We start from the raw sequence: 286,426 nt of genomic DNA, 5'->3' as shown, positions 1-286,426 counted from the left end.
CCCTCCCTGACTCACACAGTGGATGAATAACTAGCTCACAGAAGGAGAGGGAGGGAAAGAGGCTGAGCCAAAGAGAGCAAGCACTGTGTGCAAGTGGGCGCCAAGAGAGAGTACAACTGGGGTGAGAGAGAGATGGCCCCTATTTAAACCCACACTACAAAACACACCGAAATATAATGCGACTTGCTACTTTGTGACTGCCGCCCTGAATTCAACATGTCTGAGCGCCTCCACTTCACATACCCTCCATCCACTGAAACACACACTAACACACACACACACACACACACAAGAGCGGTCAGTCTTCTTCTATAATACCATTCAAATTTCATGTTATTTTTAACTATTTGAATAATATTAAAATATTTAATGCTCAAATGCAGCCTGTTATAAATATGTACTACACTACTCAGGCTTATGCATTGTCAATGCCACTAAACAGCTGTTGTTACACATTCTGTCCACTAGAGGGACTTCCAACATCAGCCTGGCCTTGAAGGGGACCTACGTCATGGCGCTGTCACTGCCCGATGTGAGTCGAGTGCAGATGTGAGTTGCGCATGCTCAGATTTAAACAGTTTACGGCATAACGTAGGGTGACCAGATTTCCCGGAACTAAAACCGGGACACTTTGCGCGTGACCGTAGTGCTCGTGCATGCACATGCTTTTTAACGTGAACATGTGCCAGCCCAGGTCAGACAGACACAGACAGATTAGACACAATTTTGCGAACAGCAGACGTAGGCCTACTGCTCATAATGGGGTATCTCAGTTCATATTCATTAATTTTCTTGGTATGTAGCCTACATATCTAAGAAATAATATTTAAAAAAAGCATTCTTTTGGAAAATGCACTCACTGAACTTGTGAAAAACTTTGTGAAAAGGTTTTTGTCATTGCATGGCACAAAACAAATTATTTGGAACTGCTGCCACAGGCTTGAACTAAAGTTATGTAACACTTACGGTAACGGTAGGGTTCCACACAGCGAAACACCTCGCGAATTTCGGCAAGCGAAAGTTTGCCTCTGGGGCGTGGTTGCGAAAACGACACGCAAGACCGCAACATTTTTTTAAATGTCCCAGGCTATCAGAAGACAGGGCGGTAAAAATGCACAGCAGCAAACCATCGGTAAAATGTTAGCTCATAAATGCTCTGGTAACCTGGCTATGTAGCCTTGCTGCCTTGCTATGCTTACAATGAAATGCAATGTCCGAACATGCTAGCGGTGGACCTGTTGGCTAGCTGAATCATTTTGAGTGTTTAAACTATCTACAGTGGTCTATTTGGTGGTGTGTTTGCCCTGTTTACCGTGTGACAATAAAATCTGTTATGACAACCATAAAATGTAAGCCAAAAAACAAATGTAAAAAATGAGAAGCTAGCGTAGCCGCTAGCTGCCTGGCTAAAATAACAATAAAATATGGCGGGTTAAACGCTTTTGGCTAGCTGAAAAGTTTGAGTGTTTAAACTAACATATACAGTGATCTATTTAGTGGTGTATGTGCCCTAACTAAGTTTGTGTGTCATATAAAACACAATTCGTGTTGATAGAAGTACCAATGTTCGTGTAGAAACATTTTAATCACATCAAAATTTTCATGATACGGCGTTGATAACCTCCGCCATCTTTGTCAGACTTTTTTTGTAACTCCCGCCTCCAAACACAAACACACGGACCTGATTGGTTCTCGAGTGGTCCTCATTTGAATAAAGTTAAACTTTCGTCAACTTTATTTCTCTCCCCTCGGCGATTCGCTCTCATCTCGCTCAATCAAGGCGAATTTCGTCTCCATTCAACCTCAATGAGAGCAAAGCGAAATTTTGCTGTGTGGAAACCTACCGTAAGGGTACATGAATTATGAATTCATGCATGAATTAATTCATGATTTGTGCATTACTTCATTCCTTTATATCTTATGAATCATCAGGAATTTACATGAGTTCATAGCCTCTCATTCATGACCTCATGCATGAACAACACATCAACTAAAGCATTAGGTAAGGTGGGTAGCCTACATCATTATCACAAATTGTGTTAAAACAGAATTCGCGTCTGTCAAATTAATTTCCTTTGATATGAATGAATTCACATTCACAAATCTCACAAAAATCCTAGAGGGACTGGTTAAACAAGACATAAGAAAAGGCATTGCAACAATGTTTACAAATATACACTGCTGCACAGATTATGCAGATGTAGACCGCTACGATTGAATCACACACACACACACACACACACACACACACACACACACACACCGCGCTTTATTAGTCTATGTGGGTTAAGTTAACGATCGGGGTATAATAAGACCACGTTGGCTATGTAATCGCTGACAAGCAGGACAATTTCATAGTGGCTGGTGTAAACCGGGACATTTTAGTGTCGCAACTGAGAATCGGGACTGTCCCGGTCAAACCGGGATGTCTGGTCACCCTAGGGGTCACCAACACGGTGCCCACGGGCACCAGGTAGCCCCCCCAAGGATCACATGAGTAGCCCTCAGGCCTGTTCTAAAAATGAACATTGAATATTGATGTTATCTGTTTCCCACCTGTGTCATGCTGATATTATTGTGACATTAACATATCAGTGTTCACTAGTGACTTAACATTAATACTATGTAACTAAAGGCAAACTGAGCACATTTATTTCAGAAGAGTGTATCAAACTGGTAGCCCTTCGTATGACTCAATATCCATGAAGTAGCTCTCAGTTTCAGAAAGGTTGGTGACCCTGTGTCATACTGAAATTTGTGAAATCCATAAAATAAACTCTCATTACAAACAATAACAGAAGACAGAAATCATTTCAAAAAAGTTTTAGCCATCTATGATTGTTTGATTGCTAACGTTAGCTCAAAACGCCATTCAAGTGACAGCCTTGTTGTATTTAACTTGTAGCCAGCAGTGAACGAATTTTTATTGTATTGACATTACAGAAGTCTCTCGTTAGCAGGTAGTAGGCTACTTGTCGCAAAGTGATGCATGCGCAACTCACATCGGGCAGTGACAGCGCATTGCATTTGTGACACGCCGCTCTCTGTTTACATTATTTTCCACCACGCACACAACGCCAAACACAAATGAACATAGAACTCTGTAATGAAACATTATCTAATATCTAACAAGTGTATTGAAGCGGCTCTGTTGTAAAGGCTAACATTTCTCGGTTAGCACAATGACATCATGTTAAAAAGCACAGCCGAAACGATTTGTAATAAACTAGCTAGGTTAGCTAAGTAACCAAGCCACGATGCTAAAAGCATTGACAACTAAGCCAAATGGTGCTGCCACTACTATTAGTGACTTTAGTGATTTATAAGATACCTGTTTCTTGCAGATTGTCACGTTACTGAGAATATAGCTGTTAAAATGTAATATATAAAGTCGAAGCTAACTCTTGACAGCTGTAGGGCTAACATTAACTTTAGCGGTCTCCATGAAGCTCCCAGCTAGGCTCCAAAACTCTCGACCAAGTTAGGAAACCAGAACGAGCTAGCTAACTATTGATAACTTAAGAATTTTGGCTCGGTGGATGTCGATTTTAAAGTCATGTTATTCCATTTCCATTCCATTCCCAGCCGCAGCCTGTCACTCCCCCCTGTACTACGTTACTCGGTACGTAAAGTTACCTCACAAAAGGGGTTTCTCACTCCCGTAGCTACTTACATCAGACGTGACATGAGGAGGGAGATTAGCTAACGTTAGCCAACCTATTTATAAAAAAAATATATTACATTTCAATAGTAATTTCAGCATTTTTTTTTTTTTACTATTCAACTTTTTTAATTCGTTTCAACAGCCTTAACACACACGTAGAGAAACACACACAACTCTGGAGTCGCCCTGTAAGTTTTCGCTCAAGGGTGGGCTGATAATATTATTCACAGGCAGCTGGTGAGAAATCAGAGGAGACTCTGTTATCATGAAGGGGGCTATTGTTACCTCTTTATTGGCTCTTTAACCGACCAACACCCATAAAGCAAAACTAGCTTCCATGTCTCTCTCTCTGTGTTGAGACAATATCATGGACAAAATGCCTGAAACAAGTCAGGAGTAGTTGCATTTCTTTCCATTTGTGTACTTTTGTTGTCTGCCTAATATTTGTCACAGAGCCACAGCATGAATGCTTCATGTATTCACAAATTAAAGCATTCATTTCCAGTTTATTATTGCATTCGAGCTAGGAAGCACCATATATAGTCATAAAAGCTTCATGTTTGCTCAGGGTTGGATAGTATGGCTAATGGCAGACCAAAATGATTGCCGCAAAGGGAAGACATACAATACAATAATGCTTAAAATCTTCTGAGCGTGTTGTGTAAGGAGGTCACACCCAGTTGTTCCAAGGAGAAAAAAAACATAATAAAAGTAAAATCTTCTGTTTATGGATAATTTTAGTTCATTTTAGTGGAAGGCCTATAGGAAAATACATGTTGCACAGGCATTTCTATTGAAAGCACAGTTATACTACAGCAGTTGAACTTGGCTGTTCATATCAGACATCTGAAAGCATTGCATTGGTGATCATGTCACAGTAAATGCCGTGAGGTCTTTAGTGTTGCACCGCATCTGATGGACTCGGCTGGTTTTACCTGTCACTCTTAATCATCGTTCTCTGCTAGTCGCAGACAAAGCCATTTCAAACATGATAGCAATGTTGTACTTGGAAACCAACACAGCCCTCTCCACCTTGCTGAATAAGCAGCTCAAGAAAATTCCAATTAGGGTGGTTTACAAATGTAGTTATTTGCCTATGGTCGACTTCTGAAATGGAATAATTAAAACTGCCCTCTTTCAAACTATGCCAGTGTGTGACTGAAAAAGGCTCCATCAAACCAAAACAAACCATAAGCAGTCATGTAAGAGAGTAAAGTTATAGTAACCCTAGTTAAGTAAAAGTCTTGACTATTTGTTATCAGGTGTATTTTATCAAAGTAAAAACCAAACCACATTACTGTGCTCCGTCAATTGTAATTCTAAATTACAGTATTGATAATCTTGGTAAACCAAAACAGTATAATACCAATGAATGATAGGCTGACTTGGAAAGTGTAAAAGCAGGAATGTGTGGGTGTCAGCTGCATTATAGCAGTAAGCACAAGTCTCCCAGAATTTCTACCAGCATGTCACACGCTGGTGTGAGGAGTCTAACTTTGCTGCCAAGGTACAAATGTCAGGTCAAGTTATGCAATGTAAATAACTTCTATTGTTGCGTACAAGGATGAGCAGAATCAAAGCCAGATCATATCGTCGAGGCATTCCCTTCAGAGATTGATGCAAAAATTAAAAAGTTAATGATGTGGTATTTCAAGTTTAAGTGGTTCTGCTCAGAACCATAGACAGTATAATAATGGACCAATAGATCCCGTTGCTCTGGACGGAGACCAGTGAAGGATATTCGAAGCACTTTTCCGGTGAGCGCTGAGGGTTACTGCGCAGCCTCCAACTGAGAGACGACGTAAATGTGACATGAGCAACCGGTCTGAAAGTTGTAAGTCTTTTGGTAGCTTTGCCAAGAAAAATCTCAATCATTCCCAATCTTGCAGAGACTGAGAGCGTAGGTCTATGTAAGGAGATAACCTAGGCACAGGCTAATTATTGCTAACTAAAATGCTAGTTAACATTAGTAATTAAACCTAAACAGCTAATGTAAGTCAAAACTGCCTGCGAGCTTCTCCTGTACTATACAGTAATTCCTCTACTATGCGACAGTAAGTCGCTTGGTTAGGACACAATCGTTAGCCTATTTTTACAAAAACGTCTGCTACGGAGCCATAACGTGAGGTACAAGGTAATGGAGCCTTTTATACATTGTCGTGTTTCTTTAGAAATAAACAATGGACAAATAGAGTCTTTAAACGCTTCAGATGTAAAGTGATTCGCTGTCAAAGTGACGCCAAAATGAATGGCAGTCAATGGAATGCTAACAGAGGGGATATTGTTGTAGCATCAAAATTGCGCCATAGGAGGTTTGAGTTCTGAAGCGAAGCTTACCCCCTTGCTCAGAACTAGCATTCTGGACAGAAGATGTTATGCTAATGTTTATGACAGTTTGGTCTCTTCCTGTGCTCACAATTTGACACATACGTCATACGCCCCACAAATACCGAAATTCTAATATAATTCGAATAGTAAAAAAATTAATACTATTCGAATGCTGATATTACTATTCAAATTTGACTTTTTTATAAATATGTTGGCAAACGTTAGCTAATCTCCATCTTCTCGCCTTGGCCTATCCACATGTGTCACTCATGTCACGTCTTATGAACAATAACTTAGCGGGAGTGAGAAACAAGGCATTGTGAGGTCTAAGCTTTTATATATGTCAATGTGTCTAAGCTAACGTTACGTACCGTACGTTAATACAACATTACGGAGCTAACGTACCAAGTTAACTTAGTACAAGGGGGAGTGACAGGCTGCGGCTGGAAATCGTAACGAAGGACAGGAAATAGTTTTAACATGACTTTAAAATCGACATCCACCGAGCCAAAGTGCTTATGTTAACATTAGTTAGCTCATTCTTGTTTTCTGTGTCGCAAGGTATAGTAACGTTAGCGTAGCTGGGAGCTTCATGGAGACAGCTAAAGGTAATGTTAGCTGCCCTCTGTCAGAGTAAGCTTCGACTTCATTTAAATATATTACCTTCTAATAGCTGTATTCTCAGTAACGTGACAACCTGCAAGAAACCGGATGCTTATAAATCACTAAAATAGTAGTGACAGCACGGTTTTTGTGGTCATTACAGAGTTCTCTGTTGATTTGTGTATGTTGCTTTGTGCTCGTTGTGGAAAATGAATGTAAACAAAGTTGCGTGCAGGTCCCCTCAAGGCCAGGCTGATGTTAGAAGATCCTCTAGTGGACAGAACGTGTAACAACAACCACAGGCTTATAGTATATAGTGGCATTGACAATGCATAAGCCAGAGTAGTGTAGTACATATTATTTAACAGGCTGCAATTAAGCATTAAATAAAAATCAAAAATCAAATGGAATTCGAATGGTATTATAGAGGAAGATTGACAGCTCTAAAGCTCACTGATTGCATTATCATTCCTATCACACATACCAATCACAGCCATTCTCACATCAAGGTCGGAATATTTAAATGTGACTCCCTCCTCACTGATCCCCGCTACACTGACGCTGCTTCACTCACTGCTGCTGCTGCTGGCAACGTTTTGCCTCCACCACCCCAGCCTCCACCTTCCTAGTTTAGAGTCCTAACATGACTCAAAGTTTAAAATGGTTTTCAGTAGCTTTCTTTTGGCTCACTCTTTTTTCACCCAGAGGGGTTTCAGCATGGTGCTCCCTGTTTCAGCTTAGCATGCTGCTTAGCTGGTCCAGGGAGCATTAGAGTGGAGCTATCAACACCAAGCATAACTGTGTTTCCATTTTTTTTTTTGCAATAAATGGTCAAATCTATGACAAGAGTGTTCCTGACTGAAGTGAGCGAATGCCAAGTTAAAACAGATACTATCAGCTAAGTGATTACTAGAGTCACATAACAAAATCATACATTCCAATCAAGCTAGCAGGATGACAAACTCACTGAAGAGGAAACTACACATGAGTCAGGGTGCTCTCCCTGGGCACCAAGTCTTCTCAGTCCAAATATGTCTGACATAACAGTGTCTCAAGATAACAGAAATATAAAAGAGCTGACTGAAAAAAAAATGATGATCCAATGTAATCCAAACTTGTTCTGCTGCTTTGTCATCCAAACAAAAAATCTATGACACATATGCCACAATCGGAAAAGCTTTACAAGGAGGACTACAGCAACATTACGTGTTGAGCAATGAGGAGGGTCAAGTTGAAAAGCTTTCAATTTACACATTAAAATACAAACTGGTCTGAGCCATGCAGGGTCTACAGATGTGGCAGAGAACGTGTGCACCTGATAACATCTGCCTGGTTAGAAACATAAGCACGCATACAGGCACAGTAAAGCTTAAAACAATATTTCAATGATTTAATATTATTGGAAGATTGGATTGTCTCATACATTTATAGTTTGGTATATGTTGGCAGACATGCAAACAGAAATTGCATAGGCCACATATTTCAATAATGTATATTTAAGCTTAATACTTTTTGTTTCTTTAGTCTTTATTTAAAAAGGTCCCAAGACATGTTTGTCTTTGGATGCTTTAATATAGGCCTTAGTGGTCCCCTAATACTGTATCTGAAGTCTCTTTCCCGAAATTCAGCCTTGGTGCAGAATTACAGCCACTAGAGCCAGTCCCACAATGAGCTTTCCTTAGGATGTGCCATTTCTGTGTCTGTAGCTATTGAGCTCAACAGTCCCGCCCCTTCTCTGAGAAACCTTGGGTTCCGGAAGTAAATTTCCCATTCATTTCTCCCATTGACGTCTGGAAAAATCCGTACATAAAGAGTTTTAGACCATGCCTTATGCTAACCAGATGGTACGTGACTCACATGAATACAACGTACCATTTAGAGTGAAAAAACGACTCATCCCATAAACCACAGCGCACCACTGAATAATGGAAGCTATGTTAGTTTAGCTAACAGCTAATTGGGCTAACCGCTAGCTGAGACAGCATGTAATAACTTTAAAAAGACCCTCAAAATAAAACCTGAAAATAACCGTTAAAATATATAACGGCTGTTACGTCAGCTGTAGCCTGCTTTCCCCAGTGTTTAGTTTGAGATAACGTTATTTTAGACTGAATCAAGCTGTCAGCTAGCGGATAGCCCAATTAGCTGTTAGCTAAACTAACGTTAGCTTCCCGGCAGAGGCTAACGGCAGAAGCGTGGAACAGATCGTCATCGTGATTCGTGCAGTGTCGTAAATCCTCATGACGGATCGTGCAGGCAGCTCCCCCTCCTCCCCCTCCTCACCAGCATGAGTTCCACCAATTAAAGGCATGTTAGGTTGTAAAAAGTTAAAACCATGCTTATGTTTTGAAAACATTGTTTAATGGGGCCTGCAGCTAAATATAATCAAGTAACTACACTAATCAGCATTTGTCTGGCTCACACCTTCTCTAGCTTCTAGAGAATCATCAGGTCAGTCATTTAGCATACAGGAGAAAAGCTCCTTGTCTCCACACATGGAGATCTATTGTATCTGTTTTGGGGGAGCCACCCCCTGTTGGGCCAGACTGGGTTAGAACAAAGTCTACCATCGACGGTTACCACTTTATGGCTTATACTCCAATTTGTCAATGGAGAAATTGCATTGTATTTTTACTTCCTGAACCCGCTGTGGGCGGGACTGTTGATCTCTATAGAGGAGGAGAGAGGGGGGGGGGGGGGCAAGGTGGATGGTGGGGGTGTGGCCTTGACCAACTGCCACTTTGCTCGTTTGAAAGCCATGATGTCTCTCTCTCATGGGTGGGCCAAATTCTCTGGGCGGGCGAAGCAGAGAAAGGGGAGGTAACCTTCCAGATCGGCCCATCTGAGCTTTCATTTTCTCAAAGGCAGAGCAGGATACCCAGGGCTCGGTTTACACCCATCGCCATTTCTAGCCACTGGGGGGGCATAGGCAGGCTGGGGGAACTCATATTAATGTTAAAAAACCTCATAAAGTGAAATTTTCATGCCATGGGACCTTTTACGTTAGTGTTTATTTCAAATGTTATTTTCCAGTGAACATTTCAGAATATATATTGGCTATCACCGTCATCTTGGTTAGGGTTATTTTACATCTGTAATTATTCCTTATCACATCTTTGTGAAATCTATTACAGTTCTTCAGTAACCAAATTTGAGAGATCCTGTCAAAAAAAAGGGCCAAAATTAGTTGTTTGTGTAAAATAGATAATAAAAAACACCAATGTGCAACAGCCTCAAAAATCCAGTATTGGATTGATGTCTTGTTAAGGTCAATAAGACACTTGGCAGTAAAACATTTAGCGTAAATACAGGCTTATTTACATGTCAAAGTTTACACAACAATGAATTTAAAAGAAAAATCCTCCTCACTTCTAACAAACCCTTAAAAAAAAAACTTCAATCTATAGAAAACTTTTCTGGTTTCCTTAAAAAGAAATGTCAGAGGATAAACTCTGTATCTGTTCTGCAACCTTGTCTTTTCCTGCATCTGAATATAAGAATGCACGGGTCGGTGATATTGTCAGTTGCGTAATCAAAATCAAAAAGGTTATTCTTACAAATGTCCTCTGTCAAAAGTGACTGCACATCCAGATTTGAATGTGGCCATTAGTTTCCAGCCATGCTTGGCAGATATGTGGTATGATTAAAAATGGGTACCGGGGACTCAATGATGTACAAATTGAAACACAATGCATCTATTTTTAATACACATTAAAGACAAACTTTAAGAAGACAAACTTAAACAATCAAAGGCTTAAGTCGGAGTAACCATTACCCCCCCAGCACAGGAATGTTGCTCAACTTGTCTGGACACTGACATCTTTACACCGCACGTGTGTGTGTGTGTGTGTGTGTGTGTGTGTGTGTGTGTGTGTGTGTGTGTGTGTGTGTGTGTGTGTGTGTGTGTGTGTGTGTGTGTGTGTGTGTGTGTGTGTGAGATAAGTATCACCCCTACAGTACCTGGTCGGCCATTTAACACTGGTCTCATTCTCTTCACGTCCCCCCCCCTCTCTGTCCCCTCGACAGGTCTCAACGACTCCGATTTCTGGAACTTTCCACAGACAACAATAGTGCATGGGTCCTTCTGAATGAGCAGAAAAAGTGAATTTGCATGGTGGCGGTCTCCAGTTTGTGTCCACCCACTGACCTGCAGAATTATGCATCCCACCTGAGTTATGAGCAAAGATTGCTACAACTGGCTAGGTATGATGTTGCAAATAATTACGCTAAAGAACTGTTGTATCTTAGAACACAATGTTAAAGGGTAATTTTGGTTTATCATAACTTGGGTTTCCCAATAGTTAGGATTATATTGTACTCAAAGTAATTGCTGGTATGTGAGAACATGGAGATATCAAACAAGGAACTTGATTGTGCAAACAAGTAATAAACTCAGCCAGATTATCTAAACCATTTTAGAGGTAAAACCAAATGTACTGTAAGCACCTATAGTGTCTACAATAACCCCGCCTTGCACAGGAAACCTGTGTGCACACAACAATGGAAACTAAAGTACTGTAGTTGAACCAGGAAGGTGTTCTGTGATGGGTGTTAACAACAAACACTTTGGGTTGTAATTTTACTTCACCTTTGATTTTCTTTAACCTGGAGCTTTAAAAAAAGCAACAAAAAAAGACCTGTAGGATAGATTATTTTTAGGGATGCAGCTGTTTTCTGGAGATCTCAGCAAAGGAACGTGGATAGTACAACGTTTGCGAAATTATATAAACGATGGCTGAAGCTACGGAAAAAAAAATCCAACTTGTAAGTCTGCAAAAATTCACAAGTTCTGATTCGAGCGCTGTGGAAAGTATCCTGCCAGTTTGGTAATCTGAAAGGTATTTCCAACCAAACCCATAAACACAGAGGAATAATTAGACAGGATTTACATAGGAGGGGTCCCCTTCAAAAACAAGCCATCACTTGAAACACTCAAACACCACTGTCTGTCCTGATACAACCTCCTGATATCTGAATGATAAGACTAAATGTAAACGCTTACAGATTGCCCTGATGTCAAACTTAATACAGTTAGTAGGTTCGTATGTAGTGCAAGCAAGTACTAATTGGCACCTGAATTGACAGATTACTCAAACAATTAAAAAAGGCAATTCAATTATTTTTTTCAAGTTGTCCAATCAGGAAACTTAACTATGCACCTCCCAAGTTGATTGGTGCACATCTGGATGGTTTTCTATCCGTGCAACGATACCCAGACCAATTGTAATATTGGTTCACTTCATTATTATTTGCCCACTAGCGCCAATAACCACAGAAAGGGATTCACGCATTTGTGTAAAAAGTCAGTTTTTTTTCTTGCCCACTCTAGGGTGTGTGCCTTTTGTGAGTGTCTGATGGGAGAGCATGTTCAAACTCATTAACAAAACAACTCCAGACTTGATATCTGGGTCAAGTTTAAACCTGGCCCGGTAGACAGGTTGGGATTATTATGCAAGACATAACCACGACTGGAATGAGATCTGTCTAACAAGAATACCTAACATGCTGCTATGACAGGAAATTCCACTTGATTGTTTCATAAATTCACACCTGCCGTAGTAAAATATACATCTGCAATTTTCTAATCTGACCATTTGACAGAGAGAAAGTGAAAATAATAGTGTTGAACTGAAGGGGTGCATAACCACCACCCTGCTCTCACTTCTTCTTCACTTATGTGGTTCCCCTGTGTGATGAATTGTTTGATTTGATATATTACACTTAAATATGTGCAAAGATTGTCATTGGGCAAGCTGTATAATCAAAACCTTGTACTACTATTACAGCCACTAAAAAGCAGCTTCAAATGGTAAATTCACACTGAAGCACATGCTGTAGTGCAAAAATACTACTGCTGCGTTGGTTCGCGTGGATTCAAACTTAAAGTTGAAATTCTGGACAACGCCCAATCACTGACATCACAACTGCTGTTTTTAACCAGGGAAACTGCAAACCGGTGGTCAGTGTTAAAAAATAAGTTTACTCTTCTTCTTCTTCGTCAGTTTGTGTGAAAAGTCAATTCAATCCAATGAAACCAAAATGCGTGAGCGGGTGAATGGTTTGGAAGTTGCACTAGATAAGGTGTACACTGTATGAAAACAACCATGTCTCAAACTAAAACTATCAAGGTGTAGCTGTAACAGATAACAGTATCCTCAACTGAACCCTTACTGGCATTCGTAGCTCCCGTAACATTATCCAACGTACAAAGCAAACATGGGCCGAGTTAACGGACAAGTAAGCAAGCAAAGAGTAACAGTTTGTGCTTCAGGGAAGTCCCCGAGAAGTGACAAGGAACCCTTTAACACCAGCCTGGTTGGGAATACGTGGTAAGGGAAACACGCATGATTAACATTTTCCACTATCGAGCACAGCACTTCACTCCAGCTGCTCAGTAACCAACAGGACAAGACAGCGCTCAACTGTGTGAAGTTTGACTGCTGCACGAGCACACCCAGCTCAGCCTGCAAAAGTTTTCTTGGAGCAACAACCGGATTTAAACAGAGTCCATCATGTCATTTCAACTGGCTGGAACTTGCCTTAAAAATGTGAGTCCTTCAGAGGGGGTGTTGACTTTGGAAGTTGAGGAAGTGAAAACAACATGCAACGCTGGAGTGGTAACAGTCACAATGCTGCCGTAGTGTTTACATTACTATCAGGGAGTTCACCTGGGCTTGTTGACCTTGAGGCCCTTTGTCTCCATCCCCCAGTCGTTACACAGCTAATGTTTACATGTCTACACAGAGTTAGTGATCCATAAACCGCCTTAAGAGGCCAACATCTGAGAAGATAACCATCAATGAGGGCCAGCCAGTACGAGGGAGGAGATCAGGGTCTGCTGAAACATATTTTTGTCTTTTTTAGTAAAAATATCATATTTTGTAAATTGTTTTCAGTGTGCAAACAGGTACTGATGCATTGCACAAACAAGGGTTTTAATTAAAATGTGGCCATGTACACAGTGTCATTTTAGCATGACATGCATCAGTTATAAAAATGGAGTACAGGGTTTCCCCCAGTGAATTGCAAGCTTGGTGGCCCACCGGGCCTTTGTTGCACCCCACCAGGCCTAAGCCACTGGGAAGTATAAGTGTACTGTATTTTTAAGACATTTTTAAACAACAGTTACAGTGGGACGGCTCTGTTGGAAACTCAGACATAGCGTTAGTCATATTTTCATATCTCCAGTTAGCTTTTAGCACTGACTTAAAAGGTCCCAGGGCATGAATATTTCACTTTGAGGTTTTTTAACATTAATATGCGTTCCCCCAGCCTGCCTATGGTCCCCCAGTGGCTAGAAATGGCGATAGGTGTAAACCGAGCCCTGGGCATCCTGCTCTGCCTTTGAGAAAATGAAAGCTCAGATGGGCCGATCTGGAATTTTGCTCCTTATGAGGTCATAAGGAGCAAGGTTACCTCCCCTTTCTCTGCTTTGTCCACCCATGAGAGAGAGACATCATGGCTTTCAAACAAGCAACGTGGCAGTTAGTCAAGACCACACCCCCACCCTCCACCTTAACCCCCCTCCCTCCTCCTCAATAGCTACAGACACAGAAATGGAACAGACTAAGGAAGGCTCATTGTGGGACTGGCTACAATTTTAGCCTCACAGTATTCTTTCCAGTGCCATTCAACCGGGCAACTCTTCTGTGTGCCGATCTGACGGCCTCATTCTGCTTTATGGTGAATCATGCAAAAGTTGAAAGAGCTGACGGGATAACATGTTACTGGAATTGTACCTTGTACGATTTCATGTGACCAATAAAACTGATTGATTAATTCATTGTGCATTGTAAAAATGAGGTGTGGTTGGTTCTGTCTTTCTCCCAGAATGGTGAAATTAAACTGTTGCACCCAATAAACGAGGTGCGTGACAACATTATCGAGAACGTTATCTTTAATATTTACTCATGTATTCAGAATCACTTGGTCGAAAGTTCAACTCCTCCTCTTGCTCAAATGAGTCAAATGTGTTTTACTGGAACAAAATACTACAATTTAAAAAAAATATGTATGCAACATGTAATAAGTTGCCTATATGCTGTATGACATATGTGGTAGATAGTTAGGCTGCATCACCTCTGACACAGGCTAATCACATTAATTTTAGCCTGGTAAATAGACAAATACTCAGCTAAAACATTAAAAAACACACCTAAATTGACACCAGTCTTAAAAATTGTGCTTGCGAGAAAACTGGACCCATTTTCAAATACAGTATGCGTCCACGAGTCACAAACTGGGGCTACCATGAGCTTTTAAACAAGATGCAGGACCCACGGATGTACCTCTGGCTCAGAGTGCTGCTTAGTGAAAACGAGGCTGAACCGTTAGATACAGTTATCGTTACAACATTTGGCCAGCAGGATAAGTTTTACTTGTGATCGACCAGTCTGAAACTATATGTGCTAATTCATAACCTAGTTGTTAAACACGCATACAACACATCTATGAGTTCTCTGTATCACTTAACGTGAAGATGCACGGCAGCTACAATTAACAAAAAGAAGACAGTCAACATTACCATATCTGCCTTCAAAGTGCAGGGTAACAATAGCCAGTGAGCGGAGAGAGACCCGGCTGTCAATGAGCTCTTTGTCTACAGCACAGGTGCAAGTGATGAGAAGCAGACCGATACAGAACCACCAGTAGCCCAAAATAGCTAAACTAATTGGTGTGCAAATGTAATCCCCAAACTACACAGGGGGTACACTTTTGGGCACAACACCGCCGTACACGAGGTCAGAGGTGACTCGCGCCTACTAAAAAAAATGCATCCAAAATCTAGCTATTCTTCAATTTACAGCAAACGTATCTGTGTATTTTAGCCTACGTCTAAGCTATTCTCATTATAAAAGAAAAAACAACAAGTTAAGCCACATGAATGAATATAATTTGAATATGACGTTACGGAAATTGGCAGCGCATAAAATAATAAATAAACGCACCTGACACGAACTAAAACCTCGTTGCGGAGGCCTACATATTGCTAACTGTTCAGCTACTGTAGGCAAAAAGTGTTAGAAAGTACTCACTGGAAGTTAACCTGCGAAAACTGTCGAAAAGCAGACTGATAACTTCGTCCAGCGACTGCGTGAAGTCGGCTCTGCTTCCTCTTCCTTTCCGCTTAAATCTCTCGACGCAACCCCCTTGATGGAGCTGGAAAAAGGTGGAGTCATCTCTGTAATTGCTGTGAGTTGGTCGCCTAATATGGACGTAACCAACTCACTGTATCAAATATCAATCATCCCCGATACAAAATCAATCCGCGGCAGCTTCCTTCTACGCTTTTAATTGGCATCTTTCTCAGATCAATTGTATGCTGCTTCTGATGGGAGGGGATATCTAAACTCTGGTATACAGCTACACTTTGATGTAAAGAGAGCAAAGAGGCAGAAGTATATAGATGGCATCATATTACCACCAAAATAGGCATATATAAATACCAAACTATCAAACAACAATCTCCATAACCATAATATTTGCAAACAAAATAATAAGCTAAAAGCACACCTGAGCGAGGCCTATCTGCCTCCACCTTTTATTTGTTTTTATTTAGATTTTATCTTCCACCAGGCACACTAAACAGGATAAAAAAGCGAGATCATCACACAACACAGTTATTCAGGCTTCAAAGCAATGAATGACAGAATCCGATCCACCAGTAAAGATAAAGGTCTGCTTGTACATGTCTGTCAAACAGTGGCAGTCAGATGTTTTACATTTTACAGTATGTAAACCTACCTCTCCTCAGGTATATGCCAGTTTACCTAACACATTTAACAAAGGATCAAATAACTTAATGTGATCCCACACTTGCAGCCTGTTAAAGTGAGATGAATGGATATTCCAATGTTGTGAGTGACGCTCTTCTGATGGTGAGTGATGATTAGACAGAGATTTACAGAGGGAATGGAGGAAGTGTATTGAGTTGGCAGCATCAGACACCTGCTTTGCTTGCATGAACATAACTCATCCACCTGTATGGTTGTAAACTCTCTCTTACTATCTTACATACCTGAAACCTCCAGGAGAATTTTGAAACCAGAAAACAACTCCTCCTACACCATCAGTCATCTGTTTAAATAGTTTAAAGTACACATAAGGACACACATTTCAACACAGAAATACACAATAATCTCTCCTTATGGTAAGCCTATTAGACAGAAGTTGACTTGCCAGTAAAAAGCTTGGAAGGTGTCTGGTTCCAAATATTGGTATACGTATGTAACTACCTAAGATATATAAATGCCTAGAATATGTGTATTTTTCTAATTTTACTTTTTCTTTAATTGAGAACAGATAGTAGCAACACATATTCACAGTTCAATATACAGGCTTACCCTATTCCCACAGCTACAAGTGTGTAATTAAACGTTGTGTTTGTTTGGAAAGGCAGCATGCTTTTGAGGAATGATGACAGGGAGTGCAATGCTGAGTGACGATCAAAGGTGGAAAAAAGACCTGGACGGTTACACTTCCTCTTGTGTCACATTTCTGGGTGATAACACCACACAAAAGTAGAGCATAGGGCAGCAGCAGGCCTAATCTGTCTGTTTCCTGTGTATGCCGTCACCATTGGGAGTTTTAGAAAAACCTTGCATTGCGTATGTATAAATCATATATGTTGGTAAGATCAGTGTTGTATGTAAAATAATATACACCTCTAACCGTTTTTTGTTTTTAAAGACTTCAACCATTTGAATTGGGTGTGGCTAATTATCCGACACTCGTCTCTCACTTACCCTTAAGCTACTTTCTTTAGATATTGTGCAGTATACAAACATGTTATGCCAAATTGATAAGCACTGAACTGTATTTAATCCACATTTAAACCAAAACCACATGCTAGTCTGAAAAAAGGGTATTCCTCTGATGATAACTTACTGATAACCCTGAATATAGAAGATGTCATAAAACAGCACTCATCATAACAGTCATATTGACCCCAAGTGGATATATTGTGTAACTGCAATTTATGACTACTTTCTTTTGTCTGTTTTCTTTTTTATTTAAGTTTCCAGTAAGCATTGAATAGTAAAGATGGAGATGTAGAATTAAATAAATAAGAAACTCAACAAAATGTATACATATTTACCTATATACATATGCATACATATATATATATATATATATATATATATATATATATATATAAATGATTTAAAAAAATCATGCAGTTAGGTCTTAGGTTAAATCTTCCTACTGTAGCACATGTTTGGCTTCACATATAGCCACACATATAAAGCAATAACCTTTCTACATGTTCCAAAAAAAAATGAAGTAAAAATACAATCAAATTTAGCAGCAAAAATACTTTATATTTTCTAACCTCCTAAAATACAATGCATCTTGAGTCCAATGAGTGTGAGGTGAGGTTTAGAATTCTTCCCATCAAGCAACATCAAGCGTTTTGAGATAAAGGTCAGGGAAGCAGTAAAATCCTGTATCTTGGTATACCTGTTGCCCCACGGAGGACCCCAAAATTGGAAATCTCACCACCTCAATTCAACTGCTGGCTTGATTGCTGCAGCTCAGTGAAACACTTTGGGAACACACACTGAACCCTGTTACGATATTTTAATCTTAGGAAGGAAGACAGCTGTCATCACAAATCTAGCTTAGTTGTCTGCACTGCTGGCTTTTGATGCCTTTGCTCCATAACTTAGAAAATGTAAATTGTGTCATAAAGCTATACCTCTCTGAATGAGACTTTATCTCATCCTACAGTTTTATCATTCTGGAGGGATTTATATCAAGAGTCTAGACAGCATCTTTTTGCTGGTTGAGTGCCACTACACAGCAGACAAATAGACACCCTCTTCATTTTAGTGGCACCCATTCACCTTTGAGAATAATATTCAATGCCTAACCCCAACCAATCGAGCTGCTTCGTTGGGCGGGCCTTTCCTAGAAGTTACGTGGGTTCCATAATAACGTGTCAGGGCGGCTATCATAAGAACGCTCTGCCCCCAAGGGCACCAGTAAATAGTTTCAGTCAAACATGCCTTATTTGTTCATGATTTAAATGCATTTTATTTGGAGACTAGCACTTTCTCTTTTTAAGGTGCAGCTCTGAGTTCAATGACAATATCTTAAAAAGGCCAAGAATTTAAATGATATGTTATTGAGACTGCACACAATAAAGAGGGGCATGGACTGCCAAACATCCAGAAATGTTTGTGGGATCATTCTGCTCTTTCTGTCCTATATGTGGCTTAAGAGGAGGGGTTGTTTTCTCAGGACCTTTACCAGAGGGCTGGACTTTGATGGGACAAGTGGGCTGGCTCCTCTGCCTACAGGATGAGAAGAAAGGAAAGAAATGGAAAACGGGGAAGGCTGAGTGGGGGTTTCGAGAGACCTTTTCCAAACCCTTTTACTCTTTTAATTTATAGGTCCTCCACACACACACACACAGACACACACACGCACACACACACACACACACACACATAGATGACAGAGGGCAGAAGGCAGAAGGCAAAATCAGGATGTGACATCATCCACAGGAAGAGAAGCCAAACAACTTTTTTTTTCTCTTTACTGTGTTGTCTCTGCTGCTGAGTGAAGTTGGAGCCTCTCGGTCTGTTAGTGCCCCGGCAGAGAGTGAGAGGATCCAGAGGAGCTAGAGGGGGGCAGAGCTGCTGGAGCTTTCCTGCACAGGGAGTTTAAAGAGAAGGGCTCCGGAGCCTGAATCCTCCCTGAACTTCCCACAACTTCCCACCACATTCCTCCGCTGTAGGAATTCATCCAGGTACAGTGCAGACAGCTTTTTTTTTTTCCCATTCTGTAATCTCTTGTTTTTGACCTCCCTCTTCCTTTGTTTCTGGTTACTTGCAGTGCCTTCTTTTTTTTCCTTTCTCATTTATGTGTCTGGTCTTGAGGAGACTTGTGTTAGCCTGCAGTGTGGAGGCCAATTCCAGAAAAACTGTGAAAGCATGCCAACAGTGCGTAATCAGACAGGCTTTAGTCTGAGGCTGTTGAGGCACGCTGGGAGACTTAAAGTGATCAAAATTTCATGTCACTCAGTCCCACATGCTGTCTCTGTTTTTTTCCTTCTTTTTTTTAATTTTTTTTACAAAACCATTACTGTCTTCAGTACAAAAAGTGTCCCAAGTTTAATGTTTCGCTGGAACTGTTTCTCCCTGAATGGAGTATACTGAATGACACACTTGTAACTATGATCCTTCCTCAGAAGCCCTTTTGTTATGGACAAATTAGGAGCTATCTCATGACCACGTATTCATGCTCCCCCAGTGGTGTGCGGTGATCAGGCAGACTGTGAAAGCTAGTGGAAAGAAAAAGTACCCTTCTCATATTCCAAATGCTGTTTGCATTTGGAATCCTCACTGTTTCAGTGATGAATAAGAGTGAACAGAACCCAGTGTGAGGAGTCTGTGGATTGTGAGTCTTCTGAAACGAGGGCAACAGAAGTTCACAACAAACCACCGTATCAGTGCTTGGTCCATAACATACACACACACGATTATGCAGAGGCTGAAACTTCTGCTAATCTGAGTCACAGAGAAACAACCACAGGAAACGTTGAGGCAGCCAGTACAAAATTGGACACAAATGCGGACATAGTATCATGTTGCAACCACAGTCACTAAAATGTGACTGCAGTGTCAAATCTGTGAAAGCAACATATGCTACAGTCTTCCAAATTGCTGAATGGAAACGCACAACTCAGCGGAGTGTAACACAATAAAATGTAACCCTTTCTATTATGTGAAGTACTTGGACTGCCCACAGTATTTTCCTATAATGACGTAGTTACTGTAGTTAATATTCAAATGAGAACATTATGTTTTATTACCATAACAATAAAGGCTTTGGATCACATAAACAGCCCTTCAGTGAGGGCATGCTCCTGATCAGTGTGCATTATCAGCCAGATGGTTAATCGCTATAAGAAAGAAAAACAAATCACTTGTCAATAATGTATTGGTTGCGTTACATATCCCAGGACTCATTTCCCAGAAGGGGGAACTGACGCTGTGTTTTTCATCAGTTGTTGTTTCAACAATGTTCTGTTTTTTTCTTCTTTTTTACACCAAACTTAAAGTTACTTCGTCATAGCGTCTACCTTTATACCTCATAGTTATAAATGAGGCTCGAGGCAAAGCGATCATTGTACTGTGGACATTTTCTGTCAGAATACTCGCTAGAAATGGTTAATCTTTAATGAGTCGCAGCATGCCATTCATTTTCTCAATTATGTTTAACTCTAGTGGCCTGAATTTGTCCACAACCGACTGGAAAAAAAAACTGTTGCTATTTTTTATCCATGGGTGCCACTGAAAATCTTGTGATAAGGTCATCTTGGTCACACAGAGCAGTAGAGGCAACAATGGCACCTTTGGGATGAACTCACTGGTTTGCCCTTAGTCGGGATCAGTTTTCTATGCAGTATGTACATGAGTCATTTTAATGATGTAGTTCTTAAAAATGTTTGGCTTGTGAATTTTGATGACATGCCTACTTCACGGTTTATATGACCCCTTTATAAACAATGTGACAATGTTATGTACAGTTTGTAGTTATACCTTTTGATGTTTTGGTCATATGCAATTTTTGGCCATTCTGGCCTAAAGCAGTGGATTGACAGGCAATGAATTAGGCCTCTGACTTCTTTTGTTCTTCTTCTTCACAGAAACAAGAGCTCCCTGCAATCTTTACATGACAGACGCTGACCCCCTGTGACCTGATTTCCGAGCTGAAGCCATCCTGTTTCTGTCGCTCAGGAAGGTGACACTTTATCAAACGCAAAACTAATTATTATTCTGGAGAGAGTATTCTCCCCTTATCTCAGGTGAAGCGGCTGAGCCAATGGCGTTGTGTCTTGGACAAGTGTTCAGCAAAGACAAAACGTTCAGGCCGAGAAAGCGGTTTGAACCGGGCACGCAGCGCTTTGAACTTTACAAGAAGGCCCAGGCCTCGCTCAAGTCCGGCTTGGACCTGAGGAAAGTGGTGCAACTGCCGGAGGGAGAGAACATCAACGACTGGATTGCGGTCCATGTGGTGGATTTCTTCAACAGGATCAACTTGATCTATGGCACGGTGAGCGAGTACTGCTCCGAGCGCACGTGTCCCATCATGTCTGGGGGGCTGAGGTACGAGTACAGGTGGCAGGACGGTGACGACTACAAGAAACCCACCAAGCTGCCTGCTCTTAAGTACATGAACCTGCTGATGGACTGGATAGAGTCGCTCATCAATAATGAGGACATCTTCCCCACCAGAGTAGGTGTGTGAGGAGTCTACAAATGAAGGCATCAGAACTATTATTGAGTGTGTAACCTAATACATGACTGATTGCTGCCCGCACTGACGTTGTGCTGCATCAATGCTGTTCCCCTTCATTAACATCTCAAATGGGATAATAACGTTCCAGCAGAGGTTAATTAAACAATGAGGTTGACATTTAGGGGAGATTGAATGGGTGATGGCGGTGGTATTTTATCTCAGCACCAGATTTGACAGTCAACATTTATTAGAGGAGAGAATCAGGGGCCTCTCGGTGTGGATTTTGCAGGAGTGTCCTCTGGGAGCGCTGGTTGCCTACAGTCCATAGACATGCAGGTCAGGTGAAATGAAAACCTTTCCCATAGGTGTAAATGGGTTTTGTCTCTATGACCATTTGTTTGTTGGTTTGTTTGTCTGTCAGCAGGATTACAGAAAAAACGCCATTTTCATGAAACTTGCTCTATGGGTGTAAGATGGGCCAAGGAAGGACCCATTATATTTTGGAGCAGATCCGAATCACGGGGCAGATACAGATTATTTTTTACTTTTGTTAAACATTGCAAGATAGTTTGTGCTGCATTCTGTGGTGTTGGAATAATCAGAAAAAGTTGTTCCTGGCTACGAAAATTCACATTGCATTAACATTGTGAGATAGGGCATGCCTTGGGGGAGGTCTGCGCTCTCAGAATGCCCCTCTAGTTGTATTATGTATTTGCACAACTCCTTATGTTATTGGTTATAGTGGCAGTAAATGTACTAAAGATTAGGCTCAAACCTATTTCTAATCGTATTTGTTTGTTCATTTCCCTCCTAAACAAACTTTTTCTTCTTCTTTTCTTTGTTTTAACCAAAATATAATTTCTACTTCGTCAAATAGGAAAAGCTAATCCACAGTAACTGCAGATATAAAGACATAAAGGCACTTATAAGACTGACTGGGGCCCACATGTAACTGAAAAATTGTGTTGTTAAACGATTTTGAATAAAGGTGCAATACAGTATTAAGATACAGGTCATATTTTTCTCTTTTATGTCCACTTTTATCAAACCATTACCTAAAAAGAGGCTGTGCTCGGAATGACTTCTTGTCACTTAAATACATTGTCCATGCAAATCGTTTTTTCATTAAGCTACTGACTAGCACTCAACGATTGATGCTGTTGAGGAGAAATCGTATTACTTACAGAATATTACATCTGCTAAATGATGGGTTTCAATAAAGACAATAATTAAATTTTTGTGACAGATTTAAATCAAACAATTTCTCAGTTTATTAAAGTCTGTAATACGTTTCTTGTTTTTTTCTTCTAGGTGTACCTTTTCCCAAGAACTTCCAGCAGGTGTGCAAGAAGATCCTAAGCCGTCTCTTCAGGGTGTTTGTGCATGTTTACATCCATCACTTTGACAGCATCTGCAGCATGGGTGCAGAGGCCCACATCAATACCTGCTACAAGCACTACTACTACTTCATCTCAGAGTTCAACCTCATTGATCACTCTGAACTGGAGCCTCTGGTGAGACAATAGCTCGACTTCAGATGTGTGAGATGGACGACGGGGAGCGTGAGAAAGAGGATCAAATGGATGTTTTTGTGTTGGGAGGGTTGTCAGTATTGCTCTCATTACTGTCAGTCTCGCAGAAAATATCAGCCATCCTGCCATCTATAACCCTATTGTGCAGCATGCTTGGTGAGGTTGAGCTTTATCCTCATGTCAGGGGTGTTTTTCCAGCTGGTGCGCATGCAGCGCAAAGAAAATTACAGCAATTTTTTTTCGTTTGAAGCCGCACAGACTACTTGTTCTCCCTAAGATAACAATCATTTTCCATTTGACACTGGGAATGGAATCAGCATTCGCTTTTCCCCCAATTTTCAATCATGATAGACCCTTGTTAACTGCTTTATAGAAAATGGTTTTGGTTTGAAGCACCAACTCTCATTAGAGAGAGAAGTAGCTGACTTTGTGCAGTAATAAGGCAGAGTTTGTGTAGTTGTTGCTTTTTTCCAACAAATGGACCTCCATCACATATGACCAGATGGAAAATGGTGCTCTAAGACGTCAATAAAAGGCTTCAGTTATCCTCATTATGAAGCCCGGTCTGTGTAATTCCCTTCGTAAAGTGAAACAGGGATGCAACATTTATGTCAACACACTGCAGAAAAGATGAATCTTGTAAACAGACCCTATTTTATTGTCTCACCTTTAGTACCCAAGGCAATTTTTGTTGTTGTTGTTGTTGTTGTTGTTGGTGGTCTTAAAGGAACAAGAGTGTTTCATATTAAAAGTGTAGATTGCTTTACTTCGTAACAATCATTCATCTCCTCATACAATATGAATTTGATGTGTTAAACATGTCTTTTCTTTTCTCTTCCTACAGAAAGAAATGACAGAGAAGATATGCAATTAAACAAAACCACATGGACAAAAGGAGTTTACATGTTGACATTATCTGAGCCCCGTGAGAAATCATCGGCTTCTAAACACTCAAAACAAAGAACAACTTTACATAAAGTTGTATGAGTGGTTTTCTATGCATAACTGGGAAGGTCCACTAACTTACCACACTTCTTCAGATGGTGGCACTGTGCCCTCACAGAGGTTTTTACTAACAGTAACAGTGGTGCTTGAAGCCATCATTATAGGACTTTGTGTTGGTTTACAATACAACTCCTGTACTCATGCTTTTTCTTTCCTCCTGTGCATGTTTATGTTGGATCTTTTTTATATACCGTGTTGAGTCTTATTTGTTGAATGAAAGTTTGTATTTTATTTTAAGTTTTTCATAGTTTGAACATAAAAATGCAGCCTAAAAATGATCAATGCTTTTGCAAATGTGTTTTTGCACTGCGTCACAAACATTTGTACAAAAAACATTGGGTCATGAATTTGTTTTCATTATAAAAGTCAACACTGTATCACATAAGTGAAAAGACAATTAGGCTACTTATATATCTTTTTTTTTTTTTTTTTTTTTTTTTAAAGATTATTTTTTGGGGGCTACTCCCTCCATTTGTGGTGACAGTGGATAGACAGGAAAGGTGGAAGAGAGATGGGGGATGACACGCAGCAAAGGGCCGCAGGTCGGACTCAAACCCTGGGCCGCTGCAAAGGCCTCAGCCTACATGGGGCGCACGCTCTTACTGGGTGAGCTAGAGGTCGCCCCTTTATATATCTTTTTAATCATATATTTGCTTTAACCCTTGTGTGGTGTTCATATTTTTGTTACACAGCCAATGTTCCCGGGTCTGGTGGACGCACCACATTATTAGGCTTTTAAATCAATACAGCCATAACAATTTATGTAAAAATACTTAACAGATGTTTTCTTTAGCTCAGTTACCAATGATATATACATCATTTATGGTTCATATTTGCCATTTACCCCTTTTTACCCTAAAACAGTTACCAATGATATATACATCATTTATGGTTCATATTTGCCATTCATTTACCCCTTTTTACCCTAAAACAAGGAAATTAAATTATAAAAAAGGTTAAAGAAAAATGGAAACAAGATTTTTGATCAGAATTGGTGCTTATTTCCTATAACTTAATCAGAAAAGGTGAAAGTGCTTGAAAAACAATTTTGTAACTTTGTGTGGGAATAGAAGGTGCAGAAAGACAACATAGTTTCATAGCACCTACATTTAAATAAACTCGGGTCCAGAACACCTCATGTAATAGTAATTGTTTGTGTGTGTGTGTGTGTGTGTGTGTGTGTGTGTGTGTGTGTGTGTGTGTGTGTGTGTGTGTGTGTGTGTGTGTGTGTGTGTGTGTGTGTGAAAGAAAATGAGCCAAGGCCAATGAGTTTGAGTTAGAAAAAATAATAAACAGCATAAATAATTTTTCCCACAGACCCGAACACCATACAAGGGTTAAGGTTTGGTTCAGGCCAAAACCAACACAGACAAAGAGATTTTTCACCGGATAAATAAAGACAAGGATGATTAGGCTAACTGTAAACTCAATAAACTCAAAAATAATAATGATGAAACATTGTAGATATGTGTCGTGAGCCGTATATTCATAGACTGTATGCATAGGCTATAGGCTACTTCTGCTGCTGACCTGCCAACATCTGCATCTGTCTGTAAATAAACGTCATCATCATCATGCACAAAAAATCCCTACTACGTGGAGTGGGGTGTGACGGGGAATCAAGCCAAGTGACGTCGGTACGGTAGCCATATTGTCGACCAATGGGAGAAGGAGGTATGCAGAAAGGGGCGGGGCAAACGTATGTTTATGTGTTTTTCCCGCCCTGCGCGTCACTAGCTGTCTGACTGATGGATTTCAGCTAGCGATGGATACTTACATCAGCTGTGAGAGGCTTTGACAGAGGGGATTTGGCTGGTTTTGGACACAGAGTCCAGGTTTGAAGGCTTTATTGCATTTATGTTTTTTCGATTTAAATACCGGTCAGGTCTCGTTAAGTACGAACGTTATGCGAATGGACGTAAATCGTTAGGGTACTTGCTAGCTAGCTCGGGGTAGCTAACGACAATAACATCGGATTATACAGTCAACAGTAAACTCTAACTCTAGCTTTCCTAATGTTCTGGTTAATCTTTTATAACGTGACATTGCTTCGTCTTGGTAAGGGTGCCTAGACGTGTGAAGCAAACGTGCTAATGTTAAGTAACGATGTGACAATTGTTAGCTGCAGTGTTGGCTGTCGCTTGCTAACGAGAATGGACCTTTTGCAGATATTTAAGGATTAAGGATTAAATATCTGCTAGCTATACCTTTTGAGCTGGTGTAAGGCTGGATATTATAGCTAAACGTACTTCTGCGGCTTCTGTTACTCGCGAACGGACCAAAACAAAATTTGACAGAAGAGCGTGAAAGAAAGAGGAAACTGTTTCGGTACACGTCAGTTTACCGCGGGGTGATTAATAGAGTTTTTACTTAGTTTATATTGCTCAAATTCTTTGACTTCCCACCACTTTTAATGACTTGTTATCGTGTTCTCGGTCGATGTAGTCTTTTCCAGACTAACTCAGTATTTGTTACTTTCAGTGGGCAGACATGGTGAGGCACAGCATAACGACGGAGTTGCAAACCTTCCAGCAGTCTCTCCAGGTAAGATCTGAACTGTTAATACTGGGGATTTCAAAACCTTTAACTTGCTGAAACATGTTGTGTTAAATACCACCTAGCTAGCTGCTAGAAAGCAATCCACTAACTGTCAAGGTTACCTGTACAGAAGTGTAGAAGTTTCATCATTCCCCATGAGTCATGCCTCTGGTAATGTCCAGGGTGAGGCAAGGCCTGTCATGGTTCTTCCTGTATTCTCATCAGGCCACTGTTTTGGCACGTTGCCAGAGGGGGAGATAACAGCAGCTAGGTTGCAATAGTAGTTTGCAAAAGAAGGTTTTGTCAATGATATGTGTTAGCTTGCTGGAGACAGTTCAATAAGTGTTTTAAAACGTTTTTTTTGGGGGGGGGGGACATTTTAAGTTTGTCACAATTTAAAGGTCCCATGGCATAAAAATGTCACTTTATGAGGTTTTTTAACATTAATATGCGTTCCCCCAGCCTGCCTATGGTCCCCCAGTGGCTAGAAATGGTGATAGGTGTAAACCGAGCCCTGGGTATCCTGCTCTGCCTTTGAGAAAATGAAAGCTCAGATGGGCCGATCTGGAATCTTGCTCCTTATGAGGTCATAAGGAGCAAGGTTACCTCCCCTTTCTCTGCTTTGCCCGCCCAGAGAATTTGGCCCACCCATGAGAGAGACACATCATGCCTTTCAAATGAGCAAAGTGGCAGTTGGTCAAGGCCACACCCCCACTCTTCAACTTGCCCCCCCTCTCTCCTCCTCAATAGCTACAGACACAGAAATGGCACATACTAAGGAAAGCTCATTCTGTGACTGGCTCTAGTGGCTGGAATTCTGCACCAAGGCTGAATTTTGGGAAAGAGACTTCAGATACAGTATTAGGGGACCACTAAGGCCTATATAAAAGCATCCAAAGAGCACCATGTCATGGGACCTTTAACACTAAGAACAAAGAATTATGTATTCCTTCTCGTGCTTTCTCCACTGTAACACCACCTGATCTCTCTCTCTGGCTGCTCTCGCGCTTTCCCCTCCCTCTCTCTCTCCCCCCCCTCCGATGCGGCCTCCTTCTCTGTGTTACAGGAGAAGTCCCTGGCTGTGGGCCAAGTAGGGCAGAGCTGCGGGGGAACTCAGGAGAACGGGGTCGCTTCAGAGGAGAGACAGCACCTTTCACAGGGCCCAGCAGGTACAACAGCGCTATGATTCAGAACCGCTCTGGACCTACTGAAATTAACGGTGCATACAAAAACACACTGGCAAAGTCTGGACTGTTTTAACTGATTAGCTTGCATATGTTTGTTTTTTTGTTGCTACAGAAATTGAGAAAAGCCAGCCAGTGAATATCCCAGATGCAGCTAAAAGAAAGAAGAAGAAAAGAACTAGAGCAACAGACAGCTCCACAGGCACTTTTGATGGTAACCAAGCTGATGTTATTGTAAAACATAAACAATCAAAAGAGGAAACAAACACCGACCGGCGTCTCATGTATGTCACCTTTTTTTCAGATCTGTACAAACTGACGGATGAGGTGCTCGGTCAGGGGGCTTATGCTAAAGTTCAAGGATGCATAAGTCTGCAGAATGGACAGGAGTTTGCTGTGAAGGTATGTAAGGATATATTTTATCTAACAAAGAAAATGATTTTTTTCAAGGAAATGCTGCTTGTTGCAGTTTAAAAAAAATCCTGTGCTTTATTGTGTTAAGCATGTAAAATGTGTACTGCTTTACCAAAATAACACCTGTAGCAAAATCTGGCTTGTGTCGTACCTGATGGACAACCTTGACAGTTGTGGAAATAGTTTTGGATCACATTTTGGGCTTACTTCATGTAAGGGTTTGCATAAATGCTGACAATTTTTTTTTAAAGGGGAACTTTGCAGTTTTTTTTAGCTTTAATTTACCTTAACTGAACAGCTTCGGAGTCATTGGAATGGTTATATGACTTTTTTCGAGTTGAATGGTGGTCGTCTCGCTCCCCCCTAGCGCCTGTGAGCGGAAAAACGGGTGGCAGGTGAGCTTTTGGCCTCAGTGCCAGGAAGTATTGCGTGATATCAGGTCTCGCGACGTAACAAATTGCTTCACGGCACTGAACACACATCCAGGAACCGGCTAGCTATAAGAACAAAGTAGCGATGGAATTGTTCACACTATCATCATGGCTGAGCTGGCAAAAAAAGAAGCAGAAAACATTGTCGGAGGAACAGAGAAAGAGGAAACGGCAGACTGACCGAGCAAGTTTTTACACAGTGTTGCCAAATATCTATTCTGAAGCTGTAGGGGGAGCTCTATAGAGAAACCTGCGAGCAAGAAGTGAAAATTGCATAAAACTCCTTAATGTTTAATGTGTTTAATATGTTTTTTTTTTTTTTTTTAAAGATCATAGAAAAGAGTGCAGGGCACAGCCGCAGCAGAGTCTTTCGAGAAGTGGAGACTCTCTACCAGTGTCAAGGAAACAAGTGAGTGCATTTTCTTTTTAAAACTAGTTCTTTTTAAAACTAATTATGAAACATATTCTAATCATTTGGAAATCTCTTAATCCAGCAACATTTTGGAATTGATCCAGTTCTTTGAAGACAGCTCCTGCTTTTATTTGGTCTTTGAAAAGCTGCGTGGCGGTAAGTATACAAGAATAGCTCAACAATTATCTTCATAAGTCTTCATACACTGAGCTTTTTCAGAGGACTCATTATAAATACACACTGATTGCTTCTCTTCCTTTTTTAGGCTCCATTCTTACACACATCCAGAACCGGAAGTACTTTGATGAGCTAGAGGCCAGTAAAGTGGTCAGAGACATTGCCCAAGCTCTTGATTTCCTACACACTAAAGGTAAGTCATCAACATCCAAACCGCTATCCTATGGATGTCCACATAGAATAGCTGTGGATTTCTTTTATTTATTTATTTATTTTTCGTTATGGTGACAATGTGCTTTTCTGCAGGCATTGCCCATAGAGACCTTAAGCTGGAGAACATCCTTTGTGAATACACAGATCGGGTAAGTGGCTTTTAAAGGACAGGGAGCTTTCAGAAGGACATTATTTGTTCCTAGAGGTATAACAGTCTAATGTGTTTTTCTCCCATATTTCTACTCAGGTGTCCCCAGTAAAGATCTGTGATTTTGACTTGGGAAGTGGAGTGAAGCTTAGCAGTGCCTGTACGCCCATAACGACTCCAGAGCTCACCACACCGGTAGCAGTCTAGTTTTGAATTCATAACACACACACACACACACACACACACACACACACACACACACACACACACACACACCATATGGATAACAGTTTTTCCGACTCTTCCTGTGTGCTCTATTTTTTTTTTGTTTGCCCTATCCTAGTGTGGCTCAGCAGAGTACATGGCCCCAGAGGTAGTGGAGGTGTTCACTGATGAGGCCTCGTTCTACGACAAACGCTGTGACCTATGGAGTCTCGGGGTCATCCTCTACATCCTGCTGAGCGGCAGCCCCCCCTTCACAGGCCACTGTGGCACCGACTGTGGCTGGGACCGGGGAGAAACCTGCAGAACGTGCCAGGTATGTGCGCCCAATCAGCCGCTGTGTTCGCTCAGTTTTAAACTGTTGGTCCGACAAACAAGACATTTTAAGATGTCACCTCGGACTCTGGGAACTTGCTATAGGCATGGGTTGTGGTTATATGGGTTGCATAGTACATGTGCCTCTTGGCTTAGTGAGATCTAATCTAAGTGTATTATTTTACATTAGGAGCAAAAAGTGTGTGTGTGACTGTATAACTTGATTTAGGTGTGACTGCTTCTGTAATTCTGGACATGAATGGTTTTCCTCCGTTGTCACCTGATTATTATCTGAGTTCGGGTTTAATGTTTAATTTCTCCTCCAGAGCATTTTGTCACCATCCGACACACATGCAGACTAGGGATCGACTGATATGGATTTTTTTTTTGTGCCGATACCGATTTTTTTAAATTATTATTATTTTTTCATCAGCCTTAGCTGATGACCGATACGGGCTGCTGATTTTCTTGAGCCGATATTTGGAGCCGATACTGCTTTTGCTCCCTCAATTTACATCATAAAAATGTAAACCCTGCCACACTGGATTTGTTTTCGGAATCTGCTCTGCCATTTCTTAAAAAAAAAATAATAAACAAAAACACAGATCAGTGTGACTTCTGCAATCATCTTACAGTCATATCACCCAAATTATGTGTGCAATGTGCATCATATGGATGGGTGCAGATGGGTTTACAGCACCTTGTGTCATATCCTCTCTTCAGAGTCACCTGTTTGAGAGCATCCAGCAGGGCAAGTATGAATTTCCAGACAAGGACTGGGATCACATCACCCAGGGGGCCAAGGATCTCATATCTAAGCTGTTGGTTCGGGACGCAACTCTGCGCCTCAGTGCTGCTCAGGTCCTCAAGCACCCTTGGGTGCAGGGGGTAGGTTTTATTACATCTGTGCACTAGAATAGCCAGGGTGCGATTTTTTTCCCGGGGGGGGGGTGGGGTGGGGAATGTGTGTGGGATTACTTCACCAACAGACCATATGTTATATACCTAAAATAAAAGTAAAATATAAGTAAAGTGCTCTAACATCAACAGTCTATAGTGCGATATAAAGATAAAATCATAGCGGCAGTCGGTAGATGTGTTCAGCTGCCGATAGGTGACTGTGAGCCGGCTACAGGCACCGCCAGATGACGACCCTTTCAGGGGCCCATGGTAGTGGAGTTTAGCCGGGGGGAAAAAAGTGAGCGTCATGCGGCGACGACAGTTAAGTTTAGACACCTAGACGACTGGTTAAGTTTAGGAATAAGATCGTGGTTTGGATCAAAACACTCCCGAGGAACGAACACATGCGTTTCCTGGGTGAAAGTATTTAGTTTTTCGCCTGGGAAATGAACTCCGCTCCCCGGCTTGAAAGCGCTGTGTTTTATTGTTATGTAGTGCTATTTCATTTTGAGATTATTTTCCATTGAATATTGAAGTTCATAAATAAGTGTTTTGGCATGCCTGGCTGAGGGCCACTATCCATGCTATTGAAGGGGGATTTCATTATTTCATTTTTTATTATTTTTTTTTTTCACAAATCGCACCCTGAGAATAGCTGTTTTGTATTTGGTACTCAAATATTGTATGATACAACACCACTGTATCACTCATTCACTGCTATTTTTTGCAAATTGATTTTAAATCAACCATTGTTTTTTTTTTTTTTTTTTTTTACAGAATGCTCCAGAGAGAGGTCTTCCAACTCCTCGTATTCTACAGAGGTATGACAGGCGGCTTAGAAAGTCAAGTCAAATGTATTTATGAAGGTTTTAAGGTGCTTTATACAAAATTGTATTATTTTAAAATTCTCTACAGACTAAGTATATTCAGATAAAGGCAATCATCACAACTGTACTATTATTACATTTTATAGGGGGGGTGGGGGGGTGGGGGTGTGTGTGTGTGTGTGGTGTGTGTGTGGTGGTGTGTGTGTGTGTGTGTGTGTGTGTGTGTGTGTGTGTGTGTGTGTGTGTGTGTGTGTGTGTGTGTGTGTGTGTGTGTGTGTGTGTGTGTGTGTGTGTGTGTGTGTGTGTGTGTGTGTGTGTGTGTGTGTGTGTGTGTGTGTGTGTGTGTGTGTGTGGTAAGAAGAGGCAGGGAAACCACAATGTGCCATGGGGAATGTGTAGATGGTACAAAGGTAAAAATGGTCTCTCTCTTGTTCCAGGAACAGCAGCACTAAGGACCTGACCCAGTTTGCAGCAGAAGCCATCGCCTTTAACCGGCAGCTCTCCCATCACGACGAGCAGCAGGAGGATGTCGGAGCCATCGTCTGCTCCATGAGGCTTTCTCCTCCTTCCAACTCCAGACTGGCCCGCAGACGGGCGCAGTCCAACGCCCTGCGCACCACGGACTTCGCACCCGCTTCGGACGACCTCACAGCCTAAAGAGTGTGTGTGTGGCCTTGTAGCCTCAGAAGAGACTAACTGTTATTGGTGTAAACGCTCTTTCCCATGGCCAGTAATCTTATCACCAAGAGAGAGTTTAAGCACCAAGGGGACAGTTAATCGTCGGCTACCACCTCCTAATTGAAAACATAGTTGAAACTCCTGAGATTTGTCCAGGAAACGTTTTTTTTAAGCTGCCTGAGTTTTAAACAACAACAGTTTTATTTGAGAGTAGCTTTGGGTTTTCTTTTACGCTTAGTCTTAACAGAGTTGTTTATTTTCTGTCCAATGATTTTAAGATTTACAATGACCCCAATACCGCTCTTAATGCCAGCAGTTTCTATTCTATTGATCTATTCGATATCTAAACCGTACATATCATGAGCAACACAGCATTACGTTGGCTCAGCACAGGTTTGCAGCTGTTGCTGTGCTAATGCAATATTATCTAATTTTGATATTAATATTTTATGTAAATGTTTCTCAGTCACTGGAGGAAAGGGATGAGTTATCTTTTATGTTTGCTTTTTTATTTTTCAAGCATGTCAGTGTATGTGATTTGAAGTGTGTGGGTGTACTTACTTGTTTTTTTTAGTTGTTTTTTTAAGTCTTTCTTGTCGATGCTACGTAAAACTTCCAGAAAGTGCAAGAATGTGAATGGACGTTGAAGTTAGAGGAGCCCCTTTGATCAAATAGTTTTGTATTTCCTTCCAATTCTAGCTTTCACCTCAACACAAGTTACCTGTAGCACTGATGTACTTTAAAGTAAGTCACTTATTTAGTTTTTCTGAAAGGGAGAATATTATATCGTAAATAATCAGTTTGGTCTAACAATGTGAAATCCACACCTGCAGTAATTATTTTTTAAGGTGGTTTTAACAACTTTTTATCCTCATTAGAATCTGACATTAGCTATTTTTTTTTGCACCATGTCTTTGCACATTTGTTACTGTACCAATGTAACCCCATCCCAAAAAGACTTAGTCTTAGTTCCTAATTGTCTTATTGATTTGATATGTCAGAGTGTTTTTAGTGTGAATGACTTGGATTTTGCAGAATTTGTTTTGGTTGTTATGTCGCTAGTAAGACCTAAAGAGGTTGTATGTATAGTAATGTTACACTTTGTAGTAAGATAGAGGATTCCAAACGGGTTGAAAGGGATTTATTTTTATACAAGTATTTGTATATTTAGTTTTATAGTTTTGGTTCTGTGACTGGCTCTGCATGCGCCAAGGGAAAGAATAATGGACTAACCATGCTAAGACTTCTTAAGTCCATCAACTTCATTTTTTTGATTTTTTTTTTTTTTTTTTTTTTTTTTTTTTTTTTTTTTTTTTTAAAAGAGACCTCTTTTTTTTTTTTTTTCTCTCATTATGGACCCCGTCAATGTGTGAATGGGGTCACCGATGGCAGTCTGTCACCTCTGTTTTCCCCTAACCCTATTAACTTCATGTGTTTCCCGCTTAATGACACATCCCCTGATTTCACACTGTTGCCATGGACACCCCATCCCTATAGCAACAAAGGTCCTTCATAGGCTGGAAGGAATTGTCAGAGATTTGCTCAGAGCGAATACACGCACATTATCCAACCGCTTGCTACATTTAAGCCCTCTCTCTCCCGTTATGAATCATAAAAGGACTTGTTTGTTTTCCCCCCCATCATTATGTAATGGCATCAAATGAGATACAGTAATTTGGGTGCAATTATGGACTCTTATGGGGTCTAACACATAAAGCTCTGTGTGGAGCATATTTTCACTGGCATGCTGTGTTCTCAATAAAAATATCCTTAACATCTGTCTAATCTGTGTTAAATGCATACAATAATTTACTCTTTATGCCTTTAATGCAAGATCTCATTCAGCTGTACTGAGCAAATGCGTTTCTCTTCCATATAGGAGTAAATGTGGTTTTAAAGCTTTTATTCAGCGAGCGTCCTTTGGTACTTTTGCATTGAATGCTGAGTGGATGGTGAAAGGACAGGAAGGGGGTGTGCTTAACCTGCACAGACACTGATGAGATAGCATCTCTCTCCGACAGATGTCCTTGTCAAAGCAGAGAAGTGTGTGTGTGTGTGTGTGTGTGTGTGTGTGTGTGTTTCCACATAACCAAAGTACAAAATGCACTTTCATTATAATTTAATAATGGATTTAACGAAACAAGAAGCACTAATGTTCCCACCCTTCCGTCCTGTGTATCTGAGTTTCTACTCATTTCTCAGAGCTCCCTTAGAAAATGGATCACATGTGCATTTATTGAGTGCACACACGTGCAAAAAAACTTTATTGCCCTCGATTTGATTGGCCGGTTTGCTTCAGAGCCCTTTAGCGCCCCCAGTGGTCCATCTTTATGTTAAGCTGCGGCGTGTGAGCAGCAGCTGTCTTTGCTGTCTCTGCTGTCTCTGCTGCTGGACTCCACGACTCCTGCTGCGCAACGTGATGGACGGACGGAAGGCGGCAAAACATCGCAGAGGATCATGGGTCTGATCTAAGGTAAGTAACACTCAGGAAAGTACACAACAATGTTGCTGTATGGTTGTTCTCTTCTTTCTTCGTCTGGCTGCGTGACCAGCAGTGAAGAAAATAGCCTAAGGTTTTGATATTTTAGTATCGCTTATGTTTTTTTTTTTTATTTATTTTAAGTGTCACCAGAAATAGCTGCTCATTTAGTGGTATTGCCGAATGCATTACAGTTTTTTTGCGTTATTATTGCTGTTAGCCTATTTATTGCTGTGTGAAAACCTTTCTCAGTGGGTGTAACTTCTATAATTAGTTACATTTATGGAGGATTTCTTTTTGCAGCATTTTAAGAATTTATGTTGTTTAAAATAATCAAGTGTTATAAAAAAACATTTAAAGTGTATAACAGCCTCTAAAACGTCTCCCATATGCTCTTCAGCCTCTTCGTCACCATCTCTCTCTCTCTCTCTCTCTTTTTTTCTCTCTCTCTCTCTCTCTCTCTCTCTCTCTCTCTGTAAAGTGATGATCAGTCAGTCTCATCAGCTTCTCTGGGTCTCACAGAGCTCTCCATGAGACATGGTGCTACCTGAAAAAACCTCCAGACCATCTGCTCCCAAGAAGGTTCCCAAGCAGCACGCCCTGCGGCACCAGAGCTTGCCCTCCCCGGCCCTGTGCTGCGCCTGCGGCCTGTGCGTCATGCTGGCCGGCATCAACATCACCCTGGTGGGAGCTTTCGCCTTTGGCACCTACATCCCTACTGGCAACCCCCCCATCGTCATCGGTCCTCTTCTTTTATTGATAGCCCTGGCCTTCTTCACAGCGTGCTGTGTGGTCAGCCGGAGGCCCCCGGCCCACATGGCCCACAAGGCTAAAGCAGGTGAGAAGTGGGGGCTGATGCGGATGGGGACGGCAGCGTTTGAGATGGAGACGAGCGAGCACACGCTGCAGGACACCACGGCCGTCCAGCTCAGCCCCACCAACTCCCCGACCTCCTCCCACAAGTCCAGCTCCAGCCACGGGGGCGACACTGCTCCGCCAGGCTGTCAGGACGGAGTCGACGAGCCGCACATGTCAGAGATGTCTGACAGGGCTGTCACTGGAGATTACACCGCCTTGACCTCTGACAGCAAGGCAAGCACTCTCACACAGATGCTGCCTGGCCAGAACACTTCCTCTACGTAGCATGGGCTTTTGTTTTGGCTGATTACAGGTGGAAATGTCTGGTGTGATTGACTACCGGTAATTGGCATCTTTAAAGAGGAGATCACAGACAAAAGAGCCTGATAAATGGCCAGCAGACTCTCAGACTGTAGACTGAAATGTGTTACCTCTGTAAACCTCTCTGTTTGTAGCTTATTCGTGTTGTGTTGTGTTGTTGAATGTTTATTTCTCAGTTCCAATGTGTACTTTACTCTGCCAGAAACAGGAACAGGAACAGGAGATGATACCTTAATCCAAATGCCTGTCTGTGTACTTCTTGTTGTATAAAACAGTTAAGGCTAAAATTCCTGCAGTTTGCGCTTGTCAACCTACGTCGGGAAAGAAGATGTCCAGCCAAGCTTCTCTGAGTCACGAAAGCTGTTCCTGTAAGCCTGGTAAATCTCAGCCAAAATTTTTTTTTTTTTCTCGCAAACTTTGAAAGAAATGTTCAAAATTTTGTTTGCATCAACTGCTGTGAGTGAGCAACCTGTGTTGTGTCAAAATGGATATTCAAGAACAAATTAGCGAATGTATATGCTGTGATGTTACTGCAGATGTCATACATGTTTGTGGCACCTATATGTTTGATAAATAAAGCTAAAATGGGATTTGATTGTCAGGTATATGGTGTGTTTCTGTTAAAAAACCATAAAAAAACACAATAGCACATACATGTCAGGCTATACTTAAGAAAGGTACACGGCTTGCGAAGATAATGAATTTGTTATCTGGGAAAAGCCAGCTGCGGCAGTGCAAACAGCTCCTTCATGACGTGTTGCCCATCATTTGGCATCTGACCCAACAGCTGCTGGCAAAGGCGAGAGCCCTGTTTACTCATCATTATACCTCTGCTGTCCACAAACACAGCGAGACACAGTGTGATCAACTGCACACACAGCCCAACCACTGGAAAAGATAACAGGACAGCCACTGTCAGCTGTTATTGCCTTATGAATGGCTACAGGCAGGTAGTGTGGGTGTCTGTAGTTATCCAGTGAGTCAGAAATATGACCGCTAGTGTTTCCATAAAGGGGACGACATGTCTTGGTAACCTGAACTCATTTAACTATAAAGGTCATGTTGCCCTGACTGATGGCACAGTGAAATGAATGTAGTGCAGAGTTGCTGTAACTGATCCATTTTGACACTAACAATCTTCTCAGTTCTTCTTGTATTTTTGATCATTTACTCCGACCTTGAGTTTGAATTTCACTTAAAGACGTACATGAATGACACATGGTATTAAAACTATGAATGGGACCTGATACCACCTTTGTTCACAACATTGACCAAAAAGGAAACATTCTTCGATTAATGAGGAATAGCTTTACATTACATTTTCTTGTATAAAAATAAAGTAGCAACAAAACTTAATATAAAACTTGAGTGTAATATGTCATAGTAATCTTTGTCAGAGGCAGATCCAGGTCCAGTAATAATGACGCATTTGTATAACACAACTCCTTTTCATTTAGTTAATTTGGGATTTCTGTACATTGCTTTACATCCCAGTTTGTCATCTAGTGCTAGTCTTGTTCTCTGCCTGCATGAGACCATCTCTAAACCCCAGACCGGCACACAACAGGTGGCCTGCTGAGGCAGACTGGGCTATGAGGCAGCCTCCTGTGAGGACCAGAAACCCTCTTCAGGATCAATCTCAGACCAGTAGGATTACTGGGATCATCGTAGAGGAAGGATGCCCACAGAAAGTCTCCAACGCTGCTGGGCACAACCTCTGGGGGACGCAGGTCAAGACCTCTATCAAGTAGAGCAGCCTTCAGTTTGGCACCCAGGTGAAAATATATGGGTGGCCTCTCAGAGATTATATCCTCCCCTGGCTGACTGCATCCATAAAGCAGCTGCAAAGTGTTGAAAGTGTTTCAACATTGACCCGCTGTGGGCTTGAAGGTGGCTGCAGTCCAGCTCTGTTGTACCTGACACTGATATAAGATGAACAAATCTGCTGTCTCTATTAGAAGGAAGCAATACACTTTTTGCATCTGCCTTTGCATAAACCTACTGATGGTGAAAGTTTGATACTCAAAAGTTACATTTTGGGGCCTTTCAATAGAAATAGTTGAGTGTGTAATTTGTATCGGCTTCACATTTAAATAGTCATTCAACACTTCTAAAATAATGATTATATGAAACCCAGACACCATCGTGCCCAGTCTAGATGTCGGTTGACTTTCAAATATCTGATTTGCTATAGTTGTTACCAACAATATCAAAACAAAAATCTAAACCTATCTCCCCTTTGGCATTTTAACAGAAGGTAAATGCAGTAGATAGGTAGATGCAGAATTCCTGCAATACTTGCTGATAAAGGAGTATTTTAGGAGTCAGTTAACAGCATATGTTGGAATTGTTCTGGCAGTTTGCTCAATTATTCAGAGATATTAGAATTCAGATGTTCTGTTGCATCATCGACGGTTACCATCTTAGATCAATTCATTCTGCTTTTTCGTTCAATCCATCCCAGTACTGTATGTTTGGATTCAAGATTGAAGGTTTAATTTGTCACATGCTTAAATGATGTGGCATACTTTTGACGGTGCACTAAAATACTTTTGTGCAATAAATAATAAGAATAATAGTAAAATTAAGAAGTACAAAAAATAGGATAAAAATACAAGTATAAATATAGAAAAAAATGCTTAAATGTGCCAGTGGGCTGTACATATGTCACAAATAAGCAAGCACAAGTGATGCAGGATTTACCTCTGCACAAACAGAAAACAACTTTGACAATTACTTGAATATTCATTAAGCGAAATAGTTGAGAATGTTTAAAAGTGTTTTCCAGAGAAAAAGAAAACTTGATATGTCTAATAATGAGAGGAAAACCAACTGTGCTGGAAAGCAGGACAAGACATCGCCCAACAAACTGAGTTCCTTACCAGTGTCCTGGCCTGTCCTCAGTACTCGAGACTCTCTATGGCAGAGATCTTCGACAGGGGGTCCGGGACCCATGGGGGGTCCTCAGAGTTGCTGTAAGGGGCCACCAAATTATTGTTTAATTTCAATATATATATATATATATATATATATATATATATATATGTCTGTCTGTCTGATATGTCTGAAAATGTACATAAACATGGATCCAACATATTATTAGTAAAGTTAAAAACACACAATGCACACAACATTGATGATAGGCTTACTGGCCTATAGCTAAGGTAACCATAAGGTAGCCATCCACTGAGTTAAGATTAAGGATTCACTGTGCCACATTTTAACATTAAAACATGATGTTTAAATATATGAATATGCCAACAATTTTTATTTCAAGAGCTTAGCATTGTATGCACCATAAAAAGGTATTTGGAAAGGTGTTAGGCCACCCTACACTTTATTGTAGTATTATTGTAGGTTTCATATGCAACTCTATTTTATACAATATATATAGTATAGTATCCTGTGACAATAACCATACTGAGGGTTTCTGGTCCTGGATCAGCAAAGTGCTAGCACAACACAACTAGAAAACATACCAGAAGCCATTGCTGACAAGAATGTGGGTTATCTTACCATATCTCACCAGATTAAGCGTTGACTACATGACAACACACAGTCAAGGAGTTGACAGTTTTTCATTGAGTCAGTCAGAGATTCTAAAGTAGCCTATATGTAGTGGCAATCATACGACCAAAACAGTAAGAAAGTGATGTTGCTGCAGCGACGGCAGAGCAAACGTTGTAATGATAAAGAAGAGCACTGAGAACACAAGGACTTTGAATAAAAGTATTGTGTGTGTTCATGTTTCCTGTAAATATTATCCTTGGATCTATTTCACCACTGTGGAGCCTCGCCAGCATCTTGCTCTCTGTTGTTCTTCATAGTGATTATCGCATGAGTCCACAGATATTACATTCTTTGATAATTGACAGATGCATAAAATAGCCGTAATCTACTATCCAATCTTTATTTTATTCCACCCCACTCGTTAAAGTAATGATTTATGAATGTAATAATAATAGTTATAGGCTGAAGGCTCATAATCACATAATTGTCAGTGAGAGCTGAATGGTTCACAAAAGGCTACGGCTGAGGCTATTACTTGTATGCAAATAGCTCCCATTAGAACCAGGAGCGTGCTCAGTGAGCGTACAATGAACTGGAATCAAATGCAACAGCTCAGTAAATGATTATTCATGGAGCTTCATAAAAAAAAAAAAAAAAAAAAAAAGAGGTCAGCTCCATTGACAGAGATAAAACTACATCAAGTCGTTTGACTCCACCTTTTGGAGAAAAGCTAGTAGGTCCTATTAGTGCTCATGAAGTGCTAAACTAATACTAACGAAGAACTCTCTTTAAAGAAATAAAGCAGACATGGCATCATCCTGTAGCCTGGTGCTTCAAAGGAATTTAGAAAACAGGATGTCAGTTAAGAAATGTCACATGACACAAATATTGATAATTTCAGTAAGGTTAAAGCTGCATTATATGTCATGTTCAAGTGTTCCGTTCCACCAAAAAAAAAAGAGGATAGATGTTCATGTATTTCACTCTCTCCAGTACTGAGTTCTGCCACTAGGGGGCAGCATCGCCATTCACACAGTGTTTCCACTCCAGGTGAAGACGGTCGTATTAATTTCGAGGTGAGAATATTTGCTGGGTTTGTTTTGATTTCAGTCTTTGGCTTTGATATTATATTGAATCATATTTAGATACGTGCAGTTTAGTGTCCCAAATTCCCCATACAATGTCCTTAATTAATTATGAACCTGCTAAACCACCAGTGCTACCCTAACCCTACCCCTAACCTTAACCAGTCTCAAATAAGACCCTCATCATTTGGGACACTGCGTTTTTGGAAAATAATTTGTGACACCAAACTGCACGTAAGCCTTATATTGAATCATATTTAATCAGAAAGCAATACGAATGCCAGTCCAACGCTTACATGAGTCATAACGTTACTCTCCACACGTTTCACCAAGCCTTTCGTCCTTAAGTGACGTTACGTTAACTTCCCAGCTAAAACTAATGCGGCCCTCCAATTCCTTATTGGATTTTATATTGTTCAGTTTTGATTGGAACTGTTTGAATCAACGTTGGTCGTATCGCACGCTGTAGTTTGTGCTGCTGTTGTTTTGTAGTGGGTTATGCCGAGAGATGTTTCTAATGTTGAGCCCACCCTGATTGATATAAATGGACACATATAGAGACACCTCTCAGTGTTATTACATTACAGCGCTGTTGTATTAGACAGTTGGGTGCACTTATAAACTAGTAACTGCGTGGAGAATCCCTCACAGAAAGATTTAAAGAAAGAAGAAAGAAAGAAGATTTAAAGTCCCCCTCCACTCAGAAATGTGCTTATATTGTCCCTTGACATGTTTGGTCGAGAGAAGTATGAGCAGCAGAGGGCTGTTGTCTAATTCATCTGCCGAAGTAGGAACGTGCCTCATCTGTATGAGATGATTTTTTTGACATCACAATTGTTTGGTCGCCAACATGCAGTTTACACGTGTTGAAATGTTGAAACTTGAATCCTGCAGTGAGAATGGACTTACCAGTGAGTAGACATCCAGTAGTTCAACTTTTGAAATGGATTCTTGAATGAGCGAGAAGAACTATATGTAGGCCTAATTTAAATCTGCTAATTAAAAAAACAATTGAATTACTAAGGGAATTAACGTTTTGGGGGGAAAACATATAAAAGGGTTTTATGTGTCTTTAAAACGTGTCTGGTACAAGTCTTAATAGGAATATTCCATTAAAAAAAAGATCTATTATGGAATGAAATACTCACCACTACTGAGCACAATCTCATTTTTTCTTCTTCCAATTGATAAAGAAGTTAACGGCCGTATCATCAAGTTCCTTAAAGTTCATGTTCCTGTAAGTGACTCTTTAAAGAAGTTTAAGTTTTTCTTATTATTATTGGATTAGTCGTTTTAAATTTATAATTTTCTGCCTCCAAAGTGTCTGGACCTTGAACGCACCACGGCCTCTAACTGCACCGTCCTTGGTGCCGTCTCCTGCCTGCAGCCCACTGCGTTTCAGAGAGCGATGCGGTGATCCTCCTGCGGCCCTGAACCACAGCCAGGTCGTCCCCGAACCGTCGCCTGAAAAATACATTTCCCACAGGTAATACACTACATTCCCAGATATTCACAAGATAGAACAATAGCAAGGTTGCAATGTCTTTGACCTCCTCTGTTAACATAATCATCACCAGGTGAGTGACCCCATGTGTTTCATGCACGCTGAACTTCCTACGCACAGGCCCGGCTCGTATACGGTTTGCCCCCGCCGTCTCGTACAAACCATTTGTCTTTCCGTCCCACCTCTGTTGTCGGGTAGAACAGGCGTTTAACATCCCACCTCTTGAAGTGAAGTGCCATTAATTTTATCCTTCTTTTCAGTTTGCAAAGCGTCCCTCCAAACAGCAGTCGGCTTGATCTAATTCCTAATGACTGTTGTGAGTGCTGACTCGGCTATTGTAAAACAAATGATATCTCTGTCCTGTTGGAATAATCCTAATCTATTTCAACGGAAGGGGCCGTATTAAAATGACAAAAGGGGGAGGATGTTTCCATCTCGTGATAAATGTGCAAATGTCCACCAAAGCTGAATCAGACACCACATTTTAATGGCCTGATTGCTCATTCATTTCTCGCCTCATTCTCCAGCAGCCCTGCTCCCTCCTTTTTTAATGTGGAGCTGGTCATATTTTGTCCCAGATTAGTATAGACGCCGGCTGACAGTTGCCTCTGCTCAAGGTATTTAGAAGACATAATTCATTCATAGATCTAGAAGTGCTCCCATTTGTCATCCCCATATTTTATGCTCTCCACAGTCGCTCATTCCTCTGGGGGTGTGTGTGTGTGTGTGTGTGTGTGTGTGTGGGGGTGTGTGTGTGTGTGTGTGTGTCAGGGGAGATGAGGGCCATGGCAGTTTTCAGCTGATGTATTAGCTGGCATATGCAAGCAATGAATTATCAAGGAGGAAAAGGAGTCAATTATCCACTCCTGAAGAGGGGCTGGGCCTGTGTGGCCTAGGGGCCCCTTTCCATATTTACCAAATGATTTCACAGAAAGGTACGCTGGGAGACCTGGGGAGGAGACAGTGGACACACACACGTGCACAAACACACACTTTTTGCTTCAACCCTCTCGTCCCCTCTCGACACTTTCCTCCCCCGCACATGCTCAGTGCCACCTCCTCGGTTAACAAGGACAGGCGGTGACGTTTTGGATCCGAATGGTAATAATCCATTTTATACACACCAACTCCTCAAACTGATTTGGGCTGAGCTGGAGTAGCCACGCCGTGACCGTCAGCCATTTTGCCGTGTCCCAATTCTCTCTCCCCTGACTCCCCTCGAATCAAAATGGGCCCCTGATTGACTGTGCCGCTCTGACTAATAGAGTGGATATGGTAAATGAAATACCCGGCACTTTCATTCCAAAGTCTCTTACCCCCTGTGTCCCCAGTCACTTTGCCTTGACATGTTTTCAGAGATTGAGCGTTCTATCCTGTTTTTGATGAGGACGAGCTGAGAGGAGGCGCGCGCAGTGGCGGCGATGCCTCGGAGCAGCCGGGACCCTCGGACATGGGCGGCCGAGCTGACAGGGCCTCTGGTGACTGACAGGGCTAACACTTAGGGAAATGAGGTCATTAGACAGCATTATGAGTGGGCTGATAGCTCAGTAATGGGTTTTAACTTTGGAATTTAACACAGAAGCCCACCGGGGATGGGTTTGATGTGCAGGTGGACAGGTGGGCTCCTACACAATAAAGACGGAAACTCTCACGGGCACCAGAGAGAACAAGCTCTGTTGAGAGGGGGAGGGGGAGAAGAGGACATGTAGAAAAGAGGACGGGGAAATGTTCTAAAAAAATAAAGCAGACCAGACAGCGATCTTCTTTAACACAGAGAAATCGAGACAAGGGTTTCAGCAGATGAGGGACTTCTGTTTTTGGTCCTGCCCTTCACGTTGGGCTTACTGAAAGAGTTTTGCTTTCTTTTGACTCAAATGTTCACACAAACCAAGTGAAAAATTATCTCCTCCATCCAGATGATAGTTCCTCCAAACTGCTTTAATCTGTTGTGGCTCAATCGCAGAAGGTACTGAGTCCTAAAACAATGAACGTTTCGGAAAGGTTTATAATTTTGCATGCTGTATGCACACAGCTTCCAAGATGCCGTGAGTCTTAAGAAAGGGCGTCTAAATTTAGCACGTAACGATAAACTCCTAAGTTATAAGACATAGGCTAATGCGTAAGGGTGTTAAAACCAGTGGGATAGTTTAGTGGAGATTAAGGGACGTATCAAAGACTTGTGTAAAGCTCCATCAAGAGCTGCGCGGTTGTTTGGTGGGCATCTGCACATGATTTTTCTTTTTTTATAAAGAAGGGGGCAGCTCACTTTGGCAGCCTGTGAGTGACTGATAATGTCTCAACATCACTCCCATTACTCCTTTTGGCTGTGCTTTGAAAAACGAATGGTCCGCTTTACTGCCGCCATGGACCTAGCGAGTTCCGTTCAGGAGGAAGATTTAGAGGGGCGTTATGGCGGTCCAGCGGAGGCCAAGACAACTCGCAGGAGAGGATGAAATGGATGAGGTGGGGTAGAATGATGGCGGCAGTTTCATTCATTCCCCTGACTTGGGGTTTGGTGGAGATGAATCACGCTTGGCCTCTGTGAGAGGGTTACGGAGGGAAAAAGCAGGTCAGGTTTCCATGGCAGGATTTTTCAGTAGAGCAGATGAGGAGGGTTGGCAATACAAATCAAGTCAAGGAGCTTCACAATGTGTTTCGGCTCCGTGTCCTGCAGGCATCTCTTTCACGGCACTCTAGAGAATACACACCGAGTTCAACCTCATCAGAACAGTCTGACTGGTCAAGCAGTGATTTCTGGTTTATTAGAAGTAGACTGTGTGTGTGTGTGTGTCTCTGTGTTTGTGTGTATGTGTGTGTGTGTGTGTGTGTGTGTGTGTGTGTGTGTGTGTGCGCACTAGTGGCAATCTCACTCCTGTTTATTTCCAAAGTGTTAAGTATCTTTCACGGACCGCTGCTGCTTTAATCAGCATCTGTCAGGGAATTCATTATGCTCAAGTGAACATAAAGCCTTTCTTCAGAGTTGTTAAAAAAAACAGAAAAAAAATAACAGCCCCTTTCACTACCAGAGGTGTGGATGATCGCTGCAGCGGGCTTAAGTGACAGGTAAATTGCAGGTTAAGTGGAGAACACAGTCTTTTAACAAGAGACTCCAGGCTCCTGCAAATCCTCCTTAGTCTTTAATCTGAATACAAAAGGCAGGGGCGGGGGGATTAAATCTGACCCCTCAATGTTCTGTTTGTTCCAGACTCCACTCGAGGGCCTGCTGTAGCCAGCAGAAGAGTCCCAGGTTTGCATTTCCTTTTGTGCCATGTGGCGGCATTTAAAAACAACTCTGTGCACAATGCTGCCTCTTCAGTGGCTAACTTCCCCCGGGACAAAGGAAGGCCCGGAGTCACCAGCCTCTCCTCTCATATCCACTCTTATCGAGCTTTAGCGTTAAGTTGAAGTTTGAGTTCTTTTCAAAGGGACTGTTTATTAAATAGTGGATGAAATGCGGTAACGCAGCATCATTATCACCGTTCTGCCGTGGAAGAAAAACAAATCCTGCTTTATTTAGCAGCAACGACGGTTAGAAAGAGGAGAAGGGGCCGGGGTGAGGCAGGCGGTTATTGCTCGCCGAGAGAAAGGCGCTTTGGGTTGTCAACGTTTTAGAGGCTTATAGTCAAACCTATCCGGGCTCAGGAGAGAGGAGTCTGGGTGTTAGGCAGGCAGAATGACTCCTGATAGAAGGAGTTTGCGGCTCAAGTCGAGAGGAATCGTCTTGGCTCCCGGATGAGGCGAGGACTAATTGATTCTCTGAAGTTTCCTGTCGCAGAGCCCGATTACAGGTATGACCGGATTAAAAAAGGAGAGGGAAAAAAACAAGGGATCTGGAGGAGGGAAATGGTAAAAATCAAAGAGAAAAGAAGATGAGGGCTGCCATAGACGGATCAGCATCGCTTAGACGCATTGATGTGCTTACTTTTGTGTGCATTTTGTTTGTGTGCGTATGTGTATATATATATATATATATATATATATATGTGTTCCTGTGTACACACACACACCGCTGCAGCTGTGTTTGATCTCTATACTCAGTGGCAATCATCAGGTCACATTGCAAGGCCCCTTTTACCGGCGTGTTGCACAGGAGCACATTGTATTGTAGCAGCATGCTTCCCCAATCACTCACTTCTGGTTAACACGTCTCAAAGCCAGAGGCATGTGTCTCGCCTGCCCATAACAGTCCATGACAAGATTGAGTACTGAGGCATGTGGGAGCCATAGTGAGGCAGGCTCTAAGAGAGAGGCCTAAAGGAGAAGGAGAGTTAGGACGCATATCTAGACCTAAGCTGTCATGCGTGTGGCTGTAATGGCTTGTTTAGTGGCAAAGTCCAATCTTGGGCCCCAGAGAGCCATTATTCCTGGAGTATCGATTGGGCCCTACGGCCACCAGAGCTCGGGCCCCTGTCCCTGATCCTGTTCAGTAATAAGCGTACTCATGTCAAGGTGGTAATTATCATTGATCTGTAGCCGCTGTGACAGGGCAGCAGCCCCTTGCCATGATTCATGCCCGGCGTGGGGCTACTGGACTTGAGGCACCAAATCACCAATCTCATAGACGCATAGATGCAGCTTCTGGTGGCACTGCCATGCCCGCTCCTGGAAACAAAGGAGTTAGGAGATGGATTTCAGTTTTTCGGGGTTTTGCAGGTGGCGGTTTTGACCAAGGCTAATTACCAGCCGGGGAGTCTTGCTTGGCATGTTGTCCCAGAACTCTAAAATCTTCAGGACTAACTTTGTTCTCGTCTCAGTTAGACCATGAAGTAGCCTGCAGAAAGTGAAAAAAACATAACTTTCTTCCTAGAGGTGTTCTCTCTCTCTCTCTCTCTCCTCATCCGTGGTTGCTAATGTAGTTCTCCCCCTCCTCTTGCTGTCCTTCCCCTGCGTCGGCCAGGATGCCTCCAACTCTCCTCAGGTTGTAAGCACGGAGATCTATCACTGTTGATCTGCCTCTGTGTGGTAACCCTGATGCGCAGTGGGACGAGCAAAGCGTGCCGGGACGCAGTGTTATTCTGCATGCTTTATGACTTTGTTAGCATTGTATTCGCAAAGTACATGTCAGTTTACAACAATATATGTGGCTTTGTGTTGAATTTTTAATACTAATGCACTAATGTCAGTCTTAGCCATGCTGGAGGCATGTCTCTGGGGATGGTTGTCTTTGCTTCGGACTGAAATATCTTTGGATGAATCATCATAAATCTTTGTACGTTAATGGTCCCCAGAGGATGAAGCCTAGTGACTTTGGTGATCCCCTGACTTTTCCTCTAGCGCCAACATGAGGTTCACATTTGTGGTTGTGAGTGAAATATCTCTACAACTGTTGGATGGATTGCCATGAAATTCGGAACAGACATTCATTTCCCCCTCAGGATCATTTTAATCATCCCTTAATTTTTTCATCTTAGCACCATCATCAGGTCAAAAAACTTTATTTGACCAATATGTCGGTTTATGATGGAATACCTGCAGAACTAAAGGCATTCCCATCAGCCTTAGCTGTAACTTTGTGTTTAGTGCTAATAAGAAAACGTCGCATGCTAACACGTAAAACTAAGATGGTGAACATCATAAACACTGCTGTTGGCATCGCCATTGTGAGCCTGTTGACATCGGCATTTAGCTCAAAGCACCGCTGTGTCTAAGTATAGCCTCACAGAGATGCTTTCCTTCTTCTTCTGATACAGTCTACAGAACAAACTAAACAGAACTACACAGTCTACTGTATATTGTAGTTCTCCATCGGCTTTTTTTGGCACAGCTTTCACAGGCTATCTCTGATTGAATCTAATTGAACTACATGCTCATAGTAAACCCCCCACTTGCGTTGGAGTGACTGAGGCGAGTGAGGACAGGCAAACAGATAGGCAGCAGACAGACACACAGAGAAATAGAGAGATGGAGGGGGTTTCAAGGCAGGCAATCAGTTTTCTTTTTGTGAGCAGTGGCGCGGGACTCGTGTCACCTGCAGACCAAACCCCATTTCCTCTGATTAAGTCCTTCGAAATATTCCATTTGTCAGTGTCACGGCCCCGGCGTGTTGCCGCGGCGAGCAACCAGCCGTGTCTGTTGACTGTGTCGTTCTCCAATTTACATCAGACACTGACAACATCATCATGTCCCTAATGTCCCCTTGGCTTGCTCTTGCTCAACCTCTTGCTCGCGCTCTTTACTTCCCTGTTTTTCTTTTCTGTCTGTCTCTGATGCACCATTCGCCTCTCTGCGTCCTCTGTATCACAGCTACACGAGAGCCATCAGTCGCTGTCTGGATTCTTCTGTGATTTGCTGTGCAGAGTGAAGCCCAAACTGTTTGCTGGAATCTGGGGTCTGGGGACTATAACTCTGTGCCCAAACCTTAAGGGAGTTTTCTTATTTTATTTTATTTTTTATACAATCTGTGTCTGGAGTATCACCAGCTAACATCACTCAGGTCTCAAACTCTCATGCGTGTGATCTAACCCCATTAGCAGCCAATGTCTTTTCAGGAGCAGAGCCGGTATGGTTCAGAGAGGATGGAAATTTCAATCTCCCCTCTATCATTTTCCCTATCATTACTCCATTCACAGCCATTTCTCTCCATCCTGAGTCCCGAGAGGGAGCGGAGCGGCTGAAAAGGAGGGCATCGTGCACTCGGTGCCCAACTTTAATATGAGTGGAGCAAAAAAGAAAGAGGGGGTGTTTATACATTATTAGGGGTCTATTATAAAGCTGCTATCACATTCTCCCTCTTCTCTCCCTCTTCCTTTCATTCCCTCACTCTCCTGACAGGTAGCGGGCGGGCTGCCTTGATGACTAGGCTCAATCACCTGTGACAGTTTTGATTTGATGTCACTCTCTGGGTCGCTCTATTTGTTTGAGCAGTTAAGAGGTAATTGTGTGACATTGGCGGTGGAAGACGTGCTTTGGCGCCGCACCCGCTGAACCGAGGGGACGAGACGAGAGAGTGTGGCAATAATAAATGAGGGCTATTTTCCCCCAGCATTCCCAGACTGTGTGTATGTGTGTGTGTCCGTGTGTGTATAGCTGATGGGGGGAACAAGAAGGGGCGATGAGCCCCTCTACCCTGAGGGAATTCAACTGTGAGATGCACATTCAGGTCGCCTGCACCCACTCTTATCATCACTTTCTCTGGTTTGATCAGAATTGTTTCTGTGCGTGTTTTTTTCTGTGAAAGATGAGTTTAGGTGTCACTTAGAGGAACTTCTGAGCCCTTCAACACGTTGACAAGTGATGCAATATTTTCCGTGCTGGTTTTTATAGCTGTTGAATTGTTTTCAACAGCATGTTGAATCCTGAAGATGACTGTATACTTATGATGAAGTCAAACTTGTCCCGGATAGAAACAAGTAACTGCACAAACACATTTGTGTGTACTTGCAGCACCGTTATTTTGTTTGTCTGTTAGACTTTATATAATGCAAAGGGATTAAAAAGGTAAATGTCAAAACAGAAATAATTCACCCCCAGAGAATAATGCAGTTTCTCTCAGCTCTGCAGAGCATTTTTTTTTAATCCTTTTTCAGCTCATTGTTTTAGTTTTCTGGCCTCAGCTCTGCTGTTTTTGTTCAATCAGTTTTCAGCCACAGCAGGCAGCTGTTTTCAGTGAAAAAGCTCTAAAACCCCACTGTACACCTCCTGCCCGGTACCAAACAGCAGACAGACAAGAACATAGTGGAGCATGTAGCAGCTAAAGTGACAGAAAGTTCAAACAAATCGTAAGTTCAGATACATAGAAAACAAATTTAAAAGTAGAGTGAATGTAGCCAGAAGCAAGACTCGAAACAAATGCTAATGTTGCTCCGTTTCTAAAAGCTGTATAAATATCATCATGTCATCTTAAAATGAGCATGATCCTGTATGTCAGTGTTCTGTTTACAGCTGGTTTCCCCCCCAAAAAAAACCCGCTACAAGACCATCAGAGTCACACTTAAACCTGCAATAACTTTGCAGGTTTAAGTGTGACTCTGATGGTCTTGTAGCGTTCCATCCCCTTGAAATAACTGGCTAAGTTCTTCAAAGCGCAAGTACAGGATCACATGACAGAGGAAGTGAATGAGATAAAGTGTCATAAAGGCCTCGCTTAATAACCTTGTTCCTTACCACAAAATGTACTGAAAAGATGTAAACAAAGCCAATTAACACCACGTCACTTTAGATCATTTGCAGGGAGACACACAGTTTAGGCTGATATGTGCAGAATTTAAACATTTTAGCTGTTTCTTTTCCCCCTGAGTATTTCTTAAAAAGTTCACAGTCACCTTGGTCAGTATTTATAGCAGCCACAGACACAAACCATATTTTTAGAAGCCCAAAAGTAAATCTGATAACAATTGTGGCTATTGTACAACCACATTGGCAGTAAAGTCCTTTCTGTATGCAGTGAGTCTTCAACTCTCCCTGGCTTTGAGTGCCAGAGATAATCTAGAATCCTCCTTTTCTTATGTAGAAGAAGCAGAGAGAAATCGTGGCTGAAGATTGCAAATCTGTGAGCTCCAGCTTTGCTCCCCCCTTTTCCCTCTCTCTCTGGGTCCATTCCCTTACAACAGGGGGGAGGAGAGGAGGTAATTTTAGGGAGAACTGGATGTTGGCCTGGTCCAAAAATCAGAGAATCTGACCCAGTTGTGTGTTCTGCTCTGACCACTGCGCAGCACCAGGATAGTCTTTGGCATTTCAGGTGCCAGCAAAAAGGCTTTCTTACTCTGCACGTTGAGCTCATCCATTTGTTTGTTATCTCAATCCAGGATTGGAGAGATACAAAGCTGATTAAACAACAAAAGCATATGGGAAGATAAAGAACACTTAGGTAATGGGTTTAGCCTGCTTGTTTAGCACGCCAAATTCATCCCCCTTTTCTCTCGGCTCAAAATGCATTTGTTATTCTTCTCTCAGCCTTGATCCAGATGGTAGAAAAGGAACAAGAAAGGGAGGAAAAACAACAAAAAAAAGAATGAAGAAGAGGCTTTCGGTGACAATCTTGTGAGGGAGTCTGGGAAACCAGCAGTGGGGAAGTGCAGCAGTGCAGCAGTGCAGCAGTGATGATCTTACTGTTGCTATTGGCCCACTGCTTGTGATGCATTTCTGCTGTTCTCACAGTTAATCAATATAAAGCTATATTACTTTATATTGATTAACTGTGAGAACAGCTTTTACGTGCAAAAGTATCTTTTAAAAATCAATCTCAGCTCATTTTCAAATTTGTTTATTCAATAAGGAGATGCACAAGGGACAATGTACTATATGTGGGCAAAATAACAGGAACACCCAACAGTGCAATGCAATCCAGTATAAATCCTCAAAATACTGCAATAAATTTAACTTGTCCATGTTTTGTGAGTGTGGGGAAAGGCCTTGATTTAATATTACGGTCAATTCTGAAGCTGATACTTGATGTTGCTCTAACGGATCACATAATGTTGTCACGTGTATGAAAATGTATTTATTGTGGCAATTACATTGGAGTAAACAAAATTGTTTAGAAATCACTGGAGTTAGTTAGTTAGTTAAGAGATGTGGCAGAAAGTGGTTTGGATCAGTTTGTTAATTTACACTCAAAAAGTAAATTTGTTGATGAATATGCAAAATGTAAGAAGATATGAACTAGCATGGCCTCTAAACGAAGGCAAAACAAATGACAAAGTCAAATATATTTCTTTAGAACAAAAAGTCTACCTCTTATTTATTTGGGTATATTAGTGTGTTAATGGTTGATATTTACCTAATACCCATTCTTTATGTGTTCATTGGGTGGCATGTAAACCAATACAGAGCCATTAAAGCCAGCCTTACTCTCCCCTGCTGAACCTGGCTAAAAGCAATCTCAGGGCTTAGCAGTCACTCTGATAATAACACCTCACAGAGGTCAGTGAGCAATGAGGAGGGCTCGGGGAAAACATATTTACGCTCCTCCTGCTGCTTTCCCCTTCATGGAAAGAAGCCATGAGAAAGGTGCTTACTTAGACGAGATAAAGAGCGAGATGAGAGGCAGCGGACTTGGATTAGGGAAGGGAGACGATCACGGCCAGAAAAGGCAGGGAAGAGAGGGGGGGGGGGGTTGGAGGACAGCAAGGCCGGGAGCCGGTGTCTGGGCTGGTTGGATATGGGGGGAATATTAATCTGGGTTTAGTGTGAGCAGGACCCCACAAACGGCTCAAGCAAACAGAGCTTAGACGAGGCCAAGCCTCGGAGAAAGTCCTAAATCTTCACATTAGCTCCCCGCGTTTCTTCTGCTGAACTCGTAAGCTCTTTTTCTAAAGGACAGCACAAACAAACCACAACCCCCCCCCCCCAATAGTACCTCTTGCCAGTCCTACACTTCCTCTCTCACAGGCAGACACACACATTCTCAAAATCAAGACGGCTTTAGGAATCGAGATTGCAGGAAATTTATAAATCCAGGGCCTGAGTGGATAGGGAGAGATTAGATGGGTCCCCCTCTTAAAGGGACAGGATACCTCCCAATTGTGTTGCTCATTCTCCGGTGTGCCCTACTTCTGTGTCAGCGAAGAAAGAGAGGTTTTGAAGAGCTGGTGTCATGATAACCTTGGCAATCCTGGAGAAAACCTTAACTAAATTCTGTGTGTTTAAAGAAAGCTTTTCATTGGTTGGATTTCTGTTACTGGAAGTTTCCAGGATCCAACCCATTCAGAGGTTTTATACAAAAGAAATTCAGTTTTTGTTGCATGCTTTCATGAGATTTCATTAAATCTTTATGGATCACCAGGAAGAGCATTTTCAAAACTTTACATTTCCACGTTTCCATTAGTAAAGAAATCCAAACTGATTATCTCATCAGTTGAATATAAATTGACTGGGATGTGATTAAGAAGGAGGGATGTGGATGAGTAATACATCTCAACAGCTTCGGTGCCTAAAGAGGGTATCAGACTGTCCCGTTGGTGGAGAGGGGGAGGGCGCTGAGGGAGAGAGGGAGCGAGTTGCTGAACCTCATCCCATCACCCGCAGCTTCCTGGCGGGGAGGGAACCAGGAAAAAGTGCCTTCTCACTGAGTTTCATTAACCTGACCACATGTGCCAAAAGCCCCGGTATTAGAGTTAATCAAACTGACATTGACACACTTGCTGTAGTCTTCTGGGTCACCTAGGAAGCTCATCCAGGGCCCTGCTGCTTCTAATGTCGAAGGTGCACACACAGAGTATGCATATGTTGCTCATGTGCAGTCATACACACTCAACAGCTTGACACACTCATTGCAACGCCCCTCCGCAACCATAACTAAATGAAATATCATTTATGGAGTTCCAATTAAGTGTGGAAGACTGTTTGATGTGAAGGAAGTGTGTCCAGTACTGTGAGCCTCATGGCTAAATGTTACGATTGCATGAATGTGATTTAAACATCAAATGGAACCTTGAAGGTCCCATAGGCCTTATTTAGAGTCACACTTTAAATCATTAGAGTCAAGTGAAAATTTGAATCTCCCACACATATGACAAAAAATTGAATAAAAAGTCAAGTAAAATATAATTTGCACTTTGCCAGAGTGTGGCAAATTTTTCCCAATTTGTACGCCAATGCCCTCTTTATTTTTTAAAGTACATTTTATAAAGTTGATTTTATTTGTGTAGCCTAAAATCACAATTTTAATTCGGCCAATCTTTGATTCAGAGAATGACACCCTTATCAAACCCCCCCCCCCAAAAAAAAAACAAGGACCAAACTTTATAATAACTATACCTGCCTATACTTTATTATGCAATATACCTTAATGTAATATAACTTTACTTAAGTAAATAAGTGAGTAAATGATGATTGACTTATTTGGAAAAATTGTTAAGGTATCATTACATTGTTTAACACAATACTTTTACAGGAAGTCTTTCAATGTGATACACTTTTTCAGAATACAAAGTTTATTAATGTATCATCATAAAATATATAGTAGGCCTATATTAGAAATTAATATTCCAAATTGTCACTGCCTAAATGACAAATTAAAAGAGGCTCCATCATTTGACCTGACTTGGATCTTGAACGATCTTGTCACAAGTGGCTGCCCAGCTGTATATACTGTATATTTGACAAGCATACAGAAACTAGAATTACTGCACGATTAGCCTAATACTCTACATACAGGAAAAGTAGCAGTTTAAACTTGACAGTGAGTAAAAATCCATTTCTGTGGACAAGAATTACTAATGGAAAGGAGTAAAATGGGGTTTTAGATATGTACAGTAGGAGGACTGGTTGTATTTAAGCTCCCTGCAAAGTCTCCCACTGGCAGCATTATCCGGCCTATGCACCTGTCAGACAACAGAACACGATGAAAAATGTACCTTCATCAAAAGGAGCCTAGCGAATATTAAGACAATCTTCAAAACATTAGAGACGGGACGGCTCCATCCCTCTACCTGCTAGAATTTATTCACAGGAATCATAGAAAATTACACTCATACTTTTGACTCAGTTACCGTTTTCTTTAAATATATTTAAGGCTTTTTGAACATGCACTCAGACGTGTGACAGGTTGCTCTGCAGGCTTCAGATGACGCCCCTGGGGGCGTTGCAGAGGGTAACCAGGTGTCCACCGAGGCGCCCACTCAGTAGAACAACCTCCATCAAGGCAACGCCCTCAACAGATCAATCTTCCTGTGACACTTCATTTAGACTGCATTAATGTGGAATTAGGGCCCATTACGGCTATTGGCAGGACCTGACAGTCCCTCAGCACTGTGATCCTTGCTTCCCAGGAGAGACCACTGCTGAATAAAGCAGATAAGGCTTTTTCAGCCCTGCTACAAAGCTGAAGAAGAAGTCATTAGATTTTTTCCTCCCTCTCATTCAACCCTGTCATCAGTATTGCTAATCAAATAAAGGAATGTGTAAGGTTTTTTTTTTCACTTGTGCTTTGGCGCTCCAGCCCTTTTTGATTCAAAGGAAGGAATCAAAGCCTTTTGAAGGGTAGATTTTAACTTTACTTCATAGGTCCGAATGTGCAATACTTATAAGTCTGCCTTTGGAATGGCCACTTAATGATCTAATATCAGAAGTGTAATAGACGCCTGGGTGCTTTTACCTAATCCAAACCACTGATTGATGCTGTTCAGACCATTTTTCAGAAGTTTAATCCTCCACAAAAGAGTTTCTAATGTCTATATATCTATGTACATTTAGCTTGGTCTGTGTTTGTGTGTTTATAATCATGTTGTATGTTTAAGCATTACTTCTGCCATTGGCTACATTTGGAGCCCAAATTTAAGCTCTGTGAATGAGACTTGTCCTTGTATACAGACACACTGTATCTCCCTCACACACTCAAAAGCACATATGCCTGGTCATGCTCCCAAAACCCCTGAGACATACTCTAAAATGACATTATATGATAGCCGAATACAGACAAACAAAACCAAAATCCTCTCAGGTGATATATCATCCATTTCCATCCTTTATCGGGGGGGATTCTAACTGCTACAGCACCCAAAGCAGTGAATCTGATTTGATATCGACATTTGAGCTGGTAACCAGGGTCAGGGTGAAGCCAGTCATCGGGTGGGAGTCAGGTCAGCCTCCCTGCGTTCCTCGCCCCCACCTCTTATGTGTCACCCCGCCCCCCAGTTTCAGTAGAGTTCACGGCGAGGCCCCCCTCGCGCATCCCTCACTGACCAGGCGGCTGAGAGGCACAAAGATACCCACTTAAGGAGCTTTGCTCTCTGGAGGAAACTTAATCTCCTTTTTTAACGCCATCCCAAGGCTCCTCGCAGGCCCTGAATAGAGCGGGGGAGGAGCCGGCTGCGGAGTATCTTCGAGCCCACATGGCAGCCCAGCCCAAATCTGAATATCTGAGCCACGGCGGAGCTGAGGAGCTCCAACGCCAGCACAGGAATTAGCCCTCCGACAGGCCACGCTAAATCCCCACGCCTCCTCCCCTCCGCCCCACTTGCTCTTTCCTCCTGTACTCTCCTGCAGCGACTCCACCAATTCACCCACCGCCACACGTGTTTGACAGGCTGTGACAGACACATAAACTGATAGAATTTTATGCTCATGTTTATGAAAAAGATACCTTTATTCACTTGAAAAGAATAATAGGCTGCCGATACATTAGTTGGAACCATTTAAAGGAATAGTTTGACATTCTGGGAAATGGACTTTGGAGTTTGAGTTTGATGAGTAGATTAGTACCTTGCATATATCTGTCCATGAAATTTGAAGGTAGAGCCAGGAGACAGTTAAGATAAACAGCAAGCCTGGGTCTGTCTGAATGTAACAAAATCTGCGTACCTGCTCCTCTAAAGATCACTAACTGACATGCAACCAGTGGAGACACTGCAGCTCCTGATGAAGAAATAGTCCACAACTTGTCCTGTTTACAATCCGTTTTTTGTACAGATTTGCCAAACGAGCTATAACGTGTTCATTCGTGAGTTTTAGAGGTGCTATTTTGTTACTTTTCGCCAGAGCTAGGCTTTTTACCCCTGCTTTCTGTCTCGAGAGTGATATATCTTCTCATCAAACTCTTGGCAAAAATGCTATAAAGCATTTTCCACAAAATGTCAAACTACTGCTTTAAAGTTTTATGCTTCAATAATTTCTCTAAAAACAAAAACAAATTACCAATCAGGAAATAAGGAAAAATGTCTGATTAAATGTGTCTGTCAGTATTTTATCACCTCGTCAGGTCCTGCTGTAAAGACACGCAAGGTGACTCCCTGCTTCAAAAACCCAACTCACCCACTTTCTCCCTCCCTCCCTCTGTCTGTCTGCCTCTCTCTCCCTCCCTCTTGACCAGAGGGCAGGGGTAAATATTAACCCTGACAGACTCGTGTGAAAATCTCTGAGCCATTTTATTTGGAAGGAGGTGTGACAGATTACCGAAGAAGGGCGGATTCCTCAGTGGCAAGAGGTAGCGGCTCTCTTTACCCAAACACTTTGGGACCCGTGCTCTGACATGCTCCTTTAGCACCCTGTCAGGAGACTATTCCCAAAGCAAACACAGCCAAGGCTTTCTCTCCACAAGGCGGGCCCTCATAAACTCCCTGAAAAGGACTTAAAGTGCTGAGGAGCCACAAGAAAACAAGATGTGGGGAAACCAAACAGACCTTACAAAGCCCTGGACATGGTGTCTTTAGTCAACCTAACAGGAGTATGGTGTTCACTTAGGGGAGTAAAAGGAAAGGCAAATTTCAGCTCGGTTTTATCTCAGCAGGTCCAAACACAGACCAGTGCTGTATTTCATGCTGAAAAGTGTCCAAGTGATACCAACAGAGAATCGAAAGAAAACCGGAGGAGAACAGCCTGTTAAACCAGTTTATGTCTGATCTACAATATGTTATTTAAACATGTTTATTCTCTCTGATTCTTACTCTGGTCCGAGTAGAGGGGGAGGGTACTCTGCAATACTTTAATCTTAAATACAAAGATAAAGTTTATTGCAGCCAAAGCTTGTTGGTGACGTGATGCTCATTCTGGCTAAGCACAGATTCGAGGGCAGCTCTGTGATCCAGACTTGGACCCAGAAGTAGAGTCCTTTATGGTCGTGGTGTGAGATTCTGTCACAGCCATGATAATACAGTCCACACACTGGCTTAAGAGAGACAGGAAGTATATGAGGAATTTAAAACCTTGGCCAGATGTTGGACCATAAAGAGAATGGGTGTTTTCTTTAAAACAAGCGGTAATCTTTGCAGATTTTGGAGATGTACTGTATTTCTTTTTATTAAAATTATCAGGATGAGTGCAATTTTAACTGCCTTCTCTAACCCATTTTTAGATATCTGATTTATTATGAATAAACTTAATTTTTGTTCAAGCTTGCAGGGTGAAAACCCAATTCTGTGGCTCCCGGACATCACTGAGAGACTTATTGAGTTTTTGAGTCTGTGTCAAGAACTACGAATTAGCACCTCATCTTAAAGCAGGCGAGATAAACAGAGTTTACTGAATATACCAGGATGTTGTGGTAAATGATGTGATGAACTACTGTAAAGGCCAGGTGAAAACTATTTCATACTGAGCTGATATACCCTCCCTGTCAGCCATCACTCTAATGACAAGACGAGAGCTCCTATACTCTAAACTCCAGTATTCAAGTGCTGGACAAATGATATTAATTGCTTCTTAAAACCTGCAGTGATACCTTTTCTTTGGCCACTTTGTGGCTGAGGAACAAGCAGTAAATAGAACATTGGCATATTATCCCCCTAGTTAATATGTTGAAGTTGTTATCGGACCTGTTGAATGTAAGTTCAATAGTCACTCTCCTTTGAACTCTGTTTTGGTCTCCACCAACTCCTGAGGGAAATACCTGGCTCTTCAGCAGTGAGACAAAGTGCTGCCGGCTTTAAGCTGCCCTCCACACTTTCGGTATATGCTCAACTGCAGCCCACATGGCGAAGAATACCGGAGAGACCGCTTGGGTGCTTCGGGGGTCGCCAGATTTGTTCACGTACCAAAGTCAGACCGTAGACACAGTGCTGTGAATGTTATTTCTGCTGACTTCGGAGAGACTTGTTACTGCCAATTGATTGAAAGTTAGACAACTTTTGGTGCGTTTTAGTGTAAATAATTGTTTTTCATTTTGATTTAGATACTTCCCTGGTCTCCAGGGTATTTTTTTATTTATTTCTACTGTCATAATTCAACATACATACATGTTGGTAGAAAAAAAAATAAAAAAATACAGGTAGCATGAACACCATTACTAATTAATTAAGTTATTAACTCTATTTAGCCTATCGCTTTAGATTTTAGGTGGATAATTAACTCCTTTCACATAACTCTATCCATTGTTAATATACAAATTATGATTAGTGTAGCTTTAATGTCGTGTGTGTGGTGTGTGTGTGTGTGTGTGTGTGTGAGTGTGTGAGTGTGTAAGTGTGTAAGTGTAACTAACTCCCTGAATACAAGTCATTTCCCCTGTTAGTCCTGCGTAAGCCTTGGCCTGTGAATGCACAGAGGGACAAACCTCTATTACCTCTAGACCAAAAACTGGGTCAAATGGTTGAAACAAGAATTAATTTACAGTTGGTAGTTTTGAGTATTAGAAAGGTTCACCAGATTGTGGTTCTACAGCCCGGGTGAAGGGCGTGAGGGCAAATGTGGGTAAATGTAAACTGGAGTCCTTAATTCAAAAATAGACCCTAATGAGTGGATTCCTCTGGGGTAAGAGGGATCAGTTTATCCAATTGAAAAAGTGAGCCAAATGGATCATCCATTTATTCATCATCTGTGGAGTCGTCTTAATTGGAATTCAATTTAGCTGTGTGTGTGTGTGTGTGTGTGTGTGTGTGTGTGTGTGTGTGTGTGTGTGTGTGTGTGTGTGTGTGTGTGTGTGTGTGTGTGTGTGTGTATGTATGTGTGTGTGTGTGTGTGTGTGTGTGTGTGTTAATGTAACACGGTGTGTATGTGCATGTACAATCACAGGGCTGTTGGACCCTCTTTTAAATTTGCTGTGCCTGATGGGCTCTGAAATACATTTCTCTTGAGCCCCGAGCAGACTTAGATACACTTGTCACATAATCAAATGTGAAATACAAAGTACTGTATGGTGAAAGGGCCAGGACTTTATTCCAGGGGAAATAATTTACTTTTTTTTCTCCCCTCTCTCCAGCCGGTTGCTTTCATGTCATTTAGATGAGTGGTTAATAAGGCAGAGCGTTAAGAGGATTATGATCTGGTTGGGGCTGTGGTGGTGGTGGTGGATGGGGGTTGGGGTTTGGAGGTGGGGGGCGGGGGGGGTGGGGGGGTGACAGAGCATCTAAGGCAGTGGGATGTGGGGGGGTATATAGTCGGCTGGTACAATACTGGGCAGGAGGAGAGCATCCTCCTCACTGTCAAGATTCATTTAGTCAGAACTAAGCACTCCAATAGGCCTGAGCTCTCCAATAGGCCATATCTTCTTCCTGTTCTTTCGGGCTGGGGGGGATTTTCTTTAAAGACTCTCTATCTCTCTCTCTGCATTAATGAAGACCCTCAAAGTGGTCCAGTGGGAGTTGCAGGTATTTGTAAGCCAATGAGGAGGTGAGAGCCTGACTCCTGAATTGTGTTCGGTTTGGAGAAGGGGAAAGATGGGGAATCAGGGAGCTTCATATTTAGCCCTGGTCTGTGGAGATTTTAGGGTCCTGTGTGCTGGAAATCCAAAGATAGAGCTTAAGAAAAAAAGGCTTTCAAAGAACGTACACTTTTTGGCAGTCCAGTGTGGTTTCTCTTGAGTGGAAAGGAAGATATTTGGGTAAAGTCTCTTACAGGTAGAGCAGACTTCACCTGGGAATCATCCTCTTGATGTGTTCTTAGAGGAACTCTGAGGATGGACAGGACTCGACGCAGTTTCTCTGAGGGAGTAAATGTAACAAGAGCCAACTCTTTACTGAAGAGTTTTAACCAACACAGACACAGATTCCCACCACGGCTGGTCCGCTGCCATTGGCTAGTGTCCTCCGATGCCTTCTCCGAGCGAGGCACTTTGCAAGAGCCCATTTTAAGAAATCTCCATGGATCAGCCCCGCTCTCTCCACCGAGAAGACACAAGCTTCCCCCACCACTATTCCCAAACCCCCTCCACCATCCTCTCCCCCGACGCAACCTCCCACCCCACCCTGCGACTCACAGCGCCCGGCACCAGGCTTCTTAAATGCATCTTTAATTCAGCAACTTTGAAGTGGCACTCCGGCAAATGCACTCAATCAATTATAAATGAAATAATCTCCTTATAATATTAGAGATTTTTAAAGTCTAAGAAATACTGGGAGATTAGGGAGCCCAAATCAGTTTTAGCGGTATCTAAAGTGACAGCAGGAGAATCATTGGAAGGAGCGGGTAGAAACTTAAAATGATTATGTAGATCTGTGTCACTGCCGAATGTTTCTGCAAATCCCTGCTGGATCTACCGCAACGGAGGAAACAGATTATTCCTGGCCTTATTTAAAGGGTTGGAGTTCTTAAGTGGCTTTTTAAAAGGAAACATTTATATATATTTACACATATATTTACAGCTACTCTCTCTCTCCCTCTCCACAGCTACTCTTGAAGCTCGTCACTGCCATCTTTTACCTCTGGGTCAGCCTGCGTTGTCACACGTACATGAGCTTCCCTATTGCACAATGGATAAAGCTGTTGTTAAAATTTTAGCTTGTGGCAACACTCATAACTATTTTATCAAAACTTAAGATGACTGTAGATATATAGTCGTTACATGCATGTTGTAGCTGGTAATTTAATAAGTTTGGCTTCATGCCTCAGGTGAATCAAACTGCTGTTGTCAAATTGTCTGTTTTCGAACTGTATCAAAAACATTTTGTGGAGATCCAAAAGAAGAGTTTGCATATAACATGTTGTTTTCTTTATTTGTATCATATTGCACAAATCTAATAAAATAGGTTTATATTCAGACCATGTTGGTGCCACACATGCGCACTCTGCTGGGCTGTACAAACCTTTCTGTTTAGTTCTACCTATTTTCCGCAGCGGCTGTTGTGTTTATCGCCTCCCACCATTACTCACAGTGGTAGAAATTATGACCCAGCGCACATTTCTATCACGCTGGGGTTCATTCATCTTTGATTACACCTTTCAGATGATATAAATTAGACCTATCCCGCCCTGTTAGCTTGATGGATTACAGGGGCCGATATGAAACAAACTGATCAATATCATGGATTAGTTTCTGTGTTTCAAGGCTATGCGACTCTGTGGACACGAGTCTGCTTTTGCAAGCCTGCTCAACGCTAATAAAGAACTCAGCCACATTTTTACTTTGCAGCTCCTTTCCACTGAGCTATACTAGGGTGTAATATCACACAATTCTCATCTGTGCAATGCAAATGTAAAGTGCTAAAATAAAGTTTGCCCTTTTGGTTTTCTCTCGGTTTTCACATCAGTGCTCATTGATGAAGTTTCAGTTGGAGTGTCCTGCAACTTTGCTGTCATTAAATATACTCTTTCTTTCCTGTCTCTTCTTCAACCTTCCCTGTGAATCACTTACACTATCAAACCAGGAAAATCTCTTTATTGTAGCTGACACTTAAGCTAAGGGGAAAGCTGAAATCAATGGAGGGCTAACTGTTCCAGAGGGCAGAGGTTATGAAAGTCATAGAAATAAGGTACCAGCTCCTGCAGAGACGCTGACCTCCATATGTTGTTCAATAAGGGATTTGGTGAATTGTTAAAGAGGGAATAAAATATGAAAATCATGTTTCACCACTTGTATGCAACATTTTAAAAATAAAGCCCTTTGCAGATACGCAATATATAACATCGCTGGCTACTTCTATCAATTTGATATCTGCTGACTGGCTATTGCTTCATGTTACACAAGCTTGTTCTGAACTTGGAAAAACTGCTTTTAACTTTACTGCACCTGACTCCTGGAACAAATTGCAGCACGTCGTTAAAATCAACTCATATCTTATCTCTATTTGTCTTATAATGGTGTCGCTTCTTTTCTGTGTTGTTTTGTCTTTGTAATTTGTCTTGATGTCATTGTAAATGAGGGCCGCCCCACAATGATTTCTCGAGTATAATAAAGGTTGAATGAATTAATAAATTATAGTCACAAATAATTAAATGGAGGTCGACCTGGGCAAGCAACTCCACTTTCCAAGGGAGATCTTCAGCACCACACCGTGACCAGACATGGTGCTCTGGTCAGCGATTAAATCAGCGAAACCATGGGAGGAAGGGGTGGAGGCAGCGAAATATGGAGGCCTGGTTGCCGAGTGTAGGGAAGGAGGATGGAGCACGAAACTCTGTCCTGTGGAGATTGGAATGAATTGGGTTTTGTGGGGAGCTCAACATTACACCTGCTCCGAGACCTAGAGCTACGAGGCAAAGAGCTACACAAAACCATGACGGAGCTCTCAGAAGAGGCGGAGAAGGCCAGCTTCTGGTTATGGCTGAGGAAGCGTGATAAGATCTGGGGAGCTAGCAGCTCCTAAAGAAAGGGTTAGCTGCGAGGGGTGTCAGGGAGACGTCCCAGGTCACAGTCCCCGCCACTATGGGGTTCTTCCATGATCAGGGGCGAAACATTATTGACTTGTAGTCCCCGGCTGATGATCCCACAGCTAACCAGACAGGCACCGGCGGAGGTGCGGCAGGCCCTGAGCCTAGCAGGTGCAAACATCTACCTGTTCAAAGCGAAATGAGTATGTGTAATGTAAAAGGACTTACTCATAGTCGGACTGGGGGGGAAAAGGGGACTGAGTAACCTGGGCCCTCATGTGAATGCTAGAATGAATAGCTGTGGATGCGGGGAGGGGCCCATAGAAAATGCCTTTCTACAGGGCCCAGAATTTTTTGCTACGACCCTGCTCATAGTGACGAACCCACAGGTAATTATCACACGACTTTTCAGTTAGCTCAGCTATACGGTGCGTTTAAGCGTCTTTTAGCTCATTGTTTTGGTTTTACAGACTGCAACTTGTTGGTGTTGTGGTTCACTCTCACTGCTCTCATCAACGTCACTTTCAGCAGCAGCAGGCAGCAATTTTCAGCTCTAAAAACCCACTGTATGATACTTACCTAGCACCAAACAGCAGACAGACAGATCGCAACAAGCTGGCCAACAAAAGTCAGATATTTCCCTCAGGACTTGGTGAAAACGAAACGCTAAAAGGCGAATGAACATTAAGCTGGTGGCCACGACTCCAAAAAATTACTAATGTTGGTTTGTATCTTCTGGATGTGTGCGTAGGCAACTGTTTTCTAACACGCTTTTCTATGGCGATAACATGTCAATGCCATCACTCAGAGGTGCCCATTTCATGTTTCATTATGGCTTTATTCAGACATGTTACTGAAAGAGCCACAATGCTGCCATGGTATTTGGCAAATGGTGCGTGTTAGGGAGCAGTTTTGATTGCTTAAAGTGCTCATATTTTGGACATTTTCAGGTTCATAATTGTATTTAGAGGTTATATCAGAATAGGTTTACGTGGTTTAATTTTCAGAAAACACCATATGTTTGTTGTACTGCACATTGCTGCAGCTCCTCTTTTCACCCTGTGTGTTGAGCTCTCTGTTTTAGCTACAGAGTGAGACATCACACTTCTATTGCATCTTTGTTGGGAGTCGTACATGCGCAGTAGCTAGGTAAGTACTGCTACCCAGTCAGAAGCAGAGCATGAGGTCGTGCCATGCTAGCAGCTAGGCGAGCATTAAAACGTGTGTTACAAAGTGACGCACGTTTGTCACGGAAGTAAAGGCTGGACTACAATAGAGCCGTTTGGAGCAGTTTGTGAACAATGCTATCTGTTGGAGATGGTAAGTCCCTTTGGGGTGGACTTTGGGCTTTTTCACTTTGTAAACCTATAACGTGCACAAAAAAGATATATAACACAATAAAGAAAAGGGGAAAAGCCAAAAAGCATAATATGAGCACTTTAAGGGACTCATTTAATTTCTATTTGCTCCCATGCTGTATGTAAAGCATTTAGGTTGACATCATAAAACATCTCAGTCAGAGTGTTTAAGGTGTGGAAAGATAAGTAAATGCATTTAGGCAGGGCAGGCAGTGTGAGGCATTTGGCTCAACCAGACCTGCTGACAATTTGACAGGAGGTGTGTTTGACCATCCCTTTTAGCGAAAAGAGCTAGCTGGGGGAATTCAGATTCATTTTACAATGAGGAAGAAGAGGTTTCTGGAAAGGTAATGAAACCATAACAAGTGCATCAGGAAACGTATTGATGCATTTATCAAGCTTAATGAAAAGGCTCCATATGGACACGGTGCAGGTCAAATGAATAAGCTTTTAAAAATCAATCTCGCCAATTACTGTCCGTCTCACTTGTGAGTGAGTCACGCTCGACTCGGCACAAAATCAAAAGGGGCAGATGCAGGGAGAGGCTGAGCAGGGAGAAGAGTGACAACTTCATGTTTGGGTAATTATCACCACTTCTGGCATGAACTGAGGGGGCCTCTTAACTGCCTCATTGTTGTTGTTAAACAGTTTGCTCTGTTGATTGATGATAAATAGGGAACATGCACCCTAACCTCTCCTGGGACTGTGACATAATGTGTGTGCATCCCCTGTGACCCTGCCAGCTGGGCAGGCTAAACACAACACACACAGGCGGGATTGTATGGACTACCACAGGGGGCTGGATATCAATACATTATTCATATCCATCTGACGGGACACACTCTGAGGCGAGGCACACACACACCCTTACACACACACACACACACACACACACACACACACACACACACACACACACACACACACACACACACACACACACACACACACATATTCAAATTCAGCCACTTTATCATATCAGTGGCAGGGCTGAGAAGTCATACATCCCCGTAGATGCTCTGGTCTTTTCCTGCACTGTCATCAGATTCCCTGGCTCTCCCCTGTGTGTTACCTCCTCATTCATATTCATGTAGAGTCAGATCTCTGCCAAAGGGCTCCTCTGCAGGGTGGGGGGTGTGCGGCAGGACCCCTAGGCAAGGAAAACACACTCAAAACACACACACACACACACACACACACACACATTAACCATCGTAGTCAATCTCACCATGAAGTATACTGTACTTATTTAAGTAAAATGTGACAAATGTGTGTGATTTTGAGCAGCAGTATTTAAAAAAGACATAAGCAAAAATATATTTGTATGCAAAACAAATTACCATTTCATATCCTGCAGAATCAGGCTCACGTGAAAGTATTTTCCTTCAGTATTTACTTTTCTCATGCCCACGTTCCAACTCGGCGGGCAGCTAAGCAGCACTCATTAGAAAATAGATAAATACATACAGATATCCATCGTCCAGCGCTGGCTCTCTTTAACAGGCTCTCTCTGCCCCCCCCCCGCTGCCGCTGTGTGCTGGAGGGATTATCTAATGAGAAGACAGCAGTTCTCACTCCCGGGTTCCTCCAGCCAGCCGCCATCTGACTGGCAGGACGGCCGACTCTTTATATGGCCATTTGGGCCCAGCAAGACTCCTTTTTATTCTTAAGGCCTCTCTCTCAAATTTCCACCACTGCTCCCTCCCTTATTCCCTGTCTCTGAGGGTAAAGGAGGTGCTCATTTGTGGGTGTAGTGAATGTTTTTTCCCCCTTCATTTCAGTATTAAGAGTGATACAGATGCCAGTTAACATGCTTTCACTTACAATAAGTGTTCTTCATTCGTCCCTGATTGGTGGGATCCGTGTGAGCAGGTATCCAGGTTAAGTGGCCTACCGCAGCGTCTCTGCAGAGAGCTCAATGCCTTCAGGCCATCTCTCACACAGTCATTTCTTAAGCACTTATTTCCACACTGGCTTGCATTCTCTGCAGAGGCTTCCAGCACAATGTAATTAGAGCTAAATGGCTGGGAGCAGACTTGCTGATCTGCAGGTATAACCCAATAGAATATGATATTAACTTTGCTGCCCATTGTTATCACGCTATAATTAAGGGAAGTGAACTTTGTCTGAGTTATAATAAAATGTTACACCGCCTCTACCCATATATCTGTAATAAAATTAAGACAACAACAAAGGTAGACAATGGAAAATTCAGCATAAGAATGGGACAGGAATCTTTTATTTATTTATCTTTAGTCACCTTCAGCTATTATAAAATGATTCCGCTTTCTGGTTTTCTTTACAGTTTTGTGTTGTCACTGTTTAAGATTAGTGCTTCTTAGGCTTTTTCAGCCTTTCTAAGGGCTACTCAGTGTGGGCGATATCACAGCTACAGTGCAGAGGAGAGAGAACATCATCTTAAAACTTGCTCTCACGGCCACAATTCTTACTTCACACACACCATTTATACGTCAATATGTAGATACACTTGCTACTTTCAGCCTCATTTAAAGCTTTAGTGCGTAACTTTTTGATATTAATGAACGTCCGTTACATTCAAGCCATTGCCAAATGAATTGCTACAGAGCTAAATAAGCTCCACACAACTCTCTCTGTATTTGTCAGTATGCCTATGTTCCTATGCCTATATATTATATAACATTTTTCCTGACTTTTCTATGTCATTTGTATCACTTTTTTTGACATGCTATACTTTGACTTTTTCAACATACCATACTATGACGTTTTTAATGGCTTTTTTCAACATACTATGCTATTACTGTTTTGAACATGAATTCTTTGGTGGCACAGTGTCTCAGTGGTTAGCACTGCTCCAACAGACAACTAGCAAGTAGTCACTGCTGGCTCTGACCCAGGTTCGACCCTAGCCCTCTATGTGACTTTTTTTTTCGACATACAATACTATGACTTTTTAATGGCTTTTTTCTAAATACTATACTATGACTCTATCACTTTTTTCGACATACGATACTATGACTTTTTTCAACATACTATACTTTGACTTTTTTGACTTACTATCACTTTTTTATAACTTTGACCATGCTATACTATGATTTTTTCGACATACTATACCATGACTTTCCTAATCACTTTTTTCGACATACTATACTATGACTATTTTTGACATACTATGCTATGATTTTTTTTGACATACAATACTATGACTTTTTAATGGCTTTTTTCGACATACTATGTTACTGTTTTCAACATAGGTTATTTGATGGCACAGTGATTTGGTACTTTACACTGCTCCAACAGGTAAGTACTCACTGCAGACCTACTCAGTTTCGATTCCCCCGTTGTCCCTTTTCATGACGTTTTTTTCGACTTTGTTATCACTTTTTTCGACATACTAGACTATGACTTTTTTCAACATACATACCATTACTTTTTTATCACTTCTTTTCAACATACCATACTATGACTTTTAATGGCTTTTTTAACATACTAAAAGTTCTGTGGTGACACAATGGCTCGATAGTTAACACCGCTCAAACAGACTAATAGTCGCTGCAGACTCTGACTCAGGTTTGATTCCTGCGTTGGCCCTTTTCATTAATTTGTTTCAACATATGATACTATGATTTTTTTATCACTTTTTACATACCATACTATGACTTTTTAATGGCTTTTTTCGACATATTATATCATTACACTCAACATAAGTTCTTTGGTGGCACAGTGTCTTGGTGATTTGCATTACTCCAACAGGCAAGTACTCATGGCAGACCTACTGAGGTTTGATTCCCGGTCCGGATTAGCCCTTTCCATGATGTTTTTTTCAACATACTATGCTATGACTTTATCACTTTTTCAACATACTATACTATGACTTTGTTATCATTTTTTTTTCGACATACTATGCGATTACTGTTTTCAACATAAATTCTTTGGTGGCATAGTGACTTGGTGGTTAGCACTGCTCAAACAGACAAGTAATAACTATGACTTTTTATCACTGTTTTCAACATACTATACTATCACTTTTTATCACTATTTTTTACATACTAGACTATGACTTTTTTCGACATACTATACCATGACTTTTTATCACTTTGAGACTTTTTATCACTTTGAGAAGCTTTGTTCCTGTCAGTCTCTCCCATCACTTTTTTCGACATACGATACTCTGACTTTTTTATCACTATTTTCAACATGCTATACTATGAGTTTTTTCGACATACTATACTATGACTTTTTTATAATTTTTTTCAACATGTTATACTATGACTATTTTTCGACATGCTATACTATTACTTTTTACCACTTTTTTACTACATACTATACTATGACTTTTTCATCACTTTTTTCTACATACTATACTATGACTTTTTCAACATACTAAAGTATGAGTTTTTTTATCACTTTTTTTTGACATACTATGACATTTTTATCACTTTTTTTGTCATACTATATTTTGACTTTTTTACGAAAACATGAAGTTTGTGTCAGGTCAGATAGTTTAGAGTGATGAGATTATGATCGAAAGACAGAAGGTTGAGTGTTCTAATCTGTTATGTTTGAGGAAGTTTTGAGGTCCAATATACTAAGTGAAAGAGACGAATTTGCCAAAATCATATCGGTTTAGTCTGGTCAGTTAGCTTAGTGTGATGAGAGAATGATTGGGAGACAGAAGGTTAAGTGTTCAAATCCTACATGCTTCACAATGTTTTGAGGTCACATACAGTAAAAGAGACAAATTTGATCAAAAACATATCTCTTGAATCAGGTCAGATAACTCAGAGGGCTAAGAGACTGATTAAAAGGCAGAAGGTTGACTGTTCAAATCCAGTATGGTGTGATTTGTTTCAAGACCTAAATTATGAAATGAAGAATGCAGCTAGATGAAGAGAAGCTTTGTCTCTCCCATGACTTGTTTCGATATACTATGACTTTTTTGTCACTTTTTTCGACATACTATACAATGACTTTTTTATCACGTTTTTCGACATGATATAATATGACTTTTGTATCACTTTTTTTGACATACTATACTATGACTTTTTTATCCTAAAAAAAAAATACTATACTATGTGTTTTCGACGTACTATACTATGACGTTTTTAATCACTTTTTTCGACATACCATACTATGACTTTTTAATAGCTTCTTGCGACATACTATGCTATTACTGTTTTTAACATTAATTGTTCTGTGGCACAGTGGCTCGGTGTTTGGCACTGCTCCAACAGGCAATTAGTCACTGCAAACCTACTATACTATCCCTTTTTTCAATATACTAAACAATGTTTTTTTCGACATCCTATACTTTGACTTTTTCATCACTCTTTTCAACATACTTTACTATGACTATTTTTAACATACTTCACTATGACTTTATCATTTTTTTTCCAACATACTATACTATGACTTTGTTATCACTTTTTCGACACAAAATATTTAGACTTTTTCGACATACTTTACTATGACTTTTACAACATACTATACTAAGACTTTGTTATAACTTTTTTCGACCGTACTATACTATGCCTCTTTTCGACATACATACTATGACTTTTTCATAATTATTTCGACATATTATACTATGAGTTTTTTATGTTTTTTTCCGACATAACTGGAGGGTTATGTGTGGCACTTGGGTGCATAATTCCCAAAATCTTTTGACTATTTATATGCAAAAATGCAGTTTTCGCTCTCTCTTATGATATTTTATTTTTTTAAATTATTTTTACTTTAATTATTCGTCCTCCACAAGTCACACAATTTTGACCCTTGGCCCTTCTTGACAAACAGTTTCTGGATCCTATTCAAATGGTCATGCTGGGGCCCCTTTAGGCAGCAGTTAGTCAGTGGGTTAATGCTGGATGTGGTTCTGCCCTGACTGCCAGCCAAAGCCTTTTTTAAAAGGATTTTTGCAGAACAAGGCATAAACCCAGATTATGAAACAACAATAAATCAACCCCTTATTCTCATTTCATAAAACACTGCATAATAGAGCTTATGGGGGGGAAGAGCTTGACTTGAGCTGTGCTCTCGCTGAGATGCAGGCCCACAACGTCTGAGTTAAGGAATGATAATGGAAAATGGAAAAATCTGTGATGTTTTTGTGCATGTTTATGCTGTATGTGTGCACACACCTTCAGACTAAGTTGCGTTGGACTTCATTGCAGCTCATTTATCGGATATTAGAAAAGCAGCACTTTCAGAGGTGTTTGAAACAGCAGCCTTTATTCTGATGAGAGACTAAAGAGGAGAGGAGTGCAACTCGACAGTGAATTAAGCTCAACAGATGAGCCTCAATTCTCAAAATGTTTGAATCCAGATGACCCACTGATGCTTTAAAGCAGATTTAACAACAATAGCCAGATGTTGGATGATGAGAGGTAGCTGTAGGAGGGAGCAGTTATCACACCGACTGAGTTTTTCCCTAGTCCTTCTAATCGAGAGAAGACTTAGAGCTGTTTCTAAGTGCTTCCAAATCAGATAAAACAGACAAAAAAATCATCTTCTCCATGTAAGTGTGCGCTGCTTTGTGAGGCTGATATAGACCAGAGAGGATTACTCTTGGATGGTAGGCTGGCTTTGGAAGGATGGGAATATAGACTTTCCTACTTTACAGGATCATGGCACTCAAATAGTGGATGGAAGCCACCCGTGTGTGCCATGCAACGATTCTTAAAAGGGAATACAGCTGAATTTCACAGTTTAATACTTTTAATACCATCTAATACTACATTTCTTAGACTCTTTATTGAGTTTGTTAAAGTAAATATTTCACATTGGTTTCTGGCAACTGCTTTTTGTTTGCTGTTTACCCCTCCCTATAGCTCAAATGACAATCAATTGCAAAAGATAAAATTTTGACTGCAGTCAAGTGAAGTCCATGCTACAATGGGCTGTAAAGCTTATTGTGCTTTCCAAGTTAAAACTAACTAACACTGTATGACTTTGTGCTATAAATTCAAGTGCCCATTCATTGGCACTGAAACATTTCTGTGTCATACGCTGCATTCACGTGCTCTTCGCATGGTCCATATTACTCAAAGCGCTAAAAAAATAGCTGTTTCCAGTATTTATTTCCAGTTTTAAGCTTCATATTAGCGATTTTGTGCCAGGCTTGTCGCTGCACCAGTGCTTTCCTTAAAACCACTAAAATATTGCTATACGTGACTTGTTATCAGGGTTAATGCTAATAAGAAACTAACCTAATACCATATTACAAATTGCATGTGAGCAAAAAAATTGCTTTGCAATACGTTAATTAATTAAAAATGTACTTTCGTCCACCCTATACTATGTAATCTATGGCCAAATCAGCAAGTTGTGTAGTAAAAATTTAACCAACATATATTTTAACCAAATGGTCGTTCTGACTTGAGGGGGCATTCATGGGAGCTAATTTTTCAGATTATTCTGACACCATATGAATGCAGCAATAATCTTTGGGGATACTGTTTGATTAATGTCAGGTCATAGGTTCAATATGTTAACTGTGAAAATGAGAGGATTTCCACTTTAAAGGAAAAATCCAACATAAAATTAAAGTAAAAAACATTTTCAACACTGTACATTGCATTAAGTAGTATATCAATGTGTTTCTAGGTGATAGGGTTGCAACCTGAGAAACACTGACAACATGGTAACATATTCCCTGCAAAAGTCTGGTGTCTCCCGATATAATGTCTTGATTTGTGAGCTTTAGACTTTAGAGCTGGTAGACTTTTTTTTTTAACTTTCTGATAGAGCCAGACTGTTTCCCTGCTGCCTGTATTTAAAATAAGTATAGAATGTAGGCCTACTTACCTAAACACTAAGGCTTCTCTTCTCTGCTTCTCTTCATATTCATCTACCAACCCTTATAGAACTGGCTCAGGTTTGCCTTGCACCAGCTCTTAATTATGCTGTTATAGTTTTAGACTGCCGGGGGACTTCCGTTGACACACTGAGCTCCTCTCTCCTCTTTCTTTCCATCTGTGTGCATCCATGTCCCAGAAATGCTTGTTCCTAACTTAGCTCTGGGGAAGCTTATTCCCCGGAGTCCTTATGTTTTTTTCGCCCAGCAGTTTTCCTGCACCTAAATCATGGTTGCAGCTGTTGCCGTGGTCCTGCTCCGCGCCCTGCTATGCATTGCTACACCCTGCTACACTCTGCAGTGCCCTGCTACATCCTGCTATGTCCTGCTATGCCCTGCAGTGCCCTCCTACACCCTTATATGCCCTGCAGTGCCCTCCTACACCCTGCTATGCCCTGCAGTGGCCTGCAGTGCCCTGCTACACCCTATAACGCTCTGCTTACGCCATGAACTACTACTACTACTATTTCTTGTCATAGTTCCATTATCTTTATTGTGACTAATATTGCCGTTGTTCATCGTACCCCCAACCAGCACCATCAGACACCGCCTACAAAGAGACTGGGTCTGTCCGAGGTTTTCTCCCTAAAAGGAAGTTTTCCTCACTACCCAAGGTTTCTCCCTAAAAGGGAGTTTTTCCTCACCACTAAATGCTTGCTCTTGGGGAAATTACTGGAATTATTGGGTCTTTGTAAATTATAGTGTGGTCTAGACCTACTCCATCTGTAAAGTGTCTTGAGATAACTCTTGTTATGATTTGATACTATAAATAAAATTGAATTGATTTGAATTGAATTGAGGCGTCAGTGTGAGAGAACATTAAATATTATTTCTTATTAGCATGTAGCACCACCACTTAGTAGTAAAAACATTTAAATTGAAATCCATTTTTACATCCACAGAATCTCATAGTTCATGTATTGTGGGTTTTTTTTCTGAACACACAATGCAGCATTAAAAGGACTTACAGCCATTAACAGAAGAAAGAAAAACTGGAGTCAGCACGTGTGATGATTGTGGGACTCTGCTGTAGGTTACCGATAGTCCCAGGCCCAGCCCTTTCCCTGGGTGATAGTTAATTACCCTGGATAAATCCAATGGCAATTTGTCAGGCTGTTCCAGTATGCCCCCCACTGAAACCCAACCACTTCCCTCCTCTCTTCTTCCTCGTTCTAAGCTCATGTAATGAATCACTAATCACTTGGTCCCTGACGAGCATCCCCAGCCTATTATCTCTTAATTACCCCATTCAGGAGGCATCGATACGGGCCAGCAGGGGGCGCACTGTCAACCAATCATAAAACCAAAATATGATGCTAATCAAATCAGTTTGCCCTCAATGATATATATTACATTTCGAAAGCCTGAACTTTGTGTGTGGATGAGGACAGTGCATTTACTGTCAGGTAGTGAATTATATATGTCACCGTGTTTCTGTTCGTACACCTGAGAGGGCGAGCGAGACGCTGAAGGCCCCCCCGGCTGTGGTGGTTTATGTACATAGAGCCAGAACGAACTGGCTTGTTCTCAATCTCTACTCGGCTCTCTGACCGCCGGGCTCCAAATGGTCCTCTTGTGGAGCATTGGCGCTGTGGCAGAAAATGGAGCCTCTAACTCACAGAGTCATTTGCAGATGCGGCACTTGGGATTTGAAGCGAGTTGCCACAGAGCAAAGATAGAAATTGGAATTGGCAGCAGACATGAAACGGGGTCAGGGGATTTGTCCCCTGAAACACACACACACACACACACACACACACACAAACACACACACAGAACATGTAAGTTTACAGGGTCCTCTAATTTACAAGGTCTGTTCAAACCATGGTGTCGCAAATGAACTGTAGCTCGCAGAGTCTCAGAAACAGACATTAAATAAAAAGCCTAATTTGGAGCTGTCATTTTGTGTTTTTTGGAAGAATTCCCACACATGAAATTACAGTAAAAAGATTCTTTCTGGGTCATCTTGAAAGTAAATGTGGTTTGGACACAGGTCAGGGTTACACAGTTGGTGTGATGGAGCAGATTTTCTAAGCGGTCTGTGTGAGGCAGGAAAGAGAAATTCCCATACTCCCTTTTCCCTGTATGAGAAAAGAGCAAAGAATAGGTTCAAGATCACACAGTTGTCGCTTGTTTACATCAACCAAGAAAACCAAGAACATTTTTTTAGAGCGTTCAAAACTGACAGGTGCCCCCTGCCAAGTCCTCTTAATAGTCAAGGTTTTTGAATTTAATCTCACTAATTTCGACATATCCCTCTAAGTATCTTAAAGCTTAACTTTAGAAAAGAAAAAAAGACCTTGTACGGCCCTTTTTGGAATCCTGGTGTCCGTTTTTTGTCAATCCTTTAGTGAAAGCCTGTCAAAAATGGTTAGCTTCTCCAGTGAAACTACTTCTTTGCATCTTAGCTCCCGGTCTTGCCCTGTGTCTGCACAATTTATTTCTATCCTCTTGTTTCTCTCCTTTTGTTTAGATAAAGCGAGGGATTAGGAAAGATTTGCCCCCAAAAAGTAGTGGTTTGATGGGCTTTTATCCCACCATGTTGCTAAAGCTGTGTAGCCCCTGGATTAGGCCCTGACAATAGGAACCCTTGTGCTGGGCCGCAGCCTGAGGGGCACAACCAAAGACCGGCTCTGAGAAAGAGGGAGGAAACAAACCTGCCAACCTCGATATGTCAAGTCTGCCAGAGAAACCGTTCAGAGGAGCGGCCCTGGCTGCAGCATGGTGTGCTGTGTCTACAGGATCATACAAGGAGAAACAATAGTGAAAGTGAACAACTTGTGGTCAGCCTCACATTTAGAGAATTACTGTGTCTCTGTCCCATTTATTATATTCTTACATAATAACATTTTTTTCCACCAAAAGTTTGACAGAGAAACCTTTTCTACCAAAGTGCTAACGTGAAAAGTTAAAGATGCATGTTTAAAGAGGCACTCCATCAATTTTACACATCGAAGTCTGTTTACAGGTCTTGTGGAATACTACTGTACTGCACATGTGAAGACAGTTGTGTAAAGCCTTATGTGGCTCCAGAGGGAGCTGGGATGCCAGCGTCAGTTGGGGCTGAAGACTATAAGTTTCAAAATGAAAAAAATCTGGAGGTGAGGCGAAAGATGTGAACTTACAGACCTCTGTACCCCACTCCTCATCTCTTGCTTGAGGTTGGCGGCTACGAGCAGACACTGCATCTAACCGAATTTTCAGATGTCAATTTGCATTGTGGGTAATGTAGGCCCCAGGTTCTGACAAGAAAAAAAAGTGGAATAAGAAAAATGGTACCTCTGCTGCATCAATTTTGACATTTTTTAAAACTGTATTTCACTTAAATTCAACGATGTTATAGGAGTGCAATGCTAAGTCAAGCTGCACTATATACATAATACTATGCATAATGTGAATCATAAGAATGAACATGTTAACCTTAGTTTGTAGTTCACACCAGTTATACACAGTGTTTCACCATCTTTCCGCTCTTTATTTTTTTATTTTTTCTAGCTAGCAACATGACTGTTTTGGTTCACTCTCACTGTTCTCATTGGCGTTATTTACAGCAGCTGCTGGCAGCTTTTTTTGGCAAAAGCGCTGATAGGCCGACTGCATACCTGCCCAGCACCAAACTGGTGCTGGTGAACATAATGGAGCATTTAGCAGCTAAAGAGACTGATATTTTTTTCGCAGGAGCTGGTGGTGACCAAAACAGAGCAACAAAAAAAAAGGCCAGAAACACAACTCCAAATGAATTCTAATGTTGCTCCATGTTTGCTAGATGCATACATTGGCAATTGTTTGCTAACATGTTCAACATATCCAACTTTATAATGGTGAGTACGTTGATTTTGAGTTTATAGTTCATACTGTTGCTCCCAAAAATTGATACCTTTTTAACTAATATTTGCTACTAATTTGTTGTGATGTTTTATTCACTCTATTGTCTCTGAACATTATCAGTTTAAATTTGCATGGGTTTCTTGAGTTACAGGAACTCCTTAATTTAGAAGCCTGATGTTTGTCCGATAAATGTCTGTGTTGTTGCACAGTAAATAGACTTCATCCCTTTCATTTGGTTATAAAGAATAATGTCTTGCAATACTTGTAACTTTGGTGTTTTTATTGATAAAAAATGATGTTGAGCATATGAACGTGAGATAAGGAGTATACAACTAATTAGATGTATATAACAGACAGTGGGATTTTGTCCTTTGATACAATGGTAACAGATGTACTGAGTACAGAAAAAAAGGGGCTGTGGAGCCAGAGATTTGTCATTTTCAATCAGGTATCCAACACGTGTGAGGAAAGTCTTAAAGGCGAATGCCCCGGCTTATACACAGCCGGAGGATTGCTAATGGCAAGTTGCTTTGTTACTCCAGTCACACAAGTCCCAAGGAAGCAGTCAATTCTAAACCATACATCAAAATGATTAATTTCACCCAAATGAGCACAAGCTAACCTTGACTAAGAGCATGTGCAGGCCACAGCGGCTGGATTGAAACCTAATGTATTCATGAAGTTAAAGAAAATCTAATGATAAAAGTTAATGGGCTCTGAAGGCTGAAGGCATAAACTTTCTCCTCGATTTGATGTAAAATGCCACTTGGAAATATAGGGAGCTATTTGAGGGGTAAAATTACAAACGTTCATGCGTTATAAACCTGATTAAAAACTGCACATGATTTATAAATCGCTGCAGCTTCCTCGGCTGAGCTTTGATTTTAGGCTGCCAAAGTCCTGATGCAGGGATAAAAGTTTTGATATTCAGAAAGCAGGCGGGAGGATGATTGAGAGCAAAGACGATAACTCAGATCTGAGGAGAGGCTTTAACACCATAAAGCTTGAATGCAGCCAGAGTGCAGAGAACAATGAGTGCGCATATGAAATCCACAAAAATCTGAGATGAATTTGGGGTTTAGAAAGTTAGCCTGCAGCGAGCAGTGCTATGATCTTGAAGGTGATCGGGATGAGAAGCAGTGTGAAAATGGTAAATAAAGAGATGGGTGCACGATCATCATGATTAGGCTTCGAAGACTCGAGTTCTGCAAAATAAAACATCTGAAACCGTTTTTGCCTTCTAAAGTCAGAAGAACTGAATGGTCGATTAATAATCGGTTGACAGAAAATGAAATCTATTTTGATAATCGATTAATGGTTTAAGTCATTTTTTCATGCAAAAATACCCAAAGTTTGGGTATTGATTGTCTTTAGGTTTTGGGTCTGACAAAAGGAGATAATTGTTGATGGCTACATGAGCTCTTGGAAGTTTTGGTGGATGTTTTTCAATATTTTATAGAACGATTAATCCAGAAAACAATAGGCCGATTAATTGATTATGAAAAAAACTGTTAGATGGAGCCATTGTCAAAATGTAGATTCAAATTCTGCAACATGATGCACACTAGACTTATATCAATACAACTTTTGACCAGATAATGTAAAACATTTCCTTCTCTGAAGGCCTGAATGCACAAAACATAGTTCAGCAGGAAGAAGGAAAAATAATGCTTTAAAATGTCATTATTTTTCACATTATTACCTTGTAAAATCTCATAAAACAAATGTCCAGTGCGAGATGACAAATTACAATTTTGATTATTGGTCCTCAACACCAGTTTGAGACTTTAATAATAATTTATTCTGAAAAGATATAGGGCTATGCCTATGTACCTATAGCCTGTATGTCCAAAAAAAGTGTCTAAATTGTCCGTAAATGTAAAATGCGTGTAAACTGAGTCAGAGCGAGTTCCCTGTCCTCTCCATCCCCGCATGGTCAGGGGGGCGTGGGGGGGCACTAATATCACTCTTATAGCAGAGCCTCTTGACACTTGCATTAAAGCCCTCATCCATGCTGGACATTAGCCTGCATTAAGTTCCGTAAAAAGCTGATTTGAGGAAAAGCAGCTGAGAGGAATTCCTTCTCGCTTTAATTGCTTTAGAAACGGTTTCCACAAAGAGACACTGGCCAGATTTACCTCCAGTTTAAGTTCTTATTTCCATCGGTTCACAAGTTAATCCGATTTTTTTTTTCTCGAGGCCTAAATGCTCTTCAGTTATATCCGAATGACAAAAAGAAAGCATAAATTCGGAATAAAAAAAAAAATATTAGAAAATTATTATTATTGTTTTTTTTATTATTCATGGTTGCACATTTGCTCGCTCCTTTTTTCATTCGAAAAAACATAAATTTTCGCACTGATAGCCACTTGTTGCGTGACAACTTCCACTAACCTCATCTATTTGATTTTGTTGCTTTCATATTCTGGATTGTCCCAGTTGTATGAGAAAGCCACTAAAAAGAGAAAGAAGAGTGAGGAGAATACTACTTAAACTCTGTGAAGTGGACTGTGGGTGAACGCGTTGAGGTATAGTAACCTACACAAGTATCACATTTTCTTTTCACGCAGGCTGTTGTCAGGAGTCTAAAGTTCTGCCAATGAATGAATGTGGCCAAAGATCAACCCCACCGTCCCCCTTTCTCTTTCTCTCTCACTCTCTTGGGAGAAAATTCAACAAAATATGCAAGCTTTACATTAAAAGGCTACTTTTCGCTGCCCTTAATTCCAGCCTAAACGGTTTTTCTTCGGGAGAAGAAATCTTTTCTAAAAACCTTGAAGAAGAGAGGGGCATTATTGTTTTAATCCTCTTACCAGCAGTCATTTTAAGACATTTTTTTGGAGGGTGAAATGGCGTCTTGTCTACCCAATCCTAACCTAAATCCCTCGGGGCCGGGGAGCTGTATAGACCAGCCTGCATCTCTCCACCTCAGCTGCATTTCCCACCAAACATGAAGCCACACCGAGGCACGAGGGAAATAAAATTAAAGCGCGGAATTAACCTGAGAGTCACAGGTCCCTGCAAACGAGTGCTAGCCCACAGGCCACTAGGATAGACTATTTGCATAGCGTTTAACTAAGACCTGGGTTTAGACCCTCTTTTGGCCGAATTCAAGCATTTATCAAATTGGATTTTCTTTTTAAAAAGCTTAGAATTCTTCACTGAAGATCTAATGACGCAAATATTTACTTTTGAGAAGGACTCCGGGGATTTTTTTTTTTTTTTTTCTTTAAATTTCTTTTTCGTGACATTTAGGTCTAAAATTATTAGGCTATAAAATGTATAAGCCTAAAACCTACAATTAGCCATTTTATTGGTCATTTAACCCCACTATGATTGTGGGTAAAGTAATAATAAACTGGTTAAAAGAAGGTAGGTCTATCTAGGATGTTTAGTTAAATATTTGTATAAAAAATGCCTATATATAGGCTAGGCCTATTTATAAAAGAAAAACAACAACAATTAAGTTCAGTCTGCCCTTTCACCTTGGCTTTAGCTCATTATGAGCAACCCAATTGTAAGTAAACCCTAAGATATTTAAAATATATAAAAAACAATTTGACTAATTGGAAATACCTTAACATGCATCTCGTCATGCTGAGATTTGTTCAAATCAGTTATAAATTATTAAGAAACTGTGTTATTTAGGTCAGCAGTCTGCATCCTCTGTAAAACTATAAACATTATCATTATTATCACCTCCAAAATAACAACAATGGGCTACATAAAAAAAAGTTTGGGCAAAAAAAAAATAACTTACATACAAAACAAACAAAAAAATATATTTTTCTTCTTTTTCTAAAACAGCAACAGAAAAGTCGCACCTCGGATGCAGAGAAACCCTGTCTGAAGTGAGGAGTGATGTGGAGGAGGAGAGCGGAGGGGCTGTGTGTGTGTGTGGGGGGGGGGGTGATTGGCTCACAGATGGAGCGTGTGCGCGCTTTAAAGGCCGGGAGATGGCAGCTCAGCATCCTCCCACATCCATAGAGAGGCGAGCCGGAGGACGGAGCGGACCGACCGGGATATTCTCAGGATATCGAAGTGAATGAAAAAGCTAATGAAATGAAGAAATGAACAACCGCACGCGGATTTTAGAGAAGAAGATTTGAAAGGAAAATATTTGGCTGCTAGTGGAGATATTTTTTGCTTCAGATACACAGAGAGAAGAGAGGTAAGACGTTTGCAGAATGGAAGTTTGCGATGATCGTATTCTTGAATTTGTTCTGTAGCCTAACAAGTCTTATTTTAAAACTATTTTAAATTGCTTTGCGAGACATTTTTTTTTTTACTTTAATTTTTATTGTGTTTAATATCGCGGAGTTGTGTTGTCTTCCAAACTCCATCATCAAATGTGTTTCAAAAGTGCAGTCCGTCGACCTCCAGAGGTCCCTATCAAAACTTACAGTAGCAATGCGACTGTGTTTTCCTCAAGTTAATCGATTGTTTACTGTTCCAAGTGTTCGGTAACTAACGGTTATTTTAAGGCGGAGTTTTGAGACAAATATAGGCCGAGGCTACATATCTTATTTTGGGACCCTTTAAAATGTTATTTAAGGAAGTTCATTTTGGTTGTTTTGTTTGACATAATGTTAATTGACTATATATTAACTATCCCCATTCATTTCCTATGTCGTTTAAGTTACAGAATGCTGTTGCCTATAACCTACAGAGCACCGGCCTCGAGGCAATCTACGGTATAGCCTAAATGCTGTAGCCTATAACTCATAAATCCACGGCAATTTGCATAATTAGGCTTAAATCAGAGCCCGAGGCTACGTGACATTGTCCTGAAAGAAGAGCAAATTTTCTAAGCTGCAGATTTAAAAAAAAAAAAAAAAAAAAAAATCGAACAGATTACATGAAGCAGCCAGAGGCTGGTTTAGTCAACCAATGCAATGAAATCACTTTTTCTTTTTTATTGCATTAGTCACACGTTTAGATCGCACATAGCCCACACACACGCAAAAGCCTAACAACACAGTAACACACACGCTGGCCCATCTTTCACGTGTCAGGCCTGATGATAAATTAATAGCTTTAGTATAGTTGAAACCTATTTGCACCCACAATAGACAGGAGCCCAGTCTCAGGTCTCCGCCAGCCTGCAGGCGTCTGCAAGCAGCCGCCACACAGAAATAAACGGAGCACCGCTCGAGTCAAACTCTCAGGGAGCAAAGTAAATATGTATGCAATTTACACTCTTCAGACTGAACATTTAATTTGGTGGTAGCTGGAGAAATAAGAGAGCAGATTGGTTAGAATTAATTTAATTGGCATATTGTGTGTGTGTGTGTGTGTGTGTGTGTGTGTGTGTGTGTGTGTGTGTAGGGGGGATTTTGTGGTTTTTTTTGCCTTCAGTAATTTCCACAATTTATTATTTCTTCTTCTTCTTATTTGTACATTTACACATCACAATTAAGGAGCACTAATATGAACAAATACCACTTTTATTATTATGCCAAATATAATGTAGAAGAAAAAAGTATAGCATATTAATATTTTAAACTTTTTAACTGTTGTAGTAGGCCTTTGCTAAATTTTATTTTAGTGAATAAAATAGGCTACTAATTATAGGCTACATTGCGTTTTTTTTTATTGCTGAATGAAACTAACTGGAACTAAATATTCGAATAGTCTATTGTCATTCTGCACACCTCTGCATGTTCACTCTTAATAACACTAAATCTGTTGCGCTGTGGATTCCTAAAACACTTTTTCCCCCTGCAAGCTTTGATTAAATGGTGAATGAAAACTGTGAAGGTTACTGCATATCAAAACTATTAAACCAAGATAAATATTTTTTGAACGATTTAAATGACGTGGGCAAAAGGTTTCCTAAAATGTTAGCCTACGTTTCATTTCACCTAAATGTGATCTGACTGGATCTAAGAACACACATACACGTTCTCAGCTAATTTCTTTGAAATCATTAGAAGTCCCTCTTAGTTTTCTGCTCAATTTCCATTTGATAAAATGAAGGAATCATTTATTTTCTCAGCAGCGCTGTCTTTAATGCTACGGTATAGGCTATTTCACCTGTTGCCATTTCAATTAGTCAGCCTACAACAAACGTTATAATACAAAATGTTGAAGTTTCCGCTTTTCAAGCACTACAACTAAAACGGACTGGTTTGTATAAACAGGCCTGACACTCACAGCAGCTTGTCCTCCTCTCTGCAGACAGGTCGCCGGCCATGCAGCACTACGGGGTGAACGGCTACTCTCTCCACGCCATGAACTCACTGAGCGCCATGTACAACCTCCACCAGCAGGCGGCGCAACAAGCCCAGCACGCCCCTGACTACAGGCCCTCAGTGCATGCCCTCACTCTGGCAGAGAGACTGGCTGGTAAGAATCAGTTGCTCTTTTTTTCTTTTTTTTCTTTTTTTTTTTTGGTTCAATGTTTCACAGTCATCAAATGTCATTCAAGATCTCCGTCCTTTACTGTGTATTAACACAAAGGCAATGTGTGTTAATCTCTGGGGTGCTTAAATGACCTTTGACCTGTTACCTCAATTAAACTGGTCATGTTTCTTGTTTCTCAACGGCTGCACATTTCAAGACATTATCCTTGAGGCCCGGTATGGCTCCCAGCACCGAAAGCAGCGGCGCAGTCGGACAGCCTTCACCGCCCAGCAGCTGGAGGCCCTGGAGAAAACGTTCCAGAAGACCCACTACCCTGATGTGGTGATGCGTGAACGTCTGGCCATGTGCACCAACCTGCCCGAGGCACGCGTTCAGGTAAAACCCCTTTAGAATGCATCTATCCTGTGTGGTGTTTGCCTGCTGCACAGCTTTATGGCTTAAAGGTGAACTTAAGGCAATTTTCTATCATTAGAAATGATAATGGACAGGCAAAGTGCTGCAAAATGTGAACAAACGGCAGTCATATGCTGTAGCCTAACGTCCACTGTTAAGTTACCCACAGTCCTTGACACAATCTGTCTGTCCATCCATCTGCCAGGTCTGGTTCAAGAACCGCCGGGCCAAGTTCCGTAAGAAGCAGCGCAGCCTGCAGAAGGAGCAGCTCCAGAAGCAGAAGGAGGTGTCCGAAACTGCAGAGGGCTCTACAGAGGACTCCAAGACTGACTCCACCAGCACCACCAACAACACCACTGTGGTTCCTGAGGCCCGCACTCCTCCCCCTCCCTCCTCCTCTTCATCCTGTCACTCAGAGACAGAGAGGCTGGCAGCCACGCGGCCCCAGCCTGGAGAGATGAGCGTGGAAGTCAACGTCACCTCCCCTGAGCCGTCGGACAGCGAGTCAGCAGCAGAAGATAACGCTGACAGAGAGGACGAAACGAGAGGGGAGTCGAGGGTGAAGATCAGGGAGGAGACTCAGGGGGAGGGCAGAGCGCAGCCGGGCAGCAGCTCTCCATCCTGTAAACCGATGAGCCCCACATCAGGTAAAAATATCGTTGTCTAATGAATGCAGCTGCTTTTTCTTAAATATACCCTGAATATTTGTCATATTTAAGAATTTAAATCACATTCATGTACAAAATAGTTTTACTGAATTGGTATGTGAGGCACACAATTAATTTAAAAACAGGATAGACACATCAACAACAAAAAATCAACACAAGACAGGTCAGTGTGTGTTGAAACATATTAAAGTCCTCCTTCTCTCTTCCTGTCCCTCAGACTCTCCCCTGAGCTCCCCCCCGCTGCCGTCCTCCAGCAGCGTGACCGGCGGTTTGGCGCAGAGCAACTCCTACGCTTCATCTCCCCTCAGCCTCTTCCGGCTGCAGGAGCAGTTTCGGCAGCACATGGCCGCCACCAACAACCTGGTTCACTACCCGTCCTTTGAAATGAGCACGCCGTCCTCTTTGCCCTACCTGGGCATGAACGTCAACATGCCGTCGCCGCTGAGCTCGCTGCCCTGCCAGTCCTACTACCAGACCCTGTCGCAGGCCCAGCAGGTATGGAATAGCCCGCTGCTGCAGGCGGCACCAGGCGGCCTCCCCGGAAGCCTCAACAGCAAGACCACCAGCATCGAGAACCTCCGTATGAGGGCCAAGCAGCATGCAGCCTCGCTGGGATTGGACACGCTCCCCAACTGAAGCTCGGCCTGCTCAGTTCAAGTGTCCGCCATCTAGTCAGGGCTGTACATATGAATTATGGGCCCCGTATACAGGAGGTGACTCTGGTCCCCACTTCACTTTCCACTTGACCTCTCACCACTGTCAGCAACTATCCATTAAATACACAAGACACATCTCCAAAAACTCAATAGAGATATAAATTTAAACGTCAGCTACCCAGTTGGCTGACATCCTTAAAATCTGTCCAAATTTCCAGTTTCATGTAATTTAACCGCTGTTTTCTAGATTTAAAAAAACCCCAATTTCAAAACCAAAGCAGTGTGACAAACAGTAGAAACAACATGTTTTTTGGGCACAACGAAGGCCTCAAAATATGTTTTAGAGCAGGCACTTTAGGCGCCCTCCCTCAGTTTGGGGGCCCAGGGTTGCCAACATTAACACACCTACCCCCATTCGCCTCATCGTCACCATGCAGCTCACCATCGGGAGCACGCCAGGATATGAAGAACAGCTCTGCAGGATAGACTTAGCAGAAAATAAGATTATAACAAGAACTCAATGGACTTAATGAAAAGAAATCCCACCTGGACTGCAGTTGTGACTGAACAGTACTTTTGGCCTGTGGATCTTTGTTTTCATTCGACTCCTCCTGGTCAACAGCAGAAGCCAACTCTACTAATGCTATCTGCTCACTATGATTTCAGCCTCCTCTGTGAAGTCAGGGAAGAACGTCTTGAGCTGATTCCAGTACAGATATAAGATATTAAAATATTCTACAATTCAACCCCTGAACTTGAACTATGCATGCATGCACCCCTCTGAAGCATGGCTTACAGCCGCAAAACACAGAATGAAGTCTGATATCAGAAATAAAGCTCTGATCACTCAATATAATCCCCAACTGTATTTCTTTGTAGATGACACATGACTCTCCTTGTTTAAAGTTACAGTACTCAGCTGAATCCATTGAGCGTTGTAAATATCCCTCAGTGTTCTCCTCCATCTGCCTGGCTAAAGAGTAACTCCATGTCTCCTTTTGTGTGAAGGATTTGAGAGGAAACGTCAATTGTGGCTTTAAGCAAAGGACCTACAGCAGCAATGAAATAAGGGGAGAATCTGCGGAGGAGGCACAGTGACAAATAAATATGAACCCAGCCGACATATATTTTTGTTAACTCGGGTGCCAGACTGAACTCGACAGAGTCACCACTTCTTCTGAGCCACTGGCTTCAGCAGAAAGACGCAAAGGCCCATTCTCTATGTATTATATCACTGTATATTCAAGACATGTATTTCTCAGTTGTTTAAAATGTGAATTATTTATCTGTTTAATGCAAGGGAATAAATCACAAGTAAGAATGACTTATGTTCTCAGTGTTGTCGGTTGGAAATGTAATATGAAAATATTTGCTTGAACTGACTCACTTTGCCTCATTTGGACACTTTCCGAGGCAAAGAGGGAGCTTTGATCCAAAAACAACGGCTCAAGAAATCAACACAGAGTAAAAGCAAAACACCTGTTATTAAAAATGTAAGAAAACAACACAGGCAATCTTTCTTGAACTAACGTCCTACATTTAAATATTTGGGTTGAAATGAGGAGACGCTGTATGAATGTCATAAAACAAAAATCGCATTTTCTTAATGGAACTTTTGTATTATCAGAACTTTTCGTGGGTTTCTGAATCTTTTGGCGCTCAGTCAGCTAAAAGGGGAGTCAGAAGAAGACCAGGCAAGCTGTCTAGATCATGAACCAGGAATAATCACGTAGCAGGACATGCAAACATGCACTCACATATAGGTCTTGAAAAAAACATCCAAAACATTTTCTCGAAGTTTCTCCAGTGAGAGGAAGTGTGCAACAAGAGAGGGATTAGTTTAGAGTGTGCCGAATCCAGCTCCTCTCTGGATGGCTGACAGCGCTGAGAGGGACTGACAAGAAACAGAATGATAATAAACAGTTTTTCCCCACACATTGCCTTCAAACCTTCATAGTGAAAAAAAAAATGAAGTTTGGTTAATATGTTCCACTGAAGACACCTTGATGAACCATAAATAATTCAAACACAGGAGGTCTACCATGCTCGACGGTGAGGTTTACACACCACATAGGGGAGAACCTGCCACTTGTTCACCCAGTGCAGAAGAACTAATCCTAAATGAAATGACTGAAGCACAGTGTCAAGCTCTAAAGAGTCTACAATCCACCACACACCCCTCTCTCTCTCTCTCTCTCTCTCTCTCTCTCTCTCTCTCTCTCTCTCTCTCTCTCTCTCCCTCCCCTCTTCCCCCACCCTGTCAGCCGAGGTTTGGCTGCACCGAAACAGAATGCTTTGCCATAAGAAGATTACCTTTGGTTGGGATATCGATGGATTAAGTAAGAATAGAATGAGATAAAATAGGACTGAAAGGGTTCCTGGAGTCAGCAAAGTTCAGACACCTGTTTTTCCTGGTCTTTTCCCGCTTCCTCGCTCCATGACCGTAAAGATTATATCACTGTCTAACTGGAGAAAAGGAGGTGAGAGGGGTGGGTGGTTAGGGATAGGGGCAGGTTACAGTGCATAAAAATAATTTCAGGGCTGCAAAGACAATTTATACAAACCTCCTTTTGGCTTTTTTTTTTTCAGGCATACTCTTTAAATATATGGTCAATTTGTCATGAACGTCTGAGTTTTCTGTGTTCGTAAAGATCATATTGGTGTAAGTTAATGGGAATGCTGTTTGTGTGTGTGTGTTTTTGTTTGTGTGTGTGTGTGTGTGTGTGTGTGTGTGTGTGTGTTTTGTGTGTGTGTGTGTGTGTGTGTGTGTGTGCATCTATGGCAGCTAAGCCGCTGAAGGTTTCCAGGAGCTCTTTGATGTGTATCTGGGCAATGCGCTATTAGAGGGATTTTCCTAGTTGACAGCTCAGAGAATGTGTGGAGGAATTGCGATGCCAGCGGGCTAAAAGAATGCTGGAAACAGGATTAGGATCATATTCTGGCAGCTCCTGTCACTTCATCAATGGGCTAAGGTTTCCTCAGTGACAGCCCTCCTTCTCTGCCCGGCTAAAACCTTTAGTGGGACCATAAAAGGGGTGAGAGAGGGGAAAAAACAATGATTGAATGGTGTGCTATGATTTCTGTGCTGCTGGGTTTGCTCTGAGGGCTTTGTGTTGGGAGGTCTGAGGGGGGGCGACGTTGATTTAGAGGGAGGGGTAGGTCGTGGGGATGAGAAAAAGGGAGCTTTTTTTTGGGGGGGGGGCTCTTTCTTGAAGTTTTACACCCAAATCCCCATGGCAGAGCATGTGGAAGGTTTTTTACACTGATGCTAGAGGACAGGGACAGCAGCAGCTGTTTCATGGACCTTCAGGATCCAGTTTGTCTGTATAAGCCCTACCTGTCTTCACCAAGTGAGACCTCTTTCACCGGTGACAGTTCATCTACTTAGATACGGCATGCGGGAGTGTCAAATATGTTTGTAGGCTCATTTGAGGATATAAAAAGGTGGCTCTCTGTTGTGATTAGTTTATCTCATTTTGATGTAGGATTATTGTGATATTCTTTTATTGTCAACAAATCCCATTAAAACACCAAAAACAACAAGTGTTTGTTATAGCATATTCCTCTGTGTCACAGGCACTGTAGTTTATTTTGAGTCAATCGTACATCGCTCTGCTGACGTAAATACTCACTGAAGCTCCAAGTGAATTCATCTGCGGCTGAAAATAGTTTCAACAAGTGCACTATTTGTCTGAGCAACATTTGCTAAAAAAGGGCAGTGCCCAGCTGTTTTAGGAAATTGCTCAACTTAAAAAAAATAAAAATTAAAGTATATATTCTTCATTTGTTTTTTAAGGTATTTCTTTGTCCCAGATCATGCACAAAAACTTTAATCTCAAGCAAAAAGAGATGCTTTTTACGACATGTAACCGCACGCCATTTTCCATCTGGAAGCCCCGAGGTAAACACGACTACAGAAAATGTACATGTGGATTTATCACATTTTTACATTTTCATCAAATGTGAAAAAACATTTCACGCCGGAAATGGCACGTGTGGTGGTAAATTCGCATAACGTATGCACATGTAATAATCAGATATTTCAAATGTGAAATGAAAGACATCACACGTGAAAACCACAATTTCACACTTATTGTGAAACATGCTTAAGGTGATAAATTCACATATGAAACTACATTTCAAATGAAATTTTTTTTACATAGAAGCACATATGGTTTTCAGACATTTTACATATGAAATATAATTCACATCATTTCACGTGTGAATATATGAATTTCACAGCAGATCTGACCTTTGGGGGAATACATTTTTATTTCTTTACTTTCCTTCCATGGCTGTAGCACTTTTGATCGGCCTCTTTTTCTACACATCACTCGCCGTGTTCAGGTGAGTCATTTATGCTATATAAGCTGAATATTTTTAGAGGATTTTGAGGTCACCTTCTGCAGCTGGGCCTGAGGTTGTTCTTCAGTGGGCTTATAGGGTGGTCTCTGCTGTGCATCTTGGACCAGCTGTCTTCATGCTGCCACCAAAACCCCTTCCCCCAAGAGTGTAACTCCACACTTTGCTCACCCATGTGAAACAATACTTTTACAATACCACAGGAGTTTGATTGTTGCCGACAAGTTATATAATGCCAGGAATTACAGACTAGCATGCAAATGCTAAATCCTCCTCTCTTTCTCCTGAGAAGTGGATGAGACGGACTATATCTGCAGGCTTCACTCTGGCTCCCCAGCTTTGTGCTACAGAGACGCTCTCCTTTCTCCCCCTGACTTGGGTGATAATCCTGACACGCACTGTCTGCATTTTTTACTGTACGTGTTTAAGCGCATTTGCAGAGCATTTATCTCTCCAATGTAAACCAATTTGGCTATAAGGGCCTTGGGCCAAGCAAGGCGCTGGAAGGAAGAAAGGAAACTCAAACCTAGCAGATGTGCAGAGAAGGGAGGATGGGAGAGCTGGTGAGGATGCGGGGGTTGATGAACAACTGAATGCAGGAAAAAAAAAAAAGGGGAAGCGGAACCCCATGGGAGAAAAAGAGCGTCCCTTGTCCGAAGGGTAAGCTTTTGAAACTTGGGATAGGGGCCTTTAAAGCCGATAGAACGTGGATCACTGAATTGTTGAGTCACAGAATCTGCGAAAATCATACGGAGCTCCCAGTTAATCCTGTCATAGTGAAATCGGTGGGCATACTTTGGGGATCCCAGCCCCTTCTGAAGAAATTTGGAGCCTGCTGTATTGACAGAGCTGCTGTTTGATACCGCCTATACACCTGTATCAGCTCTCTGTTAATCTGCCTTCCCCTCCTCCCACTAGTCCTCCACAGCACGTCGCCTCTGCTGGTAGTAATGGCTGATGAAATGGACCAAAGACCTAAAAGCTGCCAATCTTGCTGCTTCTTGATGTCTCCTGTAAGTGACTCTGGTTGCAGAGCTGAACTTGTCACTTTGATCATCTGAAAGGCAGGAGCCCTGCTGTGTCAAACATTACTACCTGCAATTCTGTGGAGCCATAAAGACTATGGACTCCTTGGTCCCTGAAATGGGACATTAAGACAGAATCATCCTAGTTTAGTTGAGGCGATATCAAGGTGTTTTATTTGCTGGCCCACAGGCAGGGTCTGAATGGGTTTGGATGGCTTTTAAAGTACCCGATCTTATGGCCTAAGGTTCCTGTAAATGAGGTGTTTGCTGCTCTTATCAATGAGACGTTACATGAGAAGAGCACCTTGGCCTGCCAGGGCTGTTGGGTGGTTCTGCTGTATGATTACAACAGGTTGAGCTTTGGCTAGATGCCCTTTACATCTAACCTCTCAAACTTTTCATTATACTGTATACACTTTATAAACTTGCTGAAGGATCAAATATTGTTTAGCATCATGACTACATCATGACATTTAGAAAGTTTTCCTTCAGATACTGATTATATTAATAAGACTTTATATCACATAACATCAGTCAATGGTAACCGAAAAGTATTCTTAAATTACGCAGCGTGACTCTCCCACAGTTTGTTTGGGGAGCTCGGTGAGAGCCATATCGACCTGTAGCTCAAAGTTGCCAAAGGCTGAATAATAGGGTGTTGATTATAAGTGGGATCATCAGTACTAGCGGCGCTTTTGGATTTCACAAGGAGTCAATTGATTTGGTGTGGAAATCGCAAATTTGTGTTCGTAATAATATGTACATATCACACCTATTCATTTCTCCTTTATCACCAATCAATGAGCCCTTATTAATATGTAGATATGTCTCACTGTCCTCTTGTCCTGAATGCCTTTTTCCTGTTAGTTTAATTGGCCTTTTTCACAGGCAATATTTTGACTTGTCATAACAGAGTAAGCACAGGACCCTGAAACTGAAGCAGCTAAATGGAATTCAGCAGTCATTAGTTTTTTATATTTACACCTGTTTTTCATGTCTTCTGTGAAAAATGTCTATAAAAATTACTTTCATTTATCAGGGAGAGTTTACATTAATCCATCGTTATTAAAAAGGCAAATGCTTTGCGTTTGCCCAAACTGACTAATTTTCATCTGCATTCCCTTGCCAGAAAGTTAGCCCGAACAGCAAACATTAAGAGTCTGATATTTTCATCACAGTCTGACACATTACATATCTTACACGTTAAAGTGGTGTTTATGTGTTTAATACAAAATGGTGTATTGTGTAACTGAAATAAGATGTTACGATTAAACGGAAAATCAGCAGAAATCATTGTTTAGATAGTCACAATTTTTCTTAAAATGGGTATTTTATATTTGGCAAACTGATGAATAGTCCTTTGCACTGTCACTTGTGAATCTGTGATGTGCTACAGTATATTAATGATGTTTAAATTGATTTTAATATAATACACACGACTGCCAAATTGTAATTGGTAAATGTATTTAATGGGGCAATGTGAAGACTGACTTTGTGCGTGCGTGCGTGCGTGCGTGCGTGCGTGCGTGCGTGCGTGCGTGCGTGCGTGCGTGCGTGTGTCATTGCTTCTGTCTCAGATCCTGAGGGATTTATGAACAATGTCAAGTTCCCTCTGAAGACCTGAGTCTCTTCACTGCCTCTTAAGGCTTAATGCTCCCTTACTGAGTGGCACAGCGAGAGCCACACACTCTCTCTCTATGTGCCACAGATAATGCTAAGAACAACCTCTCAATTCCAGCTCCCCTCCTCGCCTAATGTGCCCTCCTTCCTCTACCGCACGCACACGGCCATTTCCATTCAATGAGACAGCAGTGCAAACGTGGGCGATTGTAATGGAAAACACTAACATTGTCCCTAATGGTTTCCCATCCCAGGAGAGTTTTAAAACATATGTAAATTTATGTAAACCCAACAGAAACACATATTTACAATAGCACAGGGTAATCACAATATGAGGACATGGTGCGCTGGCCTTGTAGATGGAGGCGCCATGTCTCATTAGTCTCCTTTATCTCTTTTCTTTTTCCTGTTAAGGCATCAGTGAGACTATCACTCACAATAGGAATGAAAATGATCTGCGCTCATCTCTGGTACAGTGATGAAGAGGGAGAGGATGAAGAAAGACGTAAAGAAAGTGGTTTTTTGTGCCCTCACAGCTGCTGGATGCCTTAGAGGGTGAACCATACTTTATAAACTCAGTTCGTTGAATATGCAACGTCAAAAACGTGTAAACTGTACAAGTTTTAAAAGCTGTAAATATTAACTTCAGAAAAGGTACATTACAAAACGTATCACAACTGATGACACAGAAGAGCAGAGGAAGGAACAGAGGATCACAACTTGGTGACTTGTACCATTTCAATGTCAACACTTCTATTGTGGAAACAAATAACAGCAGCGGTTTCTCTATGACAAATCAGTTGCTTTATTTTATTATTGGTCATCACATCACAGAAAGAGGTCAGTTTTCCTAAAGAGACAAACATTTTCCACGTGGTTGCGGTGCCTCTTTGACTAATGGCAATGTGAATTCAATTTCTTCTAAAGCATGTAGTTCTTGTTCATGCTATATGAAATATTGAAATAAATATTGAATAACGCCAGCGGTGGAAAAACAGAACAAAGACTTATTTCACACCTACTAATGTCCAAACCCGATGCTGAATTTCGCAAAACAAAACGATCATATAATCATGTCTGTCAACTTCAGTTAGGCTCAAAATGTTTATCAAAATAAATAATCAGTACAATACAAACAAATGTAATTCTGAGGTTTGTCAATTAATGTATTAAATATAGGAGTGAACATTTTTAAAATCAGTAAACATGAATATTACCTTTGAAGTATCACAGTCAACATTTATTAAATTGTTAGTTTTTTTACCCTAAAAAGTCAAAGATCAGGAAATGCATGAGGTCATCCTTGTAGTGAAACTCAACTCAAAATATTAAATATTTTTAAATACTCAATTAAAGCAACATTCATTGTTAACTTTTACTTATATTTCATTTTGTTTTAATGCGGTTAACAGGCGTTTTGTGCAGTTATTACTTCTTAAAAAAGCATCTTCGTCATTAATGAATTTATAGACTGGCCTGTTTGCGTTTTCACATTCACAGGGTGTATTCAGAGCAGATTTGGCCTGAAGCCCCTGAAGTTAACAGCCCCACCTGTGTCCTCCAGGCCTTACTTTCTGCTCTGTTTGACCAGTTGTTCCACCTCCTTCATGAAGCGCAGGCAGAGCTCATCCTGCCACGGCAGCGCGACACACTGCACCGCCACCGGCAGACCCTCGCCTCCAGACACAGCCTAAACACAAACACCGCACCTGTCAACAGTCGGCAACCAGAACCGCCACAGTCTTCTGCCTCCACCTACTGACCGACTGTGGAACTACTGTTCTAAGAGAGTCACTAAAATGGCCTGACACTGAAGTTTAGGATACAAGGGAAAATAATCTGCCCATGACTGTAGGTTATTTGGAGTTAGAAATAGCAGCTATTTACTGATAACATTTAATATTAGAATATTTTAAGTTGCTTATTGGCATTAATCTATTACACTGAAAAAGTATGTAACCTATATTATTGCCATGAATTTCTTTTAGTCTTAACATTCTTTTAGTCCTAACATCACATTAGTCTTGACATTTAGACACAACATGACATAAATCAAGATAATAATCAGCCGATTAATTGAAAAATAAAATAACTTTTAGTTAAATACAAAAGTCAATATAAATCCCAAGTTGTCATAATTTGTCTCTTTGAATTGGTTGAATGAGAAGGTTCAGTTGAAATGCTTAATGCATCTTTCTGCCTCCTAGTGGTCAACAATGTGGAGTCTGTTTTGCTTCTGTGAATCAAAATGACAAAGCAACCTTAAAAGGATCATCTGTCTAACTCTGCCTGAAAAGCACATTATAGCTTCCAGTAAAAAAAAAAAAAACTTAAAAAAAAGGTATTTATTAGGGCTGTATAGTTTTACTACTGGAATACATTATTTGGTATCAGTCATCTCTCACTGTCCCTTACCTGTTTGAAGAGCTTGTCCCAGTGGTCCTGAAAAAAGCCCTTATAGTGCCTGAGTTCCTCCTCATCCTCTGCAGTCACCGTGGAAACAGGAACAACGCCAGCAGGAAAGGTGAGGAGATTGTATAGCATCGTGTGAGGGACAGCAGCTGGAAGGACAGAAGATAGAAACAGGTTATTTACTGGGTTACCCTGGGTTCTATAGCCGTAATATCGTTGCTGTTCTGTTTGGTAATCATAAGTATGATGCAGGGAGACTGCGTCCTATTGTCACGCTTTGGCTACTACAACGGTTCATGCAGTGGCCTGTTTTTTAAGGTTTTCAGCTATCCACAATTTATAGAAACTATCAACAAAGACAAAACACCTCTGACCAATATTAATACAAATATATAAGATGGATAGACACCATTATATCTCATCCCTCTATCATTCACAATGCCTTTTCAGTTTTCACACAACTTCAACTGTTCAGTGAACCGTACTGGTAAGCTTGCTGCAGAAGAGGAAGTTGTAGGCTGGTCCGATCACCGGGCACAGCAGCACGTCTATGTTGCATCTTCTCCAGGCTGCTATGGTTTCCTGAATGTAGTCCTTATGAAATCACAAGATAATTCAATGTCCCATGTGTGCATTCAAACATGCACAAGCATCATTAGCTGACAACTAACCTCAACGGCAGCGTGCTGCTTCCACAGACCCGAAACAGAACTAAAAACAAGGCAGTGAAATAGTTAGTATGTTTTGACATTTTGCCCATTACAACTGTCAGTGGCAAAATAACTAAATTTCTCACCCAACTCCACACAAAGCACTGAGCATGGCAGATCCACGAGGAGACTGAAAAAGACATTCAAGACAGAAAACATACTTTAAAGTGTCAATCCAAACAGTTACTGTTTAATCAAATGACTGCCAATATACTTAACGAAGGAAAAAATACATTTTCTTTAGTATTTATGCATGTCTGTCTACATAAGGGGAGAACCCACCAGGGGCTTGAGGAGGAAAGAGAGGGTTTTCTTCAACCACGTGGGAAGGTAGTAAGGTAAAATCTGTGCTTTGAGACAGGGGTCCACGGGGCTCCCCTCCCTAAAATAGAAGCAACAAAAGATCATTGCCACAAAAAAAAAAAAAAAGAACTATCTAGTCTAAGGGATTGTAATATGGCTCATGGTAGTAGTTAGAAAAGAATTAGCTGCCTTCCTGCGTTTTATATACAGTAATTGTAAATTCAATATCTTTGGGTTTTGGACTGTTTCGAAACAAGCAATTTGAAGATGTCACCTTCAGCTCCAGGAACTCATGAAAAGCATTTTACACATTTTCAAGGGTAAGCGATTTATCAAAAACTATATTTTTTATCAAAAGATGAAAAAGATGATTTATTAATATGATACAGATTCTCCAACACTACAATTATGCACAGTTATTATATAAATTAAGTTATTAACAAGGATTACACCGATTAAATAGCATTTTTAAGCAAACTTCAACTTACAGTTTTTGAAGCAGGGTGGTAGCTCCGTCTGCTAAGATACCCTTTATAAGAAATTCATGTAATGCGTAAGTGATCTTCAGAGGAGTGTAGGGCACCAACTACAGGCACGAGTGACAGAGAGGGACAAAATTAACTACATTCAAAACATATAGCTCTTATCACATGATGTGGCCGTAGATCATATAGTGTTTGAGTGCAGTGTGTCTGTGAGTGGTGTGGCCTTACAGTGTGCCCGCCTTGCTCTAACAGAGCTTTGACCTCTCTGATGCCTCGGGCCATGCTTGGAGACGTGTGAGAGTAGCCGTCGCTTTCTAGGTAACCGATCCTGAGAGGTTTGGTGCTCTGGTATATCTGAGGGCAAGACATTTTAGCAGAAGTTTATAAATAGGAAACTGCAGTTTGGAATATCTGAAAGCACCTTTTTGTTTCTTTTTGTTTCTTTTGTTTATGGATGGAATGACAGAGTCATTCCATCCATAAAATTATATGTGCAGAGATCTGTGTCAGGACTAGCTTAACACAAAGGCAGCCACCTCTCTTCTGGGAAGGCTTTTCACAAAACTTTGGAACCTGTTTGCAGGGACTTGTTCCCATTTAGCCAAGAGCAATGGTGAGGTTGTTTACAGATGTTGGGTAATAAGGTTCCAATTTATCCCAAAGTCAGGGGTCATACAGGTTTTTAGGGGGGAAAGCACTTTCAAGGTACCTCAACCAACTATTTCCAGACTCAAAGCCTTTATCATAGAAGGGACTGTTTCATTTCAAATATTAAAAAGATTTTTAGTTTACACAAGTGATTGATTGAAAACCAGATTGTGTTGTTCAAGGAGTATATTCAAATTCAAGCATATTACTAACCTTGAAAACCTAACGGTTAAAATCAAGCATTTTCCAAAAGACTCGAGCTCTGTAAAGTCTTTGCTGGGGTTGAAGTCAGGGCTCTGTGCAAGTTCTTTTACAGCAAACTTGAGAAACATTAATGTATGGAACGGACTTTGGGCACAGGGGCATTGTGATGTTGAACACTATTGTGTAAAATATCCTTGTATGCCATATGTTACCTAGTCTGGCTATCACCAGACCAAACTCAATCTTTTAAGACTGAACATTAGTCTGGGGAGTCTGCTCTGTATTTTCTACTGCACAAAAGGAGTGATCAACGGGCATAGTTCAAATGACTCTGTACGCAATTGGATAGTCCTTCAACCAATCAGACCAACGACCCGTGTGAACCATTCATTACAGCGAGATGTTCTTTCTGCTAGGCTTTTGGCCTGTCGCACCTCCAATGGTGCCTGTGGTAGACTGTGCATGGCAGGGGTGTCCTCTTCCCTGAGGCAGGCCTAAACCTGACCGCATACCGCAAGGTTTTGCTGCAGGGTCTTCAGCTGGGGACCACCGCTCATTGACGTTTCGCCCCTTAGCCCAGAACATCTCCTGGTGGCGGGGCAGTGAACAGGGACGTCTCCCTGACACCCCCTGCAGCAAAACCTAATTAGATGTTACTCCCAAGTCTTGTCTCGTCGTTTCAGCCAGAGCCAGTGGCTTGCTTTCTCAGCTTCCTCAGAGAGCTCTTTGGTGGATCTGCTCAGTGTGGCTCCACGTAGTGCCAGGTCCTTGAGCAGATGTGATGTTGATCTGTCCACAAAGCCTCTGGCTCCCACCTCCACCGGGTACAGCCTCACACTCCATCCACTTTCTCTGCACTCTGCGACCAGATCTGCATACTTCGCCTTCTTTCTCTTGTAGGCGGCTTCCAGACCCTCCTCCCATGGCACTGTCAGCTCGATCAGTATTGCTGACTTCACAGCTGCAGACCACAGCACCACATCTGGTCTTAAGGTGGTGCTGCATATCTCCTGTGGGAACTGGAGCTGCTTGACCAGGTCCACTTCCATCTTCCACACCGACCCTGGTGTTAATAGCTTGGCAGGTGGTCTCTTGCTGGTATGCCTTGCAGGTTCCCCCTGCCTGAGGAAGTGGATCCCGCATCGGCTCTCTGATGGACTCTGGATGTTTGCTTCCTACCAACTTTTCTCCAGCACCTCTGCCAGCTTCCTGAGCACTTGGTCGTGCCGCCATCTGAGCCGACCATGTGCCAGTGCTGTTTAGCAGCCTGACAGAACATGCTGGAGTGAGGCATTGATGGTTCTGCAGAGGTCACAGGATTGCTCTGTTCCAAGCCACTGATGGAGGTTTTTAGGGCTCGGGAGGGTGTCGTATGTTGCCCTAATGGGGAAACTGAGCCGAGCCTGTGGCAGTTTCCAGAACTTTGTCCAGGTGATTGCTCGGCTCGCGACACCCTCCCAAGTTGTCCACCGTCCCCTGCTGCCCCTGTGCCACAGACCTCACTCTGAGCTCCTCCTGCTCAATCCTGGTGACCTCTGCGACAACAAGATCCTTCCTCTCCTTCCTGCTTGCCTTGGACCATAGGATGGGTGGGTCGTTCCATCCGAGGCCTGCCCGCCCTGTCTGTACCATGCCCACGACTTGTTGATGTTGCAGTCTTCCCATCACCTTCTGCACCTCCTCCTTGGCCCTCCATTTCCTTCCAGTCTCAACTCTGGCATCAGCCACAGCCCTATCAGAGGAGTCCCTTAACTCCATCACCAGCCTTGCCTTCTCCTGCCTGTAGCCCAAGGTGATGGATTTCAGGGGTAGTTGGAGTGAATTCCATCCATACAGGCCAGCAGCTGAGAAGCACAGTGGTAGGCCAAGCCATCTGCGGATGAAGGAGTTGGCTTTTGCCTCCATCCGGCCGGCTTATGAGGTGACTTTGCACAGCTTCAGAGGCCACATCACACTTGGGTACAAGGTGAAGTGATAACACCACACCTTATACTTTCCATGTAGCTGGCTTGCGTCGATCTTGGACAGGCCTTCTGATAGCTGCCGGAGGATGATTTTCCCCATATCCTTGTCCGAGAGACCAGATGTATAAAGTCTTCCAGACTTGATCTTTTCCGCCTTTGGAGTGGGTTTTTCAGGTTCCTGTCCCTTTGGCTCGACTACATTCTTGGGTCTCTTGGGGGTGCTACTGGGTTCGCTTCTTGATGTTCATCAACATCCCTTTCTTCCTCCTCCTTCCTTTCCTCCTGCTCTACCTCTGCAACATTGGGCCCATTGGCACTGTGGTTATCAACCCAGCCTTGGATCCCATTTGTCTGACCTGCCCTTACCGGGGCAGTGCAAGGTTGCATCATGCTACCACCACCACACTTCTTCTTCTTTTCCATGTGGATGTGAAGTCCCCTCAAAGTTGTTGTTTTTTTCCCATCCGCACTTCCTTGGAATCTTCTCTTTTGCCGATGTCCTTGCGTTCGTTATCGTGTGGTCTGTCCTTGTTGGCCTTTCTTTCATCCCGCCTCTCGGAGGGCCTTCGGGTTGTTTTCTGTGTTTCTTCTTTGTAGTACGCTTTGGGTGTCTTCATCTTGGAAAAAAACTAGAGGGTAGGGTTACTAGCCCGCCTCTCCCAGTGCAGTCTATCCTGCTGCCACCAGTCTCTCCTGGTTGTCCTCCAGTCTTCCCTGGACTCCAACTGCTCTATTCACAGTAGCCACTGTCTCCAGATCTCTCTCAGGTGAAGTACTTTGCAGAGTGAGGCAGAGCCAAGCCAGTCGGTAGTAAGGCAAACACACACCTTCTTTTGTAGGAATTGTTCCAGGGCAAGTTTCTGTTCCGTTTTCAGAGAAAACTTGCCTTTGAAATCTTTAAAAACAGCAGCGAAAGCGGCATCAACAGAGTGCCGCACTTCGGTGGCCGCCATGTTGAATGTAAACAAAAAGCTGTTTGGTTGCTTCACTATCGTCATCGTGTTAAACCCGCCAATAGCACGGGCAATATCCACAAACCGGTGGATAAGCCAGTTTGTGATTGGTTCCCGCAAATTTGTAACAGAAGCAGGATAGATAAATGTACAGGTTTCCAGCCTGAGCTGCAGGACGAAATCAAATTGCCGGCAGATCGGGCTGGGTTTACCCAGTCTATACGTTAGCCTTTAACATTTGGAAAATTCACTTATTTCCTTTCTTGCCAGGAGTTAGATGAGAAGATTGATACCGTTCTCAGCAGCAAGTTAGCATGAAGACTCGAAACAGCTAGCCTAATACCAGCTTAATATTTACCAGTTATATCCCATTTGTCTATTTTTTTTATTGTTTAATGGTGTAAAAAAACGACAATTTGCCATTTTACGGGGGGTTATGTGCAAAACTATTTCTTGGTCAGAAGAGACTCAAAAAATTGTAAGGTACATAATCCCTGGTAAAACGTTACGTGTTTTTTTTGTAGTTGACAAACCTGCATATTAAAAGGTAAGGGTGGAACAGTGGGGTCCAAAGAAAACATGTGATCACAGAGCAGCGCCTGCATACACAGAGCCAGACTGTCCACATCTCTCGCCATGGGTCCAGGAGATGACAACACTAATTTAATAAGAAACAGAAACATAAGAAAAGTAACCACATTTTTCATGTCAATGATGGTACTGTAACTGTAACTTACCTGATTTTTGCCCTCGATAAATGGAGCTCAAACCCTTTAAACTGAACAAAAGAAATACAACATATATATATATATATATATATATATATATATATATATATAGACAAAGCAACGATTAAAGTGTCATGACTAGTGAATATCCAAAAGTGAAGCAGACACGCTCACCTAAGCCGACCGGCTGTTGGCTTTAAGCCACAGATCCCACAGAATGAGGCAGGAATACGGATGCTACCTCCTATATCACTGCCTAAACCAAGCACGGAGCCCCCTCCACCAATGAGAGCCCCCTCCCCACCGGACGAACCTCCTGAGGTCTTCTGGAGGTTGTGGGGGTTCACGGTCTGCCCATAGATGGGGTTACTGCAGTCATAACTGGAGATTAAATAAAAGAAAAACACACATAAGCAACGAGCATCACGGCCTTTGCACATGCAAAAACAATTTGAGCCTCTAATTGCATGAGTACACATTGCATTGTGTCACAGCTTCTCATAACTTGACTGAGAAATAATTTACTTTAATAGTGCTTGGGGCAAGTTGGTTTTCACAAAGGGAATGGCTCCTTGTCTCTTCAGAACTTCCACAAGCACGCTGTCCTGCTGCGCAGGGCGTTCCAGATTAATGACCACACCGCAAGAAGAGTCATGGTTCTTGTGTTGTAAAATGGACACAGGCAAAGAGAGCAGTGTTAGGTAAGAGCACATCAAAGACAATTCCCATTTGGACACCCTGTCAGTGTGACTGTCATCCTCACGATGCCATCTATCTCCAACAAGAACAAGCCGTCTTGTACTGCACACACTGTTCCCAAAATCATTGATCTTCCAACCCCAACCTCTGATATCAGTGACAGAGCCATGACTCACATGGCAGTCACCATTGCACACAACCCTGGCCCCCTCCTCAACCTAGTTTTCACTCCTTTCCCATCTGGTTGCAGGTACAGGGGACTTAGGTGGATACTATACATTAGGTACATATGTATTTATGTTGTATAAAAATGTATCCATGTTCTGGAGGCAGACATTATGTATAGTCTGTGGAAACAACCCCCCCCCCCCTTTGGGGCAACAAAAATCTATCCATCTATCTAAAGTAGCACGTGATAAACAACTACAAAAATACCTTGTATCCAAAGTTTTCTTTGATGCTAACTGGAACTCCATACAAGAGACCTTCCTTCTTTGTAGAAACAGTTTTCAGCTGGTCAAAACTCTCTAACAAGATCCCCGTGCAGCAGTTCAGATCTTTGTTTACATCCAGAGTCTGTGGAAAAACAAACAGACTTATGGCTTTCCTCGCCTGGTTTTGTGAAATATGAAAGTCAAGTAAAAAAAATGTGTAAGCAAGTACATCATTATTTAACAATGCATGGTATCGACTTTGGGCAAAAAGCCTTGAACAAATGATTGTGTGTAGAGCTGTACTAGGGTACATGTAAGTTTTCTTCTTTAAGACAAAACTGTCTCCTAGAGTTAAAGCCGAGGTAGGCACTTATGGGCAAAATATTTTATAATAATAACAACCTTTCTGCATATTGTAATTCAAGTGGTCTGAGAGAAAACTAAACTTCTTCACCTCCTTGTTGCTCTTTTTTCAGGCTTCAGAAAATCTAGCCCATGACGGGAGACTTTGGCCAATCACAGGTCAGTTTCAGAGAGCGTTACAATTGGCTGTTCTGCAAATGCAGATGCGCGTTCCCACATCTCTTAGGTGAAAGTTGTGTTTACCGTAGCGAGAGGCTCAGGGCTGCAGCTAATTCAAGGCTAAACTATTAGATAACATACTTTATTGCCATCTATCTATATACAGTGCAGTAGAATAGGACTACATAGAATAACTAAATTGTGTAAAATTGTTGTCCAGTTTATTTTTAATTCTGCCTACCACATACCAGCATTAATGATTAATTTAAGATCTTGTGATGATAACTTTAAATGGAACACTGAGTTCTACTAGGCAAAACACTGATTATTGATTTACATAGTTCAGTTGGTATAATATTAAATGACAATGACTAGTTTCAGGTTGTTTTTGAACCTTTTCCATGTAAGTGTAAAGTACGTCCTTGGGGCTCAGCGAGCCTTCCTGCAGTTTCTTTGTCAACTCAGACAGGGACAGCTTCAAGATGAGAGCAGAGTCGGTCACTGGAAACTAGAGGACACAAACACATTATGATAGGAACACGTGTGGGAAATTAATTCACACACACACACACACACACACACACACACACACACACACACACACACACACACACACACACACACACACACACACACACACACACACACACACACACACACACACACAATGTGTGACATGCACCAACAACACCAAGACAAATTCCTTGTATGTGTAAAAAAACGTACTTGGCAATAAAACCTGATTCTGATTCTTGTCAATATACCTAGAAAAGCCATACGTCCTCCGAATGCCCTAAGTCTCTAGTTTGTGGTTATAAAATTTCATGAAGCTGTGGTTATCCTCGAGGTCACAAAAGGTCATTTTATGCAGTGAGGTCAAGTCTCAAAAAAATTTATTTACTACAATGAAATGGCTACTTTGGGGATTAACATCATCCTACATGAAAATAACTGGGCTCCTTGAATCCACAAAGAGGAGACTAGTGGGTACCCATAGAACCCATTTTTATTCAGGTGAAAGATCAAGGAACACCTTTAAAAATGGCCAAGACAATTTTTCACTCGCTAAAATTTAGCCTAACTTTGGAGCGTTATTTAGCCCCCTTGCGGACACTAGATTAGTGGTTCCCAACCTTTTTGGTCTGAGGTCGTCCCCCACTGCCCTGTCAGATTAACTAATGTACCCCTTCATCAATTCCCAATGTATGTTCTAAATGTATAACACTATTCATTACATAAAAGTGGATATTGTTCATTTTTTTGAACTTTGTGAACGGTCAATGTTTAGGTTGGTTTGGTCAGCATTCGTACTACTACAAGTACTTGAAGTGAAGCTTAATGTTTAAACCTTTTAGCTAACCATTTTAGATGCTTGTGCAATACTTTGCACTCTTACATAATTGCAACATGTAGTGTTCAGGTGTTACAGTTGACTTGATGTTTAAACAGTTTTTTCAAATCAGTTGAGCTGCTCCACAGTCTTTCCAGGTACCCGCTGGCAACAGCAGAAGTAACCCCTTGGGTACAGGTAGCCCTAATTGGGAATGACTGCCTTAGATAGTTTATAGTTTCATATTGTTGTGAATATGTTACATTACATTTAGTGAGAACTCATCTGTTTTATTTGTATCATAAATTGTAACACTGTCCTCCCACGTGTGAACCTTGAGACAATCCTTCTGTTTCTTATCTTACTAAATGTCATCTAAATGAATGGAGCGATTGTTAGAAAATGTGTATATCCTTTTGTGTCTCATTAAACCTTTTATAACACTGTGAACGGAACCCTGATTTGTGTCACTTTGTTCTCTGATCTTGCCACTGCTTTCAGAATCAACTCACAGAGGTCAAGTCAGCGGATTAGAGGATAGGATTCCACAAAACAATTGTGATCGGATTGTTTCATAACACATACGACAATATGTTTACTCTAGCTCAGAGCCCACTATGAGAAGTAGTTAAAAGTGAGAAATTGAGTTTGAAACAAAAAAGGTATGGTTGTACTCTTTGGGTTAGCATCATGTCTCCCTCTCTCTCAACGTCTGCACTCTGTGCGCGCTCAGCTCTAGACACACTCCCTCAAAATTTTCACAGCTTTACCAAGTGTGCCACAAAACCAACCAATCGGCGAATTAAAGGTCGATTCGGATTGGCTGTTCATCTCCAATTAGATTGCAAGTAGCAGGATCAAAAATCTAGGAAGAACAGTCTTTTTCAGTCAACACCTGTTGGTCAGGATACTGGTACAGCATATATATGGACTACAGTGGAGCTGTTTGACTAACATTACTGGATTAAAAACACATTTCGGTCAGTATTTTGTATTATTGACTTAGCTATATCACAGAAATGTCTTAATATTTGTATGTACTATAATGCCGTTGACACTTGAGAGACCTGGTTTAACTTAGGAACCGGCAGGAATCAAGCGCGTCTCCCCTGGAGTTCTTAGTTGAGTCTGCCACTTTAACGTAACAACCAATGATAAAAAAAAAAAAAGCATAGAGCAGCGTACAGACGCTTCCCCAAATGTTTGCTCATTCAGAGACCAGAGACCCAAACGGGGCTGTGTCTGTCAGACGGTCTGAGATCTACCATATCAGCAGAGCAATCACGTAATGCACAGCAGACTATGGTGCAGGTAGATTATTTTCTGAAATATAGTGACTATTATAACTTTATTTTTCTCAAAATATCACTACTCCTCCAAATCTCAGAGAACACATATTTTGAATGTGCACAAAGTTTTGAACATCAGCAGAAATCTTGCTCAAACTTAACAATATTATAGTCCAGGGGTTTATTAATAAATTAAAATGAATTAATGTATCATTGAGGTGAATAATTGTCATATTCACATTTAAGGCAGTTACTTCCTCAACAAAAGATGCAAAAGATGAGGGAAGAGTAAGTGATGCCTACAGGCTACATGTGTGCTGACTCAGATATAATTAGAAAAGTCGATCTACAGGAGAATAAATAGATGAAAGCAATACAGAATGCCTGAGAGCCTTATTGCAATATATTCCATTATGTTTTTATATTTGGATGATAATCTATGTTTCCCTTTACATAAAGATATTTCCAGCATAAATTGATTAAAAAAAAAAAAAAGGTAGAAATAGGTGCATACAAATTCACCAGAATGCAGGAAATGAAGTGTTTAATGCTCAAAATGTTCTGGGGGAGGAGGACTGGGGGTAGAATGTCACTCGTCTGTCTTCAAAACTTGAGAGCCCTGAAGTTAGGTCTTGCAATGCGAGACTGAACAGCAGTAGGCCTACCTACATGTCACACTATAGCCACATGTAAGTAGTTTTTAATACTTTGTTTACATTACCGTGTTTTATTAACCTGAATTCTGTTGATATATTAGCCTGCGAAGGAGCTATCCATTGCTAACGCTAATTTATCTCAAAAAGCAGAAACGTTAGCTAACTACTGCCAAGATATGGTTTCACTGGAGACTAGAGGTGTTGTAAGACTCGTCAAGTGTATGGCGTTATATATGTGCCTCATTCCTGAGCGAGTAATTGTATGTTTTGAGCACAGAGAACTATATTTTGAAAGCACATTACATTGCTTTTTAGAACAGAAATTAACTCGCAAAAAATAATTTCGTTTGAGCAAACAAAAACCTATTCCGTGCTCAATAAATGTATATGCATGTTTACTATTATCCATATTAACGTGCAATAATAACCCCTCTCACGCAGTTTACTCATGTGCCCTCTCAAAAACTCTCTCTGCGCTCCGGTAGATGCTGCTGCGCTCCGGTCATGTCTCCCTCTCTCTCAACCTCTGCACTCTGTTCGCGTTCAATTCTAGACACACTCGCTCAAATTTTCACAGCGATACAAGTGTGCCACAAAACCAACCAATCGGAGAATTAAAGGTCAATTCAGATTGGCTGTTAGTCTCCAATTAGATTACAAGTAGCAGGAAACAAAAATCTAGGAGGAACAGTCTTTTTACACGTGTTGGTCAGGATACTGGTACAGCACATACGGACTACTAGGGCTGGGCACTGAACATCGATACCTTTATGGCACCGAAAAAAAAATAAATTGAAAAATTATTAATCTTTCGGTGCCAAATTTCGGTTCTAAAAGCGCCTGAACGCGTAAGCGCAAGCTTATATGTCCTCTCTGCATACTGAGAGAGAGCAGAGCTCCGACACACACGCACAGAGTATACTACGTCGTCGGCTCTGTAGTTTTGTTGAAGTCACAGTGAGTCACAGCAATGCCGATAAAGTGGTTTCAAGTGTGGTTACAGTTTTTCAAAACTTCACGCAGACAGCGTTTGCTGTGATAGGATATGGCGAGCAGAAAGCGGTCATGGTGATGTTGACATTACACTTCCTCTTAGACAAGCAGGCACAACGGTGGTTTCTCTGCCCTGATGACTGACTGACAGGCTGAGCTTGTAAGGCAAGGCAACTTTAATGTTACTCTGAGTGAGCAGTGTTACCAGAATTTTTACATTTTGATAACGGTTTTGATTCAGAATTAAGTTGGAAAATAAAAGCTTTGTGTTTAATGTATTTTTGTTGATGTTGAAATGGATTTTAAAAACATATGGTATCGAAAAAAGTATCGAAACTGAGGTATCAAAATTGGCACCGGATCGAAAGATTTTGAACGATGCCCAGACCTACGGACCACAGTGGAGCTCTTTGACCAATGTTACTGGATTAAAAACACATTTCGGTCAGCATTTTGTATTATTGACTTAGCTATATCACAGAAATGTCTTAATATTTGTATGTCCTATAATGCCATTGTTTTTTTTAACTCATATCTCCTTGTGTGACTAACATTAGTTTGACTCATCCTTCACAAGCAACCTAGCTAATTTAGCACACAGCAGCAGTCTATGCAGCCGATAGGTCATCTGAACAGGCCTCGCAGCACTGTTAGCTGCACTAAGTTAGGTCTCGCAACGGAGAAGGAGGACTGGGGGTAGAATGTCACTCTTGTCTGTCTTCAAAACTTGAGAGCCCTGAAGTTAGTCCTTGCAATGCGAGACTGAACAGCAGTAGGCCTACCTACATGTCACATTATAGCCACATGTAAGTAGTTTAATATTTTGGTTACATTACCGTGTTTTATTAACCTGAATTCTGTTGATATATTAGCTTGCGAAGGAGCTATCCGTTGCTAACGCTAATTTATCTCAAAATGCAAACGTTAGCCAACTACTGCCAAGATATGGTTTCACTGGAGACTAGAGAGGTGTTGTAAGACTCGTCAAGCGTTGTCATGCGTTTCCACTGTGCATAGTATATTCTTATTTATTTTTAAATGTATTTAAAATGAAACCATATCTTGGCAGAAACATTAGTTAACTACTGGTTTTTGACATAAATTAGCCAACGTTAGCATTAGTAACGGATAGCTACTTTGCAAGCCAATATAATATAGTCTTGGAAAACAGAATTAAGGTTAATAAAACACGATAACTATGTAACCAGTATTACAAACTTCTTACATGTGGCTGTATGTTGGATGCATAGACTTTATCCATGCTGGGCTAACGTTAGATTGCTGAAGGATGACTTTAGTCACACATGGAGATATGTTAATGTAATTCAAACAACACAATGGTGTAATGATTAACAACTATTAAGGCATGTCTGTAATATACCAATATACCGGTAGGTCAATAATATAAAATACTGTAGATCAGTGCTTTCCAACCTTTCTGGTCTGAGGTTCTCCCACAGCCCTGTCATATTAACTCACATATCTGCCCTATCAATTCCCAATGTGTTCACACTATTTATTATATTAAAGTGAATATTCTTACATTTTCATGCAAACTGTAAACATTTAGGTTAGTTTGGTCAGAAATTCTACTAGCTAGGCCTACTACTTGAAGTGTGGTTAATGTTTCAACAGTCATCCATTACGTTTAGCTAATCATTTGAACTGTTAAGTCGGTAGGCCTACTTTTAGCTATTTATTTCTACCATTGATTACTTCGCTATATGTTTAAACATCTGTGTTGAGTGGTTTTAGCGGATATATTGTTTTAAATAAATCATAATTGCTGCTCCACAATCTTTCCAAGTACCCCCTGGCAACAGCAGAAATACAGCTTGCTGGGGAATCACTGTAGGTGTTGTGTCAAAGACTGTTTCCCTGTAGATATGCGTTTCCTGCTAATTGCGATCTAATTGGAGACAAACAGCCAAATCAGAATTGACCTTTAATTCTCTGATTGGTTGGTTTTGTGGCACACTTGTAACGCTGTGAAAATTTGAGCGTGTTTAGAGATGAGCGCGCACAGAGTGCAGACGTTGAGAGAGAGAGGAGATGCCCAGACAGCAAGCCAACATTGAATAAATACTGATTTTCCATCTGAATCATCATTATGGTTGATATTGAAATTTCAAATGCAAAATAAATGTTGAATCACCATTACCATATCAATGAAACCTGATGTTATTAATGTTGATGGCAACAACATTGATCTATAGTTATCTTTATGATTGATTAAGCATTGATATTTGGTTTACCGGGCGATATTTCCAATGTGTTGAAAAGTCATTGATTTAGAGTTGACAGGGAAACGACGTGTTGATGAAAAGCCATCAACATATAGTTGACCGGGAAATATGATTGAAAATGCATTGATATATAGTTGACCGGGAAATATGACTGAAAATCCATCGACTTTTGGTTGACCGGGAGATCATCGGGTGGTAGACCAACGTACTGCACAGGACACATCTCATTTCTGGACCATTGGGACCCATACAATTAGGTAAGCTTATGTAATGTTCATTATGAATGAATTGTACCAAATCAAATACGGTTACTCGTTAACATGATGGTTAGTGTCCATCATGCTCTTGGATTCTGCTTAAGACAACTTTTAAAAATAGCTCATGTTAGCTAACATTAGCTAGCAGTAACTTCTTAGAATATGATACAGATCAAGTTGGAAATTATGTTTGGCAAGGAAATGATAGGATATGACTGAATTTCCATTTGTAGTTGCATTATAGCTTTTGGATTTTGCTGAGGACAACTTTTAGAATTAGGTCATGTTAGCTAATGTTTGCTAGCGCTAGTCTTAGCATAAAAATCTTGAACTGATGTTTGGCAAGGCACTGTTTGGATGTGACTGTATTTGTTGCTCTAATGGTGTTGTAATGCGTTTGTAGAGAGGAAAATGCCAGGCGGAGAGGGAAAAAAGAAAGATATCATCTGCAGGAGGGACTGAAGCAAGTAAAAAGGTAACCTTCTTGTCTATGTATGTGTGTGCATGCGTGTGTGTGTGTGTTGGGGTGTGTCCGGGGGGAGGGGGGGGGGGATCCTTTTTTATTTATCCTTTTTGCCTCCCTTTAATTCAAATGAACCCATGCACATATTCTTGGGCAATTTTGAAAAGTTCTTTGAATGTAGGGAAAACATGATAGGCTTGGCAATTACCGTATTTTCCGCACTATAAGGCGCACCGGATTATAAGGCGCACCTTCAATGAATGGCCTATTTTAGAACTTTTTTCATATATAGGGCGCACCGGATTATAAGGCGCATAGAATAGAAGATACTGCAGTCAAACGTTTGACTGGGGTTGCGTTATGCATCCACTAGATGGAGCTGTGCTAAAGGGAATGTCAACAAAACCGTCAGATAAAGTCAAACTTTATGAAGCGTTCTGACAACTCCCCTCACTCCCTCCTTATAGCATTTAAATCTAAGCGGTCCGAGAAATGGCGATCGTCTCAACGTGGTCCCTGACATGTTGTCATCGGCTTGTCCAGCTTCCATTGGCCATATCAGAGGCAAACCTGAACGGATTGGCTAATATGAGCTACCGAACTGAAGCTTAGGGAGCGTATACGGGCCGCCCACATCGATCATGTAGCGAGCCGGGCAGAGAAGCTAGCAGCGATGACAAGTGCGGAAATGGAAAACGCGTTTTTCCGTTGTGATTCGGCCAGAAACTTCAACATTGTGAGGCGAACAGATCGTTTTGGATTATAAAGCTTGGATATTACATTTCCTTGGACTCTTGTGGATTTATGAAAATCAAGTTTTGGCCAAAATACCACTTTGTTGCTGAAAGGACAACGAAATCAGGTATGGATGCACTCTCGACACCTGCGCAGATTATGGCTGAATTGTTTTATTGTAAATTGTTTACTTTGTAACAGTTGTGTAACTGCTATAAATCATCGTATGCTTTGTATGTGGGCTTAAATTAATCATTAGAGGCTAAGCTTTCAATTGGTGTGTCGCATGGCTGTATATTTTGAATATTTAATGCTTTAAAGTTATAAAAACGCGAATGAGTGGAAGTTTTATCGAGGTTACAGCGACGCAGTGTCCCGTCAACGGGGCAGTGATCCGAGAGGTTGATCCATATATAAAGGCGCTCCGGATTATAAGGCGCACTGTCGTTTTTTGAGAAAATTAAAGGCTTTTAAGTGCGCCTTATAGTGCGGAAAATACGGTAGGCCTGGGCTACTGAATTTGTTTCCAAGGGTGCATATATGTAGGTGTTGTGTTTAACTTAAAGCCTAATTTTTTGCATTGTGCTTGTATTTTCTGTTTTAGATGCTCGTACACAGCAGATGGAGACAGACGCCGTCACCCAATTTACTTTTGCCCAGGCATGCGCCGGACCAGGCAGGATGGACTGGACGACAACGTCAGAGAACTGTAAATAGGCTAAAGAGGAGAAATGATGAAATAAGAGGCTAATAAAATGAATTTGTTTTACCTTAAATAGTGTGGTATGGTCAGTATTTTAGGCTACACTATAGGCATACAAGCTTTCAAATGTTCCATCACTTTTTAACATCCTGGCTGTAGATAAAGCAGGATATTCATATCTATTAGCTATTTAATTTAGGGCATTACATTTCCATATGCCTAGCAATCATTTTCTATGGCTTAATAACAATTGAAATTCCACTGAAATCACATTGATCCTTAGTTCAGTTGAAATTTCAAGTTTCAATATTCCTGATAACTGAAATACCATTGATCTATGGACAGGATTTCAACATTGTTTCAATATTAAAACAGGGTGCAAAATGTTGTAGAATCAACATCAGAGTTTAATGTTGATTCAAGGATTTAATGTTAACAACGGAATGACTGTTTGCTATCTGGGACATGCCCGGAGCGCAGCAGCGTCTACCTGCACGCAGAGAAAGAGTTTTTGAGAGGGCAAATTAGTAAACTGCGTGAGAGGGGTTATTATTGCACATTAATATGGATAATAGCAAACATGCAAATACATTTACTGAGCACGGAATAGGTTTTTGTTTGCTCAAACAAAATAATTTTTTGCGAGTTAGTTTTAATTCCTGTTCAAAATGTAATGCGTGCTTGCAAAATATAGCTCTATGTGCTCAAAACACAGTTACTTACTGTGGCTGAGAGGTGCAAACGCCCTGCAACTTAAGAAAACACATGCAAATAGACAAAACACAAGCAAATTGAGAAAACAACTTCATTAATTTGACAACACATGTGCAGCATTCAGCACACCACACAACTGCATCACAATACACACACACAACACACACATACATACACACATACACACACATATATATATATACACACACACACACACATACACATACATACATACATACATACACACATACACACACACACACACACACATACATATATATACACACACACACAAAGACACAACACACACACACACACACAGACAAAACACAACACAGACAAGAAAAGAGAGAAAAAAAGACACAAACACAGAGAGACAGAGAAACAGACAGAGACAGAAAGAGAAACAAAAAAAAGAGAGAAGAGAGAGAGAGAGAAGAGAGAAAAGAGAAGAGAAGAAAAAAGACACACACACACACAAAACACACACAAACATACACACATACACACACAACAATAATACACAAAAAGAGAAAAGAGAACAGACACATAAGAAAGAAGGAGGAGAAAGAAGAGCAGGAAAGGCACACAGAGAAGAAAGAAGAGAAGAAAGAGAGGAAGGAAAAAGAAGACACAGAAGAAAAAGAGAAAAGAACAAAAAGGAAAGAACAGAACAGAAAAATAAAAAAAAAGGAAAAAAGAAAGGAAAGAGAAAGGAAATGGACACAGAGGAAAGAGAGGAGACACACAAAGGAAAGAAAGGAAATGGAAGAGAGTGGAATAATAATAAAACAGACAGAAAGGAAAAAAGGATAAAAAGGAATAAAAGAAAGAAAGAGAGAGAAACATGGAAGTGAAAAGGAGGAAGAGAAGAATGAAAAAAAAAAAAGAAAAAAAGAAGGAAAGAAAAAAAAATAAAGGAAAGGAAAATAGGAAAGACATTAAAGGAATAAGGAAATGAAAAGAGCCACAAAGAGAGTAAAAAAAGAAGAGGATGAGTAACTACAGTTAAAGATAAAGCAAAAAAAGGTCATGGCCACGAGGTCTAACCAGATGCAGAAAGTATACAACTGACCCTGTTAAATTTACATGTTTGCCAACAGATAGCAACACTTGGATCAAATGTGTTCATATCTAAAGTGACATCATCGCATCCTTTGTTCGCTCCAGTGTCTCGGCTAATAGTGAAGCATTTCCAAAAGAAAACTCATTTTAGTGACTAATTTTTCAGCCAGGACTTGAGCAAATTAAATTGTGCAGTTTTTTTAAATACCTTCTCTTTGTTTTCCTTTTGTAATAATCACATGCATGAAAAGAGCAAGTTTTTGTTTTCAAACTGGTAATAAATTGTAGTGAGGCCTTCATAACTAAATGTCTTTACATTTTACAAACCCCAATTCCAAAGAAGTTGGGATGTTGTGTAAAATGTAAATTAAAACAGAATACAATGATTTGCAAAAACTCTCCAACCTATATATAACTGAATACACTATACTAAGACAAGATATTTAAACTGATAAACGTTTTAGTTTTTTGCAAATATTCACTTATTTTGAATTTGATGCCTGCAACACGTTCCAAAAAAGCTGGGACAGGGGCAACAAAAGACTGGGAAAGTTGAGGAATGCTCAAACAACACCTGTTTGGAACATTCCACAGGTGAACAGGTTAATTGGTCATGATTGGGTATAAAAGGAGCATCCCCAAAAGGCTAAGTTGTTCACAAGCAAGGATGGGGCGAGGTTCGCCACTTTGTAAACAACTGCGTGAGCAAATAGTCCAACAGTTTAAGATTGTTTCTCAACATACAATTGCAAGGAATTTAGGGATTTCATCATACAGTCCATGATATCATCAAAAGATTCAGAGAATCTGGAGCAGTCTCTGCACGTAAGCGGCAAGGCCGAAAACCATCATTGAATGCCCCTGACCTTCGATCCCTCATTAAAAGCATTAAAAACCGACATCATTATGTAAAGGATATTATCACGTGGGTTCAGGAACACTTCGGAAAACCATTGTCAGTTCACACGCTACATCTACAAGTGTAAGTTAAAACTCTACCATGCAAAGCGAAAGCCATATATCAACAACACCCAGAAACGCTGCCGGCTTCTCTGGGCCCGAGCTCATCTGAGATGGACTGACACAAAGTGGAAAAGTGTGCTGTGGTTTGACGAGTTCACATTTCAAATAGTTTTTGGAAATCATGGATCCTCCGGGCCAAGGAGGAAAAGGACCATCCAGATTGTTATCAGTGCAAAGTTCAAAAGCCAGCATCTGTGATGGTATGGGAGTGTGTTAGTGCCCATGGCATGGGTAACTTGCACATCTGCGAAGGCACCATTAATGCTGAGACGTACATACAGGTTTTGGAGCAACATATGCTGCCATCCAAGCAAAATCTTTTTCAGGGACGTCCCTGCTAATTTTACCAAGACAATGCCAGGCCACATTCTGCATGTGTTACAACAGCGTGGGTTCGTAATAATAGAGTGTGGGTACTAGACTGGCTGCCTGCAGTCCATCCCTGTCTCCCATTGAAAATGCAGAGAATACAAAATGAAGCGCAAAATACAACAACGGAGACCCCAGACCGTTGAGCAACTGAAGTTGTACATCAAGTAAGAATGGGAAAGAATTCCACCTACAAAGCTTCAACAATAAACGTCCTCAGTTCCCAAATGCTTATTGAATGTTGTTAAAAGGTGATGTAACACAGAGCTAAACATGGCCCTGTCCCAGCTTTTTTGGAACTTGTTGCAGGCATCAAATTCAAAATGAGTGAATATTTGCAAAAAAAACAATAGAGTTTATCAGTTTGAACATTAAATATCTTGTCTTTGTAGTGTATTCAATTTAATATGGAAAAGGATTTGCTTAGCTTAACAAAAATAATTTAGGAAGTATTGGATTCTATTATATATATTCTTATTGTTAAACAGCTATATTGTACATATTAGTTTCTTCATTTAATGTTTATTTCCTATTAATATGTTTTATACGTTTATGTATGCACCATCCACCAAGGCAAATTCCTTGTACTTACTCCTTGTACTTACTTGGCAATAAATTATTTTCTGATTCTGATTCTATAGTAATAAAATACACTTGTGACACAAGGTAAGGTTTTTAAGCCATCTACTTTAATGAAATACTTTCTTCACACAAACAGATACAGTATAGTATACGTTTAAAGTTATAACACATATAACATATAGTAGATCCACAAATGGATGTATTTAAAACCATGTTCTCCTCATAATACAATATTTGAAGAATGCCATCAGCCAGTGGTGCAACAGGGGGACTTCATTTCACCGAATGGAAGAGTTTGTGTGACACCTTCAGGGGACATAAGAGGAAATTCATTAATGTATACATAATACATGAATTGCAAGGCAGGGTTACTTGCTTCAAATCATGTCACTAAGAAATTTTAAAGGTCCCATGACATGGTGCTCTTTGGAAGCTTTTATATAGGCCTCAGTGGTCCCCTAATACTTTATCTGAAGTCTCTTTCCCGAAATTCAGCCTTGATGCAGAATTACAGCCACTAGAGCCAGTCCCACAATGAGATTTCCACCTATCGCCATTTCTAGCCACTGGAGGACCATAGGCAGGCTGGGGGAACTCATATTAATGTTAAAAAAACCTTCAAATGGTCATGCCATGGGACCTTTAATAGCACTCAAGTTAAGGTTTGTAACATGCAGGTCATAAACAATTCCATCATATAAAGGCTTATCTTATCTTAAGGGCCGTCCACACCAAGAACAATAACTACATATGTAGTTTTAAAAACAGTTCTTACTCAGGTGGATGGTGAAGTCCACACCCCACCAATAACAACAGTGGCGAGAGATATCGATGGGATCACTTTTAGGTTGATTTGATGAACGTTAGAAACACTGACAGCCAATCAAAATCCATCTGAATTTACAACATGGCACGACTGGAACCACTGCGGAGAGATGATGTATTTGTACAACACAGGTGGGTCAGTCGCGCAACTTTTCCACTCACTGGGGCTTAGATCTGTGTATTTAGTACTTTGAAAGTATTTATCATGTCACAGAAACCACTGAGAGTTGTAGAATAATGTTCTTACTATTTGCAGATAAATACAATAAGAATGTAAAAGGTTTCCATAAGAGACAAAGTGTGTTTTGGTGTATGCTTATTTAGCTTAAGCCATAACTATAAGATAGTTAGGGTCACAGTGGCCTTGAGCAAAGTACATTGAGTAGTAATAAGTGAAACAGGAGCAGAATGTACCACTTCGCGTGAGAGCAAATGAAGGCGAGACATAATACAGTGGCCCCCACCCTGTGTTGTGTGAAGATAACAGTCCCTGTGTGGGAGAAGAAGAGGGGGCCCCAAGAATGAAAGCACAAGAGATGAGGGGAAGAATAGATCGGGGCTCACAAGGTGAGACAGTCTAGAGCTAAGTGGACCGGCTCTGGCTTTTTGTCTGTTGCTAGGGAAACTGAGTCTTTGCGTGCTTTGTGATCCCACAGATATGTGTATCGAAACTCCGATGCTTGACTGATTAAACACATGTATTTTACTTTATCGTATCGTCTTATTTGGCTCTTGCTTAGGATCAATGTAATTCCAATTTAACGAATGCGCGGGGATACATAAGTCTTTCATTTGGAGTCAGACATATTGTCCCAAAAGGTGTCGTTGCGTCTGTTCCGGTGATCTGCACATATCCAACACCCGCACACCCGTCGGCGGAAATGTACCCGAATTCAAGAATTTGTAGGATATTACTACAGACATTCCTATAATGTTACGTTGCAATGTCTGCTCTATTAGCGTATTATGTATTTTTATCAGTAGGAGTGTGCATTGCGTGCTTTACGCCACTGTTTTCGTTCAGCAGTGAGGATGCTAACATCGTTATAGTATTAGTCATGTTTATAGTTACCATTCTTGGTGTGGACGGCCCTTACATGTTACTGAACTGCTGGGTTGTTCATGTGTGAATAACATGCAAAGGCAATGGTAATTTCATGCACCTTTTGGGCAATCTTACAGTACAGTTTCTTTCTGTTATGTAAGGATATACTGTCGAATAAAAGGGACAGCTTGTATTTCAATAAAACCATAAACCCTTAATTAGAGGAAAAGGTGCTTCCTGCTGCTGCATGTGCCCGCCAGTTAACTTATTGTATAAAAAGAGATTTTACTGGAATACATGTAGTCTAGATCAACGACACTTCCAGGATAATTGACAGATGCTCTGGCTGATATCCATCGCGTTCTGCTCTCTGCGTGTTGCCGTTGTCTAACTCTGTTCCTTTTGGGAAACCACAAACTTGGAGCTAGCAAGCTACAAGCTGAAAATGGCAAGTTTTTAAGCAAATTTGGATCATGCAACAAGGCAGGCCTGCTTGGTTCTTTTTTGGATTGTAAAGATTTACAAAGAATATGTTTGCGGAATTTACTATATAAATGGGACGTTTTGGGACGGATTGGTGGGGATTGCTTTGAACGAAGTACAGACATCGATACACTGGTAAGAGCAAATTATGTTGTAACCATGTATCCAGCTAATTTGAATAGCTCACGTTACTATTTTGTGTGAACAGTTAACTTCCTTTAATATTGTATGTGGCATTTTATTTTGCGAGGCTCAAATGTCCCACCAAAACAAGTTCCTTCCCGAGACTATTTTGCAGAGCCACTGTCGCTGCATCCAGAGCTTAGTGTCGCCCAAGACGATTGTGATTGGTTTACAGAAATGCAAACAACCCAGAGAATTTGTTTTCTCCTATCCCAGGATGTATGTGTGGTGTAGCCAGACCTTACTCCGCAGCGCTGTGGAGTAGGATCTGGCAATGCAAGAGTAGAATACATACAACTTTGTATCATGAGTCAACTGTATCATTTGCAAGCCACATTTATCAACTGAACTCAACTTGACAAAAGAATATTGATCACATTCTATTTGAAAATGACACATTAAAAGTAACAACATGCTTAGGTGGCTGAGACAGAGCTCTCTAAATGACAGAGCTTAGCATGAACTAGTACTGTTGTTAATGTAGCTTTAGGGCCTACCGCTGGCAAAACTAGTGTTAGCCAAGCTATTACACAACACACAAAATGCCTACCCATGGAGCTTGACTTCTTTGGGGGTGAATTTTTAATCTTTGGGCTTGATACAACTGGCAAATGTCACACTTACACAGTGGTCCCGAGCATGCAGGAAGTCAAACAGCTCCTCAGTACAATCCTCCGCCGTCGAAGACCGGGAGCCAACTCTGGTCTCACAATGCTCCAGACGCTCCCGAGTGTGAACGCAGTGCTCTGTCTCTTCACACTTCTGTCGCATCGTTTCAAGGGGATCCTGAAACAGAATATGTAGCATTCAGAATATGTACCTTGATGAGTGTCCTTCATAAGGGGACACGCATTCAGTCAGTACTACACTCACCAGCCCCATTGCTATCAACCGGGAGCTAAATATTGGAACATCTAAACACCACCACACTGTTCTATCGATCTATGCTACCTATCGAGATGTGCTACTTAGCGGTTCTGCGCATGCGCACGACCCACAAGCATGGTCTGATTCCCCGCCCATAAATCTATGCAACCCTGCGGTCGAAACATACGGTCGATACCATGGAGTAATATCTAATGAATAATTTATTCATTGTACCTTTTGATAGGGTATATTTGTCTATCAGAATACACTGCCACTGAAATATTCAATAAATATAATTTAATAGAACATCAAAATATGCTCCTTATCTCCTGACAGTGCGCACTGTCACTCCATGTGCGCACATGGAGTGAGTAGTGGTGCAATATATAATGATTCTGTTGGGGAGCATTATTTGATAGGGTATATTTGTCTATCAGAATATGCTACCACTGAAATATTCAATAAAGATATAATGGAGTATCAAAATATTCTCAAATAAACATAAGATGTCAATACTGTTAGTTATATCTCTATGGGATTCAGCCTGCCTGCACAATTGGAAATGGGAACACATAAGGAAGCACATTTCGATAGGGCAGCGCGACTCGATAGACTCTACTATCGATTTGCGCTACGGTAGCATTTTTCGACAAGGCAGCATAGATCGACAGAACACCACCACTAGCTGTGCCTCACAAACTGATAACCGAGTGGATGAGGGGGATTCAGAGGTGATAACTCCTTTTATTCACAAAGAGACAAAAACTCACCTCAAATTGTCTACAGCACCTTTTTTTCTTTCTTTTACACATTTGTTTCTCATGTTTGTCAGTTTCTTGCTTGACAATTTGATATATTTAATAAAAAAAGTCTAATAAGGGCGGTCAGACTCGTGATCAAACGCATAATCTCACAGAGGGACAGTTAACACATTTTGATTCTGATGTGGATCTGCAACGTACCACCATGTCTTGCTCTTCCTCCTCTTCCTCTTCTTCCTCCTCCTAAAACAGACACAACGTTAGCTACGTGACAAAATCTATTACATAACGTTAATTCACTCCCAGCTATTAGACAGTTATTAGCTGTCGTTTTGGTATAAATTACACATTCAACAATTAGCAAGAAAGCTTTAGCAACGACGAACTAGAATAAAATGTCGATTCTGCTGCTTAATAAGCCTCATAATGTTTCTGAACGACGATGTAAATATTAACGCTGGCAAATGCTAAGGTAGGCGATAATGCATACATCTAGCTATGTAGCTATGATGATAGCTTAGATAGCTAGCCGTAATGTGTTAGCTTGCTAGCTAAAGATAACCAAACGTTACTGGCATAACAGAATTGTCTTCATTCTGTCAAAGCTACTAACATCCTCGGGCTCTCCGTTCATGATCATCTTCTCCTCAAAAACCATGATTTTGGTGCTCTTGTCCTTAAATGACCGGCTGTCAAATCTCGAGTGTTGGAGGACACAGCAGGTCACAAGAGCTAACAAGTTAGCGACAGTCACAGTTTCCGGTCATTGGACTTTCACAACAAACCTCCCTTTCAACTTTGTTTAAATTATAGTCTATGGGTTAAGCGTGAAAATAAAGACATCATCATTGAAAGCGTTAATGAAAATAACCGTACACTTTTGTCAATTATTTTTAGCCGTGCCTGAAGCCAACAAACTGGCTCAATTAGCTAGCTAGTGGCGAGCAGATACAACATAAGGTTAACTATTTGATACGATCTTAAACATTTGTATGGAGGCACAACAGGCTGTGTAGAATAACCAAAAGGTTTTTAGCATGAGCTATAACAACAAATACCATAACATTTACCCTTCCAATCACTAAGTAGTTTTTTTATTTTTTTTAAATTAGGCGATAAATGCGTTTTATTTTGAAGTCTGGCAGACATGTGGTTTGTGTACTTCCCACAATTATAAAGCCCGATACTACCATCGTGTGATGAGAAGTAGTACTACAACAGCTGAATTAATTACTATCAAAAATGTGGCAGAAAGTATGTAGACCGCTGTCCATACAGGGCTGCTTTGTACTTTTGATCTTTCTTTAAAGGTGCACTATGAGTTCCACTATGGTTTCAACGCAATTTCATTTTTGTCTCAAATTGTAGGCATCTCTCCTTGATCCACTAGCTGAATACACTGTGAAAAAGCATGGTCTCGGGAGACAACACAGTGGTCGTAAACATCAAACAAACACTAGGGGCACAGCCTGTGCACCAAAATACAACAAACTACGTTCCAGCCAATCACCGACAAGATGGTTGGAGGAGGGGGTGCTTTTAGAGCTGCAGCCTTGAAAAAGACGCACTAACCTAGCCTGGATGCCAGCCGAACTTAGCCACAACATTCGAGGTCGGGAAGTTCGGTCTGGACTTGCTCCGTTGAGGAGCAATCTTTTATATTTGTCAATGGGAGCAATTATTGCCCGAACAGGATCTGTTCGGACCAATCAAATTGTGGACAGATGATCAACAGTAACAGAATCAACCACGTCACCAAAGAACGCTTGGGTTGAATTTGTTTACAACAGGTGGCTGCCGCTGGAGAAGTGAGATGTGTAGATTCCACCATCGCGTCTGTTACAGACGATATCGACAGTGCATTAATTTTAAAATCCTCAGCGGAGGAGCCTCAACAACTGCCCGAAAGCACGGTAGCGTTATATGGTGGAGCGAGATAGAGAGTGACTGAAGAGAGAGAGCGCCCAGTGGCGTTAGAACAAAGCCGTGAATCAGAGAAATAAAACGTGTTTTCGCCGATTCATCTCTAGAAATGCAACTGTAGCAAGCATGTCACTATCACTAACGTTATCCACATTTATATTTACACGCAACAAATGATATATCCAGCTTCAAAAAAGTCTAAAAGTCGGAAGTTAGATAGATAGATAGTCTTTATTGTCCCATTGGGATAATCATTTCCACACATCTTCCTCTTCTTTCCATAGCACAGCACCACATATAGAACACATAAAACATATAACACATATACAAAAACATCACATTAAGACACCCATATAGACATATCTAATTTGCAAAACTTTGTTAGAACGAATGCATTGTGCAAAGAGTGGTTGCTATGGAGACGATACACAGTGTTGAGTTCTGTTCTCTTCATACATCCATGGTTCTGTTGACAGTTGAGTTGAGTTCTGTTGCTCTGATTGGTTGTAGGTCTATCCAATGAATGCAGAGGCATTTTTTTCCTGGTTCGGTTGGAACAAAGCTGGTCTACGGAAAGCCGTTCCACTCCCTATTCAGCCCCAGTGTACCGAATTTGGTTGCAGGTCCACCAGAGTTCCACTGGGGGTGATCGCGGTCCAGTGCAAAATGAATGGGACTCTATGGAGCTAGACGGCTAAATGTGTCTCTTTCGCCTGATTGTCGTTGAGAAACCTCAGATTTGATTTTAGTTTTTGCAAGTTCAACATGGGTTATAGGTCGAAAGTTGAATGAACGAGTACTTATGTCCTTTTGATTTCTTACAGGGTGAGTCGTTGTTGCCCATAACACGCTAGCATTCTGCTAATGAATAATGCTAATGCTGATTGGTCAGTAAAGGACTGATTACGATCGGAGATCCAGCTTGACGGCATCCGAAGCAGAGCCAGAATGTCAGAGTGAATGTTTCGGCGTGGTCTTTAAAACATTAGCAAACTTCTTTCTAGTATGTGTATTGACAGGGAGAGCCTAACCTGTCAGCTGTGTTGTCGATGACTCGAGAGAATAAAGGAAGTGACTCAGAGCTTGCCGTAAAGCAGTATCTCTGGCCGTATATGTGTATGACGTCACTGACATTTTAAAAGGCTTTTTAGAACAAAAAAACGACTTTAAAAAAATCGAACACCCAGCAGTGAGTATTTTCTTAGCATCCCCTTTCGAATGCAACATTCAAATTACTAGACAAAAAATGATATCCTGAGAAAAGTGGATTTTGAGGGGTATAGGGCCATAGAGTCCCATTCATTCTGCACTGGCTTGTGAGCGCCCCCTATATGGAACTCTGGTGGAACTGCAACCAGTTCAGAAGAACCAAGGGGGTAAGCTTCGCTTCAGAACTCGAACCTCCTATGGTGCCATTTTGACGCTACAAAGAGATCACCTTCCATTAGCATTTCACTGACTAGCATACATTTTGGCGCCACTTTGACAGCGAATAACTTTACATCTGAAGTGTTTAAAGACTCTATTTGTCCATTGTTTATTTCTAAAGAAACACGACAATGTATAAAAGGCTCCATTACCTTGTACCTCACGTTATGGCTCCGTAGCAGAAGTTTTTGTAAAAATAGGCTAACGATTGTGTCATAACCAAGTGACTTACTGTCACACAGTAGAGGAATTACCGTATAGTACAGGAGAAGCTCGCAGGCAGTTTCGACTTACGTTAGCTGTTTAGGTTTAATTACTAATGTTAACTAGCATGTTAGTTAGCAATAATTAGCCTGTGCTTATGTTATCTCCTTACATATACCTACACTCTCCGTCTCTGTAAGATTGGGAATGATTGAGATTTCTCTTGGCACAGCTACCAGAAGACTTACAACTTTCAGACACTTTGCTCACGTCACATTTACGTTGTCTCTGTCAGTTGGAGGCTGCGCAGTAAAGCAAGAGATCACCGGAAAAGTGCTTCTAATAGCCTTCACTGGTCTCCGTCCAGAGCAACGGGGTCCATTATATATATGTCAGTGGTTGGAACACGCCCCATAATCACAGCCCAATGGAGCGGTTTCAGACTCACATTCTGACTAGAATCTGAGTATGACCGCGTCAGGCTAGCACTAACCCCCACCCCCTCCCCCATCCATCTTGTTATTGGCTGGAACGTGAGGATGTAAAGAACAATTACGTCCAGGCAGTAGGCGCTGGTAGCTAGTTGTTCGGGATGAGGGAAAAATAAGAACACAATATCTTTACGTCTGAAACATGGTCATTTGAATATGGCTGCTGAAGGAATAAAAGTGACCGAAAACCAAATTCTGGTCCGGCCAAATGGCCAGACTTAATCTGACTCCAATTCTATGGTCACTATAACCCACACCTTTAAGTGTTTGTTGTCTGGTAGATCAATAAAACTCAGGATTCAAAATAAGACTCAAGATTCGTCCAGTTAAAGTTAATAACAAGCTTTAGTGAATGATAATAGCAAAATACAATACTTGTGCACAAGGATCAGATCACTTCAAGACAAAACAGCCTATCGCTAAAACCTAGCAAACAGACAGTGTCTCCCAGCATCTAATCCCGGCTAAACCAGAATCCTCACTTTTTATCCACTTTCTCTGCTTCATCCGTGGTGCTGTTATCAGTTGGACGTAGTCCCGATCTTCTGGCTCCAGCTGGCTAACGATATGTAACACATTGTATGAAAACATGACCTCGACTTCTCATTCTCAGCTCATAAAGACAAGCTGCTATTGTTGAATTTGAACCTCTGTGTTTTTTAATCTCCTTCAAACTTACGGAGTTCTCCAAGAGTCAGGCCATTCCACTATACTTTGTGTCACATATCACGCGCTTACAAAACCCTGACCTTGTTGCCGGTTCCCCCCTTGATCAGAGAAGACCTTTTCATTTCAGGCATTATCTCACCCTCCTTTTGTAATGTCAAATCACTGTAAAACCAGATGGCCTCACAAAACCCAGGGAAACGAGACAACAAGGTCAAAATTATGAACTCTACAAAACTGTTAGCTTTCTCTCACAAATATATTCTAACGCTGCCTATTTTGATTTATATAAATTCATAATTTGTTTTGCCCCCATTTTTTATGAGCTGAACTCAAAGAACTAAGACTTTGTCTATGTACACAAAAGGCTTATTCCTCTCAAATATTGTTCACAAAACTGTCTAAATCTGTGTTAGTGAGCACAGGTGTGGCATATCAAGATGCTTATTAGACTAGGGTTATGGTTAGGGTTCAACCATATCTCTCTCTCTCTCTCTCTCTCTCTCTGGACCTGACTGCAGTTCGTCTTCGTTACCGACTTGAGTGGGCAAATGCTCACATTTGATGGTATCAGGCACTTTGGAGAGGTGTTCTCTTCATGGATTAACCATAACCTTAACCATAACCATAACAAGCAGCTAAATGACATGTAATGTAATGTAACTCCAAAATGCTGTGCAACTTTTACAGGTTCTACAGGCCAACAGGATAATCACAGACCCAAATCACTGCAGCTACAAACTCTTCTGCCTGCTGCCGTCTGGCTGGTCCTGCAACACCATGCAGGCTCAAGGACTATTTCCTTCCACAGGCTGTAAGACTTTAGGATTCAGCTTCCTCTCACAGGCTGTAAGACTTGAGTACTCTTAAACTATTGAGCTGTGAGCTAACCACATGTCACTTTACCCTAAAACCCTCACTTTATCTTAATATACATTAAAGGTCCCATGACATGGTGCTCTTTGGATGCTTTTATATAGGCCTTAGTGGTCCCCTAATACTGTATCTGAAGTCTCTTTCCCGAAATTCAGCATTGGTGCAGATTTACAGCCACTAGAGCCAGTATCACAATGAGCTTTCCTTAGTATGTGGCATTTCTGTGTCTGTAGCTACTGAGGAGGAGAGAGGGGGGGCATCTGAGCTTTCATTTTCTCAAAGGCAGAGCAGGATACCCAGGGCTCGGTTTACACCTATTGCCATTTCTAGCCACTGGGGGACCATAGGCAGGCTGGGGGAACGCATATTAATGTTAAAAACGAAGTGAAATTTTCATGCCATGGGACCTTTAACAGATTCCCCTAGCAAGAAGAGCAGGCTGGAGACTGGAGGAGCAGTGGGCGGCAGTGGTGATAAGAATGACACTGAGATGGATGTCCAGGAATCAGTTGAAGATCTGGAGGAAAATAAAGTTGAAGACCAGGGTCACAGAAGTGTTGTATTGTGTGGCACCAGTAGGGGAGGGGTCAGATGGTCAGTTCTGTATGACTCACATGGCAGTCACCATAGCACACGACCCTGGACACCCCCTCAACCTATTTTTCACTTGTCTCCCATCTGGCCGCAGATACAGGACACTTTTTGAAAATCGCATCACCAAAGCAGCATTTTATCACTTAAAAAAAAATCTAAACTTTCATTCATTCATTTCTCAAACTGACTTTGAGAAACTGAATACTGTGTGTGTGTGTGTGTGTGTGTGTGTGTGTGTGTGTGTGTGTGTGTGTGTGTGTGTGTGTGTGTGTGTGTGTGTGTGTGTGTGTGTGGTAACCTTTAAATGGTAGCCTACACTGAGTTCTACTAGGCAAAACACAGATTATTTATTTACATGGTTGTTCTGTTGCAACCTTACAGACTTCCATGAAATGAACACGGCCCCTCAAAATCTGTGGCAGTTTCATGGAATCACTAAATATTCCGTGATGGGCCCACAGAACAATTCTGTGAAATGAACACGGATTGCCGAAAATTCTGTCATGGGCCCACAGAAGAATTCTGTTAAATAAACACAGCCCCTTAAGTTAAGGAAAAGGTCACGGAATTCCGTGAAATGATCACGAACTGTTAACAGCATTACGTGGTGGTGGCACGGAATGTGTGAAAATTCTGTGTGGCCACCACGGAAAACCATGTCAACGTAAAGTCAGTGAGAACACGACGTAGCATTAAGAGCAACTACGGTAGCGAGTAGCATGTAAGGCCGAAATTCTGCATAAGGAGGTTGGTTGGGCTGGTGGATGGGTCAAACACAGGACTTTCACCCAGGAGACTGGGGTTTGTGTCCTGCATGTCACGTTTCCTAAAGTCGCTTTCTTCTTTTCCTAAACCCAAGCGTCCTGGTCTTCTAGCGTGTCACGGAACCGTAAGCCCACCCACGACCTTTTCCTGAACCCAACCGTCCCGTTTTTAAGGGGCCATGTTTATTTAACGGAATTCTTCCGTGGGCCCATGACGGAATTTTCTGCGATCTGTGTTCATTTCACAGAATTGTTCCGCTGGCCCATCATGGAATGTTTAGCGATTTCGTGAAACTGCCACAGATTTTGAGTTAAAGGTCTCTGTCACTACCCGATGTGAGTCGAGTGAAGATGTGAGTTGCGCATGCGTCACTTTGCGACGAGTGCAGATGTGAGAGCAGATGTGATGCGTCTTTACGACAACAATCATAGATAGCTAAAACAAAAAAAAAGCTTTTTGAAATGACTGCTAGCTACAAGTTAGCAATTAAACACAACAAAGGCTGTCACTTGAATAGCGTTTTGAGCTAACGTTAGCAATCAAACAATCATAGATAGTTAAAACTTTTTGAAATGATTTCCATCTTCTGTTATTGTATGTAAAGAGAAAAGTTTATTATTTTATGGATGTAACAAATTTCGGTATGACACATTTAAACCGTTTACATCCGAGCATGCGCAACTCACATCTGCACTCGACCAGAGCCGGTCTGACTCGATTAACCTCGGGTATGTCTACCCCAGTTCATGGTAGTGCAAATGTAAAAATTCAAGCCAATATGAATACTTGACATTGATGGTGGTGGTACATATTTATGGAAAAGGACAAGTTTGTGAATGGGCAACACAGATTTTTATATTGAACAAGTATAAACGTTACACACTGGACCTTTAATTTGTTTAATATTGTTCAGTCTTATACTGCCACCTAGTGAAAAACAATTGAGTTTCACTTGGTGTTCATGTGAGAAGGGTTTATTATTTTCACACAAAAAATAAATAACTGAATGAAAAAAGTAATTATGTTAAAAGACTTTTGAATAACAACCATATTCTTGTGTAAATAGTCCAATTCCAATAGTTAGGTAAATTATCAAATTCCTCACAGTGATCAGATGCCCAGGAATTTTGTGTCAAACAGTTACAGGAAGGTTGTGAAATAATGTTAAACTATTTTAACAAAATGTTACCAAAAAACATTTGAATAATGGTTAAAGCATATCCTATTCTGAAATAACATTCTGGGTACATTAAATGTGTAACTGAAAACATTTTAAGAACGTTGGGGCATAATTTTCTAACTAGGTTAATACTAAACATTTTAAGAAGGTTATCACCAAACATCTTTAGAATGTTTGTATATTGTCCTACCTTTTAAAAAAACATTCTGGGAACCAAAAAATATATATATATATTTGATCAGAACTGCTGGTTTTATAACCTGACTCCAGATGGATTGCTTTGCATTTGCTCGGCATATCCATCTGGGAACTTTCCGTTGGAGAACTTTTGGGAAGGGGCGAAAATACTGGTTAGTTGATTGGATAAACCATCTGTCTATTACCACCTATGTTGGTGATGGACGGGCCAAATCAACTAATCAGATCAAACTCTTGCTGAAACCAGTCGGGAGAAGAGCAAAAACATCTTTTCCTCCGAGAAAAGCCTCCAGTGCCGTTTTTTGCTCTTCTTTCAATGAAGGAATACTTTCTAATTCAGATAAAACTTGCGCGATAGCTACCTTCATCTCATCCGTGGAAGCTGCCATGTTGCTTAGACTAACAGTCGCTTCTCGTTGCGTCACACCTAAATCCGTACGGAGTTAAAAATGCACTTTATTAATTCTAATTTTTATTAATTCTAATTTCCAATTTATGTTTAATTTACTTTACTTATCCCTTGGGTTTTGGTGTTGTCTGATATGTTGACGGTCATATTTAGCTTTTGTTGTAGGCTATTTGGTTGCCGTGGCCAACATATTTGGGGGCTCGTCAAACAGTTAGGTGTGTAATACTAGTGTGCTTTTGTTTGGTGTATGCCTTGGTTGTGGCGTTTTTGTGATGAGGCCTTCCCGTGGGGTGTGATGTAAGTGCTGTTTTTTTTTGTTTGTTTTTTGTGTTACTAGTTACCTGTTTTTGCCTGGGATGGAGTTTGACATGGAGGATTTTGTTGGTGGCCCAACATGGGGCAAGTTGGATGCATGCACTAAGGATAGTCTGATACTCCTTGCGGACAGGTTTGATGTTGTTATTAGTAAGCATGGCAAGAAACAGGTGATTAGGGATCAGCTGGGGTCCGCTTTGTTGGAGCAGGGGGTGCTGTCAGCGGTTGGGGGCGGGTTTACGTCTCCCAAAGCTGAGGAAGCAGGTTTATCCGCCCAAGGGAAAAGTAAAAAAAATTAAAAAAAATGGGGGGCGGGGGTGGTTAAAAAAAAAGAAATTGATTGTAATCTCCAGGTACGGAAGCTGGAGGAGGAGACCAAGCCTTGTATGTTTGAAGGAATTGGAAGTTAACGCGGCAGGGACTCATCAAGTGCCGCAAGTGTCATCTGGTATATCGGCTGATTTTGATGTGAGTAGATGCATTCGCCTTTTCCCATGTTTCGGGAGGAAGATGTCGATAAGTATTTTATTCTTTTCGAGCGTGTTGCGACAACTTTAAAGTGGCCTGTTGAGGTGTGGACACTGTTATTGCAGTGTGTACTCACTGGTAAAGCACAGGAGGTTTATGCAGCGTTGTCTCCTGAAAGTAGCCTTGATTATGAGCAGGTCAAGGCCGGTATTTTGAGGGCATGAGCTTGTGCCGGAGGCATATTGCCAGAAGTTCCGCGGGTATAGGAAGCCGGAGTCTCTAACGTATATAGAGTTTGCTCGTGAGAAAGAGTCACTGTTTGTTCGATGGTGTGCAGCGCAAGGGGTTAAAACTTTGAGTGATCTTAAGGTTTTAATGCTGTTAGAGGAATTTAAAAACTGCTTACCAGATAGAGTCACCACTTATTTGAATGAGCAGAAACCTGAAGTTGTCTGATGCTGCCGCCCTTGCTGACGAATATGTTCTCACTCACAAATCTGTGTTTGGTGAGAGATTTGTTGCCCAAACTCGGGCTGGTGATGACCAGAGTAGAGTAGGGTTGAGTGTTCCTAGTTTTCCATCTAAAAATCTGTTTAGCAGGCCTAGTGTAGATGGGAAGCTTAGGGAGGGTTGGGGATCTAAGGATAGCCCAGTGTGTTTTTATTGTAAGGCGCGGGGTCACATTGACTACGTTTACATGCAGCCAATAACCCGTTCAAAACCGGAATATTAGCAATAACCCGGTCGCGCATGGCCATGTAAACACCGGCAAAAACCCGAATATGCTCATATTCCGGTTTTTAAAAACCCGAATATGCTACCTGGGTTACCCCTTTTCCAACCCGAAATTTTGGTCATGTAAACGCGTATCGGCATATCCCCATCAAAAGGAACATTGATTTGTGTTCTGCGCATGTTCTATTCGCAAGGAATCTTGGTCTTTTGAGTAGAGGAACTTCTTGTATGTGCCAGAAAACATAGTTATAATAATAATTATATACTATAATAATATAGTTATATATATATGTCAATGCAGAAAACCTGCGCGCAGTATACCGGAAGTAAATAAGAAGTAGAGGTAAACATGGCGAGACGCAGCACAGCACCACAGTTTTGGAGCGAGGAGGAAACCAATTTCTTTATTAGTGTGGTGAAAACCATGAATATAATGTCTTTTGTTGACGGCATAAAGTACCGAGATAGTGAGATTTATAAGAAGGTGACCGAAAAGTTATTGCGTCTTAAGGTTGTCCGTAGGCTACGTCCAGACGCTAACCGTGCGTCGCCGTTTACGTCGGGATATTGCCATTTGATTACAAATGCCATGTATACAGGAGTAACTCTCTCTGCTCACGCATGTAAACGGGTTATTCCGAATGTTTCAGAAACCCGAATAGTGACCTTAACCCGACCATAACCCGAAAATTAACAGCTTGTAAACGTAGTCATTGTTGCAAATTGTGATGTTTTGCATCCGGAGAAAAGGCCTGCAAAGTCTGTTGTGTTTGTCAACAAGTCGAGTTCTGTGCTTTTGTGCCTAATAAGTCTGAGCTTGAAGTGTTTGCTCCGTTTCTTATGGAGGGGGTGGTGTCCTTCACTGGGCAGGGTGACAAAGTTCCAGTAACGATTTTGAGGGATACGGCGGCGTCACAGTCATTCATTTTCAGTGATGTGTTGTCTTTTTCTGCTGACTCTGCGGTGGATTCTGTCTTGGTGCGGGGTTTTGGCATGCAGTATTTGGGTGCGCCGTTGCATACTGTTTTTTTTAGAGTCAGATTTAGTGACGGTGGTTGTGGGGGTTCGTCCCTGTTTTCCGATTGAGGGGGTGGATTTTATTTTGGGGAATGATTTGGCCGGAGGGAAGGTGCTGGTAAAGCCAGAGGTGACCGTTGTTGCTGTGGTGACGGGTTACCCAGACAAACTGGCTTGGAGGTACCCTTGGGTGTTTTCAGCCTGTGCTGTGACCTGTGCCATGTCTAAACGCCAAGTTGAGTGTGATGATGATGTTGGTCTGTCTATTGGGGGGTGGAAATGTCTCCTCCTGATAGCCTGGCGTCTGCTGAGGTTGAGGGCGGTAAGGTCAGTAGTGTTGACGTGGGTAAAGTGTCCATGGCATGTGAACTGCTGGGGTGCGAGAAGAAAATAGATCCTGAGTTATCAGGCCTTTTTGCAAACGCTGTCGGCAGAAGAAAGTCTGTCTGTGCCTCGGGGGTACTTTGTTAAACATGGGGTGCTCATGCGTAAATGGACGCCACTTAACGCATCGCCGGATGATGACTGGAGTGTGATAACACAGGTTGTAGTCCCGTTAAAATATCGTCGTGACATTTTGAGTTTGGTCATCTTGGGGTAAATAAAACCTATGATCGGGTGCTGCGCCATTTTTTTTGGCCTGGCCTAAAAAAAGATGTGGTGCAGTACTGTAAAACATGTCATGTGTGTCAAGTTGCTGGTAAGCCAAATCAGACGGTACCGCCGGCACCATTGTATCCGATTCCGGCTGTGGGCGAACCTTTTGAACGGGTTATTGTTGACTGTGTGGGTCCGTTTCCACATAGCAAGTCCGGAAATAAATATCTGTTGACTATAATGTGTGCAGCAACCCGTTTTCCCGAAGCTGTACCCTTACGTAATATAACAGCACCTGTTGTGGTGAAGGCTTTGTTTAAGTTTTTCTCTGTGTTTGGGTTGCCTAAGGTTATCCAAACTGACCAAGGATCAAACTTCATGTCCCGGATCTTTGCTCAGGTTCTCAAGCAGTTTGACATAAGTCACGTTCATTCAAGTGCGTATCATCCTGAGTCACAGGGCGCACTGGAGCGCTTCCATCAGACACTTAAGTCGATGCTACGTGCATACTCCATGGATCTTGAAAAGGACTGGGATGATGGAGTCCATTTTATGTTGTTTGCAGTGAGAGAGGTGGTACAGGAATCTTTAGGGTTTAGTCCCTCTGACCTGGTTTTTGCTCATACTGTGCGTGGTCCATTGAAGTTGTTAAAGGAGAAATGGCTAAGTGAGGCCGAGACCCAAAATTTGTTGGACTATGTGTGTGGTTTTTGGTTTAAGCTGCACCGTGCTTGTGAGTTAGCGAAAGCTAGCCCACATGCTGCTCAAATAGACTCTGACCTCAAAAGGGACTCAGACCTTTACTTGCCAACTCACAACTGTTTACTTTATCTAACATGTTACCTAAACGTACCCCTTATAAACCATGTTCTTGCTGCAGCAAGACAGAGTGCATATTGGCTTTGTAGTCTCCGGGTTCTGCAGGACTCGTCATTGATGCTGGAAACTTGATGTAATAAAACCTTTATGATCAAGTACAGTGTCAAGCGGATTTCTTCTTCATACAGCATCACAGCATCGCTACTCAAAACACAACAGCTGACCCTGCTATTTTTTCCGTGGCTTTGGCCCCTGAGGAGGAGGAGGAGGATGTTGTTGTTCCATCTACTGCAGTGGTACAAGGCAGGTTACAGAACTCGGAAATGTTAAACAAGCTTGATTCTCATTTGGCTCACTTGCCTAACGCTCAGCGTGTTGATATTGTGAACCTGATTGTGTCGCATAGGTCATTGTTTTCAGATGTACCTTCATGCACGACTGTCTTGCAGCATGACATTGATGTAGGTGATTCGGCACTGGTTAAGCAACACACGTATCGTGTTAATCATGATAAGCGTAAACGTTTTAAGAGTGAGGTTGAGTACATGCTTTACCATGGTATTGCAGAGCCCAGTTTGAGCTCATGGAGTTCTCCCTGCTTGTTGGTTGACAAACCTGATAAATCTGACCGCTTTTGCACAGATTTTCGAAAAGTGAATGCTGTGACAAAACCTGATTGCTATCCTTTGCCTAGGATGGAGGATTGTGTTGACCGTGTCGGCGGTGCGTCCTATGTGACTAAGCTTGATTTACTAAAAGGGTATTGGCAAGTTCCACTAATTGCCCGAGCTAAGGAGATATCCGCTTTTGTAACACCAGATGATTTCTTGCAGTATACAGTGATGGCTTTTGGGATGCGCAATGCGCCCGCAACCTTTCAGAGGCTGGTTAATACTGTATTGTCTGGTCTTTCTGGATGTGAAGCTTACTTGGATGACTTGATAGTATATTCAGATTCTTGGCAAAGCCATATTCGTCAACTAGAGGAAGTGTTTGAGAGGCTAAGCAAGGCGAACCTGACGCTTAACCTGGCAAAGTGTGACTTTGGTCAAGCAACTGTGGTCTATCTGGGAAAAATCGTGGGCCGAGGTGAGGTGCGTCCAGTCCCGTCCAAGTTGGAGTCGATTCTGGCTTTTCCAGTTCCTAGTTCCAGACGAGACCTGAGATGTTTCCTTGGGATGGCCGGATATTACAGGGGGTTCTGTAAAAACTTTTTGGCTGTAGCTGCACCGTTAACGGACCTGCTGAGCCCAAAAGTTTGATTTGTGTGGTCTGAAAGATGTAACTATGCTTTTCAACAGATCAAAGCCCTGATGACTGACGCTCCTGTGCTTGCGGTGCCTAATTTTGATCGGCCATTTAAATTGGCAATTGATGCGAGGGAATTGGGGGCGGGAGCTGTTCTGCTCCAAGATGGTGCTGATGGAGTGGAGCACCCTGTGTCCTACTTTTCTAAAAAGTTTAATCGTCATCAGCGCATGTACTCTACGATTGAGAAAGAGGCCCTTGCGATGGTTTTGGCTTTAAACCATTTCGAGGTGTATGTTGGGTCATCTAACGTCCCTGTCACCGTTTTTACTGACCATAACCCTCTCGTGTTTTTGCAGACCATGCGTAACAAAAATTAAAGGCTAATGCACTGGAGTATTTTCATGCAAGCCTTCAATGTAGACGTGAAACATATCCGTGGCAGGGATAATGTTGTGGCGGATGCATTGTCGTGCCTGTAATGTTTTATTGTTGGTGACATGTATTTTTCTTTGCAAAACCTACTAGTCACTAATTTAGGGTGGGGGTGTTATGTGCTCCCCGCCCTGCTCTCTCTTTTTCTCTTCGTCTCAGGTGTTCCTGATTCTCTGATCTCTGAGGGTGGCCCCGCCCTTGGGTATAAAAGGCTGGGAGACTGGAATGCCAGGAGGGCAGTGACTGCAGCAGCTTGGAACGTATTGTTTCTTTTGTTATCTTTCTTTTCCTTTTTGGTTTTCTTGTTTTGAGGATGGAGGTCTGGTAGTCTAGTTTTCGCGGCTTTGTTTCTGTTAGTTAGTTATCACTTTCTAAGTTAGGGGAAGAAGTTCTGGGTCCGACGGCCCTTGATGGGTTGGCTCAGGCTTCTTCCCTTCTTTTGTTCTTTTTGGCCAGACCTCCAGACTCCCATAGTTTTGGTTTAAATAATTGTAGTTAAGTTATGAATACATTTTGATTTACTTTACTTATCCCTCTGGTTTTGGTGTTGTCTGATATGTTGACGGTCATATTTAGCTTTTGTTGTATTTGTTTGCTGTGGCCGTAACACCTCACAATACCGTCCTGTATTGCTTAGGTAGGTTGTGTGTGAAATGCTGCTGCGCTATTTTGTTGCTTTCTTTGAGAATTGTGTTGTGACCCTTCACTATTTATTGCCTCTAAGCTAATACAATATAATTAAGCTGTTTGGTGCCGTTGTGCAGTTCGGTATGGGTTTTAATGATGCTTTGTTTAACTTTTTCTTTAAAGCGCCATTTTTGCGCTGTTTCTGTGCAGTGTAAGTAACGGAGGCTCAGCAGTCCAGTTTGAGTGTGTAAATTCTGTTATTTAATGTTTAGGAGCAGAAGTGCAGATACAGAGGAAACAGTAGACCAGAAGCCAATCAATGTTTTATTGTCTTCTGCAGAGAATAAATCTTGGAAAATCGTCAGCTGAGGTTGTCTTTCTCTTCACACCCCGACCACATCTGTTACACCCGCCTCAAAACCAACGCTGATTGGTCGATTGTTTGGCGAACGGTTCCAAATTTTCTCTATCTCAAGATGTCAGACTGTAGCCTGACAAGCCAGACCCACATTCAGATGTTGGGTCTGGGCTGGGAACTCACCATTGACAGGGCTCAATCCGAGGGGCGGGATAAATGGTTGTCTTTCAAATTCCCTCTGCACGCAACAGGATAGCGCTACAACCAACCAGAGCAACGAAGAAGGTAGCGAAGCTAGTTGATAGATTAAACTTTTGCCGTATCTGGTCGGCAAAACTCCAAACACATCTTCCTTTTTTAAGAATGATTTCAGTGCCGTTCTTTGTTCTTTTCTCAAAGAAAAGCTTAACTCCAAGTCTTCCAGAAGACCGCTGTTCCCAGCAGCCATAAGCCCACCCACCGACTCTATACACGATGTGATTGGCCTGACTAGAGTTTTTTCCAGCTCGCAAGCCAACCCTGGCTGACCCTAGACCCCTCTGGCTGCAAAATAAATTTGCTGCTGCTAGGGTGCATCTAGATTTCTAGGCTAGCCAGACTGATCTGCGAATAGAAAACTGGAGCTTGCAAGATCAGGACGGTCTCAAGAGGCTACTAGTTTTACAGTTTGATTGCAGTTCACGAGCAGTGATTGACACTGTGGTATGAGACTCCTCAGCTCTGATTGGTTGTTTATCTTTGAGCGGGTTGGAAACTTGCAAATGCCATAAGGAGCACACAGATGGTTTATCCAATCAGCTAACCAGTATTTTAAGACAGTGGTAGCTCTAATTCTGTTAGCTGCTCGCTAATGCTTTTATCTCTTGGATCCTTCTTTTGGAATATGGACCGGGAACCTGAAATGGTGTCTTTTATTCGTAAATTCTCGTTACACAAACTGCAAATATCCTTTACCGACATTTTGCTTGCTTGCTGAGCTAACGAGCTACGCTTTGCCTGCAGCAGCAGGGGTAGCCTGGCTTGTGGTTGTATTTTCATACCCTTCGTTGATCTGATTGGTTGATTTGGCCCGTCTATCACCTTCCCAAAAGTTCTCAAATGGAAAGTTCCCAGATGGATATGCCGAAGCAATCCATCTGACGGAGTCAGGTTAATATTGTGTTGCATTGGACCTAAATGTCAAGCTGCTCACTGGGAAAGTTCTCAGTGCTCCAGATGGCCAGTCAGTCATTGGATAGAAGTCCAAAATGTAACACCATGCACATTTTTGAGACGTCACACAAATGTAATCTTTAATCTAAGAAAGCAATAGCAATGTTTAAATAACATAGGTTAAATTCCAGTTAGTATTCAGAAATTCAAGAAGCTTTATTGCTATGCCATTCTGACACTATGACATTTCTGCATTTACTTTAAATGTGTCCATGTTCATGCTATGAGAATGTTTTATGGTAAGCAGTAGGCAAAGTATCTCATGTCTCCTTTGTAAATGAAAAAGTTAAAATATTAAACAATTGAGCCAGGCTAAACCAAACTAGCCTTAAAGAAGGAGGCCCCAGAGGTGTCACAACCAGGATTTGGAGCCCACTGGGAAAGGTAACGCCATGAAACGAAACAAAACAAAAAGTACAAAGAAACTAACTACATCACAGTTTGCAGCCTGAAAAAAGATATCGGCAGTGGACCATGACATGTCATCTAAAAGCCAAAAATCAATTGAATTTCACTAAACCCTGTCACCCTGTCATCCTGTGACATAATCATGAGTAGTGATGATAGAAAAAAAAAATTATAAAAAAATGTATTTTTTATGTTAGAGCTACTCAAAGCGGGAGGTTGCGCAGATTTCATATTCACGTGGTGCCAAAGTGATGCCAAAGCGAAAGTCCATCACAGGCTTGACCCCAGCAGGCATGGAGAAGGTGAAGTGCTGCATAAAGGAGGTGAAGAAGAGGAAAAGATGCATCTTGGCAAGGCTCTCCCCCAGACATGCCCGCTTACCTGAGACAGGAAATCAAACAAACAAACTGGAAATTGCTTTAACACACAGTTATGGCCCAGAAGTCAAACTAATTGAAGACAAAATAGTCATTCTAGGGCCTTTTATAGGAAGTAGAACTGCTGACTGTTCTGGTAACCGTTAGAAAAAGTGTCCTGTATTAGTGGAGGAGTTATGATCCTTGGCCTCTATCTTATCTGTGTTCTCTTCTTGATCATGAGAGTTTCCTCTGGGCCAATCTACAATCATTTTGTGAGGAGCACCTTAGTGTATGCTGGGACAGGCTCCAGAGACTAAAACCTGAGATTGTTGCTCCTTACCAGTAGAGAAAGGGATGAAAGCAGCTCGCTTCACAAACTTGCCCTCCTCGTTCAGAAAGTGTCCTGGATTAAAGGTGTCGGGCGTCTCCCACTCATTCTTGTCAAACAGCACCTAGGTCAGATTGGGGATTATGAAAGCTCCCTGGTGATTGACATTGTTATGACAATTCATACAGATGCAACATGGTAAGGATGTGACATAACAATTGCATTCAAGAACTGACCTTTGGGATTGTGTAGCCTCCCAGCTGGATGTCCCTGTTGGTAACACGAGGCAGGCTGAGAGGAACTATGTTGCCAAACCTCTGGATCTCGTGTAAAACAGCATCGGTGTAGGGCAGGTTTGCACGATCTTCCATGGATGGCTGTCTGGACTGTCCAATCACTCTGTCTATCTCAGCCTGGACCTTTGCTGTGCAACAGGAAGGGAACAGACAGAAGTTGAAACAGTATTTCATCAACGAGCTGCGAAAGACTAATGGAGAGATAAAGCATAATGTAGCACTGCCACGTTTGTGAATAGAAAGATTTGTCATCCTTTTGATTTGCAACCCTGAACCATTCATAAGAGGATTTAGAGTAGTTTTTACAGGAATATGTTTGTTGTACAAAATTTGTCAGAAATGTGAAGGGCCCTGGCGATTACACAATATTTGTCACCTTGGGAGTAGAAGTAGTTACATGATGTATCTAATTTCCTTACCTTGAATCTCGGGGTACTTTGCCATGTAGAGGAAAGCCCAGCGCAGGGTGGTGGATATGGTCTCAGAGCCGGACACAAACAGATCCATGACACATATAACCAGGTTTTCCTCATCAAAAGCATTGCCAGCCTGCCCATTTCTCTGATAATGTATACAAATACATGTGTTAGAACATGCTGAGTTTAATTTAGAACAACTACATGTCAGCGCTATTACAGCCAGTGCTATACTAATTGCTGATGGTTACTTAAAGTGTAAGTTTACCCCAAAGTAAAAAATACATATGTTTCCTTATCTGTAGTGGTAATTATCAATCCAGATTGCGTTGGTGTGAGTTGCCTAGTGTTGAAGATATCGGCCATTTTATCTTCTCTAGAATATAATGGAACTGTGCCACTCAGTTTGTGGTGCTCAAAGCGGCAAAACTATTTTTTTTTGAAAGACTAAACAGAAATGTCTCTTTCCTTACTCAAGATAATCCACAGACCTGGTTTTGAGTAGTTTCACGGAGGAAATGTATATCAAATGTTTGGCGCTTTGAGCATGTCAAGCCGAGTGACAATAATGGTCGATATCTCCAACACTCGGCAACTCACACCAAAACACTTTAAATTGATAAACGGCACTAAGGTAAGATAAAAAAAAATATTTTGGGGTGAACTGTTCCTTGAAGTAAGTAAAGTAAAAGTAAAAAACAAAAAGCCTTTAATCTAGGCTTGTACCTTGAAAAATATTTAAAACTCTTTGCTTTGTTAGATTACCAGGAGTGTATGCTGTTGGAAATAAGGCATTAAAAGATAGGGTTGTTATACAGAGGCCTTCACTTTTCAACACATAACAGCAAGAAGTGATGCGACGAAACATCAAGTCAGTGCAACACAATAAAGCAACATGGCATCATGGCTTTGCGTAAACATACACGCCAGTTTCCTAAAGCCAAATGGGGTGTTCAGCTATCCACGTGTATGTCTACACTGTATACATCAGATGTAAACATACCCACCACGTGGCCTCGCCACGTTGCGTGTTATCGCGAGAACGCGATGTACTATCGCGAGAACGTCACACGCCTGTTAAAAAAAAAAAAAAAATGGTTGGGTTAGGAAAAGAACACAGGGAAAGGCTTTAGTAACAAAACAGTGACAAAAACACGGAAAATAATGACGAAAACACGCTTAGGAAAACAATAAACGGTTGGGTTTAGGAAAACCATTGCACAACTGTGCATTCACTACTTACTGTACCTTTATAGCTATTGAAGACTTTTGCACAATATGCAAATTCATCCAAGATGATGGGTTGAAGTGACTTCTTGCCAAATCCAAAATAGTGTTGAAAATGCAAAACGCCTCTGCTGCTTCCATGTGTTGCCGTTACTGAAAATTAAACCTGATGGGAAACACATCAAAAGTAGGCTTACATAAAACAGGATGTACATGTTCAACAAAACTTTTGTTTAATTTTGCTTTAGATACCATTTTTTATTTTATTTTTACAGTGATGTTATTTTATTATCAATGGTTAAAATATTTTATTTTGTAACTGCTAAGAAATTGGCATAAAAATTTTTGTTATTTTGTGTGAAGTACACAAAAAGGAAAGCTAATAGAACTTCTCTAATTAATTATAATAAAATACAATAACACTTATTGTGGGGAAAGCAATCCATCACACAGTGTATTAGAGTCCTGCACGGGCCCTTGTTCGACTGATAATCAGAATTTTCGGCTCAAGCCGTGTTTTTTTTCACCGTCCTACCCATAACACAGTCTAGGTTACGATTGCAGCCATTAAAGTTGTTCAGTTTTGTTTTAGTTTGAAGTGAGGTTGTATTGTCATCCTATTTTATATGATCATTCTAATAAATTTTGTATTTAGGCTATATCTGAACAATCTATATGTAGCTAGGGAGTGATGAACTTTACTCTTGGGGATACTTATATAGGAAAGGGCCACAGGACACATCTGGCATGCATTATCAACGGGCCCCCAGGATGTTGAGATAGAGCCAGTTGGTACGAAGCCATTGGGTCAGTTACCGAACCCACCCTAAGTTATGCAAGAATAGATATACCGCGTGTTAACAGCAGAACCTCAGAGTAACTTTTGAGAATCTGGGAAACTGGCTCACCGGCTCTTCAGAGCTTGTAAATTCGATGCTTGGAATTCCTTGTTGTAAATAAACCTTTATTTTAAATCAAGAAACAGTGTCGGCCAGATTCCTCTCTACACAGCAACACATCATCGATACCATATAAACAACAGAAGTCACTGATGTAATGCCATTTATTTATTTTGTAAGTGTTAGTAGGCTCAGTGAAACGGAGTCCAGCGCGAGGGAGACCCGACTCAGAGGAGGCGACGTTAGAGGTTAGAGGTTAGCGTCTCCACGGAAGGGGACAGTGCCCACGGATCCGCTGCGCCACGCATGGATGAAATAGTAAATAGGACTAGGTACAGTAACAGAAATATGTGCCGAATTAAGACCCAGTGTTTGGTGGACCGGGGTACACCTTGTACACTTAATAGCCTCAAATCATCCACGGGATCAATTACACATCACATGAGTTTGCCCACCCGACACAGCGTTTGTTCCTGGGGAGATGGATCCGTGCGTCCCGCCTCCTGTGCGCCATGGATGTCTGAGGCTCAGCTACTGTATACAGGCAGATTATATCTTTATAGTTATAACTATAAAGATATAATCTGCCTCTTCCCAGCATTAGCACAGCACTTTGCGACGATGGTTAGCTTGTTACCTATGACGATATATGCTAAATGTAACGTCTTTTTTACATTAGCGTGTGACTGACCTATTTAGGTGCGTTTTGAGATGCCTGATGAAGTCCGACGTTGTTGATCCGGCATCATTTATCTTGGTGCCACATACCTTGCATGTAGCTGTTGGCTTACTTCCACTGTTTACGAAGTTATTGAAAACAACTCTGCACAACTCTGGGAGGACTTGGTATTTTCTGATTCAAATCTGCAATTATTTTTTGTTTTTTGGTGGTAAAACCGAAACTTGTCAGGGCCGAAAATGAATTCGGCGCAGGTGACCTTTTTTTCGGTGGCATAACTGACAGTGATATTTATATGTATTGGTATTTACCTCAAAAGCACATTAAGCTAAAAGCAAGGTCACTTCTTCGGACTTGCGAGTGCTGTGAAATCGATCGTATGCGGTTTGCTCACGTAGCCTGGTGGTGTGGTGGTGAAGTGCAGTCATGCTGCGTTCATGAGGTATGGGACAGTCGCAGTAGCATGGTCTTGTGTTGTTTTAAGCAGTGCAGCACACTCATAGTTTCTTTTAATGTACTGGATGTCTAAAACACAAAATAGAGACGTCTACGGGCTTGCGTGTGAGCTCTGGTGTTAAAATTGGCCCCACAGTGTATTCATTCAACAAAGCATTCCTATATGAGTGTCACAGGAGTCACAATAGTAGTGAGTTGAATGCAGGCTTTGTTACATCCTCTTACCTCATCCATGGGACACATCCTCCGCCAGAGGGACGTATGGGCGGTCCTCCAGGCTGTCTCCCTGATTTACCAGAGCTTCTTTCAGAACTTCAAACCCATTTAGCACCACCATCCATGTCTGGCCTATTCGCAAGCTGAACACATCTCCATATCTCCCTGCAAACTTTAAGTGTTTTTGAGAGAGGTGGAAGAGCATGGTGTTTATAAAACAGGTAACACAGTGCCATCAGTTCACCTGTTGCATTTTCAACGGTATATTTTGGACATCTATTAATCTAACTGTGTAAAAATTTCATGGGTCCTGGTAAAATCCACATTTAATATGTTGCCCACAATAGGAAATGTCGTGGGTCCTGGATGGAAGCTGTCCGGCTGCCGGGTTTTAATATAATCTGCAGTGAGGATGAAAACTGCAGTGAAGAGCAGCAGATTTTTGACATTCCAGTCAACATAGGATCCAAATACAGGAACGATTGAATCTTTAATCATATGCTTTTTCTCTTTTTGTGCATCTGGATTCACGTCAGATGGTTGTTCATGCTGTAGTTTTCTCTGCTTTTTAAAATAAAAAATAAAAACTATTTTGAAAATTACAAATTGCGCTGGTATTTGTAATGAATCACAGATCAGGGCCAGATGAGCCCCAGATGTAAAATATGAGTCTGGGCCAGATCCGCACCACACGTCATGGCATAATAACTGTACTGGGCCAATTCTGGCCCAGATCTGTCTCTGATCCATAATTCCAACCTGTTCCGGTATTGGGCCGTTGGAAAGGATGAGCCCGGCCCAGGTCCGTTTAGCGGATCTGTGCCAAATGCTAATGAAGACCTGGTCCAAATCTGGCCCAAATACATTTTGCTGTCTGGGTGAAGGCAGGACACATTCAGAAACCCGTATCTCACTCAAAACAGCATGGCAAAACAGCACTTTTTCAAAGTTTGTATGCGTGTGGAAGCACCAAAGACACAAAATAAGACCCCAAATCCCAGAAAAAGTGTTTCCTTTCATAATATAGGCACTTTAATATAACAAACAAAAAATGCTCCAAACATTTGTTAAAATAAAATAAACTTGGGGTGGCCTCTAGCTCACCCAGTAAGAGCGTTCACCCCATGTTGGCTGAGTCCTGCAGCGGTGCACGTTCGAATCCGACCTGCTGCCCTTTGCTGCGTGTCATTCCCCATCTCTCTCCCCCTTTCCTGTCTATCCACTGTCACTACTCATTAAAAAAAGGGAAAAGCCCCAAAAAATAAACTTAAAGGGGTGATAGAATGCAAAACCGATTTTACCTTGTCATAGTTGAATATCGACAGTTCCGTGGGTAAATAGGACACTCATAGAAGCTCAAAATCCCAGTGATACCCCTTTACTATGAAAATCTCATAATTTGAAACTGCCACTGAAAACTTACGTAAGCATCTCAAGACCTGTACCTTTGTCACGCCCATGGGTGTATTAAGAGAATGGTCACACCCCAACATTTACATAGGCTACACAACTGATCTGAGATCAGGTAGTCTTCTGGATCTAGGTCGCGCAGATCTGCTATTCCATTACAAAATTCACTTCTGAAACTTTTTTATGCGAGAAATCAACTATGTAAAGCTCAAATATGGTCCGTTTTACAAAAATTGATGGCTAATTGCAAATTTTGTCCGAGTTCAGCGGCCGGTGCTGCCTGTGTTGTTGCCTCAGCGCCTGGCCTGCCTTCCTTCACAGACCCCGGCCTGCTGTGAGGTAGATGGAGCTCAGTCACGGCTGGCAGCCCACAGCACTCCAGGGTCCGCGCAAAGTCACAGTTTTTTGGGCTAATGGACTACCAAACGCCACTACTCTGACAGAGCTCCAGGGCCTGCAACTCCCTTCTTCCTGCTAGCTAAATGCCCGGTGTATGTGAGTGAAAGCGCGGTCAGCGAGCTTGTTACGCCAGCAATCTCTTACCACAGGTTTCAGTTAATCTTTTAATGTGTGTAATTATAATGTGTTGAGTTATTTAAACAAACGATTGGGGAAATAAATGCCATTTGTCCGCAAGTCTCATTGATAGAGCCTGCGGCTGGATGTAGCTCTATCAATGAGAGCTACATGAAGTACCCCGAGATTCAGGGTAGAGTCCGGATCGGCCGAATCGTGGCCGGCCCGTGTCCGACAGCCGTGTCGAACCCAGCCCGAGCCCAACATGCATTAAGAAATTTGTGTCCGAGCCCGACCCGAGCCGACACAGTTAAAATCAAAAAATTTTCCGTCATACTAATGACACATGTAGGCTACGTTTGTGGAAAGCTTTTATTAAGAAACTGTAGGAAGGCATTCGGAAATGTCAACAGATGAGCGCATCAGCGCACACGGGGCAACAAGCACACGTTAATCAGCTGTTAACATGTTCAATGGGTTAACCTTTCCTGATCGCTTCGTTTCCGACCGTGATCAGAAAACCAGGAGAGACTGGCTACCTCCAGGGCCGACGTTATAACATGAATAACCCCTAACTCTGCTCCGGTTGCATGAGCTACAACATGCATGCTTCCTCTTTCTCTAGGCTATCTCTCTTCTGCCCACTTACCTCACACACTCACACACACTCACTCACACACACTCACTCACACACACACACACACACGCACGCACTGACCTCTCTTAAAAGGAGCCGCAGCATCATTTTACAACAAATGCCTTATCGCGCTGATGTGACCGAGCCCGACCCGACCCCGACCATAATTTCTAAATATCTGTCCGAACCCGGCCCGGCCCGTCGGGTAGCCTACCGTCGGGACCCGTCGGCCAGGAACACTGACCAACCAACAAAGCTCTCTTTAATCAATAATGTGAAAATTGGTGACACCAAAACAAATATATTGGTGGTAATTTTTTATGTGTGAAATTAGATACATCATGTAGCCTAACTACTTTTACTCCCAAGGTGACAAATATTGTGTAATCGCCAGGGCCCTTCAAATGTCTGACAAATTTTGTTCAACAAACATATTCCTGTAAAATCTACTGTAAATCAGGGTTGCAAATCAAAAGGATGACAAATCTTTCTATTCACAAACGTGGCAGTGCCACATTATGCTTTATCTCTCCATTAGTCTTTCGCAGCTCGTTGATGAAATACTGTTTGAACTTCTGTCTGTTCCCTTCCTGTAGCAAGGTCCAGGCTGAGACAGTTCTTGAATGCAATTGTTATGTTACATCCATATCATGTTGCATCTGTATGAATTGTCATAACAATGCCAATCACCAGGGAGTTTTGATAATCCCCAATCTGACCTCGATGCTGTTTGACAAGAATGAGTGGGAGACGCCCGACACCTTTAATCCAGGACACTTTCTGAACGAGGAGGGCAAGTTTGTGAAGCGAGCTGCTTTCATCCCTTTCTCTACTGGTAAGGAGCAACAATCTCTGGTTTTATTAGTGTCTTTACCCATCTTTACAAGAACCTGGAGCCTGTCCCAGCATACACTAAGATGCTCCTCACAAAATGATTGTAGATTGGCCCAGAGGAAACTCTCATGATCAAGAAGAGAACACAGATAAGATAGAGGCCAAGGATCATAACTCCTCCACTAATACAGGACACTTTTTCTAACGGTTACCAGAACAGTCAGCAGTTCTACTTCCTATAAAGGCCCTAGAATGACTATGTTGTCTTCAATTAGTTTGACTTCTGGGCCATAACTGTGTGTTAAAGCAATTTCCAGTTTGTTTGTTTGATTTCCTGTCTCAGGTAAGTGGGCATGTCTTGGGGAGAGCCTTGCCAAGATGCATCTTTTCCTCTTCTTCACCTCCTTTATGCAGCACTTCACCTTCTCCATGCCTGCTGGGGTCAAGCCTGTGATGGACTTTCGCTTTGGCATCACTTTGGCACCACGTGAATATGAAATCTGCGCAACCTCCCGCTAAGAGTAGCTCTAACATGAAAAATACAAAAAGCAATACAATTTTTTCTATCATCACTACGCAGGATAGTGTCACTGAGTGACAGGGTGACAGGGTTTAGTGAAATACAATTGATATTTGGCTTTTAGATGACATGTCATGGTCCACTGCCAACATCTTTTTTCAGGCTGCAAAACTGTGATGTAGTTAGTTTCTTTGTACTTTTTGTTTTGTTTCATTTCATGGCGTTACCTTTCCCAGTGGGCTCCAAATCATGGTTGTGACACCTCTGGGGCCTCCTTCTTTAAGGCTAGTTTGGTTTAGCCTGGCTCAATTGTTTAATATTTTAACTTTTTCATTTACAAAGGAGACATGAGATACTTTGCCTACTGCTTACCATAAAACATTCTCATAGCATGAACATGGACACATTTAAAGTAAATGCAGAAATGTCATAGTGTCAAAATGGCATAGCAATAAAGCTTCTTGAATTTCTGAATACTAACTGGAATTTAACCTATATTATTTAAACATTGCTATTGCTTTCTTTCATTAAAGATTACATTTGTGTGACATCTCATAAATGTGTATGGTGTTACTTTTTGGACTTCTATCCAATGACTGACTGGCCATCTGGAGCACGGAGAACTTTCCCAGTGGGCAGCTTGACATTTAGGTCCAATGCAAAACAATATATACATATTTTCAGATAAGCCCATCCCCCGCTGACAGGTTTAGTGGGTAACTTTAAAAATCACTTGACAGTGGCACATGAATCAGATTATCTGTGAAAAAAATCATCTTCCCCTGCCTCCGCCTAGTGCTCCTTATTGTATTTGCAAGTTTCCAACCCGCTCAAAGATAAACAACCAATCAGAGCTGAGGAGTCTCATACCACAGTGTCAATGACTGCTCGTGAACTGCAATCAAACTGTAAAACTAGCAGTTCTGATCAAATATAAGTCTTTTTTTTGGTTCCCAGAATGTTTTTAATATACAAACATTCTAAAGATGTTTGGTGATAACCTTCTTAAAATGTTTAGTATTAACCTAGTTAGAAAATTATGCCCCAACATTCTTAAAATGTTTTCAGTTACACATTTAATGTACCCAGAATGTTATTTTAGAATAGGATATGCTTTAACCATTATTCAAATGTTTTTTGGTAACATTTTGTTAAAATATTTTAACATTATTTCACAACCTTCCTGTAACTGTTTTGACACAAAATTCCTGTGCATCTGATCACTGTGAGGAATTTGATAATTTACCTAACTATTGGAATTGGACTATTTACACAAGAATAAGGTTGTTATTCAAAAGCCTTTTAACGGAATTACTTTTTCATTCATTTATTTTTTGTGTGAAAATAATAAACCCTTCGCATATGAACACCAAGTGAAACTCAATTGTTTTTCACTTTGCGTCACTAGGTGGCAGTATTAGACTGAATGATATGAAACAATTGCATAGAGAGGTCGTGACAGGTCTGTAAATGATATTCAAGACATAACAGCAAACAACTAGGCTATGTAGCTAGTGGAGTATTGGCGTCCTGAACTGAGAATGAAGTCCCACTCCCTCTGTGTTGTAATCCAAGCTACTCTGTTTTGGTAGTTGGTCCGGCCACGTTTGCATGCGAGTCCTTCACTTTGGTTGGTCCGTTGTTGTCAGCCTCTCCCAGCCAATTACTTTAGGTGTCCATTCTAACTTTACCTGGGTCCTGCCCATTTCCAAGCAAGATTGACAAACAAAAACTGAGAGAGAAGAGGTTAAGGTCCCTTGGCTGATGCAGCCAGATGTTACAGTAGAAACAAATTATTAATTTATTCCTGTTAATACACAGTAATTCTAGTTTATCAACCCCATTAACGTGTTTGTGTGACAGTTTATTTTTATTGGGAATAATCCTTGAAGTGAACTCTTTGAGTACTGTAGCCCCTTACACTTAGTCATTATTACAGTCATTATTATTTGACAATCATTGACGAGTTCACAATATTGACACCATTTTGTAAAAAGAGAACGTTTAATAACTTTCAGCTGCCATATACAAACATAATAATGAAACCATTGTACATTTTATATACTGAGGAATATTTCTCATGAAATGTAAACATATGACTGTGTACAGAACTGATTAAAGATAATTGTCAACATACATCACAGATCAAATAACAGCCTTTATGATATATTTCCCCTTTATATTTCAACATAGAGGCTGCCCTCAGAGACGCCCTCGCACCTATTCAGTTACATTTCATTTTACAGCTTGTCTCATTTTAGTTCTTGCTGTGTTGCACAAAATGTTTTTTTAATGACAAGGAGCTTTTATATAACATTGCTCATCTGCCCTTCCTCTCTGGACACTGGATTTTGTAGCCCACCCTGTATGCCTGCAGGTACACACGGGCCTGGTTCATCCTGGAAACACAACCACAGAGCATGTATTAATATTATAATTACACTCTGATCTAACTTTCTATGTGTTAAAATGATGGTCAACCAAATGCTACTGTAACACACCTCTCACATTTTCTTATGCAATAATGTTTTGTCATAAACATGAATAACTATTTACAATTCTATTTATGAACATTACATATAGAAGAGAAAACTCCACCGTTCTGCTACTCCAAACAAATGACAACTTCATGACCTACTTAATCCAGATCTAGAGGATGTAATAAGAAAACAGGAAACCTGTATTTAGTGCAAAGCTGAACTCCCAGGGGTCCACAGCGGTCCACGTAACTCTCCCTAAACGCCTTTCGGACGGCTCGAGCCATGCTGACCACCGTGGTGACCACAGGGCACGTCCTAGGACACACAAACACATCCATGAGAATAAGTCATAATAGCAATTTGAATCATATGGCATTCTGAAACCTACACACATTTCATCATCTGCTCAACAAATTGACAAATAACAAAGCAGTATTATTGGTGTTTTTAACATTTATGGTAATTATCTTGACACTAGGTATTTATGTAGCTTCTTTGGTCTTATCCACCATTGTGAAAAGATGTAAATGTACACTGCCATTAACTGTAACTATTAGTCTGGGTGGGGGCTTTTAGATTGACCTTATATGGAAAACAGTGAGTGTGCTCAATTGTATATTTGCATAGAGACACAGTCAACACAATGGATTGCACCAGAAACATTATGACTAGACTAGACTTTTCAGGATGATTCAGGCCCTGTAAAGTGTGCCACAGCTGTATTGATGTTGTTACAGTTGCCTAATCACATATAGAGCATGTTGAAAGCGGTAGATCACATAATAGGTAAACGGTTGTACACCATTGATATAATGTGCTTGAGTAAAAATAACTTTCATTGAAAAAGCAGACCGGTAATGAGCAGTAGACAGAGCACCATAATTGGTTGGTTGGTTGATTGGTTTTATTCAAACTTACAGTCTCTCACAGCGTAGGCCTGCAGTGCCCTCAGGACAGGTACAGGTGTTGTGAGGACTGCATGTGGCCCCGTGTTGGCAGGGCGGCACACAGGGGGTGGTCACCGCTGCAGACACACCACACAGCAAGAGTCTTAATGCAAAGTGACAGCAAAGAACGGTCTTTTTAACACACACACACACACACACACACACACACACACACACACACACACACACACACACACACACACACACACACACACACAGACACAGACTTACCTGTTTCACAGAGACTTCCGGTAAATCCTTTTTCGCAGCGGCACCTGTTGAGGCCCACACACACTCCACCGTTCTTACAAGGTGTCTGACACTGAACAGGCTCTGAAGGAGACAAAAAGAACAGTAAAGTTTGTGGTAGAAAGTCACAGAGCATCTATTACTGTTAGTGTATTGTAGTAGTGAAGATTGGTTATTTTATTTTGAATTGGGACATCAGTATGACTAGTATAGCAAACAGGAGCCCAGAACAGTGGCCAAGACTAGCTGGACTTCACACTGACTGGACTTTTTGTTTTGTATGTAACATGACCCTGAGGAGGAAAGTGCTTCTCTACTATTTCAGATCCCCTTAAAAACTAATTTTGCATGCCTACTGACTACACTTTACGCTGTGGTGTTGAACACTTAAAACAGTAACTTACTAACAGTAAGCCTTCACAGACTCTGATGCTGCTTTGGAATGATGTGCACAGCTCCATCGACAGCATACCACACATTTTTGGCTTGTAAAAGTTCAAAATAAAGCCATGTCTACTTGTGACTAGGACTGCCAAATACTTTATTGATTACTTGCTTGGTCTACAAAATGTCGGAAAAAATAGTTAAAAGCCAAATAGGACTTCTTCAAAATGCTTGTTTCGTCTGGAGAGCAATTATAAACCCAAATGCATTCAGTTTAATTTAATACACATACAAGACAAAGAAAAGCAGGACATCTTCACATTTGATCGGCTGGAAGGAGCAATTTTGTTTTTCTTGATAAACTATTTAAATGGTTTATTGATTATTTAAGTTGTTCCCATAAATGTACTGTTTATTGTTGAATCGTTTCAGCTCTACTTGTGAATCTCATGACAGTAGTTGTGAGCAGTTTAACCTAAGATTTTTCCCCTATCAGATTGTTTATTGAAACATTGAAAGGTTTGTAGAGCACTGAATAAGTATACAGTACTTCAGAAAAATGCAGAAAAAAGTAAGAAAAGAGAAATAATTATAGAAAAAGAAAACATACAGAAAAAATATTTTTTCCCCCCTATGTGTTGTTTCCCCTTAGATTTTTGTTGGGACTTATTGTTTGGGTCCCCAGGCGGATGGAATAACTGCCCTAATATATCATTATATACTGTATATATATATATATACACAGAACTGTACATTTTGTATTTTCCATTCCATTTTGCTCTTGGGGGGGAATTGTTGGGTCTCTGTAAATTACAGTGTGGTCTAGACCAGCTCTATCTACTCTAAGTGTCCTCAAATAATGATGTTATGATTTGACACTAAATTCAATTTTATATTTTTGGTCCATAAAGCCATTTTTAGCTCATAATTTGATGTTTCGAACTCTTCACCCGCGAAGCAGAGTAGAGCTTTTATCTCCTCAAGGAGGAAGTTGGCTTACAGACTGCAGTCAATGACGTTAATGCACAAAAGTACAGCAATAGAGAAAAAGACAACAATCAATACAAAAAAGTACACGCTGTTGTCATTGTCACCCAAAACAATCTACAGAAAGCAGTGTAGAGAAGAAGAAGCCAAAAACCAGGGAAAACTCTGCTGCATCCACAGCTGGTAACAACCCAAATACCATTTTGTTTAAAAAGCCCAACAGCTAACGGAATAATGGAACCTCATATATCAGTTAGTGCCTCCTCTTGGGAGGTAAAACCTGAGTCCTGATGGAAGCAAATTAAACTCAGTGTGTAAAAGGTGCAGGGATTGTGTAACGGGTGCCGGAGCAGAGAACAAATTATGTATCTCATCAAAGAAAAAGCCATTAGAAGTTATGTGGTATATATTGCGTTTTATGTTTTACATAAATTAGAGAGGCAACAATTCTCTTTTTTGAAGATGATTTGTTATTGATAATAATTTACTATATTGAAACACTGGTAAAACATGGGTCTTGTATGTAAAATGCATGCTGACTAATATTTCAGTTATGTAACAATGGATAGATACAGATACAGCGAGTGTTATCTCACCTATCTGGCAACGAGCTCCTTGCCATCCACCAACACATATGCATTTGTCGACATCTGCACATCTTCCTCCGTTTTGGCAGGCAGGAGTGCACAAGGCTGCAAAACACACACACGCACACACACTTGCTTCTTTGTTTTTCCATCATGGTATAATGCATATTTCAACAGGCAGTGCTGCTAACAAGCATGGAGGCAGGGAGGTATAAATGACTAGCTACCCCCCAGAAATACCTGCATGCCTGGTGTAACTGATGCCAGATGTGTTGGTGGTTTTGTTACTCACGCAAGAGGCACTGGGGGCCGGTGTAGTCAGAGGGACACTGGCAGGTATCAGGCCCCACACAGCGACCACCGTTAGCACAGGGCAGCTCACACACCGCTGACAGAAAGCAAAAGGAAGTGACCATCTTTGCATGTTTGCTTATGCAACATGCTTTGTTTACTCAATGTAACTTATAACCTCCTGTGTTTATACAGTGTCTCTACAGCGCTTGCTTGAACAGAAGTGGGGCAAGTCTTTATTAATGTCAGAGATGATGTACCTGTGTGGCAGCCCGCTCCGGTCCAGCCAGGAGGACACAGACACTTGTTCCAGCGCATACAGCTGCCTCCATGGGCACAGGGTGGGGAGCACATGGCTGAAATACACAATCAACATGGATCCATTTCTCACAGCAGCTGCAAATAACTGTGCTATTAACAATCACATATATGTTATCCATGTACAACAGTCAAAGTTTGTACCTGAGCATCCAAGTCCAGGGTAGCCTGGAGGGCAGTCACAGCTGTTTGGGGCCACACACACTCCGTAGTTCTGACAGCGAGGGTTACACACAGCTGGAATTGGCAGAAAAGTCAATAAGTAATTTTTTTAAATATTTATAACCCCTTAAAAAAGCAAGAATAAAGCAATTCCTTTGCTAATATTGTTGTCTGCGATATTACAGTAGATGTTTGAAGTTTGACTCACGCTGGCACTTGGTTAGGTCATCAGTTCGCACTTCATACCCCTTCCTGCAGGCGCAGTTAAACCCACCAGGATGGTTCACACAGAGATGCTCACAGCCTCCGTTCGTAAAGTCCCCGCACTCGTTCACATCTTATGACGAAAGACAGTGGGATATTTCAACAGGCAGACATTTCAAAACAGTGAAACAATCTGTCGTATGTAGATTGTTTATTTCCTTTTGGGCTGAGTGACCAGCGAAGCTTGGCTGTGTGCACACCAGTGTATCATCCAAGGAAATGTGGCCACAGCTGGACCATTCAGAGTCATCTCATCAGTCATCCCATTTCTTGTTGTTGTTTGCAGGCATTTAAACCTTCCCAGCTCTTTACAGTTTTTTTTTAATCTGAAGGATTACACCAAAAAATCTGTCTCACCCACGCAGCTCCTCTGGTCCTCGTCCAACTTCCAGCCTGCTCGACAGGTACACTGGACCTGGCCCTCAGCCCTCACGCTACAGATATGGTCGCAACCACCATTTCTCAGCTTGCAGGATGTAACATCTGTTCAAGTAAAAAAAAATGATTTTAACATGAATATTTACAGATTATTACAGTGTTTTGGGCAGAGCTGAAAAGATTGATTCGTCAATTAATAGAAAAATCAATAAATCTGTCATTTTTCAAGCAAAACATAATTAGAATGATAAAAGCTATTGTTTGTAGCCTTTTAAAACATTTACTATTATATAAAAGAGATACTGTAATAGAAAGCATACCCAGGGACCGTTGAATAAAAGATTGTTAGAATGTATATTCTGTGCTAAAGTGCTGCATGTGGACCTTTTTTTCTTAAACTGATATCTGGGCTACAGTGAGATCACGGAAAATGAAAAATATAAGTAATAAGAAAAGCAGTTTGAATTTTAAATAGGTGCAATTTATACTCATACATACTATTCACTTTTTACTCAAAATAACGTGATGTAATGAGAAACGTACTGCTGCAGGTGAGGTTGTCTGTGTCTAGCAGCAGAGGAGGAGGGCAGTGGCAAGTGTGTCCTCCTGGAGTGTTGGTGCAGGTGTGAGAGCAGCCGCCACTCTGGAGTTTACATTCATCAATGTCTGAGCACACACACACACACACACACACACACACACACACACACACACACACACACACACACACACACACACACACACACACACACACACACACACACACACACACACACACACACACACAGGTTAAAAAAACTTCTATTGGCACCTTTATCTCTGCTGTGCAACTGATACCTAACTGAGTCTGGCTTTGTCATCTCACTAACAAAAAATGTGCCCTTAGGACATCCACTTACGTCTCAGCAGAAAAGACGCACACACACACACACACACACACACACAAAAAGACACACACAAAATCAGACAGTGTAACACATTCATGGCAGTTATTGTCTCTTCTGCAGCCTGTTTAAATTAATAAAATGAGTAGGTACATAGTGAGAAATGAATGTCGGTAAGTGACTGACCCACACAGGTGTGGCCATCAATGTGCAGCTGGTAGCCGGGCCTGCAGGAGCACTGGAAAGATCCCTGAGTGTTGACGCAAATGTGCTTGCAGGTCCCATTAAGTGCCAAACACTCATCCACATCTGGGGGATGAGAGACTATTAGTTCACATTTTTACACAATACGCTTCATGTGTTGTAAAAAAACACCTGTTGCAATTAATTTCAGCAACTGCCTCAACGAGCATGGAGGGCCAGGTAAGAGCGGTTTGCAACAGAGGACAAGTTAATAAAAGGGCAGCTTGTTTGTCAAGGAACCAAAACTGGTACTGGCTTTTAAGGATGATACACTGAAAAGAAAGAGACGATCCCTTTGATGATGGAGCTCCCTTTCACTTTAGTGCAAATTGGGCATTACAGTTCATTTTGTATGCAACATATACATTCTTTCACATGCTTTTTTAACTAAAGTAATTTTAATTTGTTACAATGGCTCCGCTGTATAGTTGCTGTGCCTTCACCTAGCCTAGTTAGGTGGAATCACACTTTTACAAGTCAAGTGGCAATGGCTCCGAAGGTAGAACGCGTTGCCCACTAATCCCAAAACCCTCCCCTGCCCCTCCTGTCCACATGACAAACAAGACACTGAACCCTTAGTTGCTCCCTATGGGCAGGCCAGCACCTGGCATGGTAGCTCTGCCACTATTAGCGTGTCAGTGTGTGTGTGTGTGTGTGTGTGTGTGTGTGTGTGTGTGTTTAATTGAAGGCTTCAAAAGAAAAAGCAGTCCGCCTTGCATTTTGCACCCTTCAAAAAGCGCACTGTCTGACTGGGGCCTAAGTCTCCTGGTTCTAGAAAGAGTGGTATAGATCTTCTCGTCTAACTCACGGCAAGAAAGCGAACACGCATATTTCTCAAAATGTTGAACTATTCCCTTCATCACATAAAAGTTGGTGTCAATCGATCAACACCCTACTCCTGTGTTTTACCTGTGCAGTTGAGTCCATCCTGGTCCAGCTGGTAGCCTGAGGCACAACGGCAGCTGTACCCTCCTGGTTCGTTGGAGCAGTTGTGTTGACAGTGGCCGTTGTTTAGAGCACACTCATCAATGTCTGTAAACAAGAACAATGCTGAAGGACTGGTGTCTGCTGAGTGCTGTGTGGCCAAGTGCTGATGGAAACAGTTGTTTGCAAGTATCCCTGGCGGACACTCACAGGATTATTTCGGATCATTTAGTGATACTGAGCACCACTGATGTGGAAAACACACACTGCTTACCCACCAAAACAAGAGTGTCCATCTCCATTGAAGCCCTGGTAGCACTGGCAGAAATAAGAGCCAATGATGTTGCCACAACGAGCGTTGGTGTCACACCCGTGACCACCTGATGCACATTCATTCTCATCTGGAAAGAGATTTAATTAAAAAAATTAAAAAAACATTAAATCCATTCGACGCTCATTATTTTGTCAATCGGGATCATTTGAATGCAAGGCGTAACAGCAAGCATTAAAACATGAGCACACAAAGAAGATGACCCCGTCTACAGGAAACAAAGTTTTCCGTGGAGGGACGTCAGCACTAATTGCTTACCTTCGCAGTGTGTGCCGTTTCCCCGGTAACCTGGTCGACAAACACACTTGTAGGTCCCAAGCGTGTTCTCACACACACCGTGACCATCACACACTGCAGGACTCTCCGTACATTCATCCACATCTGGGACAGAGGAAGAGAATGCTACATTCTTACAGTATATCATATATATAATATATATATATTTAATTTGCTTGTTTTTCGTGCAATGAACCCTTGAGTTACTAAATCCTTTTCATGTCACTAAACCCTAATCAAGTCCTAGTAGGCATTACAATATTGTCCCTGAAACAGTATGGGGAGCTGTTGTATCAATATAAGACAATATTTTCTTTTCCCTTTTGTCGAACACCACATCCATTACTTTCCTGTAGCAGTTTTGAAAGAAACTGTAATTATGGAAGTATTAGAATATGGGTAAAAAATAAGACCAAATTGCAAGAAACTCTTAAAAATATGACCTTTCCAAACACTCCAAACTTTGCTTATGATTTGGTTACCTTGACATTTTAACCCCTGAAAAAGCAAGCAGCCTGTGTTAAGCATTAAAAGCACATCATACCTTGACACACGGTGTAGTCCGGACACACAGGACCTGAGACCAGAAGTGCAGAAGAGTCACATAGAAGATGAAGAAAAAAAAAAGTAGACAAATAGAGTATTGGGAAGATTTTAGAGGGCGGAAATTAGTCATTAAAGGAAAGGTGAAGGAGCAGAGAGAGAGGAAACAAGAAAAAAAAAAAAAGAGTAACAATGCAGGCAAGCAGCAAAGCAGATTAAAGCTCTCTATTCCAAAGCCTTTCTTCCTGTCAGCAGAGGTTATTAAGTTGAGGCAACTCCAAGTGAAATATGAGAAACTCACAACACCAGTTCAAATCTGGACATCAGTCTCATCCAGCTGTGGTGAACCTTCACGCTAGACTTACCAATACAGGCGAGGGCCTCTGCTCTGAAGCCTGGCTGGCACTGGCACACGAAGCTGCCGTGAGTGTTCACACACACGTTTCCTAGCTCACGGCGACACTGCTCCTCGAAGCTGCACTCATCCACATCTACCGAGAAGAAAAACCAAGAACTATAACTTAACAGCCTTGTGTGGATTATACAGTACAGCAATGTTACAGAAATATAACAACATCTAAACATCCAGTCAAACAGTTGGGGAAGACTTTTTTTTAAGACTATTTTTGCCATTTTTTGGCCTTTATTTGATATGACAGCGGAAGACAGGGAAGGGGGGAGAGAGTGGGGGACGACATACAGCATACCGCTGGTTGGAATTGAACCCAGGCCACTGCGGTAAGGACTGAGCCTTAGTATATGGGGCACACCCTCAATCAGGTGATCTACCAGGGCGCCCCAGGGAAGACTTTTTACCTCTCACTGCTACCTCAGTGGAGGTGCTCCAGGTACACATACTAGATCAAATGCTTCTGAACATACATTTTCCATTGTACATCCACATCCGTCATACATACCAGATGTTGACATCAGCCTCACCTACACAGCTTTGTCCATTAAGAGCCATTACATATCCTGAAGGGCATGAGCAGATGAAGGAGCCAGGGGTGTTTTTGCATTCAGCATCACCCTGACAGGCCTGCAGGCCCGTCACTGCAGCCAGAGCACACTCGTCTATATCTGCAACACCCATAAGGCAGACATGCATTACGACCATACCACATAGGGCTAAAATAGTACAGATAATCTCCTTTCAACATGCTCTCTACAGTACATGCTCTCTGCCTTTCTCACTATCACACACACACACACACACACATGCTGACAAACCCTGGCACCCTCCAGCACCCATCAGGTAACCACGGAGACAGCTACACGAGTAAGAGCCGGGGGTATTAGTGCAGCGGGCATGGAGACCACATGGTGCTGGCCACTCTCCTTCACATTCATCAACATCTGTGGTAGAGTAGAGTAGAGAGAAGATGATGCATTGCATCTAACTGATATCACTGTATGCAACCAAACCTAAAACAGGTACTACATGTGGTATATTGATGGATAATATTTCGTATAGCATTGAAATATCTAATGCCTAATTCAGGGTTTTCCTTAGGTGCAGCACCCAAGCTGTTTGGTGACCACCTAAGATGGATGAATGTAAAAATCTATGTGCGCATCAAAAATAACTAAAAGACTCAAATCTAAAGGGTGTAGTTAGTCCCCAGTGGACGTCTTTAGCAAGTTTAGTCTTTAAGCTTTTTGAGTGTTATGTTGTAAAGGGAGTAGAATATAGTTGAAACAAGTATTGTTTTCTAAAGAATGGTTCTGCTACTTTCCTTGAAATTAAGGAACTCTTCTGTGTCACTGATTGCATTTTGTTTGGCTGTGTATTATTGATGAATTCTGCAAAAAAACAGTTAAAACAGTTTAAAATGCAGAGTAGAGACTTCCCAACATCGTTGACTCATTTGTATACAGTAATTACACTTATTTCTCTAATTGAATGCAGTACTGATTTATTGATGTTCCAATGTTACACACAGCACCTTCAGTTAAACGCTGGTGCCGTTCGCTGATGCTGCCCCCTCTCACCTTTACACCCTGCAGCCCCCTCCAGAGTGAAGCCCTCAGGGCAGGTACAGTTGTCACCATCCCTCACCATGCCGGATGGACAGCCGCAGCCTGTGCTGCTCTCCAGCATCACCTGGTTTCCCATGCACTGAGGAGCAAGACTGGGGCTCGGGGAAACTGTGGTAGTCAAGGGAGCTGCTAATGTAAAAGAAAAAAAAATGCAATTTAAGGAGAAGCTGAAAGGGCAAAAGAGAACCCAGCAAAAGTTAAAAAAAAGAAAAAGAAAAAAAGAAACTCACCTGTAGTCGGTGTGTGGCTCGGTGTCGTCTCGCTGAGGTTTCTAATGGCATTCTCAGTCACCTGAACAGAAGAAACCATCATAGTGAGTTTAATTTATGCAAATTACAAGTAGGGCAACAGGGAAAACTTTAACACTAAGATCTCTTTGATAGCATGGAGGGTTTCCGTGGTCACTGGCCTGACTCTTGATGAGCTCCACCTCTGTGTGTTTCAGGACTTCATTTTCCTCAGGGCTGGTCAGAGGCTCAGACACAGACAACACCAGCAGCAGGGCCGACAGGAGAGTCCTGAGGGGAGTCATTACCTGAATCTGAGTGGAGATAAGGAGGTGTGTTTTCTGAGCCACCAGCAAGCCAAAGAAGAACAGCCCATAGAGTGTTTAATAATGTAGAAAATGACAGATGAGAGCATGTGACTGTGACTGTGACAGAATTACTATGAAGGTGAATGAGTTTGTAGAGAAATTGTACTCATGTGAATTGTGTGCAGCAGTCACAGCAGCCAGCAGCCAGACAGTGGCATGTCCAGGCAGGCAAAACAACATAGGGGTTGGCGCACCCTGTTATTAAGTTAACATCAACCCCCTGGGCTGTCTGCACTGAACAAAAGAAACATAGGCTACAGTTGCTGCAATACAGCTATGTTTTAGATAAAGTGTGAGTTCTATTTTAAAATGTGGGAAAGCAGCGGTGTTTATGGAAAACTTCTGCAACAAGAAACTGAAAAACCATACATACGTCATTGGGACTAACATATAGAGCAATGATGCGATACAAAAGTGTAACAAATGTAGCCGACTTACCCGGGTTAGATCTACTGTCTATGCACTTATGAACGGATTTGATACCAGAAGATAGACGGAGACAGCGAGTTATCCAAATGTCAAAATGTTTGTCCTGTCTTCTCCAGATGCGGACTCGTGCAGCCGCAAGTCAGCTATGTGTCAGTACGGGGGGGGGCATGTACACTACAGCAGTGACTCTACATCCTGTCCAGGAACTCTGCACTTCCCATTCCACAAATCCCAAAGCACCGCAAGAGAAGAGCAGCCCTGCTTTGGACCCTGACATGGAGAGGTCATAAAGCAGTCAGGAGGCTCGGTCAGCCAGGGAACATGAGGTCAAAGAGACTTCACAAGCGAGTTCATTAGGTTAAAAAGACTATTACACTCTGCCTGATGATGCAAACATCTGGGGGTTTCAGTGACATATTTGGATGAACTTTTCTTTAGGAGGTTTAGAGTAAGCTCATAAGAAGGTATTTTTCCAATTGGGCTTCATGATATTATACACTTCTTTAAAACCCTGCTTGAGTTGGTATAATTTTATCTATGAAGCAATTCTGTGTGAGTTACTGCATATACTGAGATGGAAGAGTGAGCATTTATGTTTTCTGCTCTAGCAGCCACTTGGAATAATCTGCAAAAGAAATGGATGAATATGATACCTCTAGCAGAATGCAAGGCTTGTAAACTCTACAGCATGTCTCCCTTGTTAATTGTGTCTCCCCTGCAAAAGAGGTTTCCAACCCTCAATGGGACTAACCTGGTTAAATAACGGTGAATTGCACATATTTGTCAGTTAACTGGAGGAAGTCTGGTCCTCTGCTGCTGACCAGTGAGCATTTCTACTGGACGACATCAGCGCCTTGCTCAAAGTGCAGCGTTACCGTTCCCATTTTCTGTCCAGATGTTGTATATCTAAACATTATCTTGAGTGATCTGTCCAAATTTCTCAAGTATATTAGAACTCATCTTGTATGGTTTGCCAAAAAATGTGTCAAACAGGGATTACTGTAACAAAAATTTTAAATAATTTTCAGAATCAAGTAAGACACACACTGAACAGCATGGAAGCAGTAGTTTATTGTTGTGCCTGTAGCTGTGACTTTTTAAATGTCTGTACTCTTTTGTATGCAGACATCAAAACAGACTATGTGAAGAATCTACTGTAATGGTTGATGGTTTTTATTTGTTTTCCCCCCATTGGAAACCATTAGAAATCTTCTGATGGTTTCTAATGTTTCTCCTCTCCACCACCAGGGTTATGCAGACACTCCTCCACAACATAACAGCTATCTAAATAAGCTCAACAGTAAGATTTGGAATATAACATATGGTTTATACAACTATTAATATTTTTAAATGTTTTAATATGTATTTAAACACAGATACCTCGTTAATGCAACAGTTTGAAGATAAAGATACAAAAGGACACATTGACAAATGCTTTTAAGAACAACAATAAAAGGTTTTCCTTATGAAGCAAAGGGAAACATTATACAAAATACTTTTCAATTGTTTTCATGACTGACATATGAAAAACATCTTTATAATTATATACGATTCCAGTATCAGCACATATTGTATCAAGATTGTATCTGAATTACATGCAGCAACAATGACTTTGATGGTTTTAGTATCACTTATTGGACATTCTGTAGCTGCCAGCTGATTATATGTTGATTTTGTGAAAGAGGTTGCACTGAGCCATAATGAAGCTGAGTAAACATTTAATACTTGAACTTGCAGGAATCATTTTTTTTTTTTCACAAGGCAGTAAAACATCACAGAGAGAGGCACAAGAAAAGCAGCAACATCCAAATGTAACAACAGAGAAAAGTGACTATAAAACAAGTCTGACAGTTGACTTGTTTATACATTCAGTTTTAGGCAAACCATTTGTTTACATGAAGAGGATTGTGGATGCTGCAGAACTGGGTAGTGATTCAATACTTTGCATGACCTTTTTTCTTGATTAAAAAAATAAATCTTATCACCTTATAACACATAGAGAATACAAACAAAGACAAAAATCTAAATTTCTCACAAACATAGATCTAACGCAAATTCGGTAATTATGGGAATCCAGTTTTATCCTTCTTTATATGACCATGCAGTTCAAAGTACTGTACAATACGTTAGCATCATATATATTGATGTCAAATCATTTTGAATTATTACTATGATAAAGTTTCCATTCATGTTTTCCCGTCCTTTGCTGGATCACCGATGGCAGTGGAGATGTCTTTCATATTGGTGGAGTCGAACACATGACATGACGGAACACAACACACAAGTATACATACAGTGAAGTGGCTCTCAGCAGTGTGCAGGTGCAGGTTTACACTTCAAAAAAACCACAACACTTTAGCAGCTAATGCCAAAGTGTGACTTCAAGGTATTCATCTATTAAGTTGCAATTAAGGTATTTATTTTTATTCTTACTGTAAACACAGACTGTGAATTAATAAATAAATTAGCAAACCCATACATAAATATACAAAGAATTAAATGAATGATGATTAATTTGTGTGTCACTTGGCAGTAGGCTACAGCTTCACATGTTCAACATGCTAAGCTATAGCATCTGTGATATATGGAATCAAATTTTGAATATACTTACTTTAGCATCTCATCTCAACTCTTTAACATCCCATATTATAAAAAAGTGATGTGGGCTTGAAGACAGAGGCGCTAAAACAGAACATTTCAGACAGAATGAATCAGAAAATGAGCATATTAATTAATTTGACATGCAAGGTCTCCAAGGAAAGCTTGAAGCTGATCTTTCTAAAGTTGTTGCCACAAGGGAAATGCATATGAAATTGGTAGGATCTGTCTTGAAATGTGTCAGTAAAATGTCATGAGGTTTCAGAATCATTTTCCATTGGTAAGTTCACCTTAGTTCCTCCAATTCTGGCAAAAGGAGCGCAGCTAGTAAAAAGTCTATTATCGTGTTTGGAATGAAAACTTACAGATGTGGCCGACAACCACTGGTATTGGGCGTACTGTGCAGCCCATTGGAGACGATGACGTGCACAGAAGCAATCCTTAGCCGATGTCCAATTAACAGAAGACCTGTAAGATGAGGGGGAAGGCCACCCCTAGAAAGGTGTGTCCATCTGGCTGCATTTCGCAGCAGGTGACACCACACCATAGCTTCGGCCCTGCCACCTCAGCCACTGCATGTGGACCTCTTTTTGGACCTGTCAAATACACATACCCAAAATGCAATATCAGGTTGTTTTCAAACTATTATGATAGTTTATATTTATATATATATATACATATATTTCTTTAAATTGTTATGTAAATTAGGTTATCTACATATTCTTGCCCAGGTGTGGTGGAAATAAGCCTATATCCCAAAACTAAGTCTTGACAGGTAAAACTAAATGTAATAATTTCTTCCCCATTGCATCACAAGACATTTTATTGGATATTAAGTCATCTAATTTATGTGGCATGTTATTGGGCTATCATAAAATGTATGACGCAATTAGATATTATGCATTTCCTCTGGCATCAGAACATTATTCATTGATAAACCACAGCGATAAACAACATTCTTTATATCTATAAGAGGATATACAGATATATATTAACTTATATATTAGTCTATATGATAATTGAGTGACTTCCAAGTATTACACATGAGGCCCTAAAGCACCAAACATATGAACATGGGTTAAGAGTTATTGTTTACTAAGTATTCAACAGCATGTGTGTGGTTGGCCTCACATTAATGTTGGTGGTTACATAAGTGCTCAAGGTCCTTCCCCTATGCAATGAGGGGAAGAGAGGTTCAAATAATTTGCTTTTTAAGCCCTGACAACTCTTAACCACTCCCCCCTCACTGGTATGTGATCTGGGTCACATACCAGCAGCATAGAACTGTACAATACCTGTGTGCTTTGTTGAATATGTTACAGGAAATGCTTGAGAGTGGTGTGGCTTTGTACTGACCTCTTGATTAAGAAAGCAATAGAGAATCGCTACAAGAAGCCCCTGTAAGAGAGATGGTAATAATCATTAACACTTAGAACGAGTCGGAACAATTAAAACGCTGCTCATGTGAAGATATAGCTTGGATGACAAATGAGAGCTGAAAAAGTAAAAATAGGTTCGGGAAAATCTATTACCGTATGTTTCTCTCATGCAGCCAGCAAACAAGAGTGGAATAATTTTGGATTTCTACCTCATTAATACACTGTATGTATATGTGTAATTTAAAGGAAAAAAGCTGTAAACTCTGCTCTTATCTTTATACTAAATTATGCAGAATTAAATTGGACTTACTTGTTTTACCTCTTTTATAAACAAAGCCTGGGTTACAGCTATTTAGGCACTTTTGTTACCAGTATATTCCATAATTTAGCAACACCGCTGTGCCTAATTAATTTGATCAATTTGGCAAGCTGGCTAGCAAACCTGCCTGTCTGTGCCACATGCGACATGAAGTGGAGGAAGCCATTTGACTTTTCTGTGGTTGCATGTCTTCAGCAGACTCAAACACTGCCAGCAACACAGCACTGCTAAGCCCGTTACTACTATATTACAGCTTTTTAAGCATATAACTAGTGTTTTTCAAAAGCATTTTATCAAATAGGAATTTAGTATTAAATCTGTTATTCAAATCATCTTTTTAGCCCTGTTAGCAGCGTGGCTCTAGGGATGGCAATATCAGTCAGATGGTCATTAATATCCAGACATTGTCCCACTGAAGATGACATGTTATTACTTTGGTGATCCCCTCACTCTATCAGGTCAAAATTTCACTTTGTCCAATACTTTGTTTTATGCCAAATACCTGCAAAACTAATGACATTCCCTTCAGCCTCAGCTGTACTTTATTTTTAGTGCAAATTTGCAAACAATAGCATGCTAACACGTTAAACTGAGATGGTGAACACGGTAAACGTTATACTGCTAAATGTCAGCATTTTATCACATCATTGTGAGCAGGGCCGTTCTGCTTAAGTACAGCCTCACAGAGCTGATAGCATGGCTCTAGACTCTCAATCTTGTTAACATAAATTGTCTGTGGGAAGGAGAATTTTAAGATTAGGTTTCATTAAACAGCTTATTCAACACATTTGTAAATTAGCACTTGTGTGTGTGTACCTGGAAGGATCCCATGCAGAGCTCGATACAGAGGCGCAGGTTAACATTGAAGTAGTCAGGCAGAAAATTGAAGACCATGTAGTGAGTACCAAACAAAGGGATGAGGAGGAGGGTGGACTTAGTCAGGCGTCTGTTGCACAAAAGGAAAGAAACAAGATGCAGGAGGTGAAGCTACCTCAGGGAGTCATTTAGTGAGCGTCTAATCTGAATGCTGCTCCGGGAAAGCATCATGCATGCAGGCAAGCTAATCATCAGATACCAATCAAGAGGATCTTTTGTGTGTGTGTGTGTGTGTGTGTGTGTGCACGCGCGCGCACGCACGCGTCGGTCTATACACAGCTTTTGTTAATGAGGAGAAAGGTTGCAGCAGGAGTATGATTCAAAGTGAGGATATTAAAATGTGAGTGCAGAGGTGTTTTTTATGTGTAGGGGAACATATCAATTATTAACTGGTGCAATTAATTCAAGCTTCACTCAACTTACATACCTTTGGTGCTGTATGTCTTTAATAAGATCCGGATATGCACGATGTCCCTGAACACTTTCAACCAATTAGTGAGCCTGTTTCAATTACAAATTATGATTCTGGGAAGTGAAAAGGTAGACGTGCCCAGACTGACTAGTTTGAGGTTGAGTAGTGACTGAATGAATTATGCATTGCCGACTGTGGTGCATCAAACTTTTTCACACAACTTGCATCTTTTGCTACATCAAAGTGTGAACTTATCAGAGTGGGAAAGTATTAAAGTAAGTGAAAAAGTATTTGAAAAGGTGTCCATTCAACAGTATAAGATAAACAAGTCACATGGACACAATTTTGAAAATCCAAGCTTCTGTGAGAAAAGATGAAAGCTAAATTTGATAAAAGCAGTACATGCAGTAATGTCTTAAAGTAGGAGATACTGTATCACTGCTGAGTTCAGCCTCTCATACTGTGTGTGCAGCTAAAGCATTACCTGTACTGAGAGGAGTTATTGAAGTGGATCAGCCGAGGATTGAGCTTCTGTATCAGGATTCTGATGATGTTCATGAAGAGTATAAAATTGACCTGTTGATTGAAAAAACAAGAATGAAAAAATCAAGACTCTCTATTCTAACATGCACAAAAACAAATAATCTGCATAGCAATCTGTAATCCGTTAGGTGCATAATTAACAGATTTGTTTCAGCACAATAGGAGCATTTACCGCTATAGACACAACAATTGGTCCCTTGATGATCCACCAATAGGGCGAGTCCTCGTTGATGTCCCAACATCTATGTAGGAAAACATTTTGAAATGCGCACTTTAGTCCGTCTGCAGAAGTTGGTGTGATGTAAAATGACTTCAACTGGCCGGGGAACAAAAATCAACTCATAACCAGAAACAAATAGAAATGAGTACAAATTTAGCACAAATTACACATTTGTTTTAAAGGTTTAAAAGTTTAGTGCCTCACCTCCTGTCTTATCGGTGTATTTCTTCCTCAAAAACCTATACTGTATATCAGAAAATCTTACGAAAATGCTACACTGTGGCTCTGTGGGTTATTATGTATGTTGAAATTGGGATGTCAATGTATATAGGAAATAACTGTGATTGTGGAGATAGAAGTAGTAGAAGTTTGTACAAACTCTGTGTCCTCAAAATACACCCTGGATCCAATCCACAGGACAGTGAAGAGCACAGGTACACCTGTGGAGAGGCAGAAAAAGAAAAACTAATGTCAGTTAGATGCAATCAATACACACTGAGTTGGTTGAATCATAAAAAGACAGTTAGCAGCGTGTGAACCTGTTGAATGACAACTTTTCTTATATCTGTATTGATCTGTAAATGGAATATTTTAGAAGTTGCATGCACAACACGTCTACAGTATATGTTCTGATCAATTTTCCGCCTTTTTTTGCCATTGCTTTGGGACAAATTCATCTATGTATTTTTAGAACCAAATATACAAATACATAAGTAGAGTACAAATAACAGAGATTGCACAGGTATGAAACTTAATTCAGTTTGCTTGGTAATTACAGCTGATGATATCGAGCCAAGAGAGTTTCTGGCTGTATTCAAATAATAAGTTGGGGATGTTGGCTGATGGCAGTCTGTTTGCCTATTGTTGTCCCTAAAGACAGCTGTGAATCTCCTTTGAATCACAGAATTGCAGTAAATATCTCAATGTTCAGCTCAATAGGTTTGAAATAAGACTGAAAAACCGGGTATGCAAATGAAAAAAAGAAAATCTGCAACACAAGGCAAACAGTGTTCAAAATGAAGAGACATGGACTGAAAACTGCAAATTGCACAGTGCCAATGTTAGAGTATCAGGAGAATAACCGTCTGGAACATCACACAAAAAACACTCAGATCAAAAAAGCAGAAAAACATTTTGCACATAATGCACCAACTACATAAACAGAATAAACAGCAGTGCCTTGGTCCACACAAACCAATGTGGACTTGAGTGCACTTGCAAACTATTCAGGCAATTTGCATTAATAACTATTATTCTTGTAGATTGTTTTTCTTGTCATGAGTGTAACTCACCTTGAGCCAACATACATGTAATGCAGAGAGTAAAATTCAAGTATCTGTAAATATATATGATCCAGTCTCTAAGTCCCCTCATTTTGTAATCCTTGCATCTATTACCTACAAATGTTTATTTTTCAGTCTTTTTTTTAAACAACAACTATCATATAGGAATATCATAAAATCAAATCGAACTCTGCAGCTCAGTGTGACATATATTGAGGAAACCGTATATGTCAAGGTCTCTCACCCCATCCCAGCAGGCTGAAGCCCCAGAGGCACCGACGGCTGTGATTAAAGGACGAAAGCAGCAGGGAATTGAGGTAGAGCGCCTCCACCAGGAGCCAGAAAAAATTGGACATCACACAGTAGTGACAGAAGACCACAGAGGCCTTACAGGCAAACTGGACAGAAAAAAACACAGGAAGGAAAAGAAGAACACAGAGTGAACTGTAAGGGGGGATTAGTATAAGAGCGGAGGTGCACAGTCGATATGCGATGAGAACGATGAGGAATCTGCCCATAGGAATTTCTTACTACAACCAAGAACCTTTTCCCGCCATTGTCATAATCTTACTGTGGAAAGGGTGCAGTGGTTGGTGTCGTCACTCGAGAACAGAGTTGCATCCTTTATGAACACCGCCACAGCTTTCAGGATAAATGTGATGAAGAGCTGGATGTGAATGAAGTTCCTGGCACAACGCAGCCTCCTGGAAAATTAGGTGACACACATGTAATAAATGTACTGTAGTGTTGTCTAATGCACAAAAACATATCAAGCCAGATGGTTTGATTAAAGTACAAGTCAACCAGATGGTCAAAATAAGTTCTGCTTTACAACACATTGTTACACCCTAACTAATAGCTATAACACCATGGTGCCCATGGTTTTAATAGGCAGTTGGCACAGTAGGATGATCAGTTTAGGGCCAAAAGGTTTGACAGAAAATACAAACAAAAACAATAAATAACATTAAACCTGAGATGGAAGATATGGAACTGTGATTTTAAAGGGATTTCATAACAGATTTGTAAAACCAGCTGGACAGAGAAAAAAAGAAACCATAAATAAAGAGGTTTTGTGTTTCTGCTGTACATGCTCCTACTTCTTTGAATCCAGTGAACCACAGAGCAGAGTGGCGGGGGCGTGAGGAAACCCCAAGGGGGTAAGCCTCTCTCCACAACGCGTAGCTTCTATGGCGCCATTTTGATGCTATCAAGCCATCACCCGCCGTTAGCATTCCATTGACTGCCATTCATTTTGATGTCACTTTGACAGCAAATAGCTTTACATCTGAAGCGTTTAAAGACTCTATTTGTCCATTGTTTATTTCTAAAGAAACACGACAATGTATAAAAGGCTCCATTACCTTGTACCTCACGTTATGGCTTCGTAGCAGACGTTTTTGTAAGAATAGGCTAACGATTGTGTCATAACCACGCGACTTACTGTCGGATAGTACAGGAATTACCGTATAGTACAGCAGAAGCCCGCAGGCATTTCGACGTACGTTAGTTGTTTAGGTTTAATTACTAATGTTAACTAGCATTTTAGTTAGCAATAATTAAACTGTGCCTATGTTATCTCCTTACATATACCTACGCTGTCCGTCTCTGCAAGTTTCGGAATGATTGAGATTTCTCTTGGCACAGCTACCGGAAGACTTACAGCTTTCAGACAGGTTGCTTACGTCACATTTACGTCGTCTCTCAGTTGGATGCTGCGCAGTAACGCTCAACCATCACCGGAAAAGTGCTTCTAATATCCTTCACTGGTCTCCGTCCAGAGCAACGGGATCTGTTGGTCAATGTATTTAACTGTCTATGTGAAACCCTTGACATTGTGTCAATCAGTTGCTAAGTGGACTATAAGACCTGTTTGCTCCAGGTCAATAAGGCTCCAAATCCAAGATGGAAAATATTGGAAGTGAGAGATGGACACAGGTGGAGAAGGAGAATTACGTCAGGGATTATGAGACCGAAAATGATGATGAGTTTTTAGCATCATAACACCATGACAACTAATTTCATTACAGTTATGTTTGGATTGTACTTTTGCGTTTCAGGTTCTCTAAAATGACTTTTCACAACAGTATCGCTCCTCTTTCTTAGAAGAAAAGTACAGCATTTTGGGAAAAATGCTCATTTGCTTTTTAGGCAAGAGTTAGATGAGAAGACCAATACCTCTCTTCTGTGCAAGAGTGGTGTCAAACTTCTCTTCTAACTCTCAACAAGAAAGTGCAAGCGTATTATACTATTCCTCTAAAATACTACACAAGGCGAGAGTCTTGTAATAATCATTTTTGATTGCAGTACAACAATATTGTTGTGATTGCTTGACTCTCTGTGGTGAATACAGTGGCCTTAAGATTACCATAATGCACTGGTTACCGATGAAAAATGGAATAAAAGTCTGTCTGCCTTTTGTCTGGACAACCACAACTTATTTTAATGTCATCTGTTCTTACCTGAAGAGCAACAGGATGAATACAGCTACAGCCAGCACCACTAGAGAGATGCTGTAGCCGACGGTGTATATCAGCTTCACTGTGGCAAAGTATATCTGCTCTGTCTGGAAGCAAGACAAGAAAGAAGATTTTCTATTAAAGAACCTTATATTTCAACGTCCAGGCTTTTCAAAATGCTTCCAGGCCTCAAAATGAATGCAATGTCTCAAAGTAACACTGAATTGCCAACAAGCTCAGGACTCAACTGTATTGAAGAGTTGACTGCGGCATTACAGCAAGAAAGCTTTCTCCATATTTTGAGGCTGAGTCTAATGGTAGCATGACTGGACTAAGCAGACTACTCAGTCACCTCAAAAAAGTAGATAAAGCACTAAAGCTACTTAATTACATGAGAATTACTGACTCTTCGCCCCTGGTACTGGAAAATGTAAAAGGTTTTTTTTTTTAAACTCAAGACAAAAGATGCTCTGTGTAGCACCAAAATCAGTTTCTAATAATTATCCTCCCCTCATCCTCTCTTTGTGAAACAAGATCATTTTAAAAAATAATAATTTCAGCTATTACCTGATGGGTGACATTTAATTTACTTACTGCCTTGCAAAAGTATTTTTACATGACGCACATTTATGAATAGATTGAATAGAGTTTGAATAGATTTTCTTTTCCGCTCTCGAGAGGCAGCGAAATATTAAGCATACATACTCAAATCTAAACTACCCCAAAAAGGAACAAATTTAGGTGTATGGACAACTGTTTCACTTCATTACAGTCATGTTACAAGACGTTATGTCAAAAAAAATGACATAACGTCTTGTAACATGTTCTTTTCTTTTCTTTAGCTTGTTCGGTCTGTTGATTTAGGAAGTTGCGACCCGGTCTGCATTTGTCCCTGTTTTTATTAGTTTTTTTTTCTCAGTTCCTCCTTGTTTCTGTTGCTTCTCCTCCTGTCATGACGTCTGGATTCTCGCTCCCAAGTCAGACCTCTTAAACTGCCTCACCCCCAGCAACTCTCACCTCAGGAATGTCATCATCCACACTGCAGGCGATGTGGTACGGTGGGAAATGTCTGGACCAACCTCCACTGGTGCAGTTACGGCTCACTGAACCTGAGGCGAAAGGCCAAGATATCAAAGGGTCAGCCATGAAGAGATCACTTTCTCTTCACGGCTGATTAGATTAGATTCACTTGTCAAGAGAAAGAGTTAAAATGTTTAATGTTTTTAGCCATGATGGTAGTGGGTATGCCCACATTTGAAGGATATATTGTAGTTGTGTCAATGCATAGTATTTTTTATCTATTTTATCTCACACACAACCAACTCTGTGATCATACAACCGCATTGTCATATGAACGCTTGCTTGTTGTTAAGATGGGAATCTTTCCCATTTCTGCCATCCATCCGATATGACTTGAACGCAGCATTAGCATGTAGCTCAAAGCACAGCCCCACAGGGCCGCTAGTGAGTAAACAAGTAAACACACTTTATGAAATGATCAGGAACAAAAACACCTTTTACTGCTCTGGTCATTATCTCAACACCCTCACCATGGGATCCATAGTCACCTGTGTTGTTTCTGAAGAGGGAGAAGATGGCAGGACAAGCTCTTTGGACTGTTTCCCCAACTTCTGCATGAGGCCAGCAGGCAACCGCATCCCAGAATGGCCGACAACCTTTTCGGAAAAGTAGAACAAAGGTAAGTATGTGTCTATCGGGGGAAGTTAATTAGAAGAGAGATTCCATAAACACACATTTATATGCACTGCCATACACCGTTGCCTGAAATGCACACAGTTTAAATATATACTCATGGAGATACAGTAGAGGTAAATGGGGTGTATCATGCACAATCCCCCCAACGACATACCTCAAAGCCATAACATCCGCCTCTTTGTAAATTGTATTAAAACAAGAATGAGGAAGTACTGTAGATCTGCAACCAAGACCTTTATCTTGAGATGGATAACATACATAAATCCTTATGTAACTATCCTTAATGGTCTCCTCTACAGATGCATCACAGTGATAAATCACCCAGTGCGATTTCATTCTGCAGTTGGGACGCCCTGACAACTGATGATTCTTTGTGATGCATTCATTCCAGCGTTAGACTCTTGTACTTAATGTGAACATTTGCAGTATATTTCATATCACAACTACAGCCACGCTTGGATTTATATGAGCTATACTGCTGCAGGGTGATTCTAAAATGGAAAACACACCTTCTGTGGTTCTGTTGCCCTGCTCTGCAATGTACTGAAGGCAGTGACGCTCCTCTTTCTCCAGCTGAAATATGTACTCGCATTCAGGGTGCAGGCTCGACAAAGCCTAGAGGTAGGGAAGAAGGAAGGAAGGAAGGAATTAGATATAAACAGACATTCAAGCAGAGGATACAGTGGCTTCTCAGTCATTTATCAGTAATTCCATGAAAAAGGCATTTTATGTGCATGTCAATTTCTAAAGGGCAGTGACTCATTTTGCCTTTAGTAGGAAATGCTTTCCACCTAAAACAGTAACCTTTTGGCAAAAATGACCTATTTCCGTCAGTGGCATTAAGCTAAATGATCTTTAACCACAGCGCACAGAGAGGGGAAGCTCAGAAAATTCATTAAAAGAATTTGTTCCTAAGGATACAGATGATTGTTTTGGCCTCCAACAACTCCAAGCTTCATCCATTTAGTGCCGCTCAGAGATCCTTCTGTTATTCTGCCCCTGCTCATCCCTCCAGTTGCTGATGCAAAATAAAAGCAGAATAACTGCACTTGCATTTGTCTGACACATACAGTATCTCGGACCAAAACAAAAAGGAACGTCTTGTATCCGGGAGAGAAAGGAACCGATGGAAGGTGGATGTTGGAGGGTAACGTAGGGAAGAGGGGGGATGAGGGGAGTGTGGACCGAATGAGCATAAGATTGTCATGAATGTGGTAATTATCCTTCGGACTGTACCGCAACACTGTGTGTGTGTGTGTGTGTGTGTGTGTGTGTGTGTGTGTACATTGGTGGTGACGGGTTTCCACATGATAGGAATGCCAAGGAAAAGGGTCAAAGTGGCAAGGCGGGCCAAACAAATCTAAGAACATTATAAAACATATTATTATTAAGGTTGGTGGTGGTAAGTGGAGAATCTTGTGTGAAGGGGCTCAACTTCTCTTTCTCTCGATTTACTGTAACTTCTGGGTTAAATTAAAGTGTCTTGTGTTTTTTATCTCATGCTGCAGGTGAACTCAAGTGGTCTTGGATGTAAATGTCAGAGCCACAGGCAGGGTCATTTCTTGTTAGCTTCAACAACACACAGCAACAGTGTGTGTGTTTCCGGATAAAAGTCGTCCACTGTGTTGCTACTGAAGTACAGTATCCATCGGCTTTCTTTCTATTTGCCTACACATTTTGACATCATATAATATCTGCTTTCATATGGTACTGTCACTTAATTTTTAATCATGCTGTTATTGACTTGGAAAGAAACAATTTGATTTCAATCTCACAGCCAGTCTGGTACAGAATTTGCCATGAAAAAGACAGCAAACAACCAGCAACAAAAGCTCTTTTTTTCAGTCACTGCATGAAGAAATCATTATCTAGTTATAGTGGCTAGATAGGTACTTATAGGCAGATATTACAATGCCCCTCCATTTCCAAAATAACTCGAAATTTTGAGAATGTATTGCAATTAGTTTTTCCCATGCTGAGTAATTTTGAGGCCGCTATTTGAGTCTCTCATTTGGTTTTTGAAGATGAAGACCTAAAAACACAGAGGACTGCCCAACAGGTCGCAAACACAGCCTTACTGAAGTCATCTCTGCTATTGATAGGCATACTGCACAGACGTTTGTCCTGGATTCAGCTTAGTTCCATCGCTTTTTGAAATACCTGAGGTAACTCTTAATGAATAAGAAGCTTCAGAGGCTAAAGTCCTCTGGGACCACAAACACTCCCTGTGGAGAGTTTCCCCCGCTCACCAGCTTTCTGAGTGTCATCCAATAGGATGCGCTCTTTGTGTGTTATAAACATTTCCATTAAAAAGATCTATGAGTTTCTCTGAGGGGCAAACAGCAACATCTGCACCCGTACAAAACCCACCTGGAGCCATTTCATGAAATTACATGACTGAGTACGCCTTGCATAGATACAGCTTTTTATTATCATAATGGTGTGCATAGGATTTGAACTGAGTGAGGGTATGATGTTATTGGAAAAACAAAATCACTTTGGAAATTGAGAATAAAATGCTAAATGTGTAATGGCAGTGTACAAAATGTACAGCTTTTCATATTTAATCATAAAAGTAAAATAAGTCAATTCATGAGTTTCAAACAGGGATTTTTTTAGATTCAAACATATTCATTTATTTGACACATTGATAAATATTCCCATATAGTGTCAGTAGATAAGATATCTAATCTTCTAATTCAATCAAGCCAAGCAGGTGCCTCTTACAAATAACAGTTTGCCTTTGAGATTCACATCAAAGGCAAAGCCCTGGCATTAGAATAACTTAAACCCAACAGGCTGGGCATTACATCAAGAATAATTCCGCGCCTTGAAATTCATCAGGATACATTTGAAAATAGATTACCATAGGTGAAATTGCTTTGAATCAAAACTCTCCATTTCTGTTTCTCCATGCAATCCCTCACCTCGGCCCTTTCTCCTCGGTTTGTTTCTTAACTGTCAACTTGTTCACCATCTCACACATACACACATATAATGGGATTCTTGGAGAAAAAAAAAGCCGGAGCTTGTGTTTGTGCAGAATAACAAACCACTTTAGCAACTATGTCAAAACCACCTACAGAATAAACACAATACAGAAAACTAGGTGGAATTGAACACAATCCTCCTGACAGTTGTTGGAAAAATGTTTTGCCCCATTTTCTTTAAATAGGTAGGAACAAAGCAACCTCTCTGTACCATCTCTCCCTCCATTAATGTGGAACTAGCGCGCTTTGGAGGAGGGTCTGGCAAAACGAGACTAATGTGGAACAGACGTGTCGGAAGCAACCTGAGCAAATCGCTGCCAGTCCTCTTTGTTCTTAATGCAATGCTAATAATTTAATGAGAGGTGTCATTGTGCAATTTACGCAGCAATTACTGCTCTTCCAGTTCAAAGGCAGGCAGGGGAATCGTGGAAATATGGTTTACCTTGCCCCCTGCAGAGAAACCCGAGTTTGCGGTAAATGTCCTTCAAGGTGGGACATGTATATAACGGTATATTGTTGTCTGCTAAACTATGGCTGTTGTTATAATACATTTTTTGAGCACGGAATAAACAGCGCCAGAGTTAGAGCATTTATATTCAAAACAGAAAAGACGTATGCACTCCTTACCATAAAGTGCACAACCACAAAAGCATCAGCTAAATAGCACATTGTGTGTCAGATGGGGGTCATGTACTGTACCACACATGGCTTCCCTGTATATGCAAGGAGATGCTGTGAAGATATTTTATATATGAGAATGGTGTGCAGTTGAGAGGAAGCGAGCAAAGCTTTGAATGGCAGGGGGTGAGGAACAAAGCAAGAGTCAAGACCGGGTGGTTGGTGACATGCTCATGCATTTTAAAGGCATGATGGGATAAAGGGAGACACCATGCTGCATTTAGGAGACAGAAACATATAAGGGAGATGGGAGGCTGCATAAGGTAAGTCTGGATAATATGAGCCATGAAACTAAATGCAAAGCTAAAGGCCCCTTTACACTGCCAGGTTAGCGTGCAGTCTGCTGTAAAAATGTTCTCTGAGGGGTGAAGTCCATTATCCACTAACTACCCAAAAAGGGGCCATCGAATTGAGCTCACTTTGCAGATGTTCACTTCTATTTTCAACAGCGAATTAGGTGCACTTTAACAGTGGCACAGGATAAAAATATACAATATGTCAGGAAATATGGTTATTAGGTGTCTTGCTAAGAGTTAGATGAGAATATTGATACCACTCTCATATCTGTACATTAAATATGAAGCTGGAACGAGCAACTGATTAGCTTAGGCTAGCATAAAGACTGAAAACAGGGAAACAGCTAGCCTACCAGTACATCTAAAGCTAACTAATTTACACATGTATCTTGTATATAAATGTGCAAAAGAAAAATTGTGTTTTTTTACAGTAGGGTTATGTGCTGTCCTATTTCTTGGCCAAACCACAACTTGTCGTTTAGCTAAACGAGCTACAGAATGTAACGTTAGCTTTGTATTTATTGTACAGTGTATATTGTTGACTGGTGTTGAGTTTCTCATCTAACTCTTGGCATAAAAAAAGAATAAGTATATTTTTCAAAATGTCTAACAAAAATTTAACTGACAATGTGTAAAAATCTGCTGGCTGCTTGTGAGGTGATTCAGGTTGTAAAGTTAAGATAAGGTGTATATTTGAACATTGAACATATTTTTTCACCATGCAGCCAAAAAATATGACCAGACAAAAACATTTTCTTTCTTTTTGTTCTCTCGGCTTAAAGTGCCGAATTTCAATCGTATCTGAAAATTCAGGGAGACCCTGGTCTCTCTCTCGTGTGTGTGTGTGTGTGTGTGTGTGTGTGTGTGTGTGTGTGTGTGTGTGTGTGTGTGTGTGTGTGTGTGTGTGTGTGTGTGTGTGTGTGTGTATGTATGTGTGTGTGTGTGTGTGTGAGATGGACCCCGGTAGCTCATTATAATTCTCTGCAGTCCTGCATTGAAAGTGAATAGACTGAAGTGGAACATGTTGATGATTGTCTGCCCTGTTCTCATTCTCTCTCTGTCACGCTGATGATCATTCCACCTGTTTGCCCGCTTCTCATACTTCTATTGCGGTGTTGAAATTAGCAAGATGCCCATGTGATAATAACTTTATGAAGTCGATAAAAACAGGCTGTCGGCATGTGAATGTGCTTTCATTTTGTGCAGTTTGTTGCCCATCTCCCTTCTTCACAGTTGATTTGCCAAGATGAATTGAACAATCACTGCACATAGTAAATAAAGTGGTAACATCAGCAAACAAAAGTCATTCAGTCGTTTTTAAATAAAGTGAATTCAGGTAACATAACCTAATCCAATTTGTTTGTGTTTGAGGGAGGCGGGAGGGTAGTCTAATGGAAAATGAAGTCCATCTAACATTTCCTTTGCTATTATCCCATCCCACATGCATACATTTTCCAATAGGCCTGTTACATGTTTTTGTGAATGCACAAACACAATACGTAATTTTTAAACATACTCACATACCTGCATCTCACCTGTACTTCTACTCTATCTTTTACTTCACTGTTGTTTTGTCAGACCAACAGTCCAAAACTAACTTCAGTTTATTATAATAGAAGACTAACAAAACCAGTAAATCCTTACATTTGGAACCAGAATGGACGCTAAAACCAGTGAATTGTTGAGTGTTTTTACCACATATATTATTTGTTGTTGGTCATTGGTGCTTTTTACATATTATATATTTATACACATGTATATATATACATCTTTTTTTACATACTTGCGTACATAATAGTCTGTCAATTCTTAACCTTTATTTGTCCAGCTGTGTCCTTCTGTGTAATAAAAAAGAGCAATAAAAAAAAAAACTGAGTCAAATTCCTTGCATGCACACATGTACACATACTTGGCCAATAACGCTAATTCTGATAGGCCTATGTTAATATATTCATGTACACATGCATACACGTATCCACCAAACTGACTTTATGATTAATTTAAACACACACACACACACACACACACACACACATAACAATACATAGAGGCTACTGGTGTTTGGGGCTGCATTAATATTTACACACTCACTTCAAATACTTCTGACTTAAAATCAGTCTGATACAGTATTTTACTCGTAAATGATGAGAAAATTACTCTGGACCTGTGAAGACCTATACAGCTGTTTACCAGGTGCCAGACAGATGCAGGGCGTGCACACACTCATGCACAGACCCCCGCATGCACGCTCCGTTAGTGTCTTGTTTTAAAGCTCATTGAACACCATAAGTCAATAATTTGTTTAATAAAATGCATGTATACAGTAGAAGATGCAGATGGAAATGGGAAACGTAAGAGATAAATAACCTCGAATTTGTAGAGTAGGCTATGCCTATGTATTCATCTCTCATAGTTCTCGCATTGTTTCGGTTTTTTAAAACAACTCTGTACATTTCCTGCAAAGATAGCTTCAAGTTTTCTGCGTGGCAAAATAAAATAAAAAATCCTTTCGCAAAAGTGAAGTTAAAGTAAATCACTCACAGCTGAAGCCCAACAAAGAAAGATCCCTCTGATGTAGAGACAGGACATGTTGTCGGCTCCTCCGTTCAGCCCAACGTGGCGCTTCTTCAATGAGACTGCAACACGCTCCTACAGGACGGGATGCTGAGACTCTCTCTCTCTCTCCCCCCCTCTCTCTCTCCCCCTCTCTCTCTCTCTCTCTCTCTCTCTCTCTCTCTGCCCAGGTGTAATTGTTAAGCGTGCAACAATAAAAATGAAAACCTCACGTACAAACTAGCCTATCGGTAACAAATGCATCTGAAAAGAAATATTCCACAGATTTCTATAGCATTGCAAAGGACTGCCTCCAGAATACTACGATGAAGGGATGAAAGTCTAACCGTGTTGCATCGTGAAGAGACACATTCTCTTTTTTTTTCTTCTTTTTTTTTTTTACCTTTATTTAATGGCAAAAGGCAGCTCCGAGTTTGGCCGGTTTGAGGACATCTAAAGCGACGCCTCTGTGTGTGTGTGTGCGCGCGCGCGCGCGTGTGTGTGTGTCTCTGCGTCTGTCTCTATGTTCATATCTCATGAACCGTTCATCCAATCTAGATCTACACTGCGGTTCACTTTTTGCAGCTTCTATCGTAGGCTAACATGATTGCTGGATATAGGCTAGTCCTACCGAGAAAACTTTTCTTCACGTTTCGGGAGCACGAGCGGATAGCTGACAGGGACATATCGCTGTTGTCAGCTGCAGCGGGTAATGTATGCTTGGTTAGGCTTAAAGGTGCAATATGTAATAGCCTACTGACGGCTAGTGTTTAAAATAGTTAACTGCAGTACAAATTCAAAATACTGGAGGGAGTTCACGGAGGTTGCCAGTCTGACAGTGCTGATGCACTTTGGCGACATGCACTTTGAAGCGTGGTGACGCAACGCCTCCCCTCATTTGTACGTTGATGGGCGTTCTCTTCATCCATGGTTGATGCTCCACCGGCAGCTGATTGGATGAACGCGTCACATAGTGTTGACGAACTGACCAAAAGGGCCTTGGTGTCTCTAAGCTGTCTCCATCTTTCAAATACATCTCTAATATTTACCCGGGGTTTGTTACGTCTCTGGTCACGCAACTGTTAGAAACATGCCGTTTTTTTTAGGTCGGGTAGAATCTATCTTCGTTGATCCCGTTCGTTTGTTTGCTGCTTTCATGGCTGTACTAACGTTACAGCCCAGATAGCAGACACATTTGGGCCAAATTTGGGCCACTTTTGGCACTTACGGCTCAGTTCCGGCAATGGCAAATGTCGAGTGGGCCAGATGTGGCCCACTTATAACCAGCCGCACCCAACTTGGGTTACGGCAACTGTCATGTGGGCCAGATGTGGCCCAAATGAAATGAGCCAGGTCTGACTTGACTTACGGCAAGTGTCATGTGGGCCAGACCTGGCCCAACTATAAGGAGCCAAGCCCGACCTGGGTTACATTGAGGGTCATGTGGGCCAGACCTGGCCCAAATTAAATGAGCCAGGACCAACTTGAGTTACGGCGAGTGTCGTGTGGGCCAGACGTGGCCCAAATGTAAGGAGCCAAGCCCGACCTGGGTTAGGCGACTGTCATGTGGGCCAGATGTGGCCCAAATGAAATGAGCCAAGCCCGACCTGGGTTAGGCGACTGTCATGTGTCTCGTTACATTTTGTACATTCAAATTTACATTATGTAGTAATAGTTATCAGTTTTCTTTTTTATTAAGATATATCTTGAGTCATTGTATGCTACATTGGCTGGCTAGCTAGATAGGTAGGTTAATGCTAAGACACATTTTAGCACGCTAAAACGTAGCTTACGTTGATTTAGCTGGGTTTAAGGAGAGGTTTATGAATAAAACGTTACTAACGATAGCTAATCCACCGACCGTTAGTAACGTACAGACATTGCCAATGGTAAATTATTTTTGAATATTTCAATTTAGAAGTGTAAAAAATGGGCGGCAAATGCTTTTTTCACTGGCAACTGTCACCGTCCTCAGCCTAAAAATGTCTTTACGTAATGTAAAAGACGAACGCTGCCATCTTGCTTGCTGAAAAGTGAACATGCAGAAAACGGAGGGAAATTTGTATTTAGCTATCATGTAGCCTATTTTGAATGCTCACGTTTCCATATTGCATGTGTTTTTAATTGTTTGTGTAACGTTACTAAAAGTTATGTATTAAGTAATTTATGTAGTTACTCAACATACACATCTCAAACTCCACTGGCCTGTGCACTTGAAAAATATGTTATTTTAAATGCATGGCTGGCCCCATATGTCAATCTGCCTGCCCTACACCCTTCCTGTCTGCTTACAGCACACGTCCCCAACTAACGTAACAGAGTACCGTTGCTTGCCTGGCACTGACTGAAGAGCTGCTTTGCACATCGACACTGAGTTCTTGTTTTTAAACTCGTCTAAAACTCTTATTTTTGGCTTTAACCGTTTAGGTACTTTGAGTTTTATGCTTATATTTATTGTAAATATTGTGTTGTGCCTCTGTTGTATGTTATTGTTTATTCATAGACTGTGTTCAGCACTTTGGTCAACAGTGTTGTTTTTAAAGTGCTTTATAAATAAAGGTGGATTGGATTGGATTGGATTAAATAAAAAATGCAAAATGTAATGCTGACAAAGACAGGCGGCATCGCCGGTTCCCGCCTGTGGCTGTGATGTACGCTCTGATTTATACACAACTCCCAGGAAGTTATCTCTGTCATTTTATCCTTAACGATGAATATACAGAACAAATGTATAGAGTAGATTACACACATTTTTACAGAGGGAATTTTGGACAACCAAGAAAAAAAATCTACAGTACAGGCCAAAAGTTTGGACACACCTTCTCATTCAAAGTATTTCTTTATTTTCATGACTATTTACATTGTAGATTCTCGCTGAAGGCATCAAATCTATGAATGAACACATATGGAATTATGTACTTAACAAAAAAGTGTGAAATAACTGAAAACATGTCTTATATTTTAGATTCTTCAAAGTAGCCACCCTTTGCTTTTTTTGGATAACTCTGCAAACCCTTGGTGCTCTCTCAATGAGCTTCATGAGGTAGTCATCTGAAATGGTTTTCACTTCACAGGTGTGCTTTGTCAGGGTTAATTAGTGGAATTTTTTCCATTATTAATAAAAAAGCAAAGGGTGGCTACTTTGAAGAATCTAAAATATAAGACATGTTTTCAGTTATTTCACACTTTTTTGTTAAGTACATAATTCCATATGTGTTCATTCATAGTTTTGATGCCTTCTGTGAAAATTTACAATGTAAATAGTCATGAAAATAAAAAGGAAACGCATTGAATGAGAAGGTGTGTCCAAACTTTTGGCCTGTACTGTATTTTGTGCCGTTTTTAGGTATAACCTTTTACATAAATCAGGCTTTTGAATGATATATGAATTAATCATGTAAAAACCTTCACAATATAAAGAGATGGCCCAAAAAGGGATCCCAGAGCTGCTGGGTAAATGTGCATCCCTCTTTCCAAAATAGCTAAAATAGTCCATCTCCAACGGAAGCCTGCCGTGCAAAGTTATGTGTCTTTGTGTGTGTTTTTCTTCGCCTCTGTGTGCTGAAATACTTTTTGTCTTCTCTCCCTTCAGACGACCTGGAGGAGAACCACACACCGTCGCTGCGGTACCGTTTTTAATGGCTACTTTGCGGCCTTAACAGCCTCCATTACGGTCGTTGCCCGGGGGTACTCAGTAACCTCCGGGTTTGGGAGGTCGAGGCGGCCGCAGAGGTGCACAAGCCTGGCGATGAGGGGTTTGTGATCTCTTTAAGTATTAAAATCTTGACTCGTGTCCTGTTGTCATCACTGCTTGTGAGTCTGTTGTTTTTGTTATTGTTTCCTCTGAAAGAGTGTCTGTTTTCTGTGTCAGGGAACACAAGACAATTGTAATTTGGGGCGGCCCAAATCTTCTTGGAGAGTGACGAGTTTCGCTGGCTGGAGAGGTGGCTGTAGCTGTGGGCGGCCTTAAAGGGTCCCCCAACTTCACAGACCTGAGGACCACTGTGTCTGCACATGTGAGTTCTCCTCAGTCACTCATCTGTTTTATGCTGGCTTTCATTAAAACTCTGCTGGCTTAACTAACAGTAGCAATCTTTTCTCTTCTACTGTTTTAAGGCCAAGAACAACCTGCCTGCCAAGCAGCGGAAGATGGTGGACACAACACTGCCACAGCTGGCTGCTTCTAAGCCCTCAGCCTGAACGTGACCCAGTCAAAGAGGATGAGGGAGCATTTCCACCAGGCAAGCACCCCCACCGTGCCATCACCAGAGTCACCAGAAGCCTCCTCCTCCACCACCAGGAAGAGGTCCTGCAAGTCTGAGTTCTCCTCCAGTTCCGAGGACGAAACCCTTGTCCCCTACCAGGAGTCAGGGACCTCGGGACTGGAAGAGCAGAGGGAATTTATGGCAAGGCTGTAAAATGTAAATAAAATTCTAAGATATGTACTTTAAAGATTCAGTCCATTTTATGTCTGTAACACCAGACCTCACTCTGTGTTTTGTGTTTGTGTTTTCCTCAACAGACACCAGAGAAGGCCATCAGGACGAGCCAGTACGGCAGGCTGATGGTGGCGCAGATTGTGCTCGATGCTCAACTCCACCTGTCTAAAAAGATTTCGGAGAGGGCAAGAAGGGCAGCGTATCGGGTGCAGCCCAGCAGCCCTAGACACACAGATCTCTCTCTCTCTCTCTCTCTCTCTCTCTCACACACACACAACACACACAAATAGTTTTTTTATAGTGTTTTATAGATTGGTTCAGATTCATTTTGTATTATAACATGTTCTTTTTTAGTACTTTAAGATTCCTTTTTTATTAGATGTTCTATTTTAGTAGATGTTAAGATTAATTTACTTTTAGTGTGTTTTCAAATGTTGTTCAAGCTATAATACTGAGCACGCTTAAACATGAAGCTAGGAACACAAAATTGGTCAGATATTCTCAACACAGGCCTACCTTTGAGTTTCAAAAGGTTCAAGGAAATTTGTAGCTTCAAACAAGCTCCAAAGTTACAAGCTCCAAAGTTACAAGCTCCAAAGAAGACAGAAACAGCCAGAGAACTTGAGTCAGGAACCAGCCAGGACCAGTCTTAACTGTTAAATGTGTGAGGAGCACATATGCAAATAAAAAGCATTACAAAATTCAGTCCAAGCTGCCTAAACACTTCATTTTCAAGCTAACTTTTACCATACACCTGTCTGATTTTCCTTACTGCAGTAACTGAGGCAATTGAGGTATTTAGGGAACATTTGTAAATTGTATCCACAGAACATGTTACATTCTAAACAGTTTGGATCTGGGAATACACATCAGTCAGCCGCCACACCCTGATAGCTGCTGGTTCACTGTGTTTATATAGACCAGTGTTTGGGAGCAAGAAACTGCATGTAACTAGGTACGTGTAATTACATAAATAAATGTTTAGGTGCTAGAGTCACTGAGGAAAATTTTTATTAATTTAGAGTTACTTATCAAATATTGTTGATTACAATGGGGTTACATCCGAAAATATTCTTTTCGATTAAAAAGCTTATATGTAGCTTTATGTAGATATTGCATTGCATTTTTATAAGTCTGACTATGTTGGTACTACTGTGAGGTTTAAACTGCCTGGTTTAAATTCACTGTTATTCAGCTGTATAGCCCAGTTTGAAACATGTTAGAATACTAATAAAAAAGTAATCAGAATTAATAAATGTCACTACTTTGATAAAGTAATTAAAATTGTTACATTTTAAACTGGGTAACTAGTTATCTGTAGTCTGTTACATTTCAAACTACCTCAGTAGCAACCTTTTGCTGGTCTGCAAGTTTGTCAGCAGGATTACTGAACCAAACTGCACCAGAGTTGGTGATGGGATGGGGCATAGGCCAGGGAAGAACCCATTAGAGCCTTGTTGGGCTAGGTGTGTTGGTAATGCAAAACGGGTGGAGCTATGGTAAATTCCTCTGGCCACAATTTGGCCCACAACATGCCAGATATATGGTGATGTAAGGTAAACGTATGGTATGGCCCTGATCTGGTACGTCTGGCCCATGAGATGCCTGACATCTGGCCCATTTAAGGTGAAGCTGTGGTAAATTCCTCTGGCCACAATTTTGCCCACACCTGATCAACAAGACACCAGACATATGGCCCACATTTGGGGGACCTGTGGCTGAGTTTCGGTCGCCACACTCATCCTGAGTCAACGCACAAATGGGGCCAGAGAAAACTGCATATGTGGCCCATTGGACTGCAAGATGTGGCATTTGCAGCCACACCCTAGGTCAGCGATCAAGACCAAATGTGCCAAAGAGACGGCAATTGGGACCAAAATCTGCCACATTAGGGGATGTGGCTGAGTTTCGGCAGCCACGCTCACCCTGAGTCAACGCCGTCATTCAAGGCCAAATGTGGGCCATGAGAAAACTGCATATGTGGGCCACATTTGGGCCACATTAGGGGCACCTGTGGCTGAATTTCGGGAGCCACACTCACCTGAGGTCAGCGCCGTCATTCAAGGCCAAATGTGGGCCATGAGAGAACTGCATATGTGGGCCACATTTGGGCCACATTAGGTTGACCTGTGGCTGAGTTTCGGGAGCCACACCTGAGGTCAGCGCCGTCATTCAAGGCCAAATGTGGGCCATAAGAGAACTCCATATGTGGGCCACATTTGGGCCAAAGATAAATTGCTATCTGGGAGCTGTAGCGCGCTGGGTTTACGTTTTTACAGGTAACGTTATATCTGGCAACCCGTCTGTCAAACTGGGCAGTTGATAACAACACAGGCCAAAACACAAACAGAAATTCCGTCACGGAACTGAAATTTCCAAAGGAGAAAATACTGGCATTAGCTTTGTTGTCAGAAAAGATAGTATTTCAAGCATTTTTTAGCATGTTTCCTTAATATCTTATGACACATTTGGGTAATTTTTGTTTTGTAATTTATTACAGTAAATATATTACAGGATATCATCCGTTGCCTTGGGCTTCCTTTGTGTTGGCATTTTAAACTCTGGTCGATATATGAGGACTGTGGTTAACATTTTCTCAGATCTCTGCAGGGTAAATCCACACAGCTAGCTAGACTATCTGTCCAATCTGAGTTTTCTGTTGCTAAAACACGACTTGACTAAAACAACTTTTAAACGTACACGTTCCACAAAAACAAGTTTCTTCCGAGCCTATTTTGCAGACGCAAATAATATTATATTATAATATATATCAATGATATTTTGTGATTAAATTCTGAATCTGCAACGTTCTATGTCAGGTAAATATTAGTAGTTAGCAGTGTCTTCCTCTGATGTAGAGCCTACACTGTAAATAAAGCTTAGTAGCAGGCTATACAGTGGAGTTGCATTTTAAGTGGTTCGGGGTCCTTCTGTAAGTAATTTAGTAATAAAGGGTACAATTTGGTTATGGAGAATTCTACAAGCAGCAATATCACAGGCCAATCGGTCCCTTCAAAACAGGCACATTTTGAACGGGCACTGTACTAGTATTCAAAATCCATCCCTCTGCTTTCCTGAGCCTGAGTGTGTCGCCAAAACACACACACACAACATTTGGTCTTGTGTTATGTGTTATGGAAATATCATGATTTACATTTTACCATTTTACACAAGCTTTGATTGAAAAACAGTGTTTTGTTTGCTTTACTTGTTTCTTCTACATTAAAATTATGTTTATTCTTTTCTTTTTTTAAATAAGAGCTTATCGCCAAGCGTATGTGTCAATTTTATTCATGTTACACCAAAGAAATACCAGGTAAAATCTAGGGCGTCATAATGAATATTTTTATTGTCATCAATCAATCTGGCAATTTATTTTCTTGATTAACATTTATAAATGTATAAAACATGAGTAAAAAAGTAAAACATTTCCATACCTCTCAAAAACAGCAAATCTTCACATTTGAGAAACTGCAACCAAATCAAATATTTGGCATTTTTGCTGGAAAATTACAGATTGATTTAATCTGTCAATCAACTGATATCATTAACACAACAGGTTCTGGCATAAGAACAATAAGAATTTAACAAATATAGTATTATCCTTACAGGCTATTTCCACACCTGATGTCCAATTACATACAGTTTAGGGTTTATGGCAGAAAAACAAACGTCCATAGCTTTAAGGCGGAGTATTGTCTTCTGTATTGAACTATTTAGGTTTTTATTTCGTCTGATGTAAATTGAGATAGGAGGTATTGTTAGACAGGAAACATACTTGTTTGTGTGTTCATGTCAGATTTCTGAATGAGTGATGTGTTGATCTTGTTGTTCTGTCGCTCCCAAGCTGTCAACGATAAACCAGACAGAGATTAGTGGATGTCGGAGGCATTATTACTCTCATGTTTTATTCGTGTTTACTGGGGGTTTGACAGGTCCATTACTAGATACACTGAGTGCTTGCAGCGATGACACATGCACATTCTACTCCTTCAAAATTATCCTTTAAAAACAGCAAGTAGATAAATCTGTCCCTGTGGGAACACTTTGACAAAGATAATGTAAACTTAACAGATTTAATAATGCTTATAACAATTTATTAAACAATTATCACAAAGTGCAGCTCTGTAGAGAAAATATGAGCCTTTGCATAGAAATTGCAGCAATTTACACCCATCAAAAATATAAGAGATCTGACTGTGAAGTGCAAACAGATCTCTATAAAAGCAGCATAGAGATACGCCCTTGCTTCATTAAGTAGTGTATGGTTGTGTCCAAAAGTGAGCAAGCCCGTTTTTCCTTATTGCTTTGCTAGAATAGTAAAAACCAACAATGAACAGCACACAATACTGAAACCTATTTGATCACTGACAGCACAGTGCAAACGGTTTTCTAAACATATTACAAAAAGAGTCCAGAGATTCAAATGAAATCCAAACTGAAAAATCATTTCAACTGAAAAAACTTAAACATTTTTATACTGTGTAGATTGTGATTTGGAATTACGTTTTTACAGAATAGTATCAAATGTCACGTTCTGTGCAGATAACAAAGGGTACAATATACGGACACAAAAGCAAACTAATCCCTGGCAATCAGAGTTAATAGGCACTTTGAAAGTATAGTCATTAATATACTTTAAGTGAATGTCATTGTAATGACACAAGTCGGCCTGTGTATGGTACAGGCACTCTGCTTCATTAGATCCTGTAAACTGGATGGAGAGAGCTGGTCTGTTTGTCTCCTTGCACAGAAAGATTTTCTTTTTCATGCTACCACTGGAGGACAATTTTATGTCCCACTCCTGAGATTTGCACAAAGTTCACATGCTTTGTCATCAAACGCAAAGTGTATTTTTACAGGCCATTTACTAGTTGCCGCTTTTTTCCTTCCTGCGCTGACAAATTGCAAACATAGCATTCAGACAATTAATGAACAAGCCAAACAAACAACCTGTCTGCACTTTTCTGCTACAGAAGCTTTCAACTGACCACCATTCTGTAAATTTTTAAAATCTTTCCTGGGTCTTCATTGACAGATTTTGCAAATAAATACAGTCTTTTATCATATTTCATACTGCTTGGTTACTTGAAGTGATCTCAATTCCCTAAAGTAACAGCATATTTGAGAAAAGAGAGGCCAAAGCAAAACTAAGACTGAAAACAAATTGAAAGAAATAACAAAATCACACAATTTCTCAAACTGAACAACTTACTTATTTAAACCTAGCTGAATTAAGTACGTATATTACTTGGTGTATATATTTAAAAAAAAAAAACAACATAAAACTTATTTTCTTTCTAAAACCCTTTTTCATCTAGTTGACAACACTTTACAGGCCACAGTTAAAATGTAAGCAAGCCACAAAACATTAACACCACGGACTTAAATAATAAAGACACATTTTTAAAAACATAAAATACTTGGGTAAAAACTGGTTTTGGGAACAAAAGAGCAAAAAACAATTCCTCAAATGAATCAATCAATGAATTTGCCATCTCTTCAGTCTCCCCCTTCAGCTGCCACAGTGACATCATGATGAGGTCTTTGTGACATCATGCTGATACCTCTGTGGGTTATCCAGCTTCAGGGGAAGTCACTTCCATCATAGATTATGGGCCTCTCCATGGTCAGATGGTAGAAGACTTTCTTGGAGATAAACCTGTTGGAAAAGGGTTTCTGATCAAAGGACTGCAATCCGATTAACTGAAACGAGACGGTGAGGCACAATATAAAGCCGGCTTGAAGTCCACACACACACACACACACACACACACACACACACACACACACACACACACACACACACACACACACACACACAGACACACACACATACACACAGACACACACACACGCACACACGCAAGCGTGGCACTATCTCTTTGTGGGGACCCGTCATTGACATAATGCATTCCCTAGCCCCTTACCCTAACCTTAACCATCACAACTAAATGCCTAACCTTAACCCTTACCCTCACCCTAACCATAACCTAATTCTAACCCTAATCCTAAAACCAAGTCTTAACCCTCAAACAGCCCTTTAAAGTTGTGGGGTCCAGCATTTTGGCCCCACAAAGCTGTCCGGACCCCAAAAGTATACTGTATTCCCAGTTTTTGGACCCCACGAATGTAGTTAAACAAGAACACACACACACACACACACACACACACACACACACACGAGCCCAACAGCGGCAGGAAATGATTGCAAAAGACAATAGGAGTTAAACCACTTCTATAATTCACAAGCTGAGGAGGAAGAACCAGGACAAAGACGCAGGATGTCAGGAGTTCCATACCGTGAGAAGGAGTTGTCAAAGATGAGCGTATAGAGGCCGGGGTTTCGGACTTTCAGCTGTCCTTGAATTGTCTCTTTATGGGAATTGCAGCGAGTCAGAGAAATCAGGACCTGAGAGAAGAACAGAAACCTTGGTCTGAAGTGAAACTCAATGTAGAGGTGAAAGGTACTGCCAGAGGTTATCTCAACAAATCTCTCCTTTGGCCATCCTATCTATCGGTTGTTTTTAGGACATTGATGTTACCTTACATATAGTTTGTTTTATGTTGGACAGCGAGAATCCAATTATCATCTGTATCATAATAACTGTAATATATTGTAGATTCTCAAAAACACTTTGAATTAAGAGCAAATGTCAAAGAAAAGAATAATCTCATATTAGGAAATATTGACAGAAGAGGAAAGGGATGGTATATGCCACAAAAGGTCATAACTCATTTATAAACCCTGACATTTCAAGTGCAGGATGTTTACCTCAAGATGCTCAGCAACACTGGCTACCTGCTGAGGTTTTCTTCAGGAAGTGATATTTAAAAGATCAAACAAACAGCCCCTCCCTCTGTAGGGGGCGTCCATGAAAGCATGGACAGGGTCAGTCTATTATAACTTCTGCTTTTACGTCATCATCTGTTTTAGAGTGGCTTCAATTTATAACAATTGAAAGGCATTGCGTTCAGCTTTATCATGTACTTTAATTTGAAACTATGTAACAACAATGCCGTGCTGGACTTTTCCTGAGGCACAAGCATTGACTGGGTCTCACAACACATTTGTCTACCTTTGACTGTTCCACATGGGTGTCAGTGGATTCCCTGTAAACCACACTGAAGGAGATGCTCTTAGGCTCGGAGGAAAACATCCAGCTGATGGTTGGCCCACAGTCACCCACGGCAACGGTTATCACACTGTAACAGCTGGACTTGACGAAGAGTTCCCTGGAACTGTCGCCAAACTGAGAAATGTCGTCAATGCTGAGAGGGACAGCCATCCTGCGATGGGAACATATGCATTTTAAGAGCGGTGTTAGAACAAGGTGACTCAGCAGTTCCACACTAGACGTAAACCAAAGGTCCAGACTCACGTGACTTCTCCTGATTTGAGAAGGTTGATTTCTGAATCCTGAACAGTGGGAACATGCTCTTCAGGGTCATCAGGGGTTAAATCTCCTATGCCTCTGAAAAACACAAGACACGGAGAGTTAGATTTTGTTTTGAATGTATATAACTCTTTAATGGCATAACGATTCATTCAGATCAAAAATATGTTCTTCACTGTGATCATTTAACAACAAACATACAATGTATCTTAGCCAGCATACGGTAGGTCTAGCTGTCTTTCAAAATGTCTTGGTGATACACTCTAGACTCATCATTATGCATTAAAATTGGAATATGGATTTTATCCATGCATCATGGCTTATGCATATTTAAAGATCATAGCAATGTTTCTGCAGGTTTTATCCCATTTAGTTCATTTCAAATACAGTATGTTTAAAGGAACATGCTGACTTATTGGGACTTTAGCTTATTCACAGTATCCCCCAGAGTTCGACAAGTCCATACATACCCTTCTCATCTCTGTGCGTGTTGTAACTCTGTCTGACGCCCCCAGCGCTAGCTAAGCCTAGCACAAATCCTGGAGGTAACCGGCTTCAACTTGCCTACTGCTCCGAATAAGTGACAAAATAACGCCAACATGTTCCTATTTACATGTTGTGATTTGTATAGTCACAGGGTGTACAAATAACAAACCTGGTCTAAAGTCAGTGGCGCTAGTCTAAAGTCAGTAGCGCGTTATTCAGATGCTATTTTAGGGGCGCGTGCTTGGCCATAATGTAGCGTGTGCACAACGCGCATACACTTCTATCATCTAAACGGACGCAGCAGTTCCCATTTTTGCAAACCATACATAATTACAAAGAAAAATATTACTGAAAATGCTCTTCAGGTGTTTGGATAGATCAGGAGGCACTTTGCAGTACAGTCCTCAAAAAGTTGCAGCATTCTTTGTGGCTTGTTGTGTTTTACACATTTCCATGAATCATGGATGTGTTGATGACATAAATGAGGAAATATTAGAGGAATTAAGGAGAAGTGATGTTGAACTACGGTGGGAATGGACACTCCGGCGGAATCTGGTCCGGGAGCAGTGCGCGATGCACTCCTGGTGGAGCGGGTGGACGGAGATGGAGTGGGGGGACGAGGAAGGGGCACAACAGGAGCAGGTGGTGCGTTTGGAGCCTCCATGGCTGCAGCAATCCTATCCACTTGAGGAGATGCGCCCGAGAGGCCGCAGCAACATCGCCACCCGGTCAAGACGGGCATTTATTACTTTGCCGCATCCCGGACAGCTCCCGCTGGCGTGGGCCAGGCAAATCCGCCGTCATAATAGCAATCCGCCATGGAACAAGCGCGCCTGCTCTTAAAGGGAATGTGAGATGACGCTCTGATTGGTTATTTTCAAGTTACGCCCAAACCACACCTAGCTACTTCAGACCAACCCATGTAGGATTTGCGTCGGGCGCAGGACTCATTTATCCCCCCGGTATAATAGCAACAGCGCCCGAGATCCGCCCACAAAGCTACTTGCGTTTTGCGTTTCATATTTGCGTTTCAGATCATTAAAATAGGGCCCAAAGGCCCAATTGGCCATAAAGCCTGGATATTGATGTGCAAGAGTAACCTTCAGCTGAGGAATCTAACCAAAGGCCAGAGTCACAGACTGGCTGAACCAGGGCTCAATCCCTCTGCTCCGTCCCCAGATAAATATTACACTCACATATCCAGTGATCCTGGAGGCCGTCGGTCTTGTTCTCCCTCCAGGGAGCCTCCAGTGGTCTGGGAGATGGTGTCACTGTCGTAGACGCCGTTCACTTCCTCCTCTGTGATTATGTCAAAAACTCCGTCGTCAGATCTGTTGCTAGGGTCGGAAACTAGGAGGAACAAGAATGTCTGAATTAAACCGTTGGACTATTGGGCCACTACATATTCTCATGGTATAGTCTTCTGATTAAACAGTATACAAAAACGTATTGCATGTAACAGTATAGAGACTATAAGCCACTACAAAAATAGATCTACTGTAACATGATGCAGCTTTCCTTTCTTTACAATAAAAGCCAAGCAGCTTCTTATCTGAATGGAAATGTCGGTCAGCCTCTTCCCATTTTTGTCTATTGAACAATAATTGTACTGCAAAGGTTTCTGTTCTTGTTCCTCAATATGACAAAGTCAATCTTTTCACTTCTGCTTCAAAGTTCCCAGTTAACTTACTGTACAGGAAAAGAGAACCACAGCAATCAACATTTAGGTTGTGTGTAGTTGTCAAGTTAGCATGTGTTTTTTCCGCCCAGCTTGCCTCTCACCTGTTACCCTGGGAGTGGGTATATACGGGGCCGGTTCAGGAGGCGGCTGAGGTCCAGCTCCTGGTGGAGGAGGCTGAGTGTCTGAAGGACTCAGCTCTGCCTCTGTGAACCTCTCCACCACCGCGCTATGTTGGGTGTAACAGTCCCTGCAGCAGCGCTCCTTCTTCCCACTGTGCTTGGTCATCACAAAGTTGTTGCTGCAGTAGTAGCAGAAGATGCGACCACAAAGCCTAAAAGCGATTAATGTATAAAAAAAGAACAAATAGTTTTTCATCAATATTAGACCTATATTTTGTTACTTAAAATGGTTGATGTCTTGCATGAGAAGTGATACCATATGTAGTAGGGGTGCACGATTCTGAAAATGTCACGATTCGATATCGATTTTTAGGCTCAAGATTCGATTCAAAATCGATTTTCGATTCAAAAACGATTCTCGATTCAAAAAAACGATTCACAGTATGTAAATGTAGTTACTTTTCCCATGTGATTGCAGTAGACGTACAATTTAAAAAAATAAATAAATAAAAGTAATTGGAATTCTATGAATCGATTTTGAATCGGTAGAGCTTGAATCGCGATTCTAATGTGAATCGATTTACAGACAGACAGTATGCAGTGGGCCCCAGTGCCCACTAAAAGCCCACCTGCAGTGATGTCTGCGCAGCCACCAGCTGAACTGGCCCTGGCAGCCGAGGCAGTTTGTGGCCTCCTTATCCACTAACCACCAGCGTTCCTCTGCTCGCAGTTTCTGCTCAAACTCCAGAGCGTCTGACTTCTGCCACAGAGCATCTTTGTCCCTGATAAATAAAAAAAGACAAATGCATTCCAGTTTAGTGCTGTCTTAATAAATCTTGGAGTTGACTGAATCACTGTATTTGTGTCGCATCCCTTACAGAGTGTGCAACCTTTTGATGAAACAGTGGTTCCTAAATGAAGCATAAAAAGCTGTCGTTCTATTCAGTAGTGTCTCTCTACAACTCTTCACCTCTCATGCTGGCCTCAGCATTACCTGCTCTATTTTCTGTCAACATCTCTCTGTCAGACCAGTTCTCTGTAAATTATTAGCATTTAATGAAGCCTTTTTCCCCTGATCCTGCTCCAAAGACCTGATTTTCTCTTATCAACGTCTGATATAACATCAGAGAACTGCTCTTACTGGAAGAATCAATTTAAAACACACACTCCCTAGTGGGAAAGAGCTGGCAGCAACCAAACATAACAAGGTGGCAGACATCCGAGAAAATGAACTTTAACCCCCTTTCTTCATTAAAAAACTCTACGCCTGTGGCACCCTACAGCCATGACGCCGCTGACAGCTGTAATAGAGACAGGTCATACCTTATAAGCTCGATGAGCCGCTCTTCAAGGATGGTCTTGGTTCTGTTGAGGTCATCGATCTCTGCAGTCATCTTCAGGCCCTGGTTTTGACTGGCAGCTTCATTTGCGTTGAGTTTCTGCTTCAACTCCTCGCTGACCTTTTGCACGGCCGAGTGTGCTTCTTCAGCACTGAAGAGAAGTTAGTGCAAGGAAAATGAGTCAGTGGCTCTTTTTTGAAGATGAAATTCACAGGTATCACTGGTCATAAACGCACCTGGTTACTGCATCTCTCAGTTGCTGAATCTCGCGCTCACTCTCACGAATGGTTGTTTCTGTCTTTGTGATGTGAGCATCTTTCTCGCCAGTTAGCTGCAAGTACTGCTCATTCATAGCCTATATTAAACATTATAAGAACATGCATAGAAATACCCATTAGTAAGAAAAAAAATTTTTTTTAAATTATTTTCAATTGTTGTTCCAATTTTGTTCTTAAATTAGTCTCAGTTCTGTTGAAAACTGCCGGATAAATTAAATTCAATACATTTCAAGTACTGTACTATAACACAGATATTGTTGCTGGTGCACTAGAGGACATCCAATAACATTTGGAGTGACCCAGCCTCAGTTAAATCTTAAAAAACATCCCTCAAATTTAATTGAGTTATCAATTGGATTAGGACCATTATACTGCAATTATTTTTTACATCTATTCTAACTTCTGCATTCAAAGAAAACTGCTCAAGCAATCTCATCAAGTCTCATTATAAAAAACAGAGACCTGAATAAAATGATCTACTATTAATGAGTACTAAACAAACAATCTTCCTGTTATTATGTCCCATGTGGTGTGGAGCTTCCTGTTAATGATAAAGGTGCTGATGATAATAGGATGTTGCACTTTTGAATGCAATCTAACTACAGGCTTCTCTTAATCATACGTTTGTTTTTTTTAAACTTGAAAGTGAGTACATCACACATTTCTTTGACGATGGTCTATTTTTACATCTTCCACCACCATGTTCTGTATCTACTTATTGCGTAACCATGAATCACTGTTTTTGATGCTTAAAAGACACGGACCTCGAGTTCAGACACTTTGGCCTGCAAGCTGGACACATTCTTCCGCTCCTCTTGCAGCTGGGCTTTCATCTTGTCCAGCTGCTCATTCACACTCTGAAATACGAATAGGAATACATTACAAACATACAATAACATTTGCTAATTCCCACTAAACACAACGTAACGCTAAGGTGGATGGGAATGTCTCTTCAGTTTCGCAGGTCATAAACCAAAGTAATAGTAAAATATTAGACAAATCGAAATTTTGACCTGTTGATGGCGCTAGATGAAAAGTTAGGGAATCACCAAAGTTATTACAATTCCTCCTGAGGGAGACATGAATGGGTTTGTACCCAATTGTATTCCAGTAGTCCCTTCCAGTAGAGACATTTCACTCTGAACCAACAACGTCAACCTTATAGTGGTGCTAAAGGAAAAGTCAGGGCATCACCAAAGTCATTAGGTTTAACCTTTTGGAGACCATGAATGTCTGTACAAAATGGCATCCCAATTTATACCAGGAGTAAATGCAAAGACCCATGGATCGGATGTCATTATCCGGATAACATATTCACATACAGATCATATGTTAATGCCAGGTGTAAACGGGGCCAAAAACTAAAAACTATGGTGCAAAGAATCAGTACAGCAAAAATAACTAGCCTATCCTATCTTGAGTGTAATACAAGTCATGATTAACATGTTCTGACTGACCCACCTTCATCTGGACCTGATGATTCATGTTCTCCGAGCTCATTTGGAACTTGGCGGCGTCCGCCTCCTCTCGTCTTGAGTCCATGACGCTCTGCATTTGGTTCAGCTGCTCCTGTAGCTCCATGACAGTTTCTGGAAGTTTCTCCTTCTGTGTCAGCTCCTCTCTTAGTTTGTTATTTTCCAGCTGTAGTTCGGCCATGCTCTCTTCCAGTCGCTCTAACTCTTTCTCCATTTCTTCGATTCTGGCAGCGTCCTCTGCCCAATGCTCTCTAGCCTTCTCCTTTTCTGCACCTAGCTTACAGATGGTCATCCCAAGCTCTGCCATCTCTGTGTTTGCCCTGTGTAGACCCTCACGTATCTCGCTGTTCTCTAAGGCTAGCCTGCCATTTTCTGCCTTGAGGGTGGAAAGCTCTTCTCGGACAGCCGCCGCAGAGATAGACACCTCGGCATGGGCGGATACTTCTCTATCACGCTGTTCAACCAGAGCCTCTTCTTTCTTTTTGCACTCCATAAGCTCTGTTACATGCCTTTGATTCAGTGCCTCTATCTGGGCTTTAAGATGCTCGGTCAGAGTCCTAAGCTCATCTCTTTGGGCCTCTGTCACCTCCAGCTGTGCTTCTGATTTTAGCTTCTGCTCCTCAGACCTCTGTAGACGCACCCTGAGGTCCAGGGTCTCTGCCTGGAGCCTGGACACTTCTTTCATACACACCTCCAGCTGGCCTTCAAGTTTGCTTGTCACCTCCTGGTTCTCCTTTGCTTGGACTGTGCTCCTCTCCAGCTGAGATTTCTCCATCGCCTGCTTCTCAGAGGTAACCCTTTCAATCATTTCTGTCTGTTTAGCACAAGTTGCTTCTGCATCAGCTTTGGCAATCTCAAGCTCCTTCTCCCTGGCCTCAAGAGATTTTAATCTGGACTGGAGCTCAACAAGGTTCTTCTCTTTACTTTCCAGCTGGGCCTCTTTGGCTTGAAGTTGTTCTTGAATGCTTGCTTCATTCTTGCGTGAGGCTCCCAAGTTCTTCTCCAACTCTCCAATCTGCCCATGAACACTCTTCAGGTCAGCTTGCATGCGGCTAAGAGCTACTTTCACAGTGTCTTGCTCCTCTCTCAGACTCTGATTCTCCTGCTCCAGCCGCTTTGACGTGGCCTCTGAGAGCTTCGCGGCCATGGTGGCTTGCTGCAGACTCTCATCCAACTTGCGGTTGTCCTCACGCAAGCGCTTCTCTTTTTCATCCACTGTCATCTTGGTATCATCCAGCTGGCTGCGAAGCTGTTTCTCAGAAGCTCTTAGAGCTGCTAGTTCAGCATCAAGCACTGTTCTGTGTTCTGCCATCTCCTTCTTCAGCTCCTCGTTTCTCTTCACTGTGGTCAGCAGTTTCTTATTTAGTTCCATTAGATTGCCACATTGCGTCTTGTAGTCTTCTATCTTATTGGCTTGTTCTTTAACGTTACCCTCCAGCTCAATAAGGTTAGTGGTCAGTTTGTCCCGCTCTGTGGTGAGGCTTTGGTTCTTGGCTTCTAGCTGTTGTAGTGTATTGCAGCTGGAGGTAAACTCTGCATCTTTCATCTTTAGCTGCTCCTTAAGGGCAGTGACTTTTGCTTCTAAAGACTCTTTTAAACCACCGGCATTCTTCTGCATTTCATCTTTATCTTGGTGTGCCCTCCTCTTCACCTCCTCCACCTCTTTCTCCTTCTCTTCTAGAGATATTTGGAGGTCTTGCAGTTGCCTTTGTAGGTTGCTCGCCTCCTTTTCTCTCACTGTCAAGGTCCCCTGCAGCTCATTAAGAACACTGCACTGTTCCTCCACTTTCGCCTCCAACTTGGCCTTTTCATCAGACGCAGATTTAACTAATGCTTCGACTTTTGTGTCACCATGCTTTACAGCTGCCTCCTTGACTCTCAGCTCATCCTCTAGCCTCTCTGCCTGCCTCTTCTTCTCCTCTGCCTCAGCTACAGCTTCCATCTTCCCACTCTCTGCCTCTTTCAACCTGTCCAGCAAGTCGTGTATCTTTTGAGCTGAATCAAAGTAATTGGCAGCCTGCTGGCCCTTCTCATTCAGAACCCCATCCAACTTGGCCAGGAGCTCTATGTTCTTCCCCTCAGCAGCTGCCAACTTTTCCTGAAACAGTTGTAGTTCAGCCTCCCTGGCTATTTCCCCAGTCCTAAGTGCTTCCACCTCTTTGGACAGGGCATCTTCTCTTCCCTGCAGAGCTTTGATATCTCCCTGCAAGCCCTGTTGCTCCTCTTGGGCAGCAAGGGAGACATCCAGCTGCCTCTGGAGCTGCACGACTACGCTCCTGAGCTCAGCAGCCTCCTCGGCCAGCTGCTGCACCTGATCTAGGAGCTCTCGCTGCTTTAGCTCTGACTGGTCCAGCTCCAGGCGAAGGTCTTCGGTGCAGGCAGGCAGAGACTCATTCAGGTCATTCAGCAGACCATGGCCATAGTCGGGGCTCGAGGGGAACTCATGTGCTTGCTAGATGGTTGCAAGGGAAACCAGAGGAAAAGGGAAGGAAGAGAGGAAGCGTGATGAACATCATGCAATCCTTTTGAAAATGATGATAAAATGGCAGGATGTTATTAGTGTGTTACCTGGGAGTAGGTACTGGCCAGACTGTTAATACTGGAACTGCGACTGGGTGGTTTCCACATGTGCCCAGGTGAGTTTGCACTTCCCAGTGTCCTCCTGTTGATCAGAAAATAAATCTGATACTGTACGTCAAAGCAGGTGCAAAGGAATGGCTGTATTTAGACATATTTGTTTCTGTAATAACTTTTAGATATTTTTGTATGCTCTACATTTTCATTTTCAATTTCACGATTTGTTTTGTTTGTTAGTTACCTTGCAAAAGTGGGCCAGGAGGCATCAAGATCATGCCCTCTGGAAGCCACATCAAACTGGACCTCATTGAGTTCGTACAGGTGATTGATTATGTCAACACTAAGGTGGGGCTTCAAGAAGGGGCTTCTTGCGTAGTACCAGTCACTGTGGAAAGAGAGATGAGGAAGAGGTTACAGTAGGACATAGTGGGACAACTAGAAGCAATAATAGTGTCTGAAAAGTAAATTTTGTCCCATATTTTGACACTTATAAGACGAAAGTGGCATTTAAACCAGAAAAGGGTTCATGGCACCAAATGACAGCTGTATTCCTCTTTAAGGTTAATATTTTCCCTTGTAGTTGTGTATTTCTCCATTTGGTACAATACTACAGCAGGGCTCTACACACACACCCATTTTGACATCTGGTAAATCATTGAAGACAGTAACTTAATTCTTCTCAGTTATTATTCTTTAACTACAGCTGATACTACTGAATACTACTTTAACAGAAAGGGAAAATGATTAAGTAAAATAGTACAACAGCACATCAACTTTGTTTCAATGCAAATAAGGAAATGAAAGGCCTGTTTTTGGTCAAAGTGTTTTCTTGTAAACCCAAAAAAAGAAAGCTGGTTCTAAATTTTCTAATCAGTTTGCATGCACTTTAACACTTCTTCATATTTAAATGAAGAATGATCTAACAGTTTTACCTGGTGACCCTCTGGTTCATCAGGCACTGCTGCAGGGTGTCAGCCAGTCGTTGATGTACAAGGGAGTAACGAATAAACGCTCGTCCTTTCCCCAGAGATGTCTTCAGCTATCAAAGCAAAAGAAGACAATGTTTTACACAGAGCTTTTAGTCAGTGATAACTTCACACTGAAACTGCAGTGATATCCCACATGTCAAAAACTACAAAGTCAATGAGAATTCATAATTTTATCTAAATGATCATTTTAATCTCAACTGTTCAAGAAGTAATGCAGTTGAGTGTTATACATAAAATGCAACAAGCACTATTTTGTCATTATTCCTACCAATTATATAAAATTAGAAAGAAGATGAACAATTATATACTATAGGAGTTTAGACAGTAAATGGAGTAAAAGCCTATTTGAGCCATTGTGTGTGGAGGGCAAAAAGATAGGACTACTTTGTAATGTTTTAAGGAGTTATCTGATATTGTGATCAGTATGTAATCAGTATTATGTTAGTGGTGTCATTGTAAACAAAACAAAAAAAAGCTTCATACCTCAGTGATGGATTTGACAAAGCGGATCCCATCATTGGCTCCTTTGATTTTAGCCAGACAGTCAGTGAAGTATTCCCAATAATCCTTCTTTGTACCAAGAAATGTAGTCTTCTCCTTTTGGTCAAACTGAAAGATAGATACATATATAGATACAGTTGGAACGAAAAACTGTTGAACATACGATTGTTTTTGAGCCATGTCATTAATTATACATTTTTTTCACATCTTCCTTAAGTAATTTGGATTTACTGGGTTAGCTGTGACAATATAAGCTAAATCACACCTGTAGCAGGTACTCCAGTTTGTAGGAGAATTTGTGCAGGTTGGTACTGTCATCGGTGATTGGCTCCCCACTTTCCCTGTACTCCTTTGCAAGCTCTGCAACAGCCTCTGTAATTCACGTTTAAAAAAAAAAAGATTAATGACACAGGGTTCATACAAACAGGTGGCAAAGACATATGCGTCTCACAGGTACAGGTTTTAGACTAAAAAGAAAGGAACAGCTAGTCTTAATTTAGTAAATATATAATATCAATTTTTCATCTCCTTAGAAATGACCTTACATGGCTTTAAAAGAAATTGTTGCATTTTGGTTACAAACTCACTCACAAACAGCTCTGGTTTCCATTTAATTTCCATTCCCTACCCTCTTTAAGCACAACTTTCTGTAAATCACCCACTTGCCTCGTATCCATCGCAAAAACTGGAAGGATACCCGTGATGGGTGCATCCTCAGTACGCACTCTCTGTCTCGCTGCATGCTGACAGAGGCTTCCACCACACCCTTTCTACAGGGATATGAGGTCAGATGCACTTTTTTTCAAATGATTCGATGGCCAGGAAAGGTCAGATAGTTCCAGCCGTGAAGATTGCACTTAGACTTGACGCTGACACTAATTTCATTGCATCATGTGTCTTCTTTCTCCTCTTTTCGGTCACACCATGTCAGCCAACAACTGCCTGCAGCCGTGAATCTATTCACACACATTAACGCAAGCAAGCACACACACACATACACACACACAAAGCTGGCGTACCATGCAGATCTCGGATAATCCTCTGGAGTTGGCTCTCCCCGACCGTAGCCCCAGCAGCCATGGCCCCACGGCTCTCTCCCTGGCAACCAGGGGTCACAGGGTCACATCCAGTCTGCTGAATCAGAGAATCAGAAGCAATCAGGAACAAAAGATGGACATGAATGCTTCAGCATACTGTACTCTTGCGTGGCTACACATGGGCACACTTGATAGACACAAATGTGTGAACTATTAATGAGAGTTCTCATGATGGGTATGTACATTGCATCTGATAGTGCATGATCTGTATAATAAATTATGTCACTTTACACATTCTGATCTTCTGACTATCAAGTACTGTTCAACTGCATGTTTCTTTTTATAACATTCAATGATACAATCCAAAACAACTTAAAATGTTGTGACATTCTTGTATAACTGCAACATTAGCAATTGATGAAATTACGAGCAGGGATACAAATTCCAGAGATTTTGATTTACTGAAGAGTATGATATCAAAGTGTGGGGGGGGGGGTGCATAACAATTTGATCACTATAGAAACAACAAAATAGGCAAACTTCCTGCTTCTTGAACTTCGGGTCAGGACACTGTTTCTGGTTGATCCATAAAGTCTGTGGGTTGGTCACACCTACAGTAGGTAAACCTCCCATATTTAACGGCAAACAAGCATGTTGTGCTGGAATATTGCCTAATGTAAAGGGACACTGGTTCTTGCTGGATGCTGGTTAAACTAGACTAACCTATGTCCCTTTTTTGTTACAAAACTTAACTCACAAGATATTGAGACTTATTATTCACTAACATCTAATTTCATTACCCATGAGAAAAGAGAGAGAAAAATGTACAATTCCTATGCTTTTCTAAGTTAAATTGCATGTACAAAAATCTGTTGAAATTGTGGGGAGAGATGCTGCTTCAACCCCAATGCCCATAAAACACCAGCACCACAAATGATGGCAGCCATGATTACAATGGTGTTGAGTCACCTCTCTGATGAAGTGCCAACTAAACTGAAAACTAAAACATTTTACAGAGGAAGTAGGCTATTTATTGCAGGTATTACTGGTAACTGGATTTTGTGTCAGCGCTTACTGTGTCCTCCTCCTGTAAACTCCTGTTAGTTAGCTATGAGGAAGTAAACAAAGCAGGCGATGAGTATGTTGTAGCTACGCATAGACAGGTTGTACGCCATAAAGTTATGAAAGTGGTTACTTTGGCAATGTAGCTAGCTAACGTTACAGGAACAACCTAGCTATATTGTAACGTTAGTAGAGTACAAAGTAGTGACGTTAGCTAACGTTAAACCACTTTTTGTTTAACGTTAACGTTTGGTTTCAACAGTTTGTAAACAGTTTTACAACACTAACCAATGGCTCTTACAGTGCTAATATTAATTTTCTAAAAACGACAAAATATAGCATATAGCTGGCAGCTCGAGCTCAAACTGACAACTATTGTGCTTTTTGTAATGTCAGCTAGCTGTCACAGTGACGTTATATTTAGCTTTGACACAGTAGACCTTTGAAAGATATTTTTAAATAACCGTGACATCACCGAGAAACGATACGTTAGATAATATAACACGTATGTAGACAGTTTCTAGTAAAAGAATAAGAAAATAATAATAATTTTGACATACTTTTACAGATATGACTCAAGTCCATAACAACCCTGGTGTGCATACAAACTTGTTGAAAGTGTCGTGATTGACATTGTGCCATCCACTCACAGAGCGACATGTAGCCCTCCAACCAATGACGAGAGGTTGGTAGGCGGGAACCTGAAACTGAATAGTTTGGTTGTCGTAGCAGAGAGTAAACAGAGGAGTCATGTGATGACATTCATGAAGTAATGTTTGTCCCTCGTTCCTGTGGTCATTTGTTGTCTGTTGCACATCTTTAAAGTATATGCTTTTTATGATTTGTAAAGCCTGTGTGCAAGGCAAGGCAAGGCAGCTTTATTTGTATAGCACATTTCAGCAACAGGGCAATTCAAAGTGCTTTACATAAAACATTAAAGAGCAGTTAGAAAACAATTTTAAACAATTTTAAAACATTAATAAACAAATTAAAACAAGAATAAAATTGATAGTGCAGTATAAGAATAAAAGTTACAGTGCAGTATAAGAAATTAAAGTTAATAAAATAGATAATTTAAAGAAAAGCAACATCAAAAAGATAGGTCTTTAGCTTAGATTTAAAAGAACTGAGAGTTTCAGCGGACCTGCAGGTTTCTGGGAGTTTGTTCCAGATATGTGGAGCATAAAAACTGAACGCTGCTTCCCCCTGTTTAGTTCTGACTCTGGGGACAACAAGTAGACCTGTCCCAGACGATCTGAGAGGTCTGGGTGGGTCATAGTGTAGTAGCAGATCAGAAATGTATTTTGGCCCTAAACCGTTTAGTGATTTATAAACCAGTAAAAGTATTTTGAAATCAATTCTTTGAGGCACTGGAAGCCAGTGTAAAGACTTCAGTACTGGAGTGATGTGATCCACTTTCCTGGTTTTAGTGAGGACTGGAGCAGCAGCGTTCTGAATCAGCTGCAGCTGTCTGATTGATTTTTTAGGGAGACCTGTAAAGACACCGTTACAGTAGTCAAGTCTACTGAAGATAAAAGCATGGACAAGTTTTTCCAGATCTTGCTGAGACATAAGTCCTCTAACCCTTGATATATTTTTAAGGTGATAATATGCTGATTTTTTAATTATGTTAATGTGGCTGTTAAAATTTAGGTCTGAGTCCATGACTACACCAAGATTTCTGGCTTTGTCTGTTGTTTTTAACATTGTCGTTTGAAGCTGAGCGCTGACTTTCAATCGTTCCTCTTTTGCTCCAAAAACAACCACCTCCGTTTTTTCTTCATTTAATTTAAGTTATGTGCAGCATATACTTAAAAAGTAAAAATAGCCTGACATTTCTCACAGATCATTTGGTACATTTTTCTGAGGTCTCATTTCTTGAAAGGACACTCAACGGATTTTACACTAAAAAGATGGAGATTAATACTAATAGCCTTTCTGTGGCTCTAGGTGAGCGCTGTCAAGTCTAAGAAAACACCTGAAATCTCAGTTTGAGCTTGGAGACTGCAAATTTAAAAAGCCTGTGTCACAAACTTGGAGTTTAAAAGACACTGGCATTTATTAGGCAGGAAGGGTCTGATGAAAAGATGATGTGGGTTGCATTATGGGAAATGTAGAATCCAATGTTTTTGAAGCTTGACCAAAGGTAGGGGAATTTGTATAACGAATCATGAGAAAACATGCATCTGACAAATAAAATGGATTTATTTATTTCTGCTCCATCAATTGCAACCCTTATTTTTAAAGAAGTGCCCAGACATTATAAAATTGCAACACTAAAATGGCTGGATTATCTCTTATATGTTTTTTTTTTTATTGTTCATTTCTTCAGAATACAGATATACAAACAAACAAGGCACAATCACAAAATCACAAATCACCTCAAAAAACAGTGCTTTTGCCTCGGGTCGAGCATATAAATAAAACCTAGGAGCTTATACCTTACAAATCAACATAGAGAATGATATAAAAGAAAATAAATAGAAGGGGCTATCTCAAATTAAATTAAGAGTTTCAAATAAATAAATCAATTCAAGGGCTTTTTTATCCTTAACCCGTTTCAATGACAAATTGAACTCATTCTTCCAATGGATCAGGGAGGGCTTGGTCTTAAAATATCTACATTTATGTATAAAATGTTTTCCTAGCAGCACCAAGTTGTTTAGAACAAAATCTACCTTCTTATCTTAAAAAAAAACTACCAAACTTTATATTCGTCACTGTCAGAGGTGGTATTTCAATTTCCCTGGTCTGTAACCAGCTCTGCAGATCTCTCCAGAAAGATTGCACCGACTCACAGAAAAAATACATGTTCTAAATTCTCAATTTCATTTTCACAAAAAACACACTTATTAGTATCAAAATTGAATCTCAGTCTTAAAAATTCGTTTGTTGGGTAGATTTCATTTAAAATTTTAAAGTTGACCTCTTTTACCTTCGGGAGAAGAGGAAATGAGATATAATTTTTCCTTATTTTCTTAACCTCCTCATCCCCAAATTCTTTCATCATATATTGTCTCTTACTGGATTGGAATAATATTCCTTCAATCAATAGAATATTTCTAATAACTTTATTATCCCTTATATGTCTCATTTCCCTTTTATAATGTCTATAGTTGGCTTGATGAGTAGGCCTACTCTTCCTTCTGCACGAGGATGCAGCTGGCAGGTGTAGTTTGATAGAAACATAAAAACTTCTCACAGCCAGGTCTGTAGATTATCTTGAGTAACCGGGTCATGATTTCTGGAGAGAGACATTGCTGTTGAGCACCACAAGCCGAGTACCATCTAGTTTCATTATATTTGAGAGAATGCAGACATCTCGATGGCCGATATCTCCAACACTGGGCAGCTCACACCAAAACAATCTAGATTGATAAATTGCACTGCAGGTAAGAGAAAACTGCCTAGCCTAAGGGGGTTACTTTAAACTTAACTCAAGGGCTTCCAGAGCTTTCGACCACATCTTGTTGTCTTCATAGTGTTTGGTTTTTGATGAGAAAGTTGGCAAATTTGGTTGGTCCAAATAAACAGCCATAACCACAAATCCAGCTAAGATGAGGACATTGCATGGTAAAACAGCTCAGGTTATAGAACAGAACAAGGAACAGAAATCACTGCCTGTCACGATATTACGAACGCTACTTCTTTTTAAGCTGTGAGTAGACTGAAGGCATCACATCCAATAACATCAGTCCCAAGCAAGAGGTAGGTCAGTTCTTTTTCTTTACACACTAAAGTAACATTACACTATAGTAACATATTAGTCTCCTATTAAAGGAGTTCCAGTGTAACTTAAGTGCACCCTTATTAGGTATATATACACTTATAGTCATTGTAAAAAGATCTTTATCATTATAACTTTTTTGTCTCTGTTGATTTGCATTAAACAGTGAAATGACTGAAAATAGCCCACCATAATGCACATACTAATCCTATATTTGTTTTACAGGATCCAGTTGAAGAGCAATGAATAACTCTATCAATGAAAGCCAAAACGTCTATGACTATGTCTATATGGATGAAGTCTGTGAAAAAGGTGAGGTGGTCAAGTTTGGATCCATTGCCATTCCCGTGTTCTTCTCTATTGTGATCACACTGAGCCTCACAGGAAACATCCTCGTCCTTGTAATCCTGGCTTTGTACGAAAACCTCAAGTCTCTTACAAACATGTTTATCCTAAACCTGACCATCTCTGACCTCGTCTTCACCACTGGTCTCCCATTCTGGGCAATTTACCACGTCTGGGGATGGTTGTTTTCAGAAGTCCTCTGCAAAATTGTGACTTTTGTCTTCTTCACTGGGTTTTACAGCAGCATACTTTTCCTGACCATCATGACCATCTACAGGTATCTGGCTGTGGTACACCCTCTGTCTGGCCTGAGCACACTCAAACTCAGTCGCAGCACTGGAGTTTATGTGTCTTTCTTATTGTGGATAGTCAGTATTGGAGCGGCCATGCCCTCCCTGCTCTACAGCACCCTCGTCTCGATCCCCCACAAAGATGAACACTCCGTGGGCTGTGAATACAAAGACCCTGTGTGGAAAAGAATTGGCATCTTCCAACAGAACATTTTTTTCTTGGTTGCTTTGGCAGTGATGGCTTTCTGCTACATACGAATACTGTGGAAAATCACAAGAACAAGATCTCACACAAAGAACAGAGCAGTGAAGTTAGTCTTCTGCATCGTGGCTGTGTTCTTCCTCGGTTGGGTGCCGTACAATTTGGTCATTTTTCTAAATGTTTTGGCTAACGATGTGGTTCCACCACTTCATACCTGTGATGCAAGTATCAAGCTTGACTATGCGTTCTATGTGTGCCGGCTCATTGCTTTCTCCCACTGCTGTCTGAACCCTGTCTTTTATGCATTTGTTGGTGTGAAGTTTAGGAGTCATTTAAAGTCACTGCTGCATCGAAGGTTCATTTGCCAAAGTCCAGACGAAGAACAGCAGGTTAGAATGCAAACATTCTCCCGTGGATCAATGTACTAGTTGCTGTTTAAGTATATAATTCCCTTGCATTTGCTGCTGCATTACTGAATTAAAAAATGACTAGTGTAAGCTGCACTCAATATTCAAATCTGTATTGCTGTGTGCCTGTGTCACATATGTGGTTTGTTACATTTATTTACTGGCACTTTAAAAGGAAGTCATGTATTTAATGTGCATGTAAAAATATTATTCTTTAGTCACAGTGGAAGTGGACCCATGATGTTCATTTAAAATATACACTCACTTTTGTGATGGCAAGTTTGCACTTGTGTTATTGTGTCATACGTTAAATGTTGGTTTTTCAAATATTTAATTATGTAAGGGATTTGCTAACAACCTTTTTGCTGTGATGCCAGTACATATGCTTGTATATTTACATAGTCTGCTCAAATTTGAATCTGTTAAATTGTCAATGTTCGCACATTGGAGGAGCTATCTGTCACAATCAATGATGAAGAGTGGGAAGATATCTGAAGACACACTAAATCAATTTAAGATTATCAGAGGTGGAAAGTAACGAAATACATTTACTCACGTTACTGTATTGCGTAGCCTAGTTTTGTTGGGTATTTTGTATTTTTCAAGTAGTTTTTAAAATCTGTATTTTAAAATGTACTTGATTACATTTTGAGTGAAGGATTACAAATTACAAATCCCATCCGTTAGCCTACTGAGTAAAAAAACAAAACCGAAAGAAAAAAAAAGAGAACGGTCGGACCTGAAACTGAGTGGGAGACGTTAGCATGGACGTAAATGAGCTGTCATATCCCTCAAAAATGACTTGCCTGATGCAGAGTGCGCACCGACATCTGAAGCTCTGCCAGTTATGCTGCAAAAGCAACAATGCATCCAGATATGCAGCAGTCAAGACCAGCTTTGTGACAAACTACAAAATCGCTAAAACAGTAGGCCATTTTCTGAAGGGGAGTTTATTAAAGAGTGTTTAGTAGACTCTGTTGTCCCAGAGAAAAAAAGAGACGTTTGAGAATGTGTCACCTGACATAAAATTAATATTGAGCAGAATTGAGTTTAGCCTATTAGTCCGGCCCTCCACAACAGTCCCTGTTTCTCATGTGGCCCCTTGGGAAAATGAATTGCCCACTCCTGCCAGGACAACGCATGTAGGAACCTGGCTACATTAATTCACATACATCTAATTAGCTCATATGGGCTACTTAGGTGTGTAGAAGCTAGCTGCTAGTCTGGGCTGTGAACATTAGGGTCTGTTTATATTAATATAATTAACAGTCTATGGGTCTAACCCATTTATGGAGTAAAAACATGTGATTTGGCCTTGATTTGCATTATAACTGTTGTTTGTTTGTGAAGAAAAGAAGGATGGCCCTCAGAACTAACAATGTATTGTACTTTTACTTTCAATTGATTGTTTGAAAATATTTTATGGGATGGTCCGAACTAAAATTGCACATTATACCTTTAAGGGTCTTAAATAACATGTGTGACATGTGTTATGTAATGTTGTTATTACATATACATTTGTATAGATGTTTATACCTTTGTATAGATTTTTCTCTAATTAAAAACAAAATAGTTTTGGATTTATGACCCCTTGTCCTATTTCCACTACATGGGAGAGCTCTCCCCACACACTTTTTACAGTTTTTTTGTAACTAAGTATGTAACTAAGTAAAAGTACATAAAGTACATTTTAAATGAATTACTTATTACTTTTACTTGAGTAATATTTAATCAAAGTATTGGTACTTTTACTTGAGTACAATATTTTAGTACTTTTTCCACCTCTGAAGATTATACACAAAACGCATATATCACGCTTCCGTAGACATCATTTCAGCCCTGCTGTTTTACCCATGTGCCTTAAATGCAAGACAGAAGCGGGTACTCTAACTCAATTGTCTTTTGGTCATGCCATGCCAAAACAGTAAGCAATTGTTCTGTATTCTGTGTATGCTGTGAGGAAGAACATTTGCAGCAGATCCTGCCTGAGTGGATTAATGCAAAAGTACCAACTGTTAATGGCTAGCAGATAGTGTTGTTTGATTTAGTGCCATTACAGTACCTTACGTCTATATTACATTCAAAAACAGACCAATTCTATAAACTTCCTATTCCTGACATCATGACCATATACAGGTATCTGGCTAAAGAGCATGCACATTTATATTACCTTCCAAGAGACTAAGCACACTTGATTTTCTATGTGTCATTATGGATTGATTTTCAATTGATACGTTATTTGGCATTGGATTGCATTTTTTTGTGTATAGGGTATCTTGTTTATGCGTACTGCAAATGGCGCAGATAAGGAACTATTAACTACTATGAGAACTATCAACAGTAAAAAGAAACTGTATGTTCCTTATCATTTACTGTAGGTGTGCGTTTGGTTCAAGTTCAAGCCGTGTACTTAGATTGCCCTTTCTAACTTCCTCCTTCGGTCTGCTGAGTTTTTGCGGTGCTCTCTAGCACACATTGCACAACTATCAGTAGAAGGAGGATCCATTTCTGAGCTTCCTTCAGTTTTTCTTAAATAGATTTAGACAGCAAATTCTTAGGTCTAAGTGGGCTAAGGTTGTAGAGTGACGTTCGGTTTCATGGTATTGGACATCGTATACAAATATTTTAAGGTAAGAGAAAAGAGTTGTTACTATCTTTGTATATTTATTTGCCCCTGAGGTCTTAACTGCTATAAATTCAAGTTTGAATTTGAATGAAACAGTTAGAGAGAGCTCTTAAAAATGATTGCTATTTACTTTCTAGGCTCAATTTTGTTTAAATGATTCCTATTTTCCTAAAGGATTCCATATACACTTTTCATACATCGAGTGATTCTGAGCGTGAGAGTCCTTGTTTTGGCTCTATATTCTAGCAGACTGCATTTGCAATAAAAAAAATTGCTATAATGTTAAGAGCTGACTTTTTGTGTATTATTAGTGTTTATATTGGGACAGTGTGGGAATGTTGCTGTCCTACTGCATTGTTCAAAAGTTGGGGAACTATTATGATACTTATGGTACCAATTCAGTTGAATGTCACTGGAATGGTGTTTTCAGGTCAAGGTTATTAATCCCCAGTGACTGCATGTTTATAAAGAAGGCTTGTTTTACAGATGTGGTTGTGGATTTTGATTGGCCTTAACATCATCACAAAGGTGCATGGGTTTGCAAATGGCAAATTCCCACAGTCGTGTGAATCAATGTTACCTCAGCATTCAAACCGTGGGACACCTATCCATCCTCAGAACAGTGAACCGCCCTTTGAGATGATCGTCTCACTCATAAAGGGAGACACTATTACAGGTACAGAGACTATTGGACCCCTTTTCCTGGAAGCTTGTTTATCACTATCAACCTTTGTTGCAGTGGTCATTCACTAAGTGTAAGGTTATTACTAATCTGTCTTAATTTTCTGCCCCATCACCTTCGCCCCGATGATTCTCCAAACCATTTTCCAGTTTCTCTCCAGAGCAAGCAATCCACAATGTTCAGGGGATTTATGTTGGAGGCTCGACAGAAAGGAAACCATCTTGTAGGAAAATTCATCATGCTTGAGCCTGAAAACACTCGACTCCTGACGTGCAATAATTTAGCAGTAAGTACCCATCACATTTCATCATTACTATTTGTAATGAATGCATTGAATTAATTAATTAAATATACACACTTTCCATTTATATTTTAATTGACACATTTAATTGAACTTGAAGTGTAAATTTAAGGTCAAAGCCTTATTAATCTTTCTTATGACTGTGACACTTGCTTTACTTGTGTGTCTCTCCTCAGGACACGGCTGTTAGTCAAAAAAACAATAAAAATAAGAATAAGATCCAAGTTAACTGGGTACCACAGGGAGAAGACGTGGACATCATGGACAACATCACTTTCAGGCATTTATACACTTTGACTGACCTATTGACTAAATATTACAATGCGGAGCAAAATGATTGACATTAACATCTGTGTCTGTCTGACATGTTTCAGAGCCACATTTCTTGAAAGGTTTGGTACATTCTGGGAACCAATGGATCTGAATGTTACTTTAACTTCACCGACCACACCATCACCAACACCAAGTACTACCACAAGTACTACAATGCTAAGTACTACACCAAGTACTACACAGCCAAGTACTACAACACCAAGTACTACACCAAATACTACACAGCCAGGTACTACAACACCAAGTACTACACAGTCAAGAACTACAACACAAAGTACTACACCAAGTACTACAGTACTAAAAAGTACAAGTGATTCTGATACTACAAAGCCAAGTACTGCAGAGACAAGCATGACAACTAAAGACCAAATCAATGTCAACCAATCACAGGTAAGGAGGGACACAGAGATGAATTTGATTATGGTATTTTGAACCATATAAACTTGAACTATATATATATATATATATATATGAAAAAAATGCTGTAAACTAAGAATGCTTTCAAAAATGGAAGTGTTAATAGTTTATTTTCATCAATTAACAAAATGCAGTTAACGAACAGAAGACAAATCTAAATTAAATCAATATTTGGTGTGACCATCCTTTGCCTTCAAGACAGCATCTATTGTTCTAGGTACACTTGCACAAAGTTTTTGAAGGAACTTGGCTGGTAGGTTGTTCCAAACCTCTTGGAGAACTAACCACAGATCTTCTGTGGATGAAGGCTTCCTCAAATCCTTCCGTCTCTTCATGTTATCCCAGACAGACTCGATGATGCTGAGATCAGGGCTCTGTGGGGGCCATGCCATCACTTCCAGGACTTCTTGTTCTTCTTTACGCTGAAGATAGTTCTTAATGACCTTGGCTGTATGTTTGGGGTCGTTGTCCTGCTGCAGAATAAATTTGGGGCCAATCATACGCCTCCCTGATGGTATTGCATGATGGATAAGTATCTGCCTGTATTTCTCAGCAATGAGGACACCATTAATCCTGACCAAATCTCCAACTCCATTTGCAGAAATGCAGCCCCAAACTTGCAAGGAACCTCCACCATGCTTCACCATTGCCTGCAGACACTCATTATTGTACCGCTCTACAGCCCTTCAGCGAACAACCTGCCTTATGCTACAGCCAAATATTTCAATTTTTGACTAATCAGTCCAGAGCACCTGCTGCCATTTTTCTGCACCCCAAGTCCTATGTTTTTGTGTATAGTTGAGTTGCTTGGCCTTGTTTCAATGTCAGAGGTATGGCTTTTTGGCTGCAACTCTTTCATGAAGACCACTACTGGCCAGACTTCTCTGGACAGTAGATGGGTGTACCTGGGTCCCACTGGTTTCTGCCAGTTCTGTGCTAATGGCACTGCTGGACATCTTCCGATTTCGAAGGGAAATAAGCTTGATGTGTTTTTTTTATCTGCTGCACTAAGTTTCCTTGGCCGACCACCGCATCTACGATCCTCAACGTTCCCTGACTTTTTGCAAATGTACCTATAAGAATTGATACTGGTTTGAAGGCAAAGGGTAGTAACATCAAATATTGATGTGATTTAGATTTTTTTTTTTGGTCGCTCACTTTGCATTTTGTAAATTGATAAAAATAAACAATCATTATTTATACTTTTGAAAGCATTCTTAGTTTACAGCATTTGTTCCACACCTGCCTAAGACTTTTAAACAGTACAGAAACCAGTATATATATATACAGTATATATATATATATATTTAACTATATATAAACGTTAACATTTTTATCTACACCCTTCCTCGCTGTTTCTCTTGATTTATCTTCAGGAAGCAACCATTGTGTGGATGAATTTCGACTGTTTTTTGGTGGTAGTCATGACGGTATGGTATTTATAAACTTATGTCACCCAGTAAATGCAGTTACACAATAGTCCTACTCCTACCCAAAAACACTGTACCAGAAGATTAATTTCTCTCTCACTCTTTCCACCCCTAAGGAGCTGCCTAATATATTGGTGACTACCCTCCGCAACAGTCCCTTATCTTGTTGTCTAAATAAGGTAAGGCATGAGTAGGGGGGCTTGTGTTGTCAGTGGTCCCTGGTGCATAGCATAGGTAGGTCATTTGAATCTGGCGCTGAAAATGGCAGACCCTGCCACTAACAATAAAAACTATATAGAGAGGTAACATACTTATTGAGCTGAGAGCCATTGAATGACTTTTGCAGAATGCCTAATCAATAATGTTTAATTTCATGAAAATCCTAAGGAACTTTAATGGCATATTTCATCTAATGAGTGATAATTAGCATTTTCTGTTGGTTGTTTGTGCATATATATTTTTTCTGAAATGTTTTATGTCTTTAAAAAAAATTAATTTTAGCTTTTTTAAATGTAAAATCCCATATAAAGACAATCATTGCAAATCAGCATATGAGTGCTTTATGGCATTTGAAGACTCAGTCAGTATCCTGTGCTCATGTGTACAAACTTGATGAATACTACAGGTATATTAAGATTATTTGAAGTGCATTTTATTTCTTATGTAGGTGTTAAAGATACTGTGCAGTCTGCTTTGTGCGGCAGTTGAAATAACGGCCGTTGTCTTGTTTTGTTTGGCTGATACCATTAAAGTGAGTTGTAATATGTATTGTTCAACATTTCTCTATATCTACATCCACATTTCTGAACTTTATGAGGTTATATTTATATGTATTTATATATGTGTGTCTGTGTGGGCATGTTTAGGTCACTCTCGTTGCTCTTGTGTGTGTGGCGATAGTGTTTAATTTCATAAAGCTGGTAATCGTCTGTCTGCCAATTGGACCCAGTCATGAACTGTGAGTTCAACTTTCTCTTGTCCTAAAACCGTTTTTACTTGCATGTTTTCGAAATATGTTAGGTCCACATGTGTTTGTGTTATGTTGTGAATGTGAAAATGAACTGCTACCTCCTCTGTCAGCTCTAGCCACTGAAAAGAAATAAGCAGAGGAATCAGGCCAATTACAAAAGCTAGTCAGTCTGACATCATATTGCCGGAGCTCATTACTATTCATTAGCTCGCCCAGTTGGGCTGGGTAAAGGATTCTGACAGCCAGGCTCTCATTGGCTAGCTGTTAGCCAATCAGATTCAAACAGCTTAGCTTGTTGAATATTAATGAGAACTGGCAGAAATCGAGTCTTCCTGCAGGCTTTCTATACCACGCTAGAATGGCTTGAAACAAGGTAACCAAGGCATTTTTTCCACAAAAAATGTTGCAGAGTCCATGGTAGAACTTCAGACATTACCACAAAGTAATGAAATACGTGTGGCAGGGCACCTTTAATATTTGACTTGACGCTTACATCAACACTTGGTTCGCAGCTGTTTATGTTGCTCTTTTGTTTTCTTCAAGAAAGGAGATCTGTGACCTTACTGTCAACGTGTGTTCTGTCATCCATGTGATTTTTACAAGTAAGGAGATTCACTTGATTTTAATCTTAAAATAGTAAACTGCATTCATATCTTTCTTTGAGAAGACTTGTTTATCGTCTTTAAAGCAATGGTTATTTGCATTCTTGCTGAGAGTTAAGGCCAATTCACAGTTTGCGTGGACGTGTGAGTAAATTTCGGCATCCGCCCAAGTCTCTAAATGTCGGAGCATCTGAACGTAAGAAAATCATCCGATCAGCGCCTCTAAAACTAAGTAATTAACATCATATATCTTGTTAGTTGGCGTTTGACACAGAAGAACTGGGTACGGCGTTCGAGGTGGAGCCCCGTTCAGTTGCTCAGTGGCACATGAACCCATTATGGGGCCACAACCGCGTATAAAATTACCTGGATTATCGGCAATGCTTCCGCACTATGGGGCCCATAGAGCAGGCGCACTAGAGATCTCCGCTGGCCGAGTCAGCTACTCCCAGTTTAGCGCACCACCAACCTGAATGGGGATGATTTTATTGTACGGCTCTTCTTTTTTTAAATTGTTTTGGGCACTTGTAGGCCTTTATTTGACAGGACAGCTGAAGACATGATTGGGGAGAGAGAGGGGGAATGACATTCAGCAAAGGGCCGCAGGTCGGAATTGAACTGAGCTATCCAGGCAGCTCTTCTAGACTTTTTAAAATGTTGTTGGACCGAATAGATCTAATACTGATAGTGAAATGAGTCATTCTGCAAGGGTTGTGGTGCTAAAAGAAATGTATCCACTGATTTGCAGACGTGTCTATCGCCATGCAAGTCTATAGGAGAAAGTAATTTTTTTCAGTTCCACCGCTTGACCACTATGTTCAATTTGCTTCAAAGCCCGGCGCACTTCCTGGGGGCCTGGTTGATTTCCCGCTATTTTCAGGCTTCAAGCTAATGCTGAGATAACCAGCTGCTGGCTATAGCTTTATATTTAACAGACTCTGCAAACTCTCAGCAAGAAAAAAAAAAATCTATATATAGATAGATATATTAGAGATGGTCCGATACTGCCTGAAACGCTCGTATCGGTATCAGGAAGTACTAGAGTTTATGCACCAATCCATCCGATACCACGTAATAAAGCCCTAAAGAAAATCTACGTTAAAGTAGTTTATTTATGTTCTTTTGCCGTTATAACTGACTGTCAAACTGGATATTAAATAAAGTTCTGGGGCATTCATTGTTTGTGTTTGTTCATGTTTTACAAAGAGTTTAACCTGAGCCAGACCGACAACAAAGATAGAAATAATATCACATCCATACAGGGATAGTAGTATTCAGTTGTTAAAACATAATAAAATATATGACACACTGGTATCGGATCGGTACTCGGTATCGGCCGATACGCAAGTTCAGGCATCGGAATCGGTATCGGGAAGCAAAAAATGGTATTGGACCATCTCTAATATATATATATATATATATATATATATATATATATATATATATATATATATATATATATATATATATATAAAATATCAAACTTTTGTTTTGAAATGACAGAGACTAGCTAACTGTCACTGCTCACGTCTTCTCTTCACATAGTTGCCATTGTCTGTTTATCGCAATTATTTTATTTCCAAATATTTTTCACTCACAGCTGCAGTTGTCTTTGTTGGTGTGTTGGAGATGGACAACTGCAGAAATACCAATGAAGACTCTTGGCTTCTGAAAGTGATGGTCGCTTACACAATATGGATTGTCCTGTTTTTAATTTGGGTTTCTGTGAACAGTATCCAAAGTAAAGCAATACTGGGGAGAACCCAAATAGGTGAATGACTTGTAGTATAGTACTGTGTGAATAATACTAATATGCTTGAAATACAGCATGGATTCTTATGAAGTTTACTATATTCTGTTACAGAGAGTCAAAGACATGGTAAAAGATGGAGGCAACAAGGAAACATGGTGAGAGCCCGTCAACATCATGACAATAGAACATGTTTTGATAACGACAACTGTCTGCACCATACATGTATTACAGTAAAGATGCAAGTTGATTTCTGTTTCTAACCACTGAACCTTTGAATTTCAGAAGCTCAGTGCTGCAGAAGTAATGGTTACTGCTGTCTCAGTCATCCTCATCGTTGGAAACTTGAGTTTCGTTGTAGCTGTCACTGTTGGGATATTTAGGTGTCTGGAAATGTAGGCCTGTGATTGGTGTGTTGGTACTTTCTTTGCATAGTTTTAAAGTTATTCATGTTTCAGATTCCTTATTTACAGTTGTATGCATGCACATGCCTAATAGGGCATACTTTTAATTTTGATATTAGTACTTTGATATCTGTACCTTGTGGTTTATTTGTATACTGTTGCTGTGACCTGCAAATTTCCCCCTTCCCACCCAGTCATAAATAAATCTATCCATCTCTATCTAAATAGTAGCTTATGTAAAGGATATTAAAATTGTTGGTGCTGTAAATACAACACATGTTGATTCCAATCTCAAAATAACAATAAAGCAATGCCTACTTTGAGCATGCTGTACAGTCTAATTTCATACTGGCACAAACCAGTTAGACTAAAGACTGGATAATGTTTCAGTGTTTACATGATTTATCACATCAGAAAAAAACGTTTCATTTTCCAAGGAAGTTTAACAAATTAGGTCATGTCACTTCTTATCAGAGTTAACCAAGGTCAATATCAATGTTTGCTGAAGTGACACTCGCCTATAGTTATGTATCTCCTGGTGCCAACAACATCCAGTCATTACTGAGAGAATGTTTTAGTGTGATCACGCCCTCGGTGAATAACTGTGTGGAATGTGTTTCTCTTATGAAAAACAAGCCTAACTATACTTGATATAGCTGAAATACTGTATTCATTTAATTTAATTTTTTATTATTTTTTTTTGTTATATACATTTCCCCAGTGGGTAAATTACAATTTACACCACACACAGGCCTGAAATACACACACATGCTCAGGTCCTTTTACATGTCCAAATGGAGAGTGAGTGGGCTGCGACTGCTGGACAGGCACCCTGATTGGTTGACAGAGAGCACTATTGGTGCTATTCATAGTCATGTTTTTGTCAGCAAAGCATGATTCATAAATGATTACTCATTTCTTATTACATCAATATAGTGCTTAATATAGTTCAACAAGATAGTGAACCACACAATCAACCAATCAATCATCTTAGCTACTGATTAAACTTGCTGAAAACTGACAATGAATCTTCATTTCATGGTCAACAAAAGCACAGGAAATATTTAAGTTATTTTACACAGTTGAGTTCCAAATACATTTTTAAAGTCATGTAGACAAGATATACAGTAGCTCAGTCATGAACTCTTGCTTCATAATTTGAAACCATAAATAGTTAATTGCCTTTAGAACCAAGTCATACCTCATAACCTCTTAGTCAATGATTGAACTCCAGCTGTGTTGTATAGTTGGAACTCCCTGGTTACAAAGCTGGATACTGTACACATGGTGTTGGACTTTCACCTTCTCATTATTACATTACTTATTAAAGGCAGCTTTATATTGTTGGCTTCATTACATCCTCTTCAATTGTCATGAAGTCAAATGTGACCAGTTGAGGACTTCTCCAGCAGCAGTGGCAGCAAAACCTGTCCTGTCCTGTTAGTAGTGTCCTGTACACTGTCCTGTGACTCCACGACTGTCCCGACTAGGGTTGGGCATCGTTTGGATATTAACGATTCTGATTCTGATTCCAATTCCGATTCTTCCTTTCGATTCTTTGAGTGGTGGAGTTGAAACGGGTCACCTGCTTATTTCACAAATAAGAGGAAAGTTTTAGGTTGCAGTTTGATGGGGCTTTTTCAATGTAAAATAAAGCCACACTAGAGCACCGCTTACTGTGCTCCATGGCTGCAACACAACAAGCGCCTGGCCGCTACGGAAACCAAAACTTGCGCATGTTAAATTTGGAACCCATGATCAGATTTGAAACCAAATCCTCCAAACGATTCCAATAAAGAAAATGGATGGAATCGTAATTTTTGAAACGATTCCAAATAGGAATCTGTTCTCGATGCCCAACCCTAGTTCCAAGACAGTCAGACACTGTCCTGTACAGGGTCCTGTGACTCCCATGACTGTCCTGGGACAGTCAGACACTGTCCTCACAGGACAGCGTACAGGACAGGACTGTTTTTGCTGCCACTGCTTCTCGACTTTTCTCTACCACAGTTCCAAAAACTAAGCTCACCAAGAGGAAGCACAACCACGAGTTACATTAATTATTAACTCTTCTAGTTATCAAAATAATCTTTATTGAAAATATACACATATTCATGTGAGCAAAACAAAATTCATCTCAGAATAACACACAAGGAATGAACACAGGAAATAACTTTCTTGTATTTTTGAAATTTAAATTAATTTGCACAAAATATTCTGCAAGAAACCTTGTTTGGGTTTTGAAGTTGTCAAGATACAGTAGTCTCTTCTCCATATGGGTGTTTAAGGCACATTACGTGACTTGCTGACTAATATTTAGTAATATTTAATTTGTACAAATCCAAATCACTTGGTGAAAATCTGTATGTTTCTAACATTGTAAGTACATTTCAGTGGTTACTTGACATCAGGTGCAAAGAACAAATCTTTTCATATTCAATATATATACACAGCTATCAAAAAATATTCCAATCAAGGAAAGAGAGAACATATCACAAATATACACATTCAGAAAAAAAACTAAGAATATAAAATATTTCTTAATAAAAGCCAGCACTCTTGTATAGATGTATAGTTAAAGCATACAGTTTTAGTGCAAATGCAATTGCGCACACAAGAGAATTAAATGAACAATGGTACACACATCTCCATGGGGACATTCAACAGAAATATTAAGGAAGCCATCAGTTGAGATTCGATACAGAACAAGAAATATGAATTTGCATCTAAAACAAAGATGCCCACAGAAAATAAAACATGTTTTATTAGTTTCTAAAGAAGGACCCAGTGTAATCCATGCTGATCTTTCACCAAAAACTCTTCTTAGATGGATTAAAAAGCTGTTGAACAACATGCTGTCAATACAGATTTATGGTACAATCCAACTATGTATATAGTATACTAAATCTGCATGAGAATCTGCATTTCATAACCTACTTTGGAAGTGGAATGATGATGGGACTGTAACATCCTTACGCAAAAGCCTGTACATGTACACGTGTAAAAACTCAGTGCTAAATCATCAACATTAGACAGCATGAGAACAATCTCATCTCTAACAGAGAGAGATTATTACAACCTTTAAACATTTGAACTAAAATCTATATGTGAAATGTAACAACACGCACATTGTATTTACATGTTCTCGGTTTCAGAGCTCCTGCCCAGTGCCAAGGAGGATCAGACTGGTCCAAAGCGGTATTGTGACATCCTCTTTGATGGCCAGCTTGGTTCATCAGCATCCTTTCTGCTCTACTTCCCTCTCAGACACCACGGGTAAGACAAGATGGGAGATGCGGCTCCACAGTCCACCGAACTTGTCAGTGTCCATCTCGTTGAAGCCAGTTTTGTTGCTGGAGTCCACCAGCTTTACCTTGAGATATTCTTGCACCATCTCCTCCACTTCCTTCAGACTATGATTATCCTTGACCTCATCTTGAGGCAGTAGCACAGTAAACAACAAGAACACCCGCTTGTAGGCGGCGTTCTCGTGGTCGCAGTAGCGATAAAAAATAAGGGTGGAGCCTGGAGGCAGCTCTTCGAATCGATGAATTACAGCCACGGGTTTGTCTCCGTCGAAGGCTGCTCGAAACTGTCCGTCAATTTCCAGCTTCACCTCATCGCTGTCCTGGCCGGCTTTGCTGGCTCCATCGATGTGGAGGACGGAGGCGTTGAGGGCAGACGAGAAGGCGGAGGCCAGCCCCTGAGCCAGGCAGCGCAGTGTGGTCTCAGCTCTTTGGCCTGCTGTAAAGATCAGACTCACTGGCTCTGTAGGATGGGCTGTTTCGAGATGATTCTCCAGGTGGATCTTGCTCCTCTGCCACAACTCAGGGCGCTGACTAGGGAACTGAGTCTCAAGAAGAGAGAACTGATCTGCAAACATTTCTGGCTTTAAAGCCCTGGATGGATGCATTCCTCCATCTGCAGTCTTTTTGAGTACAGGGATGATTTTGTATGCCAGCAAGACGGCAGAACAGAGCAACACAAGGAGAACCAAACGCCATAAACACCACAGGAATCCTGAAAGGACACAAGGCCATATTCATGTAGTATTGCAAATAATGTAGAATATCTTTGGGTGTAGAGATAATGTATTTAAAATGACTGTAGCTTACCTGGGCAGGAATATCCAGAGCTTCCCTTGATAACATTGGTTTTCTTCATCCCTTGTAAAAGAGAAAATCTCATTAAATCAATGCCATACATGTCACAGCTACATTAGATGTTGCTAATGACTGAAATATCCAGTTACAGTTTTTTTTTTTTTTTTTTTTTTTTTTTTTCCACAATCGCTGTGACAATTTTTTCAATACTTTTAACAACTTTCCTAAACTCTTAAGGCACCAACACATCTACAACACACAATTGGCAAAACCGTTAATTTCATGCTCAAAATCACACATTGAAAACTAAACTCTAACACTAATTTTCAAAATACAACAATTCACTAACACAATACACTATGTCTACCAAAACAAATGCAAACATGTCTCAAAATCAAATAAATCTTCCAAAACACTAACACGTTCTCTCCCAAAAGACACATTTAGTCAATCATAGCACAATGTTATACAAAACACTAACATCAGATGGAATTACAGAAATTGTATTATTTTATGTGTCAGGTCTTCCCTTATACAATAGACAATAGTATATTGTATTGATCATAGATTGTGTTTTACACTGCAGTTTCTCTTGAAGCCTCTCTACATATTTATTTTATTGGGTTTAGTAAATGTATGCATTTTGTTTCTTTTGCTGCAGAAATTCAATACAAAAAAATGAATGACCCATCTCAGAGTAGCTTTACAGAATTTACGGTTTATGAAGAAAAAAAAAAGACAGAATAAAATGCAGGGGATATATTTGTGAACAGCTGTTCACTTTCACTTTAGCCTATAAGTTAGGTTTAGAACATGATGTTATCTGTTCTGACTTACAGTGTGAAAGCATTTGTGAATTTGGCAGTACATATCCATTGTATCCATATCCTTGGTTGAGCTTGTTTGTAAAAGATGTTCAAGCATTTTAAATTTGTGTTAACTGTATGCAATTTGTGTCAAAGCAACAAGAAATGTGTTTATTGTATAGCCTACACAGACAGATGTTTAGGAAAGAGTTTAGGAAAGTTGTTAAAAGTATTGAAAAAATTGTCATAGCAATTGTAAAAAACTGTAAAGCGCAAATACCTTGTTTTCTCTGCTGAACGGTTTCTTCTCGAGTCGGTATGTTATTCACACGCTGTCGGGTTGTGTAGGATTTCTCCGAGGTTGGATACGCGCTTGGGACATGGTGGTTAACTGCCAGTATACCTAAAAGTGAAGCAGAATTTATCAATGTTAAAATCAGTTCCTTTTTAGATATGTATGTAAATCTATTGGACAAGTGCTCAATTCATTTTTTTTTAATACAAACGTCTACAATACCAGTGCTCTTGGCTTTGGCCTCCATCGTCCTCTTGTAGTCATCCATGCTAAGGATTGGCACATCATGTCGGTTTGCCGGTGGTCTGATTTGCGCAGTAGACTTGGTGGGGGGTACATGTGCTTTTGTTGATGGTTTAACTGAAAACAAACAAGCCCGATTAGGACTGTATTATCCCTTCCTTGACGTTATCATTCCCATGCAGAATGAAGCTAAAGCCTTTTCCTACCTGTCTTGGTTTTCATCAAGTCTGCATCTTCATGTACAGCATGACTGGATCTGCAGCATTCATGAAGCACTACACGAGGGGATAAATTCATATCTCCAAAAGCGCCTGATTCATAAAGAGAGAATAGCTTGATTTGAATAAAAAACGCTAACCTGCCTGTGATTAGATATGATGGTGGCAAGAAGTCTTATGAATCCGTGGTTATTAATGGGTAAACAATCGGGAGTACCCTACGTTTGTTATTTAAGAGCAACTGCATGCATAGCTAATTAATAGTAATAGCTAAGTAAGTAATTCATGATTTAATAACATCTGCTTTGGTGTACACACAGACCACTGTGTTCTAATAACACTGCATTATTTACAAAAATCACTAAGCATGACATGATCGATCATGGAAAGATTCATTAGTTGCAGCACTAACCTTGGCACCTTTCAACCTTTGGTTGATGAGTGAGAGGAGAGGAATCCTGTATAATATCCATTTCCTGGTCTTCATCTTTATTTTCCTCCAGATCTTCAACTGATTCCTGGACATCCATCTCAGTGTCATTCTTATCACCACTGCCGCCCACTGCTCCTCCAGTCTCCAGCCTGCTCTTCTTGCTAGGGGAATCTGTTAAAGGTCCCATGGCATGAAAATTTCACTTCGTTTTTTAACATTAATATGCATTCCCCCAGCCTGCCTATGGTCCCTCAGTGGCTAGAAATGGCGATAGGTGTTAACCGAGCCCTGGGAATCCTGCTCTGCCTTTGAGAAAATGAAAGCTCAGATGCCCCCTTCCCCTCCCCTCCCCCTCCCTCCTCCTCAATAGCTACAGACACAGAAATGGCACACACTAAGGAAAGCTCATTGTGGGACTGGCTCTAGTGGCTGTAATTCTGCACCAAGGCTGAATTTCGGGAAAGAGACTTCAGATACAGTATTAGGGGACCACTAAGGTCTATATAAAAGCATCCAAAGAGCACCATGTCATGGGACCTTTAAATGGGAAATAAAAGTCGAATAGTACAGACTGGGGGTTAACTGTGGTTGTAACTAGGAAAATACTTAGAGCATCCCACCTTCATCCTCTAAGCCAGTCTCCACATCTCTGGAACCATTGACAGTTGTTAAAGGTGCTTGGCTTTCTAACCCCTTTCTGGTCCGTTTTAGAGGACCTCTGGGCGTCGCTTCAAAACCCAATACTAATGAAGCTGAAAGACATTATTATAGTAAGTATTTATTATTTAAACATTCATGTTTACATACAGCTTATTCATGTGCAGTTTCTGTCCTTCACAAATTAATAATACGTTATTCCACATGTATTATGTTACATCTATCCCTAACGTTAACGTTATATTTTAACTTACATTATTTTCTGTTTAGTTTTTTTACTTGTGATTTTCTGTTGGTTTTTTTGTTTGTTTTTTACAAAATGTAATTGGCATTGTTGGAGTGTGCCTTACACCCAAGATTTTCAGTAACAACGATTACTTTTGAAATAGTGCATCTTACAAAAAAAACTTGACGTAGCTATGTGTCATTATCACTGTAACGTTAACGTTAGTTTAAATAAAGTTTTAAAGAACTCCTACACGTTAACGTAGGGCTCATTTGCTCGCAATTTCCTAGTCTGAGAATCGCCTATAGCTAATGTTAGCTAATGTTAGTTACAGCAGAAAAAAAATGTTTTCGTCGTTAAACTTTAAGTGATCTTAAGTCCGCTAACGTTAGCTTCGATGGCTAATATAGCTAACGTTAGCAAACGCATTTGCTTACCTTTAACGTTAACGTTACCCGAAGACTGCCTTGTCGATCGTCTCAACGGGCGAGACACTTTATTTTCAGGAACCTTGGAATCCATTTTTAGATTAGCTATAACTTGAGCGATGGCAGAAACATAAATTAAAAAATACGACAAAACACCGTGTTCACAAACTTCCTTATAGTTGTTAGGGGAAGCATTTTGTGACAGGACGCCTTCTTGTTCGGAAATAAGTTATCTCCACGGAAACAAGTGCACTACTGAACGTTCCGCCCTGTCAGTGCGTTTCATAGGATGGCGAAGGCATACCCCGCCCTACTCTGCCTTACTCTGCCCTTGATTGGCTTACCCTTACCATAACCCAAACCAATCTCACTCTTCATGCCTAAACCTAAGCAATCTAACCAACGAAGGCAACGAGTACTAGTCAATCAGAGGCAGAGTAGGGCGGGTCATGCCTTCGGCTTCTTGGGAAACGCAATTTTGCGTGCGGCGCAAGTAACCCAAAACATCCATTCATATAACTCGAGCGATAAGAAACTGAAACTGATAAAGAAGCATTATATTCCACGGCGATGTGACCAAGGGTTCGTTTGGTATGAATTACTAATTTAAAGTAACTATTCAACAACATATGTGTATGTTATTTAGCTAGCTAAGTTACACGAAGACAGTCCTCACAGACTAAAGCCATGTATTATCTTGCGAACTGTTGTCTGCAGCTTCTCTTGTCTGTACGTTAACGTTAGCTAACGTTAGTTGGTAGGTAACATTAACGTTAGCTAATCAACTGTTTATGTAATCTAGCTAGTATCTAAATCTAGCTAGCTATTAGCTTCGTTTCCTCTGAGCAGCGCTAACATTACTAACTTAGCTACGTTAGCTAACGTTAGCTAACTCAGCTCACGTTACTATCTTCTGTTTGCTACTTTAAGCAGTACTGTAACTTAGTTTACTCGCACAGCAAATTCAGCTAAGTTACCCCCAAGATATTATTTAGCAAAGGTAACCTTGACGTAACTATAAAGAGACAATTCAATGTTTCCAACTTTGTGTTTGAATAGTAGCTAAGTTAATTATTTTATGCGCTGACAGTTTCACAAATCGGAAACCTTGCATGATATTGATTTCAAACCATTTTTAATTGAAAACATGGGGTGTTTAGACTGTTATTAAGAGAAATGACAGACTGCCTTTCAGCCTGCCCCTGTTGACAGATACACAAGCAGTTACAACACCATTTGAGACTTTGAACATCTGATGATAATCTGTCCAAAACTAATACATGTACTCGGGCCTTAGCATGAAAAACAAGTACTATATACAGATTTGTTTTTTTATTCAGCTTTGAACTAGCTATCTCTTGAGTGAAGTTCCCCCATCCAAAGACATGGCAGAGCAAGACCCAGATCACCACCACACAACAGGTACTAAACACCAATGACAAAGGTCATAGGTTAACGTTACATTGGTACTAGAATATACACATAGTTTACAACACTGGTTTAAATTTACACATGTAATCTTTATTTTTTTTATCAGAATGCAAGGACGAATCATCAGCTGAGTTAAAACAGTGGAAGACTGATATTTCTCCAAATGAAGAGCAGCAACTCTCCGTAGGTGAGATTGATATACAACAAGGTCAACAGTAATCCATTAGTAATCCATTCAATGTGTCTTTACCGAATGTGTTTCTGCATCTACCGTACTAATCAAACGTGGTCTTTGTCTCACCTAACAAGATTCCGCTTCATCATCTGCATCCACAAACAGAGAGACTAACGACAATGGTGAAGACGTGGAGCAGTCTGACGTTAAAAGCAAGTATACAGTATAATGTCACTGTCACTGTTTCATTTCCATCATTTCGTCATGTCACTCTGACATTTCCATCAAACCGTCTTTCATAGGCAAAACATTCATAGCCCAGAAAAGATTTGTAGTGGATTTATGTTCGTTCTTGTCTCTGATTTGAACCCAAAGTTGTTACATTTGGCTTTGCTCCTGCTATAGTTTGTCAGTCTTGTTATCTATTTTGTAATGTGTCACCTACAATTATTCTCGTGAAGTTATCGTAAATTGTCTTGTAATGCTACAACGTATGTTGAAGAAAATACCTTGTACCAGAACCTGAAATAGAAATGCAAATAGGTTACTTAGAAATCGAAAATGGAACATTAGCCATTCAGTTAGACTATAACTTAGATGACACTTGATTGCTGTTTTGACTACAGACGGTGATTCAGCTGAAAAGAGGACAGGGCCTCTTCCAGAACGGTCTTCACCCTCAGATGAGGACGCAGCGCGGAAGGTGAAGGAGAACAGCACGTCACTTGATGAAGGAAGTCATGGTGATTACAAGAGCAAGACACCAGGGAACGAGCCATCGACCACGCCAGCTGAAGAGATCTCCAGTGAGTGTTCCTGTCTAAGTTTTACAACAAGTCATTCCGACCTTATCTATTGTATTCACACATGTTACAGAGCCAGGGCAATTATATTTACTGCCTTTGGTAAAGCTTTAACGCTCTAACGAATGTCATTTGTTGCAGTTTAAAGTCATGTAAAGGTTTTATTGCTGTTCTCTCTAACGGGCATGGCCTAGTTTACTGTGTTGTGTTAAAGTCCATTTACTGTATGCTGCATGCAGTTTTTTGTAGTGTGTTGGTTCTGTGTAATGAGGTGAGGTTTCCACTAAGTCATTGCCATCACCATTAAACATCATTTCCATGTAGAAATATTGGTCTCTCCACAAACACCACAAATATTGCTAGGTTGCAGAAATCGTTTTTTTTTGTCTTGTAATAGCACACCATTTTCTGTAGTTCCATATGTTTTACATTCAAGGTTTACCTTTGTAAATTGGTTAACAGAGGTGTAAGCTTTGCGTGGATGTTTATAGATGCAATATTACTTATTAATTGTTTGCCCAAAACAAAGCCAAATCTGCAAAACAAATCACCTTCAGTCATATTATGGTATTGGCATTTGCACGCAGTGCTGTATTCAGTAGCTGTTTAACAGTGTTCATGCCCTTGCTATATTAGGTTTTTTCGGCCTCAAAGGGGAGGTTCACATTTTTTTCCCGTCTATCTTAAAATTGTACTGTTGTGCCTTTTTTAGTGTGAAATTCCCTCTTTGTGTTACTATCCCCCACTGCAGCTCAGCAAGGAAACACAGCGGAAAAAGATCATCCATTGGTTACATTGGACTAGTATATATACACAACATTTACAGAAGTGGTTTAAAATTACACTATATGTCATTATTTACTTTTTATTTTTTAATCAGAAGGCAAGGAAGAAGAAACACAGTCCACAAACATTGATCATGCCTCATCATCTGAGTTAAAACAGTGGAAGACTGATATTTCTCTGAATGAAGAGCAGCAACTCTCCGTAGGTGAGATTGATATGCAAGCAAGGTCAACAGTAATCCATTCAATGTGTCTTTACCGAATGTGTTTCTGCATCTACCGTACTAATCAAACGTGGTCTCTGTCTCACCTAACAAGATTCGGCTTCATCATCTGCATCCACAAACAGAGAGACTAACGACAATGGTGAAGACGTGGAGCAGTCTGACGTTAAAAGCAAGTATACAGTATAATGTCACTGTCACTGTTTCATTTCCATCATTTCATCATGTCACTCTGACATTTCCATCAAACCGTCTTTCATAGGCAAAACATTCATAGCCCAGAAAAGATTTGTAGTGGATTTATGTTCGTTCTTGTCTCTGATTTGAACCCAAAGTTGTTACATTTGGCTTTGCTCCTGCTATAGTTTGTCAGTCTTGTTATCTATTTTGTAATGTGTCACCTACAATTATTCTCGTGAAGTTATCGTAAATTGTCTTGTAATGCTACAACGTATGTTGAAGAAAATACCTTGTACCAGAACCTGAAATAGAAATGCAAATAGGTTACTTAGAAATCGAAAATGGAACATTAGCCATTCAGTTAGACTATAACTTAGATGACACTTTATTGCTGTTTTGACTACAGACGGTGATTCAGCTGAAAAGAGGACAGGGCCTCTTCCAGAACGGTCTTCACCCTCAGATGAGGACGCAGCACGGAAGGTGAAGGAGAACAGCACGTCACTTGATGAAGGAAGTCATGGTGATTACAGGAGCAAGACACCAGGGAACGAGCCATCGACCACGCCAGCTGAAGAGATCTCCAGTGAGTGTTCCTGTCTAAGTTTTACAACAAGTCATTCCGACCTTATCTATTGTATTCACACATGTTACAGAGCCAGGGCAATTATATTTACTGCCTTTGGTAAAGCTTTAACGCTTTAACGAATGTCATTTGTCGCAGTTTAAAGTCATGTAAAGGTTTTATTGCTGTTCTCTCTAACGGGCATGGCATAGTTTACTGTGTTGTGTTAAAGTCCATTTGTGTTTCTGCATCTACCGTACTAATCAAACATGGTCTCTGTCTCACCTAACAAGATTCGGCTTCATCATCTGCATCCACAAACAGAGAGACTAACGACAATGGTGAAGACGTGGAGCAGTCTGGTGTTAAAAGCAAGTATATAGTATAATGTCACTGTCACTGTTTCATTTCCATCATTTCATAATGTCAATTTCATTTTCATCAAACCGTCTTTCATAGGCTAACATTAATAGCCTAGAAGACATTTGTAGTGTATTTATGTTCATTCTTGTCTCTGATTTGAACCCAAAGTTGTTACATTTGGCTGTGCTCCTGCTGTAGTTTGTCAGTCTTGTCCGCCGAATGTCCCTCGACAACAACAAACGTTGAGCTAGCAAGCTACAAGCTAAAAAAAGGCAAGGTTTGAAGACTATTTGGATCGAGCAACAAGGCATGCCTGCTTGGTTCTTTCAGGGAATGATTGTAAGGATTTACAAATAATATGTTTACGGCAATTACTATTTAACTGGGACGTTTTGGGACCAATTGGTGGGGATTTTCTATGGACAAAATACACACGGCGATACACTTCATTTAATATTGTATGTGGCATTTTCTTTTGCGGGGTGCAATTGTTCCACCTAAACGAGTTCCTTCACGAGATCCACCGTCGCTGCGACCGGAGCTTAGCGCCGTCCAAGAAGATTGTGATTGGTTTAAAGAAATACAAACAAGCCAGATCGTTTTTTTTTTCTTCTCCTATCTAGGAGTGTATGTGTGGAGGGGCCAGACCTTAATCTGCAGCGCTGTGGAGTAAGGTCTGGAAATGCAAGACTATGTAATGTGTCCTCTACAATTATTCACTTAAAGTTATCGTAAATTATCTTGTAATGCAAAAGGTATGTTGAAGAAAAAGCATAGAAGAATAAAGAGCATATTCCAGATTTGGAATAGAAATGCAAATAGGTTACTTAGAAATTGAAAATGGAACATTAGCCATTCAGTTAGACTATAATATAGATGACACTTGATTGCTGTTTTGACTACAGACGGTGATTCAGCTGAAAAGAGGACCGGGCCTCTTCCAGAACGGTCTTCACCCTCAGATGAGGACGCAGCGCGGAAGGTGAAGGAGAACAGCACGTCACTTGATGAAGGAAGTCATGGTGATTACAGGAGCAAGACACCAGGGAACGAGCCATCGACCACGCCAGCTGAAGAGATCTCCAGTGAGTGTTCCTGTCTAAGTGTTACAACAAGTCATTCCGACCTTATCTATTGTATTCACTAGGGCTGGGCACCGCAAAAAAAGGAAAAACTCTACATTACGCACAGAGACGGGGCTCACGTAGTAGGAGCAGACAAATACATAACAAGATTTTTGCCGTTAGGGACTGTTCGTTATTTATATAAAGGGCCACTGGAGGATCTTTGGGACCTTTAGTAAAAATAGACTTGACCCTCCCTTCACCAGTAAAAATTGTATGACCCTCCAAAATGATTGTGAAAAGAGGCATGACCCTCCCCATCAATTTATGGATGCCTTATGTACTGGTTAGCACTTGGTAAAGATGTGCAGCTGCCACTTACTTTTTAAAGCCATGACATACATGTAACCTCTGCATTCTCATCTTATACATCCCACTCCTCTGTTATGGTGTGGTGGCCATTTCAGTAGATTTACTCCCTAACATAGTTGTGGAAACTAAATGCACACTTTATGCATTACTGCATTACTTCAAATACTAAGTTACTCCTCTAGTAAACCAGTATTCACATGAAATCAAACCATAAAACATTGAGACCATTCACCAAAGCACTCTGGGTAACAAATTCAACACCTACCAACATTTAGTTGTTTTGTGTCATTTAAAATATTTATAAAATATCTGGTCATGCCAGACGTAATTATTCCACTCATTTTTTTAAACAATGCAATTACCTGTTTCAGCCACCAGGGGGGCTGTGCTCCCTCTGCCTCCCAGCAAACTCATGGGTCAGACCCATCTGGTAGCGGGACCGAGACTGAGGGCTACATGGAAAAATATGCACCAAACAAGCCATTTTGAAATGTTGCTGTTTCATGAATACAAAAGTTGTGTGACCCACCATTTTATAAAAATTCATATCGAAAAAAAGTATTGTTCAGTAACTGGTATCAAATTCACGTATGGGTACCAGTGTCGAACGTTTTTGAACCATACCAAGCCCTAGTAGTCACACTTGTTAAAGCTAGGGCACTTATATTTGTTGACTTTGGAAAAGCTTGCTACAGCTCTCCAACGAGTCATTTGTCGCAGTTTTAAGTCATGTAAAAGTTGTATTGCTGTTCTCTCTAACAGCCATGGCCTAGTTTACTATCTTTAGTCTGTCTGTCTTCAAGTCGTTGCCATCACCGTTAAACATCCTCTCCATATAGAAATATTATACACCACAAATATTGCTCAGTTGCAGTAATCTTTTTTTTACCCTGTAATAGCTAACCATTTTCTGTAGTTCACTAGGTTTTACATTCAAGGATTACCTTTGTAAAAATTGTAGACCTATCCTTTAATACTGTTTACTGTTTTAATACTGACATTAAAAGGCAACTGTCATTGCATTGGACCTATTCTAAACTAGTGATGCACCGAAATGAAAATTCTTGGCCGAAAACCGAAAAAAGAGGAAACCAAGACCGAAAACCGAAACCGAAACACCGAAAGAAATTAAGCCAATTATTAGTACCATTGCATTTATGGCTATGACTGTGTACTAACTTTACTAAAATCAAGGCATTGCAATTGTATAAATTAATATTAAAGTTTAATTAAAAAAATATCTAGCAGAAATATGGCTACAATCTGATAGTCACATACAGTATACAGTAGCCTAAGAACAGAATAGCTTACCTATTGTTATTATTATTATTATTATTATTATTATTATTAATTGAGGCACTTTCTTGCAGGATTTCACTGAACATATCAAACAACGAGCGGGTGCATGCCCCTCATCTGGTGCAGCGAGACAAGTCTTTTTTCTGCGCTCTGATCTCCTCCTGCGCTGGGGCTGCTCCGTCTCCGTCTCCCGCGGGTTCTCCACCCATCGCGGCCTGGATCATTTCTCGCGCCCTGCTTTAATTCCGCATCCAAGTAATGATCTTTATAACGCGGATCAAGTACAGTCGCGATGAAGTGCAGAGGATCCGAATCGATCTCACTGAAACGTGTCCTGACAGACTCTAAGAGCGTACTTTTCATTGTTTTCACTCCGTGGTCCATCTCAACCTCTTTGCTTAGGAGACGCTTTGCAGGTGGAACGGATCGGGTACTGACACACGTGCAGGTCGCGTTTTCTGTTTGCGTCATCACAACATTTTCGGCCGTATTGTTTCGGTGATAAAGGTATTTCGGCCGAAAACCGAAAATGCCCTTTTGGGCCATTTTCGGCCGAAAATTCGGTGCATCCCTATTCTAAACCCCACTTAAAATGTAACTGTAGAGACACTGATGCTTGCGCCGCTGTGGAAGTTAAACTGCTCTAATGTCATCAGGAGAAAACTACACCGGGGAGAAGAAGAAAGCACCAGAAACAACCAGCCCCCCAGCCCTGGGTGTCAGAAATGATGATCAAGTAGATCTACATAATGAAGAAAGCCCAGACCCTAACAACACTGAAGCTGGAAAGGGTGAGTCTGACTTTTCTGAAATTTCAATGACTGGACGTTTTTCAACACAACAGGCGCAGTGCTCAGTCGTGGGAAGCAAGTGAGGGAGCATGAATATGTAGTTGCACGAGTGATTTCCAGCGGTTAGGGTGTCTATTTAATTTAACGCGATTCAAGCTTTACCGATTCAAAATCGAGTTATAGTATTCCAAAAATCGATTCATATATTTTTTCTTTTTTTTTAATTGTATGTCTACTGCAATCACATGGGAAAAGTAACTACATGTACATACTGTGAATCGTTTTTTTGAATCGTGACATTTTCTGAATCGTGCACCCCTGCTATTTAATTTAGTTTACCAGTTATTTTTTTTTCTCCCGTTGGTCAGATGATGGAAGCAGCCCGAAGACAGATTTAACTCCTGAGGAAGAAAAGGATATACAGGATAACACCTCCCCACAGAGAAAGGAAAAGGTTGATGTTCCTACGGCTCAGGAGTCTGCTCATGCTCAACATGCACTTCCAGAGGTTATTGGAAATCAAGCAGGTAATCTTGTTAATTTGTCCCTACGTTCATCTTATATCTTGTTTCTTTTTAGTGTCATGGTGATTACTAGCCAATGTTCTCTAACATTGTATGTTGTGTATTACTTGATAGACAATTCTAAATAACTTATGAGTTACTGATAAAGTACTGGTTGAGACAACACATATGCCTTCTCTCCATAGGAAGTATAATGTGCCTGATAGGTATTTTGGTGGTAGTTGTTGCCTTGCTGGTGCCGCATCTCCAACCCGAATCTCCACCTCAGGAAGAAGATGTGCGGCAAATAGACATCTTCCTCAGGCAGTTGGAAAAAGTAAAGACTCAGTTTCCTAACCAGCGTGCTGAGCTCTGGAATAGGAGCAAGATCCACCTGCTGAGGCACCTCCAGTCAGCCCAGCCCACAGAGCCGGTCAGTCTGATCCTGACTGCAGGCCACAAAGCTGAGACCACACTGCGCTGCCTGGCTCAGGGGCTGGCCTCCGCCTTCTCGTCTGCCCTCAACGCCTCCGTCCTCCACATCGATGGAGCCAGCAAAGCCAGCCAGGACAGCGACCAGGTCAAACTGGACATCGACAGCAAGCTGCAGGGAGCTTTCGAAGGAGACAAACCCGTGGCTGTCATTGAGCGCTTCGAAGAGCTGCCTCCGGGCTCCACCCTTATTTTTTATCGCTACTGCGACCACGAGAACGCCGCCTACAAGAAGACGTGTCTGATCTTCACAGTACTGCTGGGGGACGAAGAGGAGATTCCTGCCGAGACTCGTTTGAGTACCGTGGAGGAGATGGTTGACGACCATCTGCAGAAGAAGTTCCTTTCGGATGGCCATCCAGTATCTTTTGACAGGATGGACCTTGATAAGTACGGTGGACTGTGGAGTCGTATTTCTCACCTCATCCTGCCTGTGGCAGCAGAGGAAAGGATAGAACATGAAGGGTGCTAGGACATTAATACTCACTCTTGTTAGAGCTTTTAGTCTAAGCACTTACTGTAACTACTGTCCGCTTTCTCACTGGTTGACTCTGGTCATTCTTGGGCTAGTAGCAGTGTTTTTAAAGACCCAATGGTTTCTTACATATAATATATTGAAGAAAGTAGAAATAAGACACTTAATATTATGCCGATTATGATATAGGATGTTTGTAAAAAAGAATCTGTGGATATTGATTGTGAAAACCCCCCCAGCTATGGTGCTTTATTCTTGTAGTACTTTGATCAAATGTAATTATGGATAAATTGCAACGTGATTCAACTGGGCGGTTTGTGGATTTTACATCACAAAGAGTTACAAGACAAGAACAATTTGTTTGGTATCTCAACAACTGGTTAATTGTTTTTTTATGACAAATGTCTTTTCTGTGATTCTCAAACCTACATGGCACCACATGCCTTAACTGAACTCCCCATGTTGTTGTTTTTTTTTTTATAAATACATAGTTATCCCACTACAGGAAGGAGTTTGATGATAAAATAAGTGCATAAATTGAATGTGCCTTAAAGTCTGAATAAACAAGCCAATTCAAATGCTTCATTTGTTGTCATTGTGGTGAACACTGTTGCAGCTAGAGGGCGGCAAAGCCACAGCTGAGTGCTCAGTGAGGTGACCGAGAAGCATCAAATCAATATGCAACAGGCTACTCTGTCTTTGACCTCGAGATATTCTTTAGAACCTTTGGATTTCAAGTTGAATATATAAGAAAGATTAAGATAAGGCTAAAGGTTGCATTTTTTAAAAAACTTTTAATCAGGACTAATACAAATGTGTGCCGCACACTATGTTTGAGGAGTCGTTTGAAGCAGTTCAACTCCTCCTTGCCGGGTGAATGTGGCCCGCCTCCTGTCAGCGCTGCTCCAGCTGCAGATGCCAGCTGCAGATGCCGGCTGCTCTCTCACAGAGTGCACGCTTTCTCTGCACTCCAAATGGCCTTAGCGTTCATTGACAGTGAGCAAGATGACATCGCGCTATACAGCGTAATCTGGCTCATCTCATGGCTCTTCTGGATACACCTCTCTAATTTTGGAGCCATAAGTAGGCTATGAGATTTTCTTGGCAGCTAAAGTAATTGGTGACAGGCTGTGCCTGCTTGCATACTTGCAACATTCTTTCTCTTTTCGGCGCTCCGTGAGCCTCACAACATGTATAAGTTATGCATTGGCATCGTCATGTGCTGTGCGTTTTTTCCACGGGGCTCTGCAGCGCCAAAGGCTTGGGCTGCAGATCCCAGGTCAGAAATTGAGAGCGAGGCAGAGCAAAATGACAGACTGCAAGAGGAGATAGACGGCCAAGAGAGCATCCTCTCTAAGGTAGGAGGAAACGTCCCTTTTCTTTAATTCATAATGTGTTCTGGACATTTTGATCATTTCGTGCGTAAAAATTCAAACGTTTTTGATTGAGCGTGGTGCAAAATACATCCGTCCTCTTCTCTTTGTAGCTGCTGGGTGATTATGACAAAGTGAAAGCCCTCTCGGAAGGCTCTGACTGTCGGTGTAAATGTGTTGTCAGACCCCTGAGCAGGAGCGCCTGCCGGCGGATAGAAGAAGGGAGCGCCGCTGCTCAGGACTTCTACACCGTGGAGACTATCACATCTGGACCAGAGTGCAAGTGCGCCTGCATCGCTCCTCCGTCAGCAGTCAACCCATGTGAGGGAGAGTTCAGGCTGAAAAAACTTAGAGACGCTGGAAAAGAGAATGTCAAGGTGAAGTGCCGTCCGGTCCATATTCCATGCATAGATCCCCCCTCCACAAATACATATAAGTCCCCATTCTCAAGTGCCAATAGGCTAAAGGCTGCTGTCTTTTCCGCCTGTTAGTTTCTAGAGAGGCCTGGATCACTGGGGGGTGGATATCACGTCTTATCAACTTCAGGAAAGGGTAGTCCAACATTATAACCAGAAACTCAGAGTTCGGATGGGCTGGGGATAGAACTACTGTATTCTACGCATGGCATGCCTTGAATTGGTAAACCGTTTTGACGGAATCCACTTGATCATTCTAGCTTTCCACCATCTTGGAGCTGCTGGAGGGCTCCTTCTATGGCATGGATCTACTGAAGCTGCACTCCATTACCAATAAGCTGCTGGATCGCATGGAAAACATTGAAAAGGTACAGGTAACAGTTTTTCTTTTTGTTGTTGTTGCAATGATTAATGCAAATATGTTGGTATAAAAAAACTGCTGGTAACAGGTGTGTTTATATTTGTGGCTTCTGGATTCAGTGGGTCCAAAAAACACCCAGTTTTCAGATGTATTATGGGCTGGACCTGGAAGGAGTGTGCAGGCTTTCCATCACAGGGGAAGTTTATATGCCTGCTTACTGAACTTTTCTTAAATGAGTTGCATTTTTAGTTAGGCTCAGATGTGTCAGTTCATATTAAATGGCTTAAAGCTTAGAGTATGTATTCTTTAATGTGAGGAAATGAACAGAAATAAACAATTTGCCTCTCAACAGTGAATTTGTTACTTGAATTGAATCTGAAGCCACCAAATTCAATAAACCTAAATGAATCATAAACATCATAAATTATAAAGTTGTTCCACCCAAACAGGTGCAACAAACTGGAGGGTTACATGCACACACAGGGAAGAGTCTAAAATAACTTAAAGCACCTGTGTGAATGTACCATGAGTGTTAAAAGTTCAAATAAATTGTGATTGGAACAACTTCCAATGGCTGGATTTAAAGACTAATAATTATAATTCTTACATACTCTGTAGGTTTTTTTTCTCACAACTATAAACAGCAGCTGCACGAGACTTGAGCTGCCTCAGTCAAACTTGGTCTAATCATATCTTTAATCGCCGCTAAAAATGTTGTCTAAGGGTACCGAATTACCGAGTGAATTGGACTGTGGCATCATTCAAAACACCTGCCTGTGCCATGGAAAACACAGCTGCAGGTAATAAAATGAATGGAAAAATCAAGCGTATCCATTACTCATTTTATAAGTTTCAGCTGCGCCTGTCCTGGTATGACATGTGAAAATGTCAGTTGTAGAAAAGTGGAGGTGTGGTGACGTCACTAACAGTTTTTTAAAAAGTGCATTCTGGCAAGTGTAATAGAGATGAGCCCTCTTCCGAGAAGACATTTTTGCCTGAAAATAATAAATGCACAGGTGTAAATAATAAAATGAATGATGGCCAAATCCTATTTAGCTGCTTCAGTTTCTTTAATGTGCTTTTCCAATTATAATATACTGTATATAGCTTTGTTGTCCTTGTTTTTAGCTATATCTCCATTTCTGTGTGTATACTGTGAGAGCAACAAAAAGCTGGACTCACATTCCTTGTATGTACAGTATTCACACTTGACCATTAAAGCTGATTCTGATGACAAGTCAAAATGTCTGCTGCGAAAAAGGCCCATTAATGACTCAAGATGGAAGGCGCTGCACTGGAACTTTTTCTTTTTGTTTGCGATGATACACTGATGATTGCAGCCTGTTTTCCTAAAACCATGCACAGTATTTCTGTTAATATCTTGATTTGTCCGTGACTGCATGAAGGCAGTGTCTCTGAACTACACCACGGATGAGGAGAGGCCCCAAAGGAGCCCTCTGATCCAGGCAGATGCGACTGAAAAGCCACCCACCCCTCGTCCACACCGACATCAGGACCAGAAGAGACTCAGTGAGGTCAGCACGGCCGCAGCATATAAAGACCCAGATGTAAGTGACATCTTGACATCACAGGGTTAACAGACGTAGAGGTAAAAAAAAGAGGCTGAGCTATGAACGCCTGTCTGTGGTAGCTTGATAGTTCTTTATTTTACTGTACTATAACAACATAGTAATAACTACATAACTGTTGGCACTGAAAGTAATTATTTGCCTGTAGCTAGTGCCATGACATAACAACTGTAGGTGTAGTATTTACGTTGTATTTACTTATGTAGGTAATTATTGATGCAAAAGGGTGATTACCTTTAACTGCCAAGTAAACCAACATACTGTAAATAATAAGTAGTCACTTGTTATTTATGCTTTAAAAGGTAGTTAACACCTAAAAATAAAAATTAAAGTTGTAGCAAGTATGTTATAAAGTGACTGTCACACTAAGAACATAACAAATTATACAGTAATTCTTAGGGATTTACCAGATAAGTATTTACAGTTAGGACTCCATGTCATTTACTGTATAGGTAATATAATCAATCATTACTGTAGTTTTCAATAGTTCCACCAGAATGATCTAAATCTAAAAATCTAGATCTACATCTAAAAAGTAAACATTGTGCCCCCAAAATCGTCTTAGGTACTAGGATTAGATAAATGGTTAGGGTTAAGGGATAGGTGCCTTGAAGTCGATGGTCACAACGCTGCCTTGAAGTCAACGTTGGGGGCTTAAAACACCATCGAGCAATTTAAGTGCTATGATTATTTTGTTGTTTCACACATTAAATTACACAAGTGCGTTATGACTTACTGTGATGTAATTCTTGAATACATTTATTTAAAGATAAGTTATTAATGGTACGACTTGATAATTGATTACTTTTATGTTACGTTGTAAGACAAATCCTGATATACATTCCATATTAAAAGCAGTTGTAAAGGATGCAACTGAATTCAGGAAGAAAAAAAATTTGCATAAAAGAGGTGATTGGATTCACATGTTGCTGCTCAGACTGCAAAAGCATTATTAAGTCTTGTGTACCTTCAAAACAAAAGGAGCAATTATGTGTTCTTTCCACAAAGTCCCTCATAAAATGATCATCTCCATGATAAACATGTGAGGTAATTGGAAGGCTTGGCAGACCCAGTGGACAATAGCAGACCTCAGACCAGTGACTGTACCACTGGGGCCTGATCCACGACAGCTTTAATATGAACTGGAAAGCCTGTCCAGCAATGTTGGGTGGACTTGGGCTTCACATGCAAGTGATTCACAATTTTAACATGTTTTAACAAGAGCACTTGTAAGAAGCATTATACAAAGTTATTAATGAAAACTGAAACTAAAATGTTTTTTTCCTCGTGTTTATTAGACGTTAGACTTTATTGTCCCCAAGGGGAAATTCTTTGTCACAAACACCTTACGTTATGGAAACAGCACGCTTACAGACTAATAAAGTACAAACATAACGGAATGGTATGCAGAGAAATAACACAGACAGATAACACAGACAAAGTGGCAGTGATTTATCTGGGTCTCTTGTTAAGGGCTGCTATGGCTGCAGGCACCAGGCTATTGCCATATTGAGCTCTCTTGCACTTCAGGGACTTGTATTCCAAGATAATTCAGGTTTATTGCAACTGGGGTCACACTTTTTAGTTTTGGTTATCATTTTTCAGCAGGGCCACACGGAATTCTGCGTCCGCATTGACAAATATTGTCTCAGTATGAAACCATACATACATGATACATAATGAACATATGTTTTATCCTTCTGCATGGATTATGTTTTTGCATCATAGAAGTGTTGTGTGTCCATCTGTCCACTAACAGGAAAAGTATGAGGAGAAGTTTATTGGGGAAAATCTGTCCTTCCTTGAGACAGATGGTTCTGCTCAGATCATTGAGGTCAAACCACAGGCGACTCTCAAAGACGTGGCTAACAAGGAGGCTTCTCAGGTGTCGAAGACCGGCCCCAACGGAATGATCATTAGAGGAATGACTTTTTATAAATCAGAGCCAGATCCGATGGTGGCGGATGACGGGGAGCCTGGAGAGAACTGTAAGTGCAAACCCTTAGTCAGCTTTAAGGGCTAACATTAGAGAGAAAAAAAACTATACAAATGAAGAAAAAACAGATCTAGAAAAAAATCAGAAATATTCACATTACTGTGGTGTGATAATCAAGTGATCATCCGATTCATAGCTATGCTTAAAAAGGTTATTTTTCCACACTCTGATAATCATGAAACCGGATAAGTGGTTCGGATGGATAATCTCATTACAGAACATTAGTTGATGTCAGAGAATATCAGAACATAAAAGTTGATCTAAACTGCCTGCCATCTGTCAGCTGCTCTGTCAGCTGCTGTGACCACTGCAACAATGTACAGTTATAAATGGGTTCATTCCTGTTGCTTCTGTTAGTTTGCACTGTAATTTGTGAGTTCAGAGACGACTTACTTTACCATTTTTAAGGTATTGGATAATAATAAAACAAAGACCATGTGTATGCCATCATTTCACATTTTTCATGGCATTTTCTCATTTGACCAAACCTTTTCCTTCCCCTTTTTTAGTATTTGAGTATCATGGATTCAGTGGTGATGGTCCTATTAACCTCTTGATTGAGGAGAATCTTCTACAACACAGAGCCCCTCGCCCCAAGACGAGAGTGGGAACAAGATTATTTCGATCAAAGACAACAGGTCCTTTGCACGGTTCCACGAAGACCAGCCAAACAACAAAACCAAAAGGAATTGAGCCCACCTCAAAAACTCATAATGAGGTTATCAGTGCCGTTGGAACCACATCAGTGGATGTGTCTACAGATGTACAGAGTGACGCATTCACAACGAGAAGCGTCACGTTTAAACCAACCACTACCACACAAAACACCAGGACCACAGACACTGCAACTCAAACTACTCAAGGAATCACTGCTAGAGTCACTCAGTGGCCAACCCCTTTGATGGTTGATCCAACTGGCACTTCTTTAAGCATCACTGAAAAGGAAACAACCAAAATTACAATGAACACAACCCAACCTTCCGCAAATACAGCCACAAAGGAAGTCCTAGCAGCATTCACAACAAGAAATATGCCAACCACCGTGATGGAAACCTCGACCCAGGAGCTGAAAGACCAAATGCAAACCATACCTGGCAGCACTGCCGCTCAATCAAGCACACTTGCACCAAACCCAGCCACGGAGGCTTCAACCACAAGCCCAGCTTCCACTATGACCATCACAACCCGTGCTGGCCCGACTTCAACACCAATACACCCAACAACAGATTCCACAGCGGCAACCTCCACCTGGGCAGCTACAACAACATCAGAAGAAGAAACTGAATCCACCTACTTTTCAAGCTCAACTTTGCCTCCTACCACACAGAGACTGATCACTTCTCTGCCTTTCACCACACCTGTGACTACCTCTTCGTCAGCCCCCGCCACCACCACCACCACCACCACCACCACCAGGCAGGCCACTCACGTCAAACAGAAATACAAAATCAGCTGGGATGAGAAAGAGGGCGAGGAGGGACACCCGGAATTAGACGAGCCAATGCAAAGGCAGGAGGAATCTCCCTCAAGAAAACCCGGTAAGTTGAAATTTTATGTCGAACGAGGGGAAGACCGATCATATGGTTGTCAAGTAAATTTTAATATAAACAAATGTCTGCTATTAATTTAATCAATACCAAATTCATTCACACAGTTTTTAAAGAAAACCGCTACAAAAATATGTTACAGTCTAGACATGTAGATTGGAAGTTGGAAGGAAGGTGCAATGAAACAAATTGAAATAAATTGAATTGAAACAAAATTGCTTGCAGCTCTTTGAGACTGTATTTACTATTTACAGTGGTGCTATTTAAAGTATTGGATAATGTAGCAATTTGACCTGATAATGGCGCTAGATATAAAACAAAAGTCTGGAGTTTGCCAAAATCAGTAGGTTTCATATTCCCGAAACCATGGATATCTACCAAATTTCATGGCAGTCCATCCAGTAGTTAAATAAGACATTTCTCTAAAAATCACAAATATCAATCTCATGGTGGTGCCAGAGAAAAAGTCAGGGCATCATTAAAGTGAGCAGGCTTCACCCTCTGGGAACCATGAATGTCTGAACAAAATTGCATGGCTATCCACCCACTTAGTTGTTGAGATATTTCAGTCAAGTCCAAAGTGGTGGACTGATTGACTGACTGACCTACTGGCCAACTAACTGACAGACCGTCATTGCCATCCCTGGAGCCACACCACCAGAGTGGCTAAAAAAACATCTTCACAAGTTCTTATAAGCGCTTATCACCAAAGATATTTCCAAAAAAGAAAATATCCTGTGAATTTTTAACATAATGTAATTAGTTTAAAATACCAAATGGAAATTACTGACATCAAGCCTTAACACTTTCTATATTCTTACAGAAGATGCAATTGAGAAAACCATAACATTGATATTGTTCTGTGAATCTCTATAATTCAGTGGTCAGTCCTTTGTGGCAACCTCACCCTTTTCTGTGATTCAAACTGGTTAAAATTAAAGCCTCTAATTATTTTCAGACTCTCTGACGTAGGTCTGGATGATGTTAAACCTCCTCTAAATCCTCACTCATGGCTCTGTGACTCTTTCACAGGGCAGTGTAAGGATACTTTGGCAACAATCTCAGAGCCAGTAACTCACACCACCTATGGCAGGAATGAAGGAGCATGGATGAAGGATCCAAAGTCTGATAATGACAAAATTTATGTCACAAACTTCTACTACGGAAATAATCTCCTGGAGTTCCGCAATCTGGAGGTTTTCAAACAAGGTAAGAGCCAGTAGTCACTAAATGACTTTTTGTTTTCCTCTTGCTTTGATGAATCTCATGCTTCTTCATTCTTCTTTATCCTTTCTAGGCCGTTTCACCAACTCATACAAGCTTCCTTACAACTGGATTGGCACAGGCCATGTGGTCTACGATGGGGCTTTCTACTACAACCGTGCTCTCTCCCGAGACATCATCAAGTTTGACCTGCGTCGGCGTTACGTGGCCGCCTGGACCATGCTGCACGATGCTCTGATCGAAGAGTCGTCATCAGTGTGGGAGTGGCGCAGTCACTCAGAAGTCGACTTTGCCATAGATGAGAGCGGCCTGTGGATCATCTACCCAGCACTGGACGATGAGGGATTCTTACAGGAAGTGATCGTTCTGAGTCGACTGAACCCCTCAGACCTCAGCATGCAGAGGGAGACCACCTGGAGAACTGGGCTTAGGAGAAACCACTACGGGAACTGCTTCATCGTGTGTGGCGTCCTGTACGCTGTTGACAGCTACAACAAAAGGGACGCCAACCTGGAATACGCCTTCGACACGCACACAAACACTCAAATGATTCCCAGAATGCCCTTCACCAACAACTATACCTACACCACACAGATTGACTACAATCCCAAAGAGGGTGTTTTGTATGCGTGGGACAACGGACACCAAGTCACATACAACATTAAGTTTGCCTATGTAGACCCTTAGGAAAGGGTTGACTCTAGTTATTTTAAATACTTATTTCTATGGTTTGAATGGATTGTAGATCAGTCCACGTGGCCTTCAGTATGGAGACAAATGGGGGCCAAATGTACAAATATACTTAAGTGTATTTTGGCTAAATTGTTTTCTTATCGATAATGTTTTTATTTTGACCTGGAATAAATTAAACGGTTCCTCAGTCAACACATCAAGTTGTACTGTATATATTGTAATACTGTAAAAAAGCCCTATGAGATAAATTAATGTAGAAAGGTGTCAGAACCAGTTCATGTCTAAGGTTAAATAATGCTGTAATTCACAGAAGCATACTCTTTGAACCAATCCCCAAATTATGTGGAGAAATGACTTTTTCCGTTTTGTACACATTTTTTTGTATTACATTTTTCTTTGAATCATATGCCGCAGGTCCTCTGTGTGGTAATATCACAGGCATTGCTGTTGGCTTTTGTCTTGTGAAAGCACTTACTCCCTCCATATCAGACTGTTTTGAGGAGACTACAATAAAGTTCAGAAATACTAACAGAAGAGGTCTTCTTTGTTTGGCTAATCACAGTTCATGTCAAATTCAAGTGGCTTTAATTATAGCTTATGGGTGTTGATTCAACTAGAAGACTGAGGATAGAAGACAACCAGGTAGAGAAAGAAGAAAAAAAAAAAAAAGAAAAAAAAAAAACATACAGACAATTATTGTGCAAGCCTGTAATTTACTGTTAATGGATGTAAATTGAGTTGTGGAAGAAAAAAATACTCAGCACAGTCAGTCAATCTATTGTACTTGTTAAAGAAAAAAAATATAACAATGCAGTTATACAATTTCCCGTGGCAACGCAAAGGATACACACAAAAGGTATAGTAAAATCCAGTGTTTATGCACATAATAAAATACAAAAAAACAAAACCTCACAAGTTTTTAACTGTCCTCTTGCGTTGTACCTAAGTCCTGTTGGGATGCAGTAAATACAGTGCGGTGAACCAAATATATTTTTTTAAACCAAAGAGGGAAAACAATTACACACACAGACGGCCTGGCTTAAGAAAACACAAGTATAGAGCATGTTTTTATGCATCGGTTGAGCTAAAACAACCATCTGTACAATCACGTAGTAGCTGAAAGAAATGCACTTTCAGGGACAAGTAAGGTATGTTGCTTTATCAACATATACAAAAAGGTACTAATTCTGATGATGTATCTTTTCTTATTTAGCATCAATTTTACATAAACATTAATATGAGGCATTTAAAGCCAGAACTGATCTTCCCAGGTTCTGCATTTATAGTGCAAAAAAAAAAAAAAAAATGCAAAATGCAACTCCATCAAACAGTTTTAAACCAATATCGGCACAAAATAAAAGTGCAATTTAGCCCGTGGACGGAGAAGTCAGGACTTGCTTTTTTCACCAGTGGTTTTATGTCAAACATGGGCTGTTTTAGCTCAACGGTTAAGGCAGGTGTTTCAAATTTGATCAAGATAAAATCTCAGGATGTCCACCCATTGAAAAATCTCCTAGTTCTAACATTTACAGTAAGTTTCCTTCCAATCCACCATTTGTTATTTCATATACAATATGTAATTTGGTTTTCTGGAGTGGATTACAAAAAAAAAAAAGTTCCCACAATGCGCGCATAATGATTAGACAGAGGAAACTTTGAAATTCTTCATCAATACAATGTTAAAAACAAAGCACCTGAAATCCTTAAATTAATGGAAACCAGCCAACAACATAGTGGTTAGCCTACTAGCTTTCACAGATCCCCTGACTTCCTGAGTTTACTGAATGCCTTATTCTTGCGTGTAATTAATCTGGCATCTCTTACTGTTTCACTGTTCTCACAATGTGCTTTAGAGGGGCAAACCGACTACAAATGAGTAAAAGAAATCTACTCCATTCTGTAGCTATGATACAAACACAGAACATGTTGTACTTCTAAACATTAATATCACAAATGCCTTTCCAGTGAGATCAATTTTGGGTGTATACTCACTTTGAGTTTTCTCCTCTGGCTTTGTAGTTCGTTCCCAAAATTAAGAACCCAAAAAGAAAGCGCAGACATGAGAAGAGCTGCTATGGGGTAAAAGTATTTGTGTTATGACGGGGTGACTCAGGGTTCAATGCTCAGCCCCCTGCCGTTAAGCAATTACCCTTATGTGGGGCGTCTGGGGTTACAGAGAGAAGTCAGTTTTGCCACACAAGGAGCTAGCGTCTGCTCGGACCCTTTTACAGTCTACCTTGGGTATCAGTCGTAATAAAAAACGTGGCCGACAATTTGAGCTACCTTTGCCTTTCATTCAAAACTAAATCAAGTCAGTGGGAATTCACCAGATTTAAAATATACTTTATCACACCAAAATAGGGTTAACTGAGGTATTATCTTCTGTTTGTCTTCTTGGGTTTAGTTAAGGAGTTCTCATAATAACTGTTGGATGATCCTAAGCAGAGCCCATTAGCACACCGACAGGAGGCGCAGCCTGGCTGTCTGTCGATGAGTGCTGGTAAAACGTGCCTGTGCGGTTGACCCGGAGCAAAGGTGGGATGGTGGAAGACCTGATGTGGAGGATCCTGGTGTCCGTTACTTCACAGTCAATCTGCATCATTACCTCGTAGTCTTTGTCCCTTATGATGCTGTCTGTAACGGCAGGAGAGGAAGCGAAAGGTTGTTAGTTTTGATGCATAAATAAATAAATAAATAAATAAATAAATAAATAAATAAATAAATAAGGTATTGTAGATTCATTTGTGTATTTTCTCCATCACCAGTGGATTTATGTCACGGCAAAAGATTTAATCAACTCGAGACTCAAGACGAATGGTGAAACTGCCAAACTATTTGTCATCATAATTACTGGCAGGATTTTTTTGTCATATTGGTTGCAGGGAGACATGATAAGAGAGTATTTTGTGGAATGTAAAGGAGTATTGTTTAAAGCGGTTAGGGCTGAGAACCGCAGCGAGAGAGGGGTGGACGCAGGGTCACACATAGAGTCCAGAGGTGAGTCACATTCTGGATTTCTTCATAGAGATAAACAAAAACAGCCCTAAACAAGAGCAGGACATGCAAATTTGAGAGGAGAAGAGAAGAAATTCTGGAAAGAGTGTGGGAAAAAGAGCGATCACTGATGATGAGTCAGGATCCTTCAGGCTTTGTGTTGTGTTCAGAGAAGAAAGAAAAAGATCGATGTGGATGAGTCAGTGTGGTTCTTGGATTGTGGTCTCCCACAGCCTAACTTTGCTCAGCCCGGGGGAAGAACATGCTTTAGAGTGGACATGCTTGTAAAATCATTTGCTAGAAAAAGCTATTAACAACATGCTTAGGGATCCCTTGTGTATTTACATTAACAGACTTAAACTTAAGAACGTGTGGCTTCCTATGAATGTCGGCGAGAGAGTCAAGATGATAGCAACATTCCCCATATGGAGCACTCAAGCCCAACACACCTCAGTCAGTTTTAGTGCACTCTTATATGACCCAGGAATGGAGCTGTAGGTGTCTTTAAAATGCATGCTGCAAATTGTTTAAAAGCTGCAGTCTTTTTCCAGACACCTGTGCAAGACATCAGCTTCTTCTGCCTCTCTGCAGGATTTCCACAGACGTACTTTAGAAAGTTTATCAGATTGTACAGTGACAATAGCCCCTTCTGCAGCCAAAAGACTCCACCACGGATGTTCATATCATTAAATGGTTAGGAGACGCAATGCTGAGTATGACTTCATCTGCTGCGGAACTTCTTCTTTTGCACCTGCAGCGAAACTGGAACTTTTCAAATGGCTTCAGTGTTTCAACAGACATCTCTGGAAGTCATCCTCCGGGTTAGGATTTTGTCACGCTAAGTCTATCTCAAATTAGGCTTCTGCCTGAAGCAGAGCTGGAAACGTTATCCTCTGTGTATCTTCATATAGCTTGATGAGATCACAACAGATTTTTTTCCCCCTTCAAGGTTCAAGGTTCTGTCATTGCTGCAGAGTCGAGCCTGTGGATTCTGTTCAGTTCAAAATAAACTGCTCCGACGTTACTACCACTTAGCTCATTCAACTCCAATAATAAACAGAAGTCCAACAGATAGGCAGCACGAAATGGAAACGTGTCGCATGCATAATCCAAATGCACGAGGATGAATATAATGGAAATCCTGCAAATTCTGATAAAATGCAAGCACAGAAAAAAAAAAAGGCAAAACATCTTTGAATAAAAGGGGTAATCATTTTGTACTTATGGAGGTAGCTTTATTAATGAAATAAAATTTCCGCAAAATATCTAATAGATAGATAGATAGATAGATAGATAGATAGATAGATAGATAGATGAATAGATAGATGGTAGTGAAAAGCACCCTGTGAGATTCAAGGTGCATGAGTTTGGCAGTCCTTTTAAAGTTAGCTTTATTTAATTTTTTTCTTTTACAATTTTACATCCAACATACCTTGACTTTACTCCATAAGTACACAGAAAAACACTGCTTTGTGTTACAGCGCACATACCTCATTACCGTTTTGCCCAATGTACTAACTATTTATTATTATTATTATTATTATTATTATTATTATTATTATTATTATTATTATTATTATTATTATTATTAACTATCCTCCACTAAAAGAATTATACACCAAAACTAGTCTATGTCTAATGAATGGGGAATTTAGCTGCTAAAGAGACAGATTTTTCCCTCAGGAGTTGGTGAAGACCAAAACAGAGCTCAAAGGAGAGTAAATATTGGACTTACAGAAACAGGACTTCAAATGAATGTTAATGTTGCTCTGTGTCTGCTGGATGTGGGCACACTACAGGCAACCGTTACAACACGTTATGTGTGGTGATATGTCAATGCTGTGTTTACAGCTTGTAAAAAAAAAAAAAAAAAAAGAAAGAAATCAATGTATGCAGTTTTAAGTGGTTACCTCTTTCTTTTGAGACTTTATGTTCTGTAATGTACTGTATGTCCCCTTAACGAGATCCCATAATTATTTTGTAAGTGCCCAATAATTACAAAATAATGACACTGTAATTTGTGGGCCATAGTCTAAGCCATTATCCAAATTGAGGTTTCCCATTTAATTCCCCACACTGTTTACATCCACCTTTCACCAAATTACCAAAGTGTCTAAATTCTATTCAGCCAACTGCTTGAGAAGTCTGAACAGTGAAACAGGAAACACACAAACATCCAGCTGCTTCAAACAGCAGCTCTTTGAAGAAGCTGCCAAATCTACCGTCCTGCTCTGCGTGGTCTCCTTCCCCCTTTTACTAGTGCCATCTGGAGATGTTCCAGAAAGTTTCAGCGACACAGTAGGCTGGTGTGTGCTGATAAAACCCTGATGTCTGGCAACGACGCAGCTCAGGAAACCTGAGAGTGCATCTTGGGAGAGTGGTGGCTGCCAGACTGGCACAAACACTGAAGAAAGCTTTATTTTTTTATTTTTTTTTAACGTCAGAATGGAAGCAATTCATCAGTATAATCACAAAATTACAGGCCCAATAAAAATGAATTGGGTCGTATAGGATGTCAATTAGGCAATTTACATTTACATAATCTACTAATCCGGCCAATTTTCAGAACATTTTGATTCTGAAAATTTTGCCTTTTATTAAATAAATGGTTGGAGTGTTCTAAAGTAGAAGAACAAGCCAACGTTGAACAATAAGGCAATATTTTACTATTATAAAATTAATGTCACAGGCAATAAGACTAAAAGAGTCTGTGGGAGTCTGTAGGAGCAGGTACCATATGTTCCCTACCATGTTCACCATCTTAGTTAAGCATGCTAACATTTGCAAAATTAGCACTAAAAACAAAGTAAAGCTGCGCCTGATGGGAAAGTCATTAGTTTAGCAGGAATTTAGTGATAAATTACAAGTTCAGAAAATTATTTAAAATTTGACCTGATGATGGCACTAGAGGAAAAGTTAAGTGATCACCAAGTTATTTAAATTAATCCTTAGGGGAACATGATTGTCTGAACTGAATTTTCATGGCTATTCATCCAATAGGCATATCACTAAAAAACAAAATTGGCAAAGTCATTGGAGCTAGAGGGAAAGCAATGGGATAACCAAAGCCAGTAGGATCCATTGCCTGGGGACCATGAACGTCTGTACAAAATTTCACTGCAAACAAACAAATACTTATTGAGATATTTCAGTCTGACTCTGCACCAGAGTGGTGGACCGACGACCAACAGAGCAACGCAGCTAGCATGGCTGATAACCAGCTTTATGTATAGAGAATTACGTCACTGAGGCAAAGAATCACCTGCACAAGTTTATTTTTGCAAGGATGACAAGGGTTACACATTTGGGTTGGTAAGAGTGCACTTCTTTTCAGAGCATTGGTGGGGATGTTTGTTTAGATTAGGAGTAGGAAAATCTGACCCCCAACTCCTTCAGTGGTGCAGAGCTCTACGTTGAACGCCCAGTGAAAGCTGCCTGTTAGCTACGGCGCACATGTACAATCTCAGACAAGTAAAAATAGACTGCAGTGCGTCTCCCCCTTACGATCCACCTGTAAATGATGTCATCTCCTAAACATTCCTCTCCTCCAAACATGTCGCTTCCACTTGATTGAGCTACTTTCAAACTTGGGATCGTTAAATAAACACAACCTTCAGTCCTTATGAGGAGCCACTGCTCAGCCAGATACATTTTCATTTCAGAGAATCGAGGCGGCCAAGGTCAAGTAACTTTACCAGAGCCCCTGAACCATGGACACGCAGCGAGACAGAAACAAGCGAAGGCGTACATCAAAGTCTCGATCTATGCTGTTCAGTTATTGACCCCGACAGACCAAACGCTCGCTCCAGATTAGCAGAATCTATCCACCTCCTCCAGATGAAAACCATTTAGTGGCTGGAGAAGGAAGGCATTCCTGAAGGAGAGCAGCTACAGGGAGCTGGAAAGAATTATCCTCCACTGTGGAGCAACCATGCTCCAGCGAGAAGACAGAATTTCTGCTTTTCTAAGTGTCTCACCCACCTTAATGTGTACATTTGCACTTAATCACTTCAAAGTTCCAAACAAAGACAACATAAATCTAAAATGCGACTTGATGGCTGTCATCTGTGTGACACATGGGGCTTTATATGTTGAAGGAAGGAGGACCACACGAGTGTAGAGAACCACCAGCAACCTCTTTTCAATGTCAGCCTCTGTTGGCTTGCTTTTTAAACTACAGTCCTTTCCGGCAACGAGGAACTACCAGGAGGATCAGCTGTGGCATCTGAAACTGAAGCTACCGTACGTGCATCTGTGCTAACATGAAACTGCTGTTAGTCTTCTCTCTGAAAGATCCAGCCAGCACATTAGATGCAAACACACTAACACCCGAAACAAGCAGGAAAAAACGTTTGATTTAAATCACAGGAGGAACACAAGGTTTGCATTTACGGCCAACTGCCGGCATCCAGAGCATGCAAATCGAAGGTCCTTTTCTTGAGCTAACGGGAATCTTTCCAGACCAGATATCTTCTCCTGAATGCCACCTTTGTTTAGCCATTTCAACAATTAGCTGAAAAAGAGGTCTTGGATTTCACTATTTACTGCTATTTCAATGGGCCATCTGACCAGCACGGACTTTAACATTCCTCCCTGACAAGACCAACCAAGAACAATGTTTACCTTCATCAATCTTCATCTCTAACACCCCCCTCCCAGAAAGAAAAAAAAAAAAAAGTTATTTCCCGTTGGCCATGTCTTCCCTGTTGAGTAAAAGGCTCATATTCCACTGACTCACTCCTCTCAGAGCTGGTTGACTAATCAAATCTATTGCTGGTGCTTTGCCACAGACAAGACAAGAAGATATCAGAGGAACAAGAGGATTTCTGATAAAAATGCCAGGCAAACAACCAACAACAGCAGGCCCTCTTCCCTAATTGCTCACACCCTACATAAACACAATCCCTCTTCAGCAGGTTTCCTTTCAGTTCACTGTCTTGCAGGCTTGCTGAAAACAAAGCCGCCTGATAATTAACTGCAGCATTTGGACAAAGAAGACTTTCCACTGAAGTCTCTGATGACCTGACTTTGACATTTTGAAATCGATAATCAAGCAGCACTAAGGACCATGGGGAAAAGCTATGATGAGCTCATGGAAATCAAAAACATCTGTATACATCTGTATGCATAACAATTTGGCAACAAATGCGGCAATCGAAGTCCAAGGTTCTTGCCGATAGAGTTCTGATACTGAGGCGTACCTCATGTATACCAGTGATGCATTTTTTTTCCCCGATGGATTTTGTTTTTAAGGGCAGGCAGTCAAATAAATAGGTGATTGCATCTCAAATGGGCTAGTAAAAACCACCCATCCAAAAACCACAACCAGGTGCACGGTTATCGCCCCCCCACATTGACAAGATGTGGACGGCAATTGTTCTCTTTAAGAGGAACTAAAGCAGTCTAGATGAGTGGTGTCCTTTGTTAAAGATCCCATTGTAAAATGTGAGATTTCCATGTGTTTTTTTGATTATAAAGAAGGTCGAGGTGCAATAAAAATACTAAAGTATCGAAACGCTCAACCTACAGAAAAAAATGCACACAGCCTGTATTCAGATACTGTGCCTTTAAACTAGCGGTCAGGACTTCCGTCCGGTTGTGATGTCACAACTATAAACGGTATATAGGTAAAAAGTGCCGCTACAGTGCCCTTACAGTCATTCCTCAGCAGCAATGATGGTGCACAGATGCCAAGAAGAACCGGAAACGCTGACCTTTTTCGGGTGGGGGGTGCTTAAAGAGAGAGGCGCTAAAATGGATCGTTTCAGATAGAGGGTGAATACAGATATATTCAGACAGATAGTATGAAAATATAATGTGAAAAACAATGTTTTATGAAATTAAAGCATGTAAACATGTTCAAGTAGAATCCCAAAATACAAGTATGAACCTGAAAATGAGCATGATATGGGACCTTTATTAAAAACGTTAAAGTTGGTGATGAATGTAAAGCCAACAATTCAAGCAATGGGTGTATGAAGGGATAACAAAGATGTGGTCACACTAGGTTTTGCCAGCATAAAGGCATTTTTAAATGTTTTTCTTAACAATGTTATATCTTTAATATAAAGAATAATAAAAAAATATTTAAGTAAATCTAATAAAATATACACCTCGCTGCCAAGTCCTCAACTTGATCATTTTCAGTACAAAACAAATAAAAATCAAAGCCAATAGGATATGACCATATTGAAAAAGCTGTTTTTTTCCTCATGTTTGTGTCTGTGTGTGGTTCGGTCATAGCCTCGTGAGACCGTCCTGATCTCGCGAGCTCCAGTTTTCCACTCGCAGATCAGTCTGGCATCTTGAGATAGAGAAAATTTGGAGCCGTTAGCCAAACGACCGGGCCAATCAGCGTTGGTTTTGAGGTGGTTTAGGAGGTGATAGACAGATGGTTTATCCAATCAGCTAACCACTATTTTCAGACAGCGGTAGCCCTAATTCTGTTAGCCGCTCGCTAATGCTTTTTTTCTCTTGGATCCTTCTTTTGGAATATGGAGCGGGAACCTGAAATGGGGCCTTTTATTCCTAAATTCTCGTTACACAAACGGCAAATATCTTTTACCGACATGTTGCTTGCATGCTGAGCTAACGAGCTATGCTTTGCCTGCAGCAGCAGGGGCGGGCTTGTGGTTGTATTTTCATACGCTTCGTGGATCTGATTGGTTGATTTGGCCCGTCTATCACCAACATAGGTGATAGACAGATGGTTCATCCAATCAGCTAACCAGTATTTCCGCCCCTTCCCAAAAGTTCTCCAACGGAAAGTTCCCAGATGGATATGCCGAGCAAATGCGAAGCAATCCATCTGGCGGAGTCAGGTTAGTTCGGTCAGTGGCTGTACAGACACTTGACAGCATTGCTAAATGCTGAGTATAATCAGAGGCTGAAGGTCATAACAGAAACCACAAAGGGCTCAGAGGGAAGTAGGTAGCAAAGACCTTCTACTAACAAGACGCCAGATGTCCAAGAATCTTTTTGGCAAAAAGAATTATCCATAAAGAAACAAACGCAACAAACACTCTGCATCCAAGAGGATAAGATTTTGGGAAACAAAATACCAGCACATATGAAAAGAAAGGATCAGAATCACATTAATGGGCTTATAAAAGCAAAACTGCTCTATTTTGGTCATAGGAGTTTTGCCTTACAAGTGTCCTACGCCATAAGTAATGCATTCTTGTGGGGAGACGTGTTTCTGAATCTGTTCCCAGCTGGCCTTTCATCGGTTACATTGTGTTGAGTGACCAAACACCCCAACTGTTGTGTCTGTGCTGCAGTGCATACCGTTTATGTTCATGGCTGGCAACACCAGAGACATCTTGGGTCGACTTCCTTTGTTGTGGTTGGTGGCAGGAAGTAGAAGATGATCCTGAAAACAAAGAGAAGAAGGTCATCAAGAGGAAAATACAACTCCTATTGAAGCAAATAAAAAATCGTCGGATGCATGCATTTGCCAGTTCTTGATCAAGATTTTGGAGTCGAGTTTATAACTCTAAGGAGACCTACTGGAGGACTTGCATTAACAACATGAGGTTATCGATGATGCAATGGTCATCTGGGAAGTTCAAAGGTCCTAGCATAACTCAATTTCCATGAGGGCCACAAAATTCTTCAAATTGAGCACTCACTTTTCTCATGCCTCGCCCTATCTAAACAGTTAAAATCCCTCAATCATTTCAATTCGGTCACCTTGGGCCATTTAAGCATTTTTTAAATCTATGAGAAGTCTGAGATCAAAATGGCAATAACCAGCACAGTTCCTGAGGGGCTATTAAGAATGGCTTTTGTGCAACTCATTAAATAATGAGAAGGAAGGTTTTAATCTGAGCACATCCTTTCAGAAGGAGTTGTGGTGGAGAGAGGAATGCACACACACACACACACACACACACACACACACACACACACACACACACACACACACACACACACACACACACACACACACACACACACACACACACACACACACACACACACACACACACACACACACACACACACACACACACACACACACACACACACACACACACACACACACACACACACACACACACACGGCTGTGTTTAGACTCAATAGCGCCTTAACTTAGAACCCCCCGCCTCCTAAATACCAACTTCTTTCAATCTCCACACCTCCAGTTTGTAACACTGGCTTTCTCTTATACATTTCTCAAGCCTGAGATAATGCATGATGCAGACATTATGCAACTGGTTGTAGTAGTACTACTCATAAAAAGTAAACTGAACTTCATGTGTAAAATTAGTGGAGTGCCTATTTAGGAAGAGTTATGACATTACAGAGTTAACATTACAGAGAAATCACCCATGATTTGTTTTCCATCACCTGCAAGACTGGCTTCAAGAGCTATCAAGAGACCAACTGAAAACAGGTTACCTCTATCACACTTGGCTTGCAAAACTCAGCCTGGGTGAAATGAAAAATAAGGAGCACTGTGAAGTGAGGTGATGACAGGCGGGAGTATGGTCTGAGGTTGGGGAAGGGATTACTGCGAAAAGATAGGAAGGAGCAATGTAGGAGAAAGAAAAGAAAGTGTTGTTCATAATGCCAAATACATTTTATCAAAATGACACTAAATGTTGCACAGCTAAGAGGTTAGCTTTTGTAACTTCATTAGTAGGGTTTTCTTCAGAATAAAGGGTTTGGTGTGATATATACGGTCGTGGCACTGCAAGGAATTAGGGATAGGCTATAAAGCCACCAAAGGGAATATTACATGCTAAAAATGACTGAGAGGGTGCCTTGACTGTGTTTGGAGGATGGCAGGAAAACAAAAAAACCCATTACTGCTCATCATGGGGGGGCCGGCGAGCTTGTCAAGCTGATATAACAGCTGCAGCTGCCATGACAACAGGTGATTTTTCCTTGAACCCTATGGGATACGGTCCACGGTGAAAGCAGCCAGTGTTTCCACCACCTGACCTCAATGCACACTTACATAAAGCCACAGGTGCTAAAAACAACACGAGGAGTGAAGCAAGACCGCAAAACGGCAACAGAGTGAGAGCAGTTTCATATTTTGGTCTTGTTGGGAGTTATGTTTTCCATCACCTCACCTCATTTCACACTTAAACAAAGCCACAGGTGGTAATGTATCTGTCGAGGGCTTAAAGTAACCTTGACCTAAGCATGGATCTCTCTGAGCGTGCAACACACTGTAGAGAGTGACCTCAACTACTGGCGAGGGCAAGAGCAGGTCATGATGAGGCTGACGAGTTGCCTCGAGGGACTGAAGTCAAAATTGGTAGTGATTGGCTTTAAAATCCAAACAAAATTCCAAATTTAATCCAGAGCTAGTCTTGTAATAATATCATACCGACTGAAACACACACACACACACACACACACACACACACACACACACACACACACACACACACACACACACACACACACACACACACACACACACACACACACACACACACACACACACACACACACACACACATTAAAAAGTAAAATAATGATCTGTGTCTTTTACTATTTAATGCTTCGTAAAGTGTTTTTTGTCATATCCAATAATGCTTTTATTCCTCTAACCTTTCCCACTTATTAAAACAAGGATAAGTCCACTTCATTTATATATATAAAAAAAAAAAAAAAAAACATCCAAAAGAGCCGGAAAGTAATAAAAGGAGGCAGGACTGTCTTTCACACACTATCAATTGTGAAGATTTTCTGCATTTCTTTGTCTTCAGACTAAACAAGCGCTACTAAACAAAGTGCTTGAAGACCATTACCTTGGACTTTTAGATATTAGGATTTGCGTTTACAGACCAAACCGTTAAATCAATTAACTGAGAAATAGTTGCATGCAGCCCTACATCCTCATATCAAATAAAAAAAATTTTTATTTCAAAACTTTTTTGATTTTAAATCATAGCTTTAAAATAATTGAAAAGCCTATTTCCCCATAGTTGTTATTGTTTTCAACTGTGATTAAACGAAAAAAGGTTACCATTTTTCAAACATAAGTTGCATTTCATTTTCGGTTGTGGTATTGTTATGCTCTTTTCTCTCAAGTGTTACTATATGCCATTTTTCAACATGTTAGTCAAGAACTCCATTTAGGAAGAGTCACTACATCTGGGTGATTTATCATAGCAAAATCTTCGGTCAGTAAGAATCAAACCTTGGGGATTACTCTATTATTTTTGTTTAACTGTTTGGTATCAAAGTTAAAATATCGGAGAGGTTTTTGCCCGCCCTCGCTGCTCATGCAACACAAAGCTGCTAGAAACTGACGGACAGCTACTTGACCTGTAGAGGCCCTCAACTCGGCTACACCATAGTGATCATTGTCCCTGCTGTCACCATGCCAACTGAAAGCCAAGCTTTTTGTGACTTGTTTGGTGACAAGGGGTCTTGAGCTTTGACCACATGCTTCAAAACTCCCGCCCGACTGAGTAATCCTGAGAATTTAAGGGCTTAACACCACCCGGAGGTGTTGAGTGTGATATGAGCTCTTTGGAACACTGACCAAATGTGTTTTGGGTAAGAAACATATCTTCTTATTACATTTTCCTAATGTTACTGTATTTATGGGTCTTATTCGACACAGCTCAGTGACAAGAGACGGAGCAGCAACTTCCCATGATAACGAAACACAAACCTCAATGGGGAGAAAAAGAGTTCCTCTGCAGCAAATTTGTTTTCTTTTTCTTGATAACAAAAGAAAGAAACAAACCTAAAGTAATCAAAGAACTCTTTATAATATGTCCAGAATTAAATCATATGGAGAGGGAAAACTCAAAACAGGTTAGGTCCAGAGTCTCAAATGTGGGAAAAATGGTCAAATGAATAAAGGCCAAGAAGATTAACAGTGACATATGGCCATGCCTAAAATCGAAAACATGGTCTTCATGATTGCAAAAGGACTAAGGAAACTGGACTGGAAAGAGGTAGTTACACCCTTGGGCGTAACTACCACCCTTCATCCCCTCCCCCACCCTCCACTTTTCTCTCAAATCTCTCTGTTGAGAAACCAACCGATTACATATAATTTATGATTCATAAGTTACTCTTTCTAGCATCAACTTGTCACTTTTTACGGCCAGTTTGGAAGAAGGAAATCTCATGACAAACACAAAATGATCCGTGTTGAGCTGTGAAAACATCCATTTAAGTATTTTTATTTTTATTTTTACTTTATGTGATCAGTTTAATGACCGTGTCAGACTTGTGTGTGTGTGTGTGGGAGCCAGCGCTCGTTTCTCCACTCAAATCAGTGGAATGGACCAAACAAGTTCAAACTTACCCTGCGGAAGGACACGACGTAGAAAGTGTCGCCACGACGATTGATCTCATCAAAGAAGTCACTGTAGGTGTGATGAGGTGCGTAGTATACCTGCAGCTCACTGCCAGGATTCCTGTTGATGAAGAATAACAGAAAAGTATGAGGAACACTGAAAAAAACAACTCAACAAATGGGGAGAAAAAGGGCAGAAACTGAAATCAAGTGCTGATAATCAGTTTCGTGCCAGAGAAATGTATTATTTTTGGCAAATTTCATGCAGATGAAATTCTTTAACGGTTTTAATATCAGATTGTTATCAAAACTCTAATATTATTTGATACGTCTGTCCGTATAACCCCTAAACAGACTCCCTTTCTACCTTGGTGTTAGAACAAGTCACTCTGCAGGGCATTGGTTTGCATCTCAGTCATCTAGAGCTGCAACTATTAGTCAATCAATCAGTTAGTCAATCAACTGAAAATGTATCTGCAACTATTTTGATAATCCATAAATTGTTTAAGTCATTTTTCCGGCAAAAATGCCATAAATTAAATATGAGAATTTGCTGCTTTTCCCTCTTTTACATTATACTACACATATTCTCTTTGGGTCTTTCAGGTCGTCAGAGAAAAAACAAAATTTATGACATCATCTTGGAAGATTGAGATGGTTATTTTTCACTTTATTCTGTTTTGTAACCAACCACTTGATTAATTAAGAAAATAATCGGCAGATTCATCAATAATTCAAAGTAATCATTATATGACATCATGATAGTTGCAGTAGTCTTCTTCCCTTGTTTCACAACCCACTGGAGAATACAAGCCTTTGCAGAATCTAATGCTGTGGCCTAGCTCTAAACATTATGTATACAGCAGGACGGCCACATACATGAGGATGAAAACCAAAATAAAACTATGAGGAGCCACCGTTCTTGTGTATTTCCTCTTTTCATTCTAGTTCTGCTGAAACTGATTTCTCCCATTTTGTCCTGTAGATTTGGATGTTTCATACCCAGACTTACAACTGATTAAAAAAAAAAAAAGGAGAAGAAAGGAAAGGTTCTTATATTGACCACTAAAGCTCTGAAGCAGTTTGGAGGGTCATGCTTTAAAATGACTGTATCATAAATCACACCGATTGTAAAAACTGATAAGCGGGCAAAAGCCAAAAATGTGGCATATATAATATCAAGGCAGAAATGTTATTTTTCATTACAATCCCATTCAAATAGCCACTCTGGTTAAGTACCACTCTAAAACAGTGAAACATACTAGTTTGTTATGTCTACAGTTGCTTTACGTAATCGGTCTCTGTCTCTCCCGCTGACAAAAAACACGACAGCCTGCAGCTCGGAAACAAGATTCAACTCACTGTTTTGGTTCACCAGCATTGGTTTACCTCACAAGAGGTAGTTACTGTGTATTTGTTCCGATAGATCCACAGGATGGATCTGCCCTCTAGTTGTCAAAAAATGCTTAATGCAGCTTTAAAATAAATAAAAATTGAAATCTGAAAAAAGACACAAATACACTGTAAAGGCCTTTACTCACTTTTCCTCAGTAGTTTCTGTGTATTGGACCGTCACAATCTGGGCACTGTCAGCCTCCTTATTCTCAGTTTTCTGTTGGGGGGGAAGAGGAGCAAAGGGTTATAATCTCTTTATATTCTTATCAACTAACCACTAGAGTGAGCAGGATAAACTGTTGGCAACTCTGTCGAATACAAACAGACAGACTAAATGACCATCATTTCCACACACACACACACACACACACACACACACACACACACACACACACACACACACACACACACACACACACACACACACACACACACACACACACACACACACACACACACACACACACACACACACACACACACAGAATCTTAAGCCTTAAACTGGCATGTAAAACCAAACAAATGAACAGAAACACAATAAAAGTTATATATTATTAATATAAAATTACATATGTTGAAATACTGTTAAGATTTATGTGCGTCTGTGGGGCTTAAACAGCTCAATACAGAGGAGAAATAAACACATCTACATCTCTATTTAAAGTAAAATGAAGAATGGGTATATAGGAACTAGGCAGCTCCGAGTGGATTAGACCTACTGTGACAGATTTGGGAAAAAATGATGGAAAAAAGGAGCAGGGGGCACTAATCCTACAGCTCCCCTCTAAGTGTTGTGTTTACTTTCTCAGGGCTGCCGGATTAAACTCAGCCCAATGAAGAGAAATGTGAGGCAGAAAAAGGGAAGGTGTGAGGGGAGGTGAAACAGTGGTGAAAGAGAGGCTTTGGTTTGCCAAAAGACAAAAAAAAAATAAAGAAAAAATTCCTTTATATGGCCTAAAATAAAAGTGAAGTTTAGTTTGTAAGCTTTATTGCAAACACTAAACATCACGCAAATTCTTACACGGCCCATTACATATGTTTTCTTTCTTCAAAACCTGCTGCTGTGACCTACCAGAATGGTCCTGGTGGGTTTGTGATTGCCGTTACTCATGCGCCTGGATTTGGTCTGCTGCACTTCATGACGGTGGACCCAGCCCCTCAACTCATGGGCCAACCTGCCAATCAACGGGTAGAACATGATTTTCTTTACATTTTTGTAGTCTTACTTGAAAAGGAGAAAAGTAGGCCATGCATGAAAGAGTTCATAACTCACTCTATGCACTTGGTCCTGTTAACAGGAGGCTGGCAGGGGGGAGGCGGTTGGAGGAAGATAGGATCCTTCACCACCATCAGGGCCTTATCCTCAGAGCTGCAACGCAGAAGAAAAAGCAGATAAAATGGTGTTAAAGGAAGAGGAAAGTGATTGCTTTACAAGACTGTTCATATGCTCTTAAATCAGTGGAAGAATTTCAAATAATTCAAATAATAAATTAAATCTTGTCCACATGTTGAGAATATGCTTTGAATGCAAACTGAGAGCCAACATGGCTGCCTGCCCTCAGATGGAGATGAAACACCCAGAGTGGATCGTGTAACAGGAAGCAAAACGGTACCAAAAGAGAAACCAGCATGGCTTCAATGTGGGGACAATTATAAACCTTTTTGAGTGTCAGTGTTAACTAATGAGTTTTTAATTGATTCCAATTCCTAATAATGTGCAGACGTGGCAGAACTTCAGTCGCTAATTGTATGCATGCACGGAAACGCTGAGAGGGGGGGGGGGTGCAGATTCAGACGATCCACATGCTGCTAGAGCGATGATCAGACACGTGCTACAGAGAAGTGAGCCCTGCCACCCTGCAGCTCACATCCAGTCGGATTATGGACAACGACACAAAAACAACAGTCTGGGTTGTTAAAGTGGGTTTACATACATTTTGGATTAGCAGTGCACTGCATTGCATAACTCGACTTTCCTCCTCAGATGATACTGTGACTTTAATTAACCGTTATACCTCTGCAAATGAATGATTGTGTTGCTTGAGGTGATGATGTAGACTGTCCACAGTCAGTGCCCACCTGCAGGAGGCTTGTTACTAAAAACGCCTGCCACAGACCGTAATACCTCCCGTGGGTCTCCCTGATCTGAGCCAACACGTCGACTACGCCTTGCGTTCCCATCTCTAAGCGCTCTGGAAATGGTTCGGCGAGACAACACGTCAGCCCACAGAGCCTTGATCATAACTCTAACTGGAGGGGGCCGTATTAACCTTCCCGCACACACACACACATACACCTTCCTGGTCAGTGGGACCCCCAAAATTAGGTTGCACATTTCCCCAGTCATTCTCCGCTCTTATGCGTTTGGTGCTGTCACCCCTTTCGTAAAGGCTAATGTGTTCCTTCCTGCCCACGCTGGTTTAATGCTGCTGGGAAACCTGATACTACAGCTGAATGGTTTGCATTAACATGTAACATACCCTATGCGGAGATCTGACAAAACACAGGCTGGCAATGCCATGCAGACATTCGCCACTCTGACCACCTTGCAAAACATCATTGTCAGGACATGGGGGGACTGCAGGTAATGTACCAAATAAGTATGTTATTTATGCAATTTACAAATGAGACTGCTGGGCCTCGATCGCATTTAAAGAAGAAAAGAAAAATATATAACACTTTAGAAAAATAAACTGTTACTAGCAATAAAAAGTTGGATGTCAAACTTGGCCTGAGCCCAATTTCCCACTTTGTTACTCAAAGCACAACTGCTGGCCGACTAGCCATGGCCCTGGAGGCGTCTGAAAAGCATTTGGACAGAGTTGGTAATCGGCTAGCGCGCCTGTTTACACGTGCCGTAATGAGCTGTACCAGTTCAGACTGAGCCAAGGCACAGGTGCATCCGGGTCCGCTGACATGCGGTTGTGTTATGAAAGGGGTGGGGGTGGGGGAGTTTGAGCACATTACCTGTCGGCCATCTCAGAGGGGCCACCGCCGAGGGGATCGGGGCCCATCACGACCTCAGTTTCTGCCTCTGAGGAGAAACCCAACAGGTGTCTGCCGCTGTGCTGCATGGAGAGCTTGGAGCCTGGGCCACCCTGAAACAGACTGAAGAAACAGAAGACAGGTGAGGGAAAATCAGGATACTAAGAATGGAGGAAACAAACTGAAAAGAAGAACCGAGTAATTGACTGAAATAACCGCTGAATTCCATGTGGCCCACATCCTGTGCACAGGAGGGTTGTTCGTTTTTAGCCACAAGCAGATTCTGAACTCTGATCTAGACTGCATAACCCAAAGCATGCTGTGGCGCGCACACAAGCAAAAATACACAGTCTCTTTTCAACGGTATTACTACACTGGGTGGCATTTTCATTTCAAAAGGATCCAAGCTCAAAAGCGGGCATATTTCACATTCCAAAGGAGAGCCCAAACACAAAACACACAGATGCGAGCACAGGTACAAACACACACAGACTTTAGCTACTGTGAATTACCACTCAAGTCGCAAAAGCAAACTTATTCGTGGGTCCCAAGAAACTTTTTCATGTTTAAGGTCGAGAGAACAACTGAGAGAACACATTCCCAGCACAGAGCTGCGCAGGCAGATAATCAAAGCGAGCCTTGTGGAGAAAGTTATTCCTAGGAGAAAACAAACATTTTTTTTTTTTTTTTTTTTTACATAAACATGATAACAGAGAAGTCATCGTTATAGTTGGATGTGGACTTGAGTTGAGTTTGTGGGATTACGTAATCTCTCCATCTGCTCGCTGTGTAAAATAAACCCTTTTCTCCAGTGTGGTTTTTCATAACTCATCTTAAATTTGTCACGATTTTTAATATTATGAGTACAGATAAGAAATACTGCAATATACAAAATGTTTTATACTTCTTTCGTAGCCTGAAAGGATTCTCTTTTGACATGTGTAAGTGGTACTGTACAGGTTTACTTTCCTCCCAACCCTGCAGGTTGTTTTGAGACTTACTGACCCATTAGTCAGAAAGTCCTATAAACTCTGGCAAAAACAACAGAGAAATGGAGCATACACACAAGAGCCATTTGGCATGGATGAACATTACTGGACTACATTACTCTGGATGGTATCACAAGGTTACTATTAAGTTCAGGTACTTTTGCTCAGAGCATTTAAGGGAAACCATTATGAATGAATGTGAAAAAAAAATCTTTTTGCATTGATTATTTGTCATTATAAATAACAAGTCATATCTAAACTGTTGGCAAAAGATAGTGAGATGATTGCTTGTTTTTAATTTGTCAACTTGTTTAGGCCATTGTGTTCATTACCTTTGTCAACTGAAATATGGGTGAAGTAAGTTTGTGTGAACTTATTGCTTCAATGGGAAATGTTCTGCTCTGTTTTTAATAAACGATTGTGCATTACGCACTTACATGATTGGCGGGATTCCCACAATGACTCAGGGGGCTTTCCATTTGTCTTCCTTCAGTAATTGAACTCTTGTGCATCCACAGTGTGTTGCAGTTACCAGTAATCTTCGTGTATCTGGAGCTACAGTATGCCATCATCAGTGTGCTTTTTTTTGAACTGAATTTAAGCTTTTAGAGCCTCAATTAAGTTGTCTACACTTAAAGACATACAGAGAGAGAGAGAGAGCCATAGTCACACATTACGCGCCAAAAGCTCACCTCATTGGTCCAACGTTAAGCATGACGAACACCAACACCACCATGAGGCACACAGCTCTCCTCTTGGGGGCCGTTACCTTTAGTACTGTGTTCTGCAGGAAAAGTTAGACATCATTTTGTATTACAAAAATGACCAATCACAGATATGGGTCATGTGTAATTCACGCTCAGTGGTGTTTTTTGCCTCAAACGGTGCCTTCCAGGCAGCTAACTCTAAGCTTAACCCTAAACATAACCATTGCTGCGCTGCCTGGAAGGCACCGTTGGGGGCAAAAAACACCAAACTCCTGTAATTCACACAAGGCTTTTGTTACTCTGCGCAGGCATCTTTTATAAGTGGAAGGCTGTGTGGACTTATTAGCAGAGCAGTGGCTGCTAGCCTCTCACCTCACTCAGCAGGCCCTCTAGCTGTTTCTTGAGCGTGCCATTCTCACTCTTGAGCTCCTCATTCTCAGACAACGCCACTTTCAGGCGAGCTTCCAGCGAGAGCAGATAATCTTTCTTCTTTTTCCGAGACAGGGACGCCGACTCGCGGTTCTTTATCATGCGCTGCTGCCTCTGTCCAAACTTGGACTGGAGTGAGAAGGTGACAGACACAGAAAGAGACATTGGACAAAAGGTTATTACTCATGTCAAGTCACCTATTTTATCACATATGGATGTATCCACTTCAAACCTACCCAAAAGAATGATGGTTATTGTGAGAAAGCAATAAATTGCCTGCTTGAGCCACCTGTTGGGTTGTAGATCATAGGTTCCTCTCACTAGTGTGACATCATGTTTGTCTAGGCTCTCAAAGGCATTTGGTTAAAAATAGCTTTTCATTCATAAGAGAAATCTTTTTCTGTGAAACCACCCAAACAAAGTGTCTAGGGGAAAAATAGGAAGAATGGATATACACACACATGTCAAAACAGCATAGCACAGTCAATGGTATAGATGCAACAGTATATTTACTGCCTTTTCCACACTAGAGCTCCAACATCTGCTTTGTCAATGTTTTGCACTAACATCCACTCATTCAAACTCAGGATGTCGTATGTGGTGAACAACACTGATGACATCCTAACAAGAAGAAGTGTGGGAAGTGGAGGAGAAGTTTGAAAAGAGGGACACTGGCATGAGAGAGAAAAAAAAAACAGCAAAAAGACAAGTGAAAAAAGGAAAAGGAAGAGGGGAAGCCGACATTAAAGCCACAGTCTGCTTTGTTATTCCCACCGAGAGAGAACACCTTGGTCGTCGATGCTCCAGCTTACTACGGTGATAGAATAATACATAGACATGTTCAAGATGTGTCGCGAGGTTAATGCCACCTCTGCAACAAATCACGGCTTTAACATCGCCCCCAAAGAACCTTAAGTGCACAGAATCAAGCTTCTGCTTGAAAATATTTACACGGACATCCTCTGAGAGGTCCAGAGGTCACCTGCAATGCCTCTGTACTATATGTGAAAAGAATTGTGTTTACGGAGTGTGTCACTCTTTGAGAAATGGGTTCACATCTGAGACACATAAACACAGAGGCACTATATCTATCTATCTATCTATCTATATATCTATATATAACATTGGATGAATGGTTGCTGATAATGGGCAATGTAGATATTGCATTAAAGATAAGCCACTTCTTTCTACAACAGTGGACAACCCTTTTGCAATTATGTAAGCACATAATGTAATCTGAAAACTGCTGCCCTGATTAAAAAAAAAAAACAATGCAACTGATCTCAGCTGGTATTAGGTCTGTAATGGAGTGGAATAGACATTTGTAAGTGACCCCAAACTTTTGACTGGTAGTGTAGGTCTTAATTGCCGTAATTATAGCTCCTTACAAAGTTCTTACAATATTCACCATTTTCTATTTAAATGTTGTTTGTTTATTCAAGACCTTATTACATATTAAGACTGTCCAAACCTCTGAAACTATAAAAAGGCAAACAAAAGCAAACCTTTTTATTAAAATAAACAAATTAGTGAGTGGTTGTACAGTTTGTTTCCACTAAGGACAACCAATGGGATTCCTGCCACTCAAGGCCAGTGAGGTGAGGACTGAAATCTGACCCAACTAGCACATATCTTAACATATCTCAAATTAACACCACCCATGGCTGTGGTGATTACCCAAACACCTTCATTGACCATCCAGTCCCCAGCTACTCCTCTCCTATCCTTCTCCAAACACAAACACCCTCCTCAGGGTAAGCCTCTAAGACCCTGGGCCTAATAGCCCCGCTGGTGATTAAGTTATTTGGATCCCTGTATTTGTGTTCTGTCTCCTGAGAAACCCCTATGTCTCCCAGCCCAGATCTGGGAGCTGTGCCACTAGCCCGAGCCTGGGAACGCTGCAAGTAAGCAGTTACCAGGGAGTGGAGAGCAGGGGGAACTTCACATCGCCACCAGATGGAGGCTGAGGAGGAAAATGTGGGGCAGGCGAAAAAAAAAAAAAAAAAAAAAAAAAAAAAGAGTGGCATTTCTCAGTGAACCTCAATTGAATGGGTAAGAACACAAACACTGGTTCAAACTCAAACTATCTAAACTAAGTGTCTGTGGGAAACTGCCAAGGCACCCATGAGCAGGGCACTTTCCTCCTGCTGCTCCTGCACAGTGGCCAGCTGCATGTTGTTGCTGAAAGGTAGAATTGCCTGCTCAACAACTCTTCAATGGATGAGTGCAGGTGAAGAGAGAGAAAAGAAGAGCTGAGAAGCCAATAGGTCCCAGCATGCCCAACTCTCACACTGCTGTTGAGAGTCGACTCTTTCCATTCAGCATCCGAAGGGTTACTCCAGGAGGAAGTGGGTGATGAACCATTAACCTATCCAAGCGGGAGGGGGCTTAGTTTAACAAGTTTCCTGATTTTACTGTAGGTCATAAACACCTATAACCACAGCATGCAGGTGAAATAACTGTCAACCTGGGATGTCAAATTCTTTTTGTGTGTTGCAGTTCACTCTTTGGGTAGTCGCTTTCTCTTAACCACTTTAAAATCCACACAGAGCTTAACTGTGCTGTGGGTTAAACATGTAGTTGCAGAGCAAAAGCAAGAGAGCATGTTGTTCCAGTTGTTTGTTTTCCAATGAGTGGAGAATCTGATATTTTCTATTGACGTATTGAATCACAAAATCCACACATTAGATACATTACAGCAGGGTTCTGTAAAATATAAGGACTGCCTGTGTGCCTTACATTTAACTTCATAAAATAATATCATTTTACACTTTGTAATGAAACAATGGAATTCCGTGTGATGTATTTTCATGCGTTTTCCTGCTGCATCATATTACACAAAAGCAGCGTTTACACATTTGGACAAAAACAACCAGATGTGGTGACAAAAACATGAGCTCAAAGTCCAGGAAACGTTCAACAGATTTTTAGCACATGATGTGGAGAATTGTTCAAATCACTAGGTGTATTTCATTAAGAGCTTTGCGGTTACATCTCTAACATCTCTGATAGATTTCTCCCTGTAAGAGTGTTGAATAATGAGCATAGATAATAAGACAAAATGTGTAATGGATTTGATCAAGCTCCCTTGTAGCGCTCCAGCAATTTTCTCAATGGGATTTATTTTTTTCTTCAACTCAACTGAGCACTCCGATTTGGAAACTGGACACTGATGCAAAAGAAAATTAAAGACGTGAAAGCATCATGTTCTGTGCTGGATGTAAGGGACCCCTTTCCATCCGGCATTACACAATGCTTTCCTGGGGTCCCCTCCTATAAATCCTCCCATCCTAGTAATAGGAGGATTTGTTGAGGCCTGCAGTTCTAGGCTGGACTGTTTTTCAGTCTCAGTCACACACACACACACACACACACACACACACACACACACACACACACACACACACACACACACACACACACACACACACACACACACACACACACACACACACACACACACACACACACACACACACACACACACACACACACACACACACACACACACACACACACACACACACACACACACACACACACACAGGAGCTCATTACATTACAGTGAACCAATCCCTGATGGCTGTTTACAGCTGTCCCAAAAGCTTCGTCCTGCACAACACCTGTCTGAAGCATGTAATGGTTAGCAGCCGTTTAACACCCGGGCTTATTAAGGCAAAGTTTAGCCCAAAATACAGTACTGTAACCAACATGAACAGTGGCACACACAGACAAACTGTAGCTATAACATGTAGTAACACCTGGCGCAAGCATGCCATCTTTAACAGGCATTTTACACTTCCCCCCAGCCCACCAAGTCCACCACTGTGCTGTAGCCAAACCAGTGAGGATATAAAGTGAACACAGCTGCAGCGGGTCCCAACACCAGCATCTCACTGGGCCACGGAAACAACTCTAAAGTCCATTTAAAGCGAGACCTCCAGGATTTGAAAGATGAATTAACAAATTATTTTTCTTACAAATGAAAAGCTGAATTTATATATTCACAAGCAATGAAACATACTCACTTAAATACACTCCGGGGTTTTGCTGCTACACTTGGTCTGGTATGAGCAGTAGCTTGTGGTGGCTAATGTTAGCATAGATAATGCTGTGTAATTGTGACATTATTGAGCCACTGACTTGGACTCTTTGTGCTACTGTTACCCTACATTAAACAGATTATAAAATTATAAATATTACCATTATAATGGTCACTTGTGGCTACAATTTAGCAAAACTTATAGTCTCACTTTAAAATCATTAAATAGCTGATATGATATGATTCTGCAAAATAAATATATTTTCCTACATTCACTAAAACATCATTAAATCATCGTTAAAAACTTGAGAAAGTAATGGAGGTCTCAGCTCCAAAAAACCCTCTCAATTATTGTGTACAGTCCCTCCCCTTTAATCACCTATTGTAAACTTTATTGACTTGCTTAGCTTTACAAATGGCTGAGAGGCGTATTTGTTTTGGCCTCTGAGGTTTGGAATTCCTCGTCATTGTTCTCGTAGTCTGGCACGAAGAGTGCTTCTCCAGGCTCGATTAACCCCATGATAATTGGACAAGCTCCTCTCGGGCCCTTTCAAGGGCCGACTATTTTTACAGCCAGAGGTTAAATGTTACCATTCATAAAACAAACACGTGAAATTTCGGTTGAGGTTTATCATTGAAAAGTCTGACGGAAAACTGTGTTAATGTGAAGTTAAATTGAGCAGACTGGTAAAGTAGAACTTTGCGAAATTAAGTTATGACTAATGGTTTTTCACATCCATGGTTAACGCATCAGTGCCACACAGTGATTGTTCCTTTAAGATGCTAAAAGCTGAAAATTGGATGAATTTTCTGTGGCCATCCCAGTGTTACCACGGAAAGCACTGCAAATGATTCAGGATACATTCCACAAATGTGACACATATGATTCTTCTTAATTAAAAAAGCTACCCTTGTGAAGAACAACAACAACAACACCACCACATTTTTTGCAACTTCACTGCCAGTCAGTTTGAGCTAGCCGGCGAATGGGAAACACTGTGAATGTGGAAGTTTTTCCCTCACAGACAAAAAGAACAAGACAAACAGGGGAGAAGACGGACTGAGAACACGTTTCTCACTAAAGGTCAGACTTTAGCGAGCCTTCAGGGAACTCTTCTCTTTCGCCGGGGAGCAAAGCCTGAAACAACAAACGGCATCTATCGGACTTTTTTACGATAGAGGCTGAGGATTCAGACTAGCAGAAGGAGGCAGTTTATTCAAGTAACAAAGAGAAGAGAATCAGAAACACAGACCTATAAAGTAGCCCCAGGTCTTTAAAAGAATATCAGACTCTGCTACCCAAAATAAATCCAGCATGCACAAAAGCTTGTATTAAGAAACCACAAGTTTGTACCATAAACAAAACAAACTATAATTGAGTTTTCTGTTTTAACTTTTAAATCTCTGGGACAGTCCCTGCTGCACTTAATAGTACCTTATAAAAGTCCCTGAAAGCTCTGTGCTGTCCTGTGCTGTCATTACACAGACCCAAGAGAAATGAGTGCATGAGGCAGAAAAACTGAAGCTCAGCAGGCTGTGTGTTAACTTTGCATGTTTGTGTGGGTCTTCTGTTCTCTGCAGCTGTCCTGACATCACCCCTGAATGTAACACATGGAAGGATCCACCCTCTGTCATCCACATGGGTTGTAACATACTTTACACTGTCTGAACTACAATTACATAACGCACATCTTTCCAATGAAACCCCACAGGTACAAACAAAGCAAAAGCCAATAATGATCATGTGCGGATTGTTTGTGGCTCCATGAAAACCAGAGGGGCTTGTGATTAGTAACTATCACGCAGATGCCTCTCTTTTAAGAGTAATGGCTCAATCAATTCACACACAAAAAAAAAAAAAAAATCAGTTTGCATGTATCCAACATGGCAAAATCTTTCAATTTCATGTCATAGGTTTTGTCATAGATTTTGGTGTCATTTGCATCTTTAAAGGCAGAAATGTTCCATGCAGTGTTATAACTTTTCCTTCATTGTGGAAAAACAAATTTTTCATACACTTTTTCCTTTCAACACTTCGTTTTCATATTTAATGTAGAAATTAAAGTTAATGGTTTGTGAAATTAAAATAAACACTAAAAATAGGGTAAAGTGAGTGAGTTTATGTTGGACAGGTTCCAGTTCAAGTGTGAACATGGCAATCATAACATCATAGTTACATAGTGGGCAGGTGTGTGGGCCATGTGGCTACTCATAGGCATGCAGCGGCATGCAAGTACACGCATGCTAATCCTCGCATGTCCACACACACACACACACACACACACACACACACACACACACACACACACACACACACACACACACACACACACACACACACACACACACACACACACACACACACACACCTACCTTAAGGTACTAGTCAGTCCTATAAGAGGCTTCGTCTGATAAATTGCTTCGACATATTCTTAGTTAGGCTGTGAATTAAAAAGGTCCAGCGTGTAACGTGTTTAGTTGTTCATTATCAAAAATCTGTGTTGCCTGTTCACAAACTTGTCCTTTTTCATGAATATTTACCACCACCATCAATTCCAAGTATTCCTCTTGGCTTGAAATTTTACATTTGCATTCGCATGAACTGGGGTAGACCATAGACATAATAAAGAGAAATAGAACCGACACAAGCGTGTTGGAAGCGTTTCCAGGCAAAATAGTATAGGAAAAGATGATTTGGTGATGAAAAGGTTTTGATATAAATGCAGATATAAATGTAATTAAAAAAAAATAAAAATAAAAAAAAATAATTCTATTTTCTAATATTGCACCCGTCAATACAGAACGAAATATTGTGTAGCCTATTTTTCCGTCAATACAGCACTGCGTCAGACACGTTTCTGGTGTGCAAAGACAGAAAAATTCACGCAGCCGCCACGCAGTTGACACGCAACAGAAACGCCACGCTCACGCCACGCAGGCAGTGTGTAACCGGCCTAATACGTACTTTGAACTGCGTGGTGCGAGAGAGTTGATTGCGATATATGATCTCAACGCTAGATGGGAGAAATTCCTACACATTGGACCTTTAAAGAGGATATGACCTTACGAAGAGCCTTTGAGCAAACATCCGACAGATTAGACAGAGAAAAAAAAAAAAAGTTTGACAAAGGAAGTCAAGGTTCTGTGTTTGACATTTTGTTTGAGCAATGAGATGTCCATTAGACCTCAACAATGTGGTTCCGGAAGTAAAAATCCTATACATTTCCTCCATAAGGATTTTGATTATCAGCCATAATGTCTAAACCATCCAAGGTAGACTCAGAGGATGTGAAGGTTTCTGCTCCTGTAGAAGCTAGAAGTCCGTATGAAATCAACCATGTTTTAAGAAAGACATGTTTTATTTTTGATCTTATGGAAAAATATTACACTACCCACAATCCTAAGCATAACAGCAATGTCTCGGATTGGTGGAACTTGCCGTTACCATGGAATGGTTTACCGCACCAACAAACGGCTAGAGCGAGCAGCTACCATTGAAGTCTATAATCGTTTATGTACACACTCTTGTACCTTTGTCTTATTTGCTGTTAAAAATGTTATTTTGCGCCAAATCAAATGTTTTATGGTAACGATTCATCTCTTAGCTGGTTTGCTTGTTTCCACGTATAAAACTATTTATATAAGCATTTAATGATGTTGAACGGGGAAAAACACTTCCCGAACCAGAGCCGTTAAAAAAAGTGGGCGGTTACTGTTGAGCTCTAAAGGGTTTGGGAACCTGACACTACTACATGTACTGTATGAACCTAGATTTACTGACTTGATTTCTCAGTAAACAACCCCCCACTTGTTAAAGGTGTAACCAGAGAAAAACAGGTGGAGTCCCCTTGGGGCCATGCTGGGTGTAACCAATGAAGGCAAACTGAGTGGCCTGAAAACATTTTAAGATCTCTGATCAAATAACATGTTTACAGTTATGTCGGTGTTTGACAACATATACAGAAAGATGTATAATTGGCAGCACCTGTGTGTGAAATCCACTATAATGACACACAATGCAAATATAATCTTTTGCATGGCAGATTATACATAAGTGGACATTTGCCATTGACCCTTTGAATGAGGGCAGCAGCACTAATCTGTGCTGGTTCTCATATACACCCCTTTGTGTTTATATCTCAGGGCAGTTCAACAAGTAGGAAGACTTAATTGATAAAGAGTGCGGACAGGACTCACTTCATCATCTGAGGAAGGGGTTCGAAGCGTGACAGGAGCAGCGACAGGAACGCGCCTGTCCTGGCTGAGCGTTGGCATGGTGACCACATTGGCAGTGACAGCCCGTGTTGTCTGGATCTGTAGCACCTGGCTTGGCTGCGACAGCACTATGGTACGTCCTGAGAAAGAGTGTGCAATACATTTTCAAATTACAGGTCTTATACTATACTCTCATACTATAGTCATATTTTTTTACAGTATAATTAACACTGACTGTGATTATATGTGTCTGTCAGTTTGTTCTCATGTTTGTGCTTATGTTCTTATCCCACGTTTGTCTTGCTATCTATGACAAAAAAAAAAAAAAAAAAAAATCAACCTGATATTCTCTACAATCTGGAAGCTGCATCAGTCTGCTGTTAAAAGAGCCTCCCACTGCAGATGGTACAGTCCAGCTCATTGATCCCCCCCTATCCGTGACCTACATTAACCCCTTGTCTTTATTGGGACTCTGTGTTTAAAGTGCAGGTGGAAACGATGTTTACCATCTCGACCTGTGGTCTTAAACCTTCACATTCCAAACTGAGAGGTGTGGGAGTTTTATGTGCATGAACACACATAAACCTGCATGTTGGCCCAAATTCAAAATGGATTATGGCCTGAAAGAAAGAAACTAGCAAAACCTCAACAGGACACAATATTGTCCATGTTTAAAATGTGTGTCCTGTTGAGTTGAGTTGTAGCCCAACCTTTCCAGTAAGACTGTGCCAGGAGCCATTCCTCAAACTGACCCAGCAACCTTCACCTCTTACACTAAACAACCTGTCAGTGCTAATCGTAGAGAAGCCTTAGCCAGTCTTCCTAATGAATGTGTGTGGTGCCAACGCTGTGTGTCTTGGGCCCAAGCTTACCATCTCTAAGAAGAATTCATGAGGATAAAAGTCAAAAGAAATTATAAGCCTTGGAAACACCTGTCAGCCCGTTTGCTCTTTGGAAATACCGGGCAAACTCTATAAAATGTGAACTCATCAGTAAATATCTTTAATTCCTTTTTTCCATCTGCCTGATGCATAGGGCTCGCTTCTCAGCTGTGAATATTGCAGAGATCTTAAACCAAAGAGACTCCTAACACTGAGCAGGCTTGACTTGACTTGACTTCCATCTGGGGTCCTAAACTTGCATGTCTTGGCTTTAGCCATCTGCCATGTTGGCCATTATCAGGCAGACTGGAGAGCCATGTTCAAATTCAAGTCGGGAGAGGTCAGATACTCCACCCACTTTGGGCCCAGGCAATGAGATAAGGTATTTACATTGGCCTAGGTGCTGCTGATGTAACCAGATTGGTAAACCAGGCAGGCTAAAAGCACAAAACAAAATAATAATGACTTTAGCGCACGAAAACCACCAAAAAAAAATAAAAAAAATAAAATAAAAATCACACAGCAGCCCATAAATAGCCTTTGGTTTACATGTGGGTTATAAAACAAACTTTCCTGAGTGTATATTTATGGAGACTGATTCCCAGCATTGTTTTTTTCCCCCAAGTGTAGCCCAAATGTAGACATATTTTGGTTACAAAAAGGAGGCATCTAACATCTTACGGTCTGATTTAGTTTTAATTATTTGACCGTCATGCAGAGTAGCATGGTACAGTGAGGACTAAGATCACTTATGAGCATAAACTAAGGTTAAAGCCCCATCTGCTGGCCAAAACACAACAATTAAATGATTGTCTAAGCAAGAATTACAAACAAATTAATCAGAAGTTACAAACATCTCTAATACCATGTCATCTCTAAATTTAAATGAATTACAAAATACTCTAAGTATAGAACAACACACAGCTCGCTAATGCATCCAGTGCTTCTGGTCTGATGCAATCCAGTGCAATGTGAGGCAATGGGTCTCAATGTGTTGCAGTGTGAGCTCTAACCTGGAAGGGGTGCTGGTTGGATGTTGATCGGTGCTTGTTTGACCACAGGCAGGACAGTGGTCTGCAGGGGCTGGATGATGATTGTCTTTGCCTGCAGGGGAGCTGCTGCATGAGCCAGGGGCACAGCTGTAATCAGCGGTTTTGGTTGGATGGAAACCCTCGGGCCAATCTGAATCGGCCTTTTGATTGGCTGAGCTTGTCTGGCTGGTGTGGGGGGATGGGGTTGGGAGTAGTGAAATATGAACACAGGCTGTAAGTAAATAATAATAATAATAATAATAATAATAATAATAATAATAATAATAATAATAAAAAAGGCTGACTCTAATAGGGCTGTATTGGCAAGAATCTGGAGATACGATACGTATCACGATACATGGGTCACGATTCAATATATTGCAATATATTTCGATACTGTGCATAAGGCGATATATTGGGATTTTTTTTTAAGTATCATTTTAGAAAAACTAATATTTAAAAAAAGACACATGCATATAAGTCAAAGAAGTTTACTTTAGGTAAACAATTCAGTTCACAATAAGCAATCAAACTGCCAGGGATTGTGGTTCACAGGTTCTTAGTAGGCAAATTTGTATATGCTAAAGTAGGCCAAAGTTCAGCCATAGCTACATTGTTAGCTTCTAGCAAAAAGTCAGGCACTGCTAGGCACTGTTAGGCAAGGATGTCTCAGCATAGCCATCTAGCGGTAGGGGGTTTAAACACAACATAAATGTGAACCACTGTCTTACGTGAATATTTTTGCACGTAAACTTAAAAAAAATAAAAAATAAAAAATACAGTATTGCAAAATAAAATATCGCGATACTCAAGTGTATAGATTTTTGGACAATTTTCTCTCTCTCTCAAAAGGGAAAAGCCCCCAAAAAAAAAAAAGTACACACACACACACACACACACACACACACACACACACACACACACACACACACACACACACACACACACACACACACACACACACACACACACACACACACACACACACACACACACACACACACACACACACACACACACACACACACACACACACACACACACACACACACACACACACACACACACACACGTAGAGGTCTGTGTTTTTATCATAGGTACACTTCAACTGTGAGAGACGGAATCTAAAACAAAAATCCAGAAAATCACATTGTATGATTTTTAAGTAATTAATTAGCATTTTATTGCATGACATAAGTATTTGATACATCAGAAAAGCAGAACTGCATATTTGGTACAGAAACCTTTGTTTGCAATTACAGAGATCATACGTTTCCTGTAGTTCTTGACCAGGTTTGCACACACTGAGAGAAGGAGGTTGTTGGCCAAGATCTCACGATACATGGCCCCATCCATCCTCCCCTCAATACGGTGCACCCATCCTGTCCCCTTTGCAGAAAAGCATCCCCAAAGAATGAGGTTTCCACCTCCATGCTTCACGGTTGGGATGGTGCTCTTGGGGTTGTACTCATCCTTCTTCTTCCTCCAAACACGGCGAGTGGAGTTTAAACCAAAAAGCTCTACTTTTGTCTCATCAGACCACATGACCTTCTCCCATTCCTCCTCTTGATCATGCAGATGGTCATTGGCAAACTTCAGACAGGCCTGGACATGCGCTGGCTTGAGCAGGGGGACCTTGCGTGCGCTGCAGGATTTTAATCCATGACGGTGTAGCGTGTTACTAATGGTTTTCTTTCAGACTGTGGTCCCAGCTCTCTTCAGGTCATTGACCAGGTCCTGCCGTGTAGTTCTGGGCTGATCCCTCACCTTCCTCGTGATCATTGATGCCCCACGAGGTGAGATCTTGCATGGTGCCCCAGACCGAGGGAGATGGACCGTCATCTTAAACTTCTTCCATTTTCTAATAATTGCGCCAACAGTTGTTGCCTTCTCACCAAGCTGCTTGCCTATTGTCCTGTAGCCCATCCCAGCCTTGTGCTGGTCTACAATTTTATCCCTCATGTCGTTACACAGTTCTCTGGTCTTGGCCATTGTGGAGAGGTTGAAGTCTTTTTGATTGAGTGTGTGGACAGGTGTCTTTTATACAGGTAACGAGTTCAAACAGGTGCAGTTAATACAGGTCATGAGTGGAGAACAGGAGGGCTTCTTAAAGAAAAACTAACAGGTCTGTGAGAGCTGGAATTCTTACTGGTTGGTAGGTGATCAAATACTTATGTCATGCAATAAAATGCAAATGAATTTATCTCACAGTTGAAGTGTACCTATGATAACATATCTATCTATCTATCTATCTATCTATCTATAACAGCTGAACGAGCAGATGCGTGTGTAGAGGCTGCCTCACCTCGGGCGGTCTGGCTGGTCCTCTTTGGAGCTTTCTTAGCTGGGGGAGAGATTAGAGAAAAGCCACTGGACTCCGAGCAGACTGAAACAGAAGAGGATTGTGATTGTGGAGACAGGGCCTCATCCTAGAAGTGAAGCAGAGAAGACGTGTGTCTATTAGATACTGGACATCTATTTAACCAAGACATCAGCAGTAAACAAGCATCTGGAACACAGTTAACTCCTACAAAATGATTTACTGCAAACTTCTACTTGTAACTGCTTTCCATAATTGTATTTTCTTTTGCATCCCTATTATCCTAATGTATTTATCAAATACTTTTCCAATTCTGAATGTTTTATTGTCTTTCTATATTTCTTATGATTGTACTTTCTGTGTTGTTGTTCTGTATTTTGTCTTTGTAACCTGAGTCAATGACATTGAAAATGAGTGTTGCGGCCGCCTCTCAATGACGCGTTATTATGGAACCCACGCAACTTCTAGACCCGCCCTTCAATAGCATTCACACACACTACTCTTGGCCAGGCGTCCATGCTTACGAAAGGTAACGTAACCCGATTTGTTCAGGTCCTATCCCCTGACCAATCGGCTATCCTAACCTTAACCACTCGAGGTCAATGCCTAACCCCAATCAATGAGCCTGCTTCGTAGGGCGGGACTCAATGATCTGTTGAGGATAAATAAAAGGTTGAATGAATTTATTTTGACTTCTGCTGCTCAACACTCTAAAATTTCTAACAGTTCTAAGCTGTGCCATGATTGCACAAGAGCCTGTCATCCAAACAGGCTACTAATGAACTCCCATTACATCGGAGTAGCTTTAGGATCATGATGCTTGCCTATAGGTTGCATCAGTCATCAACAAACTTCACAGAAAGTAGAGAACACTGTCTGATGAAACATGATTGTTGTAACATCTGATAAAATATGTATCAAGTGTCCTTGTCAATATTCAAAGACTCTGGTAGACAAATGTGTCCTTGGATTCAGTTAGCAGACAAACGTGTGCAGACTGTGTTGGGGCTAGACAAGGATGTAACCCTTATCCTTGTTTTGACACACTGTGAAAACATCTGCCTGCTAAATTATGCTAATGTGGCTAAACTTGTCAGCACCTTCCTTATAACGAGAAGGCGGGGCACAGCTCAGGCTGGCAACGAATTATTAGTTTGACAAGGTGTTTAAGGTTTTTGTTAATAATAAGTGTCTAAAGTGTGCATGTGTGTATCCAAAAGTAAAGAGCAGCTGTTAATGTTTGGACACCATCTGGATGAGGCTTTTACTTGTTCCAACTGCACACCAAGAGGGGCACATATGTGAAAACTCAAAACCAATATCAATGGTAAAAATTAGCATTGGAAATACAAGTCAAATGCTGAAAACCGAGAAGGACAAAGAGTTGAAGAGTGTGACTTACTTGTAAGAAGTATGGGGACAGGGCTTCCACAGAAGTAGGAGAGGGGACAGAGCTCAGAGTGTGGGCAGGTGACAGAGAGTCCAGGCTCACCTCACCATCTGGATACACAAGGACAAAGACGTCAGGAAAATGTGTCATATACTGTATGTAGGCTTATCAGCACAGGTGGGTGCGATTTACTTTCCCTGTATATTCCCACACATTAACTCAACACGAACACCCCTTCTATATCCTTTTTTCATTTAGAATAAACCACTGTGTCCCATAAATACACACCTCATTAATAAGCTACACCAGCTGTCTTTGCAAATCAATCATAAAGCAGCCATGCAAACATTAAATGAACAAATGCAAGTCATCTGAGTTATATTTGGTCATAATTTCCCACATTTTTTCAAGAAATATAACACTAATAGTTTTTTATTTTATTCATTTTTATTTTCAAACCAGTTAGATATTTAGCCAAACACCGAAACTCCTCTGCTCGCATCTCAGGTGAGAGGGACTAAGATGTGAGAAGAGGAACTGAGGAAGTACAAACTGAGAAATGAGAAGACGGGTTCAAGAGCCCATGAATGAAAAAGAAGCAGAGAGTGAAGCTGCACCACAATCAATCAGCAGGACTATGTTTTTTGGCTAATGTAATTTGTCTGCTTCAAATCCAAAATGTTTCCATATTGGCACAGTTTTAGTTTTCTTTGAGACTACCGCTGCTATAGCTTGTTCCGTAACCCCGGAAAACACATAAACGTTCTAGCAAACAAACACAAAGTGCGCATCTATGCCCCTCCCACCTCCACTGAAATCTGATCTCCTTCATGTTGCCAGCCTCGGCTTGGCACTAATTGCGCTCAGTCTGTCAGACACTAGTGCCTCCGTTAGTCAGTTTATAAACAACAGAACAAGGTGTTGTCATATTGCTTATTTCTAATGCAATATAAGTTGGATTTAGTAACGCCGTCTGCACCAGTTGCTGATGTAGGCTACTAGTTATTATACCAGAACAGGCCATAATGACAAACAATGGTTCAGCAGATTTTCATAAAATCAAACTGGTTTAAGGTCATACACCGAAACGGACTGGAAAATTGGAAAACATTCTGAAAGAAAATAATAATATTCCTTAGTAAAAAAAAAAAAAAGTGATTTTCATTTTCTCAACATTGACCCAATGTTGTATTCCACTTAAAGCTTCAAGCAGCAAAACAACAACAGTGCATCTGAGAATATATATTTCTATCAAATTGCCACAGCACATCACATGGGTTGAATCATATAAAATACTAAACAGATGGACATCTGACTCCATTTTAGTTCAGTTCAGATTCCCCTTATTTCATGCTGAAATGTGATAGCTATGTCCACAGAGATGTCAACATGTGTTGCTGTACCTGTGCAGGTGCTGCTTGTGTCCACTTCGTTCCACGGCGGTATGTCGATATCAAAGTCCAGCTCACTGGCCTGAGAAACCAAACACACACTTTTTAAACAATGGACATCATCAGAATGCAGATTGGCAACAAAGACCATGTCTGATCAGATTCTACTCTAAGCAATGTGTGTATAATCACTGGGCCATGCATTTCTGAAAACAGCACATCAATAAAAGTCTAGTAAGAATTCCTTTTTTTAGTTTAATGTCTGTGAAGTGCTGCTGTTCCTGTATTACATTTTTTTTTTTATAAATATATATATATATATATATATATATATATATATATATATATATATATATATATATATATATATATATATATATATATATATATACATACAAGTATCCCCATTAGCACTAGCATAAGAATTGGATATTCTTCCTGGGGTCCACACACATACAGTCATACACACTTATACACAAACAAAAACAGCTTATCTCATTATTATTATTATTATTATTATTATTATTATTATTATTATTATTATTATAAACATTTAAGTACGGAAGAGAAACTAAATTGTCATCCTTTAAACAAATATTAACCCAAACACAAAATCATGAATATATCACAATTCATCAATAATTTATAGCACTGAATGACCTTAAAATTATATATTTAACCATCCAGTGCTCTCTCACATTTAGACTTTTAAAAAAAAGGCCTATTTGATACACCAAATTATTCCTAAATTGTTTGGAGATACTGCTATAACAAAAGCATACTGTGCTATAATGTTAGCTAATGATGCACCTGTATCTCTAGCTCTGCGCCACAGTTAACAAGCACATGACTTTCTGTTTCAGTCAGACTATAAAACAGATTTCAGTAAGCAACATACATTTGCATACTGAGAGAAGATAAGTTACTCACATAACCGGCATGCTCCAGGGCCTGAAGCAGCTCATCTGCATCTCCCAGGTTGTCCAGCTCATCAAACAGGCTGATGTCTGTGTAACAAGCATACAGCACATACAACATCTGGTCAAACTGCTTTCAATCCATTGATCAGTGCCTCTTTAGATCAAATTTCATTTAATATTATCCAAGCAGCAAATGTATGCAGTCCTGTATACTTTTGTATTAAAATATTGGATATATTGGATATGAACTGGCAAATGAGAAAAGCTAAACTAATTTGTTTATTTATAACTAGATAGTACAATATATATATAAAAAAACGTAAAAGCATTCCTCCTCAGTTTTGAAGTTATATAAAAAGAACTGCCCCTAGTTAAAAACTGTGCCTATAAGCATAGATACAAAACATTCAACAGTTATCTATCTATGCTATAAGCATTACAGGGTGTGCGTGTGCGTGTGTGTGTGTGTGTGGCGCCAAAACAAGTGCAGCAAACCATCTTTTCAGCAAAGCGTATGCACCATCATGTCATTAAAGCGCTGTGTCTGTGTTAGAGAAGTGCACTGTGTGTAATGTCTGCAGCCATATTGCTAGTGTACATTACATCCATGTTACATCACCTAACGTCACAGACAGCTAGCTAATGCTAACTGTAGTAGCAACGACTTTAAGCGTATGTAAACACAAACACATCCAACCTCAAGCGTATGGACGAATGTTTTTGAAACGGTTACCTTCTCACACTTTGCATTTTAGAGGCACGTCTGTACTAGTTATATGTGTTAGATCGACTATATGTTTCCCTGTATGGGTCTGTAGAAAGCAGTTAACCGACGCTTACCCCACTCTCCTCCATGGTCGATAGACATGACGCCTGTCTCACTATCCATCACCGGATATTGTTGATGATTTCCAAAGTTTAACGTTGAGTTGGATGACATTCTCTTTCAAATTCATTCGTAAATTGTCTTAGACAAACAAGTTGTGATTAAGCGATGGCTCCTAGAACTCATGGTGCAGCTGCTTGGTTGGAAACTTCCTGTTTTTGACGCTCACAGTCGATAGATACACGTCTGACTTTAACGTTAATCTACGGGTGCCACCGAGGGACTAATGTGTGAAACAGCAAACGCAGAGGTGCTGTGCTCTTATATTGTCTATGGTGCTGTGGGGAATGTGCAGTGAACTAGTGCTGCCTAACCAGGCCACAAGGCGGTAGGATTGTACTGCATGCTTCAGCATGGTGCAAAAGTGTGCTCCATAAAGTTGACATCTCCTTTGATTTGTGGATTTAATCTGACAGAATAGAGAATAATTATAAATTGACTTTAGGTTGGGATTTTTTTTTTACCACTACTGTTTCCAAGCTGAAGAATCAACTTTGGTGCTTACGTTTTAAACCCACACGGATGAGAACTCCCGTGATGTGTAGGCTAAAATCAAAAACTACTGAGTTCACCTGTCAACTGATCCATGTCTTTGACAATTTGGCAAGCTGCACTGTTGATGCCCATGATTGAAAGCTCTGGAAAAAGGTAATGCGTGGACCTTGAGTTAAGATTGTTTTGTCAAAATTCAACCAATAAGTGTCTGATAGCCTGAAGAGTTAGGGGTCTACGAAAATATAGGCTACTTCTAATTAAAATACATTAGTTTGAAAATGTGTGCTTTGTGCACGAAATTTTTTTTATAATTAATAATATAAAGTAGGCCTACAGCCCATTTCAGCCACACAGTTCTTCTCTGTAGCACCTCCAGTGGACATTTGTTGTCTCAAAACACCTGAGGGCTACCTGATAGGCTAGTATTTGTGGCGCTGCAAAAACGTGGCCAGAGCAGAGGTACATATCCCATGAGACCCCAGGTTGAAATCATCAGTGTGGCCTCCATCAGCAGGCAAACTTTTTTTTTTAAGATTATTTTTTTGGGAATTTTAGGCCTTTATTTCCGCAGGACAGATGAAGACATGAACAGGGAAAGAGAGGGGGGATGACATGCAGCAAAGGGCCGCAGTACAGGTCGATCCCGCGGCCGCTGCGTCGAGGAGTAGCCTAAACCTCTATATATGGGCGCCTGCTCTACCAACTGAGCTAACCAGGCCACGCACCTTCTGAGACGTTTTAGCTGAGTTATGAGTCACTTCCAGTGTTGGGGAGTAACGGAATACATGTAACGGCGTTACGTATTTAGAATACAAATTATGAGTAACTGTATTCCGTTACAGTTACAATTTAAATCGTTGGTATTTAGAATACAGTTACATTGTTGAAATCAATGGATTACATGACGATACTTCTCTGTTTCACGAGTTTATTCACTTTTAAAGACTGACTAGCCCCGTTTGACATGCTAGCTAACGTTAGCTAAAATTAGCTCGTGGTAGCAAGACTGCGGTTAGATTTTTGTAGTATGCAGTTCGGGACTACCAATACAATAATCTATCTGCTTGTTCAGGTACACATTCAGCTAGTTGGAATAAAAAGAACACACCATTATAGGCCTGTTTAGTAAGCTGGATGTGATAGCTGCATTCCTACACTTATAAAACGCAATTCAATGTGGAAGTAATCCTGAAGTAATCCAAGTATTCAGAATACGTTACTCAGATTGAGTAATGTAACGGAATACGTTACAAATTACATTTGTGGGCATGTATTCTGTATTCTGTAACGAAATACGTTTTGAAAGTATCCTTCCCAACACTGGTCACTTCCTGTTTGGTGAGTTGATGGACTGTTTTTACTCTTAGTCCCAAAAAAACAGGTTGAGACTGATTTCCTCCTCTGAGTTATTTTAATGAGTTCAGGCACATGCTTTTCACAATAAGAGAATCCTTTATAAAACAAATGGCAAAGATGGGATTTGAACTCACAACCTTTTAAAGACTGTGCAACAGTGTCTGTTCCAACTGAGCTCTGAGAGCTCTGAAAAGTAATTTCAATATTTCAAGTAAGGTTTAACTTCACAGAGTCATTTGATATCTGTGAAGCAGGTTTCAGGTTATTTAATGGATAGATACATGTATTACACTAAGCATTTTGATTGGTTATCACTTATGTCTTGGAAAGGGTTAAAGGGGTTTTTAAAAGATTATCTGCACATGTAATATGTTTTTAAGGGATTATCTGTTTAAGAGGTTTTAGGGGCAACAGATGGAAAAGACAAACTTTGTTTCTCTGAAGGTTGATGAAGATGACGTTTCTTCTTGCTCATCCCCACAGATGGTCAAGTGGGGCTGAGGCTGACTGACACCCAAGATATGTGGGTTCAAACCCCCCTAAGGTAAGCCACTCAGGAGTGTTTGTGATGGATGGATGTGGTTTCCTACGTCGATTTTAACGTGCACATTTTCAACATAGATTTCAACTTGCGAATTTCCAACATCCAACATAGATTTCAACTTGCAAATTTCCAACATCCATTTCAACTTGAGAGTGTCTGAATTGTTTTTTTTTTTTAAGTAACTTTTTGTTTTCACTTTAAATTAGTTTTAGTCTGTAGGCTATTTGGCTGAAATTATTAAAGTATTAAAGTAGTTATAAGTGTTAAACCCCTTAACATAAACAGAATAACATAACATGTAACTACACTTTGTGTCATGTGACCTTTAACACAGAAAGAGAGATGATTAATCTTAAAGAGACTGTCCTTCCCCGAGAAACTTTCCCAGAGGTTGTTTGTGCAATTACTAGTGCCCTTTATATATCTATATAAAGGGCGCTAACAATTACTAGTGCCCTTTATTTAGAGAGTGTGGCCATCTGGGGAATTGAATGTTCTGAGCTATCCTGTTATGCGATTGGTTCCGAGGTGGTCACATGTTTTGTGGACTCCATGTTTGATACCAACATTCATCTGATTCCCATTGACATAGTGCACTGGATAGTGGAAACATGTAATCAATTATTTTAAAAATGACATAAATCACTGAAAAAATGCCCAACTGTTGTGCGTTTGGCTGCAATGAAAGACAGGGAAGCGGCAAAAGACTTCACAAGTCCCCTGTGAACCAAAAAGGCAAAAGGTATGGGAGCTGTTCATTATTGTGTGAGGTAAATGTCAATTTCTTTCTTCGATATGATAACAAATTACATAGGACAAATATAGTAATACCATCATTAATGTGTACCATGCTGTCAAAAAAGTTCTAACACTGCTTAAGAAATGAATGAAGTTTGAAGTTAGCCATGCCTTATGCTAGCGTTAGCTTTTTCGCTAGAAAATAAGCCATTTATTTCAAGATAGCATATTCGCCCCATAGGGTTACACTGTAGAGTCATCTGACGTTGGTATCCAATATGGTGCCCATGATTTGAGTTGGCCACACTCCCTATATAAAGGGTGCTAGCAATTACAACCTGGCGCTGCCCTATAGTGGCCGTAGTAGTTATGACGGGAGCAAACCAGGAAGTAAGGTGACGAACTGACTGCACTAGTGTTCAGTTTTCTAAGGGCGTTTTTAGCAGTGTACAATACAGTATACTGTATAAGTTACGTAATTCTGATTCTAATCCTTCTATTTAAGATGAGGCCCTACCGCAAGGCTCCAGAGAGTGAGGAAGAGCATGCGGTGCAACAAATCAGACAGCTACATAATGACAGCTACATCTCTAATACATTAGAGAGTTGTTATAAAAGATGATGCTGTGCACTATAATATTCTTAATTTAAGAAGCTTGCACATACCTTTACAGTGTGATAAGGAGAAAGATTGATCTTGCACACAGCAATAGCCCCTCCAAATGTCTGTGCCCGTCCCTGATAAAAAGCCTTGATGGGATACAGATAAATTCATTCATTTCTACAATAGCCTTCTTAAAAAACAAAACCTTTGAAGGGACTGATTGGTTTGGTAGTATTTTTGATGTTAGTCAGCCTGGGGAATTTAGTTTGGCTAGTTTGTGCGTGACCATGATCACGAGGTGCTGAAAGGACAAATTGGTCTGAGGACAGTAACGGTCTGAGTTGGTGTGGATTGGACGGATGGATGCTTCCATAGGGCTTATGTGCCACTGGCGTGTCATTTCTGGTGTGAATTGTACTTAAGTGTCACGACAGGCAGAGCAAACATCTGGCTTTGAACCCCTTTAAGCCTATATAGAGCCTGTTTGAGGCCAAAGCCTGTGTGGAATAATATATAGGCTCATAACTCTGGTTTTATGAAAAAGTAAGTGGGTAAAATGTATTTATGTAGCACTATTAAAAGGCCTATTACAGAGATAGATAAGAAAGACAAAAAAAGAAAGCCGGATACCAGTAATACTTGGATATAAATCAGATTCTATAGAATAGATTATTTCATGTAAAAGTCAGAATATCTCAACCTCTACTATTTTTATCTGTCTCTATTTCCCCTAACTTTATGGATGTGCAATATTTAACTACTGAAGGCGATTTCATGTAACAGTCATCAAAACAGCCTATAAAAAGAATCTCTGGTGTTTGGTGACCCGTTCCCGATTTGCTGAATCAGTAGGCTATATGAATCATTTGAATCAGCACATGCAAATGTCAGTGCACCTATAATTTGAGAGTGCCTGTGGTCATGAAACAAAATATTTTTTAACTGCTGTAACTGAAGGTCACAAAAATAGGCCCTGCATGTTGTACACATGTAAAACACAGACATGACATATTACACATTTAGACAAAAGCTATGCCAGCTTCCTGTTGAATGCTTTCCAAAAAGCAGCTTCTTATCCAGTCAATCTGTAAACAGGTCTCCTCTCATCTCATCAGTAGGCCTATGTTAGCGCCGTAACAGAATAAACCTTCTCTTACAGGGTATAGTCTTAGGCCTTGTTTGTGACTTTGAAATGGCACGGGAGCAGCGGTAAGTGACATTTTGTACTACAAATCAGTGGCTGGGCCTAATCCTTCATGGGCATTTCAGGTCGTAGTGAGATTAACCTGAGGTGGTCTGGCTGATTCCCTGCTGGATTGGTTCAGCACCATTCTGAAAGAACAAGCCCCCCAGTCTGTATTAACTTATTACAGCAAGGTAAAGATTAATATAGAGGTCAGCCATCTGCCTGGAGTCTGTGGTTCACCCAACATAAACCAAATCAACTAATGTAAGCTATATTATTTCATGAATCACTGGTGAGTCCGGAATGTTTATATGCTCTTTGTTGCTAACGTGACAGTGTCTATGCACTTTCAAGGTTGCATTGTAGCTCAAAGTCAAAGTGTCAAACATTCCTCCCAGATCTTAAAAATATAATCCATGTGTCAGGCTATATCACGTGTCCTGATGGTAATGATAATGCACCCGTGTGGGATTGGAGTGGTGTGGGTAATGACATGGACGGTGTCTTTAGTCTGTGGATAGTTCACCGCTCATCATATTGATTGTGTGCAAAGCCCCTCAGATCAGACACGGACAGCAGATTAACAGGTTAACCTGATTTATTGGCAGAACATTTGAACAGAACATTTGTGTAAAATAGAGTATTGGGGCTTTGGTGACATTGCTGTTTGAAGCTTCTGCAATATGTCAAATTTTTGCCTGAAGTATGACATCCATATTTATTTCTATTTTCATATTATTAGAACATTTAGATCATAATTGAGATCAGTTTCTCAGTTGTTTTTGTCACACTAATAACAAATAAAGCATTGCAGTAATGATTGCAGACTTCAAATATTCTCTTAAGGTTTTATTTACATGAAAATGTTTGGGGAACAATGCTATATAATGTGAAAATCAGGACAAACTAGGAGAAGTGCCTATTTAAAATGGCTAAAACGATTACATTAACATTAAATTATTACATCATGTAACAGATTACATTTAGATTATCATGTTAAGATAAACAAAACCCCAGACAATATCTAGTTTCACATCATGTTATTTCAATGGGCTATATTGCCTATAGCTCTACATATTAACAAAGATGTCTGTTCATAGATCAGCCGTCAGATCAAAGCAAGACCACCCCCCTTAATAATAAAAATAATAATATTAATGCATTTTATTTATGGACCCTTCTCATGTCACTAAAGCTCACTTTGAAGCCAATTAAGCATTTAAGCAGAGTTTGGGGCAGCTGTGCTCTGTATGATGGCTGAATATGATCGAACTTTACCAGCACATTTGAGTGTAGAGATATGCAAATCTGCTTTTGTAATCTAACAATTAATGTCTGTAAGACTGCTGCAAAAACAGAAAATTCAATTTGGAACTGGTTTGCACAATATATGACTCTTTTATTACTTTAATGCTAAATATTCCATAATACTAATGAATAACAATCTGTCATGGCAGATTACACTAAACTCATTGATGGACATAAAACAAATAAAATATCATTCATTATAGTAATCATAATTTTACCACAGAGTACAATACAATACCACAAACGTGTTGTGTTTTGTGTGTCTATAATTTTGATTCTTTGGCCTCTTTGGAAGAAAATTTCAACCTCAGTGGGGTATTTAACATGAATAAAATGAAAACCTGAAATCAAGACGCCGCTGTCACTAACAGTGACCAAAGACAAAAAGCCCCACGCTGGTGATCAAACAATGTAAACCTAATTAGGCGAAAAAGGAGGAAAAACTAACGGTAGATGGTGTTATCCATGTGACAGAGGGCTTTTAATTACTATTTACTACAAAACAAATTCATGTAAATTTGGCAGAGGCCTGTTAGTGTGTCGACAGCCTGCTTTCAATCAGACATAGCTTACAACACATTCTTTCTGCAGAAGAACTGAAACAGAGTTCATCCATCACTGAAAATGTTGTAATAAGGTCTGAATACTTGTATGTTTGTGCAATTCCAATTATGCAGTTTTTTTTTTTTTTTTTGTTTTAAATACTTAGAATAGTTGACGTGCATTAACTACTTTACTCCCATTTACCACGCAAGGCAGGAGAATTTGTTGGTGAACCACTAACCCAGCAGTGAAAAGGAGCGAGAGAGGTGGAGGACGAGCTTCTTCTAAGCAAAGAGAAACCCCTTTGCAAAAGGGAGTTCGAGCTACATTTCATCTTTTGTGTCCCAGATGGATGACCTATGAGATGGATGATGTTCTGTAGTGCTGTGTGGCATTGTCTTATCCTGGCCGACACAAAGAGGGGGAACACTTATCATCTCAGGCTTATGTATGGAGCAGGGGGCAGGGGTTGTCAGAATTGTGAAGAGGGTCCAGGAGGGTGGGGGGGTGGCACCCCCCCCCCCTCGATAAAGCGTTGCAGAGATGGGCTAATGACAGCAGAGGCAGATGGAGAGAGCCGTCTCCCATGACGACGCAGCCAGAACCTCCATCCTTAAGCCAGAGAAGCACGGATACAGAAAGAGAAGGAGAGAAAAGAAGGAAGGGGTCAAAAGCAGAAAGAGTGAAAAAAGACTTGGTGTGCGTGCATTTCTATCAGATTAGCCCCCATAAAGACGGATCCTCAGCGTGTGCATCGATCTGTTTAATACCTATGTCTGTTATGTGTCTGCATGTGTGTGTGTGTGTGTGTGTGTGTGTGTGTGTGTGTGTGTGTGTGTGTGTGTGTGTGTGTGTGTTTGGATGCCAGTCCATGCATTAATATGGTTGTGCTCTTTGTATGAACACATGTCAAGTGCTGTTGACTTTAAAGGGGCGGTTTGTTTCTCAGGTTTGAGTTAGCCTTTTTAGCTGCACTGCAGTGACTTGCTAGCAGGTGGCCCAGGTTTGTAGAGCTTGGTTTAGGATTAGGCTTTCGGACATTGTTTGGTGGGAATGGTGGTGAATACAAAGGGATTAGTGCAAAGGGTTGCTTCATTGACTGTGAGTGTTTGTGTGTGTGTGTGTGTGTGTGTGTGTGTGTGTGTGTGTGTGTGTGTGTGTGTGTGTGTGTGTGTGTGTGTGTGTGTGTGTGTGTGTGTGTGTGTCGTGCGTGCGTGCGTGTGTGTGTGTGTGTGTGTGTGAGTGAATGGGGGGTTCTGAAGTTGATTGATGAATTGAATATCCACCAAAATAAAACATGTTGCTCTAATTAGCAAAAACAAAAGAAAAGGAACCTAAAAAATATCAAAACAACTGTAGGCCTATGATAGAATACAAAAAAGTTTGTTGTGATTTTGTAACAGGGTCGTTTTGGGCAGCAAGCATTCCTGATATTGTGACTTCATTTTCAGAAATAATTTCTTAGAAAAGTAAACCAATAAACTGTTGAAAAGAATTTGAATTAAAAATGTTCAAAGATCCACCATTCATTAAAAGAGAAAAACACGTTATGTCTAGTTCCCACGTTCCTCTCCTAATGGACTGTAGAGGGGGGAAAGCCCTCCCAAAATCATCTCAATGCCTTGAACCATGTGCCACCATTAGGGACACACAAAGGGAGATCTGACAAATGACCATTTTAATGTCCCTCTTTGACTTTAATGAATTTATACGTTATCTGGCCCTAATGGAGGCTGCGGTGGATGGGGATTGGCGCAAGGCCATAACAAATGAAAAGGTCTGATTAGTGCAGAATGAGCTAAGAAAAAAAAAATGCCATTCATCTTGGTTAGCATCCTCCTGTGCTCTTTTATGGGGCGCTGTTACAAGGACGGTGGAGCCGGGGGTGCTTGTCCCATTAGCGGGGCAGCCCAAAGGCCCGCTGAGTGGTCAGCGGCCCGGCGTTGACGGAGCGTCTGCCCGCTCCGCAGTTCAAGACTGTGAATGCCTCAGTGCGGCTTGACTCCTGGATAACCTCCCGAGGTACCGGGAGCTTCACCCCAACATGACCCCGCATTCTGAAGAGGGGTGTGGGGGGACTCCGGGGGGTACCCAGACCAGGACTCACACTAGCAATAGGTAAACACTGGAGAGATCCGCCCCCCC

The 286,426-nt window shown here is 40.9% G+C and overlaps 18 protein-coding genes and 2 long non-coding RNA genes across 38 annotated transcripts in view; 11 read left to right on the top strand and 9 right to left on the bottom strand.

Annotated features, from left to right (window-relative positions):
* Positions 1-2,266, top strand: part of zfyve9b (zinc finger, FYVE domain containing 9b) — a 19,461-nt gene extending 17,195 nt beyond the window's left edge. Inside the window, exon 17 of one of the 2 annotated variants that reach the window (XM_039811379.1) lies at positions 2,224-2,266. The gene's annotated coding sequence lies outside the window, so the exon portion shown is untranslated. Of the gene's footprint in view, positions 1-270; positions 292-2,223 lie in introns of those variants that run through there. The other variant, XM_039811380.1, reaches the window with a different exon arrangement.
* elovl1b (ELOVL fatty acid elongase 1b) overlaps positions 1-15,760 on the bottom strand; it is a 21,630-nt gene extending 5,870 nt beyond the window's left edge. The window contains exon 1 of the mRNA XM_039810188.1: positions 15,631-15,760. The gene's annotated coding sequence lies outside the window, so the exon portion shown is untranslated. The remainder of the gene's footprint in view (positions 1-15,630) is intronic.
* Positions 15,761-18,891: 3,131 nt separating this feature from the next.
* On the top strand, positions 18,892-24,670 carry mob3c (MOB kinase activator 3C). The gene is made up of 4 exons (XM_039810224.1): positions 18,892-19,349; positions 21,252-21,845; positions 23,156-23,358; positions 24,221-24,670. Exons 2-4 carry the CDS (start codon positions 21,428-21,430, stop codon positions 24,248-24,250), a joined length of 651 nt encoding a protein of 216 aa, XP_039666158.1. The 5' UTR covers positions 18,892-19,349; positions 21,252-21,427; the 3' UTR covers positions 24,251-24,670.
* Positions 24,671-26,090: 1,420 nt separating this feature from the next.
* mknk1 (MAPK interacting serine/threonine kinase 1) lies at positions 26,091-34,625 on the top strand. Its single transcript, XM_039812052.1, has 14 exons — positions 26,091-26,216; positions 26,863-26,925; positions 27,986-28,088; positions 28,219-28,317; positions 28,408-28,505; positions 29,278-29,357; positions 29,443-29,516; positions 29,626-29,730; positions 29,844-29,899; positions 29,998-30,093; positions 30,242-30,436; positions 31,159-31,323; positions 32,113-32,156; positions 32,600-34,625. Exons 2-14 carry the CDS (start codon positions 26,872-26,874, stop codon positions 32,817-32,819), a joined length of 1,389 nt encoding a protein of 462 aa, XP_039667986.1. The 5' UTR covers positions 26,091-26,216; positions 26,863-26,871; the 3' UTR covers positions 32,820-34,625.
* Positions 34,626-35,099: 474 nt separating this feature from the next.
* On the top strand, positions 35,100-37,093 carry LOC120565058 (transmembrane protein 275-like). 3 transcript variants are annotated; one of them, XM_039810381.1, is made up of 2 exons: positions 35,100-35,313; positions 35,842-37,093. In XM_039810381.1, the coding sequence occupies exon 2, from the start codon at positions 35,857-35,859 to the stop codon at positions 36,460-36,462; it is 606 nt and encodes a 201-aa protein (XP_039666315.1). In that variant the 5' UTR covers positions 35,100-35,313; positions 35,842-35,856; the 3' UTR covers positions 36,463-37,093. The 3 variants fall into 3 exon arrangements, with proteins under 3 accessions (XP_039666315.1, XP_039666313.1, XP_039666314.1); XM_039810379.1 differs by having other exon boundaries at positions 35,102-35,313; positions 35,801-37,093; XM_039810380.1 differs by lacking the exon at positions 35,100-35,313 and adding an exon at positions 35,326-35,413 and having other exon boundaries at positions 35,801-37,093.
* Positions 37,094-80,503: 43,410 nt separating this feature from the next.
* On the top strand, positions 80,504-85,922 carry LOC120564994 (diencephalon/mesencephalon homeobox protein 1-B-like). The gene is made up of 5 exons (XM_039810281.1): positions 80,504-80,686; positions 82,696-82,863; positions 83,078-83,256; positions 83,480-83,921; positions 84,160-85,922. Exons 2-5 carry the CDS (start codon positions 82,710-82,712, stop codon positions 84,576-84,578), a joined length of 1,194 nt encoding a protein of 397 aa, XP_039666215.1. The 5' UTR covers positions 80,504-80,686; positions 82,696-82,709; the 3' UTR covers positions 84,579-85,922.
* A 6,464-nt stretch (positions 85,923-92,386) lies between these two features.
* Positions 92,387-102,600, bottom strand: LOC120564918 (fatty-acid amide hydrolase 1). The gene is made up of 15 exons (XM_039810187.1): positions 102,586-102,600; positions 102,062-102,175; positions 101,147-101,287; positions 100,538-100,671; positions 100,187-100,393; positions 100,022-100,062; positions 99,818-99,942; positions 95,744-95,869; positions 95,519-95,616; positions 95,010-95,109; positions 94,814-94,857; positions 94,689-94,728; positions 94,503-94,611; positions 94,021-94,166; positions 92,387-93,295 (listed from the first exon to the last, which is right to left on the bottom strand). Exons 1-15 carry the CDS (start codon positions 102,598-102,600, stop codon positions 93,173-93,175), a joined length of 1,563 nt encoding a protein of 520 aa, XP_039666121.1. The 3' UTR covers positions 92,387-93,172.
* A 1,297-nt stretch (positions 102,601-103,897) lies between these two features.
* Positions 103,898-110,352, top strand: LOC120565650. The gene is made up of 4 exons (XR_005640274.1): positions 103,898-103,977; positions 108,316-108,438; positions 108,842-108,913; positions 110,241-110,352. It is a non-coding gene; the product is annotated as an uncharacterized LOC120565650 (long non-coding RNA).
* A 3,825-nt stretch (positions 110,353-114,177) lies between these two features.
* LOC120565649 (cytochrome b-c1 complex subunit 6, mitochondrial) lies at positions 114,178-119,030 on the bottom strand. The gene is made up of 4 exons (XM_039811563.1): positions 118,870-119,030; positions 118,458-118,499; positions 117,253-117,414; positions 114,178-114,398 (listed from the first exon to the last, which is right to left on the bottom strand). The coding sequence occupies exons 1-4, from the start codon at positions 118,912-118,914 to the stop codon at positions 114,366-114,368; spliced, it is 282 nt and encodes a 93-aa protein (XP_039667497.1). The 5' UTR covers positions 118,915-119,030; the 3' UTR covers positions 114,178-114,365.
* Positions 119,031-134,887: 15,857 nt separating this feature from the next.
* On the bottom strand, positions 134,888-139,251 carry LOC120565988 (cytochrome P450 2J2-like). 2 transcript variants are annotated; one of them, XM_039812166.1, is made up of 6 exons: positions 139,210-139,251; positions 137,877-138,021; positions 137,636-137,702; positions 136,153-136,340; positions 135,929-136,040; positions 134,888-135,610 (listed from the first exon to the last, which is right to left on the bottom strand). In XM_039812166.1, the coding sequence occupies exons 2-6, from the start codon at positions 137,994-137,996 to the stop codon at positions 135,429-135,431; spliced, it is 669 nt and encodes a 222-aa protein (XP_039668100.1). In that variant the 5' UTR covers positions 137,997-138,021; positions 139,210-139,251; the 3' UTR covers positions 134,888-135,428. The 2 variants fall into 2 exon arrangements, with proteins under 2 accessions (XP_039668100.1, XP_039668099.1); XM_039812165.1 differs by lacking the exon at positions 137,636-137,702 and adding an exon at positions 136,632-136,773 and having other exon boundaries at positions 139,210-139,246.
* Positions 139,252-145,948: 6,697 nt separating this feature from the next.
* On the bottom strand, positions 145,949-157,520 carry si:ch211-221n20.8 (neurogenic locus notch homolog protein 1). 4 transcript variants are annotated; one of them, XM_039812160.1, is made up of 23 exons: positions 157,344-157,520; positions 156,720-156,851; positions 156,541-156,601; positions 156,263-156,439; positions 155,489-155,626; positions 155,210-155,350; positions 154,636-154,761; positions 154,272-154,304; positions 153,710-153,832; positions 153,399-153,521; positions 153,106-153,228; positions 152,140-152,262; positions 151,613-151,735; positions 151,049-151,174; positions 150,636-150,764; positions 150,410-150,502; positions 150,208-150,303; positions 149,949-150,044; positions 149,666-149,761; positions 147,681-147,782; positions 147,421-147,526; positions 146,701-146,817; positions 145,949-146,421 (listed from the first exon to the last, which is right to left on the bottom strand). In XM_039812160.1, the coding sequence occupies exons 2-23, from the start codon at positions 156,840-156,842 to the stop codon at positions 146,343-146,345; spliced, it is 2,454 nt and encodes an 817-aa protein (XP_039668094.1). In that variant the 5' UTR covers positions 156,843-156,851; positions 157,344-157,520; the 3' UTR covers positions 145,949-146,342. The 4 variants fall into 4 exon arrangements, with proteins under 4 accessions (XP_039668094.1, XP_039668095.1, XP_039668096.1 ...); XM_039812161.1 differs by having other exon boundaries at positions 156,263-156,436; XM_039812162.1 differs by having other exon boundaries at positions 145,950-146,421; positions 155,501-155,626; positions 157,344-157,519.
* A 1,515-nt stretch (positions 157,521-159,035) lies between these two features.
* On the bottom strand, positions 159,036-175,763 carry ghrhrl (growth hormone releasing hormone receptor, like). Of its 2 annotated transcripts, none has more exons than XM_039812158.1 (13): positions 175,645-175,763; positions 169,649-169,754; positions 168,974-169,099; positions 168,441-168,532; positions 167,427-167,530; positions 165,536-165,668; positions 165,209-165,362; positions 164,061-164,121; positions 163,634-163,703; positions 163,403-163,494; positions 162,447-162,576; positions 161,289-161,330; positions 159,036-160,528 (listed from the first exon to the last, which is right to left on the bottom strand). In XM_039812158.1, exons 1-13 carry the CDS (start codon positions 175,690-175,692, stop codon positions 160,427-160,429), a joined length of 1,260 nt encoding a protein of 419 aa, XP_039668092.1. In that variant the 5' UTR covers positions 175,693-175,763; the 3' UTR covers positions 159,036-160,426. The 2 variants fall into 2 exon arrangements, with proteins under 2 accessions (XP_039668092.1, XP_039668093.1); XM_039812159.1 differs by having other exon boundaries at positions 168,992-169,099.
* A 458-nt stretch (positions 175,764-176,221) lies between these two features.
* On the top strand, positions 176,222-179,910 carry LOC120565984. Its single transcript, XR_005640314.1, has 4 exons — positions 176,222-176,365; positions 179,249-179,411; positions 179,528-179,672; positions 179,773-179,910. It is a non-coding gene; the product is annotated as an uncharacterized LOC120565984 (long non-coding RNA).
* Positions 179,911-183,975: 4,065 nt separating this feature from the next.
* On the bottom strand, positions 183,976-199,665 carry fyco1a (FYVE and coiled-coil domain autophagy adaptor 1a). Of its 3 annotated transcripts, none has more exons than XM_039812155.1 (18): positions 199,598-199,665; positions 197,958-198,072; positions 197,204-197,310; positions 196,921-197,046; positions 196,381-196,487; positions 195,690-195,833; positions 195,440-195,533; positions 192,858-195,323; positions 192,161-192,253; positions 191,355-191,473; positions 191,102-191,269; positions 190,408-190,560; positions 189,761-189,990; positions 189,175-189,328; positions 187,478-187,570; positions 187,175-187,385; positions 186,398-186,507; positions 183,976-185,757 (listed from the first exon to the last, which is right to left on the bottom strand). In XM_039812155.1, the coding sequence occupies exons 2-18, from the start codon at positions 198,016-198,018 to the stop codon at positions 185,682-185,684; spliced, it is 4,512 nt and encodes a 1,503-aa protein (XP_039668089.1). In that variant the 5' UTR covers positions 198,019-198,072; positions 199,598-199,665; the 3' UTR covers positions 183,976-185,681. The 3 variants fall into 3 exon arrangements, with proteins under 3 accessions (XP_039668089.1, XP_039668090.1, XP_039668091.1); XM_039812156.1 differs by having other exon boundaries at positions 197,958-198,069; positions 199,598-199,662; XM_039812157.1 differs by lacking the exon at positions 199,598-199,665 and adding an exon at positions 199,051-199,083.
* A 2,821-nt stretch (positions 199,666-202,486) lies between these two features.
* On the top strand, positions 202,487-205,245 carry LOC120565982 (chemokine XC receptor 1-like). Of its 3 annotated transcripts, none has more exons than XM_039812152.1 (2): positions 202,487-202,745; positions 202,990-205,245. In XM_039812152.1, the coding sequence occupies exon 2, from the start codon at positions 203,007-203,009 to the stop codon at positions 204,027-204,029; it is 1,023 nt and encodes a 340-aa protein (XP_039668086.1). In that variant the 5' UTR covers positions 202,487-202,745; positions 202,990-203,006; the 3' UTR covers positions 204,030-205,245. The 3 variants fall into 3 exon arrangements, with proteins under 3 accessions (XP_039668086.1, XP_039668087.1, XP_039668088.1); XM_039812153.1 differs by having other exon boundaries at positions 202,736-202,749; XM_039812154.1 differs by lacking the exon at positions 202,487-202,745 and adding an exon at positions 202,814-202,851.
* A 1,164-nt stretch (positions 205,246-206,409) lies between these two features.
* On the top strand, positions 206,410-213,847 carry LOC120565980. Its single transcript, XM_039812150.1, has 13 exons — positions 206,410-206,638; positions 207,121-207,310; positions 207,466-207,602; positions 207,794-207,897; positions 207,992-208,340; positions 209,744-209,797; positions 209,914-209,976; positions 210,465-210,548; positions 210,664-210,755; positions 211,311-211,369; positions 212,970-213,140; positions 213,234-213,277; positions 213,405-213,847. Exons 1-13 carry the CDS (start codon positions 206,606-206,608, stop codon positions 213,516-213,518), a joined length of 1,494 nt encoding a protein of 497 aa, XP_039668084.1. The 5' UTR covers positions 206,410-206,605; the 3' UTR covers positions 213,519-213,847.
* A 1,746-nt stretch (positions 213,848-215,593) lies between these two features.
* On the bottom strand, positions 215,594-221,177 carry LOC120565979 (torsin-1A-interacting protein 2-like). 3 transcript variants are annotated; one of them, XM_039812148.1, is made up of 8 exons: positions 220,942-221,177; positions 220,242-220,373; positions 219,601-219,792; positions 219,177-219,245; positions 218,950-219,087; positions 218,713-218,835; positions 217,639-217,689; positions 215,594-217,543 (listed from the first exon to the last, which is right to left on the bottom strand). In XM_039812148.1, exons 1-8 carry the CDS (start codon positions 221,024-221,026, stop codon positions 216,759-216,761), a joined length of 1,575 nt encoding a protein of 524 aa, XP_039668082.1. In that variant the 5' UTR covers positions 221,027-221,177; the 3' UTR covers positions 215,594-216,758. The 3 variants fall into 3 exon arrangements, with proteins under 3 accessions (XP_039668082.1, XP_039668081.1, XP_039668083.1); XM_039812147.1 differs by having other exon boundaries at positions 219,177-219,281; positions 220,942-221,176; XM_039812149.1 differs by lacking the exon at positions 220,242-220,373 and having other exon boundaries at positions 219,177-219,281; positions 220,942-221,176.
* Positions 221,178-221,337: 160 nt separating this feature from the next.
* LOC120565977 (torsin-1A-interacting protein 2-like) lies at positions 221,338-231,035 on the top strand. 5 transcript variants are annotated; one of them, XM_039812143.1, is made up of 13 exons: positions 221,339-221,514; positions 222,273-222,354; positions 222,470-222,550; positions 222,673-222,750; positions 223,165-223,344; positions 224,222-224,332; positions 224,445-224,522; positions 224,937-225,116; positions 225,389-225,466; positions 226,364-226,543; positions 228,850-228,984; positions 229,353-229,511; positions 229,694-231,035. In XM_039812143.1, exons 2-13 carry the CDS (start codon positions 222,318-222,320, stop codon positions 230,449-230,451), a joined length of 2,055 nt encoding a protein of 684 aa, XP_039668077.1. In that variant the 5' UTR covers positions 221,339-221,514; positions 222,273-222,317; the 3' UTR covers positions 230,452-231,035. The 5 variants fall into 5 exon arrangements, with proteins under 5 accessions (XP_039668080.1, XP_039668077.1, XP_039668078.1 ...); XM_039812144.1 differs by having other exon boundaries at positions 221,339-221,523; positions 224,225-224,332; XM_039812142.1 differs by having other exon boundaries at positions 221,339-221,523.
* A 332-nt stretch (positions 231,036-231,367) lies between these two features.
* On the top strand, positions 231,368-240,187 carry olfml2ba (olfactomedin-like 2Ba). The gene is made up of 8 exons (XM_039811158.1): positions 231,368-231,812; positions 231,941-232,204; positions 232,504-232,611; positions 234,011-234,172; positions 235,953-236,181; positions 236,699-237,727; positions 238,769-238,945; positions 239,034-240,187. Exons 1-8 carry the CDS (start codon positions 231,645-231,647, stop codon positions 239,645-239,647), a joined length of 2,751 nt encoding a protein of 916 aa, XP_039667092.1. The 5' UTR covers positions 231,368-231,644; the 3' UTR covers positions 239,648-240,187.
* Positions 240,188-240,346: 159 nt separating this feature from the next.
* Positions 240,347-277,721, bottom strand: atf6 (activating transcription factor 6). Its single transcript, XM_039811159.1, has 16 exons — positions 277,462-277,721; positions 276,632-276,708; positions 275,714-275,783; positions 274,323-274,420; positions 272,906-273,029; positions 270,583-270,786; positions 268,671-268,828; positions 260,375-260,560; positions 259,988-260,079; positions 258,289-258,429; positions 256,595-256,690; positions 256,394-256,496; positions 255,468-255,538; positions 253,936-254,047; positions 249,935-250,019; positions 240,347-242,287 (listed from the first exon to the last, which is right to left on the bottom strand). Exons 1-16 carry the CDS (start codon positions 277,559-277,561, stop codon positions 242,091-242,093), a joined length of 1,914 nt encoding a protein of 637 aa, XP_039667093.1. The 5' UTR covers positions 277,562-277,721; the 3' UTR covers positions 240,347-242,090.
* Between the last annotated feature and the right edge of the window lie 8,705 nt (positions 277,722-286,426).

Source organism: Perca fluviatilis, chromosome 9 (assembly GCF_010015445.1).
Source record: "Perca fluviatilis chromosome 9, GENO_Pfluv_1.0, whole genome shotgun sequence".
NCBI lineage: Eukaryota > Metazoa > Chordata > Actinopteri > Perciformes > Percidae > Perca > Perca fluviatilis.
This window is presented reverse-complemented; position numbering and strand designations above follow the sequence as displayed.

Bases quoted from the DNA above. Each gene is read 5' to 3' on its own strand.
- mob3c (XM_039810224.1), top strand. From the start codon at position 21,428: ATGGCGTTGTGTCTTGGACAAGTGTTCAGCAAAGACAAAACGTTCAGG. The intron at 21,846-23,155 runs GTGTGTGAGGAG...TTTTTCTTCTAG, and splicing joins CATCTTCCCCACCAGAGTAG to GTGTACCTTTTCCCAAGAAC. The intron at 23,359-24,220 runs GTGAGACAATAG...CTCTTCCTACAG, and splicing joins ACTCTGAACTGGAGCCTCTG to AAAGAAATGACAGAGAAGAT.
- mknk1 (XM_039812052.1), top strand. From the start codon at position 26,872: ATGGTGAGGCACAGCATAACGACGGAGTTGCAAACCTTCCAGCAGTCT. The intron at 28,506-29,277 runs GTATGTAAGGAT...TTTTTTTTAAAG, and splicing joins GACAGGAGTTTGCTGTGAAG to ATCATAGAAAAGAGTGCAGG. The intron at 32,157-32,599 runs GTATGACAGGCG...CTCTTGTTCCAG, and splicing joins ACTCCTCGTATTCTACAGAG to GAACAGCAGCACTAAGGACC.
- LOC120565058 (XM_039810381.1), top strand. From the start codon at position 35,857: ATGGTGCTACCTGAAAAAACCTCCAGACCATCTGCTCCCAAGAAGGTT.
- LOC120564994 (XM_039810281.1), top strand. From the start codon at position 82,710: ATGCAGCACTACGGGGTGAACGGCTACTCTCTCCACGCCATGAACTCA. The intron at 83,257-83,479 runs GTAAAACCCCTT...TCCATCTGCCAG, and splicing joins TGCCCGAGGCACGCGTTCAG to GTCTGGTTCAAGAACCGCCG. The intron at 83,922-84,159 runs GTAAAAATATCG...CCTGTCCCTCAG, and splicing joins ACCGATGAGCCCCACATCAG to ACTCTCCCCTGAGCTCCCCC.
- LOC120564918 (XM_039810187.1), bottom strand. The intron at 95,870-99,817 runs GTTTGTCAACTA...TCTTGCCCTCAG, and splicing joins CCTTACCTTTTAATATGCAG to ATATACCAGAGCACCAAACC. The intron at 94,612-94,688 runs GTTAGTTGTCAG...TGATTTCATAAG, and splicing joins AGCAGCACGCTGCCGTTGAG to GACTACATTCAGGAAACCAT.
- LOC120565649 (XM_039811563.1), bottom strand. From the start codon at position 118,914: ATGGTTTTTGAGGAGAAGATGATCATGAACGGAGAGCCCGAGGAT. The intron at 118,500-118,869 runs GTTAGTAGCTTT...TGTCTGTTTTAG, and splicing joins TGAACGGAGAGCCCGAGGAT to GAGGAGGAAGAAGAGGAAGA. The intron at 114,399-117,252 runs GTAAGTGTGACA...TGTCCCCTGAAG, and splicing joins TGCATGCTCGGGACCACTGT to GTGTCACACAAACTCTTCCA.
- LOC120565988 (XM_039812165.1), bottom strand. From the start codon at position 137,996: ATGGAAGCAGCAGAGGCGTTTTGCATTTTCAACACTATTTTGGATTTG. The intron at 136,774-137,876 runs GTACAGTAAGTA...ATACATTATCAG, and splicing joins AGTCTTCAATAGCTATAAAG to AGAAATGGGCAGGCTGGCAA. The intron at 135,611-135,928 runs GTAAGGAGCAAC...TTCCTGTCTCAG, and splicing joins TTTCATCCCTTTCTCTACTG to GTAAGCGGGCATGTCTGGGG.
- si:ch211-221n20.8 (XM_039812160.1), bottom strand. From the start codon at position 156,842: ATGACTCCCCTCAGGACTCTCCTGTCGGCCCTGCTGCTGGTGTTGTCT. The intron at 153,833-154,271 runs GTATGATGTGCT...CCTCTGTCCCAG, and splicing joins GGACTACACCGTGTGTCAAG to ATGTGGATGAATGTACGGAG. The intron at 149,762-149,948 runs GTGAGTAACAAA...TGTGTTTTGCAG, and splicing joins CGGCCCCCAGTGCCTCTTGC to CCTTGTGCACTCCTGCCTGC.
- ghrhrl (XM_039812158.1), bottom strand. From the start codon at position 175,692: ATGTCCTGTCTCTACATCAGAGGGATCTTTCTTTGTTGGGCTTCAGCT. The intron at 165,363-165,535 runs GTAAGATTATGA...TTTTCTGTCCAG, and splicing joins ACCACTGCACCCTTTCCACA to TTTGCCTGTAAGGCCTCTGT. The intron at 164,122-165,208 runs GTGAGAGACCTT...GCCTCTCCACAG, and splicing joins CTTCAGCCTGCTGGGATGGG to GTGTACCTGTGCTCTTCACT.
- fyco1a (XM_039812155.1), bottom strand. From the start codon at position 198,018: ATGGCTGCTGGGGCTACGGTCGGGGAGAGCCAACTCCAGAGGATTATC. The intron at 195,834-196,380 runs GTAAAACTGTTA...CTCTTTCCACAG, and splicing joins ATGAACCAGAGGGTCACCAG to TGACTGGTACTACGCAAGAA. The intron at 191,270-191,354 runs GTGCGTTTATGA...ACTTCTCTTCAG, and splicing joins CTGAGAGATGCAGTAACCAG to TGCTGAAGAAGCACACTCGG.
- LOC120565982 (XM_039812152.1), top strand. From the start codon at position 203,007: ATGAATAACTCTATCAATGAAAGCCAAAACGTCTATGACTATGTCTAT.
- LOC120565980 (XM_039812150.1), top strand. From the start codon at position 206,606: ATGGTATTGGACATCGTATACAAATATTTTAAG. The intron at 209,977-210,464 runs GTAAGGCATGAG...TTTCTTATGTAG, and splicing joins TATCTTGTTGTCTAAATAAG to GTGTTAAAGATACTGTGCAG. The intron at 210,756-211,310 runs GTGAGTTCAACT...GTTTTCTTCAAG, and splicing joins ATTGGACCCAGTCATGAACT to AAAGGAGATCTGTGACCTTA.
- LOC120565979 (XM_039812147.1), bottom strand. From the start codon at position 221,026: ATGGATTCCAAGGTTCCTGAAAATAAAGTGTCTCGCCCGTTGAGACGA. The intron at 220,374-220,941 runs GTAAGCAAATGC...AATGTCTTTCAG, and splicing joins GGGTAACGTTAACGTTAAAG to CTTCATTAGTATTGGGTTTT. The intron at 217,690-218,712 runs GTATTTGCGCTT...CTCTTTTACAAG, and splicing joins CGTTCAGCAGAGAAAACAAG to GGATGAAGAAAACCAATGTT.
- LOC120565977 (XM_039812143.1), top strand. From the start codon at position 222,318: ATGGCAGAGCAAGACCCAGATCACCACCACACAACAG. The intron at 224,333-224,444 runs GTGAGATTGATA...TCACCTAACAAG, and splicing joins AGAGCAGCAACTCTCCGTAG to ATTCGGCTTCATCATCTGCA. The intron at 224,523-224,936 runs GCAAGTATACAG...TTTTGACTACAG, and splicing joins GGAGCAGTCTGACGTTAAAA to ACGGTGATTCAGCTGAAAAG.
- olfml2ba (XM_039811158.1), top strand. From the start codon at position 231,645: ATGTATAAGTTATGCATTGGCATCGTCATGTGCTGTGCGTTTTTTCCA. The intron at 232,205-232,503 runs GTGAAGTGCCGT...TGATCATTCTAG, and splicing joins CTGGAAAAGAGAATGTCAAG to CTTTCCACCATCTTGGAGCT. The intron at 238,946-239,033 runs GTAAGAGCCAGT...TATCCTTTCTAG, and splicing joins TCTGGAGGTTTTCAAACAAG to GCCGTTTCACCAACTCATAC.
- atf6 (XM_039811159.1), bottom strand. From the start codon at position 277,561: ATGTCATCCAACTCAACGTTAAACTTTGGAAATCATCAACAATATCCG. The intron at 275,784-276,631 runs GTGAGTAACTTA...TTGGTTTCTCAG, and splicing joins CCCTGGAGCATGCCGGTTAT to GCCAGTGAGCTGGACTTTGA. The intron at 258,430-259,987 runs GTGAGCTTTTGG...CTGTTTCTTCAG, and splicing joins CTTAACGTTGGACCAATGAG to TCTGTTTCAGGGTGGCCCAG.